Genomic DNA, 288,358 nt, shown 5'->3' on the forward strand with positions numbered 1-288,358 from the left:
AAATCAAAAAGGGGCTTCCACGTTATCTCTTCCAATTGAACTTGAAAACTACTCTTATAAATTCTTTCTAAACATTTAAAAAATAAATTGATAACACCAATATTAATCATTTTGGCTCTTTAGAAGAGTAGTCTTTTTAGCTGAAACAAATTCCAAAAAGCAACCTTGCAGAACCTTGTGATAAACAGAGTTCATGAGTTAAAATAAACAGTCAAATAGCTAAGCGGAGTGCTTCAAGTTTAACTTTTTTCCTCTTCCTTTCTATGGAAAACCTATTTTGAATGAAATATCATCTTCAACATGAAGTATTTAAAGATATATTTAATGTCTAGCACATAGTAAGAACTTGATAAATATTTGTTTGCCATTGTTTTAAATACTTTTCAGCAACTGATTCTAATTTATAAATAAACCATCTTCTTTATTAAGTAGGTAAGATTCCTTTGAATCTGGTATATTTCATTTAGATAGAAATGATTTTCATTTATGCTTTTGAAAGGCTTTGTTTTTCCAGATTAAGAATAGTCCCTGTTTTCAGGTTTATCTTTGATAAAATGACTCTTACCTTGGTATAGGTTGAATATTTTGAATATTTTCAATCCTAAATTAGTAGTTTTTGAACATTTAAAGTCCTAAAACATTTTATTCTTCCTTATAACTCAGTTTAAGTAAGCATTTTTAGAAGTGTGATTTCCAGGGTCCCTTGTGAAAAAAATGTTCTGTGTTGAAACATGTTTGTAAAATTTTCAGCCAGATAATATTAAACAGAGTGTCCTTAACTGTAATATACATTTAAAATATGTTGTCTCAAAAATAAGAAAGAAAGAAGGAAGGAAGGAGGAAGGGTGGGGAAGAAAAAGGGAGGGAAGAAGGGAATATTATATTCTTAGAATTGTATCTATGAACAATATTGAATCTGTTAAAAACAAAAAATAAAGTTAAAAGACACCAAAAAAAAAAAAAAAACATGTTGTCAGCATTCAGGGAATTATTGTAAATATGTTAATTTACATTTACTGTTAATTTAATTTACTGAAAGAAATATATAATATGAAGCATTTATTTAATGTATCTTCATACATGACTTTCATGTGGAAAGTATTTTAAAATGGTACATTCTTTTTTGGAAGCTCCCCACATTACTGCAAAGAATTCCTTTTGAGCTAATGTTGGCAATGTTTCTTCTTCATTTGTCTTAATTCCAAAATTGTACCTATTTTTAAATGTACTTATTCTAAATTATCATGTGGTCATTATCTTAGGTGGATTAGACTCTAAAGCAAGGACAGAGTGGATGTAGTTTATCTGGAAGATACATTGGCCATCAAGGGAGTAGGAAAATGACTTAGAGTAGCACAGACAGATAGTAAAGGGCATCTAATTAAGCCAACTTCTCCAGTATAGAGTTAAAGCTTGATCCCTTAGGGAAGCTGTGATAATTTATACATGCATCAGAATTATTCCAGCTAAGAGCAAGGGAACCTGGATACATAAACCCTCACGCAATAGTTTTGGTTAAGAGCCTTGGAGGGATGTTAATTGGTTAATTTGGAATAACTCCTGACACTATACACACTCAAGTAAAATTGGGTTCTGACATCCTGAAGGCAACCCTACAAAACATAAAAATACAGAATCTGATCTTTGCAAGTCAGGTTGGCATGCACAGAAATGCAAAGGGATTCAACGAGATATAGGCTGAGGACCACCAGCATCTGACAAAATCACGAAAAAAAAAAATGTTAGACAAAGTTGAATGTTTAATCCTAACACAACTAATGTTCAACACGACAAATCTAATATAGTGGCTCATTCAGTCTATGCCAACATAAGACATAATTTTTTAAAGATTTTGAATAGAAAATGTACTGTTCTATATATAAAACTGAGTACAAAATTTTAAAGTAAGATTTCAATCCCCAAATATGATTGCTTTCTTTTCCAAAATGAGTCTTTAGATAGAAAGTACAAATCTTTTATTATGGAGAGAATTAATCTATGTCAGAATTCATCACAGGATTATGTAGAAAATTGACATCATTTTTAGATGAACTTAAGAAAAAGACTAAATTGATGTAAAGCATAAGGAAGCCAGAAGAAAATGAAAGTACTCCTAGTAAGAGGCAGAAGAAAAGACAGATGAGAACCAACCAAAGCAAACCTAATGTATCAGTCACTTCTGTCTTGGCATAGGCACATAGGAATGTTGCTCTTTCTGGTTTCCTTGTTACCAGTTAATTGTGAATGAAAGTGATGTATATAATTTGTGGGCTATATCATATAATTCTGATGAAAGAGCTTACAAAATCCTCTCGTTTCTCTATGGCATGTGGACAAATAGCATCTGAAACGATGGCTGCCCCATCTATCTGAAAGAAAGCAATGACTTTTTAAAATCACTGAAATTTTGTTAGCTTGTACTTATTTTTACACCTGAGGTGCTTAAATATAAGCCTATTTTCTAATGTCACTATAACTGTAATAGATAATTTTGTTTACCTTTTTATTGGCTAAAGTTTATGGACCACTTAAATAATGAAAATAGTCTTCTCTAATAAGTCAATGATTGTCATAAGGTATGTGTGTGTGTGAAATGATATCTTTGGGACATTTTATTCTGTAGATAAATCAACCCAAACAAGTGATTTTATAGAAAGTTACTCAACCATTTTAGATCAATGTTTATCTGTAAAACGGATTTACAGTAACAAAATCAAAGGTCTGTTGTGACAATCTAGTGCAGCACTTAGCATAGAATTTAGCACATAAAAATCTCTGTGAAAACACAAGATGATTCGTTTTCTTCATGTAATCAGTCTTCAATTTAAATCTTATGATCTTATTATGTGGTAATCTATATACATTTGGAACAAATCTGTTCACTTTAAACTACTTTCCTGTTTATACCCAAACAGATAAAAGGAAAAAATGTGCATTTGGTACTACTTCACGGAGAGAGACAACGTGATCTAGGTCACAGACACCAATTATTGTCTATTGGGGAGAAAATGTCTGCTCTAGCCCACTAAATGACTTCTATCTCCATCATTTGATGCATGACTGGCATATTGAGGTGGAGAGGCTAAATTTCAACTTCTGTTATGTTATGAGTTTAAGAATTCGTATTTTTTCCTGAAGGGTTGGAATTTAATCAGGATATGCTAAGCTGAGAAAATAAATATACGTCATCATTCACATAAGCTCCTACTGTAAAGAAATTTCTTTAGGTGTTTAAGGCATCTCCCATCGAAAACAAGTACAGAAATTGCTTTAGGTATTTAGGGCATCTTCCTGTTACAGACCCTCTCCTGCTGGACATTAAAGGAGCCAGTTCGAGGGAATGCTAGACTCCTTCCAATTTGTTATCAAAGGGTGAGCTACTTCTAAGCAAAGGCATACTAACTCTGGAAACTGGTTCCTCACCTGCCCAGCCACATACCTAAATAAGATAGTTGTTTGCTTGCTGAAATTGCCTGTGATTTACTGAATCCTGTATTATAAAACTATCCTACCTTGAGGCCAGCACTGTGGCACAGCAGGTTGAAGCCCTGGCCTGCAGTTCCAGCATCCCAAATAGGCGCTGGTTTGAGTCCCAGCTGCTCCACTTCTGATCTAGCTCTCTGCTATGGCCTGGAAAACAGTGGAAGATGGCCCAAGTCCTTGGGACCCTGCAACCACATGGGAGACCCAGAAGAAGCTCCTGGCTCCTGGCTTTCCATCAGCTCAGCTCTGGCCATTGCAGTCATTTGGGGAGTGAACCAGTGTATGGAAATCCTTTCTCTTTACCTCTGTCTCTCTCTCTGTAATTCTTTCAAATAAATAAAATAAATCTTTAAAAAAATTCTATCCTACCTTGCAGTTGTGATTTGTTAGTCCCTGGGGGCCTAAGATAACAGTGTGCACCTTGAAATTGACCTGAAACTGCTTTGATACTACCTCTAACTGTCTTGCTAAATTTTGGGTATAAAAGTAGGGGAAGACAGAGGATCCGGGCTTGACTCTTCAGACAGGAGTCTAGTCAAACCTGCATGTGTAAATAAGCTGTGTGCTTTTCCTCCCAAAGCCTCAAGTACTGTTTGGTTTTATTGGTCTTTTGTTCACAACATTCTATCAAGTACAATGTCTAGAATCCATAGCATTGGAAAAAAACAATAAATGTAATGGACCCATTATCTGGAGTGAGGTATTCAATAATGACTTAGTATCAGATCATAGGAAAGGTGGTGGCAGTTTCCACGTGCTGTTGAATGAATGATAATATAAGGAGCACTTTGGACATTTTTCTTGCAAAATGTGCCTTAAGGATTAGACATCTTACTACTCGACTTTTTACCAAAGAATTTGGGTTATTTGGATATTTTACCTGGTCTTGAACTTTATATAACCTCAAAGATGAAACACATTAACTACCCTTATATTTTAACTGCATCAACCAACCAGTTATTATGTATTGCTACAAATGAATTTCAGACCTTCAGAAACAAAACCGGAGGGAGAAAACAGAGACTGACTGGGAGATTTAGCTAGGTTCTATGCAGGACAATCAGACTGCTGAATATTCCCAATCAGCAGTAGAGAGGAGGTACATCCTGAGAGGAGGAATAGAGAATAGAGAAGCAAACAGCACTAAGCAAAAGGGCCAAATACACAAATTAAGCTGAAAGGGATTCTGTTTTGCATGCTCTGTCATTACAAAGCTAAGTCTTGGGTCAGAGACCAAGTTTAGGGCTCATTTTCTCCAAAATAGTAGGTTTAGAGCTGCAAGTACTTACTGCTGAATGATACTAAAGGCAGCATGTTCCTCCCAAATAGTCTTTTTTTTTTTCTTTTTGACAGGCAGAGTGGACAGTGAGAGAGAGAGACAGAGAGAAAGGTCTTCCTTTGCCGTTGGTTCACCCTCCAATGGCCGCCACGGCCAGTGCGCTGCAACCGGCGCACTGCGCTGATCTGATGGCAGGAGCCAGGTGCTTCTCCTGGTCTCCCATGGGGTGCAGGGCCCAAGTACTTTGGGCCATCCTCCACTGCACTCCTGGGCCACAGCAGAGAGCTGTCCTGGAAGAGGGGCAACCAGGACAGAATCCGGCGCCCCGACCGGGACTAGAACCCAGTGTGCCGGCACCGCAAGGTGGAGGATTAGCTTAGTGAGCCGCAGCGCCGGCCTCCAAATAGTCTTATTGTATATCAGGCACGCTAATTGGTTTAGTGTTTTTCTGTAATAGTCTCTAGTCCACTCCACACTATTTCACAATTTATTGTTTTGATTGAGTTTTTTTATTCACCACTCTTCTAGAACTTGTTTTTAATAATAAAAAAAAGAGACAAAATATTTTTTCTAACATGAATGGCATAAAATCCTTTCATTTAGCTACTTTTCTTTCTTGCTTGCTTCCTACAAAGATTTCAGAGGTGAGTACATAGGATCAAACAAGGATGAAAACAATATTTTTACTCAAACTGAGTTTTTAACTTTATGCTAAGGGCTAAGTGGTAGATTTTATTATTCAATAATTTATTTATTGTTAGAATAAAGGCTGTCTCCTTACAGGGAATACTTTGTCCTTTCCAGTTTTTAATTTTTGAAGATCTCAGAAAACAATTCCAATTATTTCTTAGTCTTTCTCTTCTGAACTGCCCACTTTCCATAGATGCTCTTCTAAGTGTTTCTTTCACTTCCACTTCCCTGCGTGGTTCCAGTTTGCTAGTTGGCCTCAAAGCCTTTATTATGACAAGGTTGACACAGTTGGGGCATGGAACACTGCAAACATCACCACTGGCTTTGGAGGTTTGCTTTTCTCTATTTTACCCCTCCTCCTTTTACATTGCATACTTCAGAGAAAAATGACTCATTTGACTTGCTATTGCACTAAATTTTTGTCATTGGAGGCAGGGTAAAATATCACCATAGAAACACTATTTCACATGATTATAGACTCTGGGAAAATTTTATTGCTAGTTCTCAGGATGATTTTCCTACTTGAGCCCCAAAGGTGGGCTTCTGCCAAATTTTCCAGGTCTAGCAGGAGTTATCTGAACCTCAGATAAATACCATTATTGTTGCTACTACACATTGCTTAGAAATATATTTCTGAAGACAATACTTAAAATATATCTCTTTAAACACTGAAAAAATGGACTTATTGTGTTCTGCAAGTTTTGAACTTGCCATTTGCCTCAGTGTCATGAACACTGATAAACAGCTATTTTTAGGTGCTTCTCCAAAGCAGAGCTACCTGTCATCTCTGCACACACTTATCAGCTAGTGCTTTAAAGGACTGTGGTAAGCATTAAAGCAGTAATGGAGAGTAGACAAACTTTTTTTTCTTGCTCTCACTAGATATGCCTAAACAAAGTCTGGACATTATGTATTGGACATCTACAAGAAGATTCTGAACAGTATAGAAAACAAGGTCATCAGTTAGTGATCTTTGTTACCGTGGGAGGAGTATAAAGGTGAATTCTCTGAATTTTCTTTTTGCCTTCTATATCTCAGATTTGTAGTTAAAGAACAGCAAACAAAATGCCAATGTTCTAGACAAAAAAAGCTCCAATAAAACCTGCTTTCTCTAGCCAAAATACCAGGAAAGGAGAAATGTAGAAAGACAGAAATCACTTAGATAATAATTAATCTATTTCAAATATCATAGAAAAACTGGAGCTTCACGCCTTCCCATGGAAGCTGGATGGGAAACCTAGACTTCTACTTTTGCAAAGTTGTAATGAAATGAACCAATATTCATGCATACTTAGTATCACAGAAGGCTAAGTAGATTGCTCAGACTTTCACCTGTCAAGTGGAAAAAGTTTCCATCTCCTTAATATTAGGGTCAGCTATCACTATCTGTTAGCAATGAAGAATCCTTCCCACTTCTCTCTGGGTCATGTCAGAAGATATGTAAGGGGAAAGTCAGAATTTTCACTATTGTCCAGATGACAATTTATTGTCCAATGCAGTGTCAATGCAACACACGTTGGGAAACAGAGCACCTACCTCCTCACAACAGCAATGAGGAATCCCCCCTTTTCAGTTATTAACAGAATCTTACTGGGGAAACTGGAATTCTACCTGCAAGTAATAAGGCATTTTTCCCTGCTGCAACAGTGTCAGAAAAGACTAGTTAAAACAGAAATTTAAAATGGTGTGCAGACTCTCATAATACACAAAATGCTCAGATTTCAATTGAAAATAGCTTGTTATATCAAGGAGCAGGAAGATCTCCAGCTGAATAAAAATATATCAATAATGCCAGCATCATTGGATGGCAGATATTGCTAGAATTATCTAATAAAGATTTTAAAAACATTATAAAACTACTTCAATGAATAATTATAAACACACTGGACACAAAAAGTAGAAAGTTTCAGCAAGGAAAAAGAAGTTTTGGCAAAGAAAGAGAACATATAATAATTATCAAATAGAAATTTTAGAACTGAAAAAACATCAGCTAAACTAAAAAGTATTGTTATTAGGCTCAACAGCGGAGGATCAATAAAATGGAAGTTAGAATAGTAGAAAGTACTTAACCTGAATAATAGAGAAAAAAGACTAACAGAAAAAAAAAGAACAGACTTTATATGACCTGTAGGAGTACTAGAAGCATAATATTAATACCACTAGAGTTCTAAAAAGACAGGAGAAAAATGGGGACCCAAAAGCACTAGAAGAAATAACAGAAGATAACTTAAAAAATTTGCAAGATACATAAAGCTACAGAGTCTAGAAGCTGAGTAAACTTCATGGAGGATAAACTGAAAGAAACTTATGCCAAAACATATTATAATTAAACTTCTTAAAAAAGCAATCTTAAAGGAAAACAAAGAAAAAGAAAAATTTAGTTAGAGAAGAAAAACAATTCTAAGGATTTTGGATTTTTCATCAGACATTGTGAGGCAAAAAGGTTTGGCATAATTGAATTCAGGTGCTGAAAAGGAAAGATGTCAGCCCAGGATCTCACACCAAACAAAATATCTTACAGAAATGAATGGGAAATCAAGACACTCTCAGATGAAGGAAAAATACGAGGATGTGTCATAAGCAGACCACCCTGAGAGAATGATAAAGGAATGTGCATAAGCAGAAATGTGAGAATGTAAGAAGGAGCTTTGAAACACTGGGAATGGTAAGATGAGTAAGAAAGTAGGTGTCTTCCCCCGGAGCTAGAAGACGATTTCAGGCTCTCCTGCCTTTGCACATACCACTGCCTACACTGTGCCCACTGTTTGGAGCACACTCCCATCCCATTCTACAGGGCTGGCTCCAAATCCTTCAGCAATGGTCTGGTATTGCTGTCCTCTAGGAAACTTCCTCTGACCCTTCCTATAAACTTCAAAATGACCAGTCTCTCTATTTATACAGATAAATTGATCACACTCCCATCACATTTCACTGAAACTGACCTTCCACCTCACAGTTAATAGTATGTAAAAGGCAAACAATGAATGAATATTATTACAAGTAACCATTAGAATTATAGTGTAAAAAGTGATTTCACCTTTTATGGGTCCCCTCAACCCAACTCAAACTTAAGGGCTATTTGTGTTATTCGTATACGAGTGTCAAACTGGAGGGCAATGTAGTCCAAGTGAGGAGTTTTCTTACCTCCTGGGCTTATAATATAATTTAGTAAAGAGATACAGTCCATCGTGAAGTAAAAGAAGTTGAGGGCTTGAGAACACTTAAGGGTACCTGGATGCAGTGAAAAAGATAAACCAAGAGCAAAGGAAAGGAAAAACACAATGAGAAAGAATCTCCAAGATGTAATAAATGCTCAATTAGTTGTGATTTCATGATGGCTGCTGTGGAGAAAGTACATTTTCTTTATTTTATTTTTTATTAAGATTTATTCGTATCATTTTTTAACATTTTTTTCCCAGAGAAACCTTTTGTTTAATGGATACAAACTTCATGCATTTCTTAAGTACAACTTTAGGAATATAGTGATTCTTCCTACCACGCCCACCCTCCTACTCCCACTCCCACCCTTTTTCTTCCTCCCTCTTATTCTCAGTCTTATTTTATACTAAGATCTATTTTCAATTAATTTTATACACATAAGGTTAACTCTGTAGTAAGTAAAGAGTTCAACAATTTGTATTATAAAAGAAAAAAGTAAAAGAAAAAAAGAAGAAACTTTTTCAACAATTAAAACAAGGGCTGTTCAAAGTCATTGCATCTCAAAGTTAATTTCATTTCTTTGTTTTTTTTTTTTGATAAATTTAATTAACTTTAAGAAAGCAACCAAGAGTTATACATCTTTTGTGAGCACTTAGACATAACTGTAGCTTATGAGATATGAGTATCCTTACCTAATGCATTAAGAGCAAGCAAGTCTTTGGGTATAAGTTTTGTCATTAATTAAAGAAGCACCTAAGTAAAAAAGCATTGGAGTTGGACACTTTGCACTAACTAAAATTTATGAGACATAAGTATATTCTTTACTTAATAAACTAAAATTTAATAAATCTTTGAAAGCATGTTTTATTGCTAACTCTCCGAATACAACTCTCTGAGGGCAGAGATCCTATATGGGAAGTTAGTGCACAGTGACTTCTGTTGTTCATTGGACAATTAACCCTCTTATGTTTGACCTCAGTGATCATCCAGGGCTCTTGACATGAGCTGCCTAGGCTGTGGAAGCCTTTTGAAACCACAAACTCCTTCAGTATTTAGACAAGGCCAGCAGTAAAGTGGAAGTTTTCTCCTCCCTTCAGAGAAAAGAACATCCTTCTTTGATGACCACTTCTTTCCACTGGGGTCTCACACATAGAGATCCTTCATGCAGGACACTTTTTTGCCACAGTGTCTTGGCTTTCCATGCCTAAAATGCTCTTGTGGTCTTTTCAACCAGACCAGAATGCCTTAAAGGCTGTTTCTAACTCAGAGTGCTGCTTAAAGTGATTGTCATTCTATGAGTCTGCTGGGTGGACTGCTTCCCATGTTGGAGCCCTTGTTCCTTTTTAATTCTATCTATTATTATTACTAAACACTTCATCCTATTTATATGATTACTTTGATAATCCTATCTATATGATCATTTTAACACTAAATCCTATTCATATGATCACTTTGACACTTAAAATGCTGTTTTTTACTCCCAGAGTAAGAGGATTTGAGGTCTCATGGCAAGTTTTTAATCAGTACCCTTAGAAATGAGTCTGAAGGAATGTATACAGAATTATACACCTTTACAGTTACAAACTTCATACACTTCCTAATTACAACTTTAGGAACATATTGATTCTTCCCACTGTGCCTGCCCTCCCACCTCTCTTCCTTCTCCCTCTCTTATTCCCACTATTATTTTTTACTAGGATCTATTTTCAGTTAACTTTATACACATATGAATAACTCTATATTAAGAAAAGAATTCATAAAATAGTAAGAGAGGAAAAAAGAAAAAAACAGCTATTTCTCTTCAGTTGAGATAAGGGCTGTTCAGAGTCTTTGCTTCTCAAAGTGTCAATTTCATTTCTACAGGTTGTATTTTAGGTGCTCTATAAGTTATCACAGGTCAGGGAGAACATGTGGTTATCCCTTTGAGACTGTCTTGTTTCACTAAGTATGATGTTTTCCAGACTCATCCATTTTGTTGCAAATGAACTGATTTTTTTTTAAACATTGTGTAGTACTCTGTGGTGTACATATCCCATAATTCCTTTATCTAATCTTTGGTTGACAGGAATTTGGGCTGGTTCCATGTAGTAGCTATTGTGAACTGAGCTTCAATAAACATGGGAATGCAGATATTCCTTTCAAATGCTGATTTCATGGGGCCTACTTTGCTCACTTGGTTAATCCTCCACCTGTGGTGCCAACATTCCGTATGGGTGCTGGGTTCTAGTCCCGGGTGCGCCTCTTCCAGTCCTGCTCTCTGCTGTGGCCCAGGAGGGCAGTGGCAGATGGCCCAAGTGCTTGGGCCTCTGCACCCATGTGAGAGACCAGGAAGAAGCACTTGTCTCCTGGCTTTGGATCAGCGCAGCGCCTGCTGTGGTGGCCATTTGGGGGGGGTGTGAACCAACGAAAGGAAGACCTTTTTCTCTGTCTCTCTCTCTCTCTCTCTCACGTCTGTAACTCTACCTGTCAAATAAATAAATAAAATCTTAAAAAAATGCTAATTTCATTTCTCTTGTGTAAATTCCCAGGAGTGGGATGGCTGGGTGATACAATAGGTCTATATTCAGATTTCTGAGGTATCACCATAAAGGATGAATAACCAGAATAAAAAGAGATCATGAAACTCAACAGCAACAAAATAAGCAACCAGTTAAGAAAGTACATTTTTAGCAGTAGGAAAGGTCAGCTAAAAAGTCATGGCCAGTTTACATTCATATGCACGTGTATATCTCATTGTCATGTTGGCTTGGGAAAATGGCAAAGATGTTGCCAGTCTATCTAAAGAAGTACTAAACTTTGAAGTTTTTAGATCATTTGTTCACACTGAGTTACAATTTAGGAATTATTGCTATTGGTTGCTTTGTCTTCCTATTTTTAAATTTAGGGTAGAGAATAATCTTCTATTGTAATTGACACAAGCAAAATGTTGTTAAAGTATTTGTATTATAGAAACCCAGTATGAACCATCCATAGAAATTGCTTTCAAGTACAATTAGGGGGAATATAGAATATGGATGCTTTTGGGGCCAGCATTGTGACATGACAGGTTGAACAGCAGCTTGTGACACCAGCATCCCAAATGGGCACAGGTTCTAGTCCCAGCTGTTCTAGCTCTGATCCAGGTCCATGCTAATGTGTCTCAGAAACAAGAGAAAACGGCTGAAATAGTTGTGTCTCTTGAAGATGCAGATGAAGTTCTAGGTCCTGGCTAAGGCCTGACCCAGCCCTGGCCATTAGTGCCGTTTGAGGAGTGAATCAGGTGATGGATGATCTCTCTCTGTAGCTCTACCTTTCAAATAAACAAATAATTAAAAAATAGATGCTTTTTTCTTTTTCTTATGCTAATCAGGATTCAGACATTTTTTTCCAATGCTCAAAAGTTCAGTGCTTAAATCATGGGTTAATTATGTTTTCCTGTTTGTTTCTTAAAGTTTTCTTATTAATATTTTATAGTCCTCCTGGCAGAAAACTAATTTCCCCTTTCTGGTTTAGAACATCTCTGTAATTTAAAAAAAATTAAATATGAATGTTGACTATAATAGAAATTAAAAGTGTTATCTCAAAAAATAAAACATTGAAAAATGAAAATTGAGAAAATAAACAGGGATTAAAATACAATGGCACATGGGGACATCTAAGCAATTGGAAACATTAGCCATTGTATAGCCTTAATTAGTTGGCATATGAAAGAAAGTGATAACACTCCAAAAACAAGTATAGAGGTAACTTATTTGCCTCTTTGGGATGCATATTGTTTTGCTAATGGAAAGTGAAAGAGGAGGCATTGGGTGAAAAGCTGAACTATGTTTATAAGAATGATTTTCTTAATATACTGCTAATATATGTAGCTCTGTATGTCCTCTTGCTTTTGTAAAATGATATTCATAACTTTGAAACAGTATCTTTTGCTTATTTCATTTCTAATGTTAAATGAAATACTTATTGAGTCTTTATGATGTGACCAACCCTGATGAAAATTCAAAGATTAATCAATGAGACTCCTTACCACCTAAGAATTGAAATTTCCTTAAAGAGACAAACCATAGACATTGAATGGTTGATGCAATTGTAGCTCTATTGCAGATGCATGTAGGGAAGATCTCTGTGCCAAGACAGCCACATCTTACTGGGGGTAACATAAAAAACTTATAGGAAAGGTGGTTGTCTATTGCAACGTCTTTACTTTTAACTTTTTTTTTAAACTTTAAGTAATACAAGTTTCATGTAATTAATATTTGCAGATTTAGGAACATAGTGATACTTCCCATCCTACTCTCCTTCCCACCCAGGCTCCAACCCTTCTTCCTCCTCCTTCTTTCAGTCCCACTCTTACTTTTAACAAAGACCTATTTTTAGCTTACTTAATGATCATAAAGTTAACCCTACACTAAGTAAGAGTTCAACAAATACTATAAAGAAAAAAACACTGTTTATCAACTGAAGCAATAAAGGCTGTAAACAATCATCAAATCTCAAAATGTCCATTTCACTCCAATACATTACATTTTAGGTACTCTATTAGTTACCTCAGATCAGGGGAAACATACAATTTGGAGAAAGAAAGGGACACCCAAATACAAGAAGCACATAGAACTCCTAATAGACATGAACAGAAAAGATTTTTACCCCAACACATTGTAATCAAAATTTTCACTGAGCCGGCGCCGTGGCTCAATAGGCTAATCCTCCACCTTGTGGCGCTGGCACACCGGGTTCTAGTCCCGGTCGGGGCGCCGGATTCTGTCCCGGTTGCCCCTCTTCCAGGCCAGCTCTCTGCTATGGCCAGGGAGTGCAGTGGAGGATGGCCCAGGTGCTTGGGCCCTGCACCCCATGGGAGACCAGGAAAAGCACCTGGATCCTGGCTCCTGCCATCGGATCAGCGCGGTGCGCCGGCTGCAGCGGCGGCCATTGGAGGGTGAACCAACAGCAAAGGAAGACCTTTCTCTCTGTCTCTCTCTCTCACTGTCCACTCTGCCTGTCAAAAAAAAAATTTTCACAGTAAAACGTAAAGAAAAGATTCTAACATGTGCACTAGAGAAATGGCAGATTACTTTCAGAGGATCTCCAATTAGACTCAGAGCTGACTTCTTATCAGAAACCCTACAGGCTAGAAGAGAATAATGAAACATAGTCTAAGAGAAAAAAAACTGTCAGCCAGAATACTGTACCTTGCAAAGCTCTCATTTATGAATGAGGGTGAAATAAAGACCTTCCATAAGAAACAGAAATTGAAATAATTTGTCAACACTCGTCCAGCCTTATAAAAGATGCTTAAGGGTGTGCTGCACACAGAAGCATAGAAAGATAGCCATCTCATTAGTTTTAATTTAAGTGGATTTCCCTAATCAGTCATTTGTTCACTTCTAAACTCCACAAGAATTTATAGGGTACCTAGTATGATCTGGACTAGGACCTGGTTATTCAGAGATGATTAGAATTCAGTCCATGTCTGCAAGGAGGTTTTAGTCAAATTGAGCAGACAGATACATCATCACTGCAGTTCACGACAATCTGAGTTATGTAGGAGCACAGAGAAGACAATTAGTGCAGTTTTGGTGGTAGCAGGGACATTTTAGGGAAAGATTGAACTCAAGTTGGAAAAAAGTTCCAGTATAACCAGGTGCAGAATGATGAAAGGGGTATTTCAGGCAAAGATAAAAAAAAATTATATGCAAAGTCCTACAGCAAAGAGGGAACAGAGGAAATTTGGGGGAGTGTACAGAATTATTCACATGTAATGGAAAGAGAATGATAAATAAGTGAGGCTGGAAATACTAGCAGAAATCTCTCTTTATTTTAAGGACAAAAAGTAGTAAACGTGACTGCTATTTTCCTGATTAAAATGCTTCCATGGCTTCCTGTTGCCTATGCTCCACTAAAATGCTTTAAGGGAAGCGTGGGGTGTGGCCGGTGTGTTTTTGTGTGTATGTGAGGGTTTGTGGAGACTAATGTGATCTGAGTTTAGGAGGCCATTCTACCTCAGGAGGTTGCTGAGGGAACGGGCATATTTGAAGATTGTTTGAAACCAGATTTACTTTTCATTTTTTTCTCCTTAAAGAAATGGTATTGTCTTTTCTAAAGACTTTAAAGGTCAAAGTGGATTGTGAGAAAAAGGATAATGTATCTGCATGGGTGATCTCAGTGTCTGACAGCTGGGACTTAGCAATGTTTATGGAATGAGTGAATGAATGAATAAACAGAAATACAAAGTATTCAGTACATCCTATGCCCACATTAGATGGAGCTTCATTTTTCCTTTTCTTGTTTGCTGACACCCTTTTCATCTCCTCTTCTTTCTATACTCAGTTCCCCTGGCAACTTTAATAATCTGTTTTCTCATTAGGAACCTTTTAAATTAAGAGAATTTTCCAAAATCAGTGTTTTCCCTTATGAGATGAGATGAAGTGTAGCTAGAAATGGTTAACTTTTTTCTGTCTTTTTCTTTCTTTTTTGCTAGATCATAGTGATAGGAAACAAAAACGTAGTAAAGCTGCAACACCAAGGGCAGAACAAAGAAGAAGAAAGAAAGAAAATATTTCAATCATTGCACAACAGATTTAAAACAACTATGAAAATATAGACAACATTGATCAAACTAAATATTTTTCTCTTTAAACAAAAAGACAAGAAAATAGGAAATGTTCTCCATGTTATAACCGGACAAAATTGCATAGCAGGGAATTAAGCCGAAGCTTGTCCTGCTATCCTGCGATCATATGGGCGGGAACTGAGAGACAGTGACAGGGAGTGAGGAATGAGAAGGGCACATGCCCTTCAATATTGCCCCCGGCTCTTGATTGGATTCTAGTTCTCCTGGACATTCCATTCCATTCCACTGACACTCGTGGTTAGGTGCTCCAAGGACCATGAGGTGCCAACATCTACTTACAAGTATCATCATTACACAGATGTTCCAACTACTCTGTCCCAATAGTCAGACCAGGTACTTGGAGATTGTTATTGTCTTGGAACCAATCCAGTGGCAGTGATTCTGAGTCCAACCCAGTCCAGAACTACTGGGTTCATTTCCTAAACCTGGGAGCTCTAATTTCAAATTATTCCTATGTTTTCATTAGCCCTATTGCTGAGCATTTGGTCGAGCTTACATCTCTCTCCAGGGGATTATGAGAGCTTGGAACCTGATTGTACCTTTAGATAATGCACAATTTTGTTTTGGAACAAAAGTTTTATCTGATCATATTTCTTGTAGGTATGACTTAATAAGTGGTTATCTGTGAATGGTAACTGTGAGAAAATCTGCTCGAATCAGAAATAATCATAAAAAGAGTGAATGCTCCAGTTCTTAAGGTCTGATAAAGAGTTACTGGCTAATATCAGCCTTTGAAAAATGTCATTATGCTTTGGGAGAAGGAAAAAGACTGGATATTTGTATATTCAGCATCATTCCAATAATGGGTACTATAAGTAGAACAACTTCAACCTGATTCTCTTTGTGATACCAAAATTTGTACCTCAGGACCAGTAAGGAGAATTAAATATAGTTTATAAAATCCATCTTGAAAAAGTATAGTGGAAGGAAAGCAGGTCTGTTCAGTTCTACAAACTCTAATCCTCTATTGGGCCAGGCATTACATTTACAAAGACCAAACAGACATTGTCTCTGACATGTAGGAAACAACAATCCAGATCATGAAATGTATAAGCAAATAACTTCAGACCCATTATCTAGACTTATGTAATTCTCTGTGACGTTTTCCCAGGACTGCCAGCTGGAATTTTAAAACTTGTAAATGGTCCTGATTTCTACTAGACCACAGATAGGGGAATAATTAACTGTGCTTAAGCAGTGTAGAAGCAGGGTCAGATCAGAGAAAATTATAGAGGCCAGTAACATTAAACTTTTCTTTGAAGGATAAATTGTAGTTCAGCATATTGCATGTTCAGTGAAAATAGGCTATTTTGCTCACCTTTGTATCTCTAAACATTATCTGGCATATAAGGGAAAAGATAATAGCTTTCCAAGCAAAAGAAACACATTATCGGAAGGAAGAGGAGATGAGAGTGACTCGTATATTGTTAAGGTAAAACCACCTGTTGCAACAAATAAAACCCAAAGATTCGTTGACTAAGTAAGTCAGAAGTTTATTTCTCATAATGAAAATGCCGATGTGGATGCTTCTGATTGGCTGGTTGCTTTCCTCTAATTCAGGACCTGGGCTGCTTAAATCCAAAGGAAATATTGTCATTTAGAGGGTCAGAGCTGATGGATGAGGAAAACAAGATGGAGAAAGTGTACCTGCTTGTCTAGCATAACCATTGCATTTCCTTGAGCACAAATGAGTGATGTACAGCACTCACCCTCCAGAGGTGATGATTGGTGGTGTTTATCTAGAAGCAAAGACAACTGGGAAGTGAAAATCTCGGTTTGGCAATCAGTTTTTTCAGAGACCACTCGGTGCTGTGGAAGCACTGAATAAACTGCTGGCAGCCAGCTTTTTCTTCTATAAGAGTAATGAGTTTATCAGGCAGGAAGAGAGAATATGGGGCAAAGGGATATGAAGTAGAGTGGGAAGGCAAGTAGCCTGGGGCCAGATTGTGTTCCTATGCAAGTGCTTACACGTGTACACCTGAAACATTCCAGAGGCAATGTAAATTACTGTATCAGTAGGAAGCTTAAGGTGTAGAGACGAAACTAAAAATAACAGACTTTTCATGTGCCTTTTTGTTGAAGGTCCAAGTTCTCAATGTTTCTGAATTCCTAACAACATATTTCCACTTCTCTTAAAACATTTTTTAAGTGACAGGGACTTCAGATATGACCCTCGAATTCAAACATTGATCCACTTCTGCTTCAGCCGGAGCCCAGCCCATTTTGAAATCCTCTTCATTATGTCATAAGCGTCTCTCTCTTAGTTGAAAAGAAAGTCAGAATTTACATTTATTGTTGTCAAGGATACAAGTTAAAACTCCTCAGTTACACAACTTTTTTTCCCAGTGGTCGAAAATTGGATAGGGCTAAAACATTTCAGTTGACATAAATAGATGTTCCCCAGCTGTGAGGTTGTATTCTGCAGAGTTATAACTATAGGCTGCTGGTGCCCCAGGACATATACTTACCACGGTTGGCATACAAACTGCATTTGAAACTCAAATCTCTTCAAACACTATCTTGACACAAGCTCTTTAAGAATTCAGGATTTTTTTTTAAGCAGCTCATGCTCTTTTCCTTCTAAATCTTTCTAGAGCTTTAAGGATTTGATTAAAGATTTAATTAACTTTTGATCTAGCTGTTCTACATTTTCAACAGACTTGGTGGTTGGCTCTCTGATAGATGTTTATAAAAATCTAAATAAAAATTATTTACTGGTTTATCATTTTCTAATTTGTATCCACTCTGATCTTCATTTACTTTACCAGATACATCCTGATTGTGAAGAGCTTGCTTTACAAAGACGTGGTCAGTTTTTATTACTATAATAAAATACCAGAGATAGGCTTACTTTATAAAGGAAAGAGGTTTATTCCATGCACAGTTTTGGATACTGAAACTGCAACTAGCACAATCCAGGTTCTTAGAAAAGGCCCTTTGCTGAGTCACCTCATGGCAGATGCAATGGCAGGAGCACATGTGGGAGCAAGAGGTCACTTTTGAAATAATAACAGCGAGAGATTGGAACGCTCCACATCCACTTGCAGTCTCTCAGTTGACCTAAGGACTTCCCTCTTGGCCCCAACCCTCATGCACCATCAGACTGAGGATCCAGACCCAAACACATATGACTTCAGAAGGGAAAACAACATCAAAACCATAGTACATGATGATAAAGTGGCCCGATAGGGGAATCATGGGATACAGATTGGAGGCATCTCCTGGTATTTCTCTCTGCTTCAATTCACTTCCTCCACTATACTTCCTCACAAGTGTGTAAGTATATAAAGGTAGCAGTGGTAAGAGTCCTGCCACAATCAGAATTTTGTCAAAGTCGCATTCTGGACAACCTGATTCCCACACAACAGAGGATAATGTGCTAGGGATGCAGTCTGTTTCTCAGATTGTTGAATGAGTTAGTGTAGCTATCCATGTCTCCAGTTCTTCTCCCTGCTCCTCCCTTAAACCTACTTACTACTCATCTCAACTCTAGACTGTCTGCTCCAGCAGGAGAAATAACCATCAAAAACCTGGTGATGATCATTTCAATTGCTTGTCACTCTCTTTTGCTCTCTCCTCACTCAGCCAATGTCCTTACCAAGCAATTTTCTGAGAACCAGGCTCTTAGGAGAGAGCCTCTTCCTGGTCCGTGTTTCAAGCACTGTCTTTCCTGTCTTGGAGAAACAACAATCCCTCCTGCAGGGTGTTAATTGCCTTTCATTTTTCCTCCTTCAGGACCTTGTGTATCAGCAATATCTTTTCTGTCTTACAACATTATAATTGTAACCTGTTTTTCACACATATATAAACATTCAAGTTTTTTGTATCTTTTTTTTTTTTTTGGTGAGAAAGTGCGTACTATTACAGATCCAACATTGTTAGCACTGAAAACAGAAGTTCTCATCCATGTTGTCGTGGGAAAAATAATCCCAAACTTTTCAAGTTAACAGAAATCAAAAAGGGAATAGAACAAGAAGAAAAGAGAGATAAGTAGAGAGAGAAAAAGAGAAAAGGAGAGAGTGGGAGGAGGGGAAGGAGGAAGAGGAATGGATGACATACCGTCACAAAGCAGTTTAAAATTTAATAAAAACAAGAAAATAAGAACCAAGGTCTGGAGGGGCGGGCAGGGCTGTTGATGCACTTGGAGAATGGGCTTGCACAGTCTGGAGGGGTCCTGTCTGGCCATCCGGTTGTGCTTTGCTCTGTGGGTCATGTGTTGTGTGTCAATGCTGCTCACCAGAGGGTCGGCAGGGTTGCAGTCAGTGAGTAGCAAGCAGATGGAGAGGAGGACTTTAGAAATGGTCAGGGCTGGACTCCCATTGGCCTTCAGGATGTCCAGGCAGATCACGCCCTGGCTGTTAATGTTACAGTGATAGATTCTTGTTCGGAATGTAGCCTTAGGGAGTTTAAACAGATAGTCTGGTGAAAAGGTTATGTCAAAAAAGAACCCCCCTCCTTCAAAGACAGATCCTGGAGGTCCCAATATAGTTGACCTCCATTCATAAATGTTGTCTCCTTTGGGTCCAGCACTACAGTTGGGAGGAGGCTCCAATGTAATTTCTGCAAGCTCCTTCTGAATTCTTTTAGCACCAGTCGATAATTTAGCAGCTGTCTTGCTGGATATTTTTCCCTTTGTTTTGGACTGAACTTGCTCTCGTTCTGGTTCTTGCTGAAAACTTTCAAGTTCGTCTCCATCAGAACTTCCTCCACCAGTGCTTGGACTGTTATCAACTCTTTGTCTCTCTGTGGACATTTTAGATCCATCCAGGCTGCCGCTGCCTGTAGCCATTCCAGCTCTGGCTTCCAAGCCTGCTGCCCACAGCCACCACTGTGGCCACCTGAGTCCTGAAAAATGAAGCCACCACATCTTCAGGAGGCGCTGTGCCGCTGCCTTCAGCCAGCCGTTTGCCTATACCATTTTCTTCTTAGCACTTCCACTTCATCTCCTCCTAGGTCTTCTTTCTCTTCCATTTCCTCTTTATTTTTTCTGTTTCTAAACTTTTCAATGTTTGCTTTTCTCACCGTCCCTGCCTTCAACCCAAACTCCACCTTCTTAAGTCATTGGTTCTCTTTCTAAACTCTAGACTCCTTTTACTGTCTTTTCCTTCTTCTGCCTCTTAATATAAATATCCCTAGAGGATTTGCCCAAAGCTTTCACTTCTAGAGATATTTCCATCTTTAGTAATAACTTTTATTTCTTGAGCTTCAATGATCACTCCTACTCAGATGTACTGGTTAGGAAGATATTCTCTCCCTATTATTTCATCTAGCCATATTATAATAAAAGTGCTGCAATGCAATAACTCCATGGGAAGTATAGTATGATTGAAGACATGCTTCTTTAAAAACCTAGAGAAAAAGTTAGTGTTCTGGTTGTGTTTCTGAGCCTTATTGTCATATGAAAATACAACGATTGAACAAAATGGTATCTAAAGTTTCTTTCTTCTCACAAAGTTGGTAATTCGTTTTGAATTTTAAAAAGTGCTTGATTTTTCCAGGGTCTTAACGTCTCTGGCCAACTGGAAAAGTTTAAGGGTATTCTATAACATTTCTGCATAAATAATATTTTAGGGGCCGGCGCTATGGCGCAGTGGGTTAACACCCTGGCCTGAAGCACCAGCATCCCATATGGGTGCTGGTTCGTGACCTGGCTGTTCCACTTCCTATCCAACTCTCTGCTATTGCCTGGGAAAGCAGTGGAAGATGGCCCAAGTCTGGGCCCTTGTGCCCACATGGGAGACCCGGAGGAGGCTCCTGTCTCCTGGCTTCAGATCGGTGCAGCTCCGGCCATTGCGGCCAATCGGGGAGTGAACCATCAGATGGAAGACCTCTTTCTCTATCTCTCTGCCTCTCCTTCTCTCTTTGTGTAACTCTGACTTTCAAAATAAATAAAATATTTAAAAAAATATTTTAGGAAATTAACAGCTTGCTATTATCTGTAATTAATTTGGAGAGGTGAGGATGAAAGAAGTTCCCATTTCTAGCTAGAAAAGAATTCATGTGTCACTGCCTACATTGCAGATATAAGAGATGGAGCTACCTTTACAAAGATTATACAGTTATTGGTTGAAATGCTGGTTAAGGTTTCTTGCATCTCACAAAAAAATGTGGATTAAATATACAACTTGCTCTTGGCTCCATATTCCTGCTAATGCAGATCCTGGGAGGGAGAGGTTATGGCTTGATTGATTACTCTCCTGCCCACCATGTGGGAAACCTTGAGTTCCCAGTTCTTTCCTGGGCTCAGCTGAGTCCAGGCCATTGTGGGAATTTGGGGAATGAACCAGTGAATGGGAGCTCTTTCTGTCTATATCTGTCTGTCTCACTTTATCTGTCTCTCCAATAAGTAAAAGATAAAAAGTTATTATGATTTAAAAAAATCAATTTTATGTGGGTTGGAAAATGGTCATAAAGTCTGGTCTAACTTCACTTCCTTAGAAGGAAATTATTACATTTCATCAATTACAGGTCACTGAAAAATACACTTTTTGCTGGGTGCTAAAATCTTCAATCAAAAGTATTGCACAATCTGACAACTGTTAAGAATAAACTCCTTTTCTTTTTTAATAGAGTATATCAGAACTTTTAAAAATATGGCTGACCCAAGACCACTTCTCATGTCACCTTCACTCTTGCCCATAGCAAAGTTATGTGCTGAATTTCAAAAAGGTAACACTCTATCTTTACTCAAATTGGCTTCCTGGATCTGTGCTACTGGTCAGCATTCAAAGCCTCTTGCATGTCTTGGTGTTCCCAAACAGTGTGATGTCAATTATCTAAGACTTTACAAGGTCTACTAGAAGTCAAATTTATACAAAAGGATGATGAAACTAAATTTATTCTACTATCTCAAATGATTTATATATTTTTTAAAGATTTATTTATTTAAAAGTCAGAGTTACACAGAGAGAGGGGAGGCAGAGAGAGAGAGATAGATGTCTCCCATCTGATAATTCACTCCCCCATTAGCTACAATGGCCAGAGCTGTGCTGATCCGAAGCCAGGAGCCAGGAGTGTCTTCTGAGTCTCCTATGCAGGTACAGGGCCAAAGGACTTGGACCATCCTCTACTGCTTTTCCAGGCCACAGCAGAGCACTGGATCGGAAGTGGAGCAGCAGGATCTCGAACCGGCGCCCATATGGCATGCTGGCACTTTAGGCCAGGGCGTTAACGTGCTGTGCCACAGCACCAGCCCCAAATGATTTATATTTTTAAAAAGCTAAAACTTCTCATATGGAATCTATTCAATCTCATTTTGAACAAGATGTCTATTAAGTTATATTCTGTAATATAAGAGAATAGAACTATACAAATACTACTAGCCAGTAAATTTAGATTTTTCCTTTCTTGAATTTTGCAATCAGTCTTTCATTATTTGAAAGACACTTGATAGATAATTTAAAACAGTATATCATAAAAAATTAAAATTGTCCTTAGATCTCCTCATTAATATACACTTCTTATGTAGGAAAGACCTTTCAAACCCTGCTTGATACCCCTTTTCCCTCAGTTCTGCTATGGGCATCTTTCTTTCCTATGCTCTTTTCTCCATGGTGCATCATACTGTGGAGTCCTTCTGCCCATATCAATTCATACTGCTCCTGAGTGTGGTGGGGCGGGGGGAGGATTCCAGGAAGGAGACTCTAATGGCTGGAACTTTTAATAGTGAAGTTAAAAGGCTTTACAAACCTTTCTGGCTGTTCCTCAATCAGCATTAGTGTGTCTGGTCCATCTTCCATCATAATTCACTAGGAGTGTGGCCCCTGTCCAGAGCCTCACCTTCCTCCAGTGCTCTGACTCTTCATGCCAGTACCAGTGATAATAATGAAAGATCTGCTGAATCATACAGCCTTTTTCTTGACAATTAACCTTATTGCATTGTGATTAGCCCTGGTTGTTTATAGAAACACTGAAATTTCAAGGAATCACTGAGGAGGAGCAATATGAGCTGTAAGATAGAGAAGTATTAGTTTCTTTGCAATTGAGAAAACCCATTTCGAAAGGATAAATTTTTAAAATAATGTTTATTTTTATTTTATTTTGATTTTTATTTGATTTTGATTTCAGTTCTTTTAAGAATATTAGGTTAGCATTAAATACTTGTATATTTTGTGGAATATAATGCAATATTTCAACAAATACATGCATTATAAACCAATAATACCAGGCTAGTGGTCCTTCCATTTTTTTATTGTAGACTATAGTTACACTATTGTTCTAAGGGATATCAGAATCCAACTGTATTTTGGTAATGATGATTACTTTTCCTCTCCATTCCTCTATCAGCTTTTTTTTTTAAAGATTTATTTATTTATTTGAAAGTCAGAGTTACACAGAGAGGAGAGGCAGAGAGAGAGAGAGAGGTCTTCCATCCGCTGGTTCACTCCCCAATTGGCTGCAACGGCCGGAACTGCACCAATCCGAAGCCAGGAGCCAGGAGCTTCTTCCGGGCCTCCCACATGGTTGCAGAGGCCCAAGGACTTGGGCCATCTTCTACTGCTTTCCCAGGCCATAGCAGAGAGCTGGATAGGAAGTGTAGCATCGGGGACTCGAACAAGTGCCCCTATGGGATGCTGGCGCTTCAGGCCAGGGCTTTAACCCACTGTGCCACAGTGCCGCCCCCTCTACCAGCTTTTAATAATCACTATTTAGATTCATATCAAAGGCAGAGAGAGAGAGGAAGAGGAGAGAGGAGAGATTATACATTTTCTGGTTCACTCCCCAAATGATGACAACAGCCAAGTCTTGGCCTGGCCAAAACCAAGAGCCAGAAACTCCATCTTGGTCTCCCACATGGGTGGCAAGGGCCCATGCAGTTAGGCCATCTTCTGCTACCTTCCCCTGGTGTGTTAGCAGGAAGCTAGATTGCAAGTAGAGTAGCTAGGACTTGAATCATCACTCAGATATGGGATGCTAACATTGCAAATGAGGCTTAATTCACTGCACCACAATGCCAGTCCTCTTATCAAACACTTTATTTAACTAAAATCAGTGAGGGAACCAATACGATGTTCTAATAAATTCAAAGTAAGATTACAAGAACCATATATCTATCAGAAATCGGCAGTTTTGAAATGAATTCACATTCATATGAAGTGAATATATATAAAGGAATATATAAACTGCCTTCTACCAGACACACATTTTCAAGACAAGAGTCATGTTTCCTATAATTTATAGAACCATTAAATCACTCAAATTCAATGAAAGGCAGAGATAACTTGATGGATGAGCTACATATGAGGCCTAGAAATATCATGTTACCATTTCAAAATCTTTCACAATTTTTCTTGATGCCCTGTAGTCAAGTCCCTGCCTAGACACCTGAGACTTCTCACACCATCTGCAGCTCTTGGACAACGGGCTGAGCCCCGTCTTGTTTCCAGGACTCCCTGGTTGAATCCAGCCAACTGACTCAATGCTGCCTTGCTAATAGTGTTTTATTGTTTGTTACTCAACCAGTGACCTCATTACACCATGAAGAGACTGACTAGGACAGGGTCCCCTTATGCCTATTATCTGTGACTCACAATGACTTAGGGAATTATAATGATACACATTCTAAATCCAGAAAATAAGGCTTGATGACCTTATGTAAAATGTTCGAAATCCTATGGCTTACAGAATTGTAGAGGTAGAATTCAAATCTATGAAATTTCAGTTTCTTACTAAGACACAACCACATCACAGGATCTGCTCTAGATTTTACATGATTCATGCAATATTTTTGGTCAAGGTTTGATGAGTGCATACACGCAATTTCCATGTATTCATGCTGTAGCAAGTGGCTGTTCAGTCCCTATAGGATCAGAACAAAGAGAAGGATGCAGAATGGACGCTGTGTGATTTGTTCTTATCTATCATGTTGCTTTACATCATATCCATTTGTTTGATCTTAGCTAAGATTTATTGAATATTATTGTTTCTTGTCCTTTATATGCTATATCTCATTGATTTCACAAGGCAACTCTAAACTGGGTACTACCATAAAGTCTATTTAAACATAAGGAATCTGAGGTATAAAAAAATTGATAACTCTCCAAAAGCCACAGAGGAGAAGGCCTAGAGGGAGGTTTTCCCTCTGCCCACTCTTGTATATTGAGGCCCTTTATAATTTTTGAACACGAGAGAAGAACCAGATTTCTTGTGTAGTACTGGCTGAAGAACACTAATTCCCTCAGATGAACATAAAGTTAAATGGAGACAAGTCACTGAGGCAAATGGAGGCTCATTTCTTCCTTTATTCCTGGATTTTTTAAGGATTTGTGTGGTTGTAGAAGACCCAGACAGAAGTGTGAACTTAAGTAAGATGGGAACTTCTGAATTCAAAATCATCAGGAAGGATCTGGTGTGATGGCTTCAGGGTCAGCTGGATTCAGGGCATCAATGTCATCCATGTGTTTTCCTCTGTTTTTTCCTCAGCTCTGCTTCTTTCTGCTGTTGGCCTCATATTTCCTATGTGGTTATTTTCTTCCATGTAGCTTTGACAGAAAGTGGAAGATATCTATGGCTTTAATTACTTTTTTGGTTTGAAACCTAGGAAAGAAGGCTCTTTTTTTCCCTAGTACCTAGGACAAATACTATGGAAAACATTCTCATCTAGTCTGGGTCACTGTAAGGAGGGGTATGGATGCTCTGATTTGCCTGCTAGGCAAAGGATAGAGGATATAGAGGGGATGCTATGATAGTAAATAATCCAGGAGTATGGCAGGATGCTTTCCCCAAAAGATAAGAGGGATGCTGTTTTCTTTTTTTTTTTTTTTTTTTTTTTTTTTTTTTTTTTGACAGGCAGAGTGGACAGTGAGAGAGAGAGACAGAGAGAAAGGTCTTCCTTTGCCGTTGGTTCACCCTCCAATGGCCGCCGCTGCAGCCGGCGCACCGCGCTGATCCGATGGCAGGAGCCAGGATCCAGGTGCTTTTCCTGGTCTCCCATGGGGTGCAGGGCCCAAGCACCTGGGCCATCCTCCACTGCACTCCCTGGCCATAGCAGAGAGCTGGCCTGGAAGAGGGGCAACCGGGACAGAATCCGGCGCCCCAACCGGGACTAGAACCCGGTATGCCGGCGCCGCAAGGTGGAGGATTAGCCTATTGAGCCACGGCGCCGGCTAGGGATGCTGTTTTCTAGCAAGGAAGGGAAGACTGCTGGGCAGCTAAAAAATTAGATACCCAAGGTGCTGACTTTCTAAGAGTATGTTTATATTGAGTATAATTTTTCTTCCAATTTATTATGCCACATTTGACCCAATAAAATATATTTGCGATTACTTTTTTAAAAAGATTTATTTACTTATTTGAAAGGCAGAGTTACAGAGCAAGAGAAAGAAGGGAGAGACAGAGAGAGGATCTTCCATCTGCTGATTTGCTTCCCAGATGATCGAAGTGGCCAGGGACTGGTCTATGCCAAAGCCAGGAACCAGGATCTTCTTCCAGGTCTCCCGCATGGTTGCAGGGGCCCATGCACTTGAACCATCTTAAGCTGCTTTCCCAGACTCATTAGCAAGGAGTTGGCTTGGAAGTGTTTCAGCCGGGACTGGAACCGGCATCCATATGGGATGCTGGCACCACAGACGCTGGCTTTACCTGCTACTCCATATCTACAGCCCTGATGGTGATTAATTCTAATGCTTCAAATTATTCCTTACATGTGCATGATTAAATTTTATTATCACCCCTTTTTATTTTTTCAAATTTTAACTGTTTTGTTTTATTGCTATGTAGTTGCAATTTTTTGAGATAAAATTTTTAATTTATATTATATTCAAGGATTTAATGGCTCTACTAAATAATGCCTACAACAAATAAAAAGGAAAAAGACAGTAGTTCAGCAGGAAAATAAGCAAAGGTTATAAATAATGATTAAATTAAAAGATGTTCAACTTCACTGAAAAAAAATAAATTTTAAGATAGTCACAAAATCATTAAAAACTGATTATCATCCTTTTTTATAAGGTAAAAAAATTTAAACTGAAATTAGTTCAGAGCTATTTTAGAACTTTATTTGAGCTGAAATATTTGTGTAGATCCTTATGATTTGAGAAAACTAGGTACAGAACATAGAAAATTGAGTATATTTAAAATTTAAATCAGAAATAAAAATGTGTATCTACTTCAGCAATCATTTGCAATGAATAAAAGACAGCAATGTTATTTAACAGGTACTGCATGCATAATTTTGCTCCTAATTTTAGTGATACAGAAACTTAACTGGATTTTTTTTTCTTTTCAAATAAATAAAATTGGGACAATTGAGCTTTTTGGATGAAGTTCAGAGCTAATTTGTTAGAAAAAAGCCACTTTCATGTAGTTCTAGAAGTACATAACTTATTAGTGTTCATTTGTCTGTCAGTTTCTAGGATCATGGAAAATAGTTTTCAATAGGAATGTTGTTGTACTAACTGATTAAATGTCCTATAATAGCCTATAAAAAGTTATTAAATAGATGTCTTCAAAAAGCTATAGACAATGTGTATTATGAAAAACCTACACATGCATTTCAAATTTTTGTACCAAGATAACATATTTTAAATTTATTTTCTATGAACTCTTTGCCGTACCCTCATCTATGTGACTTTCAGTAGGATGAAATGGAAGAAGTGCTCAGGGCTCTAACTTGGGATTCCAGCAGCACGGTTTCCCTCCTACTCTCTTCACATCTTCTCTGTGTGTGAGAGTGGTTTCCCGAGCTCTAGGTCTTCAGCATCATACTTTAGTGTATGAGCAAGAAGAAGTTAAGGATGAAGGACAGAAACATCGTATTGAGGCATGAGCAGGGGACAGAAAGGAACTGGTGCAGGGCAGGATTTGGGAACCCATGAAAAACAAGTCCAGTTCTTGAAAGCTGAACCAGTGGTGTGGACTGATATGGTAGGCAGGGAGCTGCCGAGCTGAATGAAGGGTTGGCAAGAGAAGTTTTACTAGGGTCTGATGATGAGGGTTGTCTAAAAAAAATTCACAGTTCAAGTTGAAGACGGCGTGTCCTTAGGGAAAAAGTAGAATCAAGAAGGAAGGTGGATATCTCATCAGTCAGGAGTCTGTGACAAGGAAGCTAAAACCAGATCAGGGAAAGCAGCTGTTAGAGGTGGGGAGACTGAGCCTAACAAGAGAGATGAAATTGTGCAATTAATGCCAATTAATACAAGAGGCGGGAGAGGCTTGGAGCCTAATTGTTTCTGGGCAATATTCTTAGGTTTTAATCATCTGAATTCAGCTGTGTGATCCACTCCAATACAGAAAGCAGGGCACTTTCTTGTTGGATCTCAAGGGTGATTCTCACAGAAGACAAGTATCCGGGAGAAAAACTGTGCTGGAAGATGGCAGCAGGAAGAAGCTGTTGAATAGACTTGAAACAGACCGACCTTGACTTCTGGACCTCCTCTTCTCCTTTTAAAAAGTATTCTAGCTGATTCAGTTTAAATATGTTTATTTATTTTATTCAAAAGGCAGAATGGGGGAGTAATGGAGGGAGGGAAGGAGGGAGAGAGAGGGAAAGAGAATATGAATCTCTGATTTACTTCCCAAATGTCTACAACAGTCAGGGCTGGGCCAGGCTGAAACCATGAGCCCGGAACCCCATTAGGGTCTCCTACATGGGTAGCAGAGTCCCAGGTAATTGGCCTCATCTGCTGCCTACCAGGATGCATAACATAAACCTGGATCAGAAATGGAGGAGGGGCCGGCGCCTTGGCTCAGTAGGTTAATCCTCTGCCTGCAGCGCCAGTTCTAGTCCCGGCTGCTCCTCTTCCAATCCAGCTCTCTGCTGTGGCCTGGGAAGGCAGTGGAAGATGGCCCAAGTGCTTGGGCCTCTGCACCCGCATGGGAGATCCAGAAGTCACCTGGCTCTTGGCTTCGGATCAGCACAGCTCTGGCTGTTGCAGCCATTTGGGGAGTGAACTGATGGAGGAAAGACCTTTCTCTCTGTCTCTCCCTCTCACTGTCTGTAACTCTACCTCTCAAATAAATAAATCCAATCTTTTAAAAATAATAATAATAATAAAAAGAAATGGAGGAGCCAGGGCTCAAAACCAGTACTCTGATGTGGGATTTCGACGTCCCGTGTGGCCACTTAGCTTGCTGTACCATAATGCCTGCCCCTGGGCCACCCTTTTTGTTTTCATGTTCTGTCTCTTTTGTATCTGTATCCCAACTAAAATTCTTTGGATTCATTTTTATTTTATTTTCTAGTGGTTGTGTTGCTCTCTACTCTTCTTTTGTATTTTCATTTATTATACAGATTTTAATCTCAAAATTTCTACTCCTTGTTTTGTGATAGGCATGCAATCTTTTTGAAGTTTTCTTAGGGTGTTCGCTGCTTGTGCTGGTAAAACAAAATGGGATAAGGTGAAAAAAAAATAGTCCCTTTGAGCTTTCTTCTTCTCTTCATCATTTTTCTTGTAGTTTCTGTAAAAGAAATCAAAAACTCAATGTACATGCCAGTGGTCGTGATCTTTGTACACAAACATCCGAAGGCAAAGTCTGGATCATTTAAAAAAAGAATCCAAACAGCATTAATGTAGGAGATTCCTTCTAGCAGCCTTGGCAGCCCTGCTGGATCAAGAGAGCGAAGCAGGCTGGGCAGGGGGCAGTTAATTCCACATGGAAATGCATATCAAAGATGTGAGAACACAATGGCAGCATAAACAGTGCCCTGTGAATGCTTGAGAGGATATAATACAGAATCTTTGCACAAATGATTTGGCTCACTAATAGTCTGCTCACATTCTTTGCTTGTCTCTAAGCAGAGGACATTATGAAAAGCACATTATCTGAGAAGATTTATCTAAAATTGAAGTCACACTCTGGAGAAAACTTGAAGGCACAGGACTGACATCATATCCTGCGGATATGCTAGGTTTCAGTGGAGCATAAATTTGTTTTCTCTCGTGGGAAGAAATCATTCATTATTGTAGCACTACAGTTATTCTGAAGCACCTGCTGACCTACTGATAGGAACTGAATCTAATCACTCACCTCATGAAAAGGGAGATGGCTTATTTTTTGCCCAGGTTTATCTGTAAGGTTCCAGGAAATTTAGATCACAGAACATTAAAAAGGGACAAAGTGCAGTTTTACTCACTAAAAGGGAAATACCACCATTGTTCTTTACTACATTAAGATTAAATATCCTCTGGTCAATTTTCTTCCTAGTGTGGCAGAGCAAATATATTCTTGTAATCCTTACATAGTGATTTTATAAAGAAGCACATTGTAAAATATTTTTTTTCTTTTCTGGGCCCTGAAATTATTCATTCCACTACAGTCTACTTAACCCCTAGAGCCATCTTAAAACCTTATGCAATTCAGTCATTTCCTTTTCTGTAGCTTTCCCAATAGCTTAAATAATAATAATATAAAATTGATCATAAAGTAGCTCATTTATTTCTTATAGTCATATAACTGGAATTTTTGTTATTACAAATAAAATGGCATCATCTTCAATATGCTTTATGGAATGTGTTGCTAGTTCCTGAACTTGTTAAGGGAAATAGTGATGCTCTGACTAAACACAATAAGAAAATTAATTCTAACTCTCTGAGTACAATAAAAGTTCATTTTACTTTTTGACATCAGAATAAACATTATAAATCACCTTTCCAAAATGATGGTTTCAACACTTTATGTGTCGAACTAAGCAATTATAAATTCTGTTAAAACTATAACATAAGGTGAAATCATAAACCCTACTGTCAGAAGCTGGATGGGTAGTGCTGTGGTTCTGATTGTTTATATCGTAGGGGCCAGCACTATAGGTTAAGCCACTGCCTGCCATGCCCACATCCCATGTTGGGTACTGGTTCTGGTTAGTCCTGGCTCCTCCACTTCTGCTCCAGCTCCCTGATTATGGCCTTGGAAAACAGTGGAAGATGGCCCAAGTGCTTGGGCCCATGCTCTCATGTGAGAGACCCAGAAGAAGCTCCTGGCCTCTGACTTTGCCTGGCCCACCTGTGGAGAGTAAATCAGTGGATGGAAGACCTCTCTCTCTGTCTCTCCATCTCTGTCTGTAACTCTAACTCTCAAATAAATCAATCATATATATATATATAATATTTGTGTCCACCTAAAATTCTTATGTTGAAATGTAATGTCCAAAAGCAGGGGCATTGGAGATGGCTAAGACTCTGCCCTCATGAATTGAATTACTGTTCTTAAAGAGATGCGGGAGCTGTTTTGCCTTTCTGTCATGTGGGAACACAGCAAGAAGGTGCCTTATTTGAAGCAGAGAGCGAGCCCTCATCAGACACTGAATCTGCCAATGCCTTTGCCCTGGACTTCTCAGCTTTGAGAATCATTTATAAACTACCCCATCAAAAGTATTTTGTCCAAAGATGTATTATGAAGTATATCAGTTTCATTTTTTATTTCCCTTTCCACACTTTACCCTTGGGAGGAAGGAAGTCACTCCATGTAGACCACACTTAAGGAATAGGTAGTTTTGTTCTAGCTTGAGAGTATCTACATAAGTTATTTGGAATTCTTTTGCATGAATGATCTCTCTACTCCCTTGTCCCTCATTGATTTACTAAGTCAATCAATCATTTCTTTGTATTACTTTGAGCATTTATGTTATCCTTTGATTTATAATTCAATACTTTGTTATATTTTTTTGCTCAAATTTTTCAGCTTTGGCTATTGAGAGCACTTCCAATTGGTTCCTGTGTCCAAGTGAATTATCTGAATTGTTGTGTTGCTTTCCTCATAGGAACCTAAGTTGTCTAATTATGAGAAATTAGACATATCCCAACTAAAAGACATTGTGTAAAAGTTCTAATATAATCAAAAACCAAGGATAGCCTGAGAAATTGTCACAAATCTAGAGGAACCTAAGAAAACATAATGAATAAAAACTGTGCAGTGTCCTGCAGTGTCCTGGATAGAACTCTGGAACACAAAACAAATAGTAGGTAAAAATTAAGAAAATCTGAATAAATTCATATAATAGTAATATATCCATATTTGTTTACTAGTTGTGAAAATATATCATACTAAGATAAGATGTTAGTAATGGGAAATGATCATGACTTATAGAGACAGTACTACCTTTGCTACTTTTCTGTAAATTTAAAATTATTTTAAAATACTTAATTAGGTAACAAAAAATTAGAACCACAACAACCTTAGAAAAAGGGAAGTAACTTGGAGATATTGTGACTGATAGGAAGTTTTAGATTTACCTTGTAGAAAATAAGAAAAAAAACACAGAAATAATTCAGTTCAAGCAAGTAAAGATGCAACAAAACTAAGATAAGGGAACAGGAAAACGCCTTTTAAAAAGCATAATCAAGCCAGCGCTGCGGCTCACTAGGCTAATCCTCCGCCTTGCGGCGCCAGCACACCGGGTTCTAGTCCCGGTCGGGGTGCCGGATTCTGTCCAGGTTGCCCCTCTTCCAGGCCAACTCTCTGCTGTGGCCCGGGAGTGCAGTGGAGGATGGCCCAAGTCCTTGGGCCCTGCACCCCATGGGAGACCAGGAGAAGCACCTGGCTCCTGTCATCGGATCAGCGTGGTGCGCCGGCCACAGTGCGCCGGTCGCGGTGGCCATTGGAGGGTGAACCAATGGCAAAGGAAGACCTTTCTCTCTGTCTCTCTCTGTCACTGTCCACTCTGCCTGTCAAAAAAAAAATGATTTAAAAAGCATAGTCAAGATAAAATGCATATAAGTATTAGAAATAGGAAGAGGACTATAGTTCCCTGTATAATGTGGATTAAAAACTCTTAAGAATACTTAGTATTCTTCCACTATGAGTATTGTATACCTAAACAGATTACTTGCTCAATGAAAATAATTAGAAAAACCATGATGTTTGTTAGAGGACAATGGAATTATCTCAAGTACCAAGGGAAAGTAATTTTCAACATAGAACTTTCTACTGAGTGAAATAAAATGAGTCAAATAGAATTTCAAACAAAAATAAGGGGAAAGAAATTTAACAAAAGAGAAAATATTGGAAAATAGGAGGAAATAGGTGACAACTAACTGAGCACCTAAAAGGAAACCTGTTAAAGTGAAATGAACACTAGGAGAAATGGTGACTTGATCAGCCCTCACCCTGACTGTTGATGAACAACTTAATATGTTATCCCTCTTAGTATTTTTTGTTTGTTTGTTCTACTTAATACTTTTGGTTGAATACTATAATCAATACACAATTACTCTTAAGTGCTGAAACTTAACTGAAAAGTGATCGCTGTTAAATATAAGAGTGGGAATAAGAGAGGGAAGAGATGTGCAATTCGGGACATGCTCAAGCTGACTTGCCCCAAACGGTAGAGTTAGAAACATACCAGGGGATTCCAATTCAATCCCATCAAGGTGGCATGTACCAATGCCATCTCACTAGTCCCAGTGATCAATTTCTGTTCACAATGGATCATAATGATAGGACTAACAGCCAAAGGGAGCACATAAACAAGACTATTGTCTGCAAATACTAGCTGATAGAATAAAAAAGGGAGAGAATGATGCAACATGGGCAGTGGGATACACAGCAGACCCATAGAATGGCAGATGTCCTAAACAGCACTCTGGCCTCAGAATCAGCCCTTAAGGCATGCGGATCCGGCTGAAAAGCCCATGAGAGTATTTCAGGCATGGAAAGCCAAGACACTCTGGGGAAAAAAAAAACTAAATGAAAGATCTCCGCGAGTGAGATCCCAGTGGAAAGAATGGGTCATCAAAGAAGGAGGTACCTTTCTCTGAAGGGAGGAGAGAACTTCCACTTTGACCATGGCCTTGTCTAAATATGATCAGAGTCAGTGAACTCAGGGGGCTTCCATAGCCTTGGCAGCTCATGACAAGAGCCTAGGGTGATTACTGACACCATAAACAAGAGTGTCAATTTGTTAAGTCAACAACAGGAGTCACTGTGCACTTACTCCTCATGTAGGATCTCTGTCCTTAGTGTGCTGTACATTGAGATTTAATGCTATAACTAGTACTCAAACAGTATTTTTCACTTTATGTTTCTGTGTTGGAGCAAACTGTTGACATCTTTACTTAATATATGCTAAACGGATCTTCTGTATATAAAGAGCATCGAAAATGAATCTTGATGTGAATGGAAGGGGAGAGGGAGTGGGAAAGGAGAGGGTTGCAGGTGGGAGGGACGTTATGGGGGGGAAGCCATTGTAATCCATAAGCTGTACTTTGGAAATTTATATTCATTAAATAAAAGTTAAAAAAATTTAAGGAGCTTAACAAAAAAATAGGAGGAAATTAAAAAGATGAAAGAAAACAAGACAAAATAAAATAGGGAACTTTATATAAACTAGAGTTTGGAAAGCTGAATCATGGTTTAAATTAAAGTTGTAGTCTGTTTTTATATGGTCCAAATTTTTACATTTGTAAATAGTAGAGGAAAAACAAAATAAAGCAGAACAAAAAAAAGATCAAGGAAAATATGCAACAGACCATCTGGTCCATGAACCCTAAATTATTTATGATGTGTTGTTGCCCCTCAAATAAACCAAAAGCTGAACACATTGGTGAACACAGCAATGAACACATCAATGAAAAGACCACAACACAACAATGACCAAGGGGAAAAAATAAGGCACAATTATACTACACGAGGAATGAAAGAAGTATATAGTCATAAATGTAGTAGCAATGATTCATGACTCCCATTCTGAAAAACTGTATAATTATCTCCACAAATAATATGTCTCCTCCATTATTTTATTCCTGTTCTAGAACTCTTATTAGATTCGTGTTGAATTTTATTATTCTATCCTTCTTATCTCTTTAAATTAATCTTTTCATCTCTACTATTCTTTGGTTATTTTCTCGAATATGTCATTCAGTTCACTAATTTTCTCTATAACATTGTCTAATGTGCCATTTGACTTGTCTTCTGATACTTTTATAGTTTGATTGATTATAACTTTGAGTTGTAACTCTAATTGTTTCTTCAAAATCTCTTCACAATCTCTGAATTGTCTTTAATTTTTAAAAGACATTTTGATATTTTCTTTCAGAATATCATTCAAGTGTTGTTGTAGTATATCAGACTTTAATCCTATTTGTAGGTCAGCTGATTCTTCTTCATTTTACATCATTTTACCACATGTGTTCTATTTTTAATTTTTGGGAAGTGCCTAACTTTTAGCAGGGCTTGATTTCCCTGAGGGAATTATTTTTATCACCAGTATGATGATAATCATAGGATTTTTACAGATGTCTTTCTAAATTCAACTTGCTCTCTATTGTTTCTAAATTGGCATTAATTTTGTTTTTGTTTTGTTTTTGTTTTTCTTTGGACAGGCAGAGTGGACAGAGAGAGAGAGAGACAGAGAGAAAGATCTTCCTTTTCCGTTGGTTCACCCCCCAATGGCCTCTGCACCCGGCGCACCACGCTGATCCGAAGCTAGGAGCCAGGTGCTTCTCCTGGTCTCCCATGGGGTGCAGGGCCCAAGTACCTGGGCCATCCTTCACTGCACTCCCTGGCACAGCAGAGAGCTGGCCTGGAAGAGGGGCAACCGGGACAGAATCCGGACTAGAACCTGGGGTGCTGGTGCCACAGGCACAGGATTAGCCTATTGAGCTGCGGCAAAGAATCATGAATATGAATAAGTACTAAAATGAGAAGTAATTTTTCTGCAATAATTAAAAAGATCATGTGATAATTCTGCCTTATCAGTTAATATGGTGAATTACATGAATTGATTTTCAAATGCTATATAAATTTTGGTTATGATGTATTCTTCTTATATATTGTTGAATTTGATTATGTGTTTAAAAGTATGCTTATGTTTATATCATGAGGATTAACAACTTGTGCTTTTTTATGGCAATATCTTTGAAAGTTTTAGGATTAGGAACAAGTTGGTCTCAAAATGAATTGTTAACTAGCCCTTCCTTTTTCATTTTGTGAAAATGTATGTATTAGATAGTTGTGACTTCCTTGAAGTCTGAGGTAATATACTAGTGGAAATCTTTGCAGGTTTTGAAATTCATTTCTTCAAAGTTAAAGAACTATTCAGATTTTCTCTTTTCCCTTTTGTTAATTTTAACTAGCTGTGTTTCTTAAAAGATTTGTTTATTTGACATGCAGAATGACAGGGAGAAGAGGGGGTGGAGATACAGAGTGAGAGAGATCTTCCATTGACTGGTTCACTGCCTAAATGATGGCTCTACACTAAGCCAGGAGCCTGGAGCTCCATCTGGGTCTCCCAAGTGGGTGATAGGAGCCCAAGAACTTCAATCATCTTCTGCTGTTTTCCCAAGCACATTAACAGGGAGATAGAATCAGAGCAGCAGAGACTTTGAACTAGTGTTCTGATATGGGATACGGGCCTTGCAAGCAGTGGTTTAACCCACAATTCCTGCCCCAACTAGTTGCATTTTTTAAATAAAAATTTTCATTTTATCTAAGTCTTTGAATTTTTTGGAAATTTTTTTATAATCTATTATTATCTATTTAATGTCTGTAAGATCTGAGTCACTACATTTCTTTCCTGATGTTAGTCATTAGTAGTATCTTACTTTCTTAATTGATGTAGGCAAGGGCTTTTCAATGTTTCAATAATCTTTTCAGAAAACTGCCTTTTAGCCTTACTAATTTTCTCTATTGCATATTGCTTCTTCTTTCATTGATTTCTCCTTTTGTCTTTATTATTTTCTTTCTTTGAATTATTTTGCTCTTTTTCTAGTTTCTTAAGGTAGAATTTCAAGTTTAATGTAAGCATGTAAAATTATAATTTTCTCTTTAAGCAGTGCTTTCGTTGGATTTCCAAATTTTGATAGGTGGTACTCATTTTTTTATTATCTCTTAGTTCTAAATATTTTCCAAATTCTTTTGTCACGTTGGTTGTTGACTCATGAATTGTTTAGAGGTATGCTGTTTTATTTTCAGATATTTAGAGATTTTCCATGATAGTATATTGTTATTAATTTATCAGCTTTATGTTCCCTACTAAGTCTAATTTGATGATATTTTTTACTTTAAATAATGCAGTGTTCTTTCTGACTACTATATAGTTAAAACTTTTAAAATGTACTGATACTTGTATCAGAATATGATCAAGTATGATGATGCTACCATTTGCACTTGAAAAAAATTTATTTTCAGTTATTGGATAAAGAATTATATAAATACCAAATAGATTGGAGTTTTAGACAGTATTTGTTGTTCAAATCTGTCTTTACTATTTTTTTGGTCTGGTTCTATAAATTCAAAGAAATGATTTTAGGATTGTCTATTTTTCTCTTTAAATTAGAATTTTTTATTCATATATTTTAAGATGTTTTCCTAGGCTCGGGCACATTTAAAAGTCATTTTGTGTTTGTGAAAGAGTGTCACTATTATTAGTATGAAATGTTCCTTTGTATTACTGATAATCTTTTTTATCTTATTTATCCGATGTTAATAAAGATTAATAGAGCCATTCAATTTTTGCTCATACTGTTTGCATATAATACCCTTTCATTCATTTACTTTCAACTATTTCAGTATATTTAAAGTGCTTGTTTTTAAGTCGTGGTTGGTTTTGATTTTAAAAATCTATTATTTCGTTATCTGCTCTTTGAATTAGTGTTTAGAACATTGACCATTAATGCAGTTATTGATATTGCATTCATATCCACATTTTCATTATTTATGTTCTATTTTCTCCCTGATTTTTGTTCCTTTCTTCCCACTTCCCTAACTTTTGGGAGACTGTTTGAAAATGTTAATATCCAATTTAAGTTTTTCATTGGCTTACTGGTTTTATTTTAATTTTTTTAGGGACCTCTCTATTACCATGGGAATAACATTTGCTGAAAGGATTAAAGTTGCTACTATAGCACTTTATTAAAAGTTTACAAGTTTTCAGGTTTCCCATGTGAGTGGCAGAAACCCAATCACTTGTTGCCTCCTTGGGATGCACATTAGCAGGAAGGTTGACCTGGGAGTGCAGCTGAAAATTGAAGTCAGGCACTCCAACATGGAATATCAGCATCCCAAGTAGCATCTCAACTACTACGTCAAATGCTCACTCCTTGCATTTTTTATGTTATAATTTTATATTCATTATGTCTGCATATGTTGAAAACTGTATCAGATGGCCGGCGCCGCAGCTCACTAGGCTAATCCTCTGCCTGTGGCGCCAGCACACCGTGTTCTAGTCCTGGTTGGGGTGCCGGATTCTGTCCTGGTTGCCCCCTTCCTGGCCAGCTCTCTGCTATGGCTCGGGAGTGCAGTGGAGGATGGCCCAAGTGCTTGGGCCCTGCACCCCATGGGAGACCAGGAGAAGCACCTGGCTCCTGCCTTCGGATCAGCGTGGTGCGTCGGCCACAGCATGCCGGCCGCGGCAGCCATTAGAGGGTGAACCAACGGCAAAAGGAAGACCTTTCTCTCTGTCTCTCTCTCACTGTCTGCTCTGCCTGTCAAAAAAAAAAAAAAAAAAAAAAACTGTATCAGAGAAATCTACCACTTTCGTTTTGACAGTTTTGTATTTTTAAATATTTTCTTTTCTTTTTTTTTTTTTTTTGACAGGCAGAGTGGACAGTGAGAGAGAGAGACAGAGAGAAAGGTCTTCCTTTGCCGTTGGTTCATCCTCCAATGGCCGCCGCGGCCTGCGTGCTGTGGCCGGCGCACCGTGCTGATCCGAAGGCAGGAGCCAGGTGCTTCTCCTGGTCTCCCATGGGGTGCAGGACCCAAGCACTTGGGCCATCCTCCACTGCACTCCCTGGCCACAGCAGAGAGCTGGCCTGGAAGGGGGGCAACCGGGACAGAATCTGGTGCCCTGACCCGGACTAGAACCCGGTGTGCCGGCGCCGCAAGGCGGAGGATTAGCCTAGTGAGCCACGGCGCTGGCCAAATATCTTCATTTTTTTAATTTATACATATAATTGATGATCTTTCTTCATTTCTGAAACTCCAAGTTTTCCTCTGGTATCACTTACACAGTGTGAAATTTATTTAAAAATTTTTGGCAGACAAGATGAGCTGATCTGTAATTTTAACCTACAAAACCTTTTATTTTACCTTCATTTCTGAATGATATATAATGGACATCAAATTCTGGGTTACAGTGTTTTCCTTTAAGCTTTTTAAGAACACTGCCTTTTGATGTTCATAGTTTTAATGATAAATCCATTATTATAAAGATTATGTTCTCCCATATGCAGTAATATACAATATGACTTTTTCCTCTGGTTGCTTTCAAGACTTTCTTAACTTTGCATTTCTTTTTTTTTTAAAGATTTATTTTATTTATTTGAAAGTCAGAGTTACAGAGAGAGTTAGAGCCAGAGAGAGAGAGAGAGAGAGAGAGAGAGAGGTCTTCCATCTGCTGATTCACTCCCCAAATGACCACAACGGCCAGAGCTGAGCTGATCTGAAATCCAGGAGCTTCTTCCGGGTCTCCCACATGGGTGCAGGGGCCCAGCACTTGGGCCATCTTCCACTACTTTCCCAGGCCATAGCAGAGAGCTAGATCGGAAGCGGAGCAGCCGCGACTCGAACCAGCGCCCATATGGGATGCCGGCACTGCAGGCCAGGGCTTTAACACTTTGGGCCATAGCGCAGGTCACAGTTTTGCATTTCTTCAGTTTGATTATGTATCTTGGAAAGTTTTCCTTTGAATTGATTTACTCATTGAACTTAAATATATGAATTTATGTATTTCACCAAATGTGGAAAAGTTTTAAGCATTATTTCTTCAAATATATATTATTCAATGCCAATGTATTTCTCCTCTTTTCCTGAGATTCCAGTTATATGAACATTTAATTCTTGGAATTTCCCTGTAAGTTTCTGAAAGGTTATTTCACTTTAATAATATTTTTTCTGCCATATTTTTCAAATTTAATAATTTTTATTGTTCTATTTTCAAACTAATGGATTCTTTTACTCATCTTTATTTACTATTAAGTCTAAGTAAATCTTTTAGTTCTAATTAACATCTTATATTTCTCTTACTTACCTGAGACTTCTTTTCACTCATTTCAAGTATATTCTTTTTTTATATCATAAAGCAATTTTACATTAGGTGCTTTCCAGTTTTTTCTGTTAATTTGAGCATATGGTTCATCTAAGAGTTGCCATATGGTGATTTGAATTTAGAATTAATAATTTCCAGGCTCTTCACATGTTGCATGATTGTTAATTGTATCCTAAAGGTTATTTAGAATCTGTGTTGCTATAATTACCTGATGAAAGCAAATACTTTTCTTTTAGTAGGTAAACCACAAGGTTAAGTTTAGGCTAAGCTTCCTCTTGCTTCTTTGGGAAATGAAGTCTCAGTTTAGTTTTTAAATCTTTAATGGTTGGCTTGAATCTGTATTACACATGTATGTTTCAGAGACTAGATTGAGATTTGTGTAAGTAATTCAAATCTCAATTCAATTCCCCAAGTTTTACTTTGCTTGTTTGGGCTGGTCTTATACATGTGAATCAAGGGTTAGGTTGAGATGTATGCATTCTTACACTGAATTAAGGATTCTTCAGCTTTCTCTTTGGCCACTGAAACGAAGACAGAGTTTCTATCACATTTTTACCTGCCTCTATACTGGACTGTTTTGCTCCATAACTGAAGTCTATTCTCAGAGTAAATTCTCTAGAGGATATACTCTAGCTCACCTCCATGCAGATCCTTCTCCAAGTGTTGTCTCCCTCCTGGCCCCAAATCCGCAGTAGTCAAGTAGTTTTCTGCAACTCCTTCCTTCCTTCCTCTCTTCCTCCCTTCCTCCCTTCCTCTCTCCCTCCCTCCTTTCTCACTTTCTCGCTTTCTTTCTTTCCCTCCCTCCCTCCCCCCCTCCCCCCCCTCCCCGCTCTCCCTTCCTTCCTTCTTTCTTTTTGTCATTCTGTCTTTGGTTTTTAAGAAAATAGGATACAACATAACTATCCACAGAAGGGAAGTGATACAGTGTCCCACAGGCTCCTTAAGGTCATGGTTGTTGATCTCATTTTTATCATCCTGCACCAGGTGCAGTGTGGCCCCTGGATTCCCAGTGGAAACATCACTTGAGGACTTGGTCGGAATGCAGAGCACTGACGCAGAAATTCTTGAGATAGGACCTGCAGTGTGTTTTGCAAAGTCCTTCAGGTACAAACCTGAGAACCACACCTGTGCAGAATCCTCTCACCTGATTCTGGCTGCGGCACATTCTGCATGAAGGGGTGATTCTTTTGCCCTTTGTTTCTGCAGACTCATTTCACTTTACTTCACATTTGCCTCTGGTGTTCATAACAGTCTCTGTCATTTTCTTTTTTTTTAATTGTCAGCTTTATGTGTCTTTTTTTTTTTTTTTTGTCTCTCCAGAGACATTTCATCCCATCCTTTTGTCAGACTTCTCAACATTTTTATCATCAAAGAAAAAATTTCCCCCTCACATCTTTCCACCTGCCATGCTGTAATTGAGAAGAAAGGCATTCCTGGCAAAGTCTTCAGAGTGCACAATATCTTGAATAAGTATAGCTGAGTACAATTGGCATTTATGTGAGCCTAGCTCTTATCTCTAGTCTGAGATCAGACAAAGATGCCTGCTATTTTAGAGCTCAGCTGTCTATATCAGAGAATAAAATGTCTTAGGGATGAGCCACTGAATAACTGCATAAATATGTCTTTGGGGACTAGGACTTTGGAGATTGCCTTCTAATAGAAATGCATTATCTTCAATATTACATTAGAAGTGGGTGATGGGCTTTTAGGCAGAGAGAGCTGTTTTGGAGAAGTAACACCGCCAGACAATCCAACATTTACAATGTAAATGCAGAACTCAGCAACTCACTTACTCATTTCCAAAGGTGTTTCCCTTGCAGTTTGGCCTTCAATCACTATTTTGTCCTCAGATTTCTGACAGTTTACATAACAAGGATACTGTGTTTTTCAGCTTCCAAAGCCCTTTTGCTTATTCTACTGGTTAAGATCCAAAGTCTCACTTGTTTTCTAATGCCCCTTTGTATGTACTTGACTGTAATTCTATGTGTAGCCAGGTGATAGTTGAAGTTTTGCTTTTTTATTCAGAGTAAGCTCCCTGTCCATATTCCAAATTGCCACAATTCCAATTTTCTTTAGCAAGATAAAAAAATTTAAAAAGCAGTACAAAAAACTGCCCCTTCCAATAAATATAAGTTACTTTCCTTTATCCTCTTTTTGGTCTTCTAAGTTAAGAGTGTTTTTCCGTTTCCTTTTATATCTCTTGTTACACAAAAACATAGATCTTATTTTAGCTTCCCTAATTCCATCATCCACATCTTACAAAATCCATGTGCCTCCATAATAGTGCCATCTATTTCTTTTATTCCTTTTTCTATCAGCATATAGTGAAAATCAGACTGACTTCATTTTAGACAATAGTAGGAAGAAGGGAAAATTAGTAAGTAGGCCAAATCTTGTTTGGACCACCCCTCATCATCTCCGATGACATTTTTTCCTTCCATTCATGCTTTGCTGCCTCTTGTACTTTCTGATCTGAAGGCCTCCTGTTCTCTCACCAGCTCACAGGCTTGGGTCACATCCACCCTTATTGACCAGAGGACCAGCATCAAAATAACAGACCAGGGCTGCAAACTGACAAGACAAAAGAGTCCACATGGGCTAATTACTATTTTTAAAGAGAAATTATAAATAAATGGGCAAGGACCTGGACAGACAAAACAGACACTTGTGTTTGAGTCCTAGCTCCCCTAAAGCTACATGACAAACATCTCAAGTAAATCACGTTAGCTCTCTGACCTCATCTGCTGAACTCTTGGTCCTTTCTCACCGTAACTTCTGTGATTCTGTAAGACTGTTGACTAATGTGATCACTTCCAGAAGAACTTTCACCCATAAGAATTATTTAAATTTGGTGGTTAATAAGTCTGTAGCATCAGTGTTTCTAGTAAGAATATGGAATCAGGCTGAAGATATTTGGAGAAGGTACTAGTAAACCTGCTTAGAGAATATCCATTTTGTATTTAAAATAGGAAAACAATGGAATTTTAAATCTAAACCATCAGTCAGTGTCTGGTTTATGTTGGTTTAATATAAGCCATCCTGGTTGTCCCTCAGGATCACGTTGGGAGCTTTATTTGCCATGTCTTATCTCTGCTGTTGTATTTTTACCCCTTGGCTTCAATGATGTCCTTCGTCAGCATGTGTGAAGACACAAATACTCCCATTTGGGAACATGCAGTGCTATCTTTCCTGCCAGTATTTTCCATAAAAATAGTTTCTCTTGATAAACATTATGGATAAAAATGTAAAAACCTAGCAGCTGGCAGCTCCTTTAACAAACTAAACATAACAACCTTTCTGCTTCAAGAAAAAAATGTGAAATATAAGAGCTGTAGAGGCTATGGACAGGTATATTTGAAGGTTAGCCTTCACTGAAAGATAAGAGAAACGATTACATGTTTCACATCAGAAGAAGCATAGCCAGGGGCTGGCATTGTGGTGTCACCAGTAAAGCCACCACCTATGACGCCAGCACCCCATATGGGTGCCTGTTTCTCTGCTGGCTGCTCCACTTCTGATGCAGCTCCCTGCTAATGGACTGAGAAAAGCAGCAGGAGGTGGACCCTGCACCCATGTGGGAGAACCAGAAGAAGCTCCTGGCTCCTAGATTCGGCCTGACCTAGCCCTGGCAGTTGCGGTCATCCGGGGAGTGAATCAAAGGATGGAAGGTATCTCTCTCTCTCTTTCTTTCTGTCTCTCCCTCTCTCTCTGTAATTCTGATTTTCAAACAAATAAATTCCTTTAAAAAAAAGCAGCATAACCAATTTACAGGTTTTCTAGATCAATACTTTGCTTGAAACAGAGAAAATTTTCTTAATTTACTTCAAATTCTCATAATGAGGTTTAACAGAGTACTGTAGAGACAGCAGAGATCCAGAGAGTTTCATTATAAACACCTAGGAACGTAATCATGGCCAGGCCTTGCAGGAACAAGAATCAGTTCCCAGAGTTCATGCAGGGCCCATAATTAATAACCTTCTTAAAATCACCAACACTTACTTAAAATCATCAATGACTCTTAGCTTCTTTCTTTCTCATAGTGTCTCCTTTTTAATAGTTGCTGCTTCCCACAGCTCTGGTTTGTCCATGGCCCACTGTGACATTGCCTCTTCTATTTCCCATTTCTTCCAGTCAACTACTAACCAGGCCTGACCCTGCTTAGCTTCCGAGATCAAAGGAGATTCAGCACATTCAGGGTGGTATGGCTGTAGATGCTATTTCCTATTCTATTGCTAAATTCATCATTCTCATTTATTTTTTTTTTTCTCTTAAAGTTCCTTAGACAGAGAATCAACTTGTTCTGGTTAATTTTTAAAAATAAGTTAGTTAATCTTTTGATAGACAAAAATATGTGTTTATCATGCAGATTATAATGTTTTTTTAAAATACATATACTTGTGGAAGGGTTAGATCAAATTAAATGACAAATGCATCACCTCACATGTTTTTCATTTTCTACTGTTGAGAACACTTAAATCTACTTTCTGGGTTGGACATTTGGCCTAATCATTTACATGCTGATTGGGAGGCCTTCATGCCCTGTCAGAGTGCCTAGGTTTGATGTCTGGCTGCTGCTGGATTCCAGCTTCCTACTAAGTACATCCTGGGAAGCAGTAGGTGAATGTTCAGGTTGTCACGTCCCAGGACACTCCTGTGGAAAGCTTGTATTCAGTGCCCAGTTCTTAGCCATTGTGGGCATCTGGAGAGTGAACTAGTGGATGGGAGCTCTCTGTCTCTATCTCTCTGCCTCTGGAATGAAAGAGTAAACAAATAAATATATATATTTTAAATCTATGTTATTTTCATAGGTTGTTTAACATATTGTTTAATACATTGTAATTACTGTAGTCACCATGTTGTACAATAGATATCTTGAACTATTCCTCTTTTCTAAATGAAATTTTGTGTCCTTTCGCTAACATCTTGGCAATCACCCCCTCCAGCCTCCATGCTCCTGGTAACTAACACTCTCCTCTGATTCTGTGAGCTTGACACTTTAAGATTCACACACAAGTTTGAGATATCATCTTGTATTTGTCTTCCTGTGCCTGGGATACTGAGTATTCATGACAGTGAGGAGCAAAAGGGTTTGCCTTACATTGCTGGCAGGAGTTAAGTTGGTCTAAGCACTTTGCAGAAGAGTTTAGGTTGACTTAGTGAAACTAAAAATGCACAATTCACGACCCAGCAATTCCACTTCTAGGGATTTAACTTGGAGGAACTCAGACTTATAAGAAGGTATATCAAAAAGCTTTTGGAAAATGTAGTTATAAGTAAGTTTATTTTGCTACCAACAAATTGAAACTCATAATTTTTTTCATAGAATTCATTTTCCTCACACTTTTTGAAGATATTTTGTATGCACTAAAATGTATTGTTTAAACACCTTTATATTAGTGACAACATGTCTCCTAAATATCAAACCCTGAAAATAGCCTACATGTCTACTAACAACAAATGGAGAAAACTGGTGGAGTCACACAGTGGATATAATAAAAATGAATAAATTTCAGCTATATACAACAACAAGCATGAATCTTATAAGCATAATGTTAGTAAAAGGAGCCAAAGACAAGAGAAAATATATAATTTTATATAAGTTCCCAAATCTGTAAAATCCATTTATGTAAGTTTCAAAACTGGTAAAATCAAGCCATCTTGCTTAGAAGCATACACTTAAATAATACCAAAAATGTGTACTTTTATCTTAAAATAAATGGTCTGTTTGTTCCAGAATGCAAAAAAATTGATAAAAGAAAATTACTTGTAAGCTATAGAATGTCTGTAAAATACTTCCAAATAGGGAGTTTAAGGGAAGCAACAAAATATTTTAAAATGTTGACAAATTTGACTCAATCATATAGGTATATTTATAACTTGAAAAATTTAAGTGTGTGAATTTTTTAAAATAAGAAAATGATATGTTGGGGGATGTAAAAAGAGTTAAGTAGAATTTAGTTATTCTGTCAACAGAAGAAATTGCTTTTGGGGGATGGTGCTGTGGTATAGTGGGGTAAAGCCGCCATCTGCTTCATTGGCATCCCATATGGGCACTGGTTGGACTCCTGGCTGTTCCACTTCAGATCCAGCTCCCTGCTAATGTGCCTGGAAAAGCAATGGAGGATTGCTCAAGTGCTTGGCCCCTGAACCCATGTGGCAGTCCCAGAAGAAGCTCCTGGCTCCTGGCTTTGGCCTGGTCCAGTGCCAGCTGTTGCAGCCATTTGGGGAGTGAACCAAGAGATGGGAGATCTCTTACTCTCCGTCTGTCCCTCGCTCTCTGTGATTCTGACTTTCAAGTAAATAAAATAAATCCTAAAAAAAAAAAAGAAATTGATTTTTGAGAGTACAGAACATTCTTAATAAGAAATAGCAAAGACCATCCTAAATATCTATATTTGTCCAGGTAAAAATCCCTTATATTACCACAATAGTTTTCAGGATAAATGAAAGAAAATCATGGCTATTTATGAAGATTGACAAAACACAGCATACATATTTACTATTGTTTTCTCTAGGTTTAAAATGCCCTTGTCAATTGGTTGCTTTTTAAAATTTAATTTAATTTAATTGATTTATTTGAAAGTCAGAGTTACGTACAGAGAGGAGAGGCAGAGAGACAGAGAGAAGTCTTCCATCCACTGGTTCACTCCCCAGTTGGCTGCAATGGCCGGAACTATGCAGATCTGAAGCCAGGAGTCAGGAGTCTCCTCTGGGTCTCCCACATGGATGCAGGGCATAGCGCCGGCCCCAGTTGGTTGCTTTTAAAACCTGCACTTATAGACCATCTTATGGAATAAATCAGAAAACCTAAAGAGTGGCAGTGCTGTCACTGTTCACAATGTCTTTTCATTTCCAGTATAATTAGTGACTGAATCCCCAGAAGTCACTATGAATCATATCTTAGTAGAGGACTCCACTGTCCTGCATTTGAATATCAAATATCAACAATTACCAAAGTAAATTAACAGGAGTCACTCCGCCTTATCAGCAACAGGGTGTTTTTGCATTTCACTCACATTTCCTTCAAGTTGTCACCTACAAGCCTGGTATCAGAAACTAAGTTCTCACAAAGAAACTAGTAGTTTTCTGGCTAGTGGTGTGAAAGGGAATGGGTTCAGGGGTGCAGGTTTCCCCATATAAGCTGCTAATGTTAACACAGGTAGAAACCTCTTAGAGAGGATTTCCAGAATACTTTCATTATTGAAGCAGAAGACTTTGAGAAAGCCGGCTTCTTAGCTTCATATCAGCAAAATTAATTACAAATGAATTCATTAATTTCATGTAATTGTAGTTAGTGTACTTTTTTTTAATTAGCCTTAGTCCATCTTCTCCTGCTATAACAAAATACCATGGACTGGGTGATTTATAAAGAAAAGAAATTCACTTCTCATTGTTCTGGAAGCTAGAGAGTCCAACATCAAGATGTTGGCATCTGGTATGGGTCTTTTTGCTGGATCATAGCAGGCAAGTGAGCTCAGGTGAGATAGAAAGAGGGGGTGGGAGGCAGGAAGTTGAAATGATGACAAACTCCCTAGATAAAGGCATTAGTCCATTCATAAGTGTTGTGCCCTGATGACCTAATCTCAATTCTGTTATCAGAAATCCAGAAATCTTAATACTGTTACAATAGTTATTAAATTTCATCATCAATTTTGTTTTCCTTTTCTTTTTTTTTAACTTTTATTTAATGAATATAAATTTCCAAAGTACAGCTTATGGATTTATAGGAACAAAGTGTCATTTTCTGGCACATCCGAGGACACTGCTGCAGTTTCAGGTAATGCGAACAGAATCTGAGGCTCCTAGCTTTGAAATAAAGGAAATGTGTTGGCAAGAGCCATGGAAACATGTCTGTCACATGAAAGTAACCAAAATTCTGACTCTAGGTGTTATACCAGGTACTCAGGCACGAGTTATCTCTCAAGCCTTAGGATCATATGGCTATAGTTTTGCAAAACACAAGTTTCTTTCACATTAATATCTCTGTACCAATGTAAATTAGAATTAGCTAAATAAGAAGGACATCAAATTAATGATGAATTCTAGAATAGTTTTAAAAACAAAGTTCAAGAATCTTAGGTGGTCAAATCCATATCCTAAGGGTGGAATCTGACTACAAAGAGAATGTGAAAGAAAAACTGACACCAACTCTTGCCTTTATTATGAGTAAAATAATGTGCACATCATGTTCCTGGTCAAAGCAAAGAAAAATGCTTGCCTCCTGAGATTCCATGTCAGCCTTCCTGAAATCAAATTAAACAAAAACTCCAGAAGGTCACCTTGTGTAGGGAGCCATTTTCTATAAGTTACAACTCCCTGTTAAAACAATATTCTGTGACTTTTAAAATGTTGATGCATGCCCTATAAGCAAATTGCTGTTTCTACCATGAGAAAACTAAGTCTAAACTTGAAAATCTTAGTGATTTTGTGTCCTTTCCTTTAAATGCTTGATGATTTTTTAAAACTTTGTGAGCAAAACTTGCAAGTAAAAACCCTTTCTCTTCATAATCCCTTTGTGTCTGCATCTTCCTTTCACAGTTATAATACTATACAGAAAAGAAAAGAAGTAATTATGGTAAAAATTAGGATTACCTTCACAAGAGAGGGGGTTACACTTAGGAAGAAGTAAATATAGGACTGCTGATATGATATATCAATCTTTGATTTCTTCATTGGATGCTGAAATTAGTGATTGGTTCATCGTGCTTGTCTGGAAATAGTTCTCTATGAATCTTTCATGTTTAGGTATGTCTAAGGAACAGAGGCAGTGACTATGTTTTGCTCCAGAATACTTTCTGGAGCCTGACCATATGGAGAATTCATTTGGACAATAAGGAGAATGTCTTCCTGAAAAGCAGAGGGCAGGTTTGCTTGGGTGACAACCATTAAAGATATTTCCTTCTGGAGCAAAGACAGATAAGCAGGTTGAAGTTGCTTAAGCTTTGAGTTCTGTTCTTCCAGCATCTCTGACATGGTGGCAGCCTCAGCTGTTAACTAGTGGGTGGTGTAAAATCATAGACCTTTCGTGATATTTGACAATAATTTGTTAAATTGTGCAATTATATCTTACGACTTTTTACTCTGTGCACTGTATTTTATAATATGAAAAGTTAAACATTGTAATTAATGACAAAATACAACTTGTCTGATGTTTCTCATATTTCAAATGCATTTTTGAAATAAAATCCTGCAGAATTCTGAAAAATTCTATGTTTGTGGGGAAAAACTTGTTTTTTTAATTTTTATTAATATAAAGAGAACAGATTTAATATATTTCATAGGTATAATTCTAAGATAATAATACTTCTCTCTCTCCCTCTCTCTTTTCCTGAATACCCCTTCTTTGTTCCCTTTTTTCTTTAATGTTTGAAAAAACATGATTTGAATATACTCTAATCACAGGTTTAATACATCACTAACCATAATATTCAGTAAGTAAAAAGTAGGAAGACCACAGTTACACAGTCATATAAACAAGGGCTGAAAACAACAATGAAATCACAAGATGTCTGTTTTGTTTCTATACATTTTTTGTATTATGTATTAACTACTATGTATAAGAGAAAACATATGGCATTTGTCATTTGGGGAACTTATTTTACCAAGCATAATGGTTTCAAATTGCATCCATTTGTTTCAAGGAGCAGGGTTTCATTTTTTTTTTTTTTTACAGCTGAGTAGTACTCCTCAGTGTATATGTACCACATGTTTTTATCCAGTCATCAGTTGATGGACATCTGGGTTGATTTCACATCTTAGCTGTTATGAATTGAGCTGCAATAAACATGGGGTACAGATCTCTTTCATATGCTGATTTCATTTCATTTGGGTAAATTCCCAGGAGTGAGATGGCTGGGTAACATGGTATGTCTATTTCCAGATATTTTTGAAAACTTATCTTTAAAATCTCTAAGATAGGAGTATATTTTTGTAACTCCCTTGAAACAGCAGCCTTGCACTTTCCTTCGACAATCCCCCAATGAGTTACAGAGAAAATTTTAGTGTCAAAAGAAAATGATCCAAACAGATGGAGAAGACGTATAAACCACAATTAATGGAAAAAGTAAGCTTCATCACTGGTGATGTGGCTTAGTGAACAGAAGGTAAGATTTGTATTTGACAAAAGGAGATGAAAAATAAATGAAATGCATGTTAAAAAAAAGAAACAGCAGTAAGAGCTTGTCTGCAGCTTTTGCAGACTTTGCAGTATCCTGGCCTGTGACAGAGGATCTGAACCCAGGGCACTTTGGCCTAACAAGGAGACTGCCAGGGTTACAATGATGAGAGAAGCAAGTTGATGTGGAAATGTGGCTTCCCAAACACTGGACCATCTGCTGGCCAAATGGCAAGATATACTTTGTTCCAGGGATGGGAACAGTTTGGAATAAAGGTTATGCTGAGAGCAGATGCTAGATGTCTTTTTCTGAGGAACTGAAATTCAGGGGCGAAATTAACCAGAGTCAACTATAAAAAATGATGGCTAAAAAAAAGTCAGTATAAAATCCTCTTTCTAGTAGCTAGTAATATGATTTCAACAGCAGTTCTGGGATGTTTTAACTGAAATAGCTTTCATACCAGAGGAGTCCCAACTCATTTTTGGCTATTGTTAAGTAGATGAGATAGATTTTAACAGCAAATCGAAAATTTCTGTGATATATATTGTGTTAATTATAAGATAGATGCCTATTTTTGTTCTTTTTTTAAAAAAGTTTTTTTTATTTATTCGAAAGTCAGAGTTACACACAGAGAGAAGGAGAGACAGAGTGAGGGAGGCAGATCTTCCATCCGCTTGTTCACTCCCCAATTGGCTGCAAATGGCTGGAGCTGTGCTGATCTAAAGCCAGAAGCCAGCATCTTCTTCCGGGTCCCACCGCAGGTGCAGGGGCCCAAGGACTTGGGCCATCTTCTACTGCTTTCCCAGGACATGGCAGAGAGCTGGATTGGAAGAGGAGCAACCAGGACTAGAACCGGTGCCCACATGGGATGCCAGTGCTTGAGGCCAGGGCTTTTAACCTGCTGCACTACAGAGCTGTCCCCTTATTTTATTATTTATTTGTTTATTTTTATCTTAACTAAAAGATTTTATATTTAAAAAAATTAGTCATTATTTTTCTGTCAAATGAGTTGCAAATGTTTTCTCCCATATTTTGAGCTTTGCATAGTGGCAGTATTGCAGCCAATGAAGTTTATCTGAGGCATCATTATAGGAAACTGAAAACTTCCTAATTCCGCAATACTTTGTTTATATTTCTTTTATTGTAACATTTGATTCATAAATTTAAAATTTGTAAAACATCAAATATCAATAGTTTGTGACTTTTGGCTTTATATATATTTTTAAAAACTTTCTTTCCCATTGCATTACTTATTTTATTTTACTTAGTTATTTTTTTTTCTTTTTCACCATTGTTTATTACCCAAAAGAAGCTGTCAAAGTACTTGTATATTTACATGCCATAACATCTTCCTATCTTTTTCGATCTCAGAAAATCAAACAAGCACCTAATTGAGTTGCTTGGCCTCTAAATAACTATTCAGTATTTTGATTGTTTGCTAACTGATGATGAATATATTTTACTTCTTTTTTTTTTTAACTTTTATTTAATGAATATAAATTTCCAAAGTACAGCTTATGGATTACAATGGCTTCCCCCCCATAACGTCTCTCCCACCCGCATCCCTCCCCATTTCTACTCCCTCTCTCCTTCCATTCACATGAGGATTCATTTTCGATTCTCTTTATCTACAGAAGATGAGTTTAGCATACATTAAGTAAAGATTTCAACAGTTTGCTCCCACACAAAAATAAAGTGAAAAATAATAGATGATTTTTTAAATGATGATGAAATCAGATCAGACCAATTGTCATGTTTAATCCCAGTGAGAGTCAAGTTGGGAATTGATAATTTCTTCTTTTTTTTTTTTTTTTTTTTACAGAAGATCAGTTTAGTATACATTAAGTAAAGATTTCAACAGTTTGCACCCCCATAGAAACACAAAGCAAAATATACTGTTTGAGTACTCATTATAGCATTAAGTCTCAATGTACAGCACATTAAGGACAGAGATCCTACATGAGGAGTAAGTGCACAGTGACTCCTGTTGTTGACTTTACAAATTGACACTCCTGATTATGGCATCAGTAATCTCCCTATGCACCAGTCATGAGTTTCCAAGGCTATGGAAGCCCCTTGAGTTCTCTGACTCTTATCTTGTTTAGACAAGGTCATATTCAAAGTGGAGGTTTTCTCCTCCCTTCAGAGAAAGGTACCTCCTTCTTTGAAGACCTGTTCTTTCCACTGGGATCTCACTCACAGAGATCTTTCATTTAGGGTGTTTTGTTTTTTTTTTTTTTTTTTTTTTTTTTTTTTTTTTTGCCAGAGTGTCTTGGCTTTCCATGCCTGAAATACTCTCATGGGATTTTCAGCCAGATCTGAATGCCTCTAGGGCTGATTCTGAGGCCAGAGTGCTGTTTAGGACATCCGCCATTCTATGAGTCTGCTGAGTATCTCACTTCCCATGTTGGATCACTCTCCCCTTTATTTATTCTATCAGTTAGTATTAGCAGGTACTAGACTTGCTTATGTGCTTCCTTTGACTCTTAGTCCTTTCATTATGATCAATTGTGAACTGAAACTGATCACTTGGACTGGTGAGATGGCATTGGTACATGCCTTACTTAGTTATTTTTAATATTTATTTATTTATTTGTAAAGGCAGAATTACAGAGAGAGAGAAACAGAATGAGAGAGAGAGAATCTTCTATCTTCTGAGTCACTCTCATAATGGTTGCAATGGTGGGGCCTGGGCCAGGCAGAATCCAGGAGCTTGGAACTCCATCCGGGTCTCCCAAGTACTTTCCAGGGGCTTGGGTACTTAAGCCATCTTCTTCTTCTTTGCCAGGTGCACCAGCGGTATGCTGGATCTGAAACAGAACAGCCAGGACTCCAACTGGTGTTCACATGAGATGCCAGCATTGCAGACAGCAATTTAACCCACTGCACCACAACACTGGCCACACAATATTGCCATTCTTTAGTTTTATTTGAAAGGCAGAGAAAGGGAGACAAAAAGAAATTTCCCATATTCTGGTTTATTTCCCAAATGCTCACAACAGCCAGGCACTGGGCCAGACAATTAGGAGCCCAGGAAGTCCATCCTCATCTCCCTCGGTGGTGTAGGGGGGGATTGGGAATCCAACTACTTGTATTCATTGTCAGCCTCCCAGGGTGCACATTAACAGGAAGCTGGAAATGGAGAACAGAACCAGGACTTGAATAGACTCACCTATGGGATGTGGTCATCCCCAGTGACCACTGCACCAAATGCCCAGGCCAGGATTACTTTTTAAATCAAAAAATATTTTGCTACTGCTTTTGTGATTTAAATGTATATATTGGTTTTCCAGAAATATATTTCAAGGCGAAGATACGGGTGTAGCAAAATATTTGGGGGGCATTCAATCACCTAACGTGAAATTACCTTTAAAATAGCTGAGATTAGATCAGTGGTGACAACTGGTGTCTGTGACAGCCTTATCTTAAGAATTTACATTTGGTGTTAGTCAATTCAGATCTTAATAAAGGGAGAACCACTTCCTTGCTTCCAACCCTTTGTTGTTTGTTGTCCCAGAGCTGACAGAGGAGCACCACACACTGATAAATTTTGGAATTCTTTATTGTTGGGTGTCAAGAGAGGGCTCATGCCCTAAAGACCTCTCAATCCCAAAGTTCAAAGCAACACAGTTTATAAAGGCAAAACCACAAGAAGGGGAGGGGGAATACATGGTTGTTTGGGTCAAGCTGACCTAAAGCATATGCAAAACTAATATCAATTACAGTCTTGACAATACCAATTACAGACTTGACATTAGTCCAGGTACCAACCTAAATCATATGTGGGACATAGACAAATTATAATCTTAAAATTAATCCAGGAGCAGCGTATCTGTTTGAAACTTGAATTATCATGCTAGGGTATTGCTCTGTTTTGCCAAGCAGGATGAGGTGTACTGTTATTGTCTTAGTTTTAGACCATAGTTAGTTTCAGACCATAGTTTCACAGTGAGGGGTGTTTTCTCAAGATGGATTCTTGGGTGCTGTAAAATGGAGTCCCTGCTGTCAAGGTGTCACTTCATATTGGCTGCTACATTTCTTCACAGGTCAACTACCAAACTTCATGTATTCATTCATGCTTGGGCTTGAACTAAATTAGGAATGGTGAGTTCTAATCTAATCTCTGCCTGGTCATGTGATTTTTGGAAAAATCTGTTTTATTATGCTGAGTGCCAATGTCTTTCCCTATTAAAATGAAGATATTAAAAGATGACCACCAAGATCTTTCCAGAAGTTAAATTATAAATGCTATAATGCTTTCCAGTTCTGATTTCTCATACAACTTCATATGTACAGATACTTTAGATCACACAGAACTGGATAGCCTGTTGACATCTGAAAACTATTCAAATTATACTCATCTCATACTCCTCATGCCAAAACAGCATTCGCCCTTGATGTTCCCTCTGCCTGGATCATTTTTCTCTGCATGTTTCATCTCCTCTTTTCACTCAGGTCTCTGATGAAATGCAAGTCTGGCAGAGAAGGTTTCTTCTACTGCCTTCATAAAATAACAAACTCTATGCCCAAACTGTCATTCTTTTCACTTTTTTACACTTATTTTTTTAGAATAGAACTCTTACTTCCTGACATGTACTCATATTATTGTAACCCCAATTACTATGTGCACCAATCAGTATTGGCTAAAGCAACAAAGAGCCCCAATATTTTAGTAGCTTGTAACAATGGTCATTACTCGTTTGCCTATGTCAAACGATCTCTGTGGGCAGCCTGCAGCTCTTGGTGCTCCTGCTGAAGTGACATCCTGAGAGTAGGGACTCCATTTACAGCACCCAAGAATCCATCTGGAGAAGTCATCCCTCATCGTGAGACTACGGTCTGAAACCATGGTCTAAAACTAAGACAGTAACAGTACACCTCATCCTGCTTGGCAAAACATAGCATGATTGCTCAAGCTTCAAACAGATACACTGCACTTGGATTAATGTTAAGCTTGTAACTTGTCTATGTCCCACATATGATTTAGGTCGGTACCTGGACTAATGTCAAGTCTGTATTGGTATTGTCAAGACTGTAATTGATATTAGTTTTGCATATACTTTAGGTCAGCTTGACCCTAACAACCATGTATTCCCCCTCCCCTTCTTGTGGTTTTGCCTTTATAAACTGTGCTGCTTTGAGCATTGGAGTTGAAAGGCCTTTAGGGCATGGGTCCTCTCTTGACACCCAACAATAAAGGACTCCAAAATTTATCAGTGTGTGGTGTTCCCCTGTCAGCACTCGCTCAGGGACAACACTGAGAATAGCAATGACTTAAATTGAAAAAGTATTCCTTCTCTAGAATAAACTGTTCTTACAGCAAAGGGCAGAGACCAACCAGGATATCTCAATTAAAATTTTGCTCAGATGTGACAGTCACATCTGCTCAAAATTTAATTGGTGAAAGCATACCAGTAATCAAGCACAAAGCCAGAGAGGCTAGTAGAATATGTGAGGATACTTCAAAAATGTTGTGCAAAATTAAAGTTAAAAGATAAATTGTGGTGCAAAAAATGTTGCAATTCTTGTGTAGTTTCTCTATAATATGTATTATTTTCCACAAATTTTTTGAAGACCTTCTCACAACATCAGGGTCAAGTCAAATGACAATAAATGTTCCCAATAGATGCAACAATCCTATTTTTAGGGACAGTAATCTAATATTTCAAAAATATAAATTCTGTGACATGGTTCTTTCTCTGTAGTATCCCTGAAGTCTATAACAGTAAATATTCAAGAAGTACTATTTGAATGAATTAAAAAAATAATACCCTCATCCCTCGAGTGCACTTTTGCTGCTGTAACTGACCTCCATTTGGCCTTTATCCTCTCAACCATGGCTTTGGTGTGGCACAGAAAGATGAGATGATCTGAATAACCTCCTTGTCCAGTGATCATTGGATAGTAAAAAACATCTTCAGTTTTATAATAAAATATTTGCATTTCTGTCTTATTTTTTTAAAAGATTTATTGATTTATTTGAAAGGCAGAAATATAGAAAGAAATCTTTATGCCTTTTTAAACAAAGTGTTTTTCTCACAAATTTCAGCCTCAGGGTTGATATCCTGCTGCTGGTGTAATGCTAGGATGTGGCAATAACTTCAGCCACTTTCAGCGGCACGGCGACCACTGCTAACCCCTTCGGCAGCCACCAGTATGTTTTCTGCAGTTACTGATCACTCATAATACAGAGTGGAAAGCATGGTCAGGCTGGGAAGATGAAACCTTCTCCTTCTCTGTTCCTGTGAGGTGAAATAGCTTTCTGTATATACGATTTCATGCTTCAAATCAAATGTGTGGGATATTTAAATAATTCTGTTTCCTTTTCCCTGAGCAACTAACCCTGCATATCACCAGTGACTAGAAGTTTGTGTTCTGGATCAATAGACTGGATTTAGATTCTAGTGCATTTTCTAGCTGACTTTGGGTTTGTTATGTAACTCCTCTAAGCATCAATTTTAAAACTATGAACTTAACATTAATACTGGTACATTCCTCATGGGTCATTATACGAATTTAAGAGGGGCCAGCGCTGTGGCATAGCAGGTAAAGCCACCGTCTGCAATGCTAGCATTCCATATGGGCCTAGTTCGAGTCCTGGCTGTTTCACTTCTGATCCAGCTCTCTGCTATGGCCTGCAAAAGCAGTGGAGGATGGCCCAAGTCCTTGGGCCCCTGCACCTATATGGGAGACCTAGAAGAAGCTCCTGGATTCTGGCTTTGGATCAGTACAGCTCTAGCCATTGCGGCCAATTGGGAAGTGAACCAGCAGATGGAAGACCTCTCTCTCTCTCTCTCTCCCACCCCCCCCCTTCTGCCTCTCTGTAAATCTGCCTTTCTTGTTTATGTGATCCCTTTGGTTCTTAGTCCTATCATTATGATCAATTGTGAACAGAAACAAGAATAGTGTCTGCAAATACTAGCTGATAGAATAAAAAAGGGAGAGAACGATCCAACATGGGAAGTGAGATACACAGCAGACCCATAGAATGGCAGATGTCCTAAATAGCACTCTGGCCTCAGAATCAGCCCTTAAGGCATGCGGATCCGGCTGAAAAGCCCATGAGAGTATTTCAGGCATGGAAAGCCAAGACACTCTGGGGAAAAAAAAAAACCTAAATGAAAGATCTCTGCGAGTGAGATCCCAGTGGAAAGAATGGGTCATCAAAGAAGGAGGTACCTTTCTCTAAAGGGAGGAGATAACTTCCACTTTGACCATCGCCTTGTCTAAAAATGATCAGAGTCAGTGAACTCAGGGGGCTTCCATAGCCTTGGCAGCTCATTACAAGAGCCTAGGGTGATTATTGATGCCATAAACAAGAGTGTCAATTTGTTAAGTCAACAACAGGAGTCACTGTGCACTTACTCCTCATGTAGGATCTTTGTCCTTAGTGTGCTGTACATTGAGATTTAATGCTATAACTAGTACTCAAACAGTATTTTTCACTTTCTGTTTCTGTGTGGGAGCAAACAGAAATCTTTACTTAATGTACGCTAAACTGATCTTCTGTATATAAAGAGAATCGAAAATGAATCTTGACATGAATGGAAGGGGAGAGGGAGTGGGAAAGGGGAGGGTTACGGGTGGGAGGGATGTTATGGTGGGGAAGCCACTGTAATCCATAAGCTGTACTTTGGAAATTTATATTCATTAAATAAAAGTTAAAAAAAATCTGCCTTTCAACAGGGATCACATTTCAGTTAATTTTCAACACTTAAGAATAACTGTGCATCAATTACAGAACTAAACCAGTCATATTAAGTAGAACAGATAAAAAAACTACTAAGAGGGATAATGTATTAAGTTGTTCATTAACAGTCAGGGCTATGCTGATCAAGCCACCGTTTCCCATAGTGTCCACCTCACTCCAACATGGGAGTGGGAATGGGAGAGGGAAGAGATGTATAATTTGGGACATGCTCAGGCTGACTTGCCCCAAGTGGTGGAGTTGGAAGCATACCAGGGGATTCCAATTCAATCCCATCGAGGTGGCATGTACCAATGCCATCTCACTGTTCCAGGTGATCAGTTTCAGTTCACAGTTGGTCATGGTGGAGGGACTGGGAGTCAAAGGGAGCACATAGACAAGTCTAGTACCTGCTAACGCTAACCAATGGAGTAAATAAAGGGGAGAGTGATCCAACATGGAAAGTGAGATACTCAGCAGACTCATAGAATGGCAGATGTCCTAAATAGCACTCTGGCCTCAGAATCAGCCCTAAAGGCATTCGGAGCTGGCTGAAAAGCTCATGAGAGTATTTCAGGCATGGAAAGCCAAGACAATCTGGCAAAAGATCTCTGCGAGTGAGATCCCAGTGGAAAGAACAGGTCATCAAAGAAGGAGGTACCTTTCTCTGAAGGGAGGAGAGAACCTCCACTTTGACTATGACCTTGTCTAAACAAGATAAGAGTCGGAGAACTCAGAGGGCTTCCATAGCCTTGGAAACTCATGACTGGAGCATAGGGAGATTACTGATGCCATAGACAGGAGTGTCAATTGGTAAAGTCAACAACAGGAGTCACTGTGCACTTACTCCTCGTGTAGGATCTCTATCCTTAATGTGCTGTACATTGAGATTTAATGCTATAACGAGTACTCAAACAATATATTTCACTTTGTGTTTCTATGGGGGTGCAAACTGTTGAAATCCTTACTTAATGCATACTAAACTGATCCTCTGTAAAAAAAAAAAAAAAAAAAAAAAGAAATTATCAATTCCCAACTTGACTCTCACTGGGATTAAACATGACAATAGGTCTGCTCTGATTTCATCATCATTTAAAAAAAATCATCTATTATTTTTCACTTTATGTTTCTGTGTGGGAGCAAACTGTTGAAATCCATACTTGATGTATACTAAGCTGATCTTCTGTATATTAAGATAATCGAAAATGAATCTTGATGTGAATGGAAGGGGAGAGGGAGTGGGAAAGGGGAGGGTTGTGGGTGGGAAGGACGGTATGGGGGGGAAGCCATTGTAATCCATAAGTCGTACTTTGGAAATTTATATTCATTAAATAAAAGTTTAAAAAAATAAAAAAAATAATAATAAAAAAAATCTGCCTTTCAAATAAATAAATGAATCTTTTAAAAAAGAATTTAAGAAGCACTAGTTTAAATTGTTTAGCACAATGCTCTCACACAGTATGTAATAAATGACATCTGTTATTTCCCTGTATAATCAAATGTGTATTGATGCATTGCAGTTACATTACCCTTATCTTAGCATGAGATGAAAAGAGAAGTAAATTAATATGCTCAAATATACATATTCAGGGCTGAACCCAGGCTTCCATTCCTGTGTTCTCTGGACATAAAAGCTAGAACAGACAGTACTGTATTAAAGCATTTATCAAGTTTCCATTTATTAATATGCTGTGTGAGGCTTCTATCTTCTTTCCATCTCTTGGGATTATTTGTCAGAGTACAGTCACTGGACACTTGTTTCAGAGGTTTTTTTTTTTAAAGATTTATTTTTTTATTTGAAAGACAGTTATGGAGAGGCAGAGGAAGAGAGAGAGGGGGGTGGGAGGAGAGAGAGAGGGAAAGGGAGGAAGAGAGAAAGAGAGGGGGGGAGAGAGAGAGAGAGAGATGTCTTCCATCCACTGGTTCATGCCCAGGTGGCTACAATGGCTGGAGCTGCACCAATCCAAAGCCAGGATCCTGGAGCTTCTTCACCTCTGGGTCTCCCAAAGGGGTGCAGGGGCCCAAGGACCTAGGTCATCCTCTACTGCTTTCCCAGGCCACAGCAGAGAACAGGATCAGAAGTGGAGCAGCTGGGTCTCGAACCGCTGTCCATATGGGATCCTGGCACTGCAGGTGGCGGCTTTACTGATATGCCACCAAGCAGGCCCCAAGGTTATTAATAGTTGTTCCAGGAAAACATATCTGGATTAAGTTGGTTTAATTTTAGATTTAAAGTGTTAAGAAGTTCACAGTTTGTATAGCCTTTAGTATACTTATGTTCATTTTAAATCTCTATGGGAGAGCTGGCACCGAGGCTCACTAGGCTAATCCTCAGCCTGTGGCACCGGCACCCCGGGTTCTCGTCCCTGTTGGGGCGCTGGCTTCTGTCCCGGTTGCTCCTCTTCCAGTCCAGCTCTTTGCTGTGGCCTGGGAGTACAGTGGAGGATGGCCCAGGTCCTTGGGCCCCTGCACCTGCATGGGAGACCAGGAGGAAGCACCTGGCTCCTGGCTTTGGATCGGCGCAGCACGCCGGCTGTAGTGGCCACTTGGGGGGTGAACCAATGGAAAAAGGAAGACTTTTATCTCTTTGTCTCTCTCTCTCTCTCTGTCTCTCTCTCTCTGTCTAACTCTGCCTGTCCAAAAAAAAATCTCTATGGGAGAAAGGCAGAATATTGTTGTATTGTAGTTCTCCAGGGAAACAGAACTGATAGGAACCATGTTGATACAATAATCGGAGATTTATCATGGTAATACTAACAGTGCCTGAGAAGTCCCAAAGTCCCATGGTACATTGTTTGGAAGGTAGAGGAACAGGAAAACTAGTTTTGGTATAACTCAATCTGGGCATGAGAGACTGAGAACCAGAGAAGCCAGCAGAGTAACTCTTGGTCCAACACTAAAATCCTTAGAACTGACTGGGGAGGCCATATCGGTATAAGTCTTCAGGCCTAGTGGCCTAAGAACCAAGACCTCTGATGTCCAAGGGCAATAGAAATGATTGTCTTAGATCAAGAAGAGATAATGAATTTGGCTTTCCTTCACCTGTTTTGTATATTCAGGTGTTCAATGGATTGAATGATACTTGTCCACATCGATGAGGGGGAGGGCATATCTTCTTTACTCAGGCTGTTGATTTGAATGTTAATCTCTTCTGGAAATACTCTCATAGACATAACTTGAAATATTTCACAAAGTATCTGGGTATTCTTTAAACTAGTCAAACTGTCATATAATATTAACCATCAAAATAATAACCCTACCTGCACCCTTTTTGGAGAATCAATGAATACTCACAGAACTTTTATCTTTTAGTTTGCTAAGGCTGCCACAATAAAATACCACAAATGCAGTGACTTAAACTATAAAAATTCTTGTTTTATGATTCTGGGTCTTAGATGTTTGAGATCAAGTTGTCTGCTGGGCCTTCCCTTTGAAGATCTGAAGATACAAAGGTCCAGAGGCCAGCTCTGTTGTAGCTTCTGGTAGTTCTTAGCTTGTGGCAGCATCACGTCAGTCTTTTTTTTTTAAGATTTATTTTATTTATTTGAAAGACATAGTTACAGAGAGAGAGAGAGAGAGAGAGAGAGAGAGGTCTTCCATCTGTTCGTTCATTCCCCAAATGGCCGCAATGGCTGCAGCTCAGCTGATCTGAAGCCAGGTGTCAAGAGCTTCATCCAGGTCTCCCATATGGGACTTGGACCATCCTCTGCTCCTTTCCCAGGTGCATTAGCAGGCAGCTGAATTGGAAATGGAGCAGTTGGGACTTAAACTGATGCCCATATGGGATGTCAGCCCTGTAGGCCAGGGCTTTTACCCACTGTGTCATAGCACTGGCCCCCACTTCAGTCTTTACATGCCATTCTCCCCATGTGCATGTCTGTGTCCACATTTTACTTTTTTATAAGTGGTCATCATATTGAATCAGGGGCCCACCCTGCTCTAGAATAATCACATCTTCACTAATCACTTCAGCAATGACTCAATTTCCAAATACAGTCATATTCTGGGGCATCTGGGATTAGGACTTCAACATATGAATTTTGGGGGTACACGATGCAGCACATATGTCTCCCAACCTCACTCCACAAAGAGAGAACCTTGTGAAGGACACTGTGAAACACATACTGGCCATTTTAAAATGGAAATCAATGCAAGATGGATACCCACAATTATAGAGGGCATCCCAATGAGTGGCTATATTAAATAAGTGTACCAATTGAATAAATGCAAATTAACATTCTTTTGACTTCATGGAAAACTAGTGAGCAAATTTTGTAGAATGGCAAGTTGGGAGATGATGTGCATGATAAGACTGAGTAGAACCAAGGGATGTTAACTTCATTTCATGTGGCTTTAACATTGCACAGCAAACTTATCAGATTCTCAGTGACAAAGGTTGTTTTCTGAAAGATGGAATCCTTCATGTTCTTGTTGATAATTATTGTTCATATTTTAAATCTGACAACTCATCTAATTAATCATTTTCCTTTGCATTAAATGTTTTTGCCTCCTGGTATTTTGGCCCTTATAACCGAATTAATACAGTGCACTGATGTTAGGGAAACTGGGCCATATTTGCAGTTCAAGATTCAGTGTCAGTGATGACTAAATTGAGATTCTCCAAGAAAACACTCTTCGTCTAATGAAGCACAGGGCTTTTGTATACATGCATGAAAATAAGTGTGTTGCAGATTTAATTCTTTTCCTATTTTCACTTTCTTTAATATAATAATTTTATTTAGATGCCTAAGCCAAAACATTAAACTCTTTAGTATTTTTAAGTCTATATCAACAGCAAAAGACTTTCTACTTTTCCAAATTACACTATCTCACTGGATGTTGTCAGCATCCACCTAAGTAGTTATTACAGGTATTGTTAGCCCCATCTGCCATTAAGTTTCATAGAAATAGAGGGAGTCTCATGACAATTACATCTTCAGGCTCTCTTCCTACACATACATGAGAATGTTATTTTCTTTATCAATGTTATGTTATTTAAAACATTACAGATGTCCTGTTATTTAAAAACATTACAAAACCCTAAGAGAAATAAAAATGTCATCCTGAGCTAGTCATATGTCATTTCCAACTAAGGGATACTGAGTTTACACAGCATTTAGAAGTGGGGAATATTTTAAGTGGGGTACAAACAGAATCAGTTAACTGACTCAAAAATTATATCTTCATACCAGAGTTATTTCAAATTTCAATTTGTTTACTCAACTGTCTGTTGGCAATTTCTACTCAGATGTCAGAAATTGAACTCTGTGACTCCCATCCCTCTCACCCTGTCTTCTTATAGTCTGAGTTTAGCATTCATCTTTTTTTAAAGATTTTTATTTTATTTATTTGAAAGAGTTACAGAGGTAGAGGCAGAGAGAGAGAGAGAGAGAGAGAGAGAGAGAGAGAGAGAGAAGTCTTCCATCCACTGGTTCACTTCCCAGATGGCTGCAATGCCTTGAGCTGAGCCAATCCAAAGCCAGGACTTGGGCCATCTTCTACTGCTTTCCTAGGCCATAGCAGAGAGCTGGATCAGAAGTGGAGCAGCCGGGTCTCGAACTGGCACCCATATGGAATGCCGGCTCTGCAGGTGGTGGCTTTACCCACTATACCACAGCGCCGGCCCCAAGCATCCATCTTGAAGTCTTGAATTTTCCTTCTTCTTTACATCAATAATCAAACTAATAATTGATTTATGTTATTTTTTCATTTTAAAATTTCTCTTTAATACTTTCTTCTCCATCCCTTTCTGTGCTCATGATGTTTTGCCTCCACTGCTACGTATAGGCTGATCTCATTTAACCACTAGAGAGGCTGATCTCATTTCCTTCATTCTTATCCTGTTCAAGCTTTGCATTCTCAGACAACTACAAGATGTACCTACTTAAAAAAAAAAAAGTAGCCATGCACTAACCTGTTTAAATCACTGACTCCCTGCACATCCCAGATAGTATAGAGTTAAAGCTCCTTGGCACAGCTCACAAGCTCTTCCATGTATGACTTGCCTTGACTCATATTTCTGTTCCTCCTGCTCCCTGCCCAATATTTATGATCCTAGAAACCCCTTAATATGTGTACATTGGAACAAGTGTGTACTGTTTCTTACCTCTATGCTATTCTTTGCTTACAATCTTACCTTCTTTATCCTTATAACACAGTTCCACTCTAGTCTTTTGCTTTCATTTACCTTTGTAAGGATTCATCATTTTAAAAATCAGCTTAGGCATCCCCAGCTGTAGAAAACTTTCCTGGCCTCCCCTCATCCTCAGTCCACCTTATAGGGACTGCAGAGTCCCCTGGAAAGGAAAGGAAAAATTACATGATATAATGCACCAGGAGCCCTAAGGGAGGGATAAATGAGAGAAACATGTACAATGTAATCTTTACTTGTTGCATCTCTGGACTGACCTGATTGAGCATTTGTGAACTTGTGTGCAAAAAAAAGCTACTCCAATGTCAATCATCCCCCAACTGGCTCAAGTAGAATACCTGATTAGCCTATACATCAACCAATCAGATGAACTTCCCCCTTTAGAAATACATAAAAATCAAGCCAGGCAGTCTTAAGCAGAAGCTTGGGGCCAAGCAGCCCTTTGGTGCAGGCAATATACCCAGATAAGATCTCCTGGTCACTTTTATGATTATGTGTGCAAACCCAAATTTATCTGCTTGCCAGATCATTGAATTTGATGTGTGCCAATCTCATCCACTGAAGTCTGTTTCTTGAAGACAGGGACCAGCAGTTAAATGTTTTTGTTTCTCAAAAGCTGGTATAGGGATTAACAGAAAGTAGACACTACGTGAATATTTGCTGAATTAAATAAATATTTCAAATCATCAGTCACTTGCAGAAAATGTTTCTGTAAATCTATATGAGAACTCACTTAATTGACAGTGTGATTTATAAAAAAATTTGTCCAACTGGAAGACAGATGATATGTGGGCATATTTGAGAAGAAATCTAACAATTTATATGACACTGGAAAAGTTCCAGATTTATGTGATAAGCCTCTCCATATAAGAAGCTGGATCACAGTGTCTCCACTTTTGCACAGGGAGTTTCTGAGCACTGGTGAGACAACTGCTAAACGATGTGTACATCTGGAATGAGGTTGAGAATGCTCGCTTCAACTTTGGGGCCTGTAAGGAAGTCTTACTCTTCTCTTCTCACCTTGCCTACCCTACCAGGTACACCTCTTTGGGGAAGAGGAGCAGCAGGTATTCATGTTTCTCACAAGTCTAAGACATTGGGTTTTATCTCTGACTATCCTAGTTTTATGTGAGTGATAATCTTTGGACATTTTCTAGAAGGAAAAGAATAAAACCACTTTTATGTGAATGTTACTCATGCTACAAAATGTCATTCTGTCCTTTACACCATAAACTTCTTTTTTTTTTTGTCAGTGTGATTTATTTTCTTACTTAAAAAGCATTTTCCAGCTCTGTGAAGGATACAAAGGAAATTCAGGCCCAGGCTCTGTCTTCAAGGTCCCCAGACACAGGGGATGAAGAGAAAAGACAAGCAAACATGTTGATCAAATGTGCTGTATTACAATGTAATCCAGTATGAAGGGGCTCTCCTTTGGCCCCTGTCATCAGAATTGCATTCTTTTTTTCTCACTCTGCTAAACTGTTGAATCTTAAGTGCTGGCCCATATAGAGAAAGAACTGAAGAGCTAATTATGAGTGTCATGTTTTGGTTTCTAAGTAATAATTATGGAAAGTTATAATCATGTGTTTCCCCCTCCTGTTTATCTATACTGAAGCACCACTACACTTCTCAAAGACATATATTAATAAACAAGTCATGGTCCTGCCTCAGAAACCTAGAGAGTATTTATTATTCTGCATCTTCTGGTTTATCACTAAATATGTCTGTTGCATCCGTTGAATTTCATCTTTGTAATCTATCTTTTACCATTTTCTCTCTGCACAGCTTAACTGAGATGCTGCTTTTTTTAAGAAAAAAAAATTACTTGTGTTCACCGTGAGAACCAGACTATTGGAATGGCCTCCTCCATGCTTATTTCTCCTTCTTCCAATCTGTTCTCCACTTTATTCTGTTGATATCATTCAGAAGTGTCCCTTGGGGCCAGCACTGTGGCATAGCGGGTGAGGGCACTACCTTCAGTGCTGGCATCCCATATGGGTGCAGGTTTGAGTCTTGGCAGCTCCACTTTTTTTTAAAGATTTTTTTTTATTTGAAAGTCAGAGTTACAGAGAGAGAAGGCAAGGCAGAGAGAGAGAGAGAGAGAGGTCTTCCATTTGTTGGTTCACTCCCTAATTGGCCACAATGGCTGGAGCTGCGCCAATCTGAAGGCAGGAGCCAGGAACTTCCTCCAGATCTCCCACATAGGTACAGGGGCCCGAGCACTTGGGCCATCTTCAACTGCTTTCCCAGACCATAGCAGAGAACTAGATCGAAAGTGGAGCAGCCAGGACTCTATCCGGCGCCCATATGGGATGCTGGCACTGCAGGAAGCAGCTTTACCGGCTGCCTCTCTGTGATTCTGCCTTTCAAATAAATAAATAAATCTATTTTAAAAAAGAAATGTCCCTCACCTGTCTACCTATATACATTAGTGGCTCCTTGTACTCTGCTGTATAAGGTCCTCAGCCCGGCCATCGCAGAGTATCTCCTCCAGGATCCGCTTACTTGTTGGACTCATCTGCTTCTCTCTGCATTGTACTCAATGCATTCTCTATCCTGTCTTTCAAGTCTCTGTGTTTTACTGCCTCCCTTACTCTGCTCTTACTGCACTTATCCCTCAAGTGTCATTCCTCTTACCAATAGTGAAGTGTCACATAGAGGCAGGATGCATCTTGGTTCTACTCTTTGAAAACCCAGGTAAACTTCAGCAAGTTTTTGAGCAATCTTTGTTTCAATATCCTCATAGACAGTGCAAATAGCTTCATATAGCTTTGCGGAGATTAAATCCCTTGAAAGCTTTCTTAAATATCCTGACCAAGTGTGGCTCATCATTTAACTCTCATTCACTCATTTATCCAGTCAATGGATCTTGATTGAATACCTAATATATGTGGGCTAAAAATATGTGTTTATCTCAACTTGTTAGAGCACTCTGTTCTTGAGCCGCAGCAGGGTTGAGGCCTTTAACAAATTAGAAAAGATTTTTTTAAAAATCTCAGTTAAGCTGTCTTTAAGCCTTAAGAAAAGTACTTTAACAGGCCACAGAGCCTATGGACTTTGAGCAACCTAGAGGATTTGTGTCAAACTGGCAAATCAGGAAATCCAGAGGGAGCAGGACATTGGTTGGCTGCTCTGTGAGGTATGATGTAAACTGCCAGACCTCAGTGGAGCCAGATTTATCTGAGTGTCTTCATGGACTAGAATGGGACCATAAATAAAAGGTTGCTGGTGGGACTTTTCTTAAATCTAGTTCAAGGAAACTACTTACAGGGGTGAGACGATCTTAGCAGAGAGGAATTGTATAGGTTTAAAAAACGAATCCATAGTACAATGGAAAGATATTTGCAACCAAAACAGAGATATACTTGTCCTGTAAAAGAAGTGGCAGATGAGTCTTTAGAAACCGTGTGGCCACAAACTGAATCCCTGAAAGTGCCCACTAAGGTTTAGAGGTGGTTTTAAATACTTACCAGGTCTGGAAAGTACCTGCACAGTGCTGTGCCAATAATATCATTCCTTATCCTTAATTCTCTTGCTCCTTTGACATGAAGAGTAAGAAAGGAAAACAAAGAAAACCCAAGGCAGACACAGAAAAAGAAGCAGTACCTACCCTTTACCATTATAGGTACCTCTTTGCAGCAGGTTTGCACTGAGTCAAAAGTAAGAAAAATCCGATAGTGGATAAAGAAGAGCTTTTCTAATACACTAAAATAGAGAAACTAATGAAATTATTTTTAGTTTTATGAAAGCAATTGGATATTTCTAATTATATGACAATAACCAGAAGAATCATGGTATATCTTCATTTTCATCTAATGGAAAACTTGGCTTGGAATTGAGCAGCAAAGACACAGGCAAGAGTTTCAGACTAAGGACTTGGGTTCCACTCGTACAATGCTAAGATTACTTTCTTTTTATTGAAGATAGATTTTCTCTCTCATAGTCTGCTTTTCTTTTGATGACTTTTGAAGCAAAGAATTGAAATAAAAATGTCTTTACCAAAATTAAGTGGAGGATTTCTATATCAGCATATAAAAAATACTATGATAAAATACTTCTTGACTTATTCTCAGCAAAGAGAATGCATAAAAGGCTTTTCATGAAAACTCTTGTTTTTTAGGTTAGGATTGGGAAAGATACAGCTTGTTACCAGTTGAATTACAAAAAGAATTAAAAATTAATTTGGTTCTTTTAAAATTTTAGAATAGATTTCAACTTAGAGAACAGTTGCCTAGACAATTCTCTGATACCTCACGCTCCATTTCAACTATTATAATAGTGGTACATTTGCTACAGTCAATGAGCCATTGTCAATGAACCACAATGAATATATTATTCCACAAATGCCCACAGTGGCCAGGGCTAGACCAAGTTGAAGCTGGGTGCCTGGAATTAATAAGGGTCTCCCGTGTGGATGGTAGAGATCCAATTACTTGATTCATCACCTGTGACATTAGCATCACAAGATGTACAGCAGCATTAGCAAGGAGCTGCAATCTGCTAAATTTGACTACTAAGTAAATTCTGCAGAACTCCAATCCCACCTAGGTATATTGTAGTAACTCTTAAACTACAGTGTCCTGGCTCTCTAGAACATGTTCATGTCTGGGTGGAGCTATGCTAAGCGCTGACATTTGTTGAGCACTTTGTGGGCCAGGTACTATTTTAGGAACTTAATATCTATTAACTTGTTTATTATCCTCACATCAATCATGTAAAGTAAGTACACTCTTACTATTCTTATTTTGTAATCCAGAAACTTTAGTTTTAAAGCAGTTAATGTAGTTTTCCTAAAATCACGTAGATATCAGTATCAATCTGAAACCCATCTTCCAAACACCATCTTCTAAATCTGCTCTTTCTTCTTCCTCGTCATGTCATGATAAAGAGAATCTTTGTGCAGGTTAAATACCTGTAAGTTGGTGTGCATATGGTAAGGAAGGTACACAGAGAAGGTAGTCCGTACCACACATCTACCACATCTTTTGCTACATGAGGAAAGTGGCAGACTGAGCTATCCACATTGCTTGTGTTAAAAAAAAAGTTTGCAGCATAAACCATTATTTATTTCCAGTTTGAAATCATCAGCAAAAGCCATATAACTCACTATGGTTTGTGTTATAAAGAATATTCTTTTGTGAGGTGCAAAGATGCATGAATTTCATACCCAGGTCAACACAGTGTAACATAGACATGGCATCTGAGGAGCCCAGAGAATGAGAAAACCTGAGGAATTTCACTACCAGCAAGATGCTAACATTTGAGAGTCCTAGGAATCCTTCACACTATGGCCTTGGGATGTCAATGCAATTTATCTGGATCTCAAGATTCACAGAGATCTATATAGTCTTTATGGAGTAGTAAGACAAATCTGTGGGTGCATATGACATATACATGTACCTAAAATAAAAGACTTGCTAGTGTGGGTAAGTTTATGGCCTTTCAAAGCAGACATCTTCATAATTTTTGCCTCAGGCCAGATTTTCATATTCCTTAATGCTATGGTTTAGAAATGATTTGTCCCTCAAAGGTTTGTGTGCTGAAAGCTTGGTCTCTAATGTAATGGAATAGAGAATTGAAGGAACCTTTATACTGTCAGACTTAGTTGGGGGTGATTGAGTCAAGGGAAAGCCCTCCTTCATGAATGTCTTCTAAAACAGACTGGGTAAGTGTTAGGTTTTAGTATTTTAGAGTTTGAAGAAGGCAAGGAGGTAGCTAGTTTAAGTAGAAAAATCTATTTTTAGGGATGGATACAGTGGAGGTAAAAAGAGTAGGGGCAGAGGGAGGTAAAGAAACAGAGGACCAGAGGGTTTGAAGTCAGGCTTCATTCTGCTTGGGCAGCAAGCTTGTTGTTGGGCAGGTGCATGGCACCGTGTGAACCCTGTTAAGGCTGGTGGGGGACGTGCAGAAAGGCTCCTGGTGAGTGCCAAGACAGTGCACTGTCAGTAGGTTAGAATGTTCCAGGGCAGATCTTTCCCAAGCCTTTAGATTATCTATCTCTGCCCAGTGCCTTCAGGCTTGTGGGTTCAGGCCCAGTAACCTAATGGATTCTATTATACCTCAATGGCCTAATAGATTCTTAAAAAATCCAGAATTTTAACACATATATAGGAGAAAAATCACTTTTGTTACGCAGACAAGAGCCCTTGGGGACGGAGAACCAGCAGACGGGAATGTGGACAGTCTCCACAGCTACTTCCTGCTGAGAGAGTTTGCAGTTAGGGGAGAGGTTCCTACCTCTCCCAGTGTGGAGGGCACTAGAGCACCTCCCAGGGGAAGGATATTGTCGCCATGGGTCTCACTGACATTCCACACCACTGACTGAATGAACTGTTTCAACAACTGAAGGTGCATGGCCCTAGAGAAACAAGAACAAAAATTAAGATGAGGGCTTTTAGAACCAGTTGTTTCCAAAGTCACATGTCCATTGTCAAATTCTGGGTGCTTCGTCCGCTTGTGAGCATTATCACAAACAAATCCTGATTGACTCGCATGAAAGCAACGTTATTCTTCTAAAAATGAAGTGAGACTCTCTTTTTCTGCTGTTAACAGGTCTAAGCTCTGTTGAGTTTGCATGGTTACTGCTGCCAAGGAGTCACCTTAATTTTTAACCCTAAAAAGATACTTTGTGGGCCTGCTCTATGGTGTAGCAGGTAAAGCCACCACTTGTAGGCCAGTATTCCAAATAGGTGTGGTTCTCAACTGCTCACTTCCGGTCCAGCTCCTTGCTGACACGCTTGGGAAAGCAGTGGAGGATGGTCTAAATCTTTGGGTCCCTACAGCCACGTGGGGGAACTGGAGGAAGCTCCTGGCTTCTGGCTTCAGATCAGCTCAGCTCTGGCCATTGTGGCCATTTGGGGAGTGAACAAGCTGAGGGAAGATCATTCTCGTTCTCTCTCTCTCTCTCCCTCCCTCCCTCTGCCTCTCTGTGTCACTGTGGGAACAGAGGCTCAACAAATGGGTACAGCCCCAGGGGCAGGATTTCCGTGCATCCTAGCAGCACCCAGCTAGGAGCTGGAGAAACCTGTGTCCTACCAGTCCTTCACCATGAAGGAAACTGAAACGCACCAAATGAAAAGCACAGAGGGAGGGGCTTTTGGAGTAAGCGAAGTTCACATCCAAAGTTGGTCCAAACTCACTATGTGATCCTGGACAAGAAGTGTTGAGCATGTAACTCTTTCAAATAAATAAGCAAAAAAAGACATTTCATCTAGGCTGTCTTACGTGTCTTCAGAAAGTGCCTGATAGTAGGAGAGGGATATTGCAAGTCCTCCCATCCCTGTGCCCACCCCAGCAACAATTTTTAAGCTGGCTGGAAGGGGTATTAGAGTGACAGTTCTTTTGTGGCTATGTCTGAAAATGTCGCTCCCTTTTCTGTCTTAGCAGAGAAAGATGCTGTGCTGTTAACCCCGGGCAGGCTGTTAGGCAGGCACTAGAGTGTAAGCAGAGGAGAGGAGAGAGACATAGCCAGTAATTGTGAGATTTGTGTTTGTGTTATTTAAAAGTGAGAAGGTGAGGTTGAGTGTACATTCTAGGAGATGTGCAGCAAGAAATACTGCAGGGGACCCAGACTTGAGGGAAGGAGGACAGTGGTCAGAAGGAGCACGAAAATCATCTTTTGGTGTTAGGGCTCAGAATAAGCAGATCAGCCTCACCAGGGGCAGAGGCACTCAGGAAAACACTTCATGAAATATCCCTAGGTTAAGAGTTTGAGTTAGAAAAGTAGAGAGTTTCAGTAAGCTGCCCTGGGTCTTTTGTAAGATATTCCTCCTGCATGAGTGTGGCAGAGACTTTGGCTGAAAGAAAGAGCAAAGCAGGGAGACACTAAGATGGTTAGATTAAAAGAGAGTGGGCAAGCCTCTGTCTCCATGTAATACTGGTAAAAAGACTTTGACTGACACTAGACAAAACAGGGGAAAAGATAGAAGGCAGCTAGGCATGGAGCATTCTTCGGAGCGAAGTTGCTCAGGACTTACCACTGCTCTTGTGTTTTCCTCTTGGCTAGCTCTTCCAGTCACTGGAGATTGATGGAATAGAAGCTTTGTCTTGGTGCAAGAAACAATTTAGATGTGAGATAGAGAGTAGCAGTAACTGACAAAGCAAAGTTTAATGGGGGAGGGCATCCATCATAGCAGGCGAGTACTCCTCAGGTGGAAAGAGAAGGAGAGAGGGAGGAAGGAGAGAGAGAGAGACAGAGAGAGAGAGAGAGAGAGAGAGAGAGAGGTTATTTAGGGCTGGGGTAAGCAAGGTTACATAATTTGATGAAAGAATACACTTGACAGGCCAGACAGTTGTCTTAGTAGAGGACTGAGAGTGGCGGCAGCACAAGTCGGCATCAGCTGCTTCACTGACAGGGAAAATGAGGATGGGTGGAGTGTATTAAGTCATTATGGCAATTGTTAAGAGTAGAAATGGATTATAGGGGTGTGAGAAAGAGGGTGAGTGGGAAGAGGAAGGGGATTGAGAAGAAGGTTTGGAATGTGCGGAAGATTTTTCAGCTGGGTGCCAAGGTGGCATAAGAAGTACAAGAAAGTGAAGGGGAATAGTTGGCAGGAACAAAGTCAGGCTTGGACTTTAGTTCGCTCAGGAGTTAAAGTGATTGACTTATTCCCAAGGAGAAGAATCTGATAGGTGACAGAATGAAGGGCAATTATGGAAGAAGAGAAATGCCTGGACATAAGGAACCTCGGACTATTTTTCATTGTGATTGATGAGGTTGTGTAAGTCTTGGGGAATTTGGAGATATTGTGGCCAAACTGAATTCCAGAAAAAGATGTAGAGGAGACACCAAAAGTTGAATTCTTAGGCAGTCATGAGTGAGAGTTTCTCATGTGGATAGGGAGTGGGGGTGAATTCTATAGAGTCAAAACTGAAAAGTGGAGGAAGAGAGATGAGTATCATTAACATTTCTGCTCTATGTTAACATGGGAGACAATCTAGTAACCCCTAGTATCCTTAGGATTAGAGAAACTCAGGCCAGAAGAGAAAGTTCCTAGACTGTGGAGGCACCCTGACCTAGCACTGGGACTTCCAGACCCAGTTAGCATTGAATGCAGTAAGGTTCTCCAGATGGAACCTAAAAGAACTCACCTCATTCCTGGGTTTGTGACTGTGGTGTGTCAAAGGAGCAATGGTCAGATGAAGGTTTCCCATGTACTAGTTGCCTCAAAATTGTCTTGATCCCAGTTTTCGGCACCAAAATGTTATTTTTCAGGATTTTAGGGTTCAAATAAATGTAGGAGGTGGCTAGTTAAAGTAGAAAAGACTATTTTAGGAGGACAGAGTGGGGGTTGATAAAGAAAGTGGGGGTTGAGCCTGCTGGACAGAGGGCAGGGGGTTTGAAGCCAAGGTTCATTCCACTTGGGCAGCAGGCAGAATCCATTCCTAATCTACTTGTTAGGTGAGCTGCAGAAGGCTGCAGGGACCCTGATAAGCTGGCTGGGGGACATGCAGAAAGGCTTTTTGGTGAAGTTTACAGCACTTTGTCTCAGCAGTTTGGAATGACCCAGGTGAAAGACTTTTTTAAGCAATAAAATATTAAAATTTCACTATCTGTGCCCAGTTTCACGAGGCCTGGGGTTTCAGGCCCAGTGACCTGATGGGTTCCAACAGTTAGTTTTCTGGAGATTGGATTAGACCTTCAGTGAGTGAGCTGGTTTTCTCAGGACTGGATTAGCCACCAGAGAGGGTGGTTCAGCCTCACTTCTGTCTTTTTTTTATATATTTTCTGCTCTTCCTCTTGCTCCTTTCCCCTTCTGCTTCTCCGTTGTGTTATGACACGGGACAACAGAGCCTCACCTGAAGCTGAAAAGATGCTCTTGGGCTTCCAGAACTGTGAGCTAATTAAACTTCTTTATACATCTCCCAGCTTCAGGTATTTTGTTATAGCAACACAAAATAGACTAAGACATATGATATTCTGATTTAGAATGAGAAAATGGTGAATAGACTTGGCCAATTTTTCAGAGAATTTATAGCCCAGAAGAGGAAGTGAGTAGGCAAAAAAGCAGTGGTTATCCTTGTAATTGATGTGAACTGAAGGGGTTAGAGGAATACTGAGAGAGATACCTGTTTCAAACTTGGAGAAATAAGAAAGTTTTGCAAACAGAAAGATGCCTAATGAGGATGAAAGGCCCAGAAGGAATTGGTCAAAGACAGATTTAAGGGTGGTCAGAGAAGAGGAGAGAAGAAGTGCTTCAGAAAAGAAGTAGCAAGGCAAAGTTCCAAAAGGAGGGGAATGTGGGGTAACCAGGGAACAACAAGCAGTTCAGTGTGGCTGGTATATGGACCATAGGGAAGGTGATGGAGGGTGAAGCTGAAGAATCCAGATGTTGAAGGGTCTTGCCTAATTTGTTATGACATTTGAAATTTGTTCCAACTCGAAAGTTGGGATAATTAATATTAAAGAGACAGTGACATCATCTGAATTACAGTCTAGGTGTCTCTCTGGCTGCAAAGTCAGGGTGGAAGATGCAAAACTAGAGGCAACAAAGTTGATACAGCGACTAGAGCCAGAGGTGACCTGGACTAACTCACTCATGATAGGAAGAGGAGAAAAGTGGATCTGGGGGGATATTTTGGATTTCTACGTAGAAATTTTCAAATCAGAAAGTAGTCATGGCTGGGAAGGATGTGAAGAATGGGAAGGATAAAAGGTGACCCCTAGAAATAGGCATTTGGCCCAGCAGCTAAGATGCTGCTTAGGATGCTTGCATCTTCTGTCAGAGTTCCTGGGTTTGACTCCCGGCTCTGGTTTTTCATTCCAGCTTCCTGCTAATGCAGACTCTGGAAGGCAGTGGTGATGGCTGAAGTGATCAGTTTCCTGCTACCCTTATGGGGACCCTCATGAGTTCCCAGCTCCTGGCTTCAACCTTGGCCCAGCAGTCATTGCAGGCTTTTGGAAAGTGAACCAATGGATAGGAGTGTGCTCTCTATCTGTTGGTCTTTATCTCTCTGCCTCTCTTTCTTTGTGCCTCTGAAATAAATAAATTCTTTTTAAAATGGCTCATATTATTGTTTTTTTTAAAGTTGAAAAGAAAAAGCCCAGTTTGACAGGAGTCACTGTTTTTACTATGGAGCAAATACAATTTTTGTTTCTCTGGTTATCCATCTGTAGATATCAAAAGACTAATTGCTTATGATAAATTACTTCCAAAAAAACTTATGCCCACATATTATCTTGGATAGATTAAAACCCTACGTTTTGAAGTGGCAAAATAGGAAGAAATACCAAGGAAAATTTTCTTTATGCAAAAACAAGACAATTTAAATAAGAGAAATCATCGTGCTAATGGTATATTTGAATATTTTAAAGATGTATCCATTTAACACAAAATTACTTGTAGAGAAAATAAAGACAAGGGAGAGAGATATGTTTTTATAACACCTTTGTTCCAAAAGAAAATCAGAATTTTTTAAAGATATATTTATTTATTCGAGAGGCAGAGTTACAGAGAGAGGGAGAGATAGCCAGGCCATTAGCAGGGAGCTGGATTGGAAGAGGAGCATGAACCAGTGCCTATATTGGATGCCGGTGCCACAGGCTGAGACTTAACCTACTAGGCCACAGTGCAGGCCCTGGAAAATGAGAATATTATAAAGAGCAAATTGAAGGTTAAGGTCTGAGTAGACTCTTCCTCTTTACTGGTCCCTAGACATGTGTTCCACAGTCCTCAGTGATGGTGGGCTCTGTGAACAGAATATCTGGGAACTTGCTGATCTTATATCAGAACCCATGAAGAAAGAGATAAGCATAGAGATGGAAAGATACACACACACACACACACACACACACACACACAAAGAGAGAGAGAGAAACATGAAGTGAATTTTGTAATTATTGGTATAAAAAAAAGAGGAAATCCTTGAAGGAAATCATAGTGAAGATATCAATGGATCGGGGTTTCCAGGACAGTTTTCTCATGCATATTTCAGAGAAAAGCAGAAGATAAGGAATCTACACTCTCAAGGGAGACACTTCAGTAAGAAATTTCAGGGAGATGAGATGCAGTGACTTCTAAGGCAGGCACCAAATGGAAGGATCAGAGTGCTCTGGATAGAAGCCTGTTCACTGGCTGAACTGTGGAATTTTAAATCGAACTGCATTTAGTATGTGAAATAATGGAATTGGGAACACTTCCCAGTTTTGATTAATTCTAGTCAAAGTATTTAATTCGTTTCCCTTGGAATTAAAGAAAAAAATCCAATCCACTGTTCCATGTGTAAGCTGAGTGTGTGCAAAATGTCACAGTTTTGAAAATGCATTGAAAGTCGCTGGTGAACTTCAGGATCACCTCACTTAACTTAGTTTTCCCCATGCAACAAGATGGCAACCAGGATATCTGGGCTGTTTCTACTCTTGCCACCATTTCAGTCGATCACTCTTCCCCCTGGGCTTCCAGTTCCTTGCTTATACAATGAAGAATTTTGAGGGGGATCTCTAAATTCTCCTCAGTCTCCAAAATTCTGATTCTAAATTGCATGTCATTAGATGATATTTCCAAGCGGTGCACATTCATAAGAGGGTAAAAGATGTATATGGACCTGGAGTCAGATGGAGCCAAATCCTGACTCTGCCACATCACAGCTGGGTTATGTTGGACAAGTTGCTTTAGTTTTGGTGTTTTCTTTTAAAAAACAGACACAATGCTTTCTCACAGGATTGTTAATACAGATTAAATGAAGCAATGTTGGCAAACCTAGCACAGTTCCTAACATATATTTGATCTCTGTAAATGCAAACTGTGTTGTCATTGTTATTTCACATGATGATGAAAACGATGTCATGGCAAAGGAGGAAGTAGGATTTATCTGGTTACATTTCCAAAATGTGAAGCCATTACCAAATGTTTCCATAATCATTTGAAAGTGTTAAGGCTCCTGGAGTCATGGGTCTGTAGGAGCTGAACTGTGTAGAAATCGTGTTTTTTTTTTTTTCTCTCTGGACTTTATAGCTAAACTCTGAAACATGGGGCTACCCACCACAGACAGGAAGAGAGGTTTCATTTGCACATTTGAAGGTGTACCTTCTACCTTAGCTCTGTATCTGGGACATTTTCAATCTTGGTAATCTGGAAAAGAAACACCACAGCAAGAAAGTCATTACTTAAATCTTTATTACATTAATTATAATAATTCATAAGACAGATGGAGGGGCCTTTACTGTGGCATAGAAGGCTAAACCTCTTCCTGCAGTGCCAGCATCCTATATGGGCAGCCACTGGAGTTCTGACTGCTCCACTTCCAATCCAGCTCCCTGTTAATGCGCCTGGGAAAGCAGCAGTGATGGCCCAAGTAAAAGGACCCCTGCATGCACATGGGAGACCCAGATGGAGGTCCTGGCTCTAGGCTTAGGCCAGGCCCATCCTTGGCTGTTGTGGCCATCTGGGGAATAAGCCAGCAGACGGGAGATATCTCTCTGTGTCTCTCTCTCTCTCTCTGTATCTCTGCATTTCAAATACATAAATAAAGCTTCAAATAAAAAAAGACGGATGGAATAGGGTCTGTTCTGATTTAAAGCCTAGATCACCAGAGGTCTGGCTTAGTATCTTCTGCCTGGTCATTCACTGAGACCCCACTGTGGATTTCCTATGCCCAAATATCATTGGTTACTCTGGCAGGACTAGAAGCCCACTGAACTGTTACATACATACACACACACACACACACATATACACACTTCGCTGATGCTCCCATTAATGCTGAGTGGAAGGGGAATGAACAGCTACTTTGTTTCCTGGATGTTGTATTCTTGCACAAAGATTTTTCATCAATAATGGGAAATAACTACCTACATGATGCTTTACTGTGTGCAATCAGCTGCAGAAGCTTTCCTTATGCGATACAATCTTCTTTGTAATTCATTCCCATCCCTCCCAAACCTCTTCTCTATTTCAGAGTCTAGCTTTATTGAAGCTGTGGCTTTCATGACATTCTGTGTTTAATGAATAGGGAATGAGTTATAAATTACATGCACACACATAAGGTAAACATATGAGGGACATGGAATCTTTCAATCTAGGACCAAACTTATTAATTTTCTCAAAATAGAAATGATGTAGAAAGATAATTATAGGACTTATTGCAGAAGCCTTACAAGAGTGAACATTCCCTCTGGTACAGGGAAGCAAGATGCAGGAAGTTTCAGATGTGGTGACCTGATTAAGGAAGCTATTAGTATCCTAATAAACAGTGGTAATCATATTGCCACTCAGGGAGTTAGCTTTTCCGTGTTGGTTTGAGTAAAAATAGGACTTTTCTTTGAATAGAATATCTGTATTTTAAACTGCTATGTCAAATTAAACTTAGTAGAGGAAGAGTAGAAGTAAATTGTAATGAAACTTTTGAAATAGTATTTATTGCTTTTAATTTGTCTGTAAGTATTCAAATCTCCATTCTTAAAATAACCGTTGGAAATGTTTAGGTTATTCATTTTATTTGTTAAGACAATTTTCCTTTATTTAGCTCTCTGGAGGGAAAATGAGGCTTTGGAAAATTGTACATCTGGATGAGAACAAAGGACATAATTTGAAATTAATCCATTAACCATAACATAAAAATGACAGGCACTTTCAATGAACCCCAGACTTCCTATCAAAAATATCACTCTGAGGACAGGAATTGGTTCTCCTCTCCAACTTTACCTCCCCCTCTCTAGATTCCATTGAAATGACAGAAGACTAAGTCCATAACAGCATCATCAAACAGGCATTTTGACACATTTCAGCTGGTATTGGATTTATAGAGAAATCAGAAAAGGGAAAGTCACAACATAAAACAGCGGTTTTGTGAAAAGAGAAAAAAAAAATCATAGCAGTGCTTGAGTTAATCCCAGGCTTCAAAAAGAAAGACAAGAATAAAGGGGGAAATGGGGAAAGGGGAGGAAAGGGAGAGGGACTACACCCAAGATTAAAATTTTCCACTTCCAGAGTAAGGTCCTCCCCACTTAGGCAGTTGTGGAATCCCTAGCCTGCCTTTCCTTGAAGAAAATATGCCTATTAAAATGTCCTGTTCAGTCACATAAATCCTCGGTTTGTTAAAAGAAGGATTCCTTAAAAGAATGAATTTGCCATTGTCTGAGAACACCCTTTCTGGCCATACCAAGGAGCAAGGATGTGTCTTTATTCAACCTAATTTCACCACTAGGAATTTCTAAACTTTTAAAAGAAATCAACAGCATGAGAAAAGGAGCCCCAAGGTGAGCAATAACAATGAACAACTCTCCCTGGAGAAGGCAAAAACAACTCAGGTACCAGAACTTAACTTCTTAAAAGGTATGTTCTCTGCAAAATTCAATAACCTGCTAAATTTGTTAAAAAATACTATTTTTCAAAAAATAGAGCAATGGGAGAAAGAAAAATCTTCTTAAAACATTTATGTATATGATTACTGAACTAAGAAATAATCATTAGATGCAATATATTATTAAATGTACACACCTGATTACTGACATTTTAACTTGTGATTTGGTAATATGAACAGCAGGGTAGAAGAAAATCTCCCAGAACCTTAAACACAGCATCATGGAAGTGGGATTTTTGAGTGACAGCTAATGGGAATACAACATCTAAGATCTAAATGAAAAAAAAAAAAAATTCTTGTGTTCAGTTTTCAGTTTAAATGTGGTTTCTCCCCACTAAAGCATGTTGAAATTTGGTACCCAAGGTTAACAGTGTTCTGGGTTTGTAGGACCTTTAAGAAGTGTTTAGGTCAGAGGGACTCTGTGCTCATGAAATGACTAATGACATTCTCATGACAGTGAGTGAGTTTTTTTTATCAGGTTTAGAAACACAGTCTTGGCTTTCTCTTGTTTTTTGTTTTCCTATGTGACTCTTTTTTTAAAACTATTTTTTTATTTGATAGGTAGAGTTACAGACAGTGAGAGAGAGAGAGACAGGAAGAAAGGTCTTCCTTTCATTGGTTCACTCCCCAAATGGCCATCTGAAGCCAGGAGTCAGGTGCTTCTTTCTGGTCTCCCATGCAGGTGCAGGGACCCAAGCACTTGGGCCATCCTCCACTGCCCTCCCGGGCACAGCAGAGAGCTGGACTGGAAGAGAAGCAGCCAGGACTAGAACTGGCACCCATATGGGATGCTGGCGCCGCAGGTGGAGGATTAACCAAGTGAGTCACGGTGCCAGCCCCGCTATGTGACTCTTTCAACCCTTTGGCCATATTATGAGGAAGAACAAAGTCCTCCCAAGGGCTGGTACCATAGTTTTTGATTTCCTAGACTCTAGAACCAAGAACTAAATAAACTTAAAAAATATGCAGGCTCCTTTATCTAGAATATCTTCTTTTTTTCAAAAAATCGAATTTATTTTCTGTAATTTGAAGGAAAGAGAGACACATAAAGATCTTCCATCTGCTAGTTCACTCCCCAAATGCCTACAACAGACAGTGTTACTCCAGGCCAAAGCCGGGAGTCTCCTACATGGGTGGATGGGATCCAAGTAGTTGAGCCATTATCTACTTTCTACCCAGATTCACATTAGCATGAGGGTGGGTTAGAAGCAAAGGAACCAGGACTTGAACCCAAGCACTCCAGTATGGGATATAGAGGTCCCAGGTGGTGACTTAAACACTGCACCACACATCTGCTCTCAAATAAACTTCTTTGCTACATAAATTAGTCAGTTTCATTATACCAACAGAAGAGGAACTAAAATTAGTCTTCTAAATGCCAAAAAGAAAATTGAAAAAACAATCCCTTTGTAGACACATATTGCAATTTCATCATCTTAAGGAATAAGAGAAAAATGCTAAAAGCAGAGAGGAAAATGCAGATTATCTGCAAGGATTAATTAACTTGAGATTTCTCATACCTAGTAGTGGACTCAAAATCAAAAATTGGATTACCTGCTTTTGGTGAATCTCTAGAGGTTTGTGGTGGGTGTGGCCAGAGAGTTCTGCACAGTTCTTCAGGGTTAAGGGTGTGCCAAGGTGACATAACCAGATTTGGTGTGGTATATCTTCTCTCTCTCTCTCTCTCTCTCTCTCTCTCTCTCTTTATTCAGAAGGGAAGTAATTCCTTTCAACCGAGCTGTTCTCCTCAATGGTGATCTGTGCATGAGTGCTAGCCCCAGTGGGGATAATATTCATCTGCTCTGTTCCAAGGACAACACAAAGGATCTGTTCAGTCCTCAGTGTAGCTCAGATTCCACTGCAATGTCTCTCATTGGATAGCAAAGGCCTCCTAAGCTTGTGGCATCTCCCACCAAGACTACTTATGTCTCAGCCACACCATGAGTTCTCCCAAACACCCTCAGTGTTTTTTTTTTTTTTTCACAGTCCTGGTTCATAGGTTCCACACATCCACTAGGATGTAGTTTCAAGTTATTATTCCCCACCAGAGTCAGGTTTTTTGGCTTGGCTGAGGGCGGGCACAGCCCCAAGCTGGTGCAGCTGTTATCATATGTCCAAAATGGCATCTGCTCTACTGTCTCACATGCATTTGCAAGGTGAGTGGAGAGAGAGAATCGTGTCTGTACCATCCCTTTTATTTTTTTCCTCTCCTCTAGTTAGGTTGATGTACTTTCGCCCATTGAGGATTCAAGCCTCGTTCCCTCTAGGCTCATCCTGCTGCTTTTCTTTTCCGCCAGTGTCTCAGGCTACTGCGCTTTCACCTACATCAAGAAATTGGAAAGGCACCAAAAATGAGCTATCAATACATCTCAAGGACCTAGAAAAACTGTAGCAAACCAGACCCAAAACTAGTAGGAGAAGACAAATAATTAAAATTAGAGAAGAAATAAACAGAATTGAATCTAAAAAAAAAAAAAATTACAAAAGATCAGCAAAACAAAGAGCTGGTTTTTTGAAAAAATAAATAAAATTGACATGCCATTGGCCCAACTAACTAAAAAAAGGAGAGAGAAGACCCAAATCAATAAAATCAGAGAAGAAAAAGGGAATGTAACAGCAGACACCAAGAAATAAAAAGAGTCATCAGAAATTACTACAAGGCCTTGTATGCCAGCAAACAGAGAAATCTATCAGAAATGGATAGACTCCTGGACACATACAACCTACCTAAATTGAACCATGAAGACAAAGAAAACCTAAACAGGTCTATGGCCATACCAACCTGAACGCGCCCGATCTCATCTGATCTCAGAAGCTAAGCAGGGTCGGGGCTTTGTTAGTACTTGGATGGGAGAAAAACTAAACAGACCCATAGTGAGACAGAAATTGAAACAGTAATAAAGGCCCTCCCAACAAAGAAAAGCCCAGGACCAGATGGATTCACTGCTGAATTCTACCAGACATTTAAAGAAGAACTAACTCCAATTCTTCTCAAACTATTCAGAAAATTGAAAGAGAGGGAATCCTCCCAAATTCTTTCTATGAAGCCAGCATCACCTTAATTGCTAAACCTGAAAAAGATGCAGCAGAGAAAGAGAATTACAGATCAATTTCCCTGATGAACAGAGATGCAAAAATCCTCAATAAAATTCTGGCCAATAGAATGCAACAACACATCAGAAAGTGTCGCTCCCCCTCCTCGTGGAGGAACGACACTAAGCCCTGCCTAGGCTTCATATCCGAGTCACGGCACCATTATGTCGCTACCCCTCTTCGTGGGGGAACGACACAGGACCCTACGCTGTTCTTTCGTCTGCTCGGCCCTCCCCAGGTTTGCTGCTGGTTCTTCCTGGGTTGGCTACCGACCCTTCCACCTCCGTGGAAGGGCGGTTCCCCCTGCCACATTCCCCACTTCCACGGGGGAGCGGCACACCGCCGGCCGGCTCTCTCGGGGGCTGCACAGGTGTTCCCCTTAGATGTTCCTGGTGCATGTTGTCTCTCTCCTCCTTTATAGTCCTCTTCCGCCAATCCCGACTCGGCTGCCCACACGCCGAGTACGCTGCTCTCCTCCAATCAGGAGCAGGATCAGCTCCTGGAGGTCATCACTCAAGTTGGCAAGAGGCAGCTGCGTAGAAGCTGTTTTCTCCTCTCCCAGCGCCATATTGTGGGAGAGCAGATGCATAGAATAAGTCTTAATTCCAGTAACTCAGTCCAGTCCGGGTTGCTCCCCACAAGAAAGATCATCCACCCAGACCAAGTGGGATTCATCCCTGGTATGCAGGGATGGTTCAATGTTCACAAATCAATCACTGTGATACAGCACATTAACAAACTGCAGAAGAAAAATCACATGATTATCTCAATAGATTCAGAGAAAGCATTCAATAAAATACAACACCCTTTCATGATGAAAACTCTAAGCAAATTGGGTATAGAAGGAACATTCCTCAATATAATCAAAGCAATTTATGAAAAACCCATGGTCAGCATCCTATTGAATGGGGAAAAGTTGGAAGCATTTCCACTGAGATCTGGTACCAGACAGGGATGCCCACTCTCACCACTGCTATTCAATATAGTTCTGGAAGTTCTAGCCAGAGCTATTAGGCAAGAAAAAGAAATTAAACGGATACAAATTGGGAAGGAAGAACTCAAACTATCCCTCTTTGCAGATGATATGATTCTTTATTTAGGGGATCCAAAGAACTCTACATAAATACTATTGGAACTCATAGAAGAGTTTGGCAAAGTAGCAGGATATAAAAGCAATGCACAAAAATCAACAGCCTTTGTATACAAAGACAATGCCATGGCTGAGAAAGAACTTCTAAGATCAATCCCATTCACAATAGCTACAAAAACAATCAAATAACTTGGAACAAACTTAACCAAGGATGTCAAAGATCTCTACAATGAGAATTACAAAATCTTAAAGAAAGAAATAGAAGAGGATACCAAAAAATGAGACATCACAACAACAAAGCAAACAACCCACTTAAGAGATGGGCCAAGGACCTAAATAGACATTTTTCAAAAGAGGAAATCAAAAAGGCCAACAGGCACATGAAAAAATGTTCAGGATCACTAGCTATCAAAAGCACAATGAGGTTTCACCTCACCCTGGTTAGAATGGCTCACATACGGAAATCAACTATACAGATGCTGGCGAGGATGTAGGGGAGAAGGTACACTAATCCACTGTTGGTGGGAATGCAAACTGCTAAAGCCAATATGGAAGACAGTTTGGAGATTCCTCAGAAACCTGAATATAAATTAAATTGGCAAATAAAAGAGCTGTCTGCACCTCAATGTTTATTGAAGCTCAATTCACAATAGCTAAGACCTGGAATCAACTAAAATACCCATCAACAGATAAATAAATTATGGGACATGTACTCTATAGAATACTATGCAGCAGTCAAAAATGAAATCTGGTCATTAGCAATAAAATGGAGGATTATGGAAAACATCATGCTGACTGAAATAAGCCAGTTCCAAAGGGACAAATATCATTGTTCTCCCTGATTGGTGACAACTAACAGAGCACCAAAAAGGAAACCTTATGAAGTGAAATGGACACTATGAGAAACATTGACTTGATCAGCCCTTGTCCTGAGAGTTGAGGAACAACTTAATATTAATATTCATTTTAGTATTTTTTCGTGCTACTTAATACTATTGGTTGAACTCTCTAATTAACACAATTATTCTTAGGTGTTTAAATTTAACTGAAAAGTGATCCCTGTTAAATATAAGAGTGAGGATAAAAGAGGGAGGAGATGTACAGTTTGGCACAGGCTCACTTGGACTTACCCCTAATGGTAGAGCTAGAGACGTGCCAGGGGATTTCAATTCAATCCCATCAAGGTGGCGTGTACCAATGACATCTCACTAGTCCAAGTAATCAGTTTCAGTTCATAATTGATCATAATGATAGGACTGAGAGTCAAAGGGATCACATAAACAAGACTAGTGTCTGCTAATAATGACTGATAGAATTAAAAAGGAGAGCACAATTTAACATGGGAAGCGGGATACACAGCAGACTCATAGAATGGCAGATGTCCTAAACAGCACTCTGGCCTAGAAAATGAATCTTGATGAAGAATGGGATAGGATAGGGAGTGGGAGATGGGATGGTTGCGGGTGGGAAGGAGGTTATGGGGGGAAAAGCCACTATAATCCAAAAGTTGTACTTTGGAAATTTATATTTATTAAATAAAAGTTGAAAAAAATTGGAGTAGATTTTAAATTTAAAAATTTATCCTACAGATTTCCCAACACATTTTCTTTCTTTTTTAAAGATTTATTTATTTATTTGAAAATCAGAGTTACACAGAGTTATAGGGGAGAGAGAGAGAGTGTGTGGGGAATCCCACAGGAATCTCAAAAAGAGTCACAGATCACCGCTTACCTGAAGTGGAAATGAACTGTAGAAACACAGTAAAACATTGAGTTAAGAAGTTACCACTAGCCACAAAATAAAAGTAAAGTGGAGTTATAAGTCAGGAGCTAAAGCAATGCCTAACGGCTGTTAGGGAGACACTCCTAATCATACCAAACAGACATCTCTGGTCAGTCAGATAACAGTGTGCTATGGACAATACCTTCCTACTCACGCTGACTGGACAGTTCAAACATAAGCAAGGAGGAACCAGCATTGATTGGACAAGTTGGAGAATGGCAAGCTGGAGAATTGCCGAAAATGAGGATAAAAAGGGAGCCCTTGCACCACTCTTCATCCTCTCGGGGATCATGGCCCGGTGTGTGTGAACCTCTGGATCTCCACACATCTGGAGCTGAAGGGGCAGCCTGTTACTCTGCACAGAGCAGGTAGCGGCACAAGCCGACAACGGACAAAGGGCCCGGTGTGTGTGAACCTCTGGATCTCCACACATCTGGAGCTGAAGTGGCAGCCTGCTACTCTGCACGGAGCAGGTAGCAGCACAAGCCGACCTGCAGATCTGTCCCTGAGCTGTAACACCACACTGTCTGTGTGAGTGTGTGTGTGTGTGTGCGTGGCCCAGTGCAAGTGAACCTCTGGATCTCCTCACACGTGGAGTCAAAGAGCCAGCCTGCTAGCTTTTGCTACGCGGCACGAGGTGACGATGGGATCAAGAGGCCATCTGGAGCTGCTGCGTTGCTGCCCAGCTGCTGTCTGACCAGTGGAACTGCCACCTCACCCCCTCACCTGGAGTCCTTACCAGCCTGCTGCTAGAGCTGACCGCAGAGCCCGCGGAGCTGGACCAGGCCTCTCAGCAGGGGACCTCTCCAACTTCTCGCCCGCCGTCCGCCTGGAACCTTGAGCCTGCTGCCCAGAGTGATAACCTTGCCACGACTTCCCTCCTGTAAGTGACTGGTCCGAGTTCCGTCCCTGCTGGGACACTGAACTCTGGACACTGGACACTCCCCGCAGGAGAAACACATTCGTGACAGTGATGCGAGCCTAGATATGTAGCAAACCAATGTTATGACCCTTTTGCTGTGCTTGTAGTGTTGTGATAGTACTTAAGATTATTTTAATAGTGTTTGTTATGACTTGTGGTATAATATTGATTGCCTGGCAGACAAGTGATATTGTTAAGATGTACTTTGTGGCCACAACGGTACTGAATTAGCATCTGCACAGTCAGCAGAGATAAAAAGTGTTGAACTGACAAAAAAAAAAAAAAAAAAAAAAGATTGGGTAGATGTAGTTAAGTGGTTAAGTCAGGTAGTTAAGTGGTTAAGTTATGTAGTTAAGTAGTTAACCATTTGAGTCACCTTAAATAGTAGTGTTAAGTGATAAGTGTATTAAAGAGTATAGACTGATAAGTATATTGGTACTGATAAGTGTATTGACCTCAATGAGCATGCTGATGAGTAGTATGATATAAAACCCCCTGGTGTGTCCCCAGTGTGTGAATAATAAAGTTGGAAAAAGACAGTGTTGTGTCCGTGTGTTCCTTTCTTCCCCATGACTGATAAGTTGTACGTTGCACTTGCTACTGTTGAGCTATGTGACAGTAGGCGCTCGCAACAGAGAGAAAGAGAGAGAGAGAGGTCTTCCATCTGCTGGTTCATTCCCCAACTGGCTGCAATGGGCAGAACTGTGCTGAACTGAAGCCAGGAGCCAGGAATCACCTCCAGGACTCCCACGCGGGTGCAGGAGCCCAAGGACTTGGCCAATCCTCTACTGCTTTCCCAGGCCATACAGAGAGCTGGATTGGTAGTGGAGCAGCCGAGACCTGACCCTTCACACATATGGGATGCCAGCACCTCAAGCCAGGGCGTTAACCTACTGTGCTACAGCACAGGCCTCCAGAACACATTTTCAAACAAGTAAGAACTTAGAATGCTGGGGAAAGTGTTTGGGGCAGCAGGTTAATCCGCATCTTGGTATCTGTGTATCATATCAGAGTGCCTGGTTAGAGTTCCAGCTACTCGGCTTCTCATCCAGTTTCCCACTAATGTGCATTTTGGGAGGCAGCAGGTTATAGCTAAAGTACTTAGGAAACTACTACCCACATGGAGATCTAAACTGAGTTTCGGTCTCTTAGCTGTAGCCTTTTCAGGGTTTTTTTTGTGAGGTAAATCAGCATATGGAAGAGTCTTTCAAAAAAAAAAGGAAACAATTAAGTAAAAATCAATGAACGAACTTAGAATGTTACTATTCATACATCATATAGTTGAGAGAAATTGTCAAAAGCAGAGCACCATCAAATTAAATAAGAACCTTATGATGCATGCAGTGTGGGACAGGTGAAATATTGGTAACTGGTGTAACTCAGAATAGGGAACTATTAAATTTGAATAATATTCATCATGTTTTCATTCTTAGAAGCTTTTCTTGTGGGTGGTGAAGTTTCAGGAATATGGATTCTCACTGTGGCTTCTGCCATTATATTTGATTCTATAGAAAATAATGTTTATATGCTATTATTTATGACATTTGGAGTTTCAGTTTTACAGGAAAAGTTTCATTCTACAGGAAAAGCACAGAAGAATTATATTTATGAAATAATTGATAGGATGCACTACAAGTATACAGATAAATTGTTAGATGCTATGAAGTCAACAAATGGAAAAATAAAGGTACAACTAAATATGCTTTGGAGGTTGAGAAGAGGTGTAAAGAAAGTTAATACACGTGGCCGGTGCCGCGGCTCACTAGGCTAATCCTCCACCTAGCGGCGCCGGCACACCGGGTTTTAGTCCCGGTCGGGGTGCCGGATTCTTTCCCGGTTGCCCCTCTTCCAGGCCAGCTCTCTGCTGTGGCCCGGGAAGGCAGTGGAGGATGGCCCAAGTGCTTGGGCCCTGCACCCCATGGGAGACCAGGAGAAGCACCTGGCTCCTGCCTTCAGATCAGCGCGGTGCACCAGCCACAGCGCGCCAGCCATTGGAGGGTGAACCAACGGCAAAAAGGAAGACCTTTCTCTCTGTCACTCTCTCTCACTATCCACTCTGCCTGTCAAAAAAAAAAAAAAAAAAAAAAAAAAAAAAAAAAAAAGAAAAAGAAAAGAAAGAAAGTTAATACACGAACATCTTCAAGATAAATTGTGACTCAATCCAATTAATGTCTAGGATTCACACAATGAGAAATAGAAGCACAACAATAGCAATAAGAAGCCAATCAGGGCTGGCACCGCGGCTCACTAGGCTAATCCTCCTCCTTGCGGCGCCGGCACACGGGGTTCTAGTCCTGATCGGGGCGCCAGATTCTGTCCCAGTTGCCCCTCTTCCAGGCCAGCTCTCTGCTGTGGCCCGGGAAGGCAGTGGAGGATGGCCCAAGTGCTTGGGCCCTGCACCCCAAGGGAGACCAGGAGAAGCACCTGGCTCCTGCCATCGGATCAGCGCGTTGCGCCAGCCGCAGCACGCTGGCCGCAGTGGCCAATGGAGGGTGAACCAACGGCAAAGGAAGACCTTTCTCTCTGTCTCTCTCTCTCACTGTCCACTCTGCCTGTCAAAAAAAAAAAAAAAAAAAAAAAAAAAAGAAGCCAATCAGAAGAAAGGTTAACAAAGATCACATCTGTGAATGGAGAAATCAGGAGATGGGGTCTGATATTTTATTTCCATATCTTCTCTACTCTTGGGAATTTGTTACTTGTCTGTTAGTTATTTCTGTGATTAAAATTAGCTAATGAAAAAAAAAAGAAACAGAAGAAAAAGATTGACATCATCTGTCCACAAGACAATGATGAGCCATTAAAAGCTACTGAGTAGAGTATAGCAACCAGAAAGCTGTATCTGAGAAAAAGAGCTCTCAGAAGCTTGAGTGGCCAATAGGTGAATAGGTATCTGTGTTGTACAGATTTGATGGCCTTGAATATTTACTTAAATGCATTTCCTAAACATACAAAACATTAATGAAAATAGAAAATAGTATATTAAAAATGAACTTAGAGTCAATTTTTCTTTTCCCTATGGGGTTCAGTTGATGAAATGGGAACACAATTGACCATCTGCATTTCTGTGCATCCAAAACGTGAGGGTGCATTAGAAGACATTTTAGCTACTTGCAAAGGGCCCTAAAAAGCTTAGCTTTTTACTTTAAGTTTGATGTTGAATTATTGAGTTATGTAAACAAGCTATTATATTCCATTATTTGTTAGCAGAAGAGTTTTTCCTAATGTCCACACATACAGACTTCAATTCAGTGGATTACCCATGCATGTTGTACCCACATTTTTTTCTACATCATGATACATGTGTTCAGCTACACAGAGTTAAACACCAAAATGAAAACTCAGAGACAGGTATATGAACTGAACACATTAGTCAAAAAATAAAAACTCTTTCTAATAATCTCAGAGAAAGAGAGGACCAAATGAAGCAAAAAAAAAAAATGATATCAAAGGAAAAGGAAAGTCAACTTTCAAGAAAAATTCAGGTCATGCTAGGAGGGATTTGAGGTGATGGGAGAAGTGGGAAAATGGAACCTGTGCTCTCAGATGCTCCATGATCTCAGACAAGTAGGTCCATTCATCCCTAGGTGTTCTCTGCTCACCCCTCTCTTGGGTCGACCCTGGATACTAAGTAAGGCCATTTGTTGCCAGCAACACACTAGGAATGATCTTTTTTGTTCTCAGAGGCCCACAGCTTGAACTGGTTAATATCTCTTATGGCATATTACATTTTGAAAATATGAGTGTAGATGACACATGAAAATTCACTCAATGGTCTTTTCCCAGACTGACTCAATTGGAGACTTTAGTAACTTCCAGATTCCAAAGCATGTTATAATATCTGGTTATTTATAACATGACCAAACAACAGCTACAAGTTATTCATTGTAACCATGTATAAAATATAAATAATTTTTAAAATCCCACTGCACAAATCCTCACATTGAAAAAACTCTAAAATGTAGCTGAACTAACCAGGGCTCCTCAAAACTGCCAAAATTTTAGAAGCAAATACATACATACATACACATATACAAACAACAGGGAAAGCTGAGGAACTGACATAAATCAGAGGAAACTAGAAAGATGTGAGAACTATAGGCAATGTGAACAGTACTCATTAGTCAGTTAAAATTTCACTAAACATGTAGAAAGCAACTTCCTGATAATGATCTTTTGGCATTTTAGCCACAAAATCACTCTACATTTTCCTCACTACTCTGGTGAGAGTTACCAGTTGTATTATGTAAGGACCAGCAGAAGAAATAAAAGTCATCAGAGCTATGATGCTTTAATGAACCAACATCCTGCTTAGGTAAGAAATGATTGAGGAAGCAAGACAAAGAGGAAGTACATTAATTTCCCTTTGGAATAAAAGAAAGTTATAATAAATGTATTTTACCATCTTTAATAAATAATCTTTGTATAATAGTCATAAGCAAGCTAGAATGATTAAGGAATGGTATTTATGGTTAGTTTAGTATTTTTGTTAACTGAGTTATTTATGTTTACCTATTCTGGTTGGCAGTTTTTTGAGATTTGGAAATTCCAATGCCCTCAGCCAAAGACCACCAGGTCTCCTGGAAGATCTCTTAGAAGGAAGAATGCTCACTGGGTGGAAGCTGCAAGGACTCTCAGTAAGAGGTTGATAGAAGCTGTTTTAGGAGCTTTGTAAGGGGAATTTAAGGGACCCTAAGGAAGCTGGAGCCCACTCTTTATTGGGTGCTTTCAGAAAGTAGGGGCGATTTTTTGATTGAGAGCCTGATAAATCTTATCTGTATGGAGACAGATTAAGCAGCAAGTGGAAGCTGAAATTGGAAGGAGCAGTATCTCATTTTGACTGAGAAGGAAGGATGTTGGATATGCTGTGGGTTTCATGGTAATTCTTTTCTATTCACTTTATCGTGTCATAGGCATGAGCTTGTTGATGTTCTATGAGTTTACATCCATCAGGAGAACACCATGGCCTGGCTTTAAACATCAGACTAGTTTCTAGGAGCCAGGGCCTGATTTTTGTTTTCTTAGAAACAAATAAGAAAAAACACCTCCTCTTGGTGTGTTCATCTGGGAATGCATTTCTCTGTTGTGGAGTTTGGAACTGCTCTTACATTGTTGTGCATTGCCAAAAACAAGTCACCCTAGTGGACACTCTTAACTACTTGCTCTTCTTGGAACATTCTCTTCCGTTGGCTTTATTGACACTGTGCCTGTCTGATTCTCTGCTACATCTCTGACCTTGATTCTCACGCTTGCTTCTCACTGACTTATCTCCAATTCTACATATTCAAATATCCTAGAACTTACAGTGTCTCAGCCCTTTCCTTTTTCTGTTTCCACTCTCTCCCTAGCTGATCTCATCCTTTCTCATAGCTTTAAAGGCTGTCTCTATGGTGAAGGGTTCTAAATTTATGTTTAAATTTATGTCTGTCTTAGTCTTCTCCTTTGACTCATTTGTCTAATTGGCTACATGACATCCTCACTTTAAATTTCTCAAGAATCTCAAACTTAAGATGTCTACAGAGGATTTCATTATTTTCTATCTTAAAGTCATTCCTGTTGTGGACTTGATCGGCTCAATTTACAATCCTGTTATCTAACTAGATCCTCAAGCTTGCATCCCGGGAGTCCAAACTTGATTTGTATGTGTTCCCATACCTAATCCATTAGCAATTTTGGTATTACTACTCCAAAAGTCATCTTGCCTTTTGCTATGTCTTGCCTCTTTCTGTCCTGGTCCATAATCTCTTCCTTCCACTATGGAAACTTCCTTCCCGGTCTCTTGGTTTCCATCTTGAACCTTTTATTCCAATCTGTTCTCACAGCAGCCAATGTAATCTATTAAAAGCATAAATGTGGGCCGGCGCTGTGGCTCACTAGGCTAATCCTCCACCTTGCGGCGCCGGCACACCGGGTTCTAGTCCCGGTGGGGGTGCCGGATTCTGTCCCGGTTGCACCTCTTCCAGGCCAGCTCTCTGCTGTGGCCAGGGAGTGCAGTGGAGGATGGCCCAAGTACTTGGGCCCTGCACCCCAAGGGAGACCAGAATAAGTACCTGGCTCCTGCCATCAGATCAACGTGGTGCGCCGGCCACAGTGCGCCGGTCGCGGTGGCCATTGGAGGGTGAACCAACGGCAAAGGAAGACCTTTCTCTCTCTCTCTCTCTCTCTCTCTCTCTCTCACTGTCCACTCTGCCTGTCAAAAAATTTAAAAAAAAAGAAAAAAAAGCATAAATGTGGATGACATAATTTTCCTTTCACCTCAAAGTTCTTTGGTAATTTCCCAGCACACTTGAAAATCATATCAAAACTCTTTCCTTTGTGCCCCGTGTGATTTATACCCTCCCTATGTATCTGACATCTTACTTTAGGTCACCTCCCCTCACTTGATATGCATCGCTTATACACATTTTCAGAAGAATTATCCAGCCCATCAAGCTCCTTCCCCTCTCAAGGCCTCTGAGTTTACCCTGCCTGTGAAACCATCTTTGCAGCCACCCATGATACATGTTTCTCTGTCCACACCCCCTTCACAGGGAAGGCATTTGCTCATTTTTCAGCCTGCGTTTCCATGCTCCCTCCATAGAAAGCCTTCAATGACCTTGATTCCTGATTAGTTCCTGTAATTATAGTCTGTCATTGGCCTTTTTAAGTTCTTTTTTATTCCTTACTAGAATTAGTAATTTTCTATGTTCTAGATAATTTAATGTCTATCAAATTTTCAAATGGAGATTTGATGACAGAAGCAGAGTAATGTAGGGCCACAAGCTAAGGGATGTTGTTTTCTTGAAATTGGAGAAAGGAAAAGAAATGGATTCTTTCCTTGAACCTCCTGTAGGGACACAGTTCTGCCAACCCATTTTAGATTTCTGATCTCCTCAATTCTAAGGAATAAAGCTATATTGCTTTAAGCCACTACATTTGTGAAAATGTATCATGGCAGCAAAAGAAACTAATATAAGATCTGGAACTCATCTCTGGTATTGCCTTATTTATTGTTTATTTAACCTTTGTTGCTGTTGTCTTCTCAAAATAAAATGTAAGTCATATATTAGAAGTTACATCTCTGTTGCCCACTGTTTTATTTCTAGGACCAAGAACAGGACCTGATAGAGACTAGACTTTAAACATGTATATGTTGAGTAAAAGAAGAAATGAACACCAATTCCTATCCTAAGAGATTATTGTGGAGATCAAATGCAAATGTGATCTATAGACTATTGGCAAGACCTGAGTGGAAGCCATTATTCCCATCTTCCCTTGTTATCCCCCTCTTCTTTAAAAAAGAAAAAGCAAAAAAAAAAAAAAAAGAAACAAAAAGAACAAAAAACTACAACTCATCCATCTCCTCTGTTGACTTCTAATCTCCTCTCTTAATTTCTCTTCTAATTTCTTCATCAGTTGAAGCCCTTTCACTGACTTTTTCTCTTAGGGTTTGTATCCTTAACTGTAAAATATACTCTTGCTGCTCAAGCTGACCTTGGATCAAACAGTACCCCTGGCCCAGATCTTTTCAGATCTAGGTGCCTGAGCCAGCCCTTGTTGCCTGTGGCAATGTGACTGGGCTTGTCTACTAGATGTAGGAACAGGGTTCTAGGCCTGAACTGTGAGATAAACCCATTTATCTTTGCTCTTCTCAATCCTTCAAGCACTGTGCCTTCCTTTGGCTTGAACTCTCCTTGGACCCTTAATGGCTCAGAGCTCAAGGAAAGCAAAAGTCAGACCAAAAGGTTGCATAATGTATGATTCCATTTATATAAGATACCCAGAATAGGCAAATACAAAGAAACAAAAAAAAGCAGATTATTGGTTCCCAGGGACTGGGGTCCTGGGGTAATGGGGCATGGCTGCTTAATGGGCATGAGGTTTCTGTTTTGGTGTCTGTGTTCTGTTGGTGGTGAAAACTTTCCAGAACTAAAAAACGGTGATGACTGCATGACATAGGGAAGATACTAAATTCTCTGAATTGTAGGCTTTAAAATGGTTAAAATGGTAAAGTTATATAAAATGGTGATGTTAAATATGTTATGTATATTTTCCCACAATAAAAAAAGTGACCGAAAAAAATTATCCTGCTTGGAAATCTAGAAATAACAGTATTATATAAATACAGAGACAGTCACTACTATTTTAAATATATATCATACCTGCAGACTTGCACCTTTGATTACATTTTATATGTATCATTTTAATGAATAACATACTCGGTTATCTTAGTTTGATTAGATCATTTGAGATGAAAGAAATGTCTTTTCTAAAATTGCTCATATTGATCATCATAATAAAACATAATGTAGTGACTTGAGCGTGCTTTCTTTTTTTATGCCAAATTTTTTAAACTTTTATAATGAATATAAATTTCCAAAGTACAGAATATGGATTACAATGGCTTCCCCATCATAACGTCCCTCCCACCCGCAACCCTCCCCTTTCACACTCCCTCTCCCCTTCCATTCACATCAAGATTCATTTTCGATTCTCTTTATATACAGAAGATCAGTTTAGCATACATTAAGTAAAGATGTCAACAGTTTGCTCCCACACAGAAACATAAAGTGAAAAATACTGTTTGAGTACTAGTTATAGCATTAGATCTCAATGTACAGCACACTAAGGACAAAGATCCTACATGAGGAGTAAGTGCACAGTGACTCCTGTTGTTGACTTAACCAATTGACACTCTTGTTTATGGCATCAGTAATCACCCTAGGCTCTTGTCATGAGTTGCCAAGGCTATGGAAGCCCCCTGAGTTCACTGACTCTGATAATTTTTAGACAAGGCCATGGTCAAAGTGGAAGTTCTCTCCTCCCTTCAGAGAAAGGTACCTCCTTCTTTGATGACCCGTTCTTTCCACTGGGATCTCACTCACGGAGATCTTTCATTTCGGTGTTTTTTTGTTTTTTTTTGTTTTTTGTTTTGTTTTTGTTTTTTGCCAGAGTGTCTTGGCTTTCCATGCCTGAAATACTCTCATGGGCATTTCAGCCGGATCCGCATGCCTTAAGGGCTGATTCTGAGGCCAGAGTGCTGTTGAGGACATCTGCCATTCTATGGGTCTGCTGTGTATCTCACTTCCCATGTTGGATCGTTCTCTCCCTTTTTGATTATATCAGCTAGTGTTTGCAGACACTAGTCTAGTTTATGTGATCCCTTTGGTTCTTAGTCCTATCATTATGATCAATTGTGAACAGAAATTGATCACTGGGACTAGTGAGATGGCATTGGTACATGCCACTTTGATGGGATTGAATTGGAATCCCGTGGTATGTTTCTAACTGTACTGTTTGAGGTAAGTCAGCTTGAGCATGTCCCGAATTGCACATCTCTTCCCTCTCTTATTCCCACTCTTATATTTAACAGTGATCACTTTTCAGTTAAGCTTCAGCACTAAAGAAGAATTGTGTATTGATTACAGTATTCAACCAAAAGTATTAAGCAGAACAAACAAAAAAAAATACTAAGAGGGATAACATATTAAGCTGCTCATCAACAGTCAGGGTGAGGGCTGATCAAGTCACTGTTTCTCATAGTGTTCATTTCTCATAGTGTTCATTGGTGCCTAGTTAGTTGTCACCTATCAGGGAGAACAAGTGGTATTTGTCCCTTTGGGATTGGCTTATTTCACTCAGCATAATGTTTTCCAAATTCCTAACAGGGATCACTTTTCAGTTAAAATTTAAACAACTAAGAATAATTGTGTGTTAATTACAGTGTTCAACCAATGGTACTAGAACAAAAAAAAATACTAAAATGGATAAAGTATTACATTGTACATCAACCATCAGGACAAGAGCTGATCAAGTCACTGTTTCTCATAGTGTCCATTTCACTTCAACAGGTTTCCCCTTTGATGCTCTGTTAGTTATCACCGATCAGGGAGAACATATGATATTTGTCGCTTTGAGACTAGCTTAATTCACTCAGCATGCTGTTTTCCAAATTCCTCCATCTTGTTGTAAATGACCGGGTTTCGTTGTTTTTGACTGCTGTATAGTATTCTATAGAGTACTTGTCCCATAATTTCTTTATCCAGTCTACTGTTGATGGGCATTTGGGTTGGTTCCAGGTCTTAGCTATTGTGAATTGAGCTGCAATAAACATTAATATGCAGACTGCTTTTTTGTTTGCCAATTTATTTTCCTTTGTGTAAATTCCAAGGAGTGGGATGGCTGGGTTGAATGTTAGTGTTATATTCAAGTTTCTGAGGAAACTCCAGATTGACTTCCATAGTGGCTTAACCAGTTTGCATTCCCACCAACAGTGGGTTAGTGTCCCTTTTTCCCCACATGCTCTCCAGCATCTGTTGTTGGTAGATTTCTGAATGTGAGCCATTCTCACCGGGGTGAGGTGAAATCTCATTGTGGTTTTGATTTGCATTTCCCTGATGGCTAGTGATCTTGAACATTTTTTCATGTGTCTGTTGGCCATTTGGATTTCCTCTTTTGATAAATATCTATTGAGGTCCTTGGCCCATCTCTTAAGTGTGTTGTTTGTTTTGATGTTGTGGAGTTTCTTGATCTCTTTGTAGATTCTGGTTATCAACCCTTTATCAGTTGCATAGTTTGCAAATATATTTTCCCATTCTGTTGGTTGCCTCTTCACTTTCCTTACTGTTTCTTTTGCAGTACAGAAACTTCTCAATTTGATGCAATCCCAAATGTTAATTTTGGCTTTGACTGCCTGTGCTTCTGGGGTGTTTTCCAAGAAGTCATTGCCGGTACCTATATCTTGCAGGGTTTTTCCAATGCTCTCGAATAATTTGATGGTGTCAGGTCATAGATTTATGTCTTTAATTCTTGTTGAGTGAATTTTTGTGTAAGGTGAAAGGTAGGGGTCTTGCTTCATGCTTCTGCACGTGGAAATCCAGTTTTCCCAGCACCATTTATTGAATAGACTGTCCTTGCTCCAGGTATTGGTTTTGGATCCTTGATCAAATATGAGTTGGTTGTAGATGATTGGATTGTTTTCTGGTGTTTCCATTCTGTTCCATTGGTCTATCGATCTGTTTCTGTACCAGTATCATGCTGTTTTGATTACAACTGCCCTATAGTATGTCCTGAAATCTGGTATTGTGATGCCTCCAGCTTTTTTTTGTTGTTGTTGTACAAGATTGCTTTAGCTATTCGAGGTCTCCTGTGTTCTCCATATGAATTTGAGCATCATTTTTTCCAGATCTGCGAAGAATGTCTTTGGTATCCTGATTGGTGTTGCATTGAATTTATAAATTGCTTTTGGGAGAATGGACATTTTGATGATATTAATTCTTCCAATTTATGAGCATGGAAGATTTTTCCATTTCTTGGTATCCTCTTCTATTTCTTTCTTTAAGATTTTGTAATTTTCATCGTAGAGATCCTTAACATCCTTGGTTAAGTTTATTCCAAGGTATTTGAATGTTTTTGTAGCTATTGTGAATGGGATTGATCTTAGAAGTTCTTCCTCAGCCGTGGCATTGCTTGTGTATACAAAGGCTGTTGATTTTTGTGCATTAATTTTATACCCTGCTACTTTGCCAAACTCTTCTATGAGTTCCAATAGTCTCTTAGTAGAGTTCTTTGGGTCCCCTAAATAAAGAATCATATCATCTGCAAAGAGGGATAGTTTGAGTTCTTCTTTCCCAATTTGTATCCCTTTAATTTCTTTTTCTTGCCTAATAGCTCTGGCTAGAACTTCCAGAACTATATTGAATAGCAGTGGTGAGAGTGGACATCCCTGTCTGGTACCAGATCTCAGTGGAAATGCTTCCAACTTTTCCCCATTCAATTGGATGTTGGCCATGGGTTTTTCATAGATTGCTTTGATTGTATTGAGGATTGTTCCTTCCATACCCAATTTGCTTAGAGTTTTCATCATGAACGGGTGTTGTATTTTATCAAATGCTTTCTCTGCATCTATTGAGATAATCATATGGTTTTTCTTCTGCAGTCTGTTAATGTGGTGTATCACATTGATTGTTTTGTGCACATTGAACCATGCCTGCATACCCGGGATAAATCCCACTTGGTCTGGGTGGATGATCTTTCTGATGTGTTGTTGCATTCTATTGGCGAGAATTTTATTGAGGATTTTTGCATCTATGTTCATCAGGGACATTGGTCTGTAATTCTCTTTCAATGCTGCATCTTTCTCTGGCTTCGGGATTAAGGTCATGCTGGCTTCATAGAAATAATTTGGGAGGGTTCCCTCTTTTTCGATTGTTCTGAATAGTTTGAGAAGAATTGGAGTCAGTTCATCTTTAAATGTCTGGTAGAATTCAGCGGTGAATCCATCTGGTCCTGGGCTTTTCTTTGTTGGGAGGGCCTTCATTACTGTTTCAATATCTGTCTCAGTTATGGGTCTGTTTAGGTTTTCGATGTCTTCCTGGTTCAATTTAGGTAGGTTGCATGTGTCCAGGAATCTATCCATTTCTGATAGGTTTCCCTGTTTGCTGGCATACAAGTCCTTGTAGTAATTTCTGATGATTCTTTTTATTTCTGTGGTGTCTGTTGTTATGTTTCCTTTTTCTTCTCTGATTTTATTGATTTGGGTCTTTTCTCTTCTTTTTTTTAGTTAGTTGTGCCAATGGGGTGTCAATTTTGTTTATTTTTTCAAAAAACCAGCTCCTCGTTAGGCTGATTTTTTGTAATGTTTTTCTTGATTCAATCCTGTTGATTTCTTCTCTGATTTTAATTATTTCTCTTCTCCTACTAGATTTGGGTCTGGTTTGCTGTAGGTTTTCTAGATCCTTGAGGTGAATTGAAAGCTCAGCTATTTGGTGCCTATCCAATTTCTTGATGTAGGCATCTATTGATATAATCTTTCCTCTTAACACTGCTTTTGCTGCGTCCCATAAGTTTTGGTATGTTGTGCTGTTATCCTCATTTACTTCCAGAAAGTTTTTGATTTCTCTTTTAATTTCTTCTATGACCCATTGTTCATTCAGGAGCATGTTGTTCAATCTCCATGTGTTTGCGTATGCTCTAGGGATTCCTGAGTTGCTAATTTCCAACTTCATTCCTTTATGGTCTGAGAAGCTGCATGGTATGATTCTAATTCTTTTGAATTTGCTGAGACTTGCTTTATGGGCTAGTATGTGGTCATTCCTAGAGAAGGTTCCATGTACTGCTGAGAAGAATGTAAAATCTTTAGCTGTAGGCTTGAAAGTTCTGTAGATATCTGTTAGATCCATTTGGGCTATAGTGTCATTTAAATCTACTGTCTCCTTGTTGATCTTCTGTCCTGTTGATCTGTCTATTTCTGAGAGTGGAGTATTGAAGTCCCCCAGTACTATTGTATTGGGGTCTAAGTCTCCCTTTAAGTCCCTTAACAAATCTTTTAAAATTAACTGGTGCCCTGTAGTTAGGTGCATATACATTGATAATTGTTATATCTTCCTGTTGAATTGATCCCTTAATGATTATATAGTGTCCCTCTTTGTCTCTCTTAACAGTTTTTGTGGTAAAGTTTATGTTGTCCGATATTAAGATGGCTATGCCCGCTCTTTTTTCATTTCTGTTGGCATGGTATATCTTTTTCCAGCCTTTCACTTTCAGTCTGCATGCACCTTAGTTGGAAAGATGTGTTTCTTGTAAGCAGCAAATAGATGGGTTTTGTTCCTTAACCCAATCAGCCAATCTGTGTCTTTTAACTGGACAGTTCAGGCCATTAATGTTCAATGTGACTAATGATATGTGGTAACTTGCCCTGCCATTTGCCAAAGATATGTTCTAATATATGCTTTGAATTCCCTGTGATCTTTTGCTGTGAGGTTTCCTTCTTTCACCTTCTTTCATATTGATGACCGTGTTTCTGTGTTTCTGTGTGCAACACAATTTAAGCATCTTTTGCAGGGCTGGATGAGTGGCAACAAACTCTTTCAATTTCTGTTTGTTATGAAAGGTCTTTATTTCACCTTCATTCACAAATGAGAGCTTTGCAGGATATAATATTCTGGGCTGGCAGTTTTTCTCTCTTAGTACCTGGGCTGTATCTCGCCATTCCCTCCTAGCTTGTAGGGCTTCTGAGAAGTCAGCTGTGAGTCTGATTGGAGATCCTCTGAGAGTAATCTGACGTTTCTCTCTTGCACATTTTAGGATCTTTTCTTTCTGTTTCACTGTGGAGAGTTTAATTACAACGTGTCATGGTGAGGATCTCTTTTGGTCGTGTTTATTAGGGGTTCTGTGAGCTTCCTGTACTAGGATTTCTCTGTCCTTCTCCAAACCTGGGAAATTTTCTGCTAATATCTCACTAAAAAGGCCTTCTAATCCTTTCTCCCTCTCCATGCCTTCAGGAACTCCTAGAACCTGAATGTTGGGTTTTTTAGTAGTATCCTGAAGATTCCCAACAATATGTTTTAGATTTCTAATTTCCTCTTCTTTTCTTTGGTCTGACTGTATCCTTTCCTGTTCTCTGTCTTCTTTTTTTTTTTTTAATTTTATTTAATGAATATAAATTTCCAAAGTACACCTTATGGATTACAATGGCTTCCCCCCCATAACGTCGCTCCAACCTGCAACCCTGCCCTTATCCATTCCCTCTCCCCTTCCATTCATATCAAGATTCATTTTCGATTCTCTTTATATACAGAAGATCAGTTTAGCATACATTAAGTAAAGATTTCAAGTTTGCTCCCACACAGAAACATAAAGTGAAAAATACTGTTTGAGTACTAGTTATAGCATTAGATCTCAATGTACAGCACACTAAGGACAAAGATCCTACATGAGGAGTAAGTGCACAGTGACTCCTGTTGTTGACTTAACCAATTGACACTCTTGTTTATGGCATCAGTAATCACCCTAGGCTCTTGTCATGAGTTGCCAAGGCTATGGAAGCCCCCTGAGTTCACTGACTCTGATAATTTTTAGACAAGGCCATGGTCAAAGTGGAAGTTCTCTCCTCCCTTCAGAGAAAGGTACCTCCTTCTTTGATAACCCGTTCTTTCCACTGGGATCTCACTCACGGAGATCTTTCATTTAGGTCCCCCCCCCCAGAGTGTCTTGGCTTTCCATGCCTGAAATACTCTCATGGGCATTTCAGCCGGATCCGCATGCCTTAAGGGTTGTTTCTGAGGCCAGAGTGCTGTTAGGACATCTGCCATTCTATGGGTCTGCTGTGTATCTCACTTCCCATGTTGGATCGTTCTCTCCCTTTTTGATTATATCAGCTAGTATTTGCAGACACTAGTCTTGTTTATGTGATCCCTTTGGCTCTTAGTCCTATCATTATGATCAATTGTGAACAGAAATTGATCACTGGGACTAGTGAGATGGCATTGGTACATGCCACCTCGATGGGATTGAATTCGAATCCCCTGGTATGTTTCTAACTGTACTGTTTGAGGTAAGTCAGCTTGAGCATGTCCCGAATTGCACATCTCTTCCCTCTCTTATTCCCACTCTTACATTTAACTGTGATCACTTTTCAGTTAAGCTTCAGCACTTAAGAAGAATTGTGTATTGATTACAGTATTCAACCAAAAGTATTAAGTAGAACAAACAAAAAAATACTAAGAGGGATAACATATTAAGCTGCTCTTCAACAGTCAGGGTGAGGGCTGATGAAGTCACCGTTTCTCATAGTGTTTATTTCATTTTAACAGGTTTCCTTTTAGGTGCTCAGTTTGTCCGATATTCTCTCTTCTGCTTCACCCATTCTGTTTGTAAGGCCCTCTAAAATGTTTTCATTTGATCTATTGAATTCTTCACTTCATTATGATTTCTCGTCACTATCACAGTTTCCTGTTCTATTAGTTGTTTCATTTCATTTTGATTCCTCCTTAATATTTCATTTTCACGAGAGAGATTTTCTATCTTGTCCATTAAGGATTTCTGTAGTTCAAGAATTTGTTTTTGAGAACTTCTTAATGTTCTTATCAATTTTTTGAGATCTGCTTCTTGCATTTCTTCTATCTCATCATCTTCATAATCTTGAATTGGGGTGTCTTTTTCATTTGGGGGCATCATAGTGACTTCCTTGTTTTTATTACCTCCGTTTTTGCATTTGTTATTTGGCATATTGGAGATATTTGGTTTCTTCACTGTGGTGCTTTTTCTTGTTATACTATGACTCTAGATTAAGTGGACTGTCTGTTTTTGATGGAGCCTTAGTGGCTTGAGATGGGTGTGTCCTGAGAGCTCTGTTTGGTGTGCCAAAGGTGACACTCCCAGGTTAGGCGTGGTAGATCTCTCTCTTTCTTTCTTTCTTTCTTTCTTTCTTTCTTTCTTTCTTTCTTTCTTTCTTTCTTTTTTTTTGATTCAAAAGGGAAGTAATTCCGCACAGCTGAACGAAGTTGGAGGTAGTTAGCAGGCAAATGATATACCCACAGGAGCCAGAGATCGGAAGCTCTTTCCGAAGGACCACACAGGGAATCTGTTCTGCCCTCAGAGTGGGCTCAAATTCTCCTTCAGTCTCCCACTGGGTTGCCAAAGTTTCGGAATTGTAGCATCTCTGGAGAGTACTCACGTGAATTCCGTGAGTTCTCTCCCCCACCGTCTCTTTTTTCACAGTTTCATTCCAGTAGCACCACAAATTCAGTAGGTCCTAATCTCCTGTTAATTCACCCCGCCCAGAGTCAGGTTTTTCTGCTTGGCTCAGGGCCGGTGCAGACCTGAGGTCACTCTGCTTATAACGTATGTCCAAGATGGCGCCTGCTCTTTGTCTTGCTCGCCTTTGAGAGGCGAGCGGAGAGATTGAAACCCGTGTCCGTATTGGTCACTTTTTTTTTTTTTCTCTCTCTCTCTTCTAGTTAGCCTGGTGAACTCCCCCCCCCCCCCCCCCGGGGTCGTTCCCTTGTAGTCTCCTCTTTCCACTTGCCTGCCGGTGTCTCGGGCTATTGTGGTTCGGCTCATCTTGCGTTCCAGCGCTGGTGTGTTGAGTCTGCCACTGGTGTCCCGAACTGTGGGCTCCCACGCTCTCCACGCAGGTCCACTGTGAATCACTAGTTCCGGAAGCGTTTCTTCTGCTGTTTCCTCCCCTACTCTTCCTTGAACCTGCAGTATCTCCACTTTTGTTAAACTCTCTCTCCCCAGACTATCAGTGTGCTCCCTTCCTATTCTGCCATCTTGCCCAACTATTTGAGCGTGTTTTCTTTTCAAGAAATAGTCATGCCATATGCAGTTTTATTCGGTTAAGCCAAGTAGTTCTTCTGCAGTAAGACATTGCCAAAAAACATGTTCCTGACAAAGCGTTCATTCTCTCACAGAACTGCTGGATAACTCACACACTGTCATGTGCTCTGGTGCACCAGGAACTCTCAATGGGTATTTCTGGGTGGTAGATTTTAACCAATCATATGCAATAGTGTGTATATATATGTATGTGCACTTAATACACATCCACAAGAGCAAGGGAGGAGAAGAAATGCAGGGTAAGAATGAGAGAATGAAAGTATACTGGAATGAATTATATGAAAAGAATACGGTTTGTGTTTCTAACTATTCAATAATTGATATCATGGAATTTTCCAAAGGAAAATTGTAGGTTGAATGGTACGATGATGTACCTCTGCAATACTAGTCCTTCATATGTGTTGAAAAGCATTCGGATCTGTCTGAAAAGCCCATGAGAGTATTTCAGGCATGGAAAGGCAAGACACTCTGGCAAAAAAAAAAAAAAAAAAAAACTAAATGAGAGATCTCCGCGTGTGAGATCCCAGTGGAAAGAATAGGTCATCAAAGAAGGAGGTACCTTTCTCTGAAGGGAGGAGAGAACTTCTACTTTGACTATGACCTTGTCTAAATATGATCAGAGTCGGTGAACTCAAAAGGCTTCCATAGCCTTGGCAACTCATGACAAGAGCCTAGGGTGATTACTGAGGCCATAAACAAGAGTGTCAATTTGTTAAGTCAACAACAGGAGTCACTGTGCACTTACTCCACATGTAGGATCTCTGTCCTTAATGTGCTGTACATTGTGTTTTAATGCTATAACTAGTACTCAAACAGTATTTTTCACTTTGTGTTTCTATGTGGGTGCAAACTGTTGAAATCTTTACTTAATATATGCTAAACTGATCTTCTGTATATAAAGAGAATCGAAAATGAATCTTGATGTGAATGGAAGGGAAGAGGGAGCCTGGATAGGGGAGGGTTGCAGGTGGGAGGGAAGTTATGGGGGGGGAAGCCATTGTAATCCAAAAGTTGTACTTTGGAAATTTATATTCATGAAATAAAAGTTAAAAAAAAGAAAAGCAGATATGTTCAAGGAATGAAATGATCAAATGTTATTAAATATTGTTAATGAAATACTATTTGCCATTTTCACTCCCATTCTCTTGTAAGTGCAAAATGGAGTCTTTCAGAGACATGAAATAAATATTCTTAGTTATAATTGTTAATGGGTCATGGTTATTAGAATGAATGAATGTGTTTGCTTGCAGTTAAAATTTTTCAGTTTTAATTTCTAATAAAATAAACATGAACAGAATAGTCTCCTAAGTAAAATATCTTCAAATACATTCAAAGACTGTAGGTACTGTCAGATCACAATTTAAAACTACCATTTAAACCCTTTATGGTGTATGCCAAATGATAAAGTAGCCACTGGTGAGGGAATAGCCTATAAAGCTTTGTTTCCATTTTTCTGATTTTTAATTCACATGTCTTAAAATGTTTAAATCTGACAGTTCATTTATAAAGAAAAAATTTAAATATTTGTAATATGTATTTATTTCCAGTCTCCCAACATTCTGTCCACTTTGGCTCTAATGTGGATCTAAACTTAGCTTATTTTTAACATGAGAAATCCAGTTCACTTATGTCTATCATTTCTAACATACATTTATGATGTTTATCCAAGGCTTAAAAACTGAATTTTGAATACATTGAATTGAAGACCATCTCTTTTTTAAATATTTGTCCAACAAATGAATAGGCATTATAATAATACTATAATGTTAATGATTTTGTAATTGTCAAAATAAGTGATATTGAACGTCTTTTAATTTGATTATTGTTTATAGCCCTTGCCAATTTCCCTGCTTGATTAGAGTCTGTATAGCTTTTATCTGTCAAACTCTTTCTTTTCTGCAGCCATTAATTCTTTCACTATATGTCAAATTTTTTATGAAGAAAATGTAATTAAAATATAAAAACTTGAAAATAAAGTATCTATCACATAAATCCATGAGTGATTTCTATTTTTTTGCCCCAAGTTAAGCTTTTCTTTTAAGTACAAAAAAGAAGAAGAAACAAAAATCAAAAAAAGAAATGCAGATGTGGAGGAGGGATTACGAAGGGAGCTGGAAGGGGAGAAGTTGGGCTGTGATAGCTTTCATTAGGCAAGAGTGCAGGAAGCCTCTTCTGTGTGAAAATACTGTTGAAACACACAGTTGAGCAAACTCCTATTTTAATTTTGTATTACTTAAATGTATTAATATCTTCATTTCTTGAAGATGGCGACTTCACTGATGTATTAGTCTAAACAGACTTGCTTATCACTCTCATATACTGATATGTGTATCTATGTGTACACATACATAAGTCTACACAGAGATACATATGAGGGTCTTCAAAAAGTTTGTGAAAAAAGTCTACTTGAAAAACTAGGAATACACTTCAATTTTTGCACTCAAATGAAAATATCTTTTAATTAAATTTTCCACAAATATTTTGAAGTACTCTCATATATCAGAGGTCTCTTATCCTTGACTAGACAAGAGAGAAATTTTTTAAAAAATGAGGATGAGAATGTTGAAACAATTAAGAGATAAGTACTTCTTGTTAATCATATTATATATTTGTGCCTTTAATGAATTCAACGATATAATCAAAATAGCATCTAAATCAATACACAGGAAAATATTTCAAAGTTTTCTGTATTTGTCATTGACATTTCATCTATTCATTGCTTCATTTCACAAATTTTCACTGCATTTCTGCTATATAACAAGCTTTGTGTTCATTGCTGCAATTTCAGAAATGAAAACAAAATTTCCTTGTCTTAATAGAGTTCACAGGACAGAAAAGGGAAGTACATAATAAACAGGCTGACGACAAAATCATAGAATTCTAGGATCTGTTTGGATGTAGGGAGTGGTACAGAGATCATGAATACTAGAGATTGTCTTACTTGAAATTTTTGAAACCAGAAATGCTTATATTTTGGGATTGTGGAATATTTGTATGTATACATGCCAAGATATATACATATGTATATGTGTGTTTGTGTGTGTGTGTTTGAGTGTGTGTGTGTGTGTATATATATGAATAAGGAGATGTCTTGGAAATGAGACTCAAGTCTAAACACAAAATTCATCTAAGTTTTATACATATTTTGTACACATAGCTTGAATCTAAGTTTACACAATGGTTTTAATAATTTTATGCCTGAAACAAAGTTTTGTGGTGTGAAATTTTCTACTTCTGTCTTCATGTTACTGTTTAAAAAGTTTCGGATTTTGGAGTATTTTGGATTTTTTATTTTCAGATCATAGATGCTCAATTTATGCTTGCCAGTAATTAATTATGAGCAGTTAAATAACTTTTTGTGGATACCCAGCTCGTGTGCAATAAACTGAGATCTAAGTCTATACAATCCAGATTGAGATACTCCCACTATAATTCATCTCCCCTACTCTGTGAAATAAAATGGACTGGAGTTTTAAAACTTAGCAATTTTGGTTTAGGCTTAATATAACTATGAATTGGCAACTAACCAGTGGTGGATGTCCTGCATACCTTGGCCCACCAAATAATTGTCATCTCCTATTTAATATTTTGAATCAACTTGAGGTTCTGGAATCACTTGAAAAGTTGACAAGCAGTCAATATTTAACCCAGACCAGGTTATTGAGAGCTTATGCTTGGTCATACAGGAGACAGCACAACAGAGTTCCAATGACTAACTCTCTGATGGGAGCTGAACAGGGGTTTTTATTTGGTTGTGGAGGTGTGGCTGTGTCCTCTTATTCTCCGACTTTTCCCTCTCAACACGTGGCACTTCAGTTTACACATTGCTCAGTGTTCTGCATATACACATTTGCCTCTTTTGCACAGGACATGCCCAAACAACAGTGTTGATCACTACCAATTCCCCAGGAAGGTCATATATTCATTGTACTAGGTTATTTTGGGTGTATACGGTCTCTAATAAAGCAGTAGAGGATCTGTTGAAGTAATGATCAGAATGCCCCTGGCTCATGATTTATTTCGAGCTGTGTGGAGTGGTTTGTGGTCAGATACAGACATGTCTGGGTCACAGATGTATATATGGTTGAGTCAGGAGGTCCTTGATTTAGTGAGTTTTGTTTTTATCCCATCTCATACTCATTGATAGGTTGTTTTTTTTTTCATTTTTTAGATTAAGGGGTAAGGGCTCAAGTTTTTGCCACTGATACTCAAGGAATTTCTATGTGAATAAAATTGCTCCATATTCCATGATGGTAGCTGATGGAGCTGACAAAGGAAAGCTTTTGTTGAGCTATATAAATCTAAATTATGCTTACATCCTCCTATCATTAGCTTTTAAGAATCGTTAAATGTGTAGTTAAATTTACCTTCATGCACAGAGAGAACAGTTCACTGATCTAGAAATTAAGCTATGTAATTACCCTAATGCATAGTTTTTGTTATTAAGTTATTTGTGCAGGGATACTTCATCATCTGTGGACAAGAGAAGTTATATGTTCCTTCTGAATTACATCTGCCTTAATTGTTTGAAATGGAATCAATTGAGTCTTGATTATATACACAGGGCCACAGGATTATAGGATTTTAGGTACACTTTTTAATTAGGCTAAGTTTCCTAGAAAGGAAAATAGTTTGAATACTCCATTGATTTACTAAAGGAGTATTTGTTGCATGCCTGCTAAGTGTCAAGTGCAATTCTACATGCTGAGAATACTTGTACAGTGGGAAAAGACAGAAAAGACTGATCTTATGGAATTTAATGCTGAAAAATCTCACATTAGTTTTATTTTTAAAATTCGGTTATTCACGGGTTGGTGAATATTCCAGAAATTTATGAACCCACTTATCCTAAATGAGCAGTAAGAGGGCCTATGTCTTTTTTTTCCCAGATCTCAGCAAAGCGAGGGCTTTTTTCAGAACTTCAGGGCCAGTACATGACTATGAGGGTAGGCTTTGGAGACTATCATAAACCCACAAGAGACTCCCATACTTTTTTTTTAAGATTTAGTTTATTTATTTGAAAGACAGAGCTACAAAGAGAGGTAGTGACACACAGAGAGGTCGTCCATCTGTTGATTCACTTCCCAATTGGCTGCCATGGCCAGAGCTGCGCCGATTCGAAGCCAGGAGCCAGGAGCTTCTTCCAGGTCTCCCACGTGGGTGCAGGGGCCCAAGGACTTGGGCCATCTTCTACTGCTTTCCAAGGCCATAGCAGAGAGCTGGATCAGAAGAGGAGCAGCCGGGACTAGAACTGGCATCCATATGGGATGCTGGTGCTTCAGGCCGGGGCTTTAATCCGCTGCGCCACAACACTGGCCCCGAGACTCCCCTTCTTATGAAGTTTATGAAAACCCTTTATTCCTATTATAAGTACTCTGGTCATAGTACACCTTTGGACAGCATACATTTTCCAAGTAGAAAAACTTGCCCCATGCCTATTAACCAGATGCTTAAAAGGCAATTAATATACGACCTGACACAATCAAATTATTAGAGAATATTGTAGAAACCCTACAAGATATAGGTACCGGCAAAGACTTCTTGGAAAATACCCCAGAAGCACAGGCAGTCAAAGCAAAATTAACATTTGGGATTGCATCAAATTGAGAAGTTTATGTACTTCAAAAGAAACAGGAAAGTGAAGAGGCAACCCAGAGAATGGGAAAAAATATTTGCAAACTATGCAACAGATAAAAGGTTGATAACCAGAATCTACAAAGAAATCAAGAAATTCCACAACATCAAAACAAACAACACACTTAAGAGATGGGCCAAGGACCTTATTAGACATTTTTCAAAAGAGGAAATACAAATGGCCAACAGACACATGAAAAAATGTTCAAGATCACTAGCCATCAGGGAAATGCAAATCAAAACCACAATGAGATTTCACCTCACCCCGGTGAGAATGGCTCACATTCGGAAATCTACCAACAACAGATGCTGGAGAGCATGTGGGGAAAAAGGGACACTAACCCACTGTTGGTGGGAATGCAAACTGGTCAAGCCACTATGGAAGTCAGTCTGGAGATTCCTCAGAAACCTGAAGATAACCCTACCGTTCGACCCAGCCATCCCACTCCTTGGAATTTACCCAAAGGAGTTTAAATTGATAAACAAAAAAGCGGTCTGCACCCTAATGTTTATTGCAGCACAATTCACAATAGCCAAGACCTGGAACCAACCTAAATGCCCATCAACGGTAGACTGGATAAAGAAATTATGGGATATGTACTCTTTAGAATACTATACCGCAGTAAGAAACATCGAAATCCAGTCATTTGCAACAAAATGGAGGAATCTGGAACACATCATGCTGAGTGAAATAAGCCAGTCCCAAAGGGAAAATACCATATGTTCTCCCTGATCGGTGACAACTGACTGAACACCAAAAAGGAAACCTGTTGAAGTGAAATGGACACTATGAGAAACGGTGACTTGATCAGCATAGCCCTGACTGTTAATGGACAACTTAATACATTATCCCTCTTAGTATTTTTTTGTCTGTTCTACTTAATACTACTGGTTTAATTCTGTAATTATCACACAGTTATTCTTAAGTGTTGAAATTTAACTGAAATGTGATCCCTGTTAAACATAAGAGTGGGGATAAGAGAGGGAAGAGATGTGCAATTTGGGACATTCTCAGGCTGACTTGCCCCAAATAGTAGAGTTAGAAACATACCAGGGGACTCCAATTTAATCCCATCAAGGTGGCATGTACCAATGCCATCTCACTAGTCCAAGTGATCAATTTCAGTTCACAATTGATCATAATGAAAGGACTAAGAGTCAAAGGGATCACATAAACAAGTCTAGTACCTGCTAATACTAACCGATAGAATAAATAAAGGGGAGAGTGATCTAACATGGGAAGCAAGATACTCAACAGACTCATAGAATGGCGGATGTCCTAAACAGCACTCTGGCCTCAGAATCAGCCCTAAAGGCATTCGGATCTGGCTGAAAAGCCCATGAGAGTATTTCAGGCATGGAAAGCCAAGACACTCTGACAAAAAAAAAAAAAAAAAAAAAAAAAAAAAAAAAAAAAAAAAACCCTAAATAAAAGATCTCTGTGAGTGAGATCCCAGTGGAAAGAACGGGTCTTCAAAGAGGAAGTACCTTTCTCTGAAGGGAGGAGAGAACCTCCACTTTGACTATGACCTTGTCTAAACAAGATAAGAGTCGGAGAACTCAAGGGGCTTCCATAGCCTTGGAAACTCATGACTGGTGCATAGGAGATTACTGATGCCATAAACAGGAGTGTCAATTTGTAAAGTCAACAACAGGAGTCACTGTGCACTTACTCCTCATGTAGGATCTCTGTCCTTAATGTGCTGTACATTGAGACTTAATGCTATAACGAGTACTCAAACAGTATATTTCACTTTGTGTTTCTATGTGGGTGCAAACTGTTGAAATCTTTAATTAATGTATACTAAACTGATCTTCTGTAAAAAAAAAAAAAAAAAAAGAAGAAATTAGCAATTCCCAACTTGACTCTCCTGGGATTAAACATGACAATAGGTCTGATCTGATTTCATCATCATTTAAAAAATCATCTATTATTTTTCACTTTATGTTTCTATGTGGGAGCAAAGTGTTGAAATCTTTACTTAATGTATGCTAAACTGATCTTCTGTATATAAAGAGAATTGAAAATGAATCCTCATGTGAATGGAAGGGGAGAGGGAATGGGAAAGGGGAGGGCTGTGGGTGGGAGTGACGTTATGGGGGGAAGCCATTGTAATCCATAAGCCGTACTTTGGAAATTTATATTCATTAAATAAAAGTTAAAAAAAATGCTTGAATTTGGTCTTGTTCTTTTTTTTCCTATTCCTGTTTCTAGATGTAATCACCTGCCTCCTTCTACATTCACTCTTGCCATTGCCATTTGCACCACAAGTTGGTGCAGCCAAGGGGCAATCTTCAAGGATGCACTATGACTTTTGGACTTTCAGCCTTCAAAACTGTGAGCTAAATATAATTTTGCTTTTTGGACCTAGGGTTGCGATCTCTCTCTGCACCCTGTTGGCATTGTCTGTGTACATGGTGTGCTCCCAGAAAGCACTGTGTGGCATACAGGTCCTTGTGGATGTCAACTTCACAGCACATGATGGAGTTGAGGGTAGTTTCAGGGATGCCACAGGACTCCATGCCCAGGAAGGAGACTGCAAGAGTGCTTCGGGATGGCAGAACCTGGCCATCAGGCAGCTGGGTAGCTCTCTACACAGTGGTGGCCATCTCCTGCTTGAAGTCCAGGACAAGATAGCACAACTGCTCCTTGCGATCGCAAACTCCCTCTGGGCTATGATGGTGAAGCTGTTGCCCCACTCAGTGAGGATCTTTATATGTTGTGAGTCAGGTCCTGGCCAGAAGCAGGATGGTGTGAGGAAGGGCATACCCTTCAGTAAATGGGCACAGTGTGGGTGACCCATAGCTGGAGTCCGTCACAATGCTAGTGGTGCAGTCTGAGGCACATAGAGACAGCATGGCCTGGATGACCACATACATGACTGGGGTGTTGAAGGTTTCGAACATGATCTGGGTCATCTCACAGTTGGTCTTCACTTACTGGGGCCCTCAGACAGCACCACAGGGAGCTCCTCAAAGGCCACACACAACTTGCTATAGAAGGTGTGGTGCCAGATCTTCTCCATGGTGTCTCCGCTGGTTACTGTGACATGCTCAATGTGGTACTTGTCTCTCTTGCTCTCCACCTTGTTGCCTACAGAAAAGTCCTCTGGCCCAAGCCCACCACCACACCCTGGTGCTGTGAATGCCCCATAACATAGGGAAAAATGTCCTGTGGGGCATCAACACCCATGAATCCAGTTCTGCACATGAAGGGGCTGTAGTCTACCAGAGCAAGGGTACATCACCACTGATGGTGAGCTGGTTGTGTGGTGTAGGTCGTTAGGGGATCAGAGAGTGAGAGGTGCTTTGCTGCTGGACTGGATTCAATATTGGAAGGTAGAAATGTATAATTATTTGATTATTCATGTACAGATATATTCTCATCTCTATTTAGAATCTTAGAACTGGATTTAGGGATCCTACTAGTATTAGGTGTGAATCCTTCTCTTACAGTTTACCTCAAGAAACACACTAAGTTCCTGAAGTATAGCATTAATGTCTTTTCTTAAAATGGTCATATTTTCAGTCCATCACACCTGGAACTCAATAAATAACATTTGCTCACTGGATAAGCATCAGTTAATGGGTTGTTATATACTGTAGGAATTTATGGATATAAGGATGTAATTAATACCTAGAATAATCAAGATTTAAGGAGGAAAGTGGACATTAGGTCTCAAAGACTGGCTAAGATTCTTAGGAGAAAAGAGAAGGGCAGGATATCTCACGTGAGGAAACAAAATATGTGAAACTGTGGAGCCTGGAATGAATAATATCATCTCAAAGAGCAGCCACTAGGGTATCGACAGACATTCATTTACTTTTCATAACATTTTCATAACATTACTGGGTTGTCTGTCAACAGCCATTCATTTATGAAAGCTGCATAGGCAGCTGGATGTCTGGCAGACAGCCTATAAAGCTATTATGATGGGAACATTGTTTTTTAAATGTTGTTTGGAGAAAATAAATCTAGTTTGAAGCAGGTAACTTTTAGGCCTCATTAACTTTTGGTGGTCAATTTTTGGCATTCATTATCTGTAAAAGTATGAGTTGTGTAAAGAATTATTATTGAAGTATTGTCAAAAAGTATTATTTACTGTGTTGTTTTTATTTTATGAAGAAAGGGAGACTATCTGGGGTATACTATTAAAAACATAATTTCTCTGTATCCCATCAACTTCACCCCCCAAAACTACACTGCTGCCAAGAAAATAAATTACTTCTGGAATCCCTATGACTGAACAGCAAGAGAAAATGCCTGTGGCAGGTGATTTTCATGCCTGAGTGTTCAAATATGGATCAGTTGCATCAGTCACATTGAAAGCAGTGGACTATTTTCAGAAATAATTGTTAATGTTCTTCAAAGAACTTTTCTCTCCAAATATTCTCAACACTGGACTATACTATTTCATTACTATTTAGTTTAACCCAATAATAACCACCAAAGATTTTTTGATCTCTACATCTGTTGGTAGTGATAGGGACTGAATTTAGGATGGAGACTATTCAACTAATGAAAATCCCATCCTGAGCCTTTCCTGATGTGGCCACTGGTCCTGCAGAAGATCAGGCTTCCCATTATTTCCCTGGAGTCACTTGCATTGGTGCCTTTGCAAGTGTTGCCCTAGGAACCATCCTCTCTCTCTCTCTTTCCTATTACTTTTCTTCTGTTCTTAATGGAACTATGCTGAGTGAAGTTGTAGCTAGCATATATGATACTTGGGTGCTATGAAGAATAATTCTTTATAGGACATTACATATTATTTCTTCAATATTTTTGCTCTAAGGATACTTCCTGCATTACACTATTCCCATTTCTCCAAAATTTAACTAGTGAGTTATGTCTCTAAAATCCTCTCAGCCCTGTAGGAAAAGGAACATGCCAAATTCTGACCAGTTCCTTTTTTTAAGGTTTATTTATTTATTTGAAAAGCAGAGTGACAGAGAGGCAAGGGCACAGAGAGAGAGAGAGATCTTTCATCCACTGGTTCACTCCCTAAATGGCTGCAATGGCTGGAGCTGGGTCAATCCAAAGCCAGAAGTTTAGAGATTCTTCTGGGTCTCCCACTCAGGTGCAGGGGCCCAAGGACTTGGGCAGTCTTCTACTGCTTTCCCAGGCCATAGCAGAGAGCTAGATTGGAATTGGAGCAGCCAGGATTCGAACCGGTGCCCAAATGGGATGTTGGCACCACAGGCAGTGGCTGTACCCACTATGCTAGAGCTCTGGTTCCCTGACCAGTTCCTTTGATGTTGGACAGAGGTACTTATTTCAAAGATGAACTAGCATGAAAGGAGTATTTTCTGTAACAGAAATAAACAGATTATTGCCCAAATTATAAAAGATAACCCCTATTATAAAATAAGACATTTTAAGAATATGCAAATATACATATGTAAAATATATAAATATGTTAAAGCAGATTATCTTACTTTTTAATAATTTTTGCATTATTTTGGATCAAAATGCTTCCAAATTCATAGGCAAATAAGGTTCACAACAAAGAACTACTTATTACTAAGGAACTCAATAAAGTTAACAATTCATAAAACTGAAAATTTGTTGTTATGTAGACTTTAACAAGAAGAAAGATCATCAGTCATTCAACTTCTCTACTGTTGATAAATCAGATAGGAGTTACAATAAGTTAAAGTAAGTTGATATTAAATTATAAAAAAGAAGAAGTTTTCAGCAATGAGGCTTATTACCTTAATATGACTTGTGGAACGTCTTTATAGGACACTTACATGTGTTTGTGTAGTTTGATTATAACCTTAAATGAAGGCAAATTGATTAATATATTCTTTACCTTATTATATATAAGCAGAAAAATGGATCAGTTTTAAAGGAAAGATATTATAAAGCAAGATATAATAAGCAAAATGTCAAAATCAGAGAAAGAAAATTAAATTATTGCTCCTATCTGCACCAAAAGCATTTATACTGAATTGTAATTTGTGTAAAGCAATCTGTTTATTCTAAGGGTCACATATGAGAAATGTATCACATTTTATGATATAGAAACTCCTTCTAGCTTCTATTACTTAGATTGTGTTTGGCAGCAGGATGTTGATTGTCCTAAGACCACCAGCTGACTATAAGCTGGTACCTCACAGCAGGCTCACCCATCCTGCCTGTCAGGAGCAACTGCAATGAAACCTGCCTACATGGATTGAATTCATTGGAAAGTGGCTGATGACAAAGTGCTGACAAAATTAATGAGAAGCAGGAGAATGGAGTGTGAATGGTGAGAAGGATCATGTGAGCTTCAGGGACTTGGGCATCAGAAAGGACAGCAAGGTCCAACCATGTCCAGCAGCAGTCTGATCAGGTTCACTGTCACTGTGATGAAAATGATATCTCCTTCCTCTTTATATCACTCATTTAAGATTTGGGAAGGGACAATATAACCATCCAGATTATAGCAAGTGCTCACCCCAGCATGATCTTGCTTCTGAGGTGAGTAACATCATGACATATAGCTCAGGTGAAAAACTCACAGTCTTCCTTGGCACTTCGCTTCTTCTTACCTCACATCCAGTGCACTAGCAGACCTTGTGTGCTCGATTTTTAATATCTGTTCTGAAACCAGCCACTTTTCAGCATTTGCGCTAGTCATGATTTTATTGGTGCACTTAGTACTGAATCCTTTTCTGGCATATTTCTGCCATCTAGCCAACTGAATCACGGACTCATTTAAAATGTGCTAGGGTAAATAAGGAAAAAGACTGAGTGACTTATTCAGAGTGATTACACCACAGAGAAAATCTTTAGGTCATGATTCCAGGAGGGTATAAGTATTGCTCTGTTTTGGGATAATTTAGAGGAGTCTGTTTACTGTTCTCTTCACCAACAGAAATTTCAAAGCAAAATGCTATTATATTAAAATGTCTATCTCTTTCTCTCATTCTATCTGTAGTTCATAATGATCTCAAACTTAACATGTTTGAAATTGGTACTGATTGTTTCCCTCCAAATGTGTGAATCTGCCAATCTTCCTCATTTAGTAATGGTAGCACTATTCCATCAATAGAAAAATAGGAAAGGAAGTTGAACTAATATAATTTATTGAACATTCAGTATTTTTATTTTAATTTTTAAAAATATTAACTTCTATATTTTTCAATGCAATTCTTTGAAAATCAAGAACTGATGTATAGTGATACATCTTATTTTGCTCCATCCAAAAACACCATCAAAAGTACAGTTTTGAGAATTTTTAAAAACATGAACTTATGATGGAAATAACAAAGAGGAAAAACAACTGAGAAAATGTCACAAGCTGAAAAGCTGATGGAGGTGTGGTAACTGGCCTAAAACAGCAAATACTTAGCTCAAAGTGGGGACAACTGTGAACCAATCCATTCTCTCAAACAGAACTTTCACAAATATGTGTACTTGTAGACACCAGGTACACACAAAACTGAGAGTGACAAGGGTGGGTGGTCAAATGAGGAGATCTGAAGCAAATCTGTTGTGGAAGCCTTCAGATGCCTAGATTTCCTCCTCTAACTTGTTCCTGTTGCAGAGGACTGGGAGCTGTTCTCTGGAGGGTCTCTGGATTGCCAGGCACAGTTGAGAGTATGAGTATTACAAGTATAGGGAGAGTGTATTATGTAATTCAGCATATTAAATGCTAAATGCTGAGAAACATTCTGTGTCTGCCCAACTTCCTGAAGGCTGGATGCCAGACCTGCAGTTCTCCATGGAGGAAGGCATCTGTCCTCATTTCTGTTGAATCTGATGGCTTCAAGCAGGAAGGCCTAGAGTGACTGACATATGAGGTATTCTGGCAAAAGCCTACCCAAATGACCATACAGTGAAGCTCCAAGTTGAAAACCCTACCCATGTTCAGAATTTCAACTTTTTAGTTCTTAATTTTAAATTATGATTAGATGAATATAGATTATGACACATGAGATACATGTTTCTAGCATGGAATATAAGAACAAAATATTAACAACAACAACAACAAAAACAACTTGGAAGAAAGAAGATTTATTCCCAGCTTAGAATTCTATCACTAACTAAATTATCAATCAAATAATAAAGTGAAAGGAAAATATATAGGCATTCAAAATCTAAAACCTGGGGCCGGCACAATGGCATAGTAGGCTAAGCCTCCTCTGGTGGCGCCAGTATCCCTTATGGGCTCTGGCTCCTGTCTGGCTGCTCCTCTTCCCATATAGCTCTCTGCTAATGGCCTGGGAAAGCAATAGAAGATGGCCCAAGTACTTGGGCTCCTGCACCTACTTGGGAGACCCAGAAAAAGCTCCTGGCTCCTGACTTTGGATTGGCCCAGCTCCGGCTGTTGTGGCCATTTGGGGAGTGAACCAGTGGATGGAAGACCTCTCTCCCTGTCTTTTCCTTTCTCTAACTCTGACTTTCTCAAAAAAAATCTAAAACCAAACAAAACCAACAAACCTATCTCAATGCACCTTTTTTTTTTTTTAAGGAAGCTACTGCAGTACATAATGTATCAAAATCAAAAAAGAGAAAGATATAGGGTATATAATGACAGCTGAGTACCTCATGTGAGGAAACATAGGTTGGAATGATGCGATGCAAGACATGGACATGTGGAAGCCTGTCACTCCCAACATCCTGGATGCCATCTTACTATATTTTTAAACTGAAGACAGAATGCCCAAGGGAACTTGATCCAGGTTCTTGACTTGCTTGGCATGTGTTGATAATGTCTCCTTCCTCTTTCATACCTTGTTGTCTGATTTAGTTTAGGAGCTCCTCCAAATTAGTTCTTTTTGACCTGTCTTGGAGAATTGTATGTAGCTGAATTTGAAAACAGATAAAACCCAGATACCCACCCCCTGTGTGGGACCCTTTGCCTCCCAGGGACATGCAGCTTCAAGATACTAGAAATATTCTATTTCTTAGTTTAGGACAATGATAGAACAAGGATTTCATTTTTAATATTTTTAAAACTAAAAATATATCTAATATGTATATCAATTATGGTCCAGCTAGAGAAGCAAAACAATAGGGGATGCATGTGAGTTTATTATAAGGAGCTGGTTCATGTAACAGTAGGGCCTGGCTAATCAAATCTGAAGTCTGTAGGTCAGGCAAGCAGGAAGGGAAAATCATGAACAGACTGGAATACCAGGATCACAAAATAATACTCCCCAGAAACCAGTTAGTAAGAAAGATCAGGGGGAAGGGAGAGGAGTGGCAAGTCCAGCTGCTATTTGGAGTCTTTGAGTTCAGGAAAGGCCTAAGCCCTATTTTAAAGAAAATCTAACTGATTAAGTCGGGTAAACCTGAGGATAATCACCATTTGGATTAAAGTCAACTGATTTAAAAATATAATCACATCTACAGAATCCTTTCACAGCAGAACATAAATTAGTGTTTAAATGAATGACAGAGACAAGGGGTACATATGCCACAAACCAACCACTTCCTCCTTTCTGTCCTCTACCTCTCCTGGGATAACCCCAATTGGAAAGGGACTAGGAATAGAGTTTTAGGGACTGTAATTCATTGTAGTCAAGTTGCCACACAAAAATCTTACTGCAAAGTTTAACTGCAATGTTTATTCTACACAAGTGATATATTTCCAATTTAAAAAGCTGAATTCAACAATTTCTTTACTGTTAGCAAAATAAAATCACCAGGTAACCTTCTTTAAAGAAGTCTGTAGAAACATTAATAGTGATTGGTTTTTATTTCTTGCACATTTCTTTCTGTGATAATTCAAAATAGCAATAGAAACATTATTTTAGAAAATTATTTTTAGTATTTGAATAAAACCAGACCCAAACTACAGAGGATCATCCTAAATGATGTTCATCCTAAAAATAAACCATTAAATTACCAAATTAGAATATATGTCACAATTCAACATATTTGAAATTAGGATTAGCATACTGTGACATAATTATTTTACTAAACATATTTGGGAAACATGAACTGGAAGACAATATTGTGACCCTAAAATTCAGCTTAAGCTTTTAGAAACTCTTCAAACAATTATTGCATAATTGATTTGTGATGCTAAACTTGCTGTAGCAAACCAACAATTATTAGCTGAACAGAGGCAACCCACAAATTAACAGTAATAAATTTATGTCTAAGATATTTGCTTTCAAAGACATGATGATTGATTATATTCAAAAAGTGCATATTAGGGGCTGGCGCCGTGGCTCACTTGGTTAATCCTCTGCCTGCGGTGACGGCATACCATATGGGCACCGGGTTCTGGTCTCGGTTGCTCCTCTTCCAGTCCAGCTCTCTGCTGTGGCCCAGGAGGGCAGTGGAGGATGGCCCAAGTGCTTGAGCCCCTGCACCCTCATGGGAGACCAGGAGGAGGCACCTGGCTCCTGGCTATGGATCGGCATAGCTCTGGCTGCAGCGGCCATTTGGGAGGGTGAACCAACGGAAAGAGGACCTTTCTCTCTGTCTCTCTCTCTCACTGTCTAACTCTATCAAATAAATAAAAAAAGAAAAGTGCATATTAATCACATGTCTCAGGTGAACAGAACCTGGGGTATCTGCCCAAGCAACTTTTTGAACAAGCATTTTCTCTACCACCTTTTTATTTCTGCTTGAATGGAATCTGTCTATGCTATACCTTTCTATTTTCTTCAGTTTGTCAGTTCCTAATTCTTTAAATTCCACTTTCTCAAATGTATAAACGTTCAGATCCCCTTGAGCTTTCCTTCTTGTTCTTATTATTATCCTTGAGGAAAATCTCTCCTCCTCATGCTCTCTGTGAGCGAACCAGAAATTTTACTTTTAAAAACGCTTATTTATTTGTTTGAAAGGCACAAAAAAGAGAGAGAGTGAACGAGAGAGAGAGAGAGAGAGAGAGAGAGAGAGAAATCTTCCATCCACTGGGTTACTCTCCAGTGGCCACAGCAGCTGGAGCTGGGCTGGGACAAAGCAAGGAGCCTGGAACTCTATCTGTGTCTGCATGTTAGTGGCAGGGGCCAGAGCACTTGGACCACCCATCTACTGTTTCCCAGGCACATTAGCAGAAGACTGGATCAGAAATAGACAGATCTTGGACTGGCACTGTGATATGGGAAGCTGGCATCATAAGTACTGCTTCATTTGGTGCTTCATGCTGTGCCAGTCCCTGAACCAAAAACTTTTTTTTAAAGATTCTTTTTATTTTACTTGAAAAGCAGAGTTGCAGAGAGGCAGAGGCAGAGAGAGAGAGAGAGAGAGAGAGAGAGAGAGAGAGAGAGGCAGTTCTTCCATACATTGGTTCAAAACCCAGATGGCCACAATGGCCGGAGTTGTGCAGAACTGAAGCCAGGAGCCTGGAGCTTCTTCCAGGTCTCCCACATGAGTGCAGGGGCCCAGGGACTTGGGCCATCTTCTACTACTTTCCCAGGCAATAGCAGAGAGCTGGATCGGAAGTGGAGCAGCTGGGACTTGAACTGGCCCCCATATGGGATGCCAGCACTGCAGGCAGTGCCTTTAACCTCTACGCCACAGCAACAGCTGGGGACCAAAAACTTTACTCATGAATGATGAGCAAACCATTTGTATTACACCAACACCAATAAAAATGAAAGTCATGAGTTTTGAAGTGAATTTAGACACATAATTCCAAGAGCATTTATTGACTGCCAACCATGTGATGGGCAATAAGAGCTAGGATAGACAATGACATGACAGTGTGCTAAGGTTAGGATAAGGTTTGAGAACCTTATCTCAAGACCTGTCTATTTCTGATCCAGTCTTATTCTAATGTGCCTGGAGAACAGTACGTATGTTGAAAACTTGGTCCTCAGTGTGATGATGTTGGGAGATGGTGAAATTTTTAAGAGGTGAGGCTTAGGGCAAGATAATTGAGTCATTGAGGTTGCTCTCTGTGAAAAGGATTAATATAATGCTCATGGTCTCCAGTTAGTCTTCCAGTTATAAAGGAGCAAAACTGGCCCACTCATGCCCTCTGGCTTCTTGTCTCACCATATGGTCCCTCTCACACCTGTTTCCACCATGATGATGGATTTCAGCCTTCAAAACTGTTAGCTAAATAAGCCTTTTCTCTTTGTAATGTACATAGCAATAAGAAAAAAACCTAATAGGCAGTGTATCACCAAGCGTGATATATGCCTCTCTCAGAGGGAAGTGATTTTAAACCTTTTCCGGGCCAGAAACTTGGATCTTTTTCTTTTTATCACTAACAAAATTTTTGAAGAAAAATATATTTCACTTTTCTGTTCAACAAACACAAAAATATTTTATAAAGTTCTTTATGGGAACATCTAAAATATAATTTGATATTTTTAATTGATAACTGAAATGGAAGATAAGATATGTTTTATGCCACGGCAGACCCACTCTTGTGCTGCTTTGGGAGGCAGCTTGAGCCAGTTGGACTAGGATTCAAGTTCAAACTTCTACACTTATGCAGTGTGTGTTCTTGTTCCTCCAAACCAACTTGTCATCTGCAAAGAGGGGGATAGTAGTAATAGTGAAGTTGTTGTAAAGATTAGAAATAATAAGTAAATGACATAAATTACTAACTTTCAAGGTTCACTATCTGCCCATCTCTGTTGCTCAAAGACCAAAATGAGATTAACTGTCAGGGAGGGAAAGCAATCAGGCACAATGTGGGGAAAATCCCAGGGTTCTTCTTGGGGAAGGAGAGAGATAATGGGGATAATACATTAAGGGTATGGGATAGCACAGAGTGGGACATAAATAAATAACATGTGGGGAAGAAACATGTGAATAATATAGGGCTCATATTAGAGACCTCAGCATTAAGTTTCCAACATGCCAGAGTAGGAAATAGGCAGGACTACCAGAAACATTCAATCACTTCCCACACATTTCTCAGACCCTCCTGATCTGTGAGTGGAAGCTGGAATTGGTTCTATTTTCTGGTTTTAACTGATGTAGAAGTAGCAGCTGGTGGCTGCTTGGCCAGGTTGGATGTTTTCTTTTCCATGTGGATTATGGAGTCCCATACTTTGGAAAATTCCCTAGCTCCTCCATTGCAACATTTTCTGTAAGAAGGTGAGATAAACTCCACTGGGCTTCCTCTGGTCACACCCCCAGTGGCACTGGAGGAGAGTCCCCACATTCTGAGCATTAGGTGCCTGATAACCTTAACAGCAGGGGCTTTTAGTTATTTTCTTTCTAGGAACCCCTGAGCTTTCAGTTCCCAATCTGTCAGACACACACTGCATATAAGAAAAAAATATTTGTAATAAGGAAAGCAGAGGTCTGGGGAGAATCATTGGAGATACCAGCATCTGAACCGACCTCCAAAGATAAAATACTGCCAAACGTGTGTCTCAAATATGTGCTAGGACCAGCACACTCTTTCTTCAATTCTTCAGCTCCTGTCATGTATGTATGTGTGTGTGTGTGTGTATATATATATATATATATATAATGTTTCTAATATATTTATCCTATTAGAAATAGGATAATGAGAGAAAGATAAAGAGGGAGAGAAAGTAGGCACTACCAAAAGTCTGTTTCAGAGTGATGGGAGGAAATTCATAGACATGAACATCAAGAGATTGCCAAGCAATATTTTTAAAAAGAAAACATATTGTGCCTATATTTCCATTGTCTAGACACTTAAATTTATTACTGTGCCTTGGAAAGTCAAAAGAACTGTCTTAAGCTAAATCATTTCTTTCTTTCCTATCACCCCCCGTAAAAGAAATGAACATATCCTTGACTTTGAACACCTATCATATGCCAGGATCTGTTCTAAGTTCTTGACATGTATTAGCTCAAATTTTAGTTTGTGTCTCCAGGGAACAATAAATAACTCTAGAATCTTGCATTAACACAGCAATTCACTGGACCTTTGGATTGAGTTAATTACATTTTATGGAGTAATTTCCCCCAGGAGAAGCAACATGAAGGAAAGAAACAAAATTTTATGTTATCTAAATAAAAATGGCCATTAATCACTTAATGAAAAGTTGATTTTTTTCTAATAGGATAAATCTATCAGTCACATTATTCATTAATTCAACTAAGCACCAGTTAAGAGATTAGCAAGAACACACCAGTGGAAAGTTCTGTTTCCAGAGCATGGGAATAAGCAACCCCAATCATAACATAAAATCTTCTCCAGTGGGAATCTAGAACTCAGGGAAATTACCAAAAGCGAGTGTGTGCTGTTTTCATGACTTCTTGATTCAATTTCTGGTAATAACATTCATGATTGATGGCACTATGCTTTTAAAAGCTTCATGGAAAGACTTCAGTCCAATACTGTTTACGTCTCCTAGCATATAATTGAAGCAGCTGGGAGATAACTTAATATCATTCATTTTCTTAAAGTATATTATTTCTACTAATTGGTAGACTACTGTGTTTGTACAATATAACACATCATGATTCCAATGGACTTTAGAAAAAACTCCAATACAAATTATTATAAGCCATGATTATTGTATTTACAACAACGGACACTAAAAGAGAAAAAACAGGTTTTGTTTGTTTAAGCAAAAAGTTTAGCTTGATCAATAGTTTCAAATGAATTTTTATTGCTTTGTCTTACTATAAACTTACAGATTTTTTAAACAGAAAATGTGAAAAGATGTACAATTTGGGACATGCTCAAGCTGACTTGCCCCAAATGGTAGAGTTAGAAACATACCAGGGGACTCCAATTTAATCCCATCAAGGTGGCATGTACCAATGCCATCTCACTAGTCCAAGTGATCAATTTCAGTTCACAATTGATCATAATGAAAGGACTAAGAGTCAAAGGGATCACATAAACAAGTCTAGTACCTGCTAATACTAACCGATAGAATAAATAAAGGGGAGAGTGATCCAACATGGGAAGTGAGATACTCAGCAGACTCATAGAATGGCGGATGTCCTAAATAGCACTCTGGCCTCAGAATCAGCCCTAAAGGCATTCGGATCTGGCTGAAAAGCCCATGAGAGTATTTCAGGCATGGAAAGCCAAGACACTCTGGCAAAACAAACAAACAAACAAACAAACACCTAAATGAAAGATCACTGTGAGTGAGATCCCAGTGGAAAGAACAGGTCATCAAAGAAGGAGGTACCTTTCTCTGAAGGGAGGAGAGAACCTCCACTTTGACTATGACCTTGTCTAAACAAGATAAGAGTCGGAGAACTCAAGGGGCTTCCATAGCCTTGGAAACTCATGACTGGTGCATAGGGAGATTACTGATGCCATAAACAGGAGTGTCAATTTGTAAAGTCAACAACAGGAGTCACTGTGCACTTACTCCTCATGTAGGATCTCTGTCCTTAATGTGCTGTACATTGAGGCTTAATGCTATAACGAGTACTCAAACAGTATATTTCACTTTGTGTTTCTATGTGGGTGCAAACTGTTGAAATCTTTACTTAATGTTTACTAAACTGATCTTCTGTTAAAAAAAAAAAAGAAGAAATTATCAATCCCAACTTGACTCTCCTGGGATTAAACATGACAATAGGTCTGATCTGATTTCATCATCATTTAAAAAATCATCTATTATTTTTCACTTTATGTTTCTGTGTGGGAGCAAACTGTTGAAATCTTTACTTAATGTATGCTAAAGGGATCTTCTGTATATAAAGAGAATTGAAAATGAATCCTCATGTGAAAGGAAGGGGAGAGGGAATAGGAAAGGGGAGGGTTGCGGGTGGGAGGGACATTATGGGGGGGGGGGAAGCCATTGTAATCCATAAGCCGTACTTTGGATATTTATATTCATTAAATAAAAGTTAAACAAAAATATATTAAAAACCAAAAAATTTGTAATAATGTAAACAAATCATGCAGTAAACTTTCTATCACAGGAAAAAAAAAGAAAATGTGGAAAATATAGTCCATAAACAAGAAGAAAAAGAAAAGTCATCTGTGATCTCATTATTGCTATATGTTTTTTTTTTTTTTTTGAAGTTCAGTGGTAGAGCCAAGTTTCTCCTAGTTTCTTTTTTTTTAGCTTTTTTTTAATGAATATAAATTTGTAAAGTACAGCTTATGGATTACAATGGCTTCCCCCCACCCCATAAAGTCCCTTCCACCCACAACCCTCCCCTCTCCCACTACCTCTCCCCTTCCATTTACATCAAGATTCATTTTCGATTCTCTTTATATACAGAAGATCAGTTTAGCATACATTAAGTAAAGATGTCAACAGTTTGCTCCCACACAGAAACATAAAGTAAAAAATACTGTTTGAGTACTAGTTATAGCATTAAATCTCAATGTACAGCACACTAAGGACAGAGATCCTACATGAGGAGTAAGTGCACAGTGACTCCTGTTGTTGACTTAACCAATTGACACTCTTGTTTATGGCCTCAGTAATCACCCTAGGCTCTTGTCATGGGCTGCCAAGGCTATGGAAGCCCCCTGAGTTCACCGACTCTTATCTTGTTTAGACAAGGCCATGGTCGAAGTGGGAGTTCTCTCCTCCCTTCTGAGTTAGGTACCTCCTTCTTTGATGACCCATTCTTTCCGCTGGGATCTCACTCATGGAGATCTTTCATTTAGGCCCCCCGCCCCGCCCAGAGTGTTTTGGCTTTCCATGCCTGAAATACTCTCATGGGCTTTTCAGCCAGATCTGCATGCCTTAAGGGCTGATTCTGAGGCCAGAGTGCTGTTTAGGACATTTGCCATTCTATGGGTCTGCTGTGTATCTCACTTCCCATGTTGGATCATTCTCTCCCTTTTTTATTCTATCAGCTAGTATTTGCAGACACTATTCTTGTTTGTATGATCCCTTTGGGTCTTATTCCTATCATTATGATCCATTGTGAACAGAAATTGATCACTGGGACTAGTGAGATGGCATTGGTGCATGCCACTTTGATGGGATTGAATTGGAATCCCGTGGTATGTTTCTAACTCTACCATTTGAGGTAAGTCAGCTTGAGCATGTCCCGAATTCCACATCTCTTCCCTCTCTTATTCCCACTCTTACATTTAACAGCAAACACTTTTCAGTTAAGTTTCAGCACTTAAGAAGAATTGTGTATTGATTACAGTATTCAACCAAAAGTATTAAGTAGAACAAACCAAAAAAATACTAAGAGGGATAACATATCAAGTTGCTCATCAACAGTCAGGGTGAGGGCTGATCAAGTCACCGTTTCTCATAGTGTTCATTTCACTTTAACAGGTTTCCTTTTTGGTGCTCAGTTAGTTGTCACCTATCAGGGAGAACATATGGTATCTGTCCCTTTGGGATTGGCTTATTTCACTCAGCATAATTTTTCCAAATTCCTAACAGGGATCACTTTTCAGTTAAAATTTAAACACCTAAGAATAATTGTGTGTTAATTACAGTGTTCAACCAATGGTACTAGAACAAAAAAAATACTAAAATGGAGAAAGTTGTTTTTTAATTTCCTTCAGTATTCAAATATATATACACATGTAGACAACAATAATTTAATTTTACTTTTAAAAGAAGAGATCCACCCAGGACCACACACAGTGCATAGTGAGCACTTCAAAGGAAGGGAAATTGGGTAGATTATCAACATGTGTCTATACCAAGAGCTAAAGAAACCTTTATGCTCTTTATGAATTCAAAAATCAATTCTAAATAACCCAATTATTATCAATTAACATAAAGTGTCAAGTTCCTCATAAAAGCTATAATTCATTAATGTTAAGTTGACATGTCTTACTGTCACAGAGCCAGAAAATAAAGGTCTGGACTTGTGCACACCTTTGGAGTAGAAATTCATCTTTAGTCTTTTCCAACTTTAATTTTAGCTCCCTTTTCTCCTATTAGCAAACTTCCCTTCCAGAGGCAAGCAAACGTCCATCATATCTAATCCTGAATCACATTCTTGTATTAATAAACATCTGCTGAGGAATTAGCACACAGTTCTCAACTTGGCTGCATATTAGAATCAAATAAGGAATTTTCAATAGTGATGCCTGTGCTCCACACAGATTCATTCAAACCAGATCTCTGACAGTAGCATCTGAGTATCTGTGTATTTTAATAAGATGCCCAGATATTTTCATATACTAGAAGATGTCTCAATATCTACTTGGTGAATATTTTCAATATACTATAGTTTATATATAAGTTTGGGTATACTCCAAAAGTCCATGTATTATGTATTTGGTCCTCAAAGTCTTTTTTCATAAATGTTTTTTATTTTTTTGACAGGCAGAGTAGATAGTGAGAGAGAGAGAGAGAGACAGAGAGAAAGGTCCTCCTTTTTCCGTTGATTCACCCCCCAAGTGGCTGCTATGGCCGGCCGGCGCATTGCAGCCGGCGCGTTGCACTGATCCAAAGCCAGGAGCCAGGTGCTACCTCCTGGTTTCCCATGCGGGTGCAAGGCCAACCACTTGGGCCATCCTCCACTGCACTCCCGGGCCACAGCAGAGAGCTCGACTGGAAGAGGAGCAACCAGGACAGAATCCAGCGCCCCGACCAGGACTAGAACCTGGGGTGCGGGTGCCACAGGCAGAGAATTAGCTATTGAGCCGCGGCGCCGGCCAACCTTTAAGTCTTATGTTTATGGCTAATGAATTAAGGGAGGTTATTTGATCTAATTGTGTCATGTTGGAGCTGGGTGCATGGGAGATTTTTAGGTCACTGAGGATGTGCCTTTGGAAGGTAGTTCTTGAAAGAGGATCAGTTCTAAAAGTTGGGTGGCAAGTGCTCCCTATCTCTCTGCTTCCTGGCTTGCCATGAAATCCTTCCTCAGTAGTTGATTTTACTATCCATTGCCCTCACCAGATGCCAGATCAATGGGGCTGCCTGGTCTTGGACTGTGTGTGAACCCCAAAAAATCTGTGCAACAGATGGGCATAGGGCACTGCAATTGAGATACCACTTGATATGCCTACATTTAATATCAAAGTACCTGGATTTGAGTTTAAGCTCTGTGTTCAACTCCAACTTTCTATAAGTGTGCCCCCTGGGAGGCAATAGGTGATGGCTCTAGTAGTTGAGAGACATGGATTGATTTTCTGGATCAAGGCTTAGGTATGATCTAAACTTCACTGTTGTGGGCATTTGAGGAATGAACCACTGGGTGAAATTTGTCTCTGCCTCTGTCTTTGCCTTTCAAATAAAATTTAAAAATAAAGAAAAACATACAAAAAAAAAAAAAACAGTGTGAGTGAAGACAAGGATTTTTCCTTCCTAGCCCCTCTCAGGTATTTTAATTATAGACAGCTGACAGACAGCTGACTAACACAAAAGGGAGCCATCATGATCCTAAGAAACAATATGATAGGTGGTATTTTGAAATAAAAGGCCTCTTTGGCATTTCTACCTAGAGCCACATCTGTTAGGTATCTTTCCTCACTAGGTTAATTTTGCCTGGTCTTCAGGGGTGGCTGCATACTTAATCTGGTGGCCTTATCACATGGAGTGCATAGAAAGCTGAGCAGTAGTACCACATGTTTGTGGTCCTCAACTATAAGCAATTCTTAGTTATAGCTCAGGTTAGGGGACAAAACTAAAATCACTACATCAAATACACACATAAATTGTGTGAGAATTTAAGAAAATCTGAAATGTTCTAGGCCTGTCATAGAACTGAAGATAAATTTTTAAAAAATAATTTATTTATTTCATTTGAAAGGCAGATTTACCAGGGGTGGGGGGAGAGAGAGAGAGAGAGAGAGAGAGAGAGAGAGAGAGAGAGAATCTCCCATCTACAAATTTATTCTCCAAAAGCTGCAAAGGGCAGGGCCAGGCCAAAGTCAGGAGCCAGGAACTCCATCTGGGTTTCACATGGCTAGTAAGGACCCAAATACTTGGGCCGTCTTCCACCACTTTTCTGGGCACATTAGCAGGGAGCTAGACCAGAAGTAGAGCAGCTGGGACTCAAATTGGTGCTTATATGGGATGCCAGCATCATAGGTGGTGACTTACTCCACTACAATACAACACCAAACCCAAGAATAAGGTAATTTTTAAGATTATTATTAGGGGCCTGCACTGTAGGTTGAGCATCCATCGGTAGCACCGGCATCCATAAGGGCACCGGTTCGAGTTCCAGCTGATCCACTTCCCTTTCAGCTCCCTGCTGATGGCCTGAGAAAGCAGTAGAAGATGGCCCAAGTGCTTGGGCCCTTGCACCAGTGTGGGAGACCTGGAAGAAGCTCTTGGCTCCTGGCTTTGGATCAGCCCAGCACCAGCCGTTGTGGCCTTTTGGGGAGTGAACCAGCAGATGCAAGACCTCTGTCTCTGCCTCTGTCTCTCTGTCTATAATGCTGCCTCTCAAATAAATAAATAAACCCTTAAAAATGATTGTTATTATTAGGGGATTGAGTTAAGCATGGTGCTCAGGAAATCAATAGAAAATAGTCTTATAACTTATACTTGGAAAAGAAAAGGAATTTTAAGACAAAAGTTCTGAGTGTGCATTCCTGAGGTGTGGCGGAGAGCACATGATCCTCACAAGCTCTGCATGTGCCGTGTGTGACAAGAAATGATGAAGAACGGAGCTGCAGTGCTATGATCCAGACGGTCATGGTACGTTCCCCCTAAATCTGCCAGAGCTGAGTTAACTTAAGGTTAATTAAGTTTACCCAAAGCTCATCCTAAAGAAGCATCTAAGAGTGACATAAACTGACAAATATGCAGTGTCCATGTCCTAACTGTAGCCATAGCCATTTGGGGAGGTAAGAACTGTCAACTCAGGACAGCATCTCCTACTCTAATATACATGTTTCAAGAGGCATCAGAGTGCTTGAACAGGAGGAACCCTGATAACTCAGGGGAAGCTTTTGGTTGTCAGGGAAGTTTGAGTAATTCTTCTTAATTTATGTAGTATTTTGGTTTTCCTTGAATGAAACAGGGCTTAGGAAGAGGTACTTGGGGGTAGATAAAGAAAAATTCTGACCTAAAGTTAGTGTATTCTCTATATGCTGGGGAGTGGAGGGAGGAAATTAACAATCCTACGGCAGAGAAGGCTCCTGTAGAATATTTAGCAGTTTGGAAATTGTAGTAAGTCAATCAAATGTGTGACTACAGAGGGCGATTATTCAGATGCTAGAGTAGGGATCTTCTACTTCAGGACAGGAGGGAGTATCCAAAATGAGACAGGAAAAGGAAAGGTAAATTGCTAGTTGTAGAAGCTGCATAAGGTGGTAGTCGGCAGCTAGGGATGAGTATTCAAATAAACACCAGAGTTTAGCTTCACATTTAGGACTAGTTACCCATCTTCTAAAAACAAAGTAATTTGAGAAATCCCCTGGGATATAACCCACATTCAGAAGTCCTGAAACTCATTTGGGAAATTCATAGTAACTGGGATTATGGACAAGTCTTTTTTACTTTAAAAAAAAAAAGTGAGGTGTTGTTAGACAAAATCCCAGTCCAGTCAGTACCTCTTATGGAGCCTATCACTGTCCAGTCAGAATTTGAAGATTAACTCAAAACTCAAGATCTCAGGGGAAGAGCAAGAAACAGAAATTATGCATTTTCCCCTTGAGATCTCATACTCAATTCACTAAATTGACATAACCAGCCATGCTTCTCAGTTTGTGGCACATAGACTAAAATAACTTTTATTTTATAATGCTAAGTACTTTAGTCTTTGATTTGTTGGGGTTTCTGTTTTCATTGTGTTTGAAAATTACTGTGGAAGTTTGCCAAGGATATCAGGGGTTTGCTTAGAATGGTATTGGAAAAATAATCCTAGGATGTGAACAGAGATTTATAGCTGGCATGTGGCAAGGACAGCTTGGGAAGAAGTACAGCACTGATATTTGGACTGAGCCTATGTAACAGCTTTAATTTCTACTTTAAAAATAAGAGAACATCATGGAGTGCATATAGAATGAGAAATAATTTCTTGTGGAGCTTTATAAGAAAGTACTTATTCCAGACAGGAAGGCATGAACCCCCTCCCCTTTCATTATTTTCCAGTTTTATTTTGTCTGGATCTTGTTGACAAGAATGATTTCATCTTAGTATCAGGCATTTACATAGCTTCTATGCAGAGTGGATGTCCTCATTCAGTTATTTGCTTCAATGTCATCTCCTTAGAGATGAATTTCTTATCTAACATGGTCAACTACTCTTTATTCTCACCATTTAAAAAAATATTCATAGCTTTGTCATTATTTTAATTTATATGATCCACTATTTTGCAAAATGGTAACCAGAATGTAAATTTGATGAGGGAATGGGCCTTTCTTGTCTACTGTTTTATTCTCACTACCCATAAGAACAGTCAGGAGTCACACAGCTTGGATTTCAATACTGGCATTGCCACTGAAAATATTCTGTGCTTTAATTTCTTTACCTGTTAAATTGGGATGTTATGATTTGAACAAGATTTTGCTCTCTTGCTCATGCTAGACTTTCAACCTGAAAGTCATGGTTCATGGCACTGAGCAGGTGGAAACTTAATCCAATTATGGTGTTTAGGAAGTGAGCCTTGTTGGAGGTCTTCAGTCACTGGGGGCATGCCTTCACAAGATAGTTCTTATGCAAGTGTTGATTAAATAGCTGAGTTGAGCCCAACCACTCTGTCTCTCTTTGCTTTCAGGCTGAACATATGATCTTCTTTCTCCCTATTCTCTATCACCCTCACCAGATATCCAAACAATGAGACTGCCCAATCTTGAACTATGAGCCTCTAAAACTGTGAGCTGAAATAAACTCTCCTTCCTTCATAAGTTTCTTGTCTTAGCTATTTTGTTGTAGTAACAAAAAGCTGACTAACATAAGGTCTAATAAGATAATAAGGTCATTAGACCGATTAATGTAAATATGATGAAATATGGAAAATATCTGAAATACAGTAGGTTAGCAATAAATGCTTGCTGGGTCTGATATAACATGAATTTGAATTCTAACACAGATTTTCCTTTTTGCATATCTTAAACAACATAATAATGTTTTCTGCTCCCCAGTGTCAGCTAAGGTCAGTAACAACATTTACCTCATACTCTTGATTGGGGGATTAAATAAGTCAATACAGAAAGTGCTTATAGCACATATGACTCATAGTGAGAGCACAATGAATGTGAATTATTGTTATTACTATTACAGTGTATTTAGTATTTGGTTTTAGAAAAGTCTTGTATTGGGTACCTGTCACAGCCTGTGATCACAAAGCAGGTCACAATTCCTTTCTATATTTGGATTATTATAGCAGAAACACTCACCACCTTCAAAAATGAGCTCCAGGGTTCAGTTATTTGACCCTGGTTAAAACACCAATATGTTGCCCGAGCTCATGTTGGAATACCTGGGTTCTATTAACAGCTTTAGCTCCCAATTCTAGTTTTTTGATAATGTAGACCTTCAAAAGCAGCAGGTGATGACTCAAATAGCTGGATCCCTGCCACTCATGTAAGATACCTGGGTGAAGTTCCCAGCTCCTAACTTTGACCTGGCTCAGCCACAGTCATTGCAGGCAGCAACAAGCTGGAAGATGTGAGCTCTACCCCAAAGTTTCTGACAAAAGAAAGAAAGGAAGAAAGGAAGAAAGGGAGAGAAAGAAAGGGAGAGAGAAAGAAAGAGAGAGAGGGAGGGAGGGATGAAGGGAGGGAGAGAGGGAGGAAGGAAGGAAGGAAAGGAAGGAAGAGAAAAAGAAAGAAAGGAGCTTCCAAATGGTTGCTAGTTATTTTCCATGTTTTCTTAGGAATATTTAGCAAGATCTAACATGTGCCTATAGTCAGTTAGGCACACGTTAGAGGGGCATCCATGTTGTTCTCTCCCTTGGAATCTGATATTTACTTTTTATTACTAGCCTCAAAGCATCTGGGAACTGCCTCTGTTCATTACTGGAACAGTAATGGCCATAGCAAAGACATTGTATTGAGACGCCCAATCCAACTCAAACCAGAATAGAAACAGTAGTTTTTCTACTTACTACTTATTGAATTTTTTATTTGGTGGAGGGTTAAGCTTGCAATTATAAAATAATATGTAATTGTGTCATTGTAAAAAAAATAAGAAAAGAAGGAGGGGAGCATGGGCAAGAGGTTGCTGAAGAGACTGCTAAAGTTATCCCGTAATCTAAAAGAGTCCCTGCAATGCTAAGGATGGTAAGGTAAAGCTATGGGAAAAACTGAATACTCCTAGTATCTTTGAACTGTTGAATTAGTCAAACCTGGAACTGCCTACTTCTGTACTTCTTGGTATTGTCATCATAAACATACTCAATATTTAACTATTGCTATACAGAGTGAGGTTTCTATGCTGGTGGCATCACCTGGAATGTTTCCAGAAATGCAGAATTGTGGGCTCTACACTGGATCTACTGAATCAAAATAACAATTTTATCAAGTTCACAGGTGTTCTATATGCACATCAATATTGAAGAGACAATGATTTAAGCTACCATTGTCTTGATTTTATATTAACTTGCAATTGAATGCATACTTGAATAGTTACACAAGATAGCAAGTGCCAAAGTGGGGACTTTAAAATGTATTTTAATAACATGTATTTAATAACATATATTTAAATACTATCAAGTGCCTGGCAATGATAATAGACAGAATTAAAAAGGAGGGAATGTCAAATATGGGAAGCAGTACACACTGCAGAATCCTAGAATGATATTCGCTATAAGTAACACTCTGACCTCAGAATCAAACCTTAAGGCTTCCTAGTCTGGCTGAAAGGCCTATGAGAGCATTTCAAGCATGGAAAGCCACGACTCTGTAGCAAAAAATATCCTACATGAAGGATCTCTGTGAGATCCCAGTGGAAAGAAGAGGCCATCGAAAAAAGACGTACTTTTCTCTGAAGGGAGAAGAGAACTTCCACTTTATTTATGCTCTTGTCCAAATACTGATGGAGCCTGTGGTCACAAAAGACTTCCATAGCCATGGCAGCTCATGGCCAGAGCCTCAGGTGGTCACTGACATCATAAATAATAGTGTTAATTGTTAAATGAACAACAGAAGTCACTGTGCACTTACTCTGTGTAGGACTTCTGTCTTTAATGAGTTGCACTATGAGAATTAACTGCAAAACTTGTCCTCAAACTGTACTTCATATATTTTTAAACTTTTATTTAATAAATATAAATTTCCAAAGTACAGCTTATGGATTACAGTGGCTTTTACCCCTGTAACTTTCATCCCACCCAAACCTTCCCATCTCCACCTACCTCTCCCATCCCATTCACATCAAGATTCATTTTCGATTCTCTTGATATACAGAATATCAATTTAGTATATACTAAGTAAAGATTTCAACAGTTTGCACTCACACAGAAACACAAAGTGTAAAGTACTGTTCAAGTACTAGTTATAGCATTGATTCACATAGTACAACACATTAAGGACAGAGATCCTACATGGGGAGAAAGTGCACAATGACTCCTGTTGTTGATTTAACAATTGACACTCTTGTTTATGACGTCACCCTAAGTTCTTGTCATGAGTTGCCAAGGCTATTGAAGCCTTACGAGTTTGCCCACTCTGATCAAATTGATTTATTTTTATTTTTTTTTACTTTTATTTAGTAAATATAAATTTCCAAAGTACAATTTATGGATTACAATGGCTTTTTCCCCCATAAGTTCCCTCCCACCTGCACCCCTCCAATCTCCCGCTCCCTCTCCCATTCCATTCACATCAAGATTCATTTTCAATTACATTTATATACAAAAAATTGATTTAGTATGTATTAAGTAAAGATTTCATCAGTTTGCACCCACACAGAACATACAGTGTAAAATATTGTTTGAATACTGGTTATAGCAATAATTCACATTGTACAACATATTAAGGACAGAGATCCCACATAAGGAGTAAGTACACAGTGACTCCTGTTGTTGACTTAACAATTTGACACTCTTGTTTATGGCATCAGAAATCTCCCTAGGCTCTAGTCATGAGTTGCCAAGGCTACGGAAGCCTTTTGAGTTTGCCAACATTGATCTTATTTTGACAAGGTCGTAATTAAAGTGGAAATTCTCTCCTCCCTTCAGAGGAGGGTACCTCCTTCTTTGATGGCCCTGTTCTTTCCACTGGGATCTCACTCACAGAAATCTTTCATTGATATCATGGTTTTTTTTTCCAGAGTGTCTTGGCTTCCCATGCCTAAAATACTCTCATTGGCCTTTAAGCCAGATCTGAATGCCTTAAGGGCTGATTCTGAGGCCAGAGTGCTATTTAGGACATCTGCATTCTATGAGTCTGCTGTGTATCCCTCTTCCCATGTTGGATCATTCTCTCCCTTTTTGATTCTATCAGTTAGTATTAGCCAACACTAGTCTTGTTTATGTGATCCCTTTGACTCTTAGACCTATCAGTGTGATCAATTTTGAACTGAAATTGATCACTTGGACTCGTGAGATGGCATTGGTAGATGCAATCTTGATGGGATTGTATTGGAATCCTATGGTACATTTGTAACTCCACCATTTGGGGCAAGTCCAATTTAGCATGTCCCAAGTTGTACATCTCCTCCCTCTCTTATTCCCACTCTTATATTTAACAGGGATCACTTTTCAGTTAAATTTAAACACCTAAGAATAATTGTGTGTTAATTACAGAGTTCAACAAATAGTATTAAGTAGAACAAAAGAATACTTAAAGGAATAAAGTATTAAATTGTACAACAACAGTCAAGGCAAGGGCTGATAAAGTCACTGTTTCTCATAGTGTCCCTTTCACTTCAACAGGTTTCCTTTATGGTGCTCAGTTAGTTGTCGCCGATCAGGGAGAACATATGATATTTGTCCCTTTGGGACTGGCTCTTTTCACTCAGCATGATGTATTCCAGATTCCTCCATTTTGTTGCAAATGATTGGATTTCATTTTTTTTTTTACTGATGTATGGTATTCCATACAGTACATATCCCATAATTTCTTTATCCAGTCTACTGTTGATGGGCATTTGGGTTGGTTCCAGGTCTTAGCTATTGTGAATTGAGCTGCAATAAACATTAAGGTGCAGACAGCTTGTTTGTTTGCCAATTAAACTCCTTTGGGTAAATTCCAAGGAGTGGGATGGCTGGGTTGTATGTTAGGGTTATATTCAGGTTACTGGGGAATCTCCAGACTGACTCCCATAGTGACTTTACCAGTTTGCATTCCCACCAACAGTGGGTTAGTGTCCCTTTTTCCCCACATCCTCGCCAGCATCTGTTGTTGGTAGATTTCTGAATGTGAGCCATTCTCACCGGGGTGAGGTGAAACCCCACTGTGGTTTTGATTTGCATTTCCCTGATTGCTAGTGATCTTGAACATTTTTTCATGTGTCTGTTGGCCATTTGGATTTCCTCTTTTGAAAAATGTCTATTGAGGTCCTTGGCCCATCTCTTAAGTGGGTTGTTTGTTTTGTTGTTGTGGAGTTTCTTGATTTCTTTGTAGATTCTTGTTATCAACCCTTTATCTGTTGCATAGTTTGAAAATATTTTTCCCATTCTGTGGGTTGCCTCTTTACTCTCCTGACTATTTCTTTTGAAGTACAGAAACTTCTCAATTTGATGCAATCCCAAATGTTAATTTTGGCTTTGACTGCCTGTGCTTCCAGGGTCTTTTCCAAGAAGTCTTTGCTGGTAGTTATATCTTGCAGGGTTTCTCCAATGTTCTCTAATAATTTGATGCTGTTGGGTCGTAGATTTACATCTTTAATTACTTGGCTCTGTATTCTATTCCATTGATCGATGTGCTGTTTTTATACCTGTACCATCATTTCTTATTTACTATATGCTTTGAAATCAGATATTGTGAATCTTCCAGTGTGATGCCTCTAGTTCATTTTTTTTCCTCTCTCTCAGGATTGCTTTGGCCATTCTATGTCTTTTTGATTTCATATGAATTTTATGATTTTTTTCTAATTCTATAAAGAATATCATTGGCATTTGATGGAGATTGCATTGAATCAGTAAGTAAGTGTTGTAATGAGCATAGACATTTTAATGTTGTTAATTCTGGTAATCCATAAATAAGAATAGCTTCCCATTTTTTTTGCATCCTTGATGATTGTTTTTATCAGTTTTAGAAATTTCATTTTAGACATTTTCCACTTTTGTGGTTAAGTTTATCCCTAAATATTTTATTTTTATGGCTATTGTGAATGGGATTTCAATAAATGATGCTAGCAAAACTATGTATAATATATATATATATATATAGAAAGATGAAATTAAATACCTTCGTCTTACCATACACAAAATCAAGTCAAGAGGAATCAAAGACCTAAATGTAAGAACTGAAACTATGAAATTTGTAGCCAAAAATGTAGGGGAAACACTTCAAGACATTGGTGCAGGTGACAACTTCTTAGATGAGACCTCCAAAGTTTAGGCAACAATGGCAAAACTAATCAAATGGGATTATATCAAATTCAGAAGCTTCTAGACAGTAAAGGAAACAATCAACAGAGTGAAGAGACATCCAACAGCATGAAAGAAAATATTTTCAAGCTACTTATCTGACAAATAATTAATATCTAGAGTATATCAGCAACTCAAAAAACTCAACCACAAAACAACCAATCCAGTTAAGAAATGAGCAAGAACTTGAATAGGCAAGTCACAAAGAAGAAATGCAAATGACCAACAAATATATGAAAAAATGCTAAGTATTACTAGCCATCAGGGAAAATGCAAATTCAAATCACAACGTGATATTACCTCACCCCTTTCAAAATGGTTATTATTAGGGCCAGCATTCAAAATGGTTATTATTAAGGCCGGTAGTGCGGTGGGTTAAGTAGTTGTGTGTGATGCCAGCACCCTATACGGGTGCTGATTCGAGTCCTGGCTGCCCCAATTCTATTCCAGTTCTCTGCTAATGTGCCTGGAAAAGCACTGCAAGATGAACCAGGTGCTTGAGCTCATTCAGTTACATGAATCTCTTGGCCCTTGGCTTTGACCTGGCTCACTCCTTGCCCCTGAGCCATTTGGAGAGTGAATCAACAGATGAAAGATTACTTTCTCTGTGTCTCTCCATCTCTCTCTGATTCTGTGTTTTGAATGAATGAATGAATGAATGAATCTTTTAAAAATGGCTGCTATTGAAAAGACAGAGCAACAAATGCTGGTAAGGATGTGAAGAAAGAGGAACTCTTATTTACTGTCAGTGGGAATGCAAATTGCAGCCATTGTGAAAAACAGTATGAAGATTTCTTAAACTATAAATAGATTTATCATATAATTCAACAGTCTCACTACTGGGCATGTACCCCAAAAAACATTGTGTTTATAGCAATAGTTTTAAAAATAATCATACTATAGAATCAACCAAGGTGTCTGCCATCAAATGAATGGGAGAGAAAATGTGATATATATATATGTATATATATATATATATATATATATATCAGCACGCAATTCAGCACACCGAACTATTTTTATCTTCTTTGACATGAGTGGCATCCCTCCGAATAGGCTATTGTCCATTCACCTTGAAACTTCTGTCCATATATGTGTGTGTGTGTGTATATATATATATATACACACACAGACACACACACACATACAATAAAATATTGTTCAGCTATAAAAAGAATGCAATCTTATCACTGTTAAAGGAAATTGTGTGGAGCTGGAAGATGTTATATTAAGTGAAATAAGCAGGATACAGAAAAATACCACATGTCCCTTACATGAGAGAGCTCAAATTAAAAAAAAAATTAAATATCTGAGCATATTAGTTTTGCTACAAAATAGTGTTCTTTTAAAAATTGTGTTTTAATTTCTTGTCAAACATACTAATAGGAATTATATAGTTATAATTTTAATGCTTTGTGACTATTTTAGGGTTTATTTTATATGAGTGAAGTTGAGCATCTTCTCATTTGATTATTGTTTATAGCCTTTGTCTATTTTCCTGCTGGATTATGATCCTTCTATTTTTTATTGTTGAATTCTTTATTTAGCTGAGCCTTTGAGCACTCAACTATAATGTAAATTAAAAATATGTTATCTCAAAAAATATTAAGTTAAACAGCTCTCAACTGACCAACAAAGAACTGCTTGCTGTGTGGACAGAAGTTCCAAGGTGAATGGACAATAGCCTATTTGGAGGATGCCACTCTTGTCAAAGAAGATAAAAATCGTTTGATGTGCTGAATTGCATGCTGCAAAAATGAATGAATAAATATATAAATTTAATGAAAAGATGTTTCTTCATTTGGAATGATGAACTCAACTACATTGCTTTGTCTCCCATTACACAGTTGGTGAAGGTTACATGTTTGCCATCGGTTCTCTGACTAGATTTATCTGTAGAATAAGGAAGCATCTGATTTTGTTATTCTACAGTCTTCCTTTGTAGAACTATGGAACAGAAACAAAATCATTGTGCTCCATATTGTTCTTTTCACAAATTTCATTTTCCTATTGGATTGCACTTGCTTCTCATTTTAACTAAGATTTGTTATCTAATTTTGGGCCAGGTCACTTAGGTGATTTCAGGTACAGATTACTGTTGCTCATTGAAGGCATCTTTTGTGGAAGAGAACTATTCATATCTTCATCTTCAAAAATCCACTGGGGTTATGTAAAGTTCTGTTATCTGCACAACTCCTGCTCTGCTTGCTGTATTTTCATCCCTTATAATTGCATGGGATGCTTTACTAATAGCTGGAAGGTATTGGGAACGCCATATGCCATGTTGGAGCCCCTTTCTTTCTCACCTTCTACATTTGAGGGCAGATATTAGATGCTCTCCAAGGTACTCTGTCAAGTACTTTGCAACATGGTATTCCATTATGCCACATGGAAGCACGTAACATTTCAGAGAGCATTCTTCCTGGGATTTTAAAGTGTTCTTTGTTGGTTGAAATAGTCCACTAAAAGACATCTGTTTTCACAATAGTATGGAAGACAGGTAGTCAGTATCTTGGTATTGGCATTAACCAAGTAGGAGGTCAGCCTCTTGATACTGGCATTGAATAAATCAGGATTGGATTAGCCAGATGAAAATTCAATGAGCTACCCTTATAGACAATCAAGTCATTTATTCAGGGAAGGTCATTTAAAAGATCCTTACTTTTATTCTGAACTTTTAAAATTGTGAAATACATAGTACATGCTATACAATGTACATACCACACACACACATGTGGACTGAATACCTGTGTCCCCCCAGATTTATATTTTGAGGCCCTAATTGTTGATGAGATGGCATTTGGACATAGGGTCTTTGGGAGGTGATTAAGTCATAAGGTAGAACCCACAAGAAGGGTGTTAGTGACGTTGTAAGAGACAAAGAGATGCTCCATCTGTCTTCTGAATATACAGCAAGAGGGTATTTGTCTATGAAACAGAAAGAGGCCCTTGTCAGCAGCCAGCTTTGCCAGCACTTTGATATTTGACATTTCTTCTTTCAGAATTGTGATAAACAAATTTATATTGTTTAAGTCATATAGCCTGTTATGTTTTGATTAGGACCATCTGAGCAGACTAAGATAATGGACACACACACACACACACACACGTACACATGTTTTTAAAGACTAAAATGAAATACTTATGTACCACCTGCCAACTTAGAAAAATAGAATATATTAAGTATCTGTGAAGTCCCATGTGGGTGCTTCCCAGTGAGACTCCCTCCTCCACCACCCCCTGACAGTTTAGAGATAATCCAAATCCTGTATGTTAGTCATTCTTTTGCTTTTCTGCATAGTTTTGCCACATTTGCCCATATCCCAACACAATATGTTGTTTGAGGTTTCCTGATTTTCACTTTATGTAAATGAACCATGCAGTATGCTTCTGTGACTCGCTTTTTTGCTCAACATTTTGATATTCAACCATACTAACATGCATCGTTAAAGTTCATTTTTTTCATTGGTTTTAGTATTTCATTTATGAGTAAAACAATTTGTTTACTCTTTTTACAGTTGATGAGTATTTTGTGCTTTTATAAACAGTATTATTGTTTGTGTTTGTGCTTTTCAAGAAGTGCTATTTGGAATTTTGTGTGTTTGCATAGGAGTTTCTCTAGGGAATATACTGCAAGAGACACTAAAGCTGTTCTGGGGGAGTGGATTAAGATGGCAGAGTAGGGAGGGAGCTTGCTGCTCAAGTCTAGAAAAGATAGTTTATAAATAGTGGACTGAAGATTCAGGGAAGAGTTAGGGAGAAAACAGTAGAGGAAACTCTATGTAAATTGGAGGAACAGTGGGCCTAAGTAGAGGGTGAAGATGTGCACAATTTAGGACCCCACCAGCTGAGAGCCTCTGAATCAGTGTTGAAGAGCATGGCAAGACAAGATGGCAGCAGTTTAAGCCACTGGAGAAAAGCTTCAGGAAGAGTCTAGATGGATTATGGCTTGGAGCCCCATGGGGGATAGATAGTGTACCCAGCAAGCTAGAGGAGAAAAAACAAAGGGGGGCATGTTTTCTCTCTCCCTGAGCATCCTGCAAAGGCACTATGTAACAAGATAACAGAGAGTGGGTGTTATTTTGGACATACGTAACAGCTTGGACAGCTCATGTCCATGCTCAGCAACCAGCCAAGTAGAGACTCCTGAGTCTGGTGGGGAGAATAGGCTGGAGGCTGGGTGCTTGTGACTATAGGAAGCTTGTGTGCCAGGACTATGAATACACTGAGGCTGTGTGAGAGGACTCAGGGTGTATCTGGGATTTTGGGTAGTCTCTGTGGGAGACTCCACATGATCAGGGATGCTTGGTTACCTGGCAAGAGACATGGTAGGGAATCTGAGCTTATACTGAGAACTGAACAGATATTTTGTGTGGTCCTTATGGCAGAGCAGATGAATAATATACCCACTGGGGCAAGCGCCCAGGCACTTGTCTCCTTCAAGGAGAGGAACTCAGCTGAGTACACCAACAGAAAAGAAGAAACCTCATATCTGCTTTTTTAAAAAAAAAAATTACCACACCAAACCTGAGAGTGACACCTCAGACACACCCTTCACCCTGGAGCACTGAATAGAGCTCCCTGGCCATTCCCACCACACATCTCTAATTATTCCCTGAAAGCAAACATGCCACTAATGCAATCAGACAGAGTCTAAAGATGAAAGCTGCCACAGCGAAAAATCAAAGAAGAAACCACAATGCCAAATGCCAAATAACAAAGGCACCAATCCATGAAACAAGAACAAGAGACAACATGACACCCCAAAAGAACACAACACCTCCACTGTATTGTGAAGGTGATAAGATTGAAGAAATGCCAGAAATGAAATTCAAAAAATTGATCATAGATTGCTTAGAAGTAATAAGAAGCAAATGTACTAACTAATAAAATCCATACATGAATGAAAGAAAATTTCTCCCTTGAAATTGAGATCTTAAAGAGTAATGAAAATGAAATCTTAGAAATGAAGAATTAAATAGAACAAATAAAAAATATAGTGGAGAGCCTTAACAGCAGAATTAGTGAAGCAGAGGAAAGAACATCTGACTTAGAAGACAAAGCACAAAAAATTAGACAGTTGCACCAAACACAAGAAGAAATTAGAAAACTAAAAAACACTGTTGGGAATCTACAGGATACTATCAAATGACCCAACATACGGCTTCTAGGAGTTCCTGAAGGTGTCGAAAGGGAGCAAGAATCAGAAGGCCTTTTTAGTGAAATAATAACAGAAAATTTCCCAATTTGTAGAAAGAAAGGGGCATCAAGTACAGGAAGCACATAGCACTCCTAATAGACATAACCAGAAAGATTTTCACCACCACACATTTTAGTCAAACTCTCCACACTAAAGCATAAAGTAAAAATTCTAAAATATGCATGAAGGAAATGCCAGATTACTTTCAGAGGATCTCCAATTAGACTCATGGAAGACTTCTCATCAGAAACCCTACAGGCTAGGAGAGAATGGCGAGATACAGCCCAAGTCTTAAGAGAAAAGAACTGTCAGCTCAGAATATTATACCCTGCGAAGCTCTCATTTATGAAAGAAGGTAAGATAAAGACCTTCCATGAAACAGAAATTGAAAGAATTTGTCACCATCTTTCCAGCCCTGCAGGAGATGCTTTCTGCAAACTGAAACCCAGAAACATAGTCAATACTATGTAGGAAGGTAAAAGAAAGAAAGCTTCCAGTGAAAGTACATAAGATATACAAAGTAAAAAAATAGGAATATTTATATGTAAAAATGGCAGGGCAATAGTCACCTTGAATGTAAATAACCTTAACTCACCAGTTAAAACACACAGACTGGCTAAATGGATTAAAAAACAAAACCCATCTGTTTGCCTCTTACAAGAGAGACATCTCACCAAGAAAGAGGAATGAAGATTAAAAGTTTAAGGAAGGAAAAAGATATTCCATGCTAACAGAAACTGAAAAAATATACTTTAACACAAAAACTGTTAAAAGAGATAAAGAAGGACACTATGTAATGATTAAGGGATCAATTCAACAGGAAGATGTGACTATTATAAACGTATATGCACCTAATTACAGGGCACCTGGCTATTTAAAAGAAATGTTAAGGAATCTAAAGGGAGATATAGACTCAAATATAATAGTAAAGGGGGATTTCAATACCCCACTTTCAGCAATGGACAAGTCAACCAGATAGAAAATCAGCAAAAAGCCAGCACCACAACTCACTAGGCTAATCCTCCGCTTGTGGTGCCGACATCCCAGGTTCTAGTCCCAGTTGGGGTGCCGGATTCTGTCCTGGTTGTTCTTCTTCCAGTCCAGCTCTCTGCTGTGGCCCGGGAAGGCAGTGGAGGATGGCCCAAGTGCTTGGGCCCTGCACTGGCATGGGAGACCAGGAGGAAGCACCTGGCTCCTGGCTTTGGATCGGTGCAGCACACCAACCATAGCAGTCATTTGGGGGGGTGAACCAGCAGAAGGAGGACCTTTCTCTCTGTCTGTCTCTCTCTCACTGTCTAACTCTGCCTGTCAAAAAAAAGTTAAAAAAAAGAAAGTCAGCAAGGAAACAGCTGAGTTAATCGACACTATAGAGACCAAATGGATCTATCAGATATCTACAGACCTTTTCATCCCATAGTAGCAAAATACACATTATTCTCACCTGTGCATGCAACATTTGCTATGATTCACCACAAGGTAGGCCATACAACAAGTCTCATCAAATTTAAAAAAATCAAAATCATACCATGCATCTTCTCGGACCACAATGCAATGAAGCTGGAAATCAGCAACTCAAGAATCTCTAGAACATATGAAAGCACATGGAGAATGAACAATATGCTTCTGAAAGAACAGTGGGTCATAGAAGAAATCAAAAGAGAAATCAAAAAATTTCTGGAAACCATGTGGACAACAACACAACATGTCAAAACTTATGGGATACAGCAATAACAGTGTTATGAGGAAAGTTTATAGAAATTGGAAAGGTACCAAATAAATCAGCTATCAATGCATCTCAAGGATCTAGAAAAACAACAGCAATCCAAACCCAAAACTAGCAAGAGAAAAGAAATAATTAAAATTAGAGATGACATTAACAAAATTGAAACCAAAAATAAATACAAAAGTTCAGCAAAATGAAGAGCTGGTTTTTTGAAAAACTAGACAAAATGGACAAATCATTGGCCCAACTAAACAAAAAAGGAGAAATAAGACCCTGATTAATAAAGTTAGAGATGAAAAAGGAAATGTACCAACAGACACCACAAAAATAAAAACAATCATCGAAATTGTAACAAAGAGCTGTATGCCAAAAAACTGGGAAACCTAGAACAAACTGATAGATTTCCAGACAAATAAAACCTACCTAATCAAGCCATTAAGACACAGAAAACTTAAACAGACACAGAAAACTTAAACAGATGCATTATGAAGAGAGAAATTGAAATAGTAATAAAGACCCTCCCATCAAAGAAAAGCCCAGGACTAGATGACTTCACTGCTGATTCTACCAGACACAGCAAATAGCTATAAAAAAATCAAATACCTTGAAATAAATATAACCAATGATGACAAAGGTCTCTACAATGAAAATTACAAAACATTAAAAAAGAAAAAGAAATAGAAGAAAATAGAAAAAAATGGAAAAATCTCCCATGTTCACGGATTTTTGGAAGAATCAATATCATCAAAATGTCCATTATTCCAAAATCAATTTACAGATTCATACTAAAGATATTCTTCGTAGATCTAGAAAGAAATGATGCTAAAATTCACATGGAAACACAGGAGACCTTGAATAACTAAAGCAATCTTATACAACAAAACAAATCTGGAGGCATCATAATACCAGATTTCAAGACATACTACAAGGCATTTATAATCAGAACAGCCAGGTACTGGTATAAGAACAGATGGATAGACAAATGGAACAGAATAAAATTACCAGAAATTGGCCGGCGCCATGGCTCACTAGGCTAATCTTCCACCTTGCGGCGCCGGCACACTGGGTTCTAGTTCTGGTCGGGGTGCCGGATTCTGTCATGGTTGCCCCTCTTCCAGGACAGCTCTCTGCTGTGGCCAGGGAGTGCAGTGGAGGATGGCCCAAGTACTTGGGCCCTGCACCCTATGGGAGACCAGGAGAAGCACACTGGCCATGGCGGCCATTGGAGGGTGAACCAATGGCAAAGGAAGACCTTTCTGTCTGTCTCTCTCTCTCACTGTCCACTCTGCCTGTCAAAAAATAAAAAAAAAAGAATTACCAGAAATCACTACAAGCATCTACAACCAGCTTATATTTGACAAAGGAGCTAAAAGCAATCCCTGGAGCAAGGACAGTCTTTTGAACAAATGGTGCTGGGAAAACTGGATTTCCACTTGCAGAAGTATGAAGAGGGACCCCTACCTCATACTTTACACCATTCAAAATGGATTAAAGACCTAAATCTATGGCCTGATATTATCAACTTATTAGAGAACATTGTTGAAACCCTTCAAGACAGTGGCATACACAAAGAGTTCTTGGAAAAGACCCCAGAGGCACAGGCAATCAAAGTCAAATCAAAAGATGAGATTACATTAAATTGAGAAGCTTCTGTACTGCAAAAGAAAGACTCAGAAAAGTGAAGAGTCAACCAACAGAATGAAAGAAATATAAAAGCACATTAACCCTCTTTACTACCTTGCTTTAAGAGGACAAGACAAAGCTAGGAGTATAATACAGGCTTACATGGTTTGGTTTTACTCCTACATATATAACGGAACAATATCAGGATTAAATCTACAATGTGAGTCTGTCAAACAGTGACTCTTATCATTCCTTCAATCAGGTATTTTAGTGATAATTTTGGATATTTTAATATAGAGTACAAAAAAAGAGAACCATGATAATCCTCTGAAAATAGAGAATGGTATTCTCTGATTATATCTAGAAATATAAATAGACTGACTAAATCAGCTAATTTATTTATCATGAAGACGTTATAGAATATCTTATTTTTTAAAATAAATTATTTTATCTTGAGGAGTACTTTCTTTTTTAAAAAATATTTTATTTATTTATTTCAGAGGTAGAGTTACAGACGTGAGAGGGAGAGATAGAGAGAAAGATCTTCCATCCACTAGTCCATTCTCCAAATGGCTGCAATGGCCAGAGGTGGGCCGTTCTGAAGCCAGGAGCCAGGAGCCAGGAGCCAGAAGATTCCTCCAGACTTCCCATGCAGGTACAGGGGTCCAAGTACATGGGCCGTCTTGTACTGCTTTCCAAGGCCATGGCAGAGAGCTGGATCCAAATAGGAGCAGCCAGGACTAGAACCAGTGCCTATATGGGATGCCAACATCATAGGAGGAAAATTAACCTACTGTACCACAGCGCCAGCCCCATTGAATACTTTCAATATTAGCATACAGAGTTTAAATCTAAGAGTAAGCATATTGTGAATAGGAAAAAATTCCTCTCATATTTCCAGTTCCTTGAAATACATCATATATATATATATATATATACACACACACATATGGTTTCTGCTTATTTTATTAAATAAATTTATTAAATGGTGGCTCTCTAAAAGTTTCAAAATCATTAAAGATTGAAAACATTTGTCACCATTTGAAAGGAGAGATGGCTGTTATGCCATTCATAGTGCTTTCCTGCCCCACATCATTTTTTAGAAAAAAAAAAAAAACATAGAAAATGGTTTTGGGGGCAGGCATTGTGATGCAGCTAGCTAATCTGACTTTTACTATCCATGATTATATAATGTCATTCCATTGTACCTCTCCATTAGGTCTTTAATTTCTCCTTTGTTTTTAAGAATGTAATTAGATTCATTCTTAGCTAATTTTCCTGCTATTATGTTTATTTGTTTTACTTTTTTCCCAACTATTGTTGCTCCTATATGGAAATGCACTTTTCCATATATTGATTTGTATTCTTCAATATTGCTAAATCCACTTATTATTTATAGTACTTTATACATTATTTTGGATTACTTATGAAACAATTATGTCAGCTAGTTGTTTCAGTAGACTGATGCTGCTACACTGTGGAACTGCTTTATTTGCATATCCAAGATGTCTGTGGAAAGCAAGACTCAAGACTAGCTGATGGTGGCCAGCGCTGAGGCATAGTGGGGTAAGCCTTCCCTTGCGGTGCCGGCATCCCATATGGATACTGGTTCATGTCCCAGCTGCTTCTCTTACAATCCAGCTCTCTGCTGATGGTCTGGGAAGGCAGTGGGAGACGAACCAAGTATCTGGGCCCCTGCATCTGCATGGGAGACCCAGAAGAAGCTCTGGCTCCTAGCTTCAGATCAACCCAGCACTGGCTGTTGGAGTCATTTGGGGAGTGAATCAGCATATGGAAGATATTTTTCTCTGTCTCTCCCTCTCTCTATCTGTAACTCTACCTCTCAAACAAATAAATAAAATATATATTTTTTAAAAAGACCAGGTAATAAAGGAAAGAGGTTGAGGTTATTTGCTCCTTGGGTAGAAATTTTCCAGTTAAGGCTATTGATCATTAATAGTTCCTACTAAAACAAAGATATTTCTGAGGAAGTTTATTTTAAATTCATCATATGATGTAGAAAAATCTTATATGAAAACTTGAAGGATTCCAGTAAACTAGTCTGGAAGTACTTTTCACATTAATCTCATTTTGAACAATCAAACTACACTATTGTGGATACTGGAATTAGAATGACAAGATCAACTTGACCAATAACTGTTGGACCATAGCCAAGTCTGGGACTAAAGCATTCATGGAAATTTTACAGGCTAGTATAAGTATCTCTATGATTGCCTAGTTTGTTGTTAGTTTTTATTTAGTTGCTGAGAAAATGATTGTGATCACAAATATAATGATGACAAGCAGCACGCCTGGACATTCTCAGCTAGGGAATCTTTCAGCTGACAAAGGTGAACCTATGGGTTATGGAAAAAGGCTATCCTGCATCTGAAACAAGGCAAACTAAATACTTGGGGAAAAGAAGAATAAAGGAGTTTGTGAAGAAACATTTTCAGGTTATGGCCATTCCGTTACTCTTATGGAAAAGTAACTTGATAAAGAGGACAACAATGATAAGGGTGAAGAAAAGGAAGGTAAAGAGGAAGAAAAATAAAAAAGAAAAGAGGTCTGATAACAAACCCAAAGAACTAAAAGTTGTTGATGAATAAAGAGAATGAGAAGGAGGAGGGGTAAGCTAAGAGGAAAAGAAGGGTGGAAGAAGATGGGGGAGGGAATGAGAAGAAGCAAAGATGGGGGAGAAAGAGGAGAAAGGAAGGATGGTAACAAGGAAAGGGGAGGGTTGTGGGTGGGAGGGAAGTTATGGGTGGGGGGAAGCCATAGTAATCCATAAGCTGTACTTTGGAAATTTATATTCATTAAATAAAAGTTAAAAAAAGAAAAAGATTTTGGAAAATACAATGATCAATGATAACTCAAAAATACTTCTCTAATCCTTTTTGTTAATATGAGGAGAGCAGATATTATGCATTTCAAACATACAATTCTAATAACCTAAGGATATGTCTTCCTCATTCTTTCTTTTTACTTCCAATATTTGTGATAGCATACTTTCAACTTACTTTATAATCACAGGCCTAATACGCCCCTAAATATAGTGCTCAACAAGCAAAAAGAAGAAATAAGAGTGTTCAACAGGAATATAGGCAAGGGCTATAAAAATTATCAAACAGAAAATGTCAAATTTATTCTAATATATCCAGGGTTTTTTTGTACTCTGTTTTTTAGCTACCTCTAATCAGAGAAAACATCTGATTTTGGATTCTCTGGGTCTGGCTAATTTTGCTTTGCATAATGCTGTCCAATCGCATTCATTTTGTTGCAAAAGACAGGATTTAATTCTTTATATGACTGAATAGTATTCTATCATGTATATATACATTTTCTTTATGCAGTCATCAGCTGATGGATATCTGGGTTGATTCAATGCCTTAGCTTTTGTGAATTGAGCTGCTATAAAGATGAGGGTACAGATAATGCTTTATACTGATTTCATTTTCTTTGAGTAAATTTCCAGGAGTGGGATGGCTGGGTTGTATGGTAGACCTATATTCAGATTTCTGAGAAATTTTCATTCTGTCTTTCATAATGGCTATACTAGTTTACATTCCCAATAAGAGTGCATTAGGGTATTTTTCCCCCACATTTTCACCAACAAATGTTACATTTTGATTTCTGGATGATAGCCATTCTACCTGTGTAAGGTGAAATCTCATTGTGTTTTTACTTGCATTTCCTTGATGGTTGGTGATTTTTAACATTCTTTTTTCATGTGTCTGTTAGCCATTTGTATTTCATCCTTTGAAATATGCGTGTTCATGTTAATGTCTTTTACCCACATTTAACTGGTTTGTTTGATAGTTGTTGTTGAGTTTCTTGAGCTCCTAATATATTCTGGATATTACTCCTTTACAGGATGCATAGCTTGCAAATTTTTCTCCCTCTATGTCAACTGCCTCTTTGTTGAGAGTTCCTTTTACCATATAGAAGCATTTAGCTTGATGTAATCCCTTTTGACTATTTTTTTTTATTTTATTGCCTAGGCATCTGGGGTCTTATGCAATAAGTCTGCCAATGTCTTGCAGTGTTTTCCCTATGTAGTAATTTGATGGTATCAGGTTTTAAGTTTAGAGCTTTGATCCACTGTGAGTTGATTTTTGTATCGGGTGTAACATAGGGCCTTGTTTCATACTTCCACATGCAAAGATCCAATTTTCCCAGCACCATTTTTTAAAGGTTTATTTACTTGAAATTCAGAGTTACATAGATAGAGGAGAGAAAAACGTCTTCCACCTGCTGGTTCACTCCCCAGATGGCTGAAATGGCCGGAGCTACGCCAATCTGAAACCAGGAACCAGGAGCTTCCTCCAGATCTCCCACATGGGGGAAGGGGCCCAAGGACTTGGGCCATCTTCTACTGCTTTCCCAGGCCATAGCAGACAGCAGGGTCAGAAGTGGAGCAGCCCAACCACGAGCCTGGGCCATATGGGATGCCAGCACTGCAGGTGGAGGCTTTACCTGCTATGCCACAATGCCAGGCCCCCTATCCCCAACACCATTTGTTGAGGAGACTGTCCTTTCTCCATGGAGTGAATATAGCTTGTCAAAAATTACTCAGTTGTAGATGCAAGGATTATTTTCTTGGGTTTCAATTGTATTCCATTGGTACAGATTTCCAGTTTTGTGCCAGTACCAGTTTTTGGTTCTTTTTTCTTTTTATTATAAATAACCTGTAGTATGTGTTGAAATCTGGTACTGTGATGCCTCCAGCTCTGTTTTATTGTTTAAGATTGCTTTACCCATTTTGGGTCTCCTGTGTTTCCATATTAATCTTAGCATTGTTTCTAAGCTGCATCTGAAATGAATCTCCTTGTTATTTTGTTTGGGTTCACAATGAGTCTGTAAATTTATATGGATAGTATGGACATTTTGATGGTGTTAATTCTTCCAATCCATGAAAATGGAAATCTTTTATTTTTTATGTCTTCTATTTCTATCTTCAATGTTTTGGAATTTTCATTTTAGAAGTCTTTCCCATCTTTGGTTAAATTCATTTGAAGGTATTTAAAAATTTTTGTAGCTATTGTGAGTAGAACTGAGCTTACAAGTTCCTTCTCAACCATGACATTGTTTGTGTATATAAATACTACTGACTTTTGTGTGTTCATTTTATATCCTGAAACTTAACCAAACTCTCTTACAAGTTCCAGTAGTCTCTTAGTGGCATTTTCTGGCTCTCCACAGATGACAGATCATGTCATCTGTGAACAGGGGTGATTTGACTTCATCATTTCCAATTTGTATCCCTTTGATTTCATTTTCTTGCCTAACGGGCAAGTAATTGTGAAAGTGGCTATCTTTGTCTGGTTCCAGGTCTTAATGGAAATGTTTCCCATTTTTCCTCATTCAATGTGATGCTAGTTAAGGGTTTGCCATAAATTGCCTTGAGGATGTTATATTTTAGCAGTTGCTTTCTCTGCATATGTTGAGATAATTGTAGTTTTATTCTTTAATTTGTTAATATAATGATTCACATTTACTTATTCAAGTATGTTGAAACATCCCGCATTCCTGGGATAAATAGCACTTGGTCTGGGTGAATTATTTTTTGATGTGTTGTTGGTTTCTATTAGTTATGGTATTATTTTTGAGGATTTTTGCATCTAAGTTCACCAGGGCTATTGGTCTATGGTTATTTCCTTGTATCTTTTTCTGATCTGGAAATTAAGGTGATGTTGATCTCATAGAAAGAATTTTGGAGAATTCCCAAGATTTAATTTTTTGGAATAGTTTAAAAAGAAGTGGGATTAGTTTTTAAAAGTTTGGTTAAGCCCAGCAATGAAACCGTTCAATTCCTGTGCTTTTGTTTTTCAGGAGGGCCAGATCAACTACACACACACACAAAATAAACAAAGAAACAATGGAGCTAATCAACATGGTTGACTAAATGAATCTTATTGATATCTATAGAACATGCCATCCCATAGCTACAGAATACACATTGTGTTCATCAGTGAATGAGGCATTCTCTAGAAAAGACCTTATGGTTGGCCATAAAAGAAGTCTCAACAAATTGTTAAAAATTTAAATCATATGATATATTTTTTCTGACCACAACGAAATGAGGCTGGAAATTAACAAGTTAAGAAACACTAGCAACTATACAAACACATGGAGAATGAACAATATGCTCCTGAATGAACAGGGTGTCATAGAAGAAATCAAAAGAGAAATAAAAAAATCCATTGAAACAAATGAAGCTGACAACACTATCAGAGCATATAGAATACAGAAAAAGTGTTACAAGGAATAAAAATTATAGCAGTTAGTATTTATAGCAAGAAATTGGAAAGGTGTCAAATAAATGACCAAACTGAATTTTAAGGACCTGGAAGAACAAGTACAAAGCTAACCCAACATTAGTAGGGGGAAAGAAAGAATAAAAATTACAGAAAAATAACCAAAGTTGAAATTAAAAAAAAAAAAAGATCACTGAAATGAGGACTTGTCTTTGCAAAAAGTAAACAAAAGTAGTAAACTATTGGCCTAGATATCCAAAAAGTAGGGGAGAAGCCATAAAGTAGTAAAATAGTAAAATCAGAAACCAAAAACATATTATAACTGATGTCACAGAAACAAAAGGAATCATCAGAATAATTACAAATAGCCATATGCCAAAAAGTTAGAAAATCTAAAAGAAATGAATAAGTTTCTGGACACATAAAATTTACCAACATTGAGAAATGAAGATATTGAAAACCTAGATAGACCAATAAAGACTATCTGGACCAAATATCTAAACAATATTAATGATGCAGAGTATGGAGATTCTACAAGAGCGTGACTAATGATTATGAAGATTACTTGACAGTGAAACATTCTCCAGTTGAAATACAATAATTAGAAATTAGAGCGCTTCTTTTTGTCTTTCAGTCTACTTGAAAACAGAAAAAAAAAGTTGTATGCGGCTCAATGTTTCATCACAGATATCTGTGAGCAGCGAATCACTGAACATGTGAATTTGATTAGCAGTGTGATAGGCTCTTAACATCTCAGTCTAAACATTTCCTGTGAGACACTAAAACAAAGAAATATTTAAAATATCATCAGAATGAATCAAATCCAACAATGCATCATAAAGATCATTCACATGGACCAAGTGGGACTGACTCCTGGTATGCAGGAATGGTTTCAACATGTAAAAATAAAAATGTGATGTGTCACATTAACAAATTGAATAAAAAAACCATATATTATCTTACTAGATGCAGAGAAAGCATTTTATAAAATACTACATCCTTTTATGATTAAAAATAGTCTTAAAATTGGGTATAGAAAGAACATGCTGCAACACAATCAAGGCAATTTTTGACAAATGAACAGCCAGCCTCATACTGAATGGAGGAAAGTTGGAAGTTTTTCCACTAAGATCTAGAACCAGAAAATGATGCCACTTTCACCATTGCTATTTGATATAATTATGTAAGTTTTAGAGCCAGTAGGCAAGAAAAATAATCAATAGGATTCAAACTGGAAAGAAGGAAGTCAGTTTATCCTTGTTTGTTGATAACATGATTTATGTATGGGGAACCAAAAGGCTCCACCAAGAGATTATTGGAACTCACAAGAAAGTTTAGAGCCAGCGCCGCGGCTCACTAGGCTAATCCTCCACCTTGCAGCGCCGGCACACCGGGTTCTAGTCCCAGTCGGGGCGCCAGATTCTGTCCCGCTTGCCCCTCTTCTAGGCCAGCTCTCTGCTGTGGCCAGGGAGTGCAGTGGAGGATGGCCCAAGTACTTGGGCCCTGCACCCCATGGGAGACCAGAAGTACCTGGCTCCTGCCATCGGATCAGCGCGGTGCACTGGCCGCAGTGCACCGGCCACGGTGGGCATTGGAGGGTGAACCAACGGCAAAGGAAGAACTTTCTCTCTGTCTCTCTCACTGTCCACTCTGCCTGTCAAAAAATAAAAAAAAGAGAGTTTAATAAAGTTGCAGGATATAAAATCAACACAAAAAATTCAATAGCATTTGTTTACATATAAAATGTGATGATGAGAAAGAACTTGTAATATCAGTAGCATTTATAATAGCTACAAAAAATGTAAATACCTTGGAGTAAATTTAACCAAGGATGTAAAAGATCTCTACAATGAAAATTACAAAACATTAAAGAAATAGAAAAAGACACAGAAATGGAAATATCTTCCATGTTCGTGAATTGGAAGACTCAATATCATCAAAATGTCCATACTACCAACCAATAGAAATTTGTAGATTTAATGTGATCCAAATCAAAATACCACGTATATTGTTCTCTGATTTTTTTAAACAAAAGCAATGTTAAAATTCATATGGACATACAAGAGATCCCAAATAGCTATCAATCTTAAACAACAAAAGCAAAGCTGGAGGCATCACAATACCAGATTTCAAGAAATACTATAGGACAGTTATCATCAATAGAACCTGGTACTGACACAAAAATAGACATGTAGACAAATGGAGCAGAATAGAAACACCAGAAATTAATCCACAGAGCTACAACTAACTAATCTTTTACAAGTGAAGTAAAATGAATTATGGGAGAAAGGAAATTCTCTTAAACAAAGGGCTTTGGATCTACACTTACAAAAGTATGAAACAAGATCCTTACCTTACACTGTATACAAAAATCAACTCCCAACGGATGAAGGATCTGAATCTACAAGCTGATACTATTAAATTACTTGAGGGAAACATTGGGAAAACTGCAAGATTCCGGCACAGGCAAAGACTTTTTGGAAAAGATCATAGAAGCATAAGCAATAAAAGCAAGAATGGACAAATCAGATTACACCAAGCTAAGAATCTTCTGCACTGCAAAGGAAACATTCAACAAAATGAAGAGGCAACCAGCAGAAAGTGAGAAGATATTTGCAAACTATGCATCTGAAAAAGGATTAATATCCAGGATCTTTTAAAAGCTCAAGTAACGCAACAACAACAAAACAATCCAGTTATGAAATGGGTAAAGGACATGAACAGGCATTTTCAAAGGATGAATTACAAATGGCCAATAGACACATGAAAAAATGCTCAGGATCACAATAAGGTTTCAGCTCACCCAGTTAGAATGGCTATCATCCAAAATTCAAAACATAATAAATACTGGCAAGGATTTTGGGGAAAAGGTATGCTAACACATTCCTAGTAGGAATGTAAACTAGTACAGCCATTATAGAAGATGGTATGGAGATTTTAAAAAATCTGAAAATAGATCTACTATATGATCCAGCCATCCCACTTTTGGAAATTTATCCAAAAGAAATGAAATCATCTTATGAAAGAGTGATCTATACCTCTATGCTTGTTTCAGGTCAATTCACAATAGCTAAGATATGCAATCAACCCATTTACCCATAAAGTGATGACTAGAAAAGGAAAATATGCTATTTATACACTGCGGAATACTATTTAGCCATAAAAATGAAAGAATGAAATCATGTCTTTTGCAATAAAATACTTGCAACTGGAGAATATTATGCTTAGTTAAATAAGTCAGTCCCAAAAAGAGAAATATCATATGTTGTTTCTGATATGTGGGAGTTACTATAGAATAAAAAGTGTATATAAGAATGAAATGGACATCTTTATAATTTGATTGTTGTTATTAGGCCTTGTTTATACTTCTGTGGAACTATAGTATTTATACCTTTTATTTTTTGAATGGTTAGAAGTAAATTAAGAAACAGATGGATAGGCCAATGGAACAGAATTGAAACACCAGAAATCAACCCAAACATCTACAGCCAACTTATATTTGATCAAGGATCAAAAACTAATTCCTGGAGCAAGGAGAGTCTATTCAATAAATGGTGCTGGGAAAATTGGATTTCCACATGCAGAATCATGAGGCAAGACCACTACCTTACACCTTACACAAAAATCCACTCAACATGGATTAAAGACCTAAATCTACGACCTGACACCATCAAGTTACTAGAGAACATTGGAGAAACCCTTCAAGATATTGGCACAGGCAAAGAGTTTCTGGAAAAGACCCGGGAGGCACAGGCAGTCAAAGCCAAAATCAACTATTGGGATTGCATCAAATTAAGAAGTTTCTGTACTGCAAAAGAAACAGTCAGGAGAGTGAAGAGACAACCAACAGAATGGGAAAAAATATTTGCAAACTATGCAACAGATAAAGGGTTGATAACCAGAATCTACAAAGAGATCAAGAAACTCCACAGAAACAAAACCAACAACCCACTTAAGAGATGGGCCAAGGACCTCAATAGACATTTTTCAAAAGAGGAAATCCAAATGGCCAACAGGCACATGAAAAAATGTTCAAGGTCATTAGCAATCAGGGAAATGCAAATCAAAACCACAATGAAGTTTCACCTCACCCCGGTTAGAATGGCTCACATGCAGAAATCTACCAACAACAGATGCTGGCAAGGATGTGGGGAAAAAGGGACACTAATCCACTGTTGGTGGGAATGCAAACTGGTGAAGCCACTATGGAAGTCAGTCTGGAGATTCCTCAGAAACCTGAAGATAACCCTACCGTTCGACCCAGCCATCCCACTCCTTGGAATTTACCCAAAGGAATTTAAATTGGCAAACAAACAAGCTGTCTGCACCCTAATGTTTATTGCAGCTCAATTCACAATAGCTAAGACCTGGAACCAACCTAAATGCCCATCAACGGTAGACTGGATAAAGAAATTATGGGATATGTACTCTTTAGAATACTATACCGCAGTAAGAAACAACGAAATCCAGTCATTTGCAACAAAATGAAGGAATCTGGAACACATCATGCTGAGTGAAATAAGCCAGTCCCAAAGGGAAAATACCATATGTTCTCCCTGATCGGTGACAACTGACTGAACACCAAAAAGGAAACCTGTTGAAGTGAAATGGACACTATGAGAAACGGTGACTTGATCAGCATAGCCCTGACTGTTAATGAACAACTTAATACATTATCCCTCTTAGTAGTTTTTTTTGTCTGTTCTACTTAATATGACTGGTTTAATTCTGTAATTAATACACAGTTATTCTTAAGTGTTGAAAATTAACTGAAATGTGATCCCTGTTAAACATAAGAGTGGGAATAAGAGAGGGAAGAGATGTATAATTTGGGACATGCTCAAGCTCACTTGCCCCAAACAGTAGAGTTAGACACATACCAGGGGATTCCAATTCAATCCCATCAAGGTGGCATGTACCAATGCCATCTCACTAGTCCAAGTGATCAATTTCAGTTCACAATTGATCATAATGATAGGACTAAGAGTCAAAGGGATCACATAAACAAGTCTAGTACCTGCTAATACTAACCGATAGAATAAATAAAGGGGAGAGTGATCCAACATGGGAAGTGAGATACTCAGCAGACTCATAGAATGGCAGATGTCCTAAATAGCACTCTGGCCTCAGAATCAGCCCTAAAGGCATTTGGATCTGGCTGAAAAGCCCATGAGAGTATTTCAGGCATGGAAAGCCAAGACACTCTGGCAAAAGATCTCTGTGAGTGAGATCCCAGTGGAAAGAACAGGTCTTCAAAAAGGAGGTACCTTTCTCTGAAGGGAGGAGAGAACCTCCACTTTGACTATGACCTTGTCTAAACAAGATAAGAGTCGGAGAACTCAGAGGGCTTCCATAGCCTTGGAAACTCATGACTGGAGCATAGGGAGATTACTGATGCCATAGACAGGAGTGTCAATTGGTAAAGTCAACAACAGGAGTCACTGTGCACTTATTCCTCATGTAGGATCTCTGTCCTTAATATGCTGTACATTGAGATTTACTGCTATAACAAGTACTCAAACAATATATTTCACTTTGTGTTTCTATGGGGGTGCAAACTGTTGAGATCTTTACTTAATGCGTACTAAACTGATCTTCTGTAAAAAAAAAAAAAAAAAAAAAAAGAAATTATCAACTCCCAACTTGACTCTCACTGGGATTCAACATGACAATAGGTCTGATCTGATTTCATCATCATTTAAAAAAAATCATCTATTATTTTTCACTTTATGTTTCTGTGTGGGAGCAAACTGTTGAAATCCATACTTAATGTATACTAAGCTGATCTTCTGTATATTAAGATAATCGAAAATGAATCTTGATGTGAATGGAAGGGGAGAGGGAGTGGGAAAGGGGAGGGTTGTGGGTGGGAGGGACGGTATGGGGGGGAAGCCATTGTAATCCACAAATCGTACTTTGGAAATTTATATTCATTAAATAAAAGTTAAAAAAATAAAAATAAAAAAGAAGTAAATTAAGCCTATGATTATAAAATGTAGTGAAATTATCTTTTTGCAAAAATTAAACAAAAAGAATAAAGAAAGCAAGGAGAGGGAGTGAGGGGGGAGAGAAAGTGGGACAGAAGTATGGTTGCCTTTTGATGATGGTTAGGTAGCTAATCTGGCCTTATGGATATCTTTGGAAGCATGATTTAGAAGTGATCTATGTGATAAAGCCCACGGTGAGTACTGTTTCCAACAGATGAAGTAATTTGAGGCAAAGATTTTGGTGTCAGTCACCAAACATGGCTTAGAAATAGATTATGAAGATGAGAAAGATAAATGTAAGAAAATAAAAATGTTAGAAAATCCTCTGCAAAATCATGAAAGACATCTTCGAGAAAAAGTTAAAAAGGTCGTTTTGTTAGACCACTTAATGACATTCCTCATGATGTACCATCACAAGGCCATATGACTGCTCAGCAAACATTGAAAAAGTGATAAAGGCCCAAACCATAAGAGAAAAGTTAACAATAAGCTAAAGGGCAGCAAAGAAACACTGGAGGTTAATCTTGTACTGTTCCATTATTGAAACCTTGAGAAAATGGCAGAGGCTGACAAAAATGACATATCTGTGAAAGATCTGGTCATCTTTCTTTAAGAAACTATACTCCTGTCTTCTGGTTTCAGTATGGAAGATACTTGCATACATGTTAATATTATCAAGATCTACAGATTGATAAAATTTGGTCTGACTTTTGATGAAGAAGACTTCACTGCTGATGACAGCAATGCAACTATAATTGAAGAATGCTGTACTTCAAAGATGATGACATGTCACACACATAGAGGAAGTAGTAAAAGCTCTGCATGAAGGATGACATTTACATGTGTTCAATACCTTAATTCCTTTTTATAATGTATCTTCAAAGATTTTCTTCTTTAGTTTTATTAATATTTAAGAAGTATGTAGAATTACAGTAACATAAGTTATCTTTCTATTTCTATAGATAATGTGATATGTTACACCCTAAAGCAAAGCTAAGTATGCTTCCTTAGTTTCACATTGGCTTATTACAATAGATCAAGGGAATAGTTGTTGTTAGATGCATGTAACCTATTTTGTTGTAAGATATATGTAACTTTGTGATATAAAGTGTTCAGCAATCAGATTGGATTCCTTAGTAGAGCAAAACTTTTTGTCATTAACGTATTCTGATATAAACTTTTATGTTTAAGAAAAATACTTGTTAAAATGGCTTGAGTTTTGCCTTATAGAATCTACTTCATAAACTTTCCATCTTTTGTAGTTACTAATGCTACATATACTAATCCTCTAAAAATAAATTATGTTAAAATGAAGCAACTTGATGGTACTTGTTTTCCAAGGAGAGATATTGGCTAGGGCAGCATAATTGTAAACTGTGTTGTGTGGTTGTTCAGAAAATAACTCAGTTTGGCTTATGAATGGAAATGTTGTACACATATCACCCTGCTTTAAAAGATGAATCAAAGAACTAAATCTATGACTTGATGCCATCCAATTACTTGAAGAAAACTTTGGAGAAACTTTTCAAGATACTGTAATAGGCAATGACTTCTTGGAAAAGATCCCAGAGGCACAGGTAATCAAAAGAGAAATAGACAATTGGGGTTATATCAAGCCAAGATTTCTTTAGGAGTACAAAGGAAACACTCAACAAAGTGAAGAAGCAATGGAGAGAATGGGAGAAAATATTTGCAAGCTATGAAACTGGTAAAGGATTATTAATAATAATAATGTACAGAATCTTTAAAGAACTCAAGAAATTCACCAACAACAAAACTAACAATCCAGTTAACAAATGGGCAAAGGCCATGAATGTGTGTTTTTCAAAGAATGAAATAAAAATGGCCAGTATACATATATAAAAATGCTTAGGATCACTAGCCATCAGAGAAATGCAAAATAAAATCCACAATAAGATTTCACCTCACCCAGCCAGGATGGCTAACCTACAGAAATCAAAAGCAATAACTGCTGACAAGGATTTGGGGAAAAGGTACTCTAGTATACAGTTGGTGGTGATGTATACTAGTATAGACATTATGGAAGAAAGTATGAGATTCCTCAGAAACTTGAATGTAGAACTATGATATAATCCAGCAATCCTACCCCAGGGAATTTACCCACAGGAAATGAAATCAGCATATGAAATAGTCATCTGTATCTCCATGTTTATCACAGATCAATTCACAATTGCTAAGATATGAAATAAACCCAACTACCATCAGCTGATTAATGGAAAAAGAAAATGTGGTACTTCTATGCTATGAAATATTACTCAGCCATAAAAAAGAATGAAATCCTGTCTTTTGCAACAAAATTCTTGCAACTGGAATTCATTATGCTTAAATACGCAAGTCCCAAAAAGACAAATACCATATGTTTTCCCTGATCTGTGGTAACTAATAAGGTAAAAAATGTAATGTATGGGGCCGATGCTGTGGTGTGGCAGGTAACATAGCCACCTGCAGTGCCAGCATCCCATATGGGCACTAGTTCAAGTCCCAAGTGCTCTACTTTGGATCAAGCTCTCTGATATGGCCTGGGAAAGCAGCAGAAGATGGCCCAATTCCTTGGGCCCTTGTATCCACGTGGAAGACCCGAAAGAAGCTCCTGGCTCCTGGCTTTGGATTGGTGCAGCTCCAGCCATTGTAGCAAATTGGGGAGTGAACCAGAAGATGGAAGAACTCTCTCTCTGCACCTCTCCTCTCTCTATGTAACTCTGACTTTCAAATGAATAAATAAATCTTTAAAAAATGTATTGTATGAGCTTTCAATGCATCTCAAGGATCTAGAAAATCTGCAGCAAACCCGACACAAATCTAGTAGAAGAAGAGAAATAATTAAAATCAGAGAAGAAATCAACAAGATTGAAACCGAAAAAAATTGCAAAAAATCAGCCAAGCAAAGAGCTGGATTTTGAAAAAATCAACAAAATTGACACCCCATTGGCCCAACTAACTAAAAAAAGAAGAGAAAAGACCCAAATCAATAAAATCAGAGATGAAAAAGGAAACGTAACAACAGACACCACAGAAATAAAAAGAATCATCAGAAATTACTACAAGGACTTGTATGCCAGCAAACAGGGAAACCTATCAGAAATGGATAGATTCCTGGACACATGCAATCCACCTAAATTGAAGCATGAAGACAGAGAAAACCTAAACAGACCCATAACTGAGAAAGAAATTGAAACAGTAATAAAGGCCCTCCCAACAAAGAAAAGCCCAGGACCAGATGGATTCACTGCTGAATTCTACCAGACATTTAAAGAAGAACTAACTCCAATTCTTCTCAAACTATTCAGAACAATCGAAGAAGAGGGAATCCTCCCAAATTCTTTCTATGAAGCCAGCATGACCTTAATCCCGAAGCCAGAGAAAGATGCAGCATTGAAAGAAAATTACAGACGAATATGCCTGATGAACATAGACGCAATAATCCTCAATAAAATTCTGGCCAATAGAATGTAACAACACATCAGAAAAATCATCCACCCAGACCAAGTGGGATTTATCCCTGGAATGCAGGGATGGTTCAATGTGCGCAAATCAATCAATGTGATACAGCACATTAACAGACTGCAGAAGAAAAACCATATGATTATCTCAATAGATGCAGAGAAAGCATTCAATAAAATTCAACAACTTTCAGAATGAAAACTCTAAGCAAATTGGGTATAGAAGGAACATTCCTCAATACAATCAAAGCAATCTATGAAAAACCCATGGTCAGCATCCTATTGAATGGGGAAAAGTTGAAAGCATTTCCACTGAGATCAGGTACCAGACAGCGATGCCCACTCTCACCACTGCCATTCCCAATAGCTACAAAAACAATCAAATACCTTGGAATAAACTTAACCAAGGACGTTAAAGATCTCTACGATGAGAATTATGAAATCTTAAGAAAGAAATAGAAGAGGATACCAAAAAATGGAAAAATCTTCCATGCTCATGGATTGGAAGAATCAACATCATCAAAATGTTCATTCTCCCAAAAGCAATTTACAGATTCAATGCGATACCAATCAAGATACCAAAGACATTCTTCTCAGATCTAGAAAAAAATGATGCTGAAATTCATATGGAGACAGAGGAGACCTCAAATAGCTAAAGCAATTTTGTACAACAACAAAGCTGGAGGCATCACAATACCAGATTTCAGGACATACTACAGGGCAGTTGTAATAAAAACAGCATGGTACTGGTACAGAAACAGATGGATAGACCAATGGAACAGAATAGAAACACCACAAATTAATCCAAACATCTACAGCCAACTTATATTTCATCAAGGATCTAAAACCAATTCCTGGAGCAAGGACAGTCTATTCAATAAATGGTGCTGGGAAAACTGGATTTCCACATGCAGAAGCATGAAGCAAGAGGCCTACCTTTCAACTTACACAAAAAAACCACTCAATGTGGATTAAAGACTTAAATATATGACCTGACACCATCAAATTATTAGAGAACATTGGAGAAACCCTGTAAGATATTGGCACCAGCAAAGACTTCTTGGAAAAGACCCTAGAGGCGCAGACAGTCAAGGCCAAAATTAACATTTGGGATTGCATCAAATTAAGAAGTTTCTGCACTGCAAAAAAACAGTCAGGTGAGTGAAGAGGCAACCAACAGAATGGGAAAAAATATTTGCAAACTATGCAACAGATAAAGGGTTGATAACCAGAATCTACAAAGAGATCAAGAAACTCCACAAAAACAAAACAAACAACCCACTTAAGAGATGGGCCAAGGACCTCAATAGACATTTTTCTAAAGAGGAAATCCAAATGGCCAACAGACACATGAAAAAATGTTCAAGATCACTAGCAATCAGGGAAATGCAAATCAAAACCACAGTGAGGTTCCACCTCACCCCGGTAAGAATGGCTCACATTCAGAAATCTACCAACAACAGATGCTGGCGAGGATGTGGGGAAAAAGGGACACTAACCCCTGTTGGTTGAAATGCAAACTGGTAAAGCCACTATGGAAGTCAGTCTGGAGATTCCTCAGAAACCTGAATATAATGCTACCATTCAACCCAGCCATCCCACTCCTTGGAATTTACCCAAAGGAATTTAAATTGGCAAACAAACAAGCTGTCTGCACATTAATGTTTATTTCAGCTCAATTCACAATAGCTAAGACCTGGAATCAACTCAAATGCCCATCAACAGTAGACTGCACAAAGAAGTTATGGGATATGTACTGTATAGAATATTATACAGCAGTCAAAAATAATGGAATCCGGTCATTTGCAACAAAATGGAGGAATCTGGAAAACATTACGCTGAGTGAAATAAGCCAGTCCCAAATGGACATATATCATATGTTCTCCCTGATTGGTGACAACTAGCAGAGCACCAAAAAGGAAACCTGTTAAAGTGAAATGAACACTATCACAAACGGTGACTGGATCAGTCCTTGCCCTGACTGTTGAAGAACAACTTAATACGTTATCTCTCTTAGTATTTTTTTGTTTGTTGTACTTAATACTGTCGCTCCCCCTCTTCATGGAGGAACGACACAGGACCCTGCATTGTTCTTTCGTCTGCTCGGCCCTCCCTGGGTTTGCTGCTGGTTCTTCCCGGGTTGGCTACTGTCCCTTCCACCTCCGTGGAAGGGCGGTTCCCCCTGCCACTTTCCCCACTTCCGCGGGGGAGCGGCACACCGCCGGCCGGCTCTCTCAGGGGCTGCACAGGTGTTCCTTCAGATAGATGTTCCCGGTGCATGTTGTCTCTCTCCTCCTTTATAGTCCTCTTCCACCAATCCCAACTCTGCTACCCACACGCTGAGTATGCTGCTCTCCTCCAATCAGGAGCAGGATCTGCTCCTGCAGCTAAGTCAATCAAGTTGGCGAGAGGCAGCTGCGTAGAAGTTGTTACTCCCTTCTCAGCACCATATTGTGGGAGAGCAGATGCATAGAATAAGTCTTAATTCCAGTAACAGTCTAGTCCGAGTTGCTCCCCACAAATACTATTGGTTGAATTCCGTAATTAATACACAGTTATTCTTAACTGTTGAATCTAACTGAAAAGTGATCCCTGTTAAATATAAGAGTGGGAATAAGAGAGGGAAGACATGTGCAATTCGGGACATGCTCAAGCTCACTTGCCCCAAACAGTAGAGTTAGAAACATACCAGGGGATTCCAACTCAATCCCATCAAGGTGGCATGTACCAATGCCATCTCACTATTCCAAGTGATCAATTTCTGCTCACAATTGATCATAATGATAGGACTACGATTCAAAGGGATCACATAAACAAGACTAGTATCTGCAAATAATAAGCGATAGAATAAAAAAGGAAGAGAACGATCCAACATGGGAAGTGGGATTACAGCAGACCCATAGAATGGCAGATGTCCTAAACAGCACTCTGGCCTCAGAATCAGCCCTTAAGGCATGCGGATCCGGCTGAAAAGCCCCTGAGAGTATTTCAGGCATGGAAAGCCAAGACACTCTGGCAAAAAAAAATGACCTAAATGAAAGATTTCCGTGAAGGAGATCCCAGTGGAAAGAACGGGTCATCAAAGAAGGAGGTACCTTTCTCTGAAGGGAGGAGAGAACTTCCACTTTGACTACGACCTTGTCTAATTACGATCAGAGTCGGTGAACTCAACAGGCTTCCATAGCCTTGGCAACTCATGACAAGAGCCTAGGGTGATTACCGATGACATAAACAAGAGTGTCAAATTGTTAAGTCACAACAGGAGTCACTGTGCACTTACTCCTCATGTAGGATCTCTGTCCTTAATGTGCTGTACATTGTGTTTTAATGCTATAACTAGTACTCAAACAGTATTTTTCACTTTGTGTTTCTGTGTGGGTGCAAACTGTTGGAATCTTTACTTAATATATGCTAAACTGATCTTCTGTATATAAAGAGAATTGAAAATGAATCTTGATGTGAATTGAAGGGAAGAGGGAGCCTGGAAAGGGGAGGGTTGCAGTGGGAGGGAAGTTATAGGGGGAAAGCCATTGTAATCCATAAGCTGTACTTTGAAAATTTATATTCATTATATAAAAGTTAAAAATATTGCATATGTGAGCGTGAAGTTGACATTTTGAGATTTGATTATTGTTACTAACCTTATCTCAACTATTGAGGAACAACAGGTTTTTTATGTTTTTATTTTCTTATTATTATTTGTTGAATTATTTTTGTAGTGGAAGGTAAAGCTTACATTATAAAATAAACTGAAAGTATGTCATTGTAAAAATTAAAAGAAAGAATAAGAAAGACAGAAGGAGGGAGAATGGGAACATGGGTGGAAGGAAGATAGGGTGGGAACTGTCACTATGCTCCTAAATCTGTATATATGAAATACATAAAATTTGTTCACCTTATATAAATAAAAATTATTTAAAAAGTTAACTAAATAAAAATTAAATAAACCAAAAAACCTTGAAAAAATACTGATGAATCAAAAAAAAAGTGTTGTCAGAGAATGAACACTTTAGCTTCCTCTTCTTTGACTTGTAAGGCTAGTGTTTCTTTCTCTTGCATTATTTCCTTAACTGGTACCTCCAGTAGAGTGTTGAATAGTGAACTTTCTTGTCTTATTGTCAGCCTCAGAAGGAAAGCTTTCCATATTTTACTGTTGAGTCACTATGGAGATAGATGTTCCTCTGAGACTTGTTTCATAAAGAAAAGATCCTCAGTGATAGAAGAAAAGGAACAAATAATTTCCATCAGCATAAAGGCATGACAAAGGCATCTTCATAATGGCCAGAAATCCAGGAGGGACCTTAGAGTTACAGCAATCACAAACCCAAATTTACTGATGTAAACTGTGGTTTGAATTTATTCTTCCTGCACAGTGCAGAAAGCTCCTTTCTTTTTTTTTATTTTTTTGACTAGCACAGTGGACAGTGAGAGAGACAGAGAGAAAGGTCTTCCTTTGTCGTTGGTTCACCCTCCAATGGCCGCTGCGGGCGGCACATCATGCTGATCTGAAGCCAGGAGCCAGGTGCTTCTCCTGGTCTCCCAGGGGATGCAGGGCCCAAGCACTTGGGCCATCCTCCACTGCACTCCGGGGCCACAGCAGAGAGCTGGCCTGGAAGAGGGGCAACTGGGACAGAATCCGGTGCCCCGACCAGGACTCGAACCCGGTGTGCCGGCGCCGCAGGCAGAGGATTAGCCTATTGAGTCGCGGTGCGGGCCCAGAAAGCTCCTTTCAAGAGAAATTAATCTAAAAGTTAGTACCTGGGATATTTAACATAATCAGACACAAAACCTCCTTGGAAGAATGCATTGTTGGACCATGGGGCACAAGATTTCCATAGAAAAAAGTCCACTGAAGAACTTCTAGTTTAAAACTGCAATGCACAGGGAAAAAAGACCAACATGACGGAGAATATTATAAAGAACAAAGTCAGGATATTTAGACTTTATTACTATAGATAAGAACAGACACTTAATGAAAGCACGCTAAAAATAACACCATTCTGATTAAATCAGCTCAACTTGTGATAGCCATAGACAAGAAGATAAAAACATGAATTTCTAACCTAAAATTCATTAATAACTGTGTGTTTTCAATTTCTGAATAAATAGTTTTATAAAATCTGGTTTACATGTTTTTTGTGGAATGTAAAATTTGGTCCTAATAAGATGACATATAACAATGTATATATTTCAAATTACTTAGCTAAAAGAAGAGTAAATAATGCATAGGAAGACACAATAATGACTTACTTACAATTACTGTTCTAAATGCTTTCCATGAACTCACTAATTTAGCACTCACAAAATCTGTACTGTCTGCACCTGACTCACGAGAAAACTGAGACATACAGATTTAAATAACTTGTCACACAACTTGAAAATTGCAAAAGGTATACTTAAGCCTGGAAAGTCCGAATGCACTTACTACTCTGGTAAAGGAATACTCATGCTGCCTCCTAAAAAAGTGTTGGAGGGGAGAAAGGTGTAACAAATGAAGATGAAAGAGAAGAAGCATATAACAAGAAAACATTTCTTGAATATATTGGCTATGATTCAGAAACCATGAATGTATTAGTTTTCTCTTGCCAACAAATTAGCACAAACTACCTAGTGTCTTAAGGCATCACAAATTTGTTACATTATAGCTCTATTGGTCAGAAATCTGGCTCAGCTCTCTCTGTATGGTAACCAGTGTTAGGAGGACTGAATTTCTTTTGGGGGCCTACCAGAGAAAATCCCTTTTCTGCTCATTTGGATTTGTGGTGCAATTTAATCAATCTCTTGCTGTTGTAGGTTGTGGAATTAGATCCCGATTTCCTTGCAGGGCCTCAAACAAGGGCCATTCCCAGCTTTTGAAGCGGCTCCCTTTCCTTGGGTAATAGTCCCCCTCCATGATCTTTAAAACCAGCACAGTGGTTCAGTTAAACTTGAAATCATATCTGCTTCTTCAACAGTCTCATCTCTCTGACCAACTCTTCTGTTTTTGTCTCCTGTTTGCTGACCTTATTTCATGGCCTATATTTTCAGCAACTTGAGAATTGTCGCTCCCCCTCTTCGTGGAGGAACGACACAGGACCCTGCGCTGTTCTTTCGTCTGCTCGGCCCTCCCCGGGTTTGCTGCTGGTTCTTCCCGGGTTGGCTACCGTCCCTTCCACCTCCGTGGAAGGGCGGTTCCCCCTGGCCACTTTCCCCACTTCCGCAGGGGAGCAGCACACCGCCGGCCGGCTCTCTCGGGGGCTGCACAGGTGTTCCCTCAGATAGATGTTCCCCTTAGATGTTCCTGGTGCATGTTGTCTCTCTCCTCCTTTATAGTCCTCTTCCGCCAATCCCAACTCTGCTACCCACATGCCGAGTACGCTGCTCTCCTCCAATCAGGAGTAGGTCCTACAGTTTATTGGTTGAACTGGAGGCAGCTGTGTAGAAGCTGTTTCTCCCTTCTCAGCGCCATATTGTGGGAGAGCAGATGCATAGAATAAGTCTTAATTCCAGTAACTTAGTCTAGTCCGAGTTGCTCCCCACAGAGAATAATTAATTTTATGTTATATTCACATGGGGAAATACTACATAACTATTAAGAAATTATGACGTTTGACTTTTCTCAAATTTTACCAAGCAGTTTTTATGTTTAAGTTTAAATTATTATTTGCCTAAATCTCAAGATTATAGCATAATGTTATGAATTATGTTTCTAAATACTGAATATAAATATAAATAAATAAGCTCATATTAAACATATATACTATGATGAAGGATGCTTATATGGATATGTGTATATGTGTGTGATGTGTATCTGTGTGTGCGTGAAAATGTTAAAACTAAACACCATTGGCTGACTTGGCAATTTTTCTATAGTGGTCATTTCTTACTTTTATAACAAGACCTTTAAAAATGATGTTTTTTGGGGTGGATGTTGGCTCATTGTTTAAGATGCCACTAGGGAAACCCATATCCCATATCAGAGTGTGTGGGTTTGAGTATCAGCTAGACTTCTGACTCTGACTTCCTGGGAATTTCACCTGGAGGGCAGCAGGTGGTAATCTGAGTTCTTGGGTCCTGCCACCCATGTGAGAGATCCAGACTGAGTTCTTGGTTCCTAGCCTCAGCTTGGCCCAGGCCTCGCTGTGACAGACAGCTACAGAATGAAACAAAAGACATAAGATCTTTCTCCACCTGCCTTTGTTTCCGCCTTTCAAATAGATAATGAAAATAAATAAACAAATAACAATTTTAAAATTACATTTTGCAAATAGTGGAGACAGGAAATTTTCATAATATGCCATAGAAACTTAAAAGAGAAAATAAGAGAAAGGAAAAGGTTTGTTTTGTATTGTTTCATTTTGCCTAGTGATTTTAATTATGGCTGGCCTTTACTTGCTAATTTATAAACTTTTGTAAAAGAAAATTATTAATCAAGCTCATTATTGACATAGTAATAAAATAACAAATACACAAATGGAGCATGAAATCATTTAAACCTCACAACTCCCAGCATTCCCACGTACCTCATCACAAAATCCTACTTTCATGAGGACTACTGTAATTTAGGAAGGCAGCTGAAATCCCAACTGGTGTATCATTCTTAGTAGTCCATTTAATAAAAGAACCAGTGCATGCATCTATTCTAATCTGTTCAGGTTGCTGTAACAAAAACACGACAACTGGATGGCCTATAAACAACAGAAAGTTATCTTTCATGGCCCTAGAGGTAGAAATTCCAAGGTCATAATTCTGGTATTCTATGTCCCTGGTAGATTAACTTTTGAGTTCATAGAAGAGCAGCTTCTCACTGTGTCTTAATATGCTAAGAAAGGCAAGGCAGCTCTGTGGGATCACTTTTATATTAAATATTATATTATATATTGAGCTAGATAAAGAGGATCAAGCTTCATGACCCAATTACCTCCCCAAATCATCCCCACCTCCCAAATCCATCCTATTGATGATTAGGCTTCAATATATGAATTTTGGGGGAAACACAAATATTTAGAGAAAATCATCTTAAGACTTTTTACTATATTCTATTTAAATAGTTTTACAATTGTTATATTCAAAGCATTAGAAAGCATTCACTAACATGGAAGTATTTCAACAGCATGATGTTGCATATAAAAAGCAGATGGCAAAGCAGTGTGTATAATATAAACCTGCCTATGTAAGATTATCTTTTAATGGATCCAGAATGCCATATGGTGGTATGCCAGAGAGAGATCTGGAAAAATGTTCACCCAAATGCTCATAGTGATTATTTCTGGATGGCAGAATTTCCAGAGATTTTTGGTTTTGTTTTTGTACCTTTTATATTGTACTTGAACTTTTATAAACAGACCAAATGACTTAAAGCCTTGTTTTAACTATTATTTTTAAAGGTTTTTTAAGATTTATTTAAAAGGTAGAGTTACAGAGAGGCAGAGGCAGAGAGAGATTGGTCTTCCATCCGCTGGGTCATTCCCCAAATGGCCTTAAAGACAGGAGCTGGGCCTATCTGAAGCCAGAGGCCAGGGGCTTCTTCCAGGTCTCCCACGTGAGTTCAGAGGCCCAAGCAACTGGGCCACCTTGTATTGCTTTCCCAGGCCATAGCGGAGGGCTGGATGGCAAGCAGAGCAGCTGGGTCTTGAATTGGAGTCCATGTGGGATACCAGCACAAGGGGGGACTTTCCTTGGCTATGCCACAGTGCTGGCCCCTTATCTATTATGTTTTAAATTGAGGATAGCTTTCCTTTTAAAAAGAGTAACTGGTCTAAGAGACCAGTAAAACCATGACAGCACTTAATGTTCACCAAGATTTAAGCAGTTGGTGAGAACTGTGAACAGCAGCTCCATAGGCTCAAAAAGCTTTCCCAAATCCCCACACGTTAAGCTCCTGTTTCTGGTTGGTTCTGGGAGACACAAGGTGCAGAAACCATAAACATTCAGAGTTGACAGGGGTATAGAAAAGAAAACAAAGCTAGTGGAGGGCACCATAATCCTAAAGATCCAGATGTGGGGAAGTGTCTCAATTCCAATTGGATAAAGGAACTGTTCTCCACATCAGCCTATGGACAAATCTCAAGACTTTAGAGAAACAAGTGAGTGACAGGAAGCTTAGCAGTGACTGTTTCTAATCCTTTCCGGTGGTACATGGTTTCTTCAGCAACATATATGGTGATTGAATCTTTGTTTGAATGCCTCTAGGGATTAAAAATATCACCATCCCACAAGTATATTCATTTGATTTTCAGATGGCATAGATTTAGGTAGCAATCCTTTAAATAATTTGATTTCTGCTCCCTGTGCCTGCCACCCCTTGGCCCTAGATTTGAAACACACAGCCCTCCTTTGTAAGGCAGTCCCTCAGATATTTGAAACATACTCCAGAGCCATTCCTCCACTTTCTTTCCTAAATAGAGGCTCATTCTCCAGCTTAAATAGCCATCACTCTGTTCATAAATCTCACACATAGAATTTAGTTTGTCATTACTATCTGTTCAGCACAGAGAGGAGACTGTCAGCTCCTTCCTTTTCTCTGGTCCCTTTGTTTCTATGTCAAAGTAAAATCACATTAGTATGGGGGAGCAGCCTTTTCACATGATTTATTTTTTCATCTAAAATAAATACTGTTGATAAGTGATATTATTCAGTTTTCTTCCCTACATTTATACAGAGTTGGTGCTTTAAATTCAAATTCTGACTTTTTAATTTATATCTATTAAATATTTCATATTAGTGCAAGAATATAACTCTTCTGAACACTGAGTTTCTCATCTGATATCTTCTATATTACCCACTTTGGGAGAATTTTCAAGTTTGTAATGTGTGTCTTTATCATCATCCAAATTATTTATGAAATGTGGACTGCAGCAAAGCTGTGAATGAATTTCTAAACTATAAATCAGTTTTTAAAAAATCCTTTTCCATCCTTCAACCAGTTAGGGATCTATCTGAGCTTGAGTTTGCATTTCTAACAAGCTCTTGGGTGATGTCAATGGTGCTGGTCTGAGAATCGACCTTTTAGGAATAAGAATTATAAGCTGGGTAGTAATGAAATTCATTTGTACATATGCCAAAGCTTGAAGAACTCAGATCTAAACCTTGTCTGCACACTTGGAGCACCTTGTAAATGACTGAAAACAACACTCAGAAATCCTTGTATTTCTTTTTTAAATCTTACCAGATAATTCTGATGAGCAGTGAAAGATAAAAAACTATTGCTTTAAGCTTAAATGCATAACATGATGGCAAAATATTGCAATTATAAATAGCTTATATTACCTTTGTTTCTAGTTTAACTAGGAAAGGGAAAACTATTCAAGACAAAAACAAAAACCTTGATGGTTGTGTAGGAAGGCTGATGCCACAGCTGAGAGAACACAGTCTGGGACTTTGATTGGAAGTACATGGGGATTTGAATTAAATTGAACCACCTGAACCCAAAATTGGTTTGGAAATTTCATCAGCATGATTTACTCTGTATAATTTCCAAGACTTCAGTTAAGTTCTTTAGTAATCAACTTAGGCAAATTTTAGAGGTGATACACATTCAACTAGGATTGTCTGGGTATTTGGTCATAACAGAGACCTAGAGGTCATCAGTCAGAAAAATTTGTATATACATTCTTCGGAGGCATAAGAATTGAGAAAGTAATCACCAGTTTTTCTTAGCACCAGCCTAATTACTTCAGGACAGGACAGGTCAGGTTGTATACAATTTTGGCTGCAAATTTTGTAAACAATCAAAGGCTGAAAAGTGTTGGTGCTTACAGAGCCCTGAAGTTAAAATACCATCAGTGCCTTCAATCATGTCTTTTCTTCTACCATCTGTACCAGCCATTAAATTGGATGAGGTTGGCTGCTGCCTGCATTTCATAGAACAGAAAATGCACGGATGCCTATGAGAGTAAAATTATCTCTTTTATGACAAGATGGAAAAAAGCACATGAAGAGACAGTTTTGGTACCTTGCCATGAATATCTGGGTCTACTTGAGCTGTCTCATAAGCATTACTGCTTTATACTCCACAGTGAAAGCACATGCGAGATCCATGGAGGAACTCTCTGCTGGGCTTTGTCTTTGCGTGTCACGCACAGTGGGCAAAACTTGCTCCTTGTAAATATATGAAATACAAACATCCTTTCACAGAAGAGATAGGAGAGGAGACCTGGTCTGCACTTAGGTCTACTACCTGACTTGGCAAATATCAATATTTCTCAATGGATCTCATGTTCCTCATCGGTAAAATGAGTTACATTCAACAAAACTGTCTCAAAGGCTCACTTCCAACCTAGCATGATGTGAGTTCTAATAATAACAGTGATGATAATAATAACGAATCATTATTGAGTACTTAAAATGTGCCTGCAACTATTGACACATTTAATCATGTTTTCAGTAGATACCTTGTTATCCCAATTGTGCGAGTGCTAAAACAGGTTCAGAAAGGTTAAATGATCTTCTCAAATTCATACAACTTGAATAGCAAAGACAAGATTTAAACATAATTCAACCTCAGAACCTGAGCTCTTAACTACTGTACCCAATTTTCTTATAATATTTATGTTTATCATTATCTGGACATTAATGGAAATGTGAGAAAAGTTCCATTTATAACCATAGACAATTCTCTAATTGTAACTATTATATCATCATCCAAACTGTGCATGAAAGGCAGAATTTAGAAAGACCATCAGTAAGTTTTCTTATATCATCAGTAATTTTTTTTAGTAAAAATTATCTTGTTTCCATAACTCATTGACTAGCTTTTCCACTCAAGTACTGTTATTCTAACCACTACCTGGATTCTCAAAACTCTCTTTGTCCTTCCTTCTCACATGTTTGCCTCTGGGTCATCAGACTCCTCTCTCTCCTATCCTTTCTTTCCACTGCAGATTTCGTGCTCTAGCAGACAATTTACTTCACATTGACTCATCTAGTTAAAAAAAAAAAACAAAAAAAAACAAAACAAAACCAACCCACCATGAATCCATGTCTAAAGTTCTCTGAACCCATCCCAGGCTTCTGGAGAAGAGTCACAGTGCCCCAGATGGGCTTCACTCCAAAAGCACAGGTTCCTGATTCATCAGAGGCCTTGTCACAAGCACAATTTCTACCTGTTCTTGGCTTCACCACTCCTGTGTTCACTGAAGGGACTGCTTCAGCCTTTGTTTACTTCTCACAGTCCCAGTCTTTCCATGTCACCTTTTTTCACAGATACGGCCTTTTTGCTTTTTCAGAGAAAATAGAATCCACCAACAGTATCTCCTTCAACTCCTGGACAAAAACTGCACATTTAATCTCACCTGCACCTATAATTTCCACCTTTCCTCTCATTTAGGGGTAGTGAATCCCTTCCCCTCTCTAAGATTAATCCTCCATTGTGCCCTGAATTTTTTTCTTCCATTTTCATGGGGACTTGAGTTGTTTCAGGCATGTTCTCAGTCCTGTATTTTCAATCTCTAGTGGCACCATCACATTAGTATTTAAATATGTTCAAGTGTCCCTACGTTGAAAAAAATCTCTCCATCCCTCCATCTACTTACTTAGTTATCCCTTTCTTTTATGCCCAAGTATTTTGAAAAATTATCCTCCCTTGCTATTCCCAGATTTTTTCTTATCTATCCCTACTCACCGCAAAATCACTTCTATTCTCCTTTATTATTATTTGATTTCTCAGTAGCTGTGTTTACATGGGAGACTACTAAATCTTCCTTGAAATGCTTCCTTCACCCTATACATTTCTGTTTCTCCACCCTTTTGTAGTTTTCCTCTTATTTCCCTGGCCAATCCCAATCTTATGATCTCTGAATATTCTTCCTGGGTCATTCTAATGATTTCTAAGGCTTAACATGTTCCATTTATTTCTGTCAGTTCAAAAATACATATGTCTATCTGAGACTTATGTATGAGATTCCAACTCATACATCTAACTGCTTGATTGTCTCCACTTGTAGGTACCACTCATGCTAGCAATCTGTTCTGAACAGAATTCAATTCATTATCTCTTACTTGGGATTTACTATTCTTTTGTGTTCCACAAAGGTAATGCCAATTGTCTTAGCAAGAACCCTGGAGGTTGTCATTGTTTCCTCCTTTATCTTAGTAACTTATATCAAATTATCTAAGTAAACATTGAATTGATTTACAGATTCACTTTCTCCATGGTGACTGTCTCTTTCCCTTTTCAGATCACCATTCTCACTAACGTGAACAACTGAAACATCCAATGACTGTCTGCGTGCTTCCTATCTTGACCAGTCATTTATTACCCACACTGAAACAAGATACATTTCTATAAACACAGGGCAGGTATTTGGTGCAGTGGTTAAGTCCCCACTTGTGATGCCCACAGCCATAACCTAGTGTCTGTTCAAGTCCTTGTTCCTCCCCTTATCTCATTTCCTGCAAATGCTCACCCTGGGGGGAAGCAGACGATGGCTCAAGTACTTTGAGTCCCTTCCACCCTTGTGGAAGACCCACATCGAATTCCAGACTCCTGGCTTCAGCCTGGCCCAGTTCTGGCTATTTTGGGCATTTAGAGGATGAACCAGTGGATAGATGTCTTTCTGTATTTCTGCTTTTCAAACAAAGTGAAAAATAAATATATAGAATTGTTTCTAAATACAAACATAACATTTCTCTCATCTTTGTTAATACCCTTAGATAACTGTTCTTTACCCTAGAATAGACATGTAATCAAACAAACTTACTGGAGGAAAGGAAACAAGAGAGATGTGTTTCTTCTCTTCCTACACAGGACTATATTTAACCTAATGTGTTTGTCTGACTGGATAGATTCCAGGGAGATCTGTGCCATAGAAATAAATAAAGCGACCAAACAGTGCAAAAATGGCTAAAGCATGCAAAGGAAGCAGGGAGGGAAAGGGAAAGGACAAGAGAAGAGAGGTAGAAAGTGAGAGCCTGAGAGCCAGGTGCCATGGCTCATTAGGCTAATCCTCTGCTTGCAGCGCCTGCACCCCGGGAGTTCTAGTCCCGGTCGGGGCACCAGATTCTGTCCTGGTTGCTCCTCTTCCAGTCTAGCTCTCTGCTGTGGCCCAGGAAGGCAGTGGAAGATGGCTCAAGTGCTTGGGCCCTGCATGGGAGACCAGGAGGAAGTACCTGGCTCCTGGCTTCGGATCTGCGTAGTGCGCCAGCTGCAATGCGCTGGCCATAGCGGCCACTTGGAGGGTGAACCAACGGAAAAGGAAGACCTTTCTCTGTCTCTCTCTCTCTCTCACTCTGTCTAACTCTGCCTGTCAAAAAAGGAAAAATAAAAAATAAAAAAAAGTGAGAGCGTGAAACACAGGAGGAGGGATTGAGGGAGGGAGTGTGGGAGGCATGTATGGTAATCTTCTTAGAATTGTATCTATGAAATCTATTCTCTTTATGTTAATAAAGATATTTTACAAAGCAACAGGGAGGAAGAATAAGAGAGAATGACAGAGCAGTGTCAGAACCTTGAGAGGAGACGAGTCAGAGCAGACAGGCCATGAGAAGTTGCCTCCTGTCCAACTGTCACTCCTTAGCGGCACTTCCTGTGTGGTCCAAGATGGCTCTATTCATTCCTTCTAAGGGAAATTATAAGTTCTCCTAATATCTTTATGGTTCTCTAGCAGACTGTTAGAGACACGAAGACTCACAACAGAGATGGACCTGAGATATATTTCAAACTGCTACAAACACTAACACTAAGTAGGGAAATGTCAATGTAGGTAATTAAAGTTTTACTTTCATAAAAACATATAAGCACTTGAACATCAGGAACAAATCAATTTGGTTACATTATCCCTCTTAGTAGTTTTTTTGTCTGTTCTATTTAATATGACTGGTTTAATTCTGTAATTAATACACAGTTATTCTTAAGTGTTGAAATTTAACTGAAATGTGATCCCTGTTAAACATAAGAGTAGGAATAAGAGAGGGAAAAGATGTACAATTTGGGACATGCTCAAGCTGACTTGCCCAAAATGGTAGAGTTAGAAACATACCAGGGGACTCCAATTTAATCCCATCAAGGTGGCATGTACCAATGCCATCTCACCAGTTCAAGTGATCAATTTCAGTTCATAATTGATCATAATGAAAGGACTAAGAGTCAAAGGAAGCACATAAACAAGTCCAGTACCTGCTACTACTAACTGATAGAATAAAGGGGAGAGTGATCCAACATGGGAAGCGAGATACTCAGCAGACTCATAGAATGGTGGTTGTCCTAAACAGCACTCTGGCCTCAGAATCAGCCCTAAAGCCATTCGGATCTGGCTGAAAAGCCATGAGAGTATTTCAGCCTTGGAAAGCCAAGACACTCTGGCAAAAAGATCTCTGTGAGTGAGATCCCAGTGGAAAGAACAGGTCTTCAAAGAAGGAGGTACCTTTCTGTGAAGGGAGGAGAGAACCTCCACTTTGACTATGACCTTGTCTAAACAAGATAAGAGTCGGAGAACTCAGAGGGCTTCCATAGCCTTGGAAACTCATGACTGGAGCATAGGGAGATTACTGATGCCATAGACAGGAGTGTCAATTGGTAAAGTCAACAACAGGAGTCACTGTGCACTTATTCCTCATGTAGGATCTCTGTCCTTAATATGCTGTACATTGAGATTTACTGCTATAACGAGTACTCAAAAAATATATTTCACTTTGTGTTTCTATGGGGGTGCAAACTGTTGAGATCTTTACTTAATGCATACTAAACTGATCCTCTGTAAAAAAAAAAAAAAGAAAAAAAAGAAATTATCAACTCCCAACTTGACTCTCACTGGGATTCAACATGACAATAGGTCTGATCTGATTTCATCATCATTTAAAAAAAATCATCTATTATTTTTCACTTTATGTTTCTGTGTGAGAGCAAACTGTTGAAATCCTTACTTAATGTATACTAAGTTGATCTTTGTATATTAAGATAATCGAAAATGAATCTTTTTTTTTGAAACTTTTATTTAATGCATATAAATTTCCAAAGTACGACTTATGGATTACAATGGCTTCCCCCCCATACCGTCCCTCCCACCCACAACCCTCCCCTTTCCCACTCCCTCTCCCCTTCCATTCACATCAAGATTCATTTTCGATTATCTTAATATACAGAAGATCAGCTTAGTATACATTAAGTATGGATTTCAACAGTTTGCTCCCACACAGAAACATAAAGTGAAAAATAATAGATGATTTTTTTTAAATGATGATGAAATCAGATCAGACCTATTGTCATGTTGAATCCCAGTGAGAGTCAAGTTGGGAGTTGATAATTTCTTTCTTTTTTTTTTTTTTTTTTTACAGAAGATCAGTTTAGTATGCATTAAGTAAAGATCTCAACAGTTTGCACCCCCATAGAAACACAAAGTGAAATATATTGTTTGAGTACTCGTTATAGCAGTAAATCTCAATGTACAGCACATTAAGGATAGAGATCCTACATGAGGAGTAAGTGCACAGTGACTCCTGTTGTTGACTTTACCAATTGACACTCCTGTCTATGGCATCAGTAATCTCCCTATGCTCCAGTCATGAGTTTCCAAGGCTATGGAAGCCCTCTGAGTTCTCCGACTCTTATCTTGTTTAGACAAGGTCATCTTGATGTGAATGGAAGGGGAGAGGGAGTGGGAAAGGGGAGGGTTGTGGGTGGGAGGGACGGTATGGGGGGGAAGCCATTGTAATCCATAGGTCGTACTTTGGAAATTTATATTCATTAAATCAAAGTTTAAAAAAAAAAGAATCAGCTTAGGGAAATAAAGGTGATAAATGTCTTACCAGGAAAAAAAAAAACAATTGAGATTATTTATTCTTAAATAGTCAAAGTTTCAAAATATAATCTCAAAGTTTGTGTTTAGCACATATATAGACAGGAGAACATATTTTTCTTTCCAATTAATTCCCTATCACAGAAGCAGATATCTATATCAATGTAATTTACCTGAGCTGCTGAAAATCAAGAAGGAAATATCAAAAATTTTTACTTGCCTTTTTTCTTCAAAAGTGTTCAGAAAGTAAAGATACTATCTTCAACACAGTCTTATTTCATAAAGACCAATTGTTTGCTGGCTTTAAAAAAATGAATCTTTAAAGGAATGGGAAGAGTGATGATAGAGAGAAAACAGTTAAGTAGTTGAGGAAGGCCGTTTCTGAAATTCATATGTATTTTAAGTCTGATTCATCATGGAACATCAATGATCAATAAAAATCACAAATATTGGAAGACTTATTGCAATGTGCCTTATGCACCTTGTTATAATTCATATTAAAATCTCAATCTGAATGATGATAGCAATAATTTTTCAACTGCTTACTATATATAAGCACTGTATTAATTGTTATAGATTATGAATCCCTTTCATCTTCTCAACAAACTTATTTTGCATACAGGGGCCTGAGGCTCAGTCTCAGTGAGATCAAAAAGTGATGTAAATACACACCACTAGCAATCTCAGTGCCAGAAGCACAACTCCTGACCTCTTAACCATCATGCCACATCCTTAATCTTCTGAAATATTCTGTTTCTAAATGGAGGTGATGTATAATATATTTAGCCTATAAAAGGTTAATTATCAGTTATATTTCCAGAAGGCTACAAAATAAATAATTCCCACGTACCTGTTAAATGAAATGGACACTATGAGAAATGGTGACTTGATCAGCCCTTGTCCTGACCGTTGATGAACAACTTAATACTTTATCCCTTTTAGTATTTTTTTTGTTCTACTTAATACTATTGGTTGAACTCTGTAATTAATACACAATTATTCTTAAGTGTTGAAACTTAACTGAAAAGTGATCCCTGTTAAATATAAGAGTGGGAATAAGAGAGGGAGGAGATGTACAATTTGGGACATGCTCAATGCTCAAAGTTAGAAATGTGGCGGCAGATTCCAATACAATCCCATCAAGGTGGCATGTACCAATGCCATCTCACTAGTCTCAGTGATCAATTTCAGTTCACAATTGATCATACTGATAGGTCTAAGAGTCAAAGGGATCACATAAGCAAGACTAGTATCTGCAAATACTAATTTATAGAATAAAAAAGGGAGAGAACAATCCAACATGGGAAGCGGGATACACAGCAGACTCCTAGAATGGCAGATGTCCTAAATGGCACTCTGGCCTCAGAATCAGCCCTTAAGGCATTTGGATCCAGCTGAAAAGCCCATGAGAGTATTTCAGGCATGGAAGGCCAAGACACTCTGGCAAAAAAAAAAATAAAGAAAAAAAAAGAAAAAAAAAAACAACCTAAATGAAAGATTTCTGCGAGTGAGATCCCAGTGGAAAGAACAAGTCATCAAAGAAGGAGGTACCTTTCTCTGAAGGGAGGAGAGAACTTCCACTTTGACTAGGACCTTGTTGAAATAGATCAGAATTGGTGAACTCAAAAGGCCTCCATAACCTTGGCAACTCATGACAAGAGCCTAGGGTGATTACTGATGCCATAAACAAGAGTGTCAAATGGTTAAGTCAACAACAGGAGTCACTGTGCACTTACTCCTCATGTAGGATCTCTGTCCTTAATGTGCTGTACATTGTGATTTAATGCTATAACTAGTACTCAAACAGTATTTTATTCTTTGTGTTTCTGTGTGAGTGCAAACTCTTGAAAGTTTTACTTAAAATATGCCAAATTGATCTTCTGTATATAAAAATAATTGAAAATGAATCTTGATGTGAATTGAAGGGGAGAGGTAGCAGGAGAGGGGAGGGTTGCAGGTGGGAGGGAAGTTATGAGGGGGAAAAAGGCATTGTAATCCATAAGCTGTACTTCAGAAATTTATATTCATTAAATAAAAGTTAAAAAACAAAACATTGTTTCAAAATTTTAAAATTTAGCTGGATATTTAGCTGGAAAAGGGAAAGACTAGACAGGTGAGAAATTGCTATGAAATGCACATGGTTTGGATTGATTTGAGTGTGGCCTCCAATGATTGTGTGGAGCAAGCTTAATCACCATTGAGGCGATATTAAGAAGTGAGTCCTGGCCAGCGCCTTGGCTCACTAGGCTAATCCTCCGCCTTCAGGCCAGCACCCCAGGGTTCTAGTCCCGGTCGGGGTGCCAGATTCTGTCCTGGCTGCTCCTCTTCCAGTCCAGCTCTCTGCTGTGGCCCGGGAGTGCAGTGGAGGATGGCCCAGGTCTTTGGGCCCTGCACCCGCGTGGGAGACCAGGAGGAAGCACCTGGCTCCTGGCTTCGGATCTGCGCAACGCGCCGGCCACAATACGCCAGGCAACCGTAGTGGCCAGTTGTGGGGTGAACCAATGTAAAAAGGAAGACTTTTCTCTTTGTCTCTCTCCCTCTCTCTATCTAACTCTGCCTGTCAAAAAATAATAATAATAATAAGTGAGTCCTAGGGGCCAGTGCTATGGTATAGTGGGTAAAGCTGCTGCCCGCTATGCCAGCATCCCTTATGGGCTCCTGTTCAAGTTCTGGCTGCTCCACTTTGGAACCAACTCCCTGCTAATATGCCTGGGAAAGCAGTGGAACATGGCCCATCTGTTTAGGCCCCTGCATTCCCATGGGAGACCCAGAAGAAGCTCTTGGCTCCTGACTTCAGAATGACCCAGCTCTGGCTGTTGAGGGCATATGGGGATTGAACCAGGGGGTGGAAGGAAGCTATCTCCCTCTCCCTCTTTCTCTCCCTCTCTCTCTTTGTCTCTCTTCCTCTCTGTTTCTCTAGCTGTAACTCTGCCTTTCAAATAAATAAATAAATTTTTATTTTTTTAAGAAGTGAATTCTAGAGGGAAATCTATAGAAAATTGGGGATGTAATTTTGGTGGGCATTAAGGTATATCAAAAAAGAACATATAGAGAGGCTACACTACACTGTCCAAATGTAACTAAATCCAGAGTAGCATATCAAACTAGCTCTAATTGACACATCTTCATAAAAAAGCCTTTCATCCCAGAGCACATCCATTGGAAACTGATAGAAAACTGATCACCCAGATGCACAAAAATCACTACTGGACCACAAGAAGCAAGGCAATATGATGACCCAAAGGGACATAATAATGTTTTGGTATCAATAAAGCAGAGGATATTGATGCAATGCCTGAAAAATAATTCAAAGGAATAACAAGATTAATCATATAAAAAAAAGTATATGATGAGATAAATAAACTAGAAAACCAATTCTTATGATATAAAGGAGCAACTCAGCAAAGATACATTGAAAAAGAACTAAATGGAGGGGCTGGTGCTGTGGCACAGTGGGTAAAGCCTCCACCTGCAGTGCCCAGCGTCCCATATGGGTGCCAGTTCATGTCGCAGCTTCTTCACTTCTGATCCAGCTCTCTGCTAATGCCTGGGAAAGCAATAGAAGAAGGCCCAAGTCCTTGGGCCCCTACATCCCTGTGGGAATTCTCAGAAAAGGCTCCTGGCTCCTGACTTTGCATCAGCCCAGCTCCAACCTTTGTGGCCAATTGGGGATTGAACCAGCGGATGGAAGACCTCTCTCTCTCTCTCTTTGCCTCTCCTAGGCTCTGTCTGTAACTCTAAATTTGAAATAAATAAGTAAATATTTTAAAAAAGAAAGAACCAAAGGAAATATTAGAAATGAATAATTCATTAAGTCAAATGAAAAATACATTTGAAGGCCATATCACCAGCTCAAGCAGAAAAATGACCATCTGAATTGGAAGAGATGTCTTCTAAAACATCTCAAAGCCTAAAAGAATGAAAACAGTGTTTGTGGTCTCAGGGACACCATTAAGTGAACCAAAATATAAGTTTTTGGAATCCCCAAAGGAATGGGAATAAAAAAGTGGCCCAAAAATCCTATCCAGTGAAATAGTAGCTGAAAACTCCCCAAAGCAGGAGAAAGTTTAAGCATCCCAGTCAGGAAGCCTCTAAAATCCCAAATAGACATGACCAGAAAAGGATCTCACTATGATACATTATAGTCAAACTTTCAAAGTGCAACAGAAAGAGAGAATTCTAAAGTTTTCAAGAGAAAAGCACCAGGTCATTGTTAAGGGAATCCCCAGGAGATTTTTGAACAAAACTCTTATAGGCCAGGAGGGAATGGAAAAATATATTCCAAGTTCTGAAAGAAAAGTTATAATTCATAATACTTTATCTGGCACAAATATTTTTAATAAATGAAGGAAAATAAAGAATTTAATAGACAAGAAACCATTGAGTGAATTCATTACCACCAGACCAGCCTTAAAATGATATTAAAGGGTGTCCAATATAAACAAAGCAAAATATCCTGTATCATGTAAATGTGTGCAAGTATAAAATCTACCAGAAAAAGGACAAAGGTTATTCTGAACAAACAAAAGAAATTTAAAGGAAAACTGACAGAACTAAATCATTATTTATCAGCAATAACATTGAATTTGTTTTTTTTATTTAATAACTGTAAATTTACAAAGTACAACTTTTGCATTGTTGTGGCTTTTTCCCCCATAACCTCCCTCCCTCCCGCAGCCATTCCATCTCCCCCACCCTCTCCCATTCCATTCACATCAAGATTCATTTTCAATTATCTTTATATACAGAAGATCACATAAGTATATACTAAGCAAAGATTTCAACAGACTGCACCCACACAACCGCACAAGATATAGAGTACTGTTTGAGTAGTAGTTTTACCGTTAATTCTCATAGTAAAACACATTAAGGACAGAGATCCTACATGGGGATCAGGTGCACAGTGACTCCCATTGTTGATTTAACAATTGACACTGTTATTTAATATAACATTGAATTTGAATGGATTAAATTTCTGAATTAAAGATAAAGTCTGGTTGAATGAATGTAAAAAAAACAAGCCCAGCAATATTTTCCTTACAAAAATTTTATTTTACCAGTAAAGACATACATAGACTGAAAGTAAAAAGACGGAAAAATTTTCCATAAAATCTGAAATAAAAAGGGAGCAGGAGTTGACACTAGCATTGTGGGACGGCACCGTAAGTCACCACTTGTGATGCTAGCATCCTGCTCTACTCTGGATCCTGCTTCCTGGTAATACGCCTGGGAAAGCAGCAGAAGCTAAGGCCCCTGCCACCTATGTAGGTGATTCAGATGGAGTTCCTGGCTCCAGGACTCAGCCTGGCCAAGCCTAGGCTGTTGCAACCAATTGGAGGAGTGAACCAGTGAATAGAAGATTCTCTCTCTCTCTCTCTCTCTCTCTCTCTCTCTCTCTCTGTCTATTCACAATGGACAAAGTAGATTTTCAGGAAAAAAAATCATAAAAAGAGACAAGTTCACTATAGAGTGATTAAGGACCAATTCAACAAGAAGAAATAAGCATTGTAAATGTATTTTCATTTAATGACAAAGCCACCAGTTTTACAAAACAAGTGTTATTAAATCTAAAGAGAGACAGTAAGCTCCTCTACATTGATCCTGGGGGATTTAAACACCCCACTTTCATCAATGGGCAGATCATTGATACAAAAACATTAAGGAAACAAAAGCATTAAACCACATGTTAGATACATACCAAATGTATCTAACACATATTTACTGAGCAGTCCATTCCACAGTGGTAAATTACACATTCTTTTCATTGTTACATAGAACATTCTTTAGGATGGACCATATGATAGGCCACAAAATTCAAAAAGCTCAAAACACATTATTTATCTTTTCTGAACACAGGGTAATAAATTTGGAAATTAAAAAGAGAAGAAAATCTGAATATAATTATAAGAATGTGAACTATATGGAAACTGTTCCCTTTGTATTAATATCACATTAACATGAGAATTGATGAGAAATTTTTTGTAGTAACTGACTAATATTTGCTGTGACCCTGATAATCTAATGTATTAATGAATCCCTTAAACAACGAAAAAAAAAACTAGAATTCTTATACATACATGGAAATTAATATTGCCTGAATAAACAATGAGTCACTAAAGAAATCAAAATAGAAATTTAAAAATTCCTTGAAATTAAGGAAAATGGAAACATAGCATATCAAAACAGGAGGGATTCAGCAAAAGTATTCCTAAGAAGAAAATGTGTAGCAATAAACACCTAGACAAAAAGACATATCAATAAATAACTAAAGACCCTGTGTTTTAATGCTTTTGTTTCCTTAAATTTTGTCTCAATGACGAAATTTTGTCCCATTGATGAAAGTAGAGTGCTGAAATATCCCAGGATTATCACAAAGTAGGAGCTTTCTGTCTCTCTTTAGATCTAATAACACTTGTTTTGTAAAATTGGGTGCTTTGTCATTAAATGAATATACCTTGACAAGGTTTGCATTCACCAGCTTATTGCCATAAATATTATCCAAGTATTGTCTTCATATATCTGTGTTACATAGTGTCTGTTGATCCTAAAACATAAAGATTACCTTGGTAGGGTCTGCTAAAGTCATTTTTTAACTTTTATTTAGTAAATATAAATTTTCAAAGTACAGTTTATGGATTACAATGGCTTCCCCCCCCCATAACTTCCCTCCCACCCGCACCCCTCCAATCTCCCACTCCCTCTTCCATTCCATTCACATCAAGATTCATTTTCAATTATATTTATATACAGAAGATCAATTCAGTATATATTAAGTAAAGATTTCATCAGTTTGCACCCACACAGAAATACAAAGTGTAAAATACTGTTTCAGTATTAGTTATAGCATTACTTCACATTGGACAACACATTAAGGACAGATCCCACATGAGGAGCAAGTACACAATGACTCCTGTTGTTGACTTAACCATTTGACACTCTTGTTTATGGCATCAGTAATCTCCGTAGGCTCTAGTCATGAGTTGCCAAGGCTATGGAAGCCTTTTGAGTTCGGCGACGTCGATCTTATTCCGACAGGGTCATAGTCAAAGTGTAAGTTCTCTCCTCCCTTCAGAGAAAGGTACTTCCTTCTTTGATGGCCCCGTTCTTTCCACTGGGATCTCACTCACAGAGATCTTTCATTTAGGTTTTGTTTTTTTTTTTTTTTTTTTTTTTTTTTTTTGCCAGAATGTCTTGGCTTTCCATGCCTAAAATACTCTCATGGGCTCTTCAGCCAGATCAGAATGCCTTAAGGGCTGATTCTGAGGCCAGAGTGCTATTTAGGACATCTGCCATTCTAGGAGTCTGCTGTGTATCCCGCTTCCCATGTTGGATTGTTCTCTCCCTTTTTGATTCTATCAGTTAGTATTAGCAGACACTAGTCTTGTTTATGTGATCCCTTTGACTCTTAGACCTATCAGTGTGATCAATTGTGAACTGAAATTGATCACTTGGACTAGTGAGATGGCATTGGTACATGCCACCTTGATGGGATTGTATTGGGATCCCCTGGCATGTTTCTAACTCCACCATTTGGGGCAAGTCTGATTGAGCATGTCCCAAATTGTACATCTCCTCCCTCTATTATTCCCACTCTTATATTTAACAAGGATCACTTTTCAGTTAAAATTTAAAAACCTAAGAATAATTGTGTGTTAATTGCAGAGTTCAACCAATACTACTAGAACAAAACAAAGAAAAAACACTAAAATGGATAACATATTAAGTTGCTCATCAACAGTCAGGACAAGTGCTGATCAAGTCACTGTTTCTCATAGTGTCCATTTCACTTCAACTGTTGAAATCTTTACTTGATATATGCTAAACTGATCTTCTGTTTATAAAGAGAATTGAAAATGAATCTTGATGTGAATGGAAGGGGAGAGGGAGCGGGATAGGAGAGGGTTGCAGGTGGGAGGGAAGTTATGGTGGGGGGAAGCCATTGTAATCCATAAGCTGTACTTTGGAAATTTATATTCGTTAAATAAAAGTTAAAAAAAAGATTTAGCTTTCATAAGGATATATATATATATATGATGGAAATTAGAATTAATTCATTTGTCAAAGTATAAACAGCTACATGCATATTACTCTGCTACTAGAATCATTATCTAATCATGAACTTGATGAATCTTCAATAATTCCCACATCACCGGGGAAGGGTTTGATTTGATGACCAGTAATAGTGTCAAATTTATCCTTATTTCACTTAATGATCCAAATTAATTTTAGAGCTTTATTGCTGCCAAATTTCTATTCTTTCCCTATACATATTATGATGCCATGCTTCTTATAAAACAACATATTAGAATATTAGTATAATCATATAATTTGATGATTTTATGGGATAGGAGTACTGGGTTACCTTGTATGTATCCTTATCTAGAATCTGTGCATAGAATCATATTGCTGACTTTGTTTCCAGATTACCTATTCTCCTTAAAATTATCAGCTTGATTTACAGATTATTTAAAACAGTCATTTAGGCATTCAACAGAGTTGAAAAAAAAGAATTATTATGTTTTAGGACTTAACTTTGGGATTGAACCCAAGAGGTGAAAGTTTTAGGTCAGAATACCAGTAAATATTAGCATCAGTAAAAACAATAGAGATTGTATAGTACAATGCCTTCATAGAAAAACTCGGGTTCTAGGAGGAAAATAAGTTTATATAGTTGGTTAGTATATAACTGGATCTCTAAAGTCACTCCCAAACTAAGTTATGTATTAAAAATATTGAACAACTAGTAAGGCAATAACAATGAGAAAGAATTTGGAAGTCAAAGATTACTGATACCAATGTGTTCCAGTTGTGTAACATCCACAAGCCAGACAAGTCTCCTCTTTGAATATCAGAACCATTCCCTTAACCACTGCATACAAAAGGTGTCAAGAGTTAACAGCAGCAAGTCTGCCTTGCTCATCAGCACTTGGGTCCTGTTCTAGAGAATTCTGACCAATTTTCTGTAGATACTAAAAGGGTAGTTACAGAGATTGTGAATTTAGCTTAGTTTGCTGAGTAAATTGCTTCAAGACATTTTCTTTTCCTGTAGTTGGAGTGTCTTTTGTTCAGTCTTGGCTCCCTGGTACTTAGTCCAATTCTTCCTCATTAACACCTCCCACACTATTTTATAAATGAGGACTACAAGGCACAAAAATCCTGGTGTGTTAATGGCTCCCCTGTAACAGAACCAGGATTTCAGGTTCTCCAACCTATTCCTCTCATCAGTGCCTGCATTGTTCTCTCTAAGCTTATATAATAAAATATTATTTAATACAAAGAAAAAATAACAGCTTGAGTCTCTCTCTCTTTCCCCCTCATTTATTTCCAACATTTTATTTCCACTTATGTACACCCTCCCCTAAAGAAGTTTTTCCAATGAAAAGTTAAAGTTAATACATATTTCAAGTGCCCATTAAGAAGACTTTCCTTCACCGTGTCTGCTGGGCTAATGAAGGATAATTGCTGTCTCCCACAGACCAGTGGCTTTAGCACCAGCGAGCCATCAGGCTGAGGCTTCCCCAGCGTGACAACTTCCTTCTCTCAAGGGTTTCCACAGGGAATCTATAGTGGCACTTGAAAGGAAGATAATTAAGAGCAATAAATAGCAAAAACCCCTGGAGAATATAAATTATTCATAATAATAACTTGCAGGCTGGCTGGAAGAGGGATGTTTTTATTAGGTGCAAGAACTTCCTGAATCTACTCAAACATATTTTGTTTAAAAGAGAATTATTCCTTCAAACCAGTGAGACCTTCTTCAGAAACCTTTAGAAGACAAAAGCATCGAATTTAGCATTAGTTTGATCACTCAATCTTTATAATATTAGTTCTCAAAATGTTTTTATCTGACTATGCTACCCAGATTCTATAAAAGCATTTGTTACTCTGCAGGGCAGTAGAATATGTAAGGTTGGGAGGAACAGTGTGGTTTGGAGAAATGAAGTAAATGGCAAAACTCACTGATCTGAAACAGTTCAATTCCAAATTGAAAGCTCTTTAGCAAGTAACAACCTGTTGAACTTCAGTTTTATCATTCATAATCCTGGAATTGATCCACCTTCTACCTAGGCATTGTGAAACTCTGAAGGAATGATGTAAATGGTCTTTTTAATGATGTAATGATGTAAATGGTGTAAAAGGTCTTTTTAAGCAATAAAATACCAAGCAACTAGTTAAATTATGTCTATGTTTTCTATCCCTTATGTCCTACAAAGTGCCACTAATTTGGGGAACTTAATTTTTCTTTGAGATCTCCTTGAGAAGTCAGATCAGCTATTCCTGGTAGTTTAAGAGCTGTGTGAGGAGTTTTTATATACCCTTATGAATTGGATACTGACCCAGGTATGGGATGCATGCAACAGGCAACCTTGAGGGACTTAAGAGGACATTCAAGAAGGAGCAGGGCTGTTTTTCCAATTGCTGTTGGTATAGATTCTACAGCAGAAACATAAAAGTTTATTCCCTATAATATTCTGTAGATTGCCCTCCTTAGGCAACCATTCTAATCTGTGCTCTGAAATTTTCTTCATCTCTCTGCAAAGGCTGAATTTGCCCATGCTTTCATAACATCTTGGAGAGCAGATGTATGGTGTCTGGAGTTAGACACATCACGACAAGAAAGGGGAGGAGGGATCAAGCTTAGAGGCACACAGAAATTCTTTCTTAGAAATTCCTAATCAGAGGCTGATGCTGTGGTATAGTAAGTTAAGCCTATGCTTGTGGCACTGACATACCATATGGATGCTGGTTCAAATTCTGGGTGCTCCACTTCCAATCCAGCTACTTACTAGTTATCTGGGAAAGTAGTAGACGATGGCCCTAGTGCCTGGGCCCCTGCACCTACATGGGGGACCCGGAAGAAGATCCTGGCTCCTGGTTTCACATCAACCCAGCAGCCATTTGGGGAGTGGACCAGCAGATGGGAGACCTCTCTCTTTCTTTCTTTCTCTCACCCTCTCCCTCCCTCTGTCTGTAATTGTGCTTCTCAATTAAATAAATGCTTTTAAAAATAATTTCCTAATAAAAGATTTAAATCCTCATGCAAAGGAAAAGGCAGAGTAATTAACGAAATTAGGGAAATGACTCTCTTCAAGGAAATCAGAAATGGATAGCAAGAACCCTTTCCCAACCTTGACCTTGATTTTATATTGGACACATCCTGGACTATCTAGTGATTTTTCTCTAGGCACAGTAAAATCAGAGAGTTAGTATCATAAAAAATTTAGTTTCTACCAGACAAAATGATAGAAGATGGCCACAGGAGTTTGGCTTATTGATAAAACTGTCTATTGAAATTATTAACAATGTAATCTAGGTTGGATAAGAATGGAATCTAGGTTGGATAAGAATGGAATCTAGGTCAAATAAAAATGGAAGATAAATGCAGTAAAAGAAAGTAGAGGGTCAGGGGCTGGCATTGTGGCGTGGGGAATAAAGCTGCAGCCTGTAGTGCCGCATCCCATATGGGCACCAGTTCAAGTCCTGCTGCTCCACTTGGAACCAGCTCTCTGCTAGAAGGCAGTGGAAGATGGTCCAAGTCCTTGAGCTCCTGGCTCCTGACTTTGGACCGGCACAGCTCCAGCTGCTGCAGCCAAATGGGGAGTAAACCAGTGGATGGAAAATCTCTCTCTCTCTCTGCCTCTCCTCTCTGTCTAAATCTGACTTTCAAGTAAATGGATAAATCTAAAAAGAAAGAAAGAAAGAAAGAAAGAAAGAAAGAAAGAAAGAAAGAAAGAAAGAAAGAAAGAAACAAAGAAAGAAACAAAGAAAGAAAGAGAGGGTCAATTACCTGAAAGTTCTAATGAAACTGGAGAAAAATTTCACTGGGTGTAGTTCAACAAACAAGCTGACAGAAGAAGGGTTACATTAAGAGGAGTAAAATTGTGATTATGGAAGAAGTAGCATTGTTCTGAGTGTTACAGAAGGACTGGTAGCAAAGATGAGTGTGTGAGCAGATCACAGATGTTGAGCAGTAAAGGAACTAGGAAGCTTCATGAGCCAGACATTCTTCTGTTGATACTTTTCTGTTTACTATTAAATTTTTATTAGGAGACAGACTTTCCTAGGGACCATGGAGCCAGGTAAAGATTGGTTTTAGCAACCACAATTTTGTTGAGCTTCATGGGACACACAGTTAAATAAAATTGATTATTATAATAGTTATTATAAATGTGGTCCCTCAAGGATAATTTAATAGCAATAAAATTTGAAATTTGGAGTGCTGTGAATTGGATATCAGTTAATGGTTCTTTTCACTATTATGAATGATTTATGGTAACTTAAATAATATAAATTTAATGGCTGCAATAATGTCATGTAACTCAAGAGTTGAAATGCAATAAATCATAGAATTAAAAATTATATTCACAAGCCAATGAGAAACTAGATTAAAATATATTTGAGTCTGCACTTATAACAGCATAATATGGAAAGTTTGTGTCACACAATCTTGATGGAATTGTGATATCAAAGACATTTCCTCACAGAAAGGCTTTTGTGCTTTACTAAACCTCCTAAAAACTACAAGACATTGCTTGACATAGGCCCCAGACAAAAACACACCAGCTGATATTGTCAAAATACTCCAGCAAGCCTTAGAGAGTAAAACATCAACACGGATGCAGATTTCCAAGAACATCACTCTTGTGTTCTCTGTAGACTCCCTCACACTACAATGGCATTACATCAAAACCAAAAGTGTAGAAACAACAACAAAGGCATCACCCAGGACAAAAAAAATTGATAATATGAACTCTGTTACAATTAAAATATCCACTCTGGAAAAGACAATGTCAAAGAATACAAAGACAAGTCATGGTCTGGAAGAAAATGTTTGCAAAACACATATCTGACAAACTTCCTCATTTTCAGTTGGAGCCACAGAGGATGGCAAGAAAAGAAAAATAATGTTTCTGTTGTGCCAGAAACCATTAAGAAAGAGTGGAGGAATTCCAGAAACCTAAAAATCAAGTGCCAGAGCAAGAAGTTTGCCCATAAGATGGAAACAGTAAGCTAAGCACTATCACAAAGAATATGGGCAGATGGACAGAATTCAATACAAATAGCAAGGACTGTGAGAAAAGTGGGCAACTTCTATGTACATGCAGAACTCAAATTGGCATTTGCCATTAGGATCAAAGATATGAATGAAGAGAGCCCCGAAGTATTAAAAGTGTTGCTGCTTCTTCACCTTTGCCAGGTCTTACTGGGAACATTTTGTTAAGCTCAAAAAGGCTTCAGTTGACAAGCTGAATTGTGGAAGCATATATAGCAGTCAGTAAATGAGCTAATTTATAGGTGTGATTATGTCAAAATCAAAAAGAATCAATTGACTGACAGATAACACTCTGCTTGCTCCATCTCTTGGTAAATATGATATCTTCACGAAAGATCTGTACTGTTGGGTAATACTTTAAAGAAGCAAATTCCTTTTTCGGCCCTTCAAATTATCTTCTCCATGAGGTGCAATGAATAACAAGAACACCAAGTTTCTGGAGGACAGAGATGCTGGCAAAAGGGCAAAACAGATAAACAGGCTTATTAGAAGGATGACAGCAAGATGGCGGAATAGCCACAGGATGGTCCCATTTACACAGGGTGAATTAATGAGTAAAAAGGGGAATAAGTACACTCGTAGGATAGAGCTCTGCTGGTCTTCCAGCAGGAGACCTAGCAGGTTCCAGCAGATCTATCTCTCATGGGGTTCCAACAAGAGATCCAGAGCGAGCAACAGACCTGCAGCAGAGGGAGCAAATAAACAGCAAAAAACGGAAGCTTGGATCCCAGGGGGAAGATGCCCACTCTAGTGAACCAGGAAGGTGGCTTCTTCCCCACCTCCTGTGTGTGCCCAACAATAAATAACAGGGGTTGCATGCCACCCAATCAATGAAGAACACAGCAATTCAGAAGAATTCCTTAACCCAGTTGCACTGCACCAGTTGCCTGGCAATGGAGTGGGGGGAAGTGCTGACTGTGGGACTCTTCTACCAACAGAACACCATCAAGAAGCAAACGGGGCTACAGTGTGTGGGCACTCTATACACCCATGAACCACAGACCTATACAAAGGAAAAAATCCCCCTCCCTACAGGCACTGAAGCTGGTTAGAAGGAACACACATAGACAGCAGCTCTGGGAACACCTGAGTTTCCTTATGAACAGTGCTGAATAGTGAGATGGAGTATCCCCATTAACAATCCGTGACCCAGAGAGCTCGGGGAGCTGGATCTGAAAAAAACAGTGATTGTATAAGAAGAGATAGGCTACAAATTCTTTCAATTTCTGAAATGAAATGGACACTATGAGAAACAGTGACTTGATCAGCTCTTGTCCTTATGGTTGATGTACAATGTAATACTTTATCCATTTTAGTATTTTTTTTGTTCTAGTACCATTGATTGAACTCTGTAATTAACACACTATTATTCTTAGGTGTTTAAATTTTAACTGAAAAGTGATCCCTGTTAGGAATTTGGAAAACATTATGCTGAGTGAAATAAGCCAATCCCAAAGGGACAAATACCACTTTTTCTCCTTGACAGGTGACAACTAACTGAGCACCAAAAAGGAAACTTGTTAAAGTGAAATGAACACTATGAGAAATGGTGACTTGATCAGCCCTCACCCTGACTGTTGATGAGCAACTTGATATGTTATCCCTCTTAGTATTTTTTTTTGTTTGTTCTACTTAATACTTTTGGTTGAATACTGTAACCAATACACAATTTTTCTTAAGTGCTGAAACTTAACTGAAAAGTGATCACTGTTAAATATAAGAGTGGGAATAAGAGAGGGAAGAGATGTGCAATTCGGGACATGCTCAAGCTCACTTGCCCCAAACAGTAGAGTTAGAAACATACCAGGGGATTCCAATTCAATCCCATCAAGGTGGCATGTACCAATGCCATCTCACTAGTCCAAGTGATCAATTTCTGTTCACAATTCATCATAATGATAGGACTAAGAACCAAAGGGAGCACATAAACAAGATTAGTGTCTGCAAATACTAGCTGATAGAATAAAAAAGGGAGAGAACGACCCAACATGGGAAGTGAGATACACAGCAGACTCCTAGAATGGCAGATGTCCTAAACAGCACTCTGGCCTCAGAATCAGCCCTTAAGGCATGCGGATCCGGCTGAAAAGCCCCTGAGAGTATTTTAGGCATGGAAAGCCAAGACACTCTGGAAAAAAAAAAAAAAAAAAAAAAAAAAAAAAAAAAAAAAAAACACCCTAAATGAAAGATCTCCGTGAATGAGATCCCAGTGGAAAGAACGGGTCATCAAAGAAGGAGGTACCTTTCTCTGAAGGGAGGAGAGAACTTCCATTTTGGCTACGACCTTGTCTAATTATGATCAGAGTCAGTGAACTCAGGGGGCTTCCATAGCCTTGGCAGCTCAGGACAAGAGCCTAGGGTGATTACTGAGGCCATAAACAAGAGTGTCAATTTGTTAAGTCAACAACAGGAGTCACTGTGCACTTACTCCTCATGTAGGATCTCTGTCCTTAGTGTGCTGTACATTGAGATTTAATGCTATAACTAGTACTCAAACAGTATTTTTCACTTTATGTTTCTGTGTGGGAGCAAACTGTTGAAATCTTTACTTAATATATGCTAAACTGATCTTCTGTATATAAAGAGAATTGAAAATGAATCTTGATGTGAATGGAAGGGGAGAGGGAGTGGGAAAGGGGAGGGTTGCGGGTGGGAGGGACATTATGGGGGGGAAGCCATTGTAATGCATAAGCTGTACTTTGGAAATTTATATTCATTAAATAAAAGTTTTAAAAAAAAAGAAGAGATGGGTTGTGGCTAGATTCTGGGCAACCACAGAGTGCCTCTACACACTCTCTGAGCTCCTCAGTTACCTATAACAGTTCATAACAGAGGGAACTTTGCTAGCAGGAAAGACTCCATAGATCAAATGTGCAGTTCATTAAGCAGAGAGGATGAGTACTGAGCACACTGGGGACTAACACCAGGGCATCCATCTGCTCAGAGGAGAGCTATCACATCCAATGGGGGTCTTACAATGGATACTTGCCCCACTCTAGAATACTACACAGAGCACCCTGGTCACCCCTAGCAGGTACCTCTTGGCATTCTTAAAGCGTAGATGTCCTACTAAGCCACAGAGACACAGACCAAAGACAAAAGACACAAGAACAAATGCCAAAGAATAAAAGAAAATAATCAAGAAGTAAGAATAAGGAAGTCACTATGAACTCCCCAAAAGGAACGTGGCAACATTTCAGTATTAGAGCTGAAGATTAAGAGATTGAGGAAATGCCAGAAATGGAATACAAAAATAATCATTGGATTACTCAGAAGCAATCAGAAGCAAATTCATGAATTAAAGAAAACTATTCATGATATCAATGAAAATTTTTCCCATGAAATTGAGATCTTAAAGAGAAATCAAAATGAAATACTAGAAATGAGGAATTCAAAGACTAAATTAAAAATTCAGTGGAAAGTCTTAACAACAGTTGGTGAAGCAGAAGAGAGAATATCTGAGCCACAAGACAAATCTCTAGAAAATTTAGTCAGACCAAAAACAAGATGAATAAATCAGAAGACTAAAAAACACTATTGGAGGTCTACAGGATACCATCAAATGAGGTAACACACAGGTCTTACCCAAAGGAAATTAAATTGGCATGCAAAAAAGCTGTCTGCACCTTAATGTTTATTGCAGCTCAATTCACAATAGCTAAGACCTGGAATCAACCTAAATGCACATCAACAGTAGACTGGATAAAGAAATTATGGGACATAAACTCTATAGAATACTATGCAACAGTAAAAAAAACAATGAAATCCGGTCATTTGCAACAAAATGTAGGAATCTGGAAAACATCATGCTAAGTGAAATAAGCCAGTCCCAAAGGGACAAATAACATATGTTCTCCTTGATTGGTGACAAATAACTGAGCACCAAAAAGGAAAACTGTTAAAGCGAAAGGGACACTATGAGAAACAAAGACTTGATCAGCCCTTGTCCTGACTGTTGATGAACAACTTAATACTTTATCCCTTTTAGTATTTTTTTTGTTCTACTTAATACTATTGGTTGAACTCTTTAATTAACACACAAATATTCTTAGGTGTTTAAATTTAACTGAAAAGTGATCCCTGTTAAATATAAGATTGTGAATAAGAGAGGGAGATTTACAATTTGGGACATGCTCAATCAGACTTGCCCCAAATGGTAGAGTTAGAAACATGCTAAGGGATTCCAATTCAGTCCATCAAGGTGGCATGTACCAATGCCATCTCACTAGTCCCAGTGATCAATTTCAGTTCACAATTGATCATACTGATAGGTCTAAGAGTCAAAGGGATCACATAAACAAGACTAGTGTCTGCTAATACTAATTGATAAAATAAAAAAGGAGAGAATGATGCAACATGGGAAGCGGGATACACAGCAGACCCATAGAATGGCAGATGTCCTAAACAATACTCTGGCCTCAGAATCAGCCCTTAAGGCATTCAGATCCGGCAGAAGAGCCCATGAGAGTATTTTAGGCCTGGAAAGCCTCAACAAACAAAAAAGCTGCTATAATCATCCTAATATCAGAACAAAATAGACTTCAACACAAAATTGTCAAAAGAGACAAGAAAGGGCGCTATGTAATGATCAAGGAATCAATTCAACAGGAAGAAGTGACTATTATAAACAAATATGCATCTAATTACAAGGCACCTTGCTATTTAAAAGAAATAGTAATGGATTTAAAAGGATATATATGTATATATATCCTTTTAAATCATATATATATTTATATATATATACAAAAATACAATAGTAATGGGGGATTTCAATACCCCACTTTCATAAATGGACAGTTCAACCAAAAAGAAAATCTCAAAGAAACAACAGAATTAATTGACACTATAGACCAAATGGACTGAATAGATATCTATAGAGCTTTCCATCCTACAGCCACAGAATACACATTCTTCTCAGCAGTGTGTGGAACTGGTGAGAATTATTGACCACACGATAGGCCATAAAGCAAGTCTCAACAAATTCAAGAAAATCAAATCATATCATGCACCTTCTCTGACCACAGTGGAATGAAGTTGGTAATCAGCAATTCAGAAATCTACAGCACATATGAAAACACATGAAGACTGAACAACGGGATCCTAAATGATAACTAATAGAGCACCTAAAAGGCAACCTGTAAAGTGAAATTGACACTTTGAGAAGCAGTGACACTGAACAACCCATGTCTTGACTGTTGAGGAACAGTTTTGTATTTTGTATATTTTCTTTCTTTCTTTCTTTTCATTTTATCTTATTTTTATTGCCCTTTTATTCCCTTCATACTGATCACTGAACCCTTTACTTAGCATAGAGTTAACCATATGTGTATAAAGTTAATTGAAAATAGATCTTAATTAAAAATAAGAGTTAGAATAAGAGAGGGAAGCACAATAGGGCAGGAGTGTGGGTGGGAGAGCAGGCATAGATGGAAGAATCATCATGACTCTAAAGCTGTAATTGTAAAATATAAAGCAGTACAGTTATGCAAACATTTCTACAGACCTACTTCTAAGGATACAACTTAAAAACTTGCTTTGGGACCCCAAATCCCCTTAAACTGGGTGATAAAAATAGCATTTTGACGTGCATATGGATAGGATTAAGTGTTGAAGTTAAGTGTTGAAAAAAAGGATTATTAAGGTACCTACCATAGTATCTTTGTAATATGATCAAGTTATTCAGCCCTTGCCCTGACTGTTGATGAACAACTTAATACATTATCCCTCTTAGTACTTTTTGTTTGTTTGTTCTATTTAATATTTTAATATTTTTGGTTGAATACTGTAATCAATACACAGTTATTCTTAAGTGTTGAAATTTAACTGAAAAGTGATCCCTGTTAAATATAAGAGTGGGAATAAGAGAGGGAAGAGATGTGCAATTCGGGACATGCTCAAGCTCACTTGCCCCAAACAGTAGAGTTAGAAACATACCAGGGGATTCCAATTCAATCCCATCAAGGTGGCATGTACCAATGCCATCTCACTAGTCCAAGTGATCAATTTCTGTTCACAATTCATCATAATGATAGGACTAAGAACCAAAGGGAGCACATAAACAAGATTAGTGTCTGCAAATACTAGCTGATAGAATAAAAAAGGGAGAGAACGACCCAACATGGGAAGTGAGATACACAGCAGACTCCTAGAATGGCAGATGTCCTAAACAGCACTCTGGCCTCAGAATCAGCCCTTAAGGCATGCGGATCCGGCTGAAAAGCCCCTGAGAGTATTTCAGGCATGGAAAGCCAAGACACTCTGGAAAAAAAAATGACCTAAATGAAAGATCTCCGTGAATGAGATCCCAGTGGAAAGAACGGGTCATCAAAGAAGGAGGTACCTTTCTCTGAAGGGAGGAGAGAACTTCCATTTTGGCTACGACCTTGTCTAATTATGATCAGAGTCAGTGAACTCAGGGGGCTTCCATAGCCTTGGCAGCTCAGGACAAGAGCCTAGGGTGATTACTGAGGCCATAAACAAGAGTGTCAATTTGTTAAGTCCACAACAGGAGTCACGGTGCACTTACTCCTCATGTAGGATCTCTGTCCTTAGTGTGCTGTACATTGAGATTTAATGCTATAACTAGTACTCAAACAGTATTTTTCACTTTATGTTTCTGTGTGGGAGCAAACTGTTGAAATCTTTACTTAATATATGCTAAACTGATCTTCTGTATATAAAGAGAATTGAAAATGAATCTTGATGTGAATGGAAGGGGAGAGGGAGTGGGAAAGGGAGGTTTTCGGGTGGGAGGGACGTTATGGGGGGGAAGCCATTGTAATGCATAAGCTGTACTTTGGAAATTTATATTCATTAAATAAAAGTTAAAAAAATATGATCAAGTAATAAGCAGTGACTGTTTTCAAATGGAAAAAAATGCATATCTGACAAAGGGCTGTTGTCCAAATAATAGGCCAGGTCTTTAATGGACATCTCATCAAAGAACGAATGCATATGTATAAGCACATGTAAAGGTTTCTATCTCATATGTCATCAAGGGAAAGCAACTTTAAAAAACAATGAGATGGGGCTGGCGCTGTGGCATAACAAGTAGGGCCACCACCTGAAGCACTGGCGTCCCATATTAACACTGGTTAGAGTCCCAGGTGTTCCACCTCTGATCCGGCTCTCTGCTTGGCCTGGGAAATCAGTGGAAGATGTTCCAAGTCCTTGGGTCCCTGCACCCACATGGAGGATCTGGAGGAAGCTTCTGGCTTTGGATTTGCCCAGCTCTGTTGTGGCTATCTTGGAAGAGCACCATTGAATGGAAGAGCTCTCTCTGCCTCTGCCTCTCTGTAACTCTGCCTTTCAAATAAATGAATAAATCTTTTAAAAAAAAACACACATTGAGATACCATCACATATCTATCAGAATGGCAAAAATCCAGAACACTGAGCACACCAAATGCTGGCAAGGATTTGGGCAACAAGAACTTTTATTCATTTCTGATAGGAATTCAAAGTAGTACAGCCAATTTGGAAGAAAGATTTGCAGTTTTTTATAAAAATAAAATACTCTTAGCATACAATTCAGCAATTGTGCCTTTAGTATTTACCCAAAGGAACAGAAAATGTATGCTCAGGGGCTGGCATGGTTGTACAATATGTTTAGATGATGTCTGTAACCTTAGCATATAATGTATTAGCACCAGGTTGAATCCTGGATGCTCCACTTCTGATTAGCTCCTTGCTAATGTGCCTGGGAATGTTGCAGAAGATTACCCAAGTGCTTGGGACTTTGCATCCATATGGGAGACCTGGAAGAAATTCCTGGCTCCTGGCTTCAGCCTGTCCAAGCCCCAGCACTGTGAACATTAGAAGAGTGAACCAGCAAATGGAAGATTCTCTCTCTCTCTCTCCCTCCCCCACTCTTTCTCTCTCTCTCTTTCTCTGTGCTTGTCTACTTCCCTCTCTCTCTGTAACCCTTCCTTTCAAATAAATAAAATTTTGAAAAAAAAAGGAAATGCATGTTCACACAAAAACCTGTACATGGATGTCCATAGAATCTTTGTTCATTCTTGCCAAAACTTGGAAGCAACCAAGATGTCTTTCAGTAGGTCAGTAGCTACATCCAGACAATTGAATATTTTCAGTGCTAAAAGAAATGAGCTATCAAGGCATGAAAATATCAGTAAGAAACCATCAGTGAATATTGTGAAGTGGAAGAATCCAGTCTGAAAAGTCTGCATTTTGTATAATTCCAGCTTTATGATATTCTGGAAAATACAAGAAGAATCTTAGCACTTTCAAGCACATAGGGAGAAGGAGAGATGAACAGGAAGAACACAGAGGATGTTTAGGGCAGTGAAACTAATTTGTGTGATACTATAATATACAATATTGTATAATGATATTTCCAAACCCAAAGAGGGTACAACATAGAAAGTAAACTCTCATGTAGAATATGGACTTTGGCTGCTGTATCAAAGTGGGTTCATCAGTGTAACATATGTACTTCCCCAGTGGATATATTGATAATGGAGGAGGGTTTAGGTGGATCACCGAGAATATGCTAAATTTCTATACCTTCTGCTTTATTTTGGTGTGAACCTAAAACTGTTCTTGAAAATAAACTATTTTAAAAACATTAGAAATTTCATTCTCTTGTTACTAGATTTTTTTAAACTTTTATTTAGTAAATATAAATTTCCAAAGTACAGTTTATGGATTACAATGGCTTCCCCCCCATAACTTCCCTCCCACCCGCACCCCTCCAATCTCCCACTCCCTCTTCCATTCCATTCACATCAAGATTCATTTTCAATTATTTTTATATACAGAAGATCAATTCAGTATATATTAAGTAAAGATTTCATCAGTTTGCACTCACACAGAACATAAAGTGTAAAATACTGTTTCAGTACTAGTTATAGCATTAATTCACATTGGACACCACATTAAGGACAAAGATCCCACATGAGGAGTAAGTACACAGTAACTCCTGTTGCTGACTTAACAATTTGACACTCTTGTTTATGGTGTCAGTAATCTCCCTAGGCTCTAGTCATGAGTTGCCAAGGCTATGGAAGCCTTTTGAGTTCGGCGACGTCGATCTTATTCCGACAGGGTCATAGTCAAAGTGTAAGTTCTCTCCTCCCTTCAGAGAAAGGTACTTCCTTCTTTGATGGCCCCGTTCTTTCCACTGGGATCTCACTCGCAGAGATCTTTCATTTAGGTTTTTGTTTTGTTTTGTTTTGTTTTGTTTGCCAGAATGTCTTGGCTTTCCATGCCTAAAATACTCTCATGGGCTCTTCAGCCAGATCCGAATGGCTAAAGAGCTGATTCTGAGGCAGAGTGCTATTTAGGACATCTGCCATTCTAGGAGTCTGCTGTGTATCCCACTGCCCATGTTGGATCATTTTCTCCCTTTTTGTTTCTATCAGTTAGTATTAGCAGACACTAGTCTTGTTTATGTGATCCCTTTGACTCTTAGACCTATCAGTATGATCAATTGTGAACTGAAATTGATCACTGGGACTAGTGAGATGGCATTGGTACATGCCACCTTGATGGGATTGAATTGGAATCCCCTGGCACATTTCTTGTTACAAGATCTAATACCTCAAGTAAGTTCTCTAATTGGTGGCAAATGGTGATTCACAACTGAACCAAATATCCATCTATAGTCAGTGATGGAACTTTATGACAACACAATTACATCACTTCTCAGCCTTTTGGCTAAGATCAAGTGTAGTATGACAACACTATTACAAATGGGAATTTCATGTCATACTATAAAGAGCTGAATTATGTAATTTGACATGAGTGCTTTTGATAGGCAGCTCTCACTGATTTTTCAACTTTACCTCTGAAGAACTTAGAGCAATGAAAGAAAAGAGGAAATATTTCTTGTCTATGTATCACATTTTTTCAAGTAATATATTTTGTTACCATATTAGAATCAAAACATTATTCTAATTAAGAGGTGTTGATAGTTTACTATTTGTGTGGACCATCAGAAAGAGATGTTATGAATGAAGAGTTTGAGATACTAAGATTTGTAGCTGTGCGCTGCAGAGGTGTAAGTGTAGATTAGGGATAAACCAACAGAGTTTTCCTAGAAACAACAACAGAAACCTTTTTGGCCAGCGCTGTGGCTCACTAAGCTAATCCTCTGCCTGCGGCACCAGCACCCGAGGTTCTAGTCCTGGTCGGGGTGCTGGATTCTGTCCCGGTTGTTCTTCTTCCAGGTCAGCTCTCTGCTGTGGCCTGGGAAGGCAGTGGAGAATGGCCCAAGTCCTTGGGCTCTGCACCTGCATGGGAGACCAAGTGGAAGCACCTGGTTCCTGGCTTTGGATCTGCGCAGCGCACTGGCTGCAGCGGCCATTTGGGGGCTGAACCAATGGAAAGGAAGACCTTTCTCTCTGTCTCTCTCTCTCTCACTGTATAACTCTGCCTGTCAAAAAAAAAAAAAAAAAAAAAAAAAAAAAACCTTTTACCCAAGCCATTTATACATTTTGCATGTCCTTTTGTTGTTAAATCTTGTAGATTCGTATTTATAGTGTACTTCAAAGGGTAATGGAAGAAAAAGTAAAAATTACTTTTGGCACTTACCTAAATATATATTCATATATTTTCTATATATGTATATATATGATATTTTCTCAATTTTATGGAAGTATATAATGTTCTTTCTTTATTAATGAAATATCAAATTCCTAAAGGCTTACTTTGCATTATTTACTACAGGTAACAAGACACTCTATGAACTTATTCTTTTCAAATAATACCAAAGACATGAACTTAGAATTTTGAAGTGCTTGGGGGATGAAATAAAATGAAAGCCATGTGTAGAGAGATAATGATATCACTAGGTAACACCCTTCCTCATCCACTCATTTCATGTATCCTGCATCTGAGAATCACAGCACTCTTTTTCCTTTTCCAGTACAACAGGAGGGGTAGTCTGTTTAACAACATTGTTAATTTGAGAAAAGTATCATATCAAAAAAGGGGAAATTTTGAGAAGGAAAAATACCATCCTATTTCACTGCTTTTCCTATTCTTGACTATGTGCCCACCAGATATTTTATTTTTGAGCACATCAAACATGTTCATTGGGTCTTTACCAGTAGTAAAGTGATAATTAAAGAATTTAGGCAGTCTTCTGCCTGGACAGCCTTTGTCATGGGTGACTGGTGCTCATTGCCCCATCTCTCTCCACCTCCCTTCTACTGTTAAGCTTGTGTAATCTCTATTTTTACTACCAGAGCCCCTAGCTCTGACTGTCAGGCCCTTTGGAAAAGACAGAGGCCAGGAATTCTAAGAGATTTTGGGGGAGCTAGATTTCAATTGATAATACTTTATTTGGAAGATTCAATCCATAGATAGCCAAAGTAAATGAAAAGGGAAGATAAAAGGCAAATAAAGTTGATGGTTGACTATCATGGGCACTGCTATTCAACAATTCATAAAAAGACATAGGCTTCTATGTTCAACTTTGCAAGATGACTCCAAAAAGGCAATGCAAAGAAGCCATAACTCAGGAAAGTCTATCAGTTGGAGAAAGGAAGCAGAGTTTATAGAACACTTCATTCAACAGCTGCTGAATACATATTCTTTTTGTTAGAAATATAGAAGCTTCCCCAGGGTAGACCACTTATTAGGCCACAAATCAAGTCTTGATATATTTTTTAAAATTAATATTTTACCTTGAATTCTCATACTTTTCCCTTCATTCTTTGGATGCCTGAGAATTTCTCTCAAGGCCTACTATTTAGTCCCATATCTTTCCTATCAAATATTTCCAGTGGATTAAAGTTTTACAAAGAGGAATTAGTTCCTCCATGCTTAACTGTTTGTGATATATAGTCCCTTCCCTTTTGTCACCTCTCAGAAAGTAAATATCATTCCCTGAAAAGTACTGCAATGTTAAATACAAGTTGGGATGTAGCAGAAGAAGCCAAAAGGCTCTAGAAATTTTAAAGATTACTGGCCACATATGGGAAATAGGAGGACTGATGTGGTGCTAGTGACTTAGAATCTAAGGGGGAGGTGAAGCGATAAAATCTGAAGTCTCACAACATTCTTCTGAAAAGATAAATACACTGGACAGCAACAGCAAGGAGGAATACATGCCTGGCTACTAAACCCTCACTTCCACTGAGGATAAAGTTGGTATTTATATCTTCATCTATTTCCAACTCTAGATCCTTTTACTCTAATCAAGGTTTGTCACAAACTATTTGATGGGGCTGGCTATGTGGCACAGAAGGTTAAGCTATTGCAACCATTTTAAGAGTGAATCAGCATAAGAAAATTCTCCCTCTCTCTTCTCTCTCTCTTGCTTGTTCTCTGTATCTCCACCTTTCAAATAAATAAATAAATATTTTTAAAATGGATGCAAACTTGCATACTTGCATTCCTGAGACATTAGTGGTTGCTATGGTTTGAATAAAATTTATCTATCAAATTAATGAGGTTGTTTAACCCCAAAAGTCATAAGTTAATGATACTGAGTGCATAGAATTTTAATCAAAGTTGTAGTATTTAGAAAGTATGCCTAAGATTTAAGGGTATCCCCTTAAAGGGTAATTCTCATGAGATGATTGATTATAAAATATTTGGGCCAAGTAACTCTTTCTCTGCTGCCTCTTATGCCATGTGATCCTTTCTCTGCCATTCTTGCCAGATGTCAGGCCAATGGGTTTGTTCAATCTTAGACTTGAACCTCCAAAATTATGAGCTAAATAAGCCATTTTTCTTCATAAAGTTAGCGTCAGGTATTTCATTGTAGGAATGAAAAGTCAATAAATAAAAGCATAGGAATTGATTAATTGTCACATGTCAGAAGAATTTGGAGTATTAGTCTTGGAAAAGACTGAAATACTATAATCAGGGGAATATAGACCATTCTGTGAAGGATCAGAGACCTAGGAAAGAACTGGGGTATGTTAGAGATTGACTAAGTAATTTTTACCAGATTGCTTATGAACAGGTAGATAGCAAAGACAGCACTAATTCTGAGAAATGAGAATTCTATTGGGAATTTGACTAAAGGCTACCCATGTTAAACCATGCATAAAATTCTGACTTTATTGTGTTCTTTCTCTGAGACTTTGAAAGAGGCTAATCTTGAAGGTGATACATTATTTATTTAGTGGAAGAGATTTCAAGCCAGTAAAGCATGTCAAGCTGCAGTGTTAGTGTCATTGGTCACTTTTAGTAAGTTTTACAGTGAGAATCAGGAACAAAAGTGAGTAGAGCAAGAGTATTTAGAAAACACATGGCCTGACCAGAAAAGAAGCAAGAAAAAGCAAGTTTGGGAGAGAATGAACTGGAGAAACTGCTGGCCAAAGAGAAGGCCTGGAAGGGCAGAATTGTTTCCTGAAGCCCTGGAACACATTCAATGAATTTACTCACCCTAGACCACCTTGGGGTTTATTTCCCTTGGTTCAGCCCATAAAGCACTCTGAATCTGCATCTGTAATTCAAACAAATCCAGGTGCTGTTCACGTGGTGGCATATATTGGTGTTTTTGACATTGCACTTGGTTCACAGGTGCTCAGAATAAAGAGCTATGGCATCATGGCAGCTTACACTCAGATTTCAAAGGGAAGCCTGGGAGACCAGGCAGAGAGTTGTGCTGTAGAGTTGAACCTCTGATACCTAGTGGAGCTGTGAAGATGAAGATGCAATGGAGACCCTACAAAAATAGTTCTTGCAAAATGATTGGTTATAAAATGGAAGTTGTGTCCAGGTACTCTCACTGCTACCTGGCTTGCCATGTGATCCTTCCTCTGCCTATCCTCCACCACCCTCGCCAGATGCCAAGGCAATGGACCTGCTTAATTTTGGATTGGGCCTCTAAAATGGTGACCTAATTGAACATTTTCTCCTTTAAAGTTAGCTTTTCTTAGGTATCTCACTGTCATAATGAAAATTTGACTAATATGGTAGTGTTGACTGTTTGAATTTACTTTAACTATTACCAGTGGACACAAAAACAGTGAGAGTTACCACACAGATAGCCTGAGCTCCTTCTGGAGCAGCAACCTGTTGTTTCTTAGTTATTATTAATCAGTCATTTCAGGTAAAAAGTGTATTTCTAAAAGCTGTTTTCCCAAAGACATGAAGAGGAATTTCAGGTGATTGAGTCCTATGTGTAACATCCTACCAGGCTACTATAGTTATAAAAATAAATAAGTACTGTTGTGGCTGGGCAAAGTCATTGAAACACAAACACAGAATGAGCTGTCTTTTCCCATTGGTTTTGTGAGACTTCCTCTGCAGAGTAGATATTTTGGCAAGCAAAAATATCTCCCTTGACCCATTCAGAGAGACCCGTCTGCTATCTTCTTTCTCTAATTTTCTTGTCAGTCAACCTTTATTATTATTCCTTTCAAGTGCTTGACTGTTCAGGCAAACCACTGGCCATCTCCCATGAATCAGTGTGCATCTACCTCCAGATGTCTTTCTTTGTGAACAAACAAGACACTTAGATGCATTAACTCAAAATTCTCCCCACTAGGTGTATGCTTCTTGCCCACAAACTTTCAGAGGCACATCTTAATCAGTGTGTAATTTTTAAGCAATCTACTACTGAAGAGTGCTATAGCATTTACAAAGTCATGTATAAATGAGAACCAAAACTTTTCTTTCTCAGCAAGTAATCATAGAGCAATGAAGTTCCCCATGAAGCAATAAGCACAGGACAAGGGAGAGTTCATAATGCACCAGCATTAGGTGCTAAGAAATGTGAACCTCCAGTTCAGACCACTTATTTTTACCCAAGGCTTCTTAAAGCCTAATGATGTTTGTATCATATGGATTATGGTAAAATGATTACAGGAATCTTCCAGTTAATCATGACATATTGGATAACATGCCCTGCATGATAGGATACTGAAGTCAAATAATCTCTTGCTATTTCACTATCCGGAATTCTATACTAAAATATAGTAGCAAATCAAGAGAACTTTTTTGAATAAGGAATATCTTCATTCTACAACTACAACCATTTTTACAAATGTCAAATTTCCACAGACATTTTGTGCGACATTGAGTCTATTGAGTCATGAGGGAAGACCCCTTGTATGCAACCAGGAGAAGCTGAAGAGTACAGGGCAGCTATGAAACAAATAAGAGGAAAGTACCTTGAGGCTTCCAAAAGCTCCTTACTCTTCAGCCAGCTGCCTTATACTCCCTTCCCATAGTGGCAAATTCCCTCCTTGACCAGATAAAACCTGAGCTCTAAATGCGCACTGAGCTCTAAATTGCACTTTGCAGTCTGTTCACAAGAACAGACTGTCACCAACCTCTTTGCTTCAAACAAAGCAACCTGTCACTATTGAGGTTGGTCTTCATCTCTTTTTTCCATCTATCCTTTCTAGGGGAATGAAAGGCCAGAACTCCAAACTCTTCCAAACCTAACACCCTACAGCTTTTACAATTTTTATATGAGGTGGGTAAGAAGTAAGAAATTTCCATTAGACAATTGTTCCAAGCTGTACTAAACTCCACTGGCCAAGGAGCTAAAAATATAGATTCTTTGGGCAAAGGAGCATAATTATTTCCTGTATGTCAAGGAAAACAGGCTAGTTTGATGGATCCACTCTACCTACTTTAAGATGTTTCTCATTATAGGAAAGAAAATTGAGAAACTTTCTCAAGTTCTGAACCATCACAACCAGGATGAGAGCTCATGTTGGTGCCTCTGAGGACAATGCTATTAAAAGTCACTCACAAATGAGTTCTGTGATATAAAAGTCATTTCTTCATAGTAATTTCTGTTCTGTGTTGTTTATGAATGTTTTTAAAGTCTTTGTTCTGCCACCGAAAAATAAATTTGCTGCACTTCTGTGGTTCCTAGAAACCAGAATAGGTTAGAAATAGAGCATCCCTCTCATTCATTATGTACTTAAAAAACAATTTAACATTGTCACTGCAAGTCATCTGTGATTTGTTTGGACCGCATCACTTTAACATTTGTATTTAAGGCCTTCTTCTCTGTCAGTTTCCTGCTCTACCACATAGCCATTCTGTTTATCACAGAGGCAACTGAGTCTGGTTAACTTTCTGCTTTACACTTGGTATAACTAACGCATCATCTGAGTTGGAAGTCTTGAGTTTGATGGAGCATACCAAAGCTTAAATCAAGCTCATTTCTAGAGCTGAATGTCATTTGAAGCTCGTTTAGAGGAAGCATGCTCTGTTCCTTATCTTATTGAGCTTTCAGCATTTTACAAAACCTTTTTTTCTATTCTTGGCCTGAATCATCTTTAAAATTTCAAATAAGATCTTACTTGTCTACCAATTTCTAGATCTGCATAAAGTTTTTGTTGTAAGCCCATATTTACAAAGTGGATGAGTGGTGAAAAGACAAAATCTACAGCCACCAAGGTTTACGTGGGGAGAAAAGAATGAGATGTGTGAATGTTATCATAATGACATAATTAATAAGGTCTGTGGCTGGAGCTTCTTCAAGGACCAAATGACTCTGCCACGTGTTTACAAAAACCATTTTCAGCAACTCCTTGTATCTCAGAAATAATGAGTCCATGAAGATGCCAGAGATGAAAATAAATGTCTTATCAGACTTATTTATCTTCATTTCCCAAAAAATAACTTTATTCATGTTATGGTCTTAAGTTCTTCAAAATGCTGCATGTGACCAGAGAGCTCCAGGAGTGACATGAAATTATAGAAAGACCAGAAGGTCAAGGTTAGTAAGTAGGCATAATCTCCATTAATTACGAACTCCAGAACGGACAGCAGGGCACTCTCCCTGACTTCCAGGGTGGAGAAGATGCCCAGTAGTGAGAAGAAGTATAGAGAAAAGAAGGGCCGAAGAAGGGCCAAAGAAGTCCCAGTATTTGCAGGAATATTTGAGCCTTACTTGTCAGTGAAGATAATTTTAAAGATTGAAAAATTCATATTTTGGAGATTAAATCTAGAAGAAGGAGAGGTGGAAGCGGAGAGGAGGAGAGAGAAAGATATGAAGGAAGGAGTGAAAATGGGAGAGGAACTGAGAGGAAGGGACAAAGGCAGAATGTTCCTCTTTCTCTTTCTGATAAGCACGTTTGAAGCATTAATATGGGCTGTGAGAGTCATTTCACAGGACTTATCTAGGACTCATGAATAGATTATCTTCTAGGAAATAAGTGATGCATACAGAGCGAGTTCATTCTCCTGCAAAACCATCATTTATTGGTTGGACATTGATTCCTCCCTGCCTAAAGGAGCCTCCTCATTCTACTGTGGTCTGATCTTAGTTCTTACAGGAACAGCCCTTGTGCTCAGTGCCAACTGGGATTTCTTTTTCTGGAGGCCTGTGCTATGGTTTGAAGGTACTATGCCTCCACAATTCATGTGTTGGAACCTAAACCCAAGGTAATAATCTTAGAAGGTGGAGTCTCTTGGAGGTGAATGGGATTAATGTCACTATAAAAGGACTAAAGGGAACTAGCTAGGCACTCTTCCACCCTTTTACTTTTTATGCCTTGCAAGTAGATGACATCAAAGGGACAGGCCCTTACCAAATACAGAATCTGCTTATACCATGATCTTGTACTTCCCAGCCTCCAGAACTGTGAGAAATAAATTTATATTGTTTATAAGTTACCCAGTCTCTGGCATTTAATTAAAGCAGCTGGAAAATCTAAGACATATGGTAAAATAAATTATGAGACATCTATACAATTATAGATTATGAACCAATTGTAAAGAATGAAGCTTGAACTAATACAGTAACATAGAAAGATTATCTGAAATACAAGCTCCCTAAGGGGACAGGTTTTTTGTTTTTATTACTATTGTATTTTAAGACAGAGGAACATATATTAGGTGAACTAAATATTTGACAGAATAACAGAGTTGTAAAAACAAGGTACTGAATTGTATGCTACAATTATACTCGTATGTGGGACAGTTATATATACTTACATGTATTTTTTTTTTTTTTTGACAGGCAGAGTGGACAGTGAGAGAGAGAGACAGAGAGAAAGGTCTTCATTTGCCGTTGGTTCACCCTCCAATGGCCGCCGCGGCCAGCACGCTGTGGCCAGCGCACCATGCTGATCCGATGGCAGGAGCCAGGTACTTATCCTAGTCTCCCAGGGGTGCAGGGCCCAAGCACTTGGGCCATCCTCCACTGCACTCCCTGGCCACAGCAGAGAGCTGGCCTGGAAGAGGGGCAACCGGGACAGAATCCGGCGCCCCGACTGGGACTAGAACCCGGTGTGCCGGCGCCGCAAGGCAGAGGATTAGCCTAGTGAGCCGAGGCGCCGGCCGCTTACGTGTATTTTTAAGTGAATAGACAATCGTTGCGTGCATAAGAAGCTGATAGCAGCAGAATTCCCCAAAAGAAGGTACTAGGAGATAGATGACCAAGGACCATGCAGCTTTTTAGCTTTTGAATGTGTTATCATACACATTAATTACCTGTTCAGAGAATAACACATTCACCACCTCTATACCTCTTCAGATATTTTTTTCCTTTTCCAAAGGGGCTGATCTTGGTAGGAATTATAATTCTTTGGTGGTTTCTGAGACACTTTCACCAACATGCCAAGCATTTTTCATAAATACATTCCTTTTTCTAATATTTAGTTGGAGCATATTGGTTCATCTTGCACCTACTCACAACAATTCTGTTGACATGACAAGGAGAGAAAGTGGCTCATTCCCAAATTTTATACACACACACACCTTTCAGTATCTTCTGAGAAGACAATGCCCTTCATGGCTACTGAGCAATCCTAGCATGTAATATATTGGGTCAACTTTTCTCAAAAGCCTTTCTTTTCATACTATCTCACTTCCACCCCCTGGCACACACACACATCTCCCACAAACACACAGCTCCCATTCTGGATTAACATTCCACAATATTTCCAAAGCACTCTATGATTATATCTCTCAAAGACATAACTCAAACCTGTAGATTTCTTTTATCCTTAACTGTCTCTCACACTAGACTGAGAACCAGTTCGTTTGAGAAAGAACCATGCTTCAAAGTTTCTATAGCTCTGATATCTATCATGAGCTCAGTTTAGCAATTCTTCAACAAAGCTTGATAAATGAATAAAGCAGACACCATTTACAAGGAAATTCAAGACCCACAGGGAAGTATTTTGCTGACATGCTAGAGATTTGATTGAGTCAGAGGTTAAACTCAGTGGACAGATAAGCTGAAGAAGCCACCATTAATACCAGAGGAAAATAGTAAGATTCTTCTAGGTGAACAAGTCAGAGGTCCAGTTGGGGAAGTAAAATGTTGTGAGTCCACATAAACAAAGTGTAAAATAGTAATGATCCAAAACTTTCATGAGGTTGGCCTTGAATGCAATTAGAAAGCTTGGATCTTAGTTAAAGGTGATGTCCTGGAACTTACGCAATAGCGAGTTGGTTAAAATACACAGGGCTGGCTAGGCAAACAGTTAGTTCTGAAGTTAATACGTTCAGTGATCTTATCTTGTGTGTCAAGTATTGTTCCCATGACATCCTACCTGTGTAAAAGATTGCTGTCATTTGACAAATTTGTTTATTGATCAAATACAGCAAAGGTCATGGTTGTTGGGAGTAGCAGGGCACTGAACATTCAGATTTCAGTTGTTGACGTTGGAGTTAGTGTCATTCAGTGTTGTATTCAGGATTGTTCCTAATTATTTGGGGGGTATTAGTTGTGCCTCTTAACCACATTAAAAGCTACTCGTGGGAGGACCCTTTCTTGGCATCCATCAAGAGGCTTTGCATGGTTCTGGGCACATGCAGTGCTCAATAATAACTTGCTGATTGACTAATTGAAGTGTACATCCTGCCCACAGGCAAGAATCAAAATAGTGAACTGTGTTTTTATTCAGACAATAAATCCTGTTTGGGCTCTGTCATTTATAAATTCTTTTCACTCTGCTATGGAATGTTTCTTTTTTAGGTTAATATTACACATGTACCAGGAGAGATGTCAGGTGAACTCTCCTCAGCAGAGACTTGTTTTCACTAATGTTATTGTTTTCAAATTCTAATTATAGAAGCACCTCACAAAGAAGAAATTTATTCTGGTTTAGGTACAAATGTATATATCGAGAGTATTCTGATGAAATATGAGCAAGAAGACCCAGATCCTAACCTCAGCTAAAGCCAACTATGACATTTGAACAAGTTCTCTATCCTCTGGTACTCCCATACTCACACTCAGCTGCAATTTCCTTAATCCTTGGGAGGTTCTGAATTGGCCAATGCTAAGGCCCATTTTATCACAAGCCTTCTCTGAGGTTATGTTGTAATGATTTTACCTTTGACTTCCCCTGCAGTTAATAGTACACCCTGCCACCAAAGATCTGGAGAAATGTAGATATTCCATATTTAATGTTTACAATACTAGGAATAAATCAACTTAAATTATGGGACAGCACGCTAAAGGGACTTTCTTCATTCTGTTATACCTGAAAATGACATCATAAAGTAGGGATTATAAACATATTGCATCTAATCATTTTTTCAAATTTTATTTAAGTTGTACAAGTTTCACATATTGAGGAACATAGTGACTCTCCCCCCAATCCTCCTTCCTGTTCATTCTCCAACACTTCCTACTCCTCTATCTCACAGTCCCACTCTTAATTTTTACAACGATCTGTTTTAAGTTCACTTAATGATTGTATAGAGTTCAACAAATAGTATGAAGAACAAAAAAAAAAAAAAAAAAAAAAAAAAAACACTGTTCCTCAATAGAAGAGAAAGGGCTGTAAACAATCGTTGAAACTCAAAATGCCTATTTCACGCCAATACATTACACATCAGATACTCTATCAGTTAACTTGGACCAGGGAAAACATGGTATCTGTCTTTTTGCAACTAGCTTATTTCACTAAGTATAATGAATTCCAGTTGCATCCATCTTGTTGCAAAAGAGATTTCATTTTTATAGCTAAATAGTACTCCATAGTGTATATATACCATAATTTCTTTATCCAGTCAACAGATGATGGACATTTGGGTTGTTTCCATATCTTAGCTATTTTTTTTGACAGGCAGAGTGGACAGAGAGAGACAGAAAGAAAGGTCTTCCTTTGTCATTGGTTCACCCTCCAATGGCCGCTGCAGCCTGCACGCTGCGGCTGGCGCACTGCGCTGATCCGAAGGCAGGAGCCAGGTGCTTCTCCTGGTCTCCCATGGGGTGCAGGGCCCAAGGACTTGGGCCATCCTCCACTGCACTCCCGGGCCATAGTAGAGAGCTGGCCTGGAAGAGGAGCAACCGGGACAGAATCCGGCGCCCCAACCAGAACAAGAACCTGGTGTGCCAGCACCGCTAGGTGGAGGTAATCCTATTGAGCCGCGGCGCCGGCCCATATCTTAGCTATTATGAATTGTGCTGCAAGGACAATGGGAATATAGACAAGAATTTCATGTACATATTTCTGTTGGTTTGGGTAAATTCCCAGAAGTGAGAGAGCTAGATAATATGGTAAGTCTATATTGAGTTTTCTAAGGTATCTGTATACAGTCTTCCACACAGGATTTACCAGTTTACATTCCCACCAACAGTGGACCAGGGTACCTATCCCCACATCCTTGCCAGCATTTGTCCTTTGTTGATTCCTGTATGTTCCCGTTAGCCATTCTAACGGGAGTGAGGTGAAAACTCACTGTGGTTTTGATTTGCATTCCTCTGATGTCTAGTGATCCTGAGAATTTTCTCAAGTGTATGTTGGCCATTTGAATTTCCTCTCTTAAAAAATGTCTGTTCAAGTTCTTTGCCCATTTCTTAACTGGATTCTTTGTTTTGTTGGTGTTGAATTTCTTGAGCTCTTTTTAGACTCCAGGTGTTAACTTTTTATAAGTTGCAATGATTTACAAATATTTTGTCCCTTTCTGTAAGTTGCCTCTTCATTTTGCTGAGTGTTCCTTATGCAGAGCAGAAGCTTCTCAGTTTTATGTATTACATTTCTCAGCTTGGGTCTTCATTGCCTGTGCTTCTGGGATCTTTTTCAAGAAGTCTTTGCCTATGCCAATGTCTTGTAGGATTTCAATAATGTTCTCAAATAAGTTGATGGTATCAGGTCATAGATTTAGGTCTTTGATCCATCTTGAGTGGGTTTTTGCATAAGATGTAAGGTAGGGGTCTTCTTTCATATTTCTGCATGTGGACACCCAATTTTCCCAGCCTCATTTGTTGAAGAGACTGTCCCTGTTCCAGGGTTGTTTTAGTTCCTTTGTTGAATATAAGTTGGTTGTAGATGTTTGGATTTATTTCTGGGGTTTCTATTCTGTTTCATTGGTCTATCCATCTGTTTTAGTACCAGTACCAGGCTGTTTTGATTATAATTACCGTCTAGTAAGTCTTTAAATCTGGCATCATGAAGCCTCCAGCTTTGTTTAAGATTGCTTTAGGTATTCAGGGTCTCTTGTGATTCCACATGATGTTTAGCATCATTTTTTTCTAGACCTGAGAAGAATGTTGTTGGTATTTTGATTGGAATCACATTGAATCTATAAATTGCTTTTGGTACTTTGGAAATTTTGATGATATTGTTTCTTCCTATCCATGAATATGGAAGATTTTTTTCATTTTTCGTCTTCTTCTATTTCCTTCTTTAATATTTTGTGATTTTCATTGAAAAGGTCTTTGACATCATTGGTTAAATTTATTCAAATGCATTTAATTTTTTGTAGCTATTGTGAATGGGATTGATGCTGGAAATTCTTTCTCAGCTATGGCATTGTCTGTGTATACAAAGGCTACTGATTTTTGTGTGTTGATGTTATATCCTGCCAATTTAGCAAACTCTTTTATAAGTTCCAATAGTCTCTTAGTGGAGTCTTTTAGATCCCCTATATGTAGAATCATGTCATCTACAAATATGGATAGTTTGACTTCCTCCTTCCAAATTTATTTCCCTTTAATTTCTTTTTCTAGCCTAATGGCTCTGGATAAAACTTCCAGGACTATATTAAATAGCAGTGGTGAGAGTGGACATCTTTGTGTGGTTCCAGAACTAAGGAAGAATGCTTCCAGGTTTTCCCCATTCAGTAGGATGCTAGCCATGGGTTTGTAATAAGTTGCCTTGATTATGTTAAGGGTACAATATTCTGGTTTAGTTTTTTTCCTCTTAAGACTTGGACTATATCTTGCCATTTTCTTCTAGCCTGTAGGATTTCTGATGAGATGGTAGCTGTGAGTCTAATTTGAGATCCTTGGAAATAATGTGGTATTTCTTTCATGTATAATTTAGAATATTTTTGTTTTGCTTTACTGTGGAATGTCTGACTACAATGTGTTGTGGTGAAGATCTTTTCTGGTCATATCTGTTAGCAGTTGTGTGTATTTGCTCTACCTAGACATCCCTTTCTTTCTCCAAATTAGGGAAGTTTTATGTAATCATTTCACTAAATATGCCTTCTAATCCATTTTCTCTTTCTACACCTTCAGGAACTCCTAAGACCTGCATATTGAGTTGTTTGATAGTATCCCATAAGTCTTGAACACTGTTTTTCTATTTTTTTTTTTGTCTGTCTGAAGATTTCCAAAGATTTGTCTTCTAGTTCAGATTTTCTTTCTTTTGCCTTGCCAAGTCTGATGTTAGGGCTTTCCACTGCATTTTTTCATCTGATCTATTAAATTCAAATTTAATAAATGAAAATTTCATTTTGATTTCTCTTTAAAATTTCAATTTCATTGGAAAAATTTTCATTCATGTAATGTATGGTTTTCTTTAGTTTGTGAATTTGCTTCTGGTTTCTTTTGAGTAATCCTATGATTAATCTTTTGAATTTCATTTCTGGCATTTCCTCAATCTCTTCATCTTCACATTCTAATATTGAAATCTTGTGTTCTTTGTAGGGTGGGGGGAGTCATGGTATTGTCTTTATTCTTCTTTCTTCAATTTATGCATTTGTGGAATTGATTTTGCTTTTTTCCTCTGCTGGCATTTATCTTTGAACTTTCTCTGTGGCTTAATGGAATATCTGCACTTTCAGTGAATACCAAGAGGAGTTTGGTGGGTATGCCAGGGAGCTCTGGTCAGTGTTCTTGGGTAGGGCATGTATCCAGGGTAACACCTCAGTTGGGCGTGGTGGAATCTCAATGCCTGGGTGTTAGCCTCTAGTATATTCCGTGCCATTATATGAACTGCACAATTGATGTGCACAGTACTCATTGCGTGCAGAATTCCCAGTTGCAATGACCTGCTCTAGGCAACGAAGGACCTCCGATCATGTAAAGCTGCACCCAGCAATTGCCCAGAGACCCATGTAACAACTGAGTCCCCATGTTCTCAGCACATAAGGCTTCATCAGTCACTGGGTGCAAAGGTTTCTTTCTCTGCCCTGCCAGTCCATTCAACAGAGAGGCAGATGTTCCCTGACACAGCTCCACCTAGGTGTCTTGATCATGGGAGGCTACAGGTGCCTCACCATCTCATGTGCTTACCTAGTCACTTCCCATCCAAGTTCAAAGTCAGTAGGGACTGTGGTTTGTTCCATCCACTAGAATCTCTGGATTCACACATACACAAGAGTTACTGGCCAAAAGTAGCTCTCTCCCCATCACTACCCCCAGTACTATCAAGAAGATGTTGTCCTGTCTCAGCCAGTTGCTGTGCACATACACAAAGTCTTTTGTAGCTCTCATCCAAACCCAAATTGACCCCAGCCCTTTCTCAGCTAGGTAGCAGGTGCTCTTATGGGGAAGTTGGGAAGAGACAAATGTGCCCCCTCTACTTCCATGGGGTCTGTGGGCAACCACTAGCAATCACCAGCCCCCAGGGCTGCAGTCAGGACTTATACCATACTCTCCCTCCAGCTATATCACCACGGGTTGCTGCAGTCTGGTCTCACCTCTGTCTCCAAGCTGCCTCCTGCTCTGGGTTTTGGCTGCGGCTTTGTGCTTTGTATTTGTGTTTGTGCTGTGTGTCCACACCCTACACACAGGTCCACAACATTCCTCTTCCTCTTGTAGGATTTCCAGTGTGGTTTTTTTCTCCAATTCTCCCCTGTGCGGACACTTCATACACTTTCTGCTTACTGTTCATCCCTAGCCTAGTGCAGTATGTTGTTCCATAACCCACCATCTTGCCTAATCATTCCTTTTATGTAAAGGTAATCAATAGCCTTTTTAAATATGCAAATGATTGGATAAGAACATATTATCTAATCATTTTTAGACCAACCCAGCCTGTAGAAAGAATCCTAAAGTACCAAAAGATATAACATGGAACACTGGACAGAGCAATAGATTAAAAATTCACATAGCTGTGTAACCTGTGGGACATAGTTTCTTAATTGATAAAAGGAAAATAGGAAAAGCCTACTTTTTCCTGATAGTTACATGCTTCCTTTAATCAATGAATACAAGTTGGGAATAAAATAATTTCTATCTACTGGATGACTAACAGATAAATGATATGTCTGCCAACCCATTGACATGTAAACTGCAAAACACATATTTAAAGTTTGTATTGAGCATTCCTATTGGTATATTTGGATAGTGACATTTTGGCAGAGGTAGAGGCTCATGAAAGATGAAGAGAGGGGCTGGCACTGTGGTGTAGCAGGTAAAGCCACTGCCTGCGGTGCCAGCATCCCATATGAGTGCTGGTTCAAGTCCCAGCTGCTCCACTTCTTATCCAGCTCTCTGCTCTGCCTTGGTAAAGCAGCAGAAGATGGCCCAAGTCCTTGGGCCGCAGCACCTGTGTAGGAGATCAGGAAGAAGCTCCAGGCTTCTGGCTTTGGATTGGATCAGCTCCAACCATTGTGACCATTTGTGAGTGAAATAACAGATTGAAGACCTCTCTCTCTGTCTCTCTCTCTCTCTTTCTCTCTCCTCTCTCTCTCTCTCTCTCTGCCTCTCTGTAACTCTGCCTTTCAAATAAATAAATCTTTTATAAAAAAAAGGTGAAGAGAGGGATCAAAGAAAAGGGAAAGAATGTTGCTAACTTCATTAGCACCTTGAAGTCAGAGAACAAGCATTACAAATAGAGTCATCTTTTTCCAGCATCAATATTTCGATATTTTCCAAGTAATTATAACTATAATCTAAAACTTCCTAAGAGTGCTACAGAAGACCTTGTTCATTACTTCTCTCTGAGCTTTATATATACAGATCCTTATGATAAAATTCTTCCAAAAGTTAGTGTTAGAAAAAGCGTATTTTTTCCTGATAGTAACATACTTCCTTTTATCAATGAATACATTACCTTTCTTTTTTATCTTGGCTTCCACAAGGTTTAGAGTTAGATTTACCATTCAAGCCTAGTAATTATATTATGTGTGATTTCCAACATATTACTTTTGCTCTTCATAATATGCTATTATTTTTTCAAAAAAATATTTAGCTGCAAAATAGTGGATGCTAGTTAAGAAAAAGTTGGAAATGAAGAAGTAAAAATAAAGGACATCCTCAACTTCATTTTTCCTCACCTCAGATAACTAATAATTTTGCTATATCTCTTCACACACACACACACACACACACTCACACACACAAACACACACGCATATATATAAAAACAATATGCATATGCTTCATTTATTCTGCATAAGATCATACTACAAATATAGTGGTTTCTTCTCCAATCTATATATCATTGATGATATTGTAAACACATCTACTTCATTTTTAAAATTTGTTGTATCATATGTATCTAAATTACTCACCTATGAATGTCCATTTAATATGGCTTTGTTTCCTATTGTACATAATGCTACGTATATATCCTTGAGCATTAATCTTTTTTTTCTACCTTACAAACATTGCTGTAGTATAAATTCCTTGGAATAGAAATTCTGGTTCAAAAGGAATGCACATTGAAACTTTTGATCAAGACTTCCAAGTTGCATTTTAACACATTGAAGCAATTTTAACTGTTAGCCCTTTTTCATTTCTTTTTTTTTCTTCCCCCCCATAACTTCCCTCCCACCCGCAACCCTCCCCTCTCCCGCTACCTCTCCCCTTCCATTCACAACAAGATTCATTTTCAATTCTCTTTATATACAGAAGATCAATTTAGCATATATTAAGTAAAGATTTCAACAGTTTGCACCCGCATAGAAACACAAAGTGAAAAATACTGTTTGAGTACTAGTTATAGCATTAAATCACAATGTACAGCATATTAAGGACAGAGATCCTACATGTGGAGTAAGTGCACAGTGACTCCTGTTGTTGACTTAACAAATTGACACTCTTGTTTATGGCCTCAGTAATCACCCTAGGTTCTTGTCATGAGTTGCCAAGGCTATGGGAGCCTTTTGAGTTCACTGACTCTGATAATATTTAGACAAGGTCGTAGTCAAAGTGTAAGTTCTCTCCTCCCTTCAGAGAAAGGTACCTCCTTCTTTGATGACCTGTTCTTTCCACTGGGATCTCACACGTGGAGATCTTTCATTTAGTTTTGTTTGTTTGTTTGTTTGTTTGTTTTTTGCCAGAGTGTTTTGGCTTTCCATGCCTGTAATACTCTCATGGGCTTTTCAGCCAGATCCAAATGCCTTAAGGGCTGATTCTGAGGCCAGAGTGCTGTTTAGGACATCTGCCATTCTATGGGTCTGCTGTGTATCCTGCTGCCCATGTTGCATCATTCTCTCCCTTTTTTATTCTATTGCTTAGTATTTGCAGACACTAGTCTTGGTTATGTGCTCCCTTTGGCTGTTAGTCCTATCATTATGATGAATTGTGAACAGAAATTGATCCCTTGGACTAGTGAGATGGCATTGGTACATGCCACCTTGATGGGATTGAATTGGAATCCCTTGGTATGTTTCTAACTCTACCGTTTGAGGTAAGTCAGCTTGAGCATGTCTTTCTTTTATTTTTTAAGGTTTTTTATGTATTTGAAAGTCAGAGCTACAGGGAGAGAGCAAGAGAGTGCAAGAGAGAAAGAGATATCTTTCATCCACTGATTCACTCCCCAAATGTTTGCAAGAGCTAGAGTTGGGCCAGGGAGAAGCTAGGTGCATGGAAATCCATTAGGATCTCCTAATTGGGTGGCAGGGGCCCAAATCTTTGGACCATCTTCTACTGTTTACCCAGGCACTTTAGCAGGGAGCTGGACTGGAGTGAAGTATCTAAGATACAAACAGGTGCTCATGTAAAATGCTGGTGTCCAGGCAGTGACTTAACCTGTTGCATCACAATGTTAGCGCCCATTGTATGCCTTTTTCTTTTAAATTAAATCTTTTCTGTAGACATAGTGTTTTTTCATTGTAAATAGCTTTAATACTTTTATATATATATATATAACATATATATATAAAACATATAAAAACCTGTCTTTTTTTACACTCATGTCAGAAGTTATAGCAATGCCTTCCTCTCCTGACTGGATTGCCAAGATCACAGTTCCCTGCTCTATTTGAGGATCACTGAGGAGTATCCAGGCGGACAAATTTAAAATTGGCCTTTCTCTTGTTTTTGTCAAAGACACATAATTCAGTACAATGGGAATAGTTTATTTTCTATCCTTTTGTTCTTCCTAGCACATGTGGAAAAATAAATAGCAACCTTGGACTGTCCAACTGAACGCTGCTTATACTGTATTATATTTTCTGTACAGTATGGAAAGTTGTGGGAGATAAACAAAGCAGAGAGAAATGGCACTGCATACTCTCCATCATCTTTCTAGGTCAAAGCTCAGGTTTTATATTTTGAGCACAGAACTATATAGTCAGCAGGATGTGGAATCATCAAGTAGAGTGAGAATAAAGGCACCTTCAAAAGCTAAGTATCTGATTTTCAGCACAGGTAGTTTCTGCATACAGATCAATCCAGCAAAAAAATTTCATTTGTGTTCAAGTTCCTTGTCAAATGAGGTTTCTGTAGGCCGTTGCACAGGTATCAAAAAGCAATTTAGTGCAGTATTTATTTTCTATAATTCAAGGACAATAGAAGTTGTCATCCTGGTCTGAATATCACTTTAACAGAATTGGTTATCCCCTTGACTATGAGCCTTGGGATGTCACGGCCCTTTTCAAAGTGAAAACAATGATGCAATGGGTTCCTGTGGGCAAGAGAAAAAACATTCACGAGGTAGCAAGGGCATAAACACTGGGGTTTGATCTCATAGAATCCAGGTTTAACCTGGAGAAGAGAATGCCAAGAGATGAAGAAGAAGCAAAAATAAATCCAAGCCTCACCTGAAACGAGGCAAAACATGAAAACATGGGAAATGTTTAGAACTTGACTATAGATGATTATCCTCCTTGAATAGACAGAAAGCTCATTGTGTTGATGAAATAAAGAAGAAAACTAAATTTCTTTCAAATTAATATAATAGATATTTGGTACTGTGCAACTACTCCTTCCATTTCCATCTCTAAACTAGTTTGTGTTTCTCTTTCCTTTATTTTATTAATGTTCAAGTGTATTGGAATTTCCCAAACCAGCTCTAATCACTCTAGAAGATTCACTAAAAGGTTGCTTTACAAAGCCTCTAGGCCATATGCTTCCAAAAGTAGGAGAAATGGTTTATTTAATTGATTAGTCTAGTATCAGGTGTAGACATTCATTAGATTAGTGGGCTTTTTTCTTGCAATCCATGATCGTTGTTGGCTTTTGGTTTATAACTCCAACACGGAGAGTTGGCTTAAGGATGTCCAAGGCTAATCTAGAGAACAGATTCACATATGTATTCCTCAGTTTCTGGTGGAAATGATAACACTGCTCAGAGGTTCATAGAGAGTAAGTGAAAAAATATTAGGACAATTTCCAAGTATTTTTTGTAAAATATTTACTGATTTATTTGAAAAGCAGAGTTACAAGACTGGGGAACAGAGAGAGAGAGAGAGAGTGAGAGAGAGAGAGAGTTTTCCATCCACTGTTTCATTCCCCAAATGGTCCCAAGGCTAGGGCTGAGCCAGACTAAAGCCAGGAACCCAGAAGTCTATCCCAGTTTACCACATGGGTGGCAGGGACCCAAGCACTTGGGCCATCTTCTGCTGCTTTTCCAGGCACATTAGCAGGGAGCTGGATTGGAAGTGAAGCAACCAGGACTCCAAATGGCACTGTGGGATGCCAATATCACAGGCAAAAGCTTAGCCCACTGCAGCACAATGCCAGCCCTACGAGTTTATTCTTGCTACTTGAGATTGAAAGCCTCTAGAATACAGCGTTCTTTCCTACTCTGCAAGAGTTTCCCTGTTCCCCTGCTTAACAAGAACATATTTTCCAACAGTCACTCAGGAGTAGGGTCAAGTTCTCATTATGAATCTTTTGAAAAGACCCACTTTTCAAGAGAGTGAGGGAGGGTAGAATGGGAAGTATCGTTATGTTCTTAAAACTGTACATATGAAATTTGTTCCCTTTATAAAAATTTTTTTAAAGAATCAAACAAAAAGAAGAAAAAGAAAAGGCACAATCTGCTCTTAAAAAAAAAAAAAAAAAACATGTAGCAGGGGCAGGCACTGTGGCATAATAGGCTAAAGCTCCACCTATGGTGTCAACATCTCATATGGGCACTGGTTTGTCCCAGCTGCTCCTCTTCCAATCCAGGTCTCTGCTATAGCTTGATAAAGCAGTAGAAGATGGCCCAAGTAGTGGGCTCCTACATCTGCATGAGAGATCTGGAGGAAGCTTTTGGATCCTTGCTTCATGTAGGCCCAGCTCCAGCCGTTGCAGCCATTTGGGGAATGAACCCACAGATGGAGGATGGAGGACTTTCTCTCTGTCTCTCCCTCTCTCTGTCTGTAACTCTACCTCTCAGATTAATAAATAAAACCTTAAAAAAAAGCCTGTAGCAGGGTTAAGCTGCTGCTGTCACTGCCAGCATCCCATACGGGCACCAGTTCAATTTCCAGCTACTCAAATTCTGATCCAGCACCCTGCTAATGGGTGCTAATATCCCACCTGGGATAGCAGCATAGGATGGACCAAGTGCTTGGGTACCTGTACCTACAAAGGAAATCTAGATGAAGCTCCTGGCCCCTGGCTTTGGCCTGTCTAAGCCCTGACCAATGCAGATAATTGGGGAGTGAACCAGTTGATGGAAGACCTCTCTCTCTCTCTCTCTCTCTCTCTCTCTCTCTGTAACTCTTTCAAATAATCAATAAATCTTAAAAAAAAAAAAAAGAATAACAGACCTGCACTGCACTGGAGGGAGAGCTCTGAAGAAAAATTGTCCTCCATTAGTGCTGCCCAATTCAATACAGACTTTACAGTGCAAATAAGCTTGCTCTGCAATAGAGGGTCAGGATCCCATTGAACTACCATTTCTCCCTGCATAAGTCAATATTTGCAAATAAAAGGGCCAGCTTCTGCTGGCCAATTAAATGTGAGTTAAAGTTTCTCCTCAATAAGCAAAGAGACTGCCAACATTCAAATGTTCAGCCAAAATCCTAAACCCTTACATATGCTCAGAATCCTGACCCAAAATGCATACCCTGAAGAAGAAAAGATCCACAATAAAATGAGGCACTTGGTTTTCCTGCTGGTTTTAAAGACTTACATCTTATATTCAATTATTAGCAATGGCATATGATATTTGAAATGTTCATAAGTAGAAAAATCGGGATAAAGAATAGAAGTTGTATTTCCCAAAAACCAAAGTAAACTTGAATGAAGGAAACAATCACTCTTTTTAGTTTCTCCTCACTCTCACCCACACATCTTCAATCCCATACCAATAGCATGGTGGCTGATATTTCTGTTATGTGTTTAATTAACATGTCCACAGTTTTCAATTGAAAGAGAAGCTACATACAGATGTCTTTAGTAAGTAATATAAACAGGGTGAGCCCAGCAGCCATGAGAGTTACCTTTATAATGAAATAATTTCTGAAAATCCAACATATTTGGGTTAACTGATTGTCTTCTTCTTTTCCTTCTATCATAGACTGAATGGTGTCTCCCCCTTGCTCAGTCTTTATAGTTGAAGTCCTAACCCCGCGTACCCCAGGATGTGATTATATTTGGTAAAAGAAATTATTTCAAATGGCCCTAATCCAACAGAACTACCATCCTTATGAGAAGAGGAAATGAAGAAAAAAATAGAAAAATGGGAAACAACGTGAGGACACAGCAAGAAGGCAAGTATCTGCTTCAGAAGAAACCAAAGCTGATGACAACTTGATCTTGAACTGCTAGCCTCCAGAACTGTGTGGAAATAATTTTCTATTGTTTCAATCACCTCACCCATTGTATTTTGTTACATGGCCTGAGTAAACTAATATACCATTTTGTCTTTTTTCTTTATATTCACTACTCAAATCATTCAGCATGTGAAACATTTATTGGTCTCTGTGTGTGTGTCTGTGTATGTGTGTGGGTGTGGTTGTAGGAATCTATCTATCCACCTATATATGAATTGACATGTGTATAACTTGATCTAACTGAAGACTTTTCATCATAAAAGAAGGATGTTTGCTGATGGCCAAAAAGATTCATATATATCTGCAACATTTGAAATTTATGCTTTGATGTTTGATAATTTTGAAGTAGTTGAGATTTTACTCCTCTTGTGGCAAGCCTGCTAAGTTTCATAGATGCTGGCAGAAGACACAAGACTCTTGGTCAAAGACAAAGTGTTGCGTTATTCACAGCACAGCAAGAGGGAGGAGCTCTATGCTCACATTGAGTCCCCTAGCCCTGCAGTTTCATAATGGCCACACAGGGCAGGTATAACTCCTGGTGGGTGGTGTGCACACAGAGGATTCACATCACAGATGACAATCTCAAGGTTAGAATACTTCTATGGATTTTTATGGGCTCCTTGGGGCTTTATCCCAGAGAGAGGCATTATTTTTATTATGTTGCACTGTAAGCATATCCATGTGCTTTTTCTGGAAGGAGTCCTTATTTGTATCTCCAAGACCATTCTCTCTATAAAAATATGTGAAAAAAAATAGTTTAGACCAAAGGCAGTAATGGCCTGTGCTCAAAGTCATGCAGAAACACAAGAGGTTCATGAAGAATTGTTCCCAACAGTCATTTTAATAGAGGATTTCTTATATATACTTATATATATGTATATATGTATATACACATATGTATACATGTATATATATATAAGAAATGTGTATATATACATATATACATATATGTGTATATATATTAATAACTATTCAAAATTTTAGAAGCCTAACTCGTGAATGTTTATTTTGGAGAAATAACTTTAGTACTGATGAATTAACAGAACCATAAATTTAAAAAAATGCTTGGACAAGCAATATTATTTAATTTTCCTTCACTGCACATTTAAAAAATTTCCATATGACTAAAAAATGCTTTGTTTTAAAGAAATTTGTACATTCCAGTTCTATGAAAAAAATTTTTCGTACAGCTAGAGTTTAAGAAAAATGATTTAGTGTTGTTAAATTTCTCTCCTTAGAAACATTTTGGTTACCACGACAACACACTTATATCTGGATTTCCTCCTATTTTCCTAGCAGCTCTTTCTCAGTCTCTGCTGATTCCTGTCCTTCTCCTTGACCTCCTAATGTTAGAGTGGAACCAAGACCTATTTCTGGGACCTCTTCATTTTTCTATTTAAACTTAAGTTTCTGGTGCTTTCACCCATCTTCTTGTACTGTTGACTCCAAAATATTTATCTCTAGCCTGGCCCTCTCCTCTATCCAGACTTAAGTGTTCAATTGTTCTAATCATCAACTATACAAGTCTCTTGAGGTCATTAGGATATCTTAAGTTTAATGTGTCTAAATCTGAGCTTCTGATCTTCATAAATATCTTTCCACTCCCATTCTAGTCTTCCAGAAGAGTGTCAAATTCAGGATTCTGGTCATTCAGGCCTTAGGACTTTCCATCATCCTTGTCTTCTCACTTGCTCTCATATCATGTCTAATCCATCAACAGCCATTCCTTTATTTCCTTTGTAATATATCCAGAATCTATTTCTTACCCCATTTACTGCAACTGCTTCAGTCCAAACCATTCTAAATTGCTATTTACTCCCACTAGGATTAATACAAAATGTTCTTGCTGACTTCCTTGCTTCCACTTTTGTATCTTTTTTTTTTGACAGGTATAGAGAGAGAGAGAAAGGTCTTCCTTCCATTGGTTCACTCCCCAAATGGCTTCTATGGCCGGTGCTGATCCGATGGCAGGAGCCAGGTGCTTCTCCTGGTCTCCCATGGGGTGCAGGGCCCAAGCACTTGGGCCATCCTCCACTGCCCTCCCGGGCCACAGCAGAGAGCTGGACTGGGAGAGGAGTGACCGGGACTAGAACCCGGTGCCCATATTGGATGCCAGTGCCACAGGCGGAGGATTAACGAAGTGTACCATGGCACCAGCCCCATTGTTTCTTATTGTCTGTTCTCCACCCAGCCTCTGAACTGATCCTGTTAAAATATTAGGTAAATTATGCTTCCCTTCTGTAAAAAAACAAACAAAAAAAAAAACAAAAATAAAAACTCTTCACAACTATAATAATCTTTATTTTTGTCACCAATATATTAGGGGGAATATTAGCCCTAAATATCACAAAGGACTAAGGCACAAAGCATAATTTCAGTCCATATTTCTATATCAATAGAATTTAAAACAAATTTCAGCCTCCTCCTTGAAGAGTTTATTCACTTGGCAAGAAGGAAGCAGCTCTTTTGGTTGTCTTCTTACCTAACTAGCTGTTTCTTCTAAATCTCATTTGCTGGTTTCACTATAATTCTCCTACCTGTGATCATTCAAAAACTCAGGGACTTTGTTCTTGCATTTTTTTCTCTTGTGTTGTAACTCTCTCTACATAATATCATCCAATGTCACTGGCTTAAAATACCATTTAAGGTGCCAACTCTGTGGCATAGTGGGTAAAGCTGCCACCTGCAGTGACTGCATCCCATATGGATGCTCGTTCAAGTCCCAGCTGCTCCATTTCCAATCCATCTCTCTGTTGTGGCCTGTGAAAGCAGTAGAAGATGGCCCAAGTCCTTAGGCCCCTGCACCCATGTGGGAGACCTGGAAGAAGCTCCTGGCTCCTGGCTTGTGATCAGTGCAGCTCCGGCCCTTGTGGCCAATTGGAGAGTGAACCAACGGATGGAAGACCTCTCTCCCTGCCTCTCCTTCTCTCTGTGACTAACTCTGACTTTCAAATAAATAAATAAATCTTTTTAAAAAATAAAAAAACTCCATTTAATTGTTGACATCTTCTATGATTATGTCTCCAGTCTGCTCATCTCTGCTGAATTCAGGCCCATACCCTCATCTGCACTGTTACATCTAACAGGTATCTCGTGTTCAACGTGGTCAAACTCAAACTTCTGCTGTTACACTCATCCTCCAATATCCCTCAGTTTATTAAATATCGATTCAGTCTTCCAGTTTTTCAGGACAATCTTGGAGTCATCCTTTCCTATTCTGTCTCCTCACTCACTACTCTATTTTCAAATCCCTACCATCAGAACAGATCCAGAAACTAAGCTATCTCATGACCTCTGCAGCATCTATGCATGTCAAAAAATCAGTAAGCATCTCTCACCTGTAGTCAGGATGGGGCTTTCTCAGCAGCCTTCCCATCCCCCAGTAGAAGGAGGCAGAAGGTCCCCCTAACCCTTTTCTTTCACAGCAGCAGCGCTGCCCTTGTGCCTTGGGGGTAACAGTCTTGCTATCTCGCCCTAAATAATTTGGATGAAGGGAATATGAGAGGCCATGCTTTCTCTGCATTTCATGTTTTCCACCCCCATCTCTAGGCTTTTAGGTACCCCATCTGCCCCACTGTTTCTCATGAGCACCAGGCAAGGTCCATGGAGAAAGCCATGCACACAGACCCCACTGTCTGCAGCCTCAGGAGTCCTGTATGCTCCTGCTGGCCCGTACCCAGCTTTTGGCAATTGGACACAAATCTTAACCAAATGTTTCTTCTACCTGTGCTTGCACAGAAGGAAGAGCTGTGGGGAGGTCTCATGTCCTCTTTCTCCAGGGAGATGCTTTGGCTTTCTTATATTTTAGACCAGTTAGTTGTCTATGGCTTCATCTGTGTTATGGTTTTATGAACATTATTATTTTATTATTATTATTATCCAATTTTTCCTTATTGCTGAATAGGAATAGTGCTTTTCCCAGCTTTATAGATCCTAGATGGACACCGGAAATTCCACGCAGATTTATTTCAAGGAACTTATCCTAAGAAAACAATGAGAAATACATACAATGATATTTGTGTGGAGGTATACATTTTGGTATCCAGGGTACTTCCAAAAGCTAATTAAAAGGTAAGTTGATTTTGGTGTAAATAATTTAAAAATATATGCCCTATTTTTTCATAATACTAAGTTTCCATAAATTCTGAAGACCCCTCCTATTTATAAATTGAGTAAAATTAGAAAAACTCATATTTTGGCATCAGCATGAATAATGGTAGCAGCTGAAGCAAGCGACCTTCAGTTCTTAGAGGTTTAACCTGACAGCATTCACTTTTCACTCCTGCCAGAATCTGACACAGATTTTCACGTGTGGCTCTCCTGTGAGAGATGACTCTGCGGCACACTTTTCCACATACAAATATAGCTCTATAGTCGGACTCTCTGTCCATTCAGTTCTGCATAGAATGAAAGAAAGGAAGAGGAAGATTGAAAGGTATATTTTGGCTGACGCCATGGCTCACTAGGCTAATCCTCCGCCTTGCGGCGCCGGCACACCGGTTTCTAGTCCCAGTCGGGGCGCCGGATTCTGTCCCAGTTGCTCTTCTTCCAGGTCAGCTCTCTGCTGTGGCCCAGGAGTACAGTCGAGGATGGCCCAAGTCCTTGGGCCCTACACCCTCATGGGAGACCAGGAGGAAGCAACAGGTTCCTGGCTTCAGATCAGCACTGTGCGCCAGCCGCGGCGGCCATTGGAGGGTGAACCAACAGCAAAGGAAGACCTTTCTCTCTCTCTCTCTCTCTCTCTCTCACTGTCCACTCTGCCTGTCAAAAATAAATAAATAAAAATTTAAAAAAGAAAGGTATATTTTAGGGACCAGTCTTGATGTTCCTTCCTAACAGAAAAACAGGGTGGAACATATCATCTTTCTTTATATTGAGAAAGAGGAAATGGAATGATGGTTATGTAACCAGTGTCTGTCAGTGTTATCAATAGAAAAGTGTTAAGTCCAAGTACATCCATATGTTAGAAAATTATATTCTCATTAAATTATGCTTTTGAAAAATCCAAATGTCAATGGAAAGTACTTAAGACATACATTAAAAAAAGAATATGTTAGGATATACACTATGATTTTAATTATGTGTGTATTTGCACATATACAGAAATAGATATATAAGAATGAAAAGAGTAAACTAAATGAACATCTAAGAATTCAGTGGTTTTCCTTGAATAACAAGATTATAAATGATTTAATTTTTTCTTTGTATCATCTGCATTTGCCAGATTTTTACAAAAGCCTTATATTATTTTATAATAAAATTGTTTAACTGATATTTATTTTAAAGTATAATTCAGAAGACTTTTGAGAAAACTAGGGCATTAGAACTACAGGGAACAAATTCTTATAGCAAGTTTGTGAATTACATGCAATTTGTATTCACAGCCTGAAAGTAATTTTCCTTTTCACACTATGATTATGTCTCCATTTGATTAGCTAAATATGATCTAAAGATAACACTTGTGCTGCTAAAAATGAAATTCTGGTTACTGTATATACCTTTTTCTCCTTTTTTAAAAAATAATATAAAATCTTTTTGTTTCATTAACTCATACATAATAAATGCATGTTTCATGGTTTACTGTGTAATTTTATATTTTATATATGTATATAGAGTGTGATGTTCAAATCAGAGTAAACATATCTATTTCCTTAAAACTTACCACTTCTTTATGGTAAAAACACAAAATCCTTTCTTCTAACTTTTAAAAGGTATTTTAGTTATTTATTTGAAAGCACCTCAGAGGGAGAAGGAAAGAGAGAGAAAAAGAGATCTTTCATCCATTAGTTCACCCCCAAATGGCCACAACAGCCTATACTGGGCCAGGCTGGCATCATAAATAGACACAGACCTTTCTCATTTCACTTTTCATACTGAACAGGACACTAGGTCATCTTCCCTTGAACTTCTTAATTTATGGATAAACAATCCCTCTTCTCCTTTCCTTTCTCAGCTGCTTTCACTTCCTCTATCAATACTCTCTACTTAGTCACCTCCTCCTCCATTCCCCTTCTCAAGACCATCATCAGGAAGATCTTTCCAAAAAGGAGATATAAAAGATAGGGAGCCATGAGAGATTAAGAGGCTCCAGTGTATGCAAAGCCCATAGGCAGATTCTGTCAGGGCTGGTGAACCCTTGGCCCAGAGCGTGCACTCAGTGAACATGCAGGTTGAAAAATCTGACAGCAGGATCCTCTGTGGAGGTTGTTTGAGCTGTGGAAGAAGGTTGCTGGGGTCAGCGCAGTGGTGCAGTGGGTAAAGCCACTGCCTGCAATGCCAGCATCCCCTACGGGCACCGGTTCAAGTCCCGACTGCTCCACTCTGACCCAGCTCTCTGCTATAGCCTGGGAAAACAGTAGAAGAAGGCCCAAATGCTTGGGCACCTGCACACGCATGGGAGACCTTGAAGAAGCTCTTGGCTCCTCGCTTCAGATTAGCACAGCTCCTGCTGTTGCTGGCAACTGGGGAGTGAATCAGCAAATGGAAGACTATCTCTGCCTCTCCTCTCTGTGTATAACTCTGACTTTCAAATAAATAAAGAAATCTTTAAAAAAAAGATTGCTGAAAGAGACAAGAGCAGATGAGATAACCACCAGGTATGCATTTCTGAAGACAGTGGCTGGAACTTTTCGCTTGCTATGTAGAGCAAAAGCAGATAGCTACTCAAGGATTCTGAGCACTGCGGTGCCCAGAATAGAAAATTAGATCTATTTTCTCTCCTCAATTTTCCTGATATGACAATGAGAGCTATTGTCCACTTACAGAAGATGTGGATTAAAGCAGGCATTTGAATTTTCCCTGAGGCTGTTAGCTGACTTCAATTAATATTTGCCCAATTAGTGGAATCTCCTATAAGAAGAGGTGAGCATGATGCTGCCCATTGTTATTATTTTTCATGATTTACAATTAAATGACTAGCTTAAAAGTCACTGTGGAGCTAAAAATTTAGGCCATCATCATCACGTGTTTCCACCCTCTGTGGAGGCAGGAAGGGAGGCTTTTCTCACTGCCTACATCCCCAGGGCCCTGCCCACAGGAATTTTCTTCCCAACTGCTCCTCCTTGTTATTCTTCTTATACATAGATAAGGCATCTGGGACTCAGAGAGTGGAACCACAAAGGAAACACTGCAGAAAACATACAAACCAGTAAGATTCAAGTCAATTTTCCCCATTTTGTATGTAACAGAATTTTTAGAATATGTATTACTAGCGATGATAAGACATTTTTAATTTCTCTTGTTATTATTACCTTATGAAAGTAAGAATTCAAAGTCAGGAAGTAGAATAGCAAAGGGACTATAATTTGATAAGGGAGAAGACACAATATAGTACCTCCCACTTTGCTGAAGACCAAATTTTTTTAAAAAGATTTTATTTATTTATTTGAAAGAGTTACAGAGAGAGAGAGAGACAGAGACAGAGACAGAGAAATCTTCCATCCACTGGTTCACTCCCCATGTGTCTGAAGAGGCAGGGACAGGTAAAGGCTGAAGCCAGGAGCCAGTAACTTCATCCAGGTCTCCCAAAGGATTAGACTTTTAGAAAAAATCTAATTAGAAAGGGAAGGCATGGAAATAAACATTGGTAGAGCAAAAATGATGGTTTATAGTGTTTCATTCACTATGGATCCTGACACTATCCTTGACCTCATTCCCAAGTTTTTATGCAGGCTTAGGTTAAGGGGTAGGAAGAATGACTTTGAAACTAGCTTCTCGTGTACACCAAAGGCTGATAATGTCTGAATATGTGTACATTGATACAGAAAGGGCTTCATGAGGGTTGAAAAGAAATAGAGGTGCAGAAGTCGCAGCTCTCTGCTAAGAAGACAAAAATAGAACAAAGTTCTGTTCTTCTAAATGATCTTGTGCTGTGAATTGTCTAAAATTAGGTTCTACTTTCCCTTTCCCCTCTAGGCAGAAGCATCTCATTTACAGAAGTTCCTTCACAGTAGACTTTTAGGCAGAGCTGCTAAACAATAGGGGAAACAACCAGTCAGCTTCTTCTATGGCCTTCTGGCCTCTCTGAGAAAGGGTGTCACTGAAGCTGAACTTGAGGCTGCTAGTCACTCAATGCTACTAGACAGTTATGAAAGACACATCCTGCATCCCTCCACACCCACATCCACAATGTGTGCATATGCTTGATACAAGCCTAAATTGCTGTCCCCACCACAACACCACCTTGTTGTCACCATCTTGCCTTAAAATAGCATATTTGCCTGGGCAGAGACAGAATGCTCTCTGCAGCAGAAAGAGCATGAGAACACAAGTGAGACAACTTGAGTCATTGCACCTGCTGTACATCTTCCAATCATTGAGGACTAGAGGCAAACCTCTTGGGTCTTGAGCACACAATAAGAGTATTGTACCAGTGTTGTGTTTTAGGTATGTTGGAAACTTAAGCTCTAAGTTCATGTGTTGATGATAATTGAAGGTGGGGGCTTTGGAAGGTTCTTAGGGTTAGATGAGATTGCAAAAGTGAGACCCCCACATTGAGATTGGTGGCTTTAGAAGCAAAGGAAGAGAGCCTTCAGTTTGCATGTTCCTATTCCTCACCATATGATGTCCTCATCATGTTACAATGCAGCATGAGAATTTTCACCATGTGCCAGCCCCATCCTCTTAGACTTCCCATCCTCCAGAACTGTGAGAAATAAATATATTTCTCTATAAGTTACCAAACTATCATACTGTTATAGCAGCAGGAAACAGATTAGGACAACTAGGTTCGTTCTAAGGCTATTTCCATTTGAAGGCTGCATTATTCCATATGATTTTTTTTTTGGACAGGCAGAGTTAGACAGTGAGAGAGAGAGAGAAAGAGAGAAAGGTCTTCCTTTTCTGTTGGTTCACCCCCTAAGTGGCCGCTATGACTGGTGCATTGTGGCCAGTGCGCTGCACCGATCTGAAGCCAGGAGCCAGGTGCTTCCTCCTGGTCTCCCATGCAGGTGCAGGGCCCAAGCACTTAGGCCATCCTCCACTGCCTTCCTGGGCCACAGCAGAGAGCTGGACTAGAAGAGGAGCAACCAGGACAGAATCCTGCGCCCCAACCAGGACTAGAACCCTAGATTAGCCTAGTGAGCCGCGGTGCCAGCCCATATGATCTTGCCATATACTCCTCTAGCAGATTGAGAAGCAGAGGGTGTGGTAGAGACCTGACTGATTCAAGAATTGGGATCTCACTTGAGTCATAGTCTTGGCCCTGTCACTTAGAAATTGAATGTCTAATTCAAGTTATTTAACTTGTCCTCACCATAGGGCAATCATGGGCATCATCTGAGGTAATACTGCACCCATCGGTCTTTGGTGTAAAACAAATCATGCCAAAATTTAGTGGCTTAAACAAAATCACAAATATTAAAACCTGCAAGTAGCTTAGCTACAGCTAGGTGGTTCAAGATGGCTTTACTCGCTTGTCTGGCAAATGGCAAGCTGGTTGCTAGGCTAAGACACTTCATACTCCAGAAGTTTTGCCCTGGGTTCGTAAGGGCACAAAGAACCCAGTACACAGTGCTTTTCAATCCTCCAGCTGTGTTACATTTGCAAAGCAAAACATAGATCTAAGCTCAGATTCAAGGGAAGAGCTTGATGGGAGAAACACCAAAGAATTTTTGTTAATTTTTCAATCTAATAAAGTGCATTGGAAAAGGGTTTAAAAATATAAAATAAATTAGAAGTTTTAGAATTTGTTTCATTTGTAAATATTTAGTTTGATTTTTTTCCCAATTTTAAAATACTTTCATTGCTGCATTATCCAGTAAGACCCGTTCATAACATGTCAAAAATGCACTAACTCTGGTTTATCTGAATAATCCATTGTCACTAAAATCATCAGCTGGGCCCCAAGACATGAGGAAGAAAAGGTAAGGAAAGGAAAACATAATGAGAATACATGGGAGATGTGAGAGCTCCAGGATCCAGGTCAAGATAAGCTCCCAGAATATCCAGGTAATGCCAAGAAATACTGACTTCACAGTCAGTGAAGAACTTGAATAACTCCCTGGAACTGACAGTACCTTGGTCACAAGTATCTGTGTAAAGGAAATAGTGGCCTAATTCTGGCAGGCCAGGACACAAGGCATGCTATGACAAAAGTTTATAAGAAAGAGAGGGGACTGGAAATAAGGAGTAAGTGAGCAGTAAAAATCTGACTCAGGTTATAAAGGAGGTCTCCTATAATGGCATTTATCAGTTGGATGAGTTCATTCGTTAGCCAATGAGGCCAAATGGACATGGTAGTTCATGAGTAGCCAAGATAAATCAAGCCAAACATGGGTGCCAGGGTTCTAAGCTATTAATAGCAGAATTGCAGTCAGTGGCTGAGTGAATTGGGAGAAAAATCTGGTATTATCACCTTCCTCATATGATAGCTTGCAAGAGCTAGACCATACTCAGGGCTACAGAGGAGCTGGATAGAGTTCAGAGCAGTGCCATTCTCAGGGATATGAAGTAAAGGTAGAAGAATGGAAATGAATCCTCACCCAACAGTGATAAAACGATGATTAGGGTAGGCTAAGATTGTGGGTAGTGGATACTTTGAACTCACTGCAGAGATACTGGGTCTGTACCAACCCAGCATGAACTAATCTGTATCTACCCATGCAACCCAAGCTATTAGGCTTCTTGCCCACCTCAGGATGGGTTTAGTTGCCAGATGGGTCTGAGTGTGAAAATTGAAGGGATGATAACCTGCAGCTGACAGAGATAGGCCCTCTCTGAGTGCCTTGTCTCAGATCTAAAGTCTCTCCAGTGACTTACACCTGCTACAAATCAGCAAAGCAGGAGTTGTACGCACTGGCTCTGGAGACACGTCTGAGGGAAACAGTCCAGTTTATCACCCACCGTCTGTGTGACATGCACATGTCTCTTTACTTTTCTATTAATCAGCTTCTATAAAATATGGGTCATAATTGTGCCTACCTAGAAAAATGTTTCATTAATAAGTTGAGGTAATGGGCACAAGAGTCCAGAGAATAGTGTCTACAATGTCATAAAAGCTAGATAGTAACTACTATGAATTTGTCTTTCCTCTGCTAAGATTGTCTATTTACAATGGTGTTTAAGGATAAATTCAGATTTTCTACAGTGAGAATCTTAATAATGTATCCTTTTAGCTTTGTGCAGTGGCAGTTTCATAGCCAATGAGGTTTATCCAAGGCTCAATTATTGCTAATTGAAAGCTTTTCCCAATAATGTATCCTTTCAAATTGTGTGACTATTTAATATTAACTAATACTGAGCAGTTTTGGTTGGAGACTGAAAAGAAATAATTTAGTGGTTCTTATTGAAGTTGTTCTTTGTACTTGGAAGTTCTAGTCAAGTCTGTGTATCATTGCAAAAGGAAAAGAAAAAAACTAGTAAGCATGAAGCTATAAATATAATTGGAAGCACCTTCTGCTGCCTCCTTCTGGAAGGAGCTTGGTCAAGGGCAGCAGAGAACCTATGAACCAGGAGAATATAATAGTCATTGAAATATAGATACAAAAATAGAAAATTACATCATATAGCCCAATGATTAAGAAGCAGAAAGTGACACCTGCATAATTTTATAAGGTTTGTCTCCTGTTGGGTTTTCAAATGAAAAGATGAGACACAGGATCCTCCATCAGAAGAGTGCTGCCAGATAGCTATTTGCCAGTATTTTTTATTGAGGGGAATACAAACAGGTGCATGGGACCCAAAGCAGATAGGCCAGGTAAAACTTTAACAAGCACACATCATTAGAAAGGGAATAATGGATAATTACGGCTCCATGCTTCATGACCAGGACGGTATCATCACAATCATTCTGATTACTGCCACAGGTTCCCAAAACCAGTATCCTTTCATTAAGCACCCCTGTAAATGATTGCCCATCTGCCTACTGCTGCTGCATTCCATTGGGAGGGTGTGCCTTCACCAAGCTTGCATGAGCAGTGACAGGACTGCCTCCATGCCCTATTTGAGGGGGCTGTGGCCCCTCCGAGAACACTTAGGCAGTATCCTCTACATTCTCCAAAGATCATACACCTTCTAGTTTGTTTGCCCCAAAGAGAAATATATCCTCAGACGCTATACTAGATCTTAGCCAAAAGGCTGAGAAGTGATCCTCAGTAACCAAATAAAGCAAAATAAAGTCTCCCACTGAAAGGGAGCATCTACTGTGCACCTGCCCCTGAACTCTACATCAGTCCATCTCTGTCTTTTCTAGGCTTCACCTGCCCCTAAAGTCTATATCAGTCCACCTCTGTCTTTTCTAGGCTTCCCAATAGCCCAAGGACCCTACCTTAAGAGCACTTATTTCCCCCCTCCAGAAACCTTTTATTTAAGGAATACAAACTTCATGCATTTCATAAATACAACTTTTAGGAGCATGGTGATTATTCCTACCCTACCCGCCCTCCCACCCATACTCCTACTTCTCTTCCTCCTTCCCATCTTATTCCCATTCTCATTTTTTACTGACCTATTTTCAATTAGCTTTATACAAATACAGTTGACTCTATACTAAATTAAGAGTTCAACAAATAGTATGAAAAAAAAAACTGTTTCTCAACAGTCAAGACAAGGGCTGTTCAAAGTCATTGCATTTCCATGTGTCAATTTCACTTCTATAGATTACCTTTTAGGTGCTCTATTAGTTATCACAGATCAGGGAAAACATATAGAATTTGTCCTTTTGGGACTGGCGTATTTCACTAAGTATAATGTTTTCCAGTTTCATCCATTTTGTTGCAAACAACAGCAGTAAAAAAGCATTTCTATCAGCCACGTTTCTTTTCTTTTCTTTTTTTTTTTTTGGAAAATGACAGTCTCTTTTTTTTAGATTTTATTTATTTATTTGACAGGCAGAGTTACAGAGAGAGAGAGAGAGAGAGAGAGAGAAAGGTCTTCCTTCCGTTGGTTCACTCCCAAGTGGCCGCAGCGGCTGGCGCTGTGCCCATCCGAAGCCAGGAGCTAGGTGCTTCTTCCTGGTCTCCCTCCCATGTGGGTGCAGGGGCCCAAGCACTTGGGCCATCCTCCACTGCCCTCCCAGGCCACAGCAGAGAGCTGCCTGGAAGAGGAGCAACCGGGACTAGAACCAGCGCCCATCTGGGTTGCTGGTGCCACAGGCTAAGGATCAACCTAGTGCACCAAGGCACTGGTCCCTCAGCCACATTTCTTAAAATAAGACTTCTTAGGGGTCAGCTGTGGGAAATGGCTATAAGCACTAGAATCTAGGGGATGGGAGACAGTCACAAAACAGGTTTTAGATACCACTCTGGATTTGTGTGACAACAGAATTGTATAATTTCTGGCCCATAGCATCTAGAGATAAGAAGCTTCAGGGAGGACAAAAATGAGATCTCTTCCCTGGTGAAGTACACAAAATCCAAGGATAAGGCAGTATCTGATAACATCTCAAAGCAATGTACTACTTTAAATCAGGCAGGAGTTTGCCTATACATCAAATCACTTAATCCTTGAGATCTGTAGCCTTCTGGATTGATAGCAATATTTGACAGAGACCTGAGGCTGTTGCGAAGTCACTGACTTGCTCAATATCATGCTATTTTAAAGCAGGTGTTTGGGCTCATGGCAGTTCTGTGAGGTTTCTTTTGGTTCCCTGTCCCATGGCTCTTTCAGGAAATCACGTGTACGATCTCTGTCAGCACAGAGAGGGTTAAGTAAAAATTGTAGTGGGGCTAGATAGATGCTTATGCTGCGGAACCCAGGAAATGAAATAGATAAAAGTACAATTTTGCTGTATGAGAGTCAGCCACGTTGATCACTGAACCTGGGTTCCCCAGATGTAGTTATTTCTAGGAGCCTGAAAATTGACCAAAAAGTTTAAGATGCAGGGTAATACAGACACTTAAATAGTGGTCACTTATGTTTGTCCTTCTTAGGTGGGTGATATTTCAGGATGAACCACGAAATAACCTTCTGAGTTTACATTCCTCTGTCCTTGCTTCTCTCACACTCAAAGACATGTGACAGTTCTATTAGATTTACTTCAATTATAAATTATACACAAAACTGTACCCATTTTCAATCTCTTGTATACTTTTCCATAGCTTAAAAAAAACCAATTCCACAGAGATAAACGTAGATGACTTATTCTCTATTTATAAAATGTAAATTATAATTTCTTAAAATTATAATGCATCATTCAAATTGTGTACATTATTAATTAAATGGTGGTCAGTTGCATCTTCTAGTTTTCTCAGTCATAGGTTAAAGCGGGCAGGTTTCTCGGGTGGTTTTTAGAACATGCAGCCATCTGCTGTCCACTAAAGTCACCTTCCCTGGGGAGCTTCCATTGTTTTTCCAGCAGAAGCCTTCACTCAAAGACACAGATTCTTGTATATAGATTCTCTTATTCTCTGTCTGTCTCTGAGATAACATATCTTTAATTTACATTGCAGTCAAGGGTTTAATCCTCCAGTTAATCAATAGTTCAAAACAATTTTCCATGCCTTTTAAAAGAGAAGTGCATCAGATCATGTGTCCCAATTCTCTCACTCAAGATCATCAACCAGACATTTTTTGAGACTCCCAAATTTCTCTTTCCAAAAAATCCTAATGTAAAGTAGAACTGTGTGGAGTGTTAATTCAGGATGAGATTTCTGTGCACTATCTCATTCAATTTCCCCATTTGATTTCATAAATGAAGGCAATAAGCACAATTAAGTGGTTTAGGCAGTTTGGATGATAAAACAAATGAGGAGGAATCATTATTTATGTAACACACTATTTTGATTACAATATTGCTTCAGAAAAAAAATAATGAAGCAATAAATATCAAATGAATAGGAAAGACCAATCCAGGAGTGAGGTAGAGGAAATATTAAAATTCAGGTTGTGGGTGTTGAGCCTACTCAAGATGTCAGTTAAGAAGCCTACATCCCACATTGAAGAATCTGGGTTTAGTTCCTGGATCTGGCTCCTGATTCAAGCTTCCTGTTAATGCAGACCCTAGAAGACAGCAGCGATAAATCAAGCAATCAAATTTCTCCCACCCATGTGGGAGGGACCAGGATCCCCAAACCCAGCTTCAACCCAGCCAAGTGAAGAAGAGTTTCTCTCCTCCCCTCCCTCTTTCAAAGAAATATATAACTTTTACATGTTTTTCCATACACACTATGAAGGAAGTAAGATTGTGCACAAAGATGCGAATCCAAAACACACACTGAGAAGCACCCCTCAGCTTTCTGTGGGTATTTTTTTTAACTTATATTTAATGAATATAAATTTCCAAAGTACAGCTTATGGATTACAATGGCTCCCCGCCCCCATAACGTCCCTCCCACCCGCAACCCTCCCCTTTCCCACTCCCTCTCCCCTTCCATTCACATCAAGATTCATTTTCAATTCTCTTTATATACAGAAGATCAGTTTAGCATACATTAAGTAAAGATGTCAACAGTTTGCTCCCACACAGAAACAGAAAGTGAAAAATACTGTTTGAGTACTAGTTATAGCATTAAATCTCAATGTACAGCACACTAAGGACAAAGATCCTACATGAGGAGTAAGTGCACAGTGACTCCTGCTGTTGACTTAACAAATTGACACTCTTGTTTATGGCCTCAGTAATCATCCTAGGCTCTTGTCATGAGCTGCCAAGGCTATGGAAGCCCACTGAGTTCACTGACTCTGATCATATTTAGACAAAGCCATGGTCAAAATGGAAGTTCTCTCCTCCCTTCAGAGAAAGGTACCTCCTTCTTTGATGACCCGTTCTTTCCACTGGGATCTCACTCACGGAGATCTTTCATTCAGGTGGTTTTCATTTAGGTGGTTTTTTTTTTTTTTTTTTTTTTTTTTTTTTTTTCCCCAGAGTGTCTTGGCTTTCCATGCCTGAAATACTCTCATGGGCTTTTCAGCTGGATCCGCATGTCTTAAGGGCTGATTCTGAGGCCAGAGTGCTGTTTAGGACATCTGCCATTCTATGGGTCTGCTGTGTATCTCACTTCCCATGTTGGATCATTCTCTCCCTTTTTTATTCTATCAGCTAGTATTTGCAGACACTAGTCTTGTTTATGTGATCCCTTTGGTTCTTAGTCCTATCATTATGATCAATTGTGAACAGAAATTGATCACTGGGACTAGTGAGATGGCATTGGTACACGCCACCTTGATGGGATTGAATTGGAATCCCCTGGTATGTTTCTAACTCTACCGTTTGAGGTAAGTCAGCTTGAGCATGTCCTGAATTGCACATCTCTTCCCTCTCTTATTCCCACTCTTACATTTAACAGTGATCACTTTTCAGTTAAGTTTCAGCACTTAAGAAGAATTGTGTATTGATTACAGTATTCAACCAAAAGTATTAAGTAGAACAAACAAAAAAAAATACTAAGAGGCATAACATATCAAGTTGCTCATCAACAGTCAGGGTGAGGGCTGTGGGTATTTGACAGGCAGGTTGCTTACATCATGAAGTTATTCAGCTGATACCTGTGAAGTATCTCATATGTGTCGCTCTGCTAGACATAAGGATATTATTGAGAATAAGAAAGAGAAAGGCCTTACCTGGGGCGCTTATGAAAAACAAAACAGGAATATCTAATTAAATAATAGAAAGCAGAAAGTGTATGGCTATGTTCTTAGAATTGAATCTATGAAATACATGAAATCTGTTCTCTTTATAATAGTAAAAATCAAAACAAGAAAAAACAAAGTAACATAATTTTGAATGTTGGAGTCAGACCCAATGTTTGGTAAGAAAATAAGTCAATCTGGAAAACCAGAGATCTGAATGTCCAAGGAAACTGAGATTCCTATTTACTGAAGTCATCATCCTAGTTCAATTTTCTTGGACCACTGAGAGTCAAAGCTGGGAAGCCAAGTCATTCTGCCTCTGAAACCCTTGCTTGTTCTTGCTTGCTGTCCCTTCTTTGTTCCTCAACCTGTGCTTGTCAAAGATCAAGTTATGCATCCTAGAAAACACACAATCTGTAAAACAAACATTTCCTATGCCTGTCCAGAGCCCCCTTGCTTGCACAACACTCTTGATTCTTTTAGCTGGCTTCCTCAGACCTTGTTTAGCTCTATCATTTTCTAAGGGAAGTGGAGAATGGTTTTGTTGACAATAGGCTGACAGAACTGTTTAGCATCTAATATGTTTCCACTGCCAAGCTAGAGAGCAATATGTTTAGGAATCAACTTATCATTGTTTTTCACCAACCCTAACCTGGATTTTCCATTCATTTTAATTCCACTGATTATGTCCTATTTTTGTCTGTCCTTTCCTTAGGAAGAATATTTTATTATCCAGATGAGGTATAAAAATATGAAACAGTTGGATTGTCTCTTCAGACAATAAAATTAGTCCTTGGGTAGCCAGAGTAGTGTCTGGGTTGGTGTCTGCCTGCTGAGAAGGAATATGCAAGAACATTTTGGTACCTATAATGAGACTTCTGTACCTATGATGCCCAAGGCCAGATATAGCTGCCAAACTAGGAAAACAACAGGGCTGAACTTAAAAAATTGTACCCAAAGCGAAACCCCCAAAATTTTAGTGAGGTTAGAGCAAGAAAAGGCAACTCTTTGAAAATACAGTTTAAAAGAGTACAAGACTGATAAGATATTTATATTTCTTTTTAAAAATACTTTATTGATTTGGAGATAGAGAAGACAGAGAAATTTTTCATCTGCTGGTTCATTCCCTAAATGTATGCAACATTTGGGGCTGGGCTAGGCTGAAGCTAAGAGCCTGGGACTCATTCCAGGTGTTCCATGTGGGTAGCAGGGGCCCAGTTACTTAAACCATCATCAGCTGCTTCCCAGCGTTCACATTAGAAGGAGGCTGGATTGGAAGAATGAGAGCCAGGACTTCAATATGAGATGTGGGCATCCCAAGAGGCATCCTAACCACTTCCCAAACTCATGATACATAAGCTTCCAAAGAGATTTTGTAATTCCAACTGGGAAAAGTTAAGATTATATTGGAAAACTTCATTGCATAGAATCTTTAGATTAATGGACAGTAAAGGAAACATATTTATAAAATATCTTATGTCTTAGGTATTGTGTTCCAAATTTTCCACAAAGCAGAATTCAAATAGGATGAATTAAACATGCTTAAAGCCAAATGTTAATGTATTTCTAAAAACTTGAGAAAGAGGATTATTTAACTTCCTACTTTCTTCATGAGTTATTGATTATAAAGCTGAAAAGAAATAAAATAGTGATGTGAAATGGTTGCATTAAGTGAGATTGCTGGAGATGAAGTTGAAGTTGATTTTCAACACTTTGGAGATTTACCTTCATCAGAATCTGAAATCTCAATTGGAAGCCTAGGTTAAACATAAAGATTGCATTTACAAAGCAGCAGCTTTCTATTTCATCTAAACTGTTGTATTACAACTCCATTCATCTTCAGTGTTTGTGCAAAAGGTAGTGGGGAAAGTTAGATCTGTTTATATAAAAAGAAGCAGAAATAAGAAGAAACTAGATGATTTCTTTAATTTTCCAGCAGGAGATCAGTAACTCCTACCATATTAAATATAACTCATGCTGCAAGAATTTATTTTCTGAATGCTGCCCCTTTTCAACTATGAAAATAAATTCTTTTTATACTATTGTATTACTTTAACTCTTAGTCACTACTAAAAATTGTGTTGTCAAAAATGTGGGCTTTTCAACAAGTTCATGAAAATGTGCATTGTGAAAAAACAATGTCTGGATGTAAAAATTTTTTGTACCAAAACTTAACTTTTAGTTCCATTTTCCATGAATTTTTTGAAATTCCTTTTATGCACCAACTACTCTCAACTTTTCCTTTATTGCTTCTACACCCAATTTAACCTTCAGACAAATTTGAGACTTTGACCTTCTGAAGTAAGAGCATATTATCCAACTGGATAACCACCGAGGGAACCAAATATAGACTCACATCTATCCTGACAGTGATCCACGCAGATTGTATGGATCATTTCTTTTTTAAGATTTATTTATTTATTTGAGAAGTAGAGTTACAGACAGTGAGAGGGAGAGACAGAGAGAAAGGTCTACCACCCACTGGTTCACTCCCTAAATCCGAAGCCAGGAGATTCTTTCAGGTCTCCTATGTGGGTGCAGGGGACCAAGGGCTTGGACCATTTCTACTATTTTCCCAGGCCATAGCAGAGAGCTGGATTGGAAGAGGAGCAGCCAGGACTAGAACCAGCACCCATGTGGGATGCTGGTGCCTCAGGCAGAGGATTAACCTATGCACCACAGCACCAGACCCTGAATCATTTCTAAAACAGGGTATTTGCAACTATCAGAGAAGAAAACCAAAGAAAAGAGAATATGGGCCTCAAGGCAAGAAAATTATTTTAAAAATTAAATAGATTCTTTTTAAGTTTTGGTAGTATTTTTCTTATTGAATAAAATCTAGTCCTGGGGTTGGTATTATGGCATAGTGGGTAAAGCCACTGCCTGCAATGCCAGCATCTCATATGGGCACACATTTGAGTCCTGGCTGCTCTACCTCCAAACCAGCTGCCACTCAATGGCATGTGAAAAGCAACAGATGATGTCCCCCAGTGCTTGGGCCTGTGCTACCCATGTGGAGACTCAGAAAATGCTCCTGGGTCATGCTTCCACATGGCCATGGCCCAGCCATTGCGGCCATTGTGAAGTGAACCAGAAGATGGATCTCTCTCTCTCTCTCTCTCTCCCTCTCTCTCTCTAACTCTGACTTTCAAACAAATAAATTGATCTTCAGAACATTTTCATAAAAACGTAGTCCTCTCATATTTATTGGGGCAAAAGCCCTGGTGATTTCAATACACATTTCCAATCTATGTAACATTGAAAAACTAATGCATCAAACCTGCATAAATGCCACATAGGAGCGGGGTCATCTTTGGTAGTTTCACCCTTCTCTAATGCCCTCTTCACAGGATCATGGTGGGGATCAAATTAGGAATTTAAACAGCTTCTAAAGCAGTGTGAGAACATACGTGGTGCTATATAAATGCTCTCAGTGCTGTCTTCATCATCATTGTTAGCACAGTGGGAAAGTTAGAAGAGCACATGGCTGGGAATCAGGAGCTGTGTGATCTGGTTTTGTCTCCACAGTCCACTTATTACTGGAGCCCTCGCTCTCACTTGATTTCTCATAGTTTCAATGACCTTCCTTATCAGTGAAATGTGTATATTTTTCCTAAGTTCTTAATAGAGTAGCTATCAGTGTCTATGACCAAGGAACTAACAAATATAGGTGAGGATCATTGTGTCATGGGGCCTATGCTGGAACTGCATTTTAGAAAATTCCCCTCTTTCCATAGTTCTGGGTTAGTCCAGGCTGGTGGAGGTGAAGCAACATTCACCTCTTTTTATACCTGAAAACTCTCGGCAAAACAGGAAGCACTAGTGCATCTCACACTGGGTGTTGCTCATTTCCTGCTCACCATGGTGATGTAGGGCAGTGGTTGGGCCAGTGTCTCAATTTTTGCTGGGCCCTTCTTTTGTTTCCTCATATTTGACTGGTGGCTTTTTAAACTCAATGGTGAGGAACCTTAGCTGCTTCTATAAGATACCTCAACATCCAAGTTAGACACTTCTAGGCAAGCAGACACTGACAAGTGCTCCATTCTGTCCTTGTGAGTAACAGTTTGGTTCTTTTCTTTCTCCACTTCAGATCCATATGCCTTTCCCAAATGCCTGAATTTCAGACCCCAGAATCCAACTTTAAATACAAAAGACACTGCCTCCCGCATTTAGCTCTGGCAATTGCATTAGGGCCAATCTCTGTAACATATTCCTTATCATATAGATGTATTAGATAACAAGATAGATGAGATAGATAGATATGTATGCACACTTGTGTCCCATTGTTTCTGATTATCTGATCAAAACATGACTTATAGAGCATATTCTGGAAAATATAGGCTATTTATATCAATATTCCTAGAAATAAGCATATTGCTCAATATAGCAAGTGCTCACAAATCATAAAACTCAAAGCATTTATTTGACAAACTTCCAAGCGCTAAACATGAATAATATTTTTAAAAAAGTAAATATTTATTTAAGAGTGCTTCTTAATAACGTTAATAATTATTGTCTATGAAAAAATTTCTTCGATCAATTTTTATGCAAGCTTTCTATGGCTTCTTTACATAAAATTAAACTTAAAAATTTAAATTTAATTATTCTTAGGTGTTTAAATTTAACTGAAAAGTGATCTCTGTTAAATATTAGAGTGGGAATAACAGAGGGAGGAGATGTACAATTTGGGACATGCTCAAGCTGACTTGTCCCAAATGGTAGAGTTAGAAACATACCAGGGGATTCCAATTCAATCCCATGAAGGTGGCGTGTACCAATGCCATCTCACTAGTCCAAGTGATCAATTTCAGTTCTCAATTAATCACACTGATATGACTGAGTCAAAGGGATCACATAACCAAGACTAGTGTCTGCAAATACTAGCTGATAGAATCAAAAAGGGAGAGAACGATCCAACATGGGAAGTGAGATACAAAGCAGACTCCTAGAATGGCAGATGTCCTAAACAGCACTCTGGCCTCAGACAGTACTTTATACTTTGTGTTTCTGTGTGGGTGCAAACTGTTGAAATCTTAATATATACTAAATTGATCTTCTGTATATAAAGATAATTGAAAATGAATCTTGATATGAATGGAATGGGAGAGGGAGCAGGAGATGGGAGGGTTGCGGGTGGGAGGGAAGTTATGGGGGGGGGAGTCACTGTAATCCATAAGCTGTACTTTGGAAATTTATATTTATTAAATAAAAGTTAAAAAAATTTAAATGTAAAAACATTTTCACTTACTTTTAATGGGACAAACAGGAAACCACAGGCAGTTGGGTTGGTTATTTTAGAAAGGAAGTAAATATTTATTATGGGGAAAATAGAAAGCACACTTGAAATGGATAATATTCTTTTTATAGATGGAATATTTTTGTTCTTTTATTATCAAATACAATAAAACACATATTTACTGATTTCTATTTAATGGTTTTAATGGTGATTGCAAATTCAAAACTATCTAAATACAGTTTTTGTTAACTGAATTATTAACATAAAATATACATGCATATTTTCAAAAAAGCTATAGAGAACTTCTTGACCTCAGAAATCTTTCTCCCTGTTACAATCATCATGTTACATAATATGACTCAGCAAAAGAAATAACTGTAGTTGAAAACCAAAGACTTAAAAAGGCAAAGAACTGTAAGGCACAATCATAGAAGTGGGGCAGCCACTGGAAACTTGAGGGACAGAAAACCAAAGGACTTAGAGCCAGACAGGTAAGACATGCATTCAGGATGTTACTAGGAGGTGTGGCCTTAATATTCTTGCAGAAATAGGGGAAGAGGAAGAAAATAAAATTATGTAATTCCTGACCAAGATTATTAGCTATGAATTCAGGGACTGGGTTATTCATCCATCTGTTCCCCTAAATTTTTTTTCTTCCTCATGTTTCTCACTCTATAGAGTTCTCCTAGTGCCATGTTTACATCTATACCTATGCTTAACCCATCAAGTTACACTGTCATGTTTTCTAGGTTTATATTACAACCGCAGATTCTTACTCTATTTTATCATAGCATCTCAAATCCAACATGTCCAGAACCTGTTTGAATCAGAATCTGCTCCCCCTTACTCTATTCCTGCAGTCTTCTGTTATCTCTCTTAAACATATCAGAATGCCAGCCATGTACCATGTTCTGGGGATTTAGTGGCAAATGAGATGATCCCAATTCACAAGAAATTTGCAGTTTAGTGCAACAATTCAAAACTCTAGCTACCAAAAGGAATTAACTGGTGAATTGGCAGATTGATTTCTGAAAAAATAAATTCTGGTATGATTTTGGCTGGACTTGTAATTAAACTGTAGATCACTTTGGAAATAATTGATAGCAATACTGAGTCACCCAACGCACTAATATATATCTCGTTAGGGTTTTTTTTTTTTACTTTTTTATATTATTTTAGAAATTTCATAAAGGAAATAAGAGGCTACGAATAGGAAAAGCTTTATTTCTTCTTTTCTAATCTGTGTGGCTTTTGTTTCTTATCCTTGACTACTGCAAGGTCCTGTACTATAATATTACACAGAAATGGGGAGAGTAGCTATCTTTGCTTTGCCATACATCTAAAATTGAAAAAGATTTTCAGACAGACATCCTGTAGATGATTTTTGATAGTCAAATGGATGTTAAGAAGTGACTCCTTGAGCTAACGGGAAAGGGGCCTGGACTTGGAGTCAGACCCACTGAATTTAAAACTTGGGTTTCCCACTTACCCGATTCTCAACCATAGTTTACTCATGTATAAAATAGAAGAATGAGTACATTTGTCACAGGTTGTCGAAAGACTTCAAGGATACAATGTATGCAAAGAACCTCAGACAGTGCCTAACACAAAGGAGGTATTCATTCAATCCCATGTCTATCATTTGCTTTGTGACTTTGGCCTTGTAACTACTCCAGACCACAAGTTTCTCATCTATAAAATATATATAAATTATAATACCTACCTCATAGGATTATAGTGGGGATCAAATTAGAAATTTAAGCAGAGCTTTAAAGTAGGGCCAGTGCATATGATGTGCCGTATAAATGCTCAATACTGTCTCCTTCATCATTGTTAGGACAATAATAGTTAATTTCAGTATTGGTTATTTATTGCTGTTGCATGAGAAAATATTATAAAAACTGTGGATTAAAGGCACAGAGAAACAAATTGTGCATGTTTTCACATATATGGGGGAGCTTAAACATTGATCTCAGGAGTGTAGGGTGGAACAGAGGTCGTCAGAGGCTGGGAATGACAGGGCAGGGCATGGAGGGAGGATGGATAGCAGGCACCAAAACATCAGCTAGGTAGGAGAAATTAATTCTGGGGTCCATAGCATACTGTGGTGACTACAACTAACAACAATTTACTTTGCAAAATAGCTAGAAGAAAAAATTTTGAATAATTCTAACACAAATAAATAATAATCTCAAGGTGATAGAAATCCTACTTGCTCATATTTGGTCATTAAACATTATGTGTATAATCCATTAATATGTGCAATGAATATGTGCTAATTTTTAATGTAGCTGCAAATATTACATCTGGGGACTCCACTGAGGTGTTTGAATGCCAAGGGCAAGGTTTAGCCTCCATTTCTTTGTAATGTCTTGTCATCCAAAAATTTTCTCCACATGGCCATCACCTTTGGAAGGACTGTGCAAGAGTTCTTTAAATGGCTTCCCTGGTCTCAAACAGGGCAAACAGGGTTATGCTTGGAAGTTCCAGAATATACTTTCTATCACATGCTATTTTTTAAAATGAGTTAGCAAAGCCAACCAGATTTAAGGGAAAGGAAATAAACTCTATTTCTTGATGGAGAAAAGGAACATCACTGTATAAAATCACATGAAAGATTGGAAAAATCTACCATAATTTCTGTAACTATATTGGGTATACGCACATTATACGAGCAAATCTAGAAAACACCATCAGCTATTCACTCCACTATTTATGCAACAGTGTCCAGGCAAGGCCTTTCTGTGTGCTGCAGCAGGGTATTTTCAGGTTGGCGGGCTGCATTTTAGCAAGAGCAGCTCTAGATATAGACATTGGTAATTACTTCCTAGTAAGCACAATGGAGACCCATTTTTCTAATAGCAATCCAAGCTAAACTGTAGCATCTGCTTATAGGTGATCTTTGCTGGTCTGGAGTAAAGAACTTAATCCTGAAAAGAAAGGGCCCTAATATGTACATGCATGTACTTCCTGTGGAAGAATGAACATTAGAGGAAAATGGGTGGATAAGGAAACTTGGGCTTGTTAAAATATATAATTTTAGCTGTGATTACTTGGTACAAGTATCGTTTTGCTGTCTATTTTTAAATGTATTTGAAGATTGTGTTTTCAAAGACTTCTGACTTAATTGCACTTGGCCAAATTGACTGCAGTGCTAATGTAATCATCCCAGGTCTGTCCATAGTTTTTGTTTTGATAAGCAATAGTTAGCATGTACATCCTCTTGGGTTCAAAATTCCATTCCTACTGTAGAGCTAAAATAAGGATTTCACCAGCCTACTTTAAAATTAAGTGATTTTTAAAATGTTGCTTTCCTGCAATGTCCAGGAAGAATTTGGCAAAACTCAGAAATGTATCTGCTGTTTTCACTGTGGCAATGTTACTTAATTAATCCATAAGGGCTGGGCTTCTTATAGTTAGCTCTGATCTTACCCAAAACACTTTCTGAGGCCAAAATAAGCAATTTGCAACATTTTTTTCTTCCCTCCCCTCCTAATAAATCCAATTTGTAAAGTATTAACACAGTCACGGGAGACACACAGGAAATTACATGATTCACCTCAACAAACTTTTCTATTCTCTTCCTTAGCTCTCTAATCTCTTCTTTCCTGAAAGGTTTCCTCTACTAGAACCCTCCAATTGCCTCTCTGCTTCCTCTTCTGTACCCTTTGAAGGCCATATAATTCTCACAAGCAATCCTCAACTTTGGACACTCCACTGCTGCACTCAACACAGCAAAACTTTCTGTGGCTGCTCTTCCTCAACACCCTGCTCCAAGGAAAACAGTTCTGGAATTAGCACTATTAATGTGATAAGTGCAGTAAAAGAAGGTTCTTGCCTCTTTCCTCCCAGATTATCAAATATTTCACTGAATGAACCAGGTGCTTTAAACACAGAGAGAGAAAAGGGTTGGAAATGTTAAAGAGTAGGGAGACTTTGCCTTTTAAAGAAACAAGTAAAAAGTAACATCTACCACATGAAAGAAGCAAGTGCCCTTTTTGGCCTCTATTTTTAAATTTCATATATCAGATAGACTTTTTGCCCCTTAGATTATTATGTGAGAAAAATATGCAGTCTCCTGGTTAAAAGCAACTAACCAAGAGGCTTGATTTAAATATGCCTCCCTCCTTTGAATTCAGCACTGATTTAAGCACAAGACAGTGGGGAATTCTCTCCATCTGAAACCCATCAACTTTCTGTAGACTACCAGATGCTGGATACTTATAAGACTACAGGGAAGAATAAGACATACAACATAGTAACTTACAGGTTAGAGTCAAAAATTTACAGACGGGAGTGATCAGATTCAACCACAACAAACAGAAAGATTTTCAAAATTCACCCATGCAGGAATGGTCTGATCATGGCCAAAACTGAAAATCTTTCACTGGGCATGGGATTTTGGATAGGCAGGTTTTTCTTTTTAAGTATTTTAATGATGTCAATTATTGTTTTCTGTTTTGTGGTTTCTGAAGGAAATGTGCTGCAATGCTCATCAACATTTCTGTATGTGTAGTTTCTGTCTATGAAATGAAAACTGTTCTCTTTATATTAATAAAAAATTTTAATAAGAAATTACAATAAATTTGTGCCTAAGTTTTTATAAAATTTCTAATGGTATTCAACTTTTTTTTAAAAAAAAACTTGGTTATTAGACATTCAAATATAATAAATCCACATGATTTTCTTTGAATGTGGTTCTATAATATTCTTGCACTGATGGTTTAATGTATTTCATTATTCATGGAAAATTCTCAACCTTTGTATTCATATGTTAGTATGTCCATTGTTTCTCTTTACTCCTTTGGAGAGTCCAATTACACCTATGTTGTACTGTTTAATATAATATCAAACATTTGAGTGCTCTATTTTTACTTCAATGACTCCTTTTTCTCTTTGGATTTCAATGTAAGTAGTTCTTATTAACCTATCTTCAAATTTCATGAATTATATTTTCAGCTATAATAAGGCTACTGACCAGTCAATTGTAACAGAGGAATTCTTACTAACTTCATCTCTCAGTTTTGTTTCTAGCATTTCCTTTTGACTCCTCTTTTATTTTCCACCTCTTTACTAAAATCCCCTATTACAGCATGTTTCTACCCTTTACATATTGGAGAATTTAGCATATTAATCATTTATTTTCAACTCCTTGTCTGATAATTTCAATATCCAAATCATCTCTGAGTTTGAATTTATTCATTGCTTTGCCTCTTCATAGGGGGCTTTTTTTCTTAATTTCTGTATATTTCATAATTTTGAAATTGTCAGTCAAAGTCTATCAAATAATAAGACTAAGGCAAACAATATTTATTCCTAGAAATGTGAGTTAGTTAGTCAAGGGCTGAGTTTGTTTTATATTGTTGTAAAGATTATCTTCAATGCATCACCAGTTCAAATTCTTGTGACATTAGCTCTCACTATTCATTGATTGATAGAATTTGATAATTCAATGAAATGCTGCATCAGCACTGTGAAAGTAACAGGGATTTGACTTCAAGTGTATTGTGAATTCAAACTTTTTAGCATGATGTCTTTTGCCACAAAAAGTTATGGAAATTTTCAAATATGAGAGTACTTCAAAAGGTTCATGGTCAAATGATTAAAATAGATGTGTTATGGGCTAATAATTTTTTAAATCTATGCATAATTTTTCATAATATGCAATTTTCATGAAATTTTTGATGATCCTTTGCATGCATTAACTTCAAAAAATTTTTGCACCAAAATAAATATATCTTTAATTCAATTTTAATTCAATTTTAATTACTTTTCAAAGTACTCTTGTATTGATATTGGGGTTTGGTTCTCTAAAAAGCTCTATACAGTGATTTTGTTATTTAATCACCACAAAATGTTGGCGCTGTTACCATTCAACTTGTTAGGAAAAGTGTTGCAGATTGGTGTCTCCTCATGGGGCACCAAAATGTTAGGAACAGAGGCACACCAATTGAGTGGAGGCAGTGTACAAACTTATGGCCAAACCAAATTTATTCAGAGAAAATAAATAGAGGTGGATGACCAACTGCCTCTGTGCATGTTGACAGAACACTTGGCAGAAGGCCTGGATCCCCAGACACCAGGCCTTTTTATATTTTAGGAGGCCTAGGGATGGGGGAGTGGGTAGGAGGCAGCAGGCCAGGTGGAGGGGAATTCAAGCAATTGATCTTTCAAGTGGCCAGTGAGGGTGGGGTATGAAGGCAAGAAGGTGTGAGACCCAACTGAAATTCAAGGGCCAGGAACACAGTCCAATGTTTATCTATCTTTTGGGAAATAAGCAAGAGTGGCTGAGGCTTATGTCTTTGTTCCATCACAACTTGATTAATTTTTTTCAATTTATAAATGTTAAAACTTTAAACTTTAAAAAAAAAATGGGTCAATTACCATTTCCAAGCCAATTCTTGGCAAGAAAAATGATATTACCATAACTGGTTTGGACTATCACTTGGGAGTCATTTCTTGAGTCTGAACAGTCTCAGATGCCCTGGAGCTTTTAAGTATTCAATTTCTGAAGAAAATGGGTATTTTGTTAGTAAGGAGAAAAGACAAAATGAATGTTTTGTAGATAATCAGTTTTTAGGTTTATGCCTAGACTAAAACTTGTTGAGTTTTGTAGCTCACCTTCACACTATGTATTCTGACAATGCACCTTGGGCCTTGAGAACTATGATGATAAGGAGAGGCATAGAGACAAAACTACTTTACCACCAATGGCTCTACTCCCAACCTGTGTGTACTGATGGTCCTCTTCCCCATAAAATGCTGTATAATTGTTTAGAATTTCTCTACAGACAAACCCCGCTACCTGCAAAAGTTGAGTGCCCTTTCTCCCAGTCTTGGCTGGGATCAGCTTTAAGCCACATCCATCAAACTGTCCTTACAAGGGTCCAGAGACCCCCCTACAGTTCCTCTCCTCTATGAAATCCTCTCATTACCTGGCTAATGCTACTCTTAGGATCATTGGTTACTATTCTCACCCTGTCTTTTATACTACAGTGTCTAAGTGTTACAGCAGGTTATAGTGCAACAAATGAAGGCCTTCAGGAACCAGGCAGTCAAACAAATGCTGCTACAGGGATATACTCCGTTCCCCACCCAGGAGACAGCGGCTTGAGACATCGCCTCATGCCAGCGAAGAGTATCTTGTCGCCCCATGTCAGCAGGAAGTAGCTCTAAAGACAGATCATCGTCCCTCTACCCCTCCTGGACTCTTGGGACTAATGTAATCTCATACAAATCCTGCTTTATAAAAAACAAAAGGGGGGAATGTTAGGAAGCTGGCGCAGTTTTAGCCAGGTGGCCCCATGGCCCAGCTACCTGAGCCAGGCTCCACCCCCATCCTAATGGGATTCTCTGCTCCTGCTTCCCTGCCCGCCCTCGGGTGAAGTTTTAAAAAGGCCTGTTCCTGAACACGTGCCCTCTTGGCTCTTGGTTCTTCTCTCTTGGCTCTGCTCTCCTCTCTCCTCTTCTCTGCTCTATCTTCTCTCCTTGCTAGCTCCTCTCCTCTCTGTTTCTCTCTTATATGCTCTTTCTCTCTTTTTCCTTTGCCGCCCCTTCACTCCGGTCTGTAGGGTGTTCCCCAATAAACCCTTTCCCTTAAAAAAAAATTCAAATAAGAATTTTTCCAGAACATAGATCTTGCTTACTGTAAAACACCACACTTTAATATCAGATCCAGTTGTGCCTGTTGTGCCTATGAATATGTTTGGATATATATTTGGATATAGATGATTCTTCTCTATATTAGACCTAGTGATGGTGAAAAAGATTGGGTTTTATGCTTTCCCTAGAATAGTAGCACTCAAATTCCAATGATGCATCTGTGCAATCATTCTTTTTCTGGTATCTTTTCAGAAATAAAAATAACTAACACATTAATTCTTTACCAATTACAAAATATTTTTATGTAAGGCTTTCCAAAATACCACAATAATGAATTAATCAGCTAAGACCCAATGGCCCATATTATTTATATCAACTCCCTGCCTCCAAATTACTGTATCTTCACAATTTATATGCTGCCCCCTTCTTGTTTTGGTCCTGCTCTCTGAGATTTCTCCAACATATACCCAGTACCTTTCTGATCTTCACGATTATCTATTTAAAATTGCATTCTTTTAGGTCCCTGAAAGTATTCCATGTATAATTATAAGTAAAGTTCCTGTCTTATGAGTGCCCTGACTTCAAGTCAATTGTAACAGAGGAATTCTTACTAACTCACTGCAGGGCACAAATTACTGACAACAGGGGATTTTACATGAACGAGGCATCAAAAATGTATAAAAACATGCAAGTCTGAATTAGGTATTATTTCACAGTAGAAGTTTGTGAGATGATAAAAACTTACTGTATACCAAACAACCACATAAAATTCATTTTTTAAAGTTTAATAAATAATTGGTGTTGCTGTGGTTTGAATGTCCTCTCTAAAACTATGGGGTGAAATTTAGTTTCCATTGTTAACAATATTGAGTGGCAACACTGCCCTTATGAATGGACTAAGGCCACTATTGCATGAATGGGTTTTATTTATTATGGGAGTGGGCTAGTTATAAATAGGGGTAGTTTGGCCCCCATTTGCTTTTGTGTGTACCATGTCTCACTATATTATGTCTTCTGCTTGGCAAGAAAGCCCTCACTTGACATGGCCATTTAGTATTTTATATCCCAGCCTCCAGAACTGACCACCAAATAAACTTCCATTGTTTATAATTGACCCAGTTTGGGGTATTCTGTTTTGTTTTTTTTTTTTTAAACTTTTATTTAATGCATATAATTTTCCAAAGTACGACTTACAGATTACAATGGCTTCCTCCCCATACCGTCCCTCCCACCCACAACCCTCCCCTTTCCCACTCCCTCTCCCCTTCCATTCACATCAAGATTCATTTTCGATTATCTTAATATACAGAAGATCAGCTTAGTATACATTAAGTATGGATTTCAACAGTTTGCTCCCACACAGAAACATAAAGTGAAAAATAATAGATGATTTTTTTTAAATGATGATGAAATCAGAGCAGACCTATTGTCATGTTTAATCCCAGTGAGAGTCAAGTTGGGAATTGATAATTTCTTTTTTTTTTTTTTTTTTTTTACAGAGGATCAGTTTAGTATACATTAAGTAAAGATTTCAACAGTTTGCACCCCCATAGAAACACAAAGTGAAATATATTCTTTGAGTACTCGTTATAGCATTAAATCTCAATGCACAGCACATTAAGGATAGAGATCCTACATGAGGAGTAAGTGCACAGTGACTCCTGTTGTTGACTTTACCAATTGACACTCCTGTCTATGGCATCAGTAATCTCCCTATGCTCCAGTCATGAGTTTCCAAGGCTATGGAAGCCCTCTGAGTTCTCCGACTCTTATCTTGTTTAGACAAGGTCATAGTCAAAGTGGAGGTTCTCTCCTCCCTTCAGAGAAAGGTACCTCCTTCTTTGAAGACCTGTTCTTTCCACTGGGATCTCACTCACAGAGATCTTTTGCCAGAGTGTCTTGGCTTTCCATGCCTGAAATACTCTCATGAGCTTTTCAGCCAGCTCCGAATGCCTTTAGGGCTGATTCTGAGGCCAGAGTGCTATTTAGGACGTCTGCCATTCTATGAGTCTGCTGAGTATCTCACTTCCCATGTTGGATCACTCTCCCCTTTATTTACTCCATCAGTTAGCGTTAGCAGGTACTAGACTTGTCTATGTGCTCCCTTTGACTCCCAGTCCCTTCACCATGACCAACTGTGAACTGAAACTGATCACCTGGAACAGTGAGATGGCATTGGTACATGCCACCTCGATGGGATTGAATTGGAATCCCCTGGTATGCTTCCAACTCCACCACTTGGGGCAAGTCAGCCTGAGCATGTCCCAAATTATACATCTCTTCCCTCTCCCATTCCCACCACCATGTTCAACAGGGATCACATTTCAGTTAATTTTCAACACTTAAGAATAACTGTGCATCAATTACAGATCTAAACCAGTCATATTAAGTAGAACAGATAAAAAAACTACTAAGAGGGATAATGTATTAAGTTGTTCATTAACAGTCAGGGCTATGCTGATCAAGCCACCATTTCCCATAGTGTCCACCTCACTCCAACAGGTTTCCCTCTTGGTGTTCAGTCAGTCGTCACCGATCAGGGAGAACATATGGTATTTGTCCCTTTGGGACTGGCTTATTTCACTGAGCATGATGTGTTCCAGATTCCTCCATTTTGTTGCAAATGACTGGATTTCGTTGTTTCTTACTGCGGTTTAGTATTCTAAAGAGTACATATCCCATAATTTCTTTATCCAGTCTACCGTTGATGGGCATTTAGGTTGGTTCAAGGTCTTAGCTATTGTGAATTGAGCTGCAATAAACATTAGGGTGCAGACAGCTTGTTTGTTTGCCAATTTAAATTCCTTTGGGTAAATTCCAAGGAGTGGGATGGCTGGGTTGAACGGTAGGGTTATCTTCAGGTTTCTGAGGAATCTCCAGACTGACTTCCATAGTGGCTTGACCAGCTTGCATTCCCACCAACAGTGGGTTAGTGTCCCTTTTTCCCCACATCCTCGCCAGCATCTGTTGTTGGTAGATTTCTGCTTGTGAGCCATTCTAACCGGGGTGAGGTGAAACCTCATTGTGGTTTTGATTTGCATTTCCCTGATTGCTAATGACCTTGAACATTTTTTCATGTGCCTGTTGGCCATTTGGATTTCCTCTTTTGAAAAATGTCTATTGAGGTCCTTGGCCCATCTCTTAAGTGGGTTGTTGGTTTTGTTTTTGTGGAGTTTCTTGATCTCTTTGTAGATTCTGGTTATTAACCCTTTATCAGTTGCATAGTTTGCAAATATTTTTTCCCATTCTGTCGGTTGTCTCTTCACTCTCCTGACTGTTTCTTTTGCAGTACAGAAACTTCTCAATTTGATGCAATCCCAATAGTTGATTTTGGCTTTGACTGCCTGTGCCTCCCGGGTCTTTTCCAGAAATTCTTTGCCTGTGCCAATATCTTGAAGGGTTTCTCCAATGTTCTCTAGTAACTTGATGGTGTCAGGTCGTAGATTTAGGTCTTTAATCCATGTTGAGTGGATTTTTGTGTAAGGTGTAAGGTAGGGGTCTTGCTTCATGATTCTGCACGTGGAAATCCAATTTTCCCAGCACCATTTATTGAATAGACTGTCCTTGCTCCAGGAATTAGTTTTAGATCCTTGATCAAATATAAGTTGGCTGTAGATGTTTGGGTTGATTTCTGGTGTTTCAATTCTGTTCCATTGGTCTATCCATCTGTTTCTGTACCAGTACCATGCTGTTTTGATTACAACTGCCCTGTAGTATGTCCTGAAATCTGGTATTGTGATGCCTCCGGCTTTGTTTTTGTTGTACAAGATTGCTTTAGCTATTCGAGGTCTCTTGTGCCTCCATATAAATTTCAGCACCATTTTTTCCAGATCTGAGAAGAAGGTCTTCGGTATCTTGATTGGTATTGCATTGAATCTATAAATTGCTTTTGGGAGAATGGACATTTTGATGATATTGATTCTTCCAATCCATGAGCATGGAAGATTTTTCCATTTCTTGGTATCCTCTTCTATTTCTTTCTTTAAGGTTTTGTAATTTTCATCGTAGAGATCTTTAACGTCCTTGGTTAAGTTTATTCCAAGGTATTTGATTGTTTTTGTAGCTATTGTGAATGGGATTGATCTTAGAAGTTCTTCCTCAGCCATGGCATTGTCTGTGTATACAAAGGCTGTTGATTTTTGTGCATTGATTTTATACCCTGCTACTTTGCCAAACTCTTCTATGAGTTCCAATAGTCTCTTAGTAGAGTTCTTTGGGTCCCCTAAATACAGAATCATGTCATCTGCAAAGAGGGATAGTTTGAGCTCTTCCTTCCCAATTTGTATCCCTTTAATTTCTTTTTCTTGCCTAATAGCTCTGGCTAGAACCTCCAGAACTATATTGAATAGCAGTGGTGAGAGTGGGCATCCCTGTCTGGTACCAGATCTCAGTGGAAATGCTTCCAACTTTTCCCCATTCAATAGGATGTTGGCTGTGGGTTTTTCATAGATTGCTTTGATTGTATTAAGGAATGTTCCTTCCAAACCCAGTTTGCTTAGAGTTTTCATCATGAACAGGTGTTGTATTTTATCAAATGCTTTCTCTGCATCTATTGAGATAATCATATGGTTTTTCTTCTGCAGTCTGTTAATGTGGTGTATCACATTGATTGTCTTGCGCACATTAAACCATCCCTGCATACCAGGGATAAATCCCACTTGGTCTGGGTGGATGATCTTTCTGATGTGTTGTTGCATTCTATTGGCGAGAATTTTATTGAGGATTTTTGCATCTATGTTCATCAAGGATATTGGTCTGTAATTCTCTTTCAGTGCTGCATCTTTCTCTGGCTTAGGAATTAAGGTGATGCTGGCTTCATAGAAAGAATTTGGGAGGACTCCCTCTTCTTCGATTGTTCTGAATAGTTTGAGAAGAATTGGAGTTAGTTCTTCTTTAAATGTCTGGTAGAATTCAGCAGTGAATCCATCTGGTCCTGGGCTTTTCTTTGTTGGGAGGGCCTTTATTACTGTTTCAATTTCTGTCTCAGTTATGGGTCTGTTTAGGTTTTCTCTGTCTTCCTGGTTCAATTTAGGCAGGTTGCATGTGTCCAGGAATCTCTCCATTTCTGATAGGTTTCCCTGTTTGCTGGCATACAAGTCCTTGTAGTAATTTCTGATGATTCTTTTTATTTCTGTGGTGTCTGTTGTTACATTTCCTTTTTCATCTCTGATTTTATTGATTTGGGTCTTTTCTCTTCTTTTTTTAGTTAGTTGGGCCAATGGGGTGTCAATTTTGTTTATTTTTTCAAAAAACCAGCTCTTCGTTTGGCTGATTTTTTGTGGGGTATTCTGTTTTGGTAGCAGAAAGCAGACTAAGACATATGTCTTGAATGATAATAAGCTAATAGTCACTTAAAATGGCAGATTCAAAAAAATAAAATACACTGAGGCTTGAATTATCTTTGATCTACCTCCATTACTGTAATCATACAAACACTCTGTGGCTTTAGGAAAGTAGCAAAGGAAAACTGAAAGTATGCTTCTGTAAGTGATGGTATTCAATCCAAAGTATACTCCTACTTTGTTCCATTTATTCTACTACTGTATGACCCATTATGGAAGAATTGACTGGTATACTACATACTTTATTTATTTATTTATTTTTTGACAGGCAGAGTGGACAGTGAGAGAGAGAGAGACAGAGAGAAAGGTCTTCCTTTACCGTTGGTTCACCCTCCAATGGCCGCTGCAGCCTGCGCCCGGTGCACTGCGCTGATCCGAAGCCAGGAGCCAGGTGCTTCTCCTGGTCTCCCATTCAGGTGCAGGGCCCAAGGACTTGGGCCATCCTCCACTGCACTCCCGGGCCACAGCAGAGAGCTGGCATGGAAGAGGGGCAACCAGGACAGAATCCGGCGCCCCGACCGGGAGTAGAACCCGGTGTGCCAGCGCGGCAGGTGGAGGATTAGCATACTGCGCCGTGGCGCCGGCCTTATACTACATACTTTAAATATGGATCTAAATGATATTCCATCTAGAAGGCAATGCCCAATTTCAATCATTAATTGCACATTGATCCCATCAAAGAAACATTTCAGTTTTATGAGTCCTCTACAGAAACATCAAATGCCATCAATGTCTTTGAATTATTGGTAAGAAAGGGGAATTGTTTGCCAGGAAATAAGAAGTACCTTGCTGAATACATATGCTCCAATTTCTTGGAAAATGTTCACATCCTATATCACCATGCACTGTAGTTTTTGTTGTGGGGTGCATTGATCAAAAGACCACTGGAGCATTTGAGTTAAATTAGGAGACTTTATTAGCCAGCTGGCAGCTGCCCTACTCGCAAAATAAGTCTGGAGAAGACAGCCTGAGTTGCAATCGTAGGGCATTTTTAAAGGCAGAAACCACATTTTGGTGGCCTTGGCCATTATCAAGCAAGCAAGCAAACAGAAGTACAGAAGCCAGAAATATGCTGGTAATAGCCTGATGACCAGACTGATATCTATAAATTGTTTCTCTTAGAGGAACAGTCCCTGCTCTGAAGCAACCAAGCAAGATAGCCTATAACCACCTGGGAATGCCATGTCGTGTTGAAAATTTTTTTTAACTTTTATTTAATGAATATAAATTTCCAAAGTACAGCTTATGGATTACAATGGCTTCCCCCGCATAACGTCCCTCCCACCCACAACCCTCCCCTTTCCCACTCCCTCTCCCCTTCCATTCACATCAAGATTCATTTTCATTTCTCTTTATATACAGAAGATCTCTGCAGTTTGAGGTAAGTCAGCTTGAGCATGTCCCAAAAAGCATCCCTTGTATGCATGGATCTCAAAAAAAATTTTGCAACCAAATTAGCTTATCTTTAAATTTGAACTTCTACAAACTTTTTGAAGTGTGAAATCTAAAAAAAAAAATCAAGTAATAGAAGCAGAAAATGAAACAGTGGTTACTAGTGGCTAAAGGTGGAGTGGTTAAGGGATTAAAAATTTCACTTTTGTGGAGTAAGTAAGTTCTAGAGATTTATCAACTCTAATAGTATCTTAGTGAAATATTTAGGTTTCTTTATATATAGAATCATGTTGTATGCAAACAGGAATAATTGGTCATCCTTATTTCCTATTTTTATGTGTTTTACTTCTTTTTTTGGCTAATTGATTTAGCTAAAACTTAAAGTACTACAGTGAATAAGGGCAATGACAGTCGACATCTTTGTCTCATATCAAATCTTAGAAAATGTTTTCAGGGGTCAGTGCTGTGGAGTAGCGGGTAAAGCCATGGCCTACAGTGCCAGCGTCCCATATAGGCACCTGTTAGAGCTAGATAAACTAGTAAAAGGTAGGGGAAAAAAGGATATAGTTGTCCATAAAAGGCCCTATTGATCCTTTTTATTTCTGTGGTGTCAATTGTAATATCATCCTTTTCATCTCTGGTTCTACTTATTTGTCTCTTTTATACTTGGTCTAGCTAATGTTTTTTAACTTTACTTATATTTTTAAAAAGCTAACACTTCATTTCATTATTTTTTATTGTTACTTTAGTTTCTATTTATTTCAGCTCTATTGTTTATTTCTATTTACTTCAGGTTTTTTTTGGGGGGTGGGGGGGTGGGTGTGCTTTTCCAGGTTGTTGAGATGCATTGGTAGGTGGTTTATCTGATATATTTCTTTTTTATGTAGACCATGATTGCCATAAACTTCCCTCTTACTATTGCTTTTGCTGTATCCCATAGATTTTGGTGCATGATGTTTTCATTTTGATTAATTTCAAAAAATTTTTAAATCTCCCTTTTGACTTCTTTAGTGACTCATCATTCATTCACAAACTCCATTATGGTCATAAAAGATACATGATAGGGATTAAACTTTTTTTAATTTCTCGAGACTTGTTTTGTGGTCTATTTGAGAGAAAATTCTATTTGAGAATGAAAAGTATGCATATTCTACAGTTGTTATATGGAATGTTTTGCAAATTTCTTTTTTAAAATTAATATAAAAGAATAGAATTTCATGTAGCTCACAGAAACAATTCTAGGCATATCATGATACTTCATTTGGTATACCATGAAGATCGACTTGTGTTTCTTTGTTGATTTTTGTCTAAATGGTCATTCCATTGATGAAAGTGGAGTATTGAAATACCCCACTATTAGTGTATTGACATTTACCTCTCCCTTTAGATCTAATATTCCTATTTTCAAATTGAGTGTATTAGCACTAGAGGCATATACATTTCATAACTTCTTATTGAATTGATCCCTTAACCATTTTTTAAATTTTTAAAATTTATATGCTTTCAGAGTTTCTAGTCCTTTTGCTCTTAATTCTGAATTTATAGACTCAAAAGACCCACTGTTTGGTCTTATCCCAACTGGGGAGATATATTCCTTCCATTTTCTATATACAAACTATATCTACCCTGCTGTTCTATGATATCCAGAAGCCATTACCATCACCTGGCTGTTTTGCTTTGCTTTGCTTTGCTTTGCTTTGCTTTCCCATTATCCAATCTCCCCCTAAGCCCTTCCCTTCTTAGCCTATAGTAATCACTATTTTAGATTCATATCAACTATATTTTATTTATTTGAAAGGCAGACAGACAGAGCAAGAGATTGACAGAGAGAGAGAGATCTCCTGTTTGCTTATTCATTCTCCAAGTGCCCACAACAACTGGGATTGATTCAGGTTGAAGTCATTAATTCAGAACTTAAAACAGGCCTCCAACATGGATGGCAGGAACCGACTATTTAAGCCATCACCTTTTGCCTCCCAGAGTATGCATGGGAAGTTAACTTGAATTGCTAATGGAGCCAAGACTTGAACCCAAGTGCTCCAATATGGGATATGGGCATCCCAGGCTGCATCTTAAGCTGGACAACAAATTCCTGTACATATACACACACATATGTATCATTTTCTTCATTAATTCATTCATTCATGGACACCTAAGTTGAATCCATATCTGAAGCTGAATCCTTATTTTTTTAAAGATTTATTTATTTATTTATTTATTTATTTGAAAGAGTTACAGAGAGAAGGAGAGGCAGAGAGAGAGAAGTCTTTCATCCATTGGTTCACTCCCCAGATGGTCACAATGGCTAGAGCTGCGCTGATCCAAAGCCAGGAGCCAGGAGCTTCTTCCAGGTCTCCCACATGGGTGCCCAGGACCCAGGACTTGGGCCATCTTCTACTGCTTTCCCAGACCATAGCAGAGAGCTGGATCAGAAGAGGAGCAGCCGGGACTCAAACCAGTGCCCATATGGGATGCCGGCACTGCAAGCGGTGGCTTTACCCACTACGCCACAGTGCCTGCCCCGAATCCTTATTTTTGTGAACAGTGCTGCAAAAAACACAGGAGTACATATGCTGATTTCACTTCCTTTAGATATATTCCAAGTAGTAGGGTAGCTGGAGTATTTTGTAAATATATTTTTAATTTTGTTTTCTTTTATGAGGAATCTCCACACTGTTCTCCATAATAGCTGTATGAATTTGCATTTCCACCAAAAGTGTATTTAAATTCCCTTTTGTCCCCAATCTTGCCAGCATTTGTTATTTTTGTCCTTTTGATAATAACCATTCTAATTTGGTTGGTTTTTTTTTTTTTTTGCAATTTAGATTTTATTTTTTAATTTATTTATTTTTTAACTTTTATTTAATAAATATAAATTTCCAAAGTACAGCTTATGGATTATAGTGGCTTTTCTCCCCCTATAACCTCCTTCCCACCCACAACTATCCAATTGTCTGATGACTAATAAGGTTGAGAAAATTTCCATGTTTATAGGTTGTTTGAATATGTTATTTGGTGAATTATAGGTTCAATTTTTCTATAGAGCTGCCTTTTCCTTACTGCTTTTAAGAACTTTCTATGTATTGCAAATATGGATATAGGTACAGAGAAAGGATGGTTATATACATTACAAATATTTTATTCTCATCTGTGGCTAACATTTTTAAAAATCTTAATTTCTCCTAATGGTCATGTAAATATTCACACCAAGAATATCTCTGGAAATGATTGAAAAATGTCCCTTCTTTTTCAATTTTCTGAAAGAATACATTGGATTGATTTTATTTCTTCTTTGTTTGCTTACAGAATTTTCCAGCAAAGGCATCTGTTTAGATTTTTATTGGTAGAAAAATTAAATTGTAGGAAAATTTTAAAACATAAAAACAAAAAGTATTCAGTTTTCTGTTATCGTGTCACTTTTGATAAATTGCTTTTGTTCTAAAATTTTTTTCAGTTTCTTCTAAATTTCAAAATTTAATGATACTACTTGTTCAAAGCATCCACTTGTTATCATCTTATTATATTCATGAATCTGTCTGAATGTCCATTCTGGAGAATGAGTGGTGCAGCAATTGAGACACCACTTGCAATGCCCGCACTCCATATCAGAGTGCCTGGTTTTGAAATTCCAATTCTAGTTTTCTCTTACTGTGCACCATGGAGGCAGCAGGTAATAACTAAAGTATTTGGATCCCTGTCACCTTCTAGGAGACTCAGATTGAGTTCCTGGCTCCATAGTCAATTTTGCAAATGTTGTCAATTGGCATCCTTCTGAACATGGAATCTTAATAGGGTGTGAGTTACAAGAATCCAGGTGGCTTATATCACAAATTTTCATGGTAGAGTAAATATCTAAAGATTTTTGTCATGGAATCTTTGTTCCCACAGAGCATCTCAAGAGGGGTTATTTTTCCCTAAGAATAAACTCTAGGAAAAATTAGTTAATCCATTCTGCTTAATCATGTGTCCAATATGTAGTGTCTTAGATAGTTAGCATTCCTTCTTTGAATGGATTTGATTCTCAAAGTTCTTAGAGATGAATTTGTACCTGATCTGAAGAGAAGGGTGTGGTGGGAAAATCCTATTAATAGCTGAAGAGGGTGACTATGGAACAGGAGGGAGTTGTATTATGTTTTGTAAAGCACTGAACTTAGCCAGCATATGAAGGGATTTCTAGTTGCATCTCAATAATTGTGGTAATATTCTGATCAAATATCTTAGTGTTGGTGGAGATGTAATACTTAATGTCTCTTTGTATTTGTACATTGACATTGCATTAAGGAAATGTCTTTGGTTTGAAAAGCAGAAAGCTTATTCTTCTAGTAGCCAGTGAAAGAAGGCTTGGAACTATAATAATGTCAGAGTATTGTATTGGGACTTATCTCTCCATCTCTTCACTCCATGCCATGAACACTGAAGCCAGCAACACAAGTAGTGGGAGTAGACATTTGGACACATTACTATAACAGATTTCCACATGTCCCACTGGTAAATTTCAAAGTCTCATTTTCTCATTTACAAATTCTCATAGCCTTGATTTTCCTTGACTTCTATTCAGCTTCACCATTGAAAGATTCCTCTTTGTATCTAATTAACAACTTGTATTGTGGTTCTTTGAATTCTCTTATCATTCTTCTCCTTCATAACTGTTTTGCTACCCATTCCTTAATTGTGGTCATATCATAAACCCCTAATATTCTTTATCTTCTTTGCTATTCTTCCTGAGTTAGGCAACAAAACTCTCACATATTTGTTACCTCTCTTCATTAACCTTAAATATTTCTCTAGACTTGTCTCGATAGCTGGAATTTCACCAGTCTGTCTACTCTGAGGATATTTAGGGTGCCATTATTACTATTGTTGCATTTACTTCAAAACATACTGTGTAGGATATTTAGTGGTATTTGTCTTTTAGGTTTGTATTACTGTCATCTTAATGTCACAAATGGATAAAGGCATTAAATGAATCAGATTTCCTTTTCCCCAAATCCAAATACTAGTGCTATTGACAACAGGTACAGATTCTACATTTTGTATGAAAATATTTTTATCCATTGCAATCTGGATTTTTAAAGCAAATTATTCTAATAAGTATACTATCAGTTTGAAATAAAATACAAATTTTTAGATTTTTTATCATTTCTTTTCTGTACTAACTCTCCTCTCCATGCTCCAAAGAACTCCTAAGGGGTAGCTATTTATTCTAACTACTGTTGTGCCCATATTGTTTGCCCTATTTGTGTAATATTGTTCTTGTAACAATGTTATCAACATTTCTTAGGTAATTAAGAGTATGATTCATTCTTGACCTTTTGACTAAGATCAAATGTAGTGTGCAAATACTCAGTTATATCTTCTGCTTCATTTGTTGAAAATCCAAATTTTCATGGTTATCAATAAGGATATACATAGGTATATATATGTATATATACATAATTATATATATGATAAACCAATAATATATTTAAATAGTAAACTCTTTTTATTTCTATTAACTAACTTTAAAATTTTTCTTACACCATACAACACAATGTAATATAAAACAATTCTATAATATACTGGCAAATCAGGAAAATGTCTTTTTCTCAATATGGCCCACTTAAATTAGCGAAGGTAAAATTCAGGATGAAGGAGGTTAAGGAAGGCTAGTAAGAATGGTACAGGTGCAAGGATTAATATTGTCAAGGACATTGCATGTCTCTTTTTAAGAATGGGGGAAAGATAGATTTGTCATTTTTATGCTGTTTGAGATAGCTTCATTAGTAGAACTGAATTGTGACTTCAAACTCCATTCTTCTAACTATTATCCAACATAGAGAAGAATTAGGTCTTCTTGATTCAGAGCTTTAGTTAAAACCTTTACTTTTCACATCATGTTTCTTTCAGAAGACTTCATTTGGGGCACAATGTGACTGTTTCCATGCTTCCAACATAGACTTATTTTGTGATTAATTTAGCCATAACCCCTATTAACTCTGAAGACATCTAAATGTGATAATAAAAAAGAATCTGCCTTTTAGGGCTTTTATGGGGACTATACCATAAAACAAAGCACGTAATGGCAAACAATAAATTGTGATTCTAAAAGCAGTAATTCATTAGGAAGGTAATGAAGTCATTAAACAACAGGGAAGTAATATTCTTTTCAATTGCAGCATGACTATTTCATCATTTTTAATCAGTAAATGATTTTGGGATTCCTGAAAGAAAATCCATTGCTGCCTTTTTTTGTGGAATTGTCTGTGAAGATTTTTTTCCATCTCTCCAATCAGGATAACAGACATCATTCTTTTATGCTGTTTTTCTGTTCCTTCCTGAAATCTGGCAAAATCAAATTTTCCAGACTTTCATCTGAAAGGAATTTCTTTCACTCAGTTTGTCCATCATGAAATTGGAATCTAGAACTTTCTAACCAAGGGCAAGGGTGTAATTTGCTTATCAGAAAGTTTCTTCTATGGGAGCACCATGAACCAGAAAAAAAGATAAAATCCTTGTCCCCTGGGTTAGGTGACCTGGCTTTCGGCATCTGGTTGAAATCCCCAGTGAGGGGTTGGCACCGAAAAGGCTAAGAGGATAAAACTGGAAAGATCATAGTGGTGCATGAAGGGGCATGAAAAGCAATAACATCCTGACATTCTCAAACTTTTTAGCAATTATCTCATGGCGAAGGACAAATTCACCTTTCTCTCCAAATACTCATGTTTCAGTTTCTCTGAATGACATCATCTTCTTCCCTGTCATTTAGGCTTATAATGTGTACCAACGGCTGTTGATTTTACCTCTGATATGTCTCTGGCTTCTATCAGTTCTCCTTTACTTCTATAGCTACTCTCCTAGAATTTCAGAGTTGATAACCTCATCTCTGAACTGTAGCTTCCAGCCCTATGTCCATTGACATTAATTGCTCCCAACTGGGGTACCTTTAGTATCTCCTCCAGCCAATATATATTCCACACTTGCAGTAAATAATTTTTGTTACTGCAAATGTGTTCAGTTTGAAAACTTCCAGTGTCTCCCTATTGCCATCAGAAAACAAAAAAATCCCTTAGCAAGCACTTAAAGCCATTCATAGTCTGGCTTCAATTTAATAGTGTGAACATTTTTGTTTCCCAAAACAGATAAACTCCACTTTTCTACACTGAGCTATTGTCTGTGCTCTTATTGTCCTCTCCTCCCAAGAAAGTTTTTTTTTTTCTGATGAAATTAAACACACTCATGAGGTTTAGCACAAATGACATGTTTTCTATGAAATATTCTGTAATTCCTCAGGTTAAATGCAATCTCCCTTTGCATGGTTTTGTCAAAGTTTTTCGAAGTTCTGTTACAGCAGTGCTTCTCGGACTTCATTGTGCATCAGTTCCCCGAGGGTTCTTGTTAAAGTGTAGATTTGGATTCAGTCATTCTTGGATGGAGCTGAGATTGCAGTAAGTTATAATGTTGGATCCACTTTAAGGAGCAAGATAGCAGCATTTATTGAGGTGGAGCTTTTACCACCATTCTACCTTGTTTTGAAGTCTGCTATGAACACAGTTTCCTCTATAAAGAATTCACTATCTCAGGGCAAGCCTATTTTTGCTATATTTGTGTCTTACATGCTTCCCACTCCAGTTCTTTGTTGGTAAACTTGGTTCAGGCAAGGAAGCAGTGGAAATTAAACTAAATTAAAATCAAGATTGTGACTTAGTTAAGAATTTATGTCCCATTCTCCAGATGGGAGGAAACTCTCTAATAATACAAAGATTATATGCCTTTGCTGGGTAAGCTCTTTTTTTTTTTTTTTCACCAACTGATCTGTGGGCTTACCATTCAGAAGACAAGCTAAGAAATTCATTCACCTATGGTATCAAGGTTTTGTCCCTGAGGGATTCCATGCAGCAGCTTAATGCTATTTGATAATTTTTCTATTTGTTTCGACAGAGCCCTGTAGAAATAGCATTTGCTAATTGAAGAAATCTCTGGTATTTGCTCAAGTGCCACCAGCTAACTGTGCCCAATATATCAACTTTTACTTTATTCTCTCTAACATTTTTAATTTGTTGTCTTTTATAACTAGACATGCAGTTTTCTCAGGAAGATTACTTAAGCTTGTAAAATAAGTTTTACCATTTTTTTAAAAAAGGCATGCATTTAAAAGGCAGAGTTACAAAGACAGACAGGGAGGGATGGATGGGTGGAGGGAGGGAGAGAAAGAGAAGGAGAGGGAGACGGGGAGAGAGAGTAAGAGAGAGAGAGAGAGAGAGATATCTCCTATCCATCTGCTGGTATACTCCCACATTAGATATTTTTGTCACAACTTTCATAGATAAGTCTGGTGAGATTCCAGTATGGATGTGGTAGGCAGCTTCTACATTGTTCCCAGTGATCTCCAGTTCATGGTATTGATGCCCTTGTATGATCCCTCCCTTTAGTATGCCTGGACCTAGTGACCTGCTTCTAAGGAATGGAATATGAGTGGCAAAATTGATGGGATGTAGCTTCATATTTGCTTTATAGTCCCTGTGTTTATCTACTACTTAATTTCAATTCTTATGCTGTTTCTTATTCATCGAAAATTTTGATTTATTTTAGCAACAGAGAGAGACACACAGATTCACATACACACACACACACACACACAGAGAGAGAGAGAGAGAGAGAGAGAGAGATAGAAAGGGACAAAGGAAAAAAGAGACATACAAAGAGAACTCTTTTCTGCTAATTCAGTCTCCAAATGCCACATCAGTAAAGGGTCGAAGCAGTGAGCTAGGACTTCAATGTAGTTCTTCCACAATAGTGGCAAGAACTGCATTACTTGGCACATCGCTGCTGCCATTTAAGGTCTGCATTAACAGAAAACTGGAATCAGAAGCCAGAGCTCAGAACTAAACCCAGGCATTCCAGTGTCAGACCAAAGCTTCCTAGCAGCATCTTAACTGTTAGACAATTGCCAAGCCTGCTTGCACACTTTGATGAAGCAAGTTGTCATGCCGGAGATGCCTCCTGGCAAGGAAGTGGCCAACACTCAGTGAAGAACTGAAACCTACAACTCATGAGAAACTGAATCTTGATGACAACTGCATGAGTGGGCCTGGAAGAAAATCTGTACTCAGTCAAGCCATGAATAGAATGTGGCCAAAATATCAACTTGACTGTACCGTATAAGACACTCTGATCATCATCTAGGATGTGGCTGGCTTCCTGGCCCACAGAAACTGTGAGATAATAAATGTTGTTTTCAACCACTAGGTTTTTTTTTATTTGACAGGTGGTTATAGACAGAGAGAGAGAGCAACCATTAGGTTTTGAGATGATTTGTAACCCAACAGTGAATTACTAATACAGTGGGTCTGATTTTGTATGTATAAAAAGATTTATTGTTTGTAGGAATAAAAAGATTTATTTATCTAGTTATTTGAAAGGTAGATTGACATAGAAAGAGCCACAAATGACCTAGGCTGAAGGCAAGATTCAAAAATTCAATCTGGGTCTCCCACATGGGTGGCAGGGGCCCAAGTACGTGGGCCACCAACTTCTGCCTTCCTAGTGCGTTAGCAGTGAGCTAGCTTGGACACAGAATAACTGGACTTGAACTGGCACTCTGACATGGGATTCCAGCTTCACAAGTGGTAATTAAACCCACTGCACAACATTGGCCCCTCTTTATATATTTATATAAGATCTCCTTACCTCAACATCATAATTTTCACTAGTATTCACAATTTTTACATAGGAAACCATGGATACTAATACATAGTTAACAAACTGTTCTGCCAAATATGATTTGTTGGAAGTTTAAAGGGATGTAAACAGATTAAATACACAAAAGATTGTGGTTTCAAGTCTCTGTTAGGCCAAGGGAATCAGAAAGAAAAATAAGAATGTGTACCTGTGGGCCTAGAGACACATGTAGACAAATGAAACAACAGGTGTAAGAAGAGGGATGGGTGCTTAGAGAGCAGTGAAGGCTAAGATGAATGAATAACACTTTCCATGAGACTGATGCATAGGGAGGCTGACATTTGAAATTGATATACAAACTACCAGGCCTTGTTTCCCCCTCAAGGATTCTATTTTTGCTAAATAAACTCCCACTTCTTAGAACACTATGATGTCTCTTCAGTATAACTGAGATCAATTTCCTTGAAATTTCTATTAAAATGCAAACTACTGCTAATATAGCCCAGACTTCTGAACAATGTTATTCAGCTGAAGTCTTTTCATATCAGATTCTAATCCATTCAGAATACTTGACTACCAGCTATGTCCCAGGGAAATTTTATTCAAGTAAATGCTAAATAAGAATAGAAGTCACTGCCAAATCTGAACGGAACATTCAGTGTGTTTCAAGAATGCTAAAATACCTCCATTCTGGGGTTCTAGTACAACTGAAGAAATTGACATGGTAACATTTAAACAAATAATTGTCTTTTTATTCCAGTCTACAAATCTCAAAGTTGCTTAGGTAATATTAATACTGCGTGTGAAAAAAAGAGACAATTAGAGGCATTCTTAGAATCACTTAAGTCAACTTCAAAGTGATATGTTTACTGATGGGAGTTCAAAATCTAGGTTTATAGAAGTTAGCATCTCAGACTTTGAGAGATCATCTTCTCAGCTTGCTGGCACTGCAGTCTTTCCTTTTTTATTTATTTGTTGACATTTAATAAGACTTGTTGTTTTATTTGGACACATGTAGACTTTCTTATAAATCTTGATTTAGGTGCTATAAATCTTACATATTTGTTGCAGTATAATTCTTTTCTTTCTGATTTTTATTTGGTCTGGAGATATCGTTTTCATATGGACCATGCCTAGAACTTACATGTACTTTTGACCATGTCATGGTTTTTCTCAAATTAATATTTTGCTTATTATTTTTAGATGACATATTTTAACTTACTTTATAGTTAAAGTCTTAATGGTCCACCAAATAAAGAGTTCAGCAAATAAAAAGTAGAAAGACTGTAGTTCAGGAGTAGAGGTAAGGGTTATAAACAATAATCAAATGAAAAGATGTTCAACTTCACTCATACAAAGTAAGTTTGCAAATAGTTACATATCATTAAAACTATAGTAGTATATACTTATTAAAAACTGTTGAGCAGAGGTTTAAAATAAAGTTTGACAAAATGCCATATTTGTAGCAAAATATGATATAGACATTTCTTTTTGTTGTTGCTTTTTGCTTTTTCATTTAAATTATTTTTAGGGAATGTATTAATGCATTAGATTCTTAAGATCATGGTAAAATGCATGATAATTACAGAAAACAATTCTCATCAATACTCATGTTACTGTGATGCTAATACAAATAGAACAGATTCAATGTAGTTCATTGAACAATACTAAGAATATGATACTTCCTGTCTTGGTTTTTTGACTTTAAATATGTTAGCTCTCACATATAAGGGAGAAAATTTAGTATTTGTTTTTCTGTGTTTGGCTTTTTTCACTGGTAGGATCAAGTCTTGGGGTGAAACTCAGAATAAGGCACATGTGAAGAACAGCACAGTTAAAGAGAAGTAGGTCAGCAATATCAGCACAAATGTAACTCTTTAAAGAAATTTAGATGCTATAATGAAACCAATAAGGGCAACAGGCTTCGTGAGCTTAGAGCTTTCCTAAGAACTGAAGGCTCTGTGTGCATAAATGATCTAAAAGACGTGTTGGTTTCACATTCTAATAAATCAACTCTACATACATTTAAAATGGTCTCTATTATAAGTTTTCTTTTGAAGGTATAGAAGTAAGAGTGTACTATACAAGAGAATCCTCAGTGTACTCTTCTATCTACCTTTGCAATCTCTTTTCACCATGATGACCTTATCAGAGCTGAGCTGGTAGATAATGTACAACACAAATTTCATCCTCATCTTGTGAAGGACAAGACTGAAATCACTCAAATAATCTCACAACTCACCCAAACTAGTTGATATCCAGAGTTCCTCACATTGAGCTTGATGTGATTTCGACAGGCTGATCTCACAGTATGGGCCATTGCCTTCCATATCTTAGAGTGGTGTTTGAATGACAGGAGATTCAACCTTGTAAGGAAGGCTTCTTGCAGTCTGGACAAAAACACAATAGAGGACTGTGTGGCAGGCACACTGGACATGTTTTGACTTTGCCAATATAGCAGAGAACCTCAAGCCAGTCACTTAAACTCTTTGGGTCTATAAAATAACCTGGATGATTATAAAATTGTTGCTAGTTCTAAGGACCTTCAATATCTGTTCCATAAAACTTGTCTGCACACTAAACAGTAGTATATTGAAAAGTGTGGACAAATCACAAAATTTTTTCAGGGAAAAATTGATGGATCTCATTTTCTGAACAAACAGAAAGCCCTAAATAGTTCCTGGAGGAGAGAAAAAATGGAGACACCAGCAGATACATTATCACAAATCTATGAAGATCTGTAACATTCTTGTGGCTTATCTGGTCTCCTACCAACATTGCAACATTATTTTTTTGCATGAGAGAGAGTGAGAGAGAGCTAGAGTGAGAGCAAGAGAGAGAGAGAGATAAAAGTACAATCACAAATTGATGCTCCATGCCAATATTTCTTACCAAGAAACAGAGCTAAATAAATTCTTATTGGTAGCAAAAACAATTTCTTGAATTAATTACAAAATGGAAATTGTATTTACTCATTTCTGGATACATATAAGCAATTGAGTGAAAAAATCATTAGTCATAGAGGAGATACATTTTCATTCTTTTCTTGGTTGCAGAAAGTTGCAAGGAAGAACAGTTCTGTAACTTCTGTTTTTCCCGTTTGGATACACACAGTGCAATAGAGAAATGAATGCCTCATAGCTGTTTATAATGAAATGTGACTTAGAAATTACTGATCCCACTCCTGCCCTATCTCTCAGGATGTGTTGTCCTCATTAACCTTACACTGAGTTCTTGACCAGCAGGGCTCAGTCAGGAAGATTTTTAACTGGTCCCTATGGGTGGTATGAGAGAAATGTGATGATTTAGTACTAGACAATTGAAATGACAAGAGAGTGACCATCTCTATAGGTGATACTAAAAAGCCATGAAAATGGAGGTACTGAGTTATGATAATTTATGAAATTGTGCCTAATTTGAAATAATTATCCATCATTGAATTTGTTACTCTGGGATATAATGTTGAAATAAAAAGCCAAGGAACCCAAAGAAGGTGTCCTTCACAAATTCTATATAGAAAATGTCTCGGGAAATTAGATAAGAAGAAGCTGACAATTTTCCCTCACTTTGGTGAATTTGAATAAGTGTCTGTGAGCCAGTTAGGCCAAAATATGTGTTTAATGTAACATTTTGATCTTGGGTTGGACAGCAGGATTGGTTCATTTGAATATTTTTGCCCACACAATCCAGGAGCCTTCTGTGATCATCTGACATTAAGGGAGGAAAAATGGACACATTTATTTTGTTCAGACAGTAGATTAGGTCAAAGGGAAAGGTAATTTTATGGGCTATATGGGGACCACAATGTCAGCAAGTTAATCTGTACCTTGGAAGAAGAATTATTGTAAAAGTTTCAAAAAAAGCTAAGTAGTAGTTAAAAAAATCCTTAACAATGATTTTGTTTGTTTAAATCACCAGTCTTTTTAAGGCATATGGTCTTCATGTTTCAGATCCTCTGTAATGTACCATGGAGATCAAATATGTGTGACTGAACCATGTTGAGACAAAGCCACACTGATGTACAAGTGGAATAGCAAAATAAAAGAAAGTGTAAAATTAAAGCAACCCATGCTCACTCGGACTTACCCCTAATGGTAGAGCTTGAAATTTACCAAGGGATCCAATTCAATCCCATCAAGGTTGCATGTACCGATGCCATTTTACTTGTTAAAGTGATAAATTTAAGTTCATAACTGATCAAAAAGATAGGATTAAGTGTCAAAGGGATTACATAAATAAGACCAGTGTCTGCAAATAATTGATAGAATTAAAAAGAAGAGAATGATCCTACATGGGAAGCAGGATACACAGCAGACTGCTAGAATGGCAAAAGCCTTGAACAGCGCTCTGGGCTCAGAATCAGCCCTTAAGGCATTTGGTTCTGGCTAAAAAGCCCATGAGAGTTTTGCCGGCATGGAAAGCCAAGACATTCCAGCAAAAAAAAAAAAAAAAAAAAAAAAAAAACCTAAACGAAAGATCTCTGTGAGAGAAATCCCAGCGGAAACAATGGGCCATCAAAGAAGGCAGTACCTTTCTCTGAAGGGACGAGAGAACTTTCACTTTGACTATGGCCTTGTCTAAGTTAAGGTCAGAGTTGGTGAACTCAGGGGGCTTCCATAGCCTTGGCAGCTCATGACAAGAGCCTAGGGTGATTACTGACCTCATAAATAAGAGTGTCAATTGTTAAATCAACAGTGGGAGTCACTGTGCACCTACTCCCCATGTAGTATCTCTGTCCTTAATGTGTTGTACTATGAGAATTAACGGTAAAATTACTAGTCGAACAGTACTCTATACTCTGTGTGTCTGTGTGGGTGCAATCTGTTGAAATTTTTACTTAGTATATACTAAGTTGATCTTCTGTGTATAAAGATAATTGAAAATGAATCATGATGAAGAATGGGATGGGAGAGGGATTGGGAGATGGGATGGTTGCGGGTAGGAAGGAGGTTATGGGGGGAAAATCTGCTATAATTCAAAGTTGTACTTTGGAAATTTATATATATTAAATAAAAGTTGAAAAGAAAAAAAAAAACAGTTGTTTGTCACAATTGTCCATGAAGAAATGAATTGCACCTATGGAATGCTATTCACCCCACAAAAAATAAAAATAATGCCACCATAGAAACTTCGACAGACTAAGCAGGAGACCATCAACAATCCAGAAAGGATGAAATGGTAACCATCACATAGAAGCTCAAAGAACAGCTTCATGTACCCAGGGAGAACACTCTTTAGGGATGTCTGGAATTTCAGGCGGCTGGAGTCTCAGAAATGCTGTTTGGGTTTCATTAAACACAATCAGATTTTTACTCTAAGCTACTGTGGTTATATAACAAAGAGAAGATAAACTTTATGCAAGTTCATGAATGATTTCCTCCATAATGCCATAATCCTGTTGCCTTTTTTTAGCAAAGTAACAAAACAGCTTTTATGAAACTAATAAAAATGATTTTCCTGCAAAAGGTTGTTAATCTTCAGCTTGTGACATCAGGTCCTTGCAAGTTCTGAGTTACTGAGTAAGGGAATTAATTAGTATTATGTTAGATACAAGGGGGATTCTCCAGGGTTCTGTAATAGTGGCAGAAGCATATTAAAAACCACAAACAAAAATAGCAGCATAATTAAAGTATAATGCAAAAGCTATCAAGTTCAAACTCAGCCTGTTCCATTGCTCATGCTCAAGAGTGACAGTGAGTGTCAGAGATTTTGCTTTTTGAAGAAATCTCATTTTAACCTTTTATAATAGTCATTTTTGTGGAATTAGAACAATGTTGGAATAATAAATATCCTAGTTTGATTTACGTTTCCCTGAATGTTTTCTTTTGACCTGGTAGATTGACATTATGTTACCAGAACTAGGTCATTCACTGAGTTCCAGTGGCTGGGAGAGACCCCGGGTAATGTAAAAGGATACAGAAACCTCTATGTATATCATGTATGTATATCATATCCTGTACTTGTTTGAATCACACAGTATCTATTTTTCTGCTGAATGTATTCCAGACCCTCATTCAAACCTGTCTTGCAAATTTCACAAAATCATATTATCTCTGACATTAGAATATCCCCCTTTATCTCATCAGTTTTATTTCCATCTTCATTGTCACACATACACAATGAAAGGGGAGAAATGAAAAGACTTGAATTCTTCCCTGGTGTGGAGTCTTGCCACCTTTGATGTGCCATGATTTCTATAGCCTCTACTAAGTGCAGTGTTCTACATTTTCCTCCATGTTTACTGAAGCATAACATGCATAAAGTGAAATACCTAAATCTGAAATGTGTATAGCTTAATGAATTTTTATATACATTTATAATTGGGTTAACAATATATATCTTATATACATAACATTTCCCATAAGATCTCTTTATACCTATTTTCATTTAATACAACTGTCTCAGAGCTAAGCATTATTTGGACTTCTGTACAAATAAAACCTATTATTGGCCAGCGCCGTGGCTCAATAGGCTAATCCTCCACCTGCGGCGCAGGCACACGGGGTTCTAGTCCCGGTCAGGGCGCCGGATTCTGTCCCGGTTGCCCCTCTTCCAGGCCAGCTCTCTGCTGTGGCCCGGGAGTGCAGTGGAGGATGGCCCAAGTGCTTGGGCCCTGCACCCCATGGGAGACCAGGAGAAGCACCTGGCTCCTGCCTTCAGATCAGCGCGGTGCACTGGCCGCGGCAGCCATTGGAGGGTGAACCAACGGCCAAAGGAAGACCTTTCTCTCTCTCTCTCTCTCTCTCTCTCACTGTCCACTCTGCCTGTCAAAAAAAAAAAATATTATTGTGAGATTCATCTAAACTGTTACATATATATGTTTGATATTTTTCTTTTTTTTTAACTTTTATTTAATGAATATAAATTTCCAAAGTACGATTTATGGATTACAATGGCTTCCCCCCCATACCGTCCCTCCCACCCACAACCCTCCCCTTTCCCACTTCCTCTCCCCTTCCATTCACATCAAGATCCATTTTCGATTATCTTAATATACAGAAGATCAGCTTAGTATACATTAAGTAAGGATTTCAACAGTTTGCTCCCACACAGAAACATAAAGTGAAAAATAATAGATGATTTTTTTTAAATGATGATGAAATCAGAGCAGACCTATTGTCATGTTTAATCCCAGTAAGAGTCAAGTTGGGAGTTGATAATTTCTTTTTTTTTTTTTTTTACAGAGGATCAGTTTAGTATACATTAAGTAAAGATTTCAACAGTTTGCACCCCCATAGAAACACAAAGTGAAATATATTCTTTGAGTACTCGTTATAGCATTAAATCTCAATGCACAGCACATTAAGGATAGAGATCCTACATGAGGAGTAAGTGCACAGTGACTCCTGTTGTTGACTTTACCAATTGACACTCCTGTCTATGGCATCAGTAATCTCCCCATGCTCCAGTCATGAGTTTCCAAGGCTATGGAAGCCCTCTGAGTTCTCCGACTCTTATCTTGTTTAGACAAGGTCATAGTCAAAGTGGAGGTTCTCTCCTCCCTTCACAGAAAGGTACCTCCTTCTTTGAAGACCTGTTCTTTGTTTGATATTTTTCTAAGTGCTATGCCATATTCCACAGTATGAAATTACATGTATTATTTATTCATTCTCTAGTTGATGTATATTTGGATTGTTTGCATTTTGTAGGTCTTCTCTGAACAAGACTAGATAATAGATACCAAAACACAGTTAGAGGGAATGTGTTCTAGTGTTCCACAGTAGAGTGAGGGGACTACAGCTTACAATAACCTATTACATGTTTTGTGAATAAGTAGAGGAGAGACATTCAAAGCCTTCAAGCACAAAGTAATGGTAAAGAAGTGGAAATATTAATTGCTATGATTCGACCAGAACATACTGTAAAATGTTTCAAAATATCAGATTGTATCCCATAAATATATATAATTATTATATTTTAATTGAACTTAATTGAAACATATTTAAAATATTTGTGAAATGTAAACAAAATAAATTAATATAAAAAATAAAATTAGTTCAAGTTTAAAAAATCTTTTCTGAATATTCTCATTTTTATCTTTTGCTGGACATATCATTCACTTGTTTTCAGTATTTAACTAAGACTGGGATTGCAAGATCATAAGGCAGATGTAAGTTTAGTTAAGTAGTTACTGATAATCTCCAAAGTGTTTTAAACAATTAAATGCTCCTCATTTTCTGAAATATATATTATTTTCCTTTTTAAATTTTTTAAAGATTTATTTACTTATTTGAAAGTCAGAGTTACACAGAAAGAGGAGAGGCAGAGAGAGAGAGAGGTCTTCCATTTGATGATTTACTCTCCAATTGGCTGCAACGGCCGGAGCCGAACTGATCAGAAGCCAGGAGCCAGGAGTTTCTTCAAGGTTACCCATGCGGGTGCAGGGGCCCAAGGACCTGGGCCATCTTCCATTGCTTTCCAAGGCCATGGCAGAGAGCTGGATCGGAAGTATAGCAGCTGGGTCTCTAACTGATGCCCATATGGGATGCCAGCACTTCAGGCCAGGGCGTTAGCCCACTGGGCATTAACCCACTGAACTACAGCGCTGGCCTCTCCTTTTTAAATTTTAAAATAATTATGGATTCACTGTTAGTTGTAAAAATAGTACAAGGGCATTCTTTGTCAATTTAATGAGTTTCTCTCAATATATACATGTTATATGGCAGTAATGCAATATTATAAACATGAAATTGATATTAATAGTCATATATACTTATAGTTCTAGGGCATCTTACCATACATGTAGATTTTCATAACCTATGTCCCAGTCAAGATACAGAACTCTCTTATCACCATGAAGATCTCCTTTGTGTCATCTCTTTGTAGCTGTGCTCACCTCTTTTCCCCACCAACTCTATGCTTTTGCCATTTCAAGAATGTAATGTAAATGTACTCATACATAGTGATCTTTCGAGAATAGTTTATTTCACTCAGCATAATGTCCCTGAGATGCATTGAACTTGTTGCATGTACCAGTATTTCATTCCTTTTTATTGCGGAGTAGTATTTTACGATATGACATGGCCTCAGGTTCTAGGGCCTTTGTCCAGTGGATGAGAGAAGCTGTGGCTGTCTATGATAAATATACTTTGTGTAGTTTTCATCAAAAACTTACAGAAGTCGTGACAGATGAACAAGACAAATGATGACTGTGGCGATGACAATGACAATCATAACATGTTCACGTGAAGAAAAATCTATAACAAAGTTCCATGGAATTGTTGTCAATGTTTTCAAGGAGTCTATATGACATGTCAGTCCCATCAATCACAATACTAGATATTTTCTAGAAATAAAGATGAAGATGACCCTGAAGAGTTTCTCACATGAGCTATTAGGTGTGAGAATGCTTCTTAGCATATATTGAATTGCTGACATAAAAACAATGTAGAAATGACAAGTTTATATACAAGTTTGATGAAACTTGATCTGTTAAATAATTATTTTAGATTTTTTTCCTTTTTTCAAGAGCAACTCAATAAGCACAATATTATTGCTATAGTTTAAAAATTAAGAAATTGTGGGGTAGGCATTTGCTGTAGAGGTTGTTTCCTATATCCCAGGTTGGAGTGTCTGGTTTGAACAGCAGCTCTGCTGCTTCCAACCCAAATTTCTGTTACTGTACACTCCAGAAGGCAGAAAGTAATGGCTCGAGTATTTGGGTCCCTGATACCAAATCTGAGACCTGTATTGAGTTCTAGGTTCTGGCTTCAGCCTTGACCAACACTGGGTGTTACAAGCATTTGAAAAATGAATCAATATATGAAAGATCCCTCTCCATCTCTGTTTCTCTCTCTCTCTTTCTGTTTTTCAAATAAAATGAATGCATAAGTAAATAAATGTTTTTAAATGAGAAAACTGAAGCTTGGAGGATTAAATAGTTGGCCCAAGAAATGTAGCTAGTAAGTAGCAGCGTCAAGTTATTTTCTATGAGTTTCAGCTGAGGCTGCAGTTATTGGGAGGCTCTATGAGCCTGGATCACCCATGAAGAATAATCATTTCGTGTTGGCATCGAGGAAGTGTTCAGTTGGGATTGATTACCAGAGTGTCTTGATTCTCCTCCAAATGGCTGGTGCTTAGGGCTAGGGTTTTGAGTAGTATGGGAGCAAAGGAAATGTTTTAAGCATGAAAGCAGAAGCTGCAGATTCTTAAAGCTCAACCTCTAAAATTCTACAGCATCACATCTGCTGTATCCTATTGGTCAAAGTAAAATTCAGATGGAAGGGTTATTGGAAGGACTAGGAATTCATCACTGTCTTTAGTCAACCTTGAGTACAGTAAAGAATGATTCAGACAAGCATAATTATCTACAATGACAGTTGCTTTAGTTATCCAGAACAGTTTCGGCTTCTTGCATATCACTATACATTTCATATCACTTTATGTTGCTTTAGCTGACAAAGTCTGAAATTTAAAACGGATATTAAATTAATCACTAAAATATAATTAATAGGATTAATATTTCCAAATATAAGATGATTTTGGGAGAATCACAGTATCACGGCTCCCAGTTTAAATAGCTTTAGGTATAGACCTCAGTACATATCTATGAGAACTTGAGGTTATGAGAGATTTCGTTTTGTTAAAGCAGCACTGCTAAGCATTAGAACTAATTTTTTTTAAAAATAATCATAATTTAGTAACATAAATGCTACCATTCCTATCTAATAATTTTCTTGGAAAGTTATACTTTTGTTACAATGATATAGCTTCATTACAAAGAACTTATGAAACTATGACAAGCATAATTGCAACTGAATTGCTTTCAGTGACTGTAATAGTCACTTTGAAAAACCTGGAGTTATCTGATTTTAGTGTCACAATTTTTTTATGTGATATGAGACAAATTTTTTAAATAATATGAATAGACCTAAGTCCAATGAATGTGTTGGAAGATCAAATGAGGAATACTGGTTTGGGTACTAAACAAGATTTAGTGGCAAACTAATAGGATTCATTTCCTTGTTCCCAGTAGGTTGCTTTTTTTAGTAGCAGTACCACATATCCAATTTTAAACATGCTTTGAACAGTAGCATCCTATTCAGTAAGTGTGCCTCTTCAGGTGTCTACTGTGAAACTGTGAAGAAGAAAGAAAGCACACATTTGGATATAAGCTATGATTTATTTATGCAAAAAATATCTTAATTACTTCATCATTACCTTGTATCACTTCTAGATTAATTGTATGTTTTTTTATGTTCAGAGTTAATATACCATATATGTATATATGTATATGTATACATATATGTATATTACGTATATACATTATATATTACGTATATACATATATGTAATATATCATATATGTATATATGTACATATGTATATATGTACACCTTAAATGGTGCTTTTAACTTTTTAAAATGTTTCACTCTTACTAACTTTTAAATATTCTCAATAATATCTTCATGAAGTTGTTATTTGGCTTAGAAATGAGTAAATTAGGGACTGGCACTGTGTTGTGGTGGTTAAAGCTGCCACCCTCAAAATCAGTATCCCATGTGGACACCCATTCAAGTCCTGGCTGCTTTTCTTCTTGTCCAACTCTCTGCTAATGCACCTGGGAAAGCAGCATAAGATGTCCCAGGTGTTTTGTCCCCTGCCACCTGCATGGAAGACCAGGAAAAAGCCCCTGGCTTTTGGCTTTTGTCTGGTCAAGACCTGGAAATTGCAGCAATTTGGGAGCGTGAACCAATAGATTGAAGATCACTGCCTCTCTTTTTCTCTCCCTCCTACTCTGTAACTCTGCATATCAAATACAAAAGAACAGAAAAGAAAGAAATGAGGAAATCAGTTTACAGAAGATTTAAGGGACATTTTAAAAGGCATATTTGGTGACAAATACCAGAACTATAATAAAACCAGTATTGTTTTGTGTTATATTACAGAACTACTAATGTGTTGCATAATGAAACAGGTTACTTCACATGGTGTAAGGAATAGAAGAAGGTAGCTGTTTCATGAAGATGTTTGAATCTGGAAGAATTAAAGCAAAATAATATTTCTGTGGGATAAAGTTTAAAAATATGTGCAAGGCTGATCTAAACAACTAAATTTTCTCACAGCAATTTTAATTTATTCAATGTATAATTGTATTTTTATCACTTAAAAAGTGTTTTGAAAATAAATCCATTTTCAAAATCCACTTTTATAAAGTGAATTTTTTGCTTTTTCTGATTTCGTAGGATTCTGAACCAATACCTTAATGGCACTATAAACCAGGGCATTTGATTTTTCAAAACACTACTCCCAGAATCAATAGTACCTGCACTCTATGGCTTCCGTGAACATAGCTGTTGTTCAATAAATGCCTATGGAAAGAGAAATCTACAGATGCACCAGAAACGGTCTGTCCTTTTATCAGAAGAAAAAATTGCTATTTAACATGAATGTCTGTGCCACTGTATTTTATAATCATTGAGTCTGTCTTAAGCACTTCAACTACTCTCTAATATTTTACCATATGTTTCCCAGTGTGGTAAAGGATATGGATCATTACACTAAACCTTAGCTCAGAAGTTGTTGTGTTCATCAAGGACATAGCTATTCTCTTTACTTTGTCTGCAATTGCCTGTGTTAACTGAAGTATTAGAATTTGTTAAAAACATTAGCCCCAAACTGTAATCAGACAACTTTAAGGCTCTCTTTCTTAACTCATGTTGGCTATACCTAAAACTTATAGGTAAAACAAAACTGATATCTTTAAATTATGCATGACCTTAATTTTGTTTCTGGTATGACTCAACAATTTCTACCTTTAATTCTGAGTTTATCAATGAGTCTCTGTCTTTCTCTTTAATCCAGAAAGTTATTGGGTTCTAGGTATAGTGAGTGAGGAAGGGTGGAGTACGTGGTCCTTTATACCCCCTTGAAAATATTCTGCAGGTGGGGAATTTGCAGAATTACAAGACAAAAACCAAAATTCTCATATTGTGATAGGTTCTGGTTTATAAGTTGTAAATAATAGCACAAATTTGTTAGTTTGCCTGACAGCACAAACAAATGCAGACTTCTGTATGAGGAAAAATGGAAAGATTCTGAAAGAGGAAAATATCTATAAACTGTGTATCAAACTGGGTTCATATTTCTCAAAATTCTGTTCTTAAGCTAATGGTTTAAAACTTTTCTTTGGTGAAAACTCTCAACTATTTAAACCATAGTTTGGAAGGGTCAAGTTTTCCTAAAATCATCATTTTGTGTTTATCAGGGGATACTTGTTCTCCAAATTACATCACATTTTAAAGTGTATATGTCTGGGATGTATGACTAAAAGATAAAGTTTATAAAAGTATAATAATTTTCTCTGAGTTCTAAGTTGATCATATAAAAATGAAATTAGTGGGGAGTAGAGTATTTGTATGTGTCAAATAAGGAAGAGTAGGAGTTGAAACAAAAATGAAATAGGGCTAAGAAATAGGTCTTTCTTTTTGCCAAAGAACAAATACAGACAGCCAACAAATACATTAAAAAAAATCATCAGTGTCACTAGCCATTGGGAAAATGCAAATCAAAACCACAATAAAGTATCATATCACTCCAAATTAGAATGAGCCTTGGTAGCTCATGACAAGAGCCTTGGGTGATTACTGACCTCATAAATAAGAGTGTCAATTGTTAAATCAACAACAGGAGTCACTATGTACTTACTCCCAATGTAGGATTTCTGTCCTTCATGTGTTGTACTATGTGAATTAATGGTATAACTAGTACTCAAACAGTACTTTATACTTTGTGTTTCTGTGTGGGTGCAAACTGTTGAAATCTTTACTTAATATATACTAAATTGACCTTCTGTATATAAAGATAATTGAAAATGAATCTGGGAGCCGGCGCCGCGGCTCACTAGGCTAATCCTCCGCCTAGCGGCGCCGGCACACCGGGTTCTAGTCCCGGTCGGGGCGCCGGATTCTGTCCCGGTTGCCCCTCTTCCAGGCCAGCCCTCTGCTGTGGCCAGGGAGTGCAGTGGAGGATGGCCCAGGTGCTTGGGCCCTGCACCTCATGGGAGACCAGGAAAAGCACCTGGCTCCTGGCTCCTGCCATCGGATCAGCGCGGTGCGCCGGCCGCAGCGCGCCGGCCGCGGCGGCCATTGGAGGGTGAACCAACGGCAAAGGAAGACCTTTCTCTCTGTCTCTCTCTCTCACTGTCCACTCTGCCTGTCAAAAATAAAAAAATAAATAAATAAAATAAATAAATAAATAAATAAATAAAAACAAACAAACAAACAAAAAAAAAAAGAAAATGAATCTGGGCCGGCGCTGCGGCTCAATAGGCTAATCCTCCACCTAGCGGCGCTGGCACACCGGGTTCTAGTCCCAGTCGGGGCGCCGGATTCTTTCCCGGTTGCCCCTCTTCCAGGCCAGCTCTCTGCTGTGGCCCGGGAGTGCAGTGGAGGATGGCCCAAGTCCTTGGGCCCTGCACCCCATGGGAGACCAGGAGAAGCACCGGGCTCCTGCCTTCGGATCAGCGAGGTGCGCCGGCCGCAGTGCACCAGCCGTGGCGGCCATTGGAGGGTGAACCAACGGCAAAGGAAGACCTTTCTCTCTGTCTCTCTCTCTCACTATCCACTCTGCCTGTCAAAAAGAAAAAGACAAAAAAAAGAAAGAAAATGAATCTTGATGTGAATAGGATGGGAGAGGGAGTGGGAGATGGGATGGTTGTGGGTGGGAAGAAGGTTATGGGGGGAAAAAGCCGCTATAATCCATAAGCTGTACTTTGGAAATTTATATTTATTAAATAAAACTTAAAAAATAAATAAATTAAAAAATAAAATCTAAATTGCAAAAAAAAAAAACACAAATTAGAATGGTTATTATCAAAAGGACAAAAATAACAAGTGCTGGCAAGATGTGGACAAAAGGGAATTTAAATACACTTTTGGTGGAAATGCAAATTCATACAGCTATTATGGAGAACAGTGTGGCCTGGGAAAAAGCAGCAGAACACTGCTGGAGTGCTTGGACCCTTACTTCCCACAGGGAAGGCATGAATGAAACTTTTGGATCCTGCCTTCACACTGGCACATCACTGGCCATTGCGGCTATCTGGGGAGTAAACCAGAGGATGGAAGATCTTTATCTCTACCCCTCTCTGTAAATCTGAATTTCAAATAAATAAACACATACATTTAAAAAATAAATGTATTGTCCCTGGAACAGGTGTTTTGTGTACTGGTTAAGTCTCCCCTTGTAGTACTTGCATCCCAGTAGCAGAGTCCAGGGTTTGAGTTCTGACTCTGCTCCCAATTCCAGTTTCCAACTAATATGCACCTTGGGAGACAACAAGTGATCAAATACTTGGGTCTCTGCCATATGAGATACTCAGATTGAGTTCCTTGTTCCTGACCTCAGGCTGGTCTAGCTCTGGATAGTATGCCCAACTGGGGAGTGAATCAGTGGATGGAAATATCCCTCTGTCTCTCAGTCTGTGTGTGTGTATGTGTGTGTGTGTGTGTGTCCCTCTCTTTCTGTAACTCTGACTTTCAAATAAATAAATAAATCTTTAAAAGAGCATGCATGAATTTTCAAGGCATAGTGTCAAACAGAAGAATTTGGTCACAGAAAATGTTATTTGCTTATAGGACTTCAAAATCCTGCAAAACTAACCAATTTGGTTTGAGAATGCTTGACCAGAGAGTAAAACAAGTTTTAGAAAAAGGATTATTATTAAACATAATTACATATTAATTAATGATTAATAAAAACCAGGACTGTACATCCCAGCGAAGGGGCAGTGGGACAGCACTAATAGAGAGGACCTGTGAAGTGGATCTCTAAGGTGCAGCCTTCTATTTCTTTTTTTTTTTTTTTTATGCTTCAAAGGCATGTTTGTTGTGCGTTAACACTTAGAACAGAGCTAGTCCTTACCTGGAGGACAATGATTTTTTTTTCTTTTTTAACTTTTATTTAATGAATATAAATTTTCAAAGTACAGCTTATGGATTACAATGGCAGCCTTGTATTTCTTTAGTGAGATTATGCTACTTACATGGACGGTCCCTTGGTATAATGTATTAACCTGTTAAGTTTTTGCTTTAGCACTTTTCCAGGTGTTATGTTTCACAATAAAAAGTACTAAAGGATAAAAACTATGCACACTTCCTTATGGATTTTTCTTTCTTCTGGCTGTCATAGAAAAGCAATAAGCTGAATAGAAGGGAAAAAGTCCAAGCAACTCCATTTTCAGCACTCTCATAAAACAGATATAATCCTGTCTCTTCAAGTGTTGAGGAGCTTCTAAAAGAAGTGAAGAAAGGCTCCAAGAATTGTGCAGGTCACCTCCTGGGAGTCACAAAGCGGGGAGGAAGTGCTGGTTTCATTTTAAACCTCAGAGAACTCATTGACTTTTTTTTTTTTTTTTTTTTTTTTTGACAGGCAGAGTGGACAGTGAGAGAGAGAGACAGAGAGAAAGGTCTTCCTTTGCCGTTGGTTCACCCTCCAATGGCCGCTGCTGCCGGCGCACTGTGGCCGGCGCACCGCGCTGATCCGATGGCAGGAGCCAGGAGTCAGGTGCTTTTCCTGGTCTCCCATGGGGTGCAGGGCCCAAGCACTTGGGCCATCCTCCACTGCACTCCTGGGCCACAGTAGAGAGCTGGCCTGGAAGAGGGGCAACCGGGACAGAATCTGGCGCCCCGACTGGGACTAGAACCTGGTGTGCCGGCGCCGCTAGGTGGAGGATTAGCCTAGTGAGCCACGGCGCCGGCCCGAACTCATTGACTTTTAAAATGTGTATTAAAATGTGTGTGTGAGAGAGATATCACTGACACAATTTTTAAAGGATTAAAAATAAATAAAAATGTAAAAACATCAATCAAACACAGGATACTCAGAAAATCCTTAAATGTAGTGGCTTAGTCAAACTCATTGCTGGCTTTATTTTTCAGCTGTGGGTGTCTCCAGGGAGAATGAAAGCCCACTCCTCCCACAGAACTTTAAGTTCTCTCCTCCTAGGATCTTCTGGAAGCTTCATGAATGGCTTCATTTCATTCATGAATAATTCCATTTAGTGACTGTCTAAATTGAAATAGAAGAGACATCTTTTCTTAGAATAGGAATATAGTAATTCTGAGAAAAATAGCTATGAATTTTAAGAAATAAAGATACCCCTCAGCCCTGAAAGCTGTATCCCACTACAGGGCTTTCGAGAAGTCAAAGACACATCAGACTGTGTACACTCAACTCTTGAGGATGATCTCTAACCCTCACCTCTTACCGGGTGCACGGAGTGCTGTGTGGCTTTTCAGCAAGAACTTAGGTAAAAGAGATCTTAGCAGCTAGAAACTTTGAAATTGTGTTTTATTTCTCCTAATCAATCCCTCCCTGGAGTAAGGGGAAATAAGAAATTTTCAGGGCCTGAATTGTGGCAGAATAGGCTAAGCCAATGCCTACAGCACCAGCATCTTATATGGGCCCCAGTTCATGTCTTGGCTGCTCCTCTTCCAATCCAGCTCTCTGCTGTGGCCTGGGAAAGCACTGGAAGATGGTGCAAGTGCTTGGGCCCCTGCACCTGCGTGGGAGACCCAGAAGAAACTCCTAGCTCCTGGCTTCAGATCGGCTCAGCTCCAGCTGTTGAAGCCATTTGGGGAGTGAACCAGCAGATGGAAGACCTCTCTCTGTCTCTCCCTCTTTCTGTCTGTAACTCTACCATTCAAATAAGTACATAAAATCTTAAAAAAAAAGAAATTTTCTGCATGGAGAGGGGTTGGTAGTAGGCAGAAAACCTATATAATACATCTTTCGTCAAAGACCAGAATACTTTGCAGAAGTGCTAAAACCCCTAGAACCTGCCTGAATGATGCTGGATTGTTTTGCCACCTGGATCTACTTCCTAAGAAGTAGGAAAAGAAAGGGAGAGATGAAAGACAAAGAGAAGAAGACCAAAAACCCTTTTTTGGGTTCACAGTCTTGCCTTCCTATAGCCTGTCAGAAATACAAAGGCTTTTGTTCACAGTAAGGATGTTAACAATTAATATTACTCATAATTTCAAAGGGGAAAATGTTTTTCTCTAAATTCCCTTTTAACCTTTAAGCATCAAGATTTGTTTGCATTCCTAGATACACTTGGCTGATGACAAAAATTTAGGCTCATGTTATTAGATAACAAGTGTGCAATGCAATTGATTATTCTGCTCAAGATCTAAAATTCAAGCAACATTTTGTACACATTTAAGCTATTCAAGCAAAACAGACTTTGAAAGGAAAAAAGGTTCTGCTAGGAAAAGTTTAATGTTGTTCATGACGGGTTCTGTTGCTACATGAAACATCTTTTCCTGTAATTGCTATTATCAGAAGATATTACTCATTTTATTTCTGAACAAAGACAGTAAGGGAAAGTGGCAAAATGTATTTTAGAGTCATACATTGAACCCTTTAAAACTAGATATAAATTCATTTAAATGAAGCAAAATTAAGCCCATGCTGATTGTTGCCTTTAAGTTCAAAGGGAGAATATACATGATATTTCAAAAAAATGTAATCCTACTAATTATGCCACATTTTATATCTAGTTGAATTAAAACAGTGAAGTTGGAGCCAGTACTGTGATGCAGCAAGTTAAGCCACTGTTGATAATGTTGGCATCCCACATCAGAGCTCCAGGTGGAGTACAGGATGTTCCACTTTTGATCCAGCTCCCTGCTAATATGCCTGGGAAGGCAGCTGCTACCCACTTGGAGACCTGGATGACATTCCTGCCTCCTTGTTTTGGCCTGGTCCAGCTCTGGGAATTGTGGCCATTCAGTGGGTGAACCAGCAGATGACAGATTCGTTCATTCGTTCATTCTCTCTCCCCCACACCCTCACTTTTAGCTCTGCTTTTCATATAAATAAATAAGTAAATCTTAGAAAAACAAAACCAAACAATGAACTCTTTACCAGGCAGGGAAAGCTATTTCAAATGGGATGAGTTTCAGATTATATTGCTATGAGAATACAAAATTTCTACCAAAAAAAAAGGGGGAGGGCTCAAAGCAAAATAAAATCACAAACTCTTACCAAATTATGTAAATTCTTTATTCCATGCTTCACTGCTTATGAAATTCAGCATCCATCTACCTCTTTCTGCCCATCTTTAATTTTCAGGGTTTCTGTAGACATCCTGAAATGTATTTTCCTACTCTCAAAACTGAATTCCTGGGTCCCAGTGTTCACTGAGTGTTTTAGGCTCATGTCTGACTCATGTTGAACTTCTGAGAAGTGATTTGGCTTTCACCCTCAGCATATGACATTGAATTATCTAATGACATTTTTTCACAAAATTATCCACTGTTTTGAGCTTTTATGGCTTACTGCCATTCTTAAAGACACCAAACTGTTTTCATGAATGCAAATGCTATTTTAAAAATTTGTTTAAATGTGATTT

General features: G+C 38.5%; 1 long non-coding RNA gene and 6 pseudogenes across 5 annotated transcripts; 6 read left to right on the forward strand and 1 right to left on the reverse strand.

Annotated features, from left to right (window-relative positions):
* Positions 1-4,530: 4,530 nt before the first annotated feature.
* LOC100345941 (ubiquitin-conjugating enzyme E2 E2 pseudogene) lies at positions 4,531-19,974 on the reverse strand (annotated as a pseudogene).
* Positions 19,975-43,353: 23,379 nt separating this feature from the next.
* On the forward strand, positions 43,354-223,364 carry LOC138849638 (uncharacterized). 5 transcript variants are annotated; one of them, XR_016233872.1, is made up of 4 exons: positions 43,355-43,808; positions 111,227-111,349; positions 209,156-209,283; positions 223,011-223,364. It is a non-coding gene; the product is annotated as an uncharacterized LOC138849638 (long non-coding RNA). The 5 variants fall into 5 exon arrangements; XR_016233874.1 differs by lacking the exons at positions 111,227-111,349; positions 209,156-209,283; positions 223,011-223,364 and adding exons at positions 64,998-65,160; positions 65,879-66,451 and having other exon boundaries at positions 43,354-43,808; XR_016233876.1 differs by lacking the exons at positions 111,227-111,349; positions 209,156-209,283; positions 223,011-223,364 and adding exons at positions 64,998-65,130; positions 65,879-66,451.
* Positions 51,291-51,422, forward strand: LOC138849901 (U4 spliceosomal RNA; annotated as a pseudogene).
* LOC138849866 (heat shock protein HSP 90-alpha A2-like) lies at positions 131,820-148,385 on the forward strand (annotated as a pseudogene).
* Positions 152,099-158,846, forward strand: LOC138849867 (heat shock protein HSP 90-alpha pseudogene; annotated as a pseudogene).
* Positions 200,906-201,072, forward strand: LOC127493286 (U2 spliceosomal RNA; annotated as a pseudogene).
* Positions 223,365-234,378: 11,014 nt separating the features above from the next.
* On the forward strand, positions 234,379-234,494 carry LOC127493306 (U4 spliceosomal RNA; annotated as a pseudogene).
* Positions 234,495-288,358: the final 53,864 nt, after the last annotated feature.

This window comes from Oryctolagus cuniculus, chromosome 5 (genome assembly GCF_051225735.1).
Source record: "Oryctolagus cuniculus isolate XC-2025 breed Fujian yellow rabbit chromosome 5, ASM5122573v1, whole genome shotgun sequence".
Classification (NCBI taxonomy): Eukaryota; Metazoa; Chordata; class Mammalia; order Lagomorpha; family Leporidae; genus Oryctolagus; species Oryctolagus cuniculus.